This window comes from Sciurus vulgaris (genome assembly GCF_902686455.1).
Source record: "Sciurus vulgaris genome assembly, chromosome: 2".
NCBI lineage: Eukaryota > Metazoa > Chordata > Mammalia > Rodentia > Sciuridae > Sciurus > Sciurus vulgaris.
Window position 1 is genome coordinate 148,545,347 of NC_136462.1, and position 256,169 is coordinate 148,801,515.

Genomic DNA, 256,169 nt, shown 5'->3' on the forward strand with positions numbered 1-256,169 from the left:
GAAGGGGGAAGAGGAAGAAGAGATGATGGGAAGGGATGCAGGTGGTGTGTGTGTACGTGTCTAGAGCATTCTCCTAAGGACTTTGGGCTGGTCTCTGGATTAAATGGGTCACAGTAACCAGAGGTCCCAGTGAAAGAGAACAGGATTTTAGGCACTCTTACGAGCAGCTGGTGCTCACAGGATGCTGTGTGCTGGGAACTTGGAAGTTTTTGCATAGCCTTCAGAATTTGGATGACCTTAGGCAAGACCCCTAATTTAGCTGTGTTCCCACTATCCTCTGCATGCTCCGCCCCCCACATTGTTTGGAAGGCAGAGCTAATTAAAAGAATGGGAGGACTTTTAAAGCCGTTTGCCCAGGTATTCTACCTTAGCTGTAAAGGCAGTAGGATGAACTGGATGACTGTGAGGAGGAAGGAAGAATAAAAGGAACAAAAGAAAAAAATCCAGGATGTGACGATTGACAAAGTTGCTCATCTCAGTATTATTATTATTATTATTATTATTATTATTATTATTATTATTTGGGGTACCAGGGATTGAACTGAAGGACATTTAACCGCAAAGCCACATCCCCAGGCCTTTTTTATTATTATTTTTTAAAATTTTGAGACAGGGTCTTGCTAAGTTGATTAGGGCCTCACTAAGTTTCTGAGATTGGCTTTGAACTTGCAATCCTCTTGCCTCAGTGTGTGTGCGCTACTGTGTCCAGCATCATCTCAATATTATTTAAGATAATGAGTGATGCTGGGCACAGTGGGGCACACCTGTATTCCCAGCTTCTTGGGAGGCTGCTGCAAAAGAATCGAAAGTTCAAGGCCAGCCTGGGCTGTTTAGACCTGTCTCAAAATAAAATAAAAGGGCTGCGAATGTAGCTCAAGGGAGTACTACCTCTGGGTTCAATCCCTAGTACAGGAAATTTTAAAAAAGCTTAGAAAAAAGTTAATGAATGTTCAATAGTAGTGTCTTGGTTAAATGTATGTTGTATTTGTATAGGTCCATCAACATCTAAAAAAATATTTTTTAAAAAAGCTGAAATCGGGGCTGGGGTTGTGACTCAGTGGTGGAGTGCTTGCCTAGCATGTGTGAGGCACTGGGTTTGATTCTCAGAACCATGTATAAATAAATGAATGAAAATAAAGGTCCAACAACAACTAAAAAGGAAAAATCAACAATTTTTTAAAAGGCTGAAATCCTTTTTTAAAAAATGAAGGTATGAAAGGTTTCCTTTTTAAATTTTAATTGTAGATGAACCCAGTACCTCATGCGTGCTAGGCAAGCGCTCTACCACTGAGCTACCACCCCAACTCAAGAAATTTTAATGACATAGGAAAACATGATATATCACTGTTGTAGGGAAAAGTTTCAAAAGATGTACATGTATAACTATGCAACAGAAAAGAGGACAATATAAACTAAAATAGTAATGCCAGTGGACTTGAGATTTGTAAACTTTGCCAAATATATAAATTAGGTTTAAATTTTTAAAAAGTGTTTTCTTTTTCTTTGGTGCTAGGGATTAAAACCCAGGGCCTCAAGCATGCTAAGCATGTGCTCTATCACTGAGTTATACTCCCAACCAAAAAGTTTTTTAAAATATCTCTCTGGTAAGATGAAATTATGGGAAATAGTATTTTTCATTGTTTTTCAATTTTCCTGTAGTAAATATGTGCTAACTTTTGTAGGCAGATAATAAAATAACCACTTTGTTCCTTAGAAAATGGAGTCTAGCAGCTCTGCCTGAAAAGATGGCAGAGGGACAGTGTGCACTTAGGCCTACTTTGGCCCAGGAAGAGGCTGGCACTTGGCCTCTTGTTTTCTCCAGCCCCTTGACCAGCCAGCTCTGGCCAACTCAGCCATTTACACGCCCAGAACTGGTTGTTTCAGGAACCGCCCAGAAATCAGCTGTTGCTTTCCTGGAAGATAGGAGAACCAGAACATGAAGGTCTAGAGAGGGACTGGCAAGGTCACTTGATAAATGTGCGATATTTATAACCATATCTCTTTCCTCCTACAGATCTCTTCCTTTCGTTTTTTACTCTCCCAGGGTGGCCTCCCATTGGAGGCTAAGGAACGCAGCAAGCAGCATTTACCATGGGTGGAGATGTGGGTGGTTTCACAGAGGGTGGCTTGCTCCTCGTTCTCTCACATTGCCTCCTACTATAAACAAAACTACCATTATAGAGAATTGACCACGTGCCAGGTGTGTTTCCCTACCACTGCATTTCACACTACAACCCTGTGACGTTCCTCCTGGTCTGACGACCACTTTACAGGTGAAGAACTCAAGGCTCAGAGAGGTTAAGGAACTCGCCTTAGCTAACAAAGCTAGTTAGATAATAGTGGGTTCCAACCCGGGCTAAGTCAGGGCTCCAGCTTGTGAGGCCGCCCCCCTTAGGGCAAGGAACCGCGAGCCTCCCAAGGTCAAGAAGGACGCAGCCCCGCAGCCCCGTGGACCCCTTGGCCTACTTGGGCCACGCAGCCATCGTTGGGGACAAGACCCGACGCGGGGCGGGAAACTGCCTGGAGTCCTGTGTTGCTGTAAACGCCGGGGGTCGGCCGGCCTAGTGCCGGGGGACCGCGGAGCGGAGGAGCCCAGAAGTGCTCTCGGGACCATTCTCATTCTCGTAAACGCGGGCGGGGCGGGGCGGGGCGGGGCGGGGCTTGGCCTCGGCCCAGCATTTCCGGGGACACCGTGCCGGACAGAGGACGTTCGCTGGACACTCCGGGCCCCCAGGGACTGCGTCGGGCCGTCCTGGCAGCGGGAACGAGTCTGCAGAACCTCGGGCCGTGCCGTAGCTCAGAGGTGGCTGCGCTGGGGGTAGTGACTCACTCCAGGTAGGCGCGAGGGGCCGGGCGGCGAGGGAGCCGCAGCCCCGGGGTGACAAACGAGGCCCCGGCAGCCTGGTAGCCTCCGTCCCCCACACCCCGAACTCCCACCTCCCGCCCAGCCCCTTTCCCAAGAGGGCGCCACCTGCACGCTCTAATGGGCACCGGCGACCGCCTCTGGGGGAGCCTGTTGCCATGGCAGCGCAGGAGGCTGGCCCAGGTTCCCATGGCCACCGGGGGCCTCTGCTCCGAATCCTTTAACTGCGTCTTACAACACCCTCCTTACGCCACCCCCTACTCCCGAACCGGGAATTCTGACCCGGGAGGGAAGAATAGTCACTTGGAATTTGAAAAAGTGCTTGGAGCACTCCTCATGGTGGTCCGTGTTTGCCCTCTGAGTTAGGCCCTTTGTTTTGACTTTTTTCTTCTCTACAACAACAAGGTGTGTTTAGGGAATAGGAGAGTAAGGAAGTGAGAACCTTGGAAAAGAGGAATCTGTTGTGGCCTCTCCAGAGTCATTCTGATCTAGCACAAAGGTGCCGAAACCCTGGGTCATCAGGGGAAGGTTATTAAACCTCTGCTTACATTTCCTCACCTGTAATGTATGTTATTTAAGAATCACAGGGTTCTTTTGAGGGTTGAATGCCATAAGAGCTGGGAAGCATACAATTAAAATAAAATTTCCCCCATAGGTGCTTTACACGCCCCCTGCTCCCTCATTTTCATAGGGGAAACTGGACCCAGACAGATTAAATTACTTCTCAGATGATACAGTGAGTTGGTGGGAAGGTCAGATTTTAACTCAATCTCCTGACTGGCTGTGGCTGTTTCCTTTGTGAGTGTTCTTTCAGAAGCTCAGAGAAATAAGGTATATCTCCTGCTCTTGGCTGAGGGTGATTTAGAGATGGGGATGGGGTTCATGCCTGTAATCCCAGTGACAGGGGGCACTGAGGCAGGAGCAGCTCAAGTCTGAGGCCAGCTTCAGCCATTTAGTGAGGCCTTAAGCACCTTAGGGAGACCCTATCTCAAAAATCTTTTAAAAAGTGCTGAGGTGGGGGAAAGGTTTGGGAATCATGTAGCTCCAGAGTAAAGAACCCCTGGATTCAATCCCCAGTACCAAGAAAAAAATAGATGGGAATGGGACTGGCAGTGTGGCTTAGTGGTGGTAGAACACATGTTTAGCATGTTTGAGGACCTAGGCTCAATCCCCAGTATCAGATAAATAAAATTAAAGTTGGAGACATTGGCAATAGGTGAAGAAAAGATGGGAAATGGAGGCTTTTTCTTAGGGGAGAGCTGAAAGAGTCTCTCTCCCTGGCACACAGGTCTTGTGTCCTGGACTTTCACTTTAATGTTGTTATCTAATAGGAACTAGAGCATTCAGCCACTCCCCCAAATACTATCCCTTCTGAAGCCAACAAAGCTGAGACTAGAGACATATGAGTAAGAAAACCCTTTGCCCTAAAGCAAGGAAATGGGGTTCTGGTGTGATACCTTTCCTTTGAAAAAGAGGAAGGTGGGAAAGAAGATCCAGGAAGGAGCACTTGAATGAATCATTTGGAAATGATTTGAGACAGGCAGCTAGAGCAGAAAACTCATTTATTCATTTAGTAAACATTTACTGGGTGCCTGCTATTTCCAAGTTCTGCCCTGGGGCTGGAGATTTAAAAACCTGAGTTAGGCAGGTCTGGTTCTTGCACCCAAGCAGCTTATAGAAGAGATGGACAGAGAGGGATGGAATGTGTAAATGAGTGTTTTACTACAGCATAATGAGTGCCTTAATGAAAACCTGAACTGAGTGCAGAGGGAACCTAGAGCAGCAACTCCGGAAATCATCAAAAACAGCAGGATTCTAGCCTGTACAGCCTAGGAGCACTTCTGGAGCTCTGCCAGGTTGGCCCTGGCCACTACCTTAGTTGGAGACAAAGGAATGAGTAATGGAAGTGTCTAAAGAAATGTGGGTGAGGATGGGTTCTCTGGAAAGAAGAGTTTAAGGGATCCAGATGAACTGTAACTGTGAGGCAGCAACCATTTCCTTCACATTATCAATGATGCTTAAGCGGCAGCAAGTGCCCCAGAAACATTGGTTGAAAGAAAGAATGAAGAAAGGAAAGATGAAGAAGGAAGGAAAAGAGGAAGGAGGGAGGGAGAGAGGAATTGGAAGGAAGGACAACAGCCCATATTATCTGAAGAGGAGATGGCTTTAACTTGAGAGAAAATCTGGTTGAGATTCTGACTCCATGTGGGCCCTGGAGTAGAAGATTTGGGTTCTGGTCCTAGTCTTGACTTAGCACTTGTGTGACTTGAGCAAGTTTGAGCCACTCTCTGCTCAAGTTTCTTGTCTGTATAGTGGGAATAAACTGTAACTTGTATCTCCCTCTGTTGTGAGGATTAAATAAATGACTAAATGTAAAAAGTTCAGCAGTGTTAAATGTCAGCTTTGATTTAGGTCGAAAGAGTTTGCTATATATTTCACATCACAGTTATATGACTGTTCCAAAGTAAGGTACGATTTCTTTTTACCTGGTAAAGGCTAATTTGTTTGTTTGTTTGTTTTTGTACTGGGGATTGAACCCAAGGGTGCTCTGCCACTGAGCTACATCCCTAGACTTTTTATTTTTTAGTTTTTACTTTTAGACAGGGTCTCACTAAATTGGTCAGAGCCTGCTGAGTTTCTGAGGCTGGCCTCCAATTTGTGATCCTCCTGCCTCACCCTCCAGAGTTACTGCGATTATAGGCATGTGTCACTGCGCCTGGCTTGATAAAGGCTTCTATAGATCTTCCCTGTATCTATAGAAGAACATAAAGAAATGGTTCTTCATCTTTTTGGGAGGGCAGTTTTTTGTTTTGTTTTGTTTTGTTTTGTTAGTTACTGGGAATTGAACCTAGGGACACACTACCACTGAGTTACATTCTTAGTCCTTGCTATTTTTTATTTTGAGACAGGGTGTTAAAATAAATTGCCCAGGCTGGCCTCAAACTTGCAGTCCTCCTACTTCAGCCTCCTAAATCATTGGGATTACAGGCATGCACCACCATGCCCTACTGACAAAGATCTTTTTGAAATCACATGAAAGCTCTTATTCCCTTTCTTCAGAAATGCCATGTCATTCTTGGGGTTCACAGTATCCTGAAGCCTACCCTGGGGTTAAAGGGCTCCCTGCTTTGCTCCACATCTCACAGGCTGCAGTGAAGAGGTCTAAGGCAGCATTCATTGAAGAGGCTCTAGGAGGAGCAAGCTGAGTCTGCTCTTTCAAGGGGATATGGAAACCACAAGATGGGAGACTTGGAGTTAATCCCATAAGGCTGGGTAGGTCTGGCCCCTTAGAGCTCCCTCCCCTTCTGGGGCCAGGCTGGGGCCACTAAGAACCTCATGGGCTGTGGAGTTCCTGGTGTGGTGACCTCCAGCCTGATGCTCACTTTACACTTATAAATGGTGCTGCTAGCAAGTCCCAGGGAGTCATGGGCCTGGGTAGCTGGTGTGTGAGGTCCCTCAGAAAAGTCTTTGATGCCCTTTCTGTGAATGTTATCTCCTGATGCCATTGCTTTAGGGTGGCAAGTGGGGACATCACTATGGGTGGGGCATTTCTTCATCCTGGCAAAGCAGGGTGGTAGTACCATCCTTGTAGCCACAGAAAATAAGTGGCAACCCATCTGTCCATTCCTACTACTCTTGTGGGCACACCCAACCTGCCCACCCTCTGGGTTCAGCATCACAGTCAAGAAAGGCTTTATCTGGGAGCAAGAGTGGCAGCCACCTAAAGTGATTGAGAAGCTTTGGGATCAGAAAGCCCATCCTCTGTGGGACAAAAGAGGCTGAGGGAAGAACATTGGGCCTCTGGGAAGGGAGGTTTGTTCCCTGGGGTGAAGGCAGGGTTCCGGCCTTCACAGGGCAATGCCTAGGGGTGTGGTGCTCAAAGTGGATTTCAGGGGGAAAGAGTTCAGTGGCAACTGGGGAGATAAATTTCTTATTTCTTAGGATCTTGAGAACTGGGTCTCATAAGCTGAACTGGAAGCTGAGCCTCTGTCCCAGGCCATTAGCCTTCTTGCCCCATTCTTAGCTGGTGGAACACTGTGAGTGGCTACAGTGGTTTGAGTACAAGACAGAGTTGCTGAGCAGTCATTGTGCCCCTTCAGGGTGATGGGTGCCAAGCACCTGTGATTGGTGCCAATTACCCCATGTTCTCTATTCCCCCAAGGTGAGCAGACCTGAAGGCACAGACAGACAGTATCTCCTGAACTTGTGTTGGGGGTGCAGGGGAGTGACAGTGGCAACTTCATGTTCTACCCTGCCTGGGCAGGACAGGTTGAGCCCTGCAGGTTGCACCATATCCCTGTAGGGCGGGGGATCCCCTCCCAGGGAGTGGCCAAATCAGGCCCCAACAGGCCCAGTGGGGGCGGTACCGGGTGGCAGGCTGCTCACCACAGTGGGCACACCCGGGTTTGGGCTGGGCAGGCTGGTTTTTTCTCCCTGTGAGAGTTGCAGCCTCAGCACTGGATTTGCAGGAGGCAGCTGAACCAAGGGAAGAGCCTAAAAGGGGGTCCTTGGCATGGGCATCTAAGATGGTTAAATGTCATTGAGGCTTTAGACAACTTTTAGATGGAGGTTGAACTGATGGAACATGGAGCATTCACTACATTCCAGTGTTACCAATTGCTTTACAGATGTTGTCTCATTTCTTATAACCATTCTGAAGTACTGGTAGCATCCCCCTTGCAGATGAGGAAACTGAGGTTCAGAGGAATGCATGGCTTTCTTTCCCATTTTTTTTTTCACATGAGTATTTTACCACTGAGCTATACCCCCCAATCTAAAACAGCTTTCTTAAAGTCCACAAAATAACAGGTAGTGTTGATTTCTTCTGACAGAAGAACCTGTGTGCTCAGTCACTGAATTCTACCACTTACAGGAGAAAGAAGAAAACAAAGGAGCAGTGGACAGGAACCTGGTTTGGGGAACAGAGATGAGGCCATTTCTTTACATTCATTGCCAGACCCTGGTTGAAAGCTGCCTGAGAAATTTGAAGGCAGTATTAGTACTAACCCTGCGTGGATGCCCTCTACTGCAGAGGGCACTGCCCCAAGGAAGCACCCAGCCCCCAGGACCTGGCAGCTATTGGCTTATTTAAAAGCACACACAGGGTGTGCCAGCTGGTGTCACTTGCTCATCAAAATGTATTGATGCTGCAGCTGAGCTGCTTACCCAGCCCTTGGGAGGAGACAGCAGCAGCGTGCCCAGCCAGGGCAGGGTGGGGAGCTGCAGCTGCAGATTGGTATAAGAGGACTTGGGGCTATGAGGGGATAGTGGCAGGGGGCCAGGGCCTGGGGAGCTGGGCCGCAGCCAGTTCGTGTCTGCAAGGCCTTGCTTGGGCAGGCTGCCAGTCAGCACCAAGAGCAGGGAGGAGTCTGAGGACTACCCCAGGAGGGGCAGCAGGACCTTTGGGTTCAAGCTCCACTGGGCTTGGCAGGAGGCTCCTCCCCCAAGGGCAGCAAACAAAGCAATGTCTTCCAGAGTAGAACTGTGGGAGCCAGAGAACCAGGCTCCCTGGGTGGGAATCAGAGCTGGCAGGCTTGGCTAGGGGCCACCCAGCAGGGGTCATTCATGCGCAAGGATGCCCTGCTTGCACCTGGGCAGAGGTGGTACCAGGGGTGATGAATCATTATTGATGGCTTGAGAGACTGAAGGTGGCCTCCTTTGAAGGTTCTATGGCTAGCACTTGCCCTGTGCCTATTCCCAGTCTTCCCTTTGTACTGAGCAGGAGAGACAGGCAGCAAGCAGATTACATTTGCTTTACATTTGATTTACATTTTCATTCTTTTTTATTTGGTACCAGGGATTGAACCTAGCTTAACCACTGAGCCACATCCTCAGCCCTTTTCTGTATTTTATTTAGAGACAGGGTCTTGCTGAATTGCTCAGGGCCTTGCTAAGTTGCTGAGGCTGGCTTAGAACTCGAGATCCTCCTGCCTCAGCCTCCCGAAACTGCTGGGATTACAGGCATGCCTTACATTTTTATCTTGTTTTCTTTATTTTCTCTTTCTCTAGTAGACTTTATTTCTCATCATTCTCTTCCCTTCTTCTGTAGTTTCTCTCATTTTTTTCTTCTACCACCTGATCCTACATGTGTACCCTCTTCCCCTTTTTGGTCTCTTTCTCTCTCTCTCTTTTCTCGCTCTTTCTCTTTTTTTTTTTTTTTTTTTTTTTTTTTGGTACTAGGGATTGAATTTAGAGGTACTCTACCACTAAGCTACAGCCCTAGCCCCTACCCCACTTATTTTTTTTTATTATTTTTTTTATTTTGAGATGAGGTCTCACTAAGTTGCTGAGACCGCCCTCAAAGTTTTCATGTTCCTGCTCCAGCCTCCCAAGTAGCTGGGATTATAAGTGCACCATGCCCATCCAGTCTCTCTTTTTTCCCCCCATGATAACAAATATAAAGCATAAGTTTACATACAGTAAAAGGCACAGATCTTAAGTGTACAGCTTGACATTTTAACATTTGTACACACTTGGAAAATCAATACCAGATCTAGATAGAGAATGTCTCCCATCATCCCCCAAGTTTCCTCCTCTGCCTGCAAGTCTTGTGCCCACATCTCTCACCACAGAGTTTTGTCCTTTTTTTATAATGTCTTCCAATGCACATTTTACCCCTCATTCTTTTTTTTGTGTGTGTGTGTGTCTACTGGGATTTGAACCCAGGGGCACTTAACCACTAAACCACATCCCTAGCCTTTTTTATGTTTTATCTAGAGACAGGGTCTTGCTGCTTTGCTTAGGGCATTGCTAAGTTGCTGAGGCGGGCTTTGAATTTGCAATCCTCGTGCCTCAACCTCCCAAGCCTCCTTAGTCTCCTGAGGGATTACAGGCATGCATGCTCCATTTTACTTCTCATTCTTGTGACTTTGTCCTTATATGTGTGCATGAGAGAGAACCTCAGGTAGAAAACGGAAAACGCAGGAGAGTCAGAATGGGAGGAAGAGCAAGGTCCTGTGAATGGAGGTGGAGATGGAGATGGAGGGGCAGATTTGATGATGACTTCATCTTGCTGGCTGGGGGCACAGAGGAAGTGTTGCTTTTCTGCCCTCCACCCCACCCCCCGCTCTGTACTCCCTTTCCAAGCTGCCCCCTGAGCTCTTTATAAACACTGACAGTTCTGGCAAGAAAGACTTGCCTACATCCAAGAGTGCAGAGGGAAAGAAGAGACATGTCATTGGCTTGGGAACCACTCTTCAGCCCACAGGAAGTCCGTTCAAAGGAGATTTTTCTCTGTCAGTTGCCCTTCTGTTTCTTCTAGTCTGGGGAGAACACATTAGCACACTCACAGAAGATGGTGGAGCCCACAAGGACTAAGGCTGCCATGCTGGGGACATGGATTGGAGGGCTGTTCCGCAGGCCAGCAGTTGGGACCCTCATGTTGTCAGACCTTTGGAGCTTGTACTAGAGTGCCATGATAGGCAGTGGGGGTTTGGAAGACAGAAGACCTGTCACTGCCCTTGAGGGCTTGCTGCCCAGTTGGCACAAGACATACTTTTGAAGCATTTGAGCAGCCATGAGCAGGATATAATTAACCACCAAGTGAGGCTGCAGCAGCCCCTGCCTCCTCTCCCTAAGGATGAGTATAGCCGTCAGACAAGCCCTGTGTTGCCAAGACACGAGGCAGACCAATCTCGCTGCCACTTTAGGAACTATCTGATGTGAAGATTCTAATTGAGCAGATGGCCACAGATCAAGTGCTGCTCTAGGTAAGGGCAGTAAGCAGAAAACAAAAGGAAATACTGTAACCAGTACTTTCGTTTTGACAAGATTTCTTGTAGGGTTTTCCCATAACATTCTTGAGGGTAATATGGAAAAATGTGGGCTGAACAGTGGAGTTTGGAGGGTACATAGATAACTGCTCAACCTACAAGGGCTGTTGGTCTATTTTAACCCTAATGGGGATCTCATGACATTGCCACTGGGCTCTGTTTTCAGTTGTCTTACTTATTTTTCCCAAATGAAGAACTAAAGGATCAGCACAAAAATACCCATAACTCTACCTTTATTGACAAACTGTTAAAGTTTTACCACAGTCATGTTCTTGTTCTTCCTTCCTAACACACACGCGCGCACACACACACAATTTGTTTTTGCTGAATCATTTGAAAGTAAGTTGTAGATATCATGATACTTCACCTCCAAAAACTTTGATAGACATTTCCAAAAAATGAGGACTTCATCATACATAAGAAATATCATTATCATACCTAAGAAAATGAAATATATTGAGCATGCCTGTAATCACAGTTACTTGGGAAGCTGAGGCAGAAGTATTGCAAGTTCAGGGCAACTTAGTAAGACCCTATCTCAAAACATTTTTTTAAGAAAAGAACTGGGACTGGGGGCTGGGGAGATAGCTCAGTTGGTAGAGTGTTCGCCTCGCAAGCACAAGGCCCTGGGTTCAATCCCTGGCACCGCAAAAAAAAAAAAGAAAAAAGAACTGGGGATGTAGCTCAGTGCTACAGAACCCCTAATTTCAGTCCCCATACAAAAAAAAAAAAAAAAAAGAAAAAAGAGGAAAGGAACAAAGTCAATAAATATCAACTGGGCATGGTAGCACACATCCCAGTGATTTGTGAGGCTAAGGCACAAGTTTGAGGTCAACCTCAGCAACTTTGTGAAATCTTGTCTCAAAATAAAAAATAAAAAGGGCTGGGATGTAGCTCAGTGGTAAAGCATTCCTGGGTTCAATGCCCAATACCAAAAAAGAAAAAATAATCCAATAAATATCATCTTACATCATCAATATTAAAAATTTTCCCAATTGCTCCATGGTACCACCGCCATACCAAGATCCAATCAAGTTCATTTATTACATTTGATCATTATGCCTTTTTAGTCTCTGAACCTTAAACAGTCCCTTTTTTTGGCTTTTACTAGATTGATCTTTTGGAAGAGTTTAGGCTAGTTGTTTTGTAGAATGTTCCATATGCTGGATGTGTTTGGTAATGTCCTTGTTATTAGATCTGTGTTAAACTCTTTTGGCAAGAATGCCACAAGATTAATGTTGAATACTTCTGATTGCATCAAATCAGGAGGTAAATTGTGTCACATACTCCTATAACTGATGATGCTACTGTTGGTGATTTGGTTAAGATGGTGGCCACCAGAGGGTCTGGGGATAAAGCTCAGTTGGTAGAGAGCTTGCCTTGTGAGCACAAGGCCCTGGGTTCAATCCCCAATACTGCAAAAAAAAAAAAAAAAAAAAAAAAAGATGGTGACCACTAACTAGGCCACCAGATCTCTCTCTTAGAAACACTTCTTAGAGACATTTGTGGGACAGACTTTGACACCTTGCTACTACATACTTTCCTAATAATCTGCCACTAATTTTTTCACGTCCATTGATAATTCTTGTTTGAATCTACATTTTTCAATTCCATCATTTCTTCTACATTTATTAGTCAGCATTTTTCTGTAAATAAAATCTTCCTTTCCACCCCTTCTCCTTCTCTATCTCTGAGTTTCATTGTGAACTAATGGATTATATTTTAATTTGATGCATTAGAAGCCATTATGCTATTCAATGCAACAAGTGGTCATCAAGCTGACTCCTAAGACCCTTCCCTGCAAAAAAAAAAGAAAAAAAAATTTGCTTAGAAAAAGGAAAAGGCACCTCCTAGTTTCTTTTGACATGAACCCATAAGTCTTCGATAACTCTTTGCTTTCTGGCCCAACAGACTATCCTGTGTTTACCTCATACTTTTTCTTTCATTCTCCAAGGAGTCCTTATTCCTTTTATTGGAAAGTGGTATATAGAAGCCAAGACCTGGGCACTAGATCTGCTCATCCATTATTTTTATCAATGACTTGTATAAAAGCATAAGGAATGCTTAACTAAATTTACAGATCACTCAAAGTGGGAGGGGAAACCAAATGTATAATGGAAGAATAAGTATTCAAAATGACTTCAGGAGGATGAAACCTGGGCCAGAATCAATACATTTAAGAGAGATAATAAGTCCTACGTTGAATTGAAAAAGCTAATTGCCTAATTTCAGATTTGAGGAAAGTCTTTATTGGATCTGAGTGGTATAAAAACTAGTTCTATAGGTGGGCGTGGTGGCGCATGCCTGCAATCCCAGCAACTCAGGAGGCTGAGGCAGGAGGATCATGATTCAAAGCCAGTCTCAGCAACTTGGCGAAACCCTGTCTCAAAAAGTAAAAAAAAGGGGGGGGGGGGGGCTGGGAGGATGTGGCTCAGTGGGTAAGGACCCTCTCGATTCAATCCCTAGTACCAAAAAAACAAAAAAAAAAAGAGAGAGAAAGAAAAGAAATGCTCTGGTTGTAAGTTAAAATGAGCCAGCAGTATTTTGTGACTCTTAGATTACACTCATTCATTCATTCAAACAATATTTATTCAGGTTGCCACCATATGTCAGCACTGTTCTAAATGCTTAGGATAAGTTAACAAACCAACCAAACAAAATTCCTGCCCTTTGATATTTATTCTGAGATGGGGACCACTGACCATTGAGCAGAGAAGAGGAGTGACCTGATTTTCTTGGATAATGGGTATCAAACCCAGGGGCACTTTACCATTGAGCTCTATCCCCAGACCTTTTAATTTTTATTTTGAGACAGGGTCTTACTCAATTGCTGAGACCTTGAATTTGCGATCCTCCTGCTTCAGGATCCAGGGATTATATAGTTATGAGTCTGTGCCTGGCTCTTTTCTTTCTTTTTCTGACCAGTCTTTTTTTTTTTTTTTTTTTTTCCTAGAGACAGGGTCTTGCTGAGTTGTTTAGGGCCTTGATAAGTTGCTGAAGCTGGCTTTGAACTCAGGACCCTCCTGCCTCAGCCTCCTAAGTTGCTGCTTTTTTTTTTTTTTTTTAATTGAATGCAGGACCCTAAACCACATCCCCAGACCTTTTAATTTTTATTTTGCACCAGCATCTCACTAAAGTGTTTAGGGCCTTTATAAGTTGCTGAAGCTGGCTTTGAACTTTCGATCCTCCTGTCTTAGACTCCCCAGTCACTAGGACTACAGGCAAATGCCACAGGGCCAGCACCTGTGGAATTCTGTAGCCAGTGCTGGGAGCCCCTAGTCTGCCTCATGTGCACCATGTGCACACAAGGATGTCAGAATGGTGGATGTGCAGAAATCATGTAACATGAATAAATTTGGCTTCAAGAAAGGAGACTTTGGACCATTTGGAGTGCTGTGCTCACTCTTTACCTGCTGTGGGAGAGGATATGGCAGCAGGGAGGCAGGGCAAAAGGATGTAGCTCAGAGGATATTGTTTTGACTAGGGGTGAAAAAGAGTTGTCCTCTAATTGCAGCAAATTCCAGGAGACATGGTTTCCAGGGCCATGGAACTGAATAGCAGAGGTTTTCAAACTCCTTTTAATTGTAGTTAAAGAAGGAATTACATTTTACTGTAATCCTGTGCACTTAGGAAAACCTGAAACAGGTTTCCCAAAACTTATCTTCTGTGATCAATGAACTCTTGAGATTTCTAAGTTGGTTTTTCACTAAATTGATTTCAGAATTCAGTAAGGGATTCAGTCGACTACTGAAAACCCCTGGTCTCAACATTGCTGAACTCCACCCATGGGGATATTGGGAGTGAGGAGGATTGTGGGTGGCTACCTCTGGGATTCCATTTCAGCCTTAGTGGGTCTTTTCCTCTGCCAGTGCACGAGCATTTGTGGAGAAGATCTCATTTCCTTGGCAGTGCAGTGCATTAAATTCTCTTATCCCACTTAAGCTAATTTTGCCGCGCGCGCGCCCTCCCCCCCCCACCCCCCGCCCCCCGCCCCACGCTGGGCTTCGCGCGCACAGAATTTTAAGCATGGGCAAACCCCTGCAGGGTACCTAGACTTAAGTGCTGAGCCTGTAGCGAACGCCCAGCCAAGACCTGCAGTGGATTGACCCGTGCGGAAATTACATTCGCAAGCAACCATCCCCGGTGTCAGCACGAGCTCGGCCGAGTTCATTTGCTCACAGACCAGAGGATGCCAGGAACCAGGGTTAGGAGGAGCCGCACATAAAGAAAAGAGACCAAGGTCTGACCTTCCCGAGGCACACAATTCTCAACAAAGGATCGCAGAGGAGCCATAAGGGGGCCTGGCCCCGCGGCGGTGGGAAGGTCTGAGAGGGCGGGGACCTAGGGGTCAGTTCTTGTCCGCGTTCCAGCGCTCCGACTCGAGGCTTGGCCCCTCCAAGTGCACCAAGCCTACGTCCCTAGTGCTTCCAGCGCCCAGGAAGAAGGAAGAGGGAAAGGGAGGGTTGGGCAAGGAGCGGAGCCCAGAGAGGCAGGACTAACCGCCCGACTTCCTCCTTGCCCTACTCTCCCTCCCTCTCCCTCCGAGCGGGGCTTGCTGGGGAGCGCCAGTGGCGGGACGTGCGATCGGCTGGAGGATCGCTGGGTCAGGGTCTGCCAGCGTCGCCGCTAACCACGTGACTCGTTCCCCCATCGCCGTCCCCCACAGGTTTGCGAGGGGAGGTCGGAGGAGTGACTCGGGGGCTGGACTGCGGGGCGGGGCTGCAGCCTGCGACTCCAGTTAGCAACCTGAGCCTGAGCTCCAGGACGCAGTCTCTCGCCTTGGTCTGAGGTCGACGCGCCGCGATGGGCCGGGCGAGCCGGCCAGCCACCCTGCTGTCGCTACTGCTTCTCTTGCTGCTCCTGTTGCCACCGCCTCCGACGCGGGCTCTCAGCCCCCGGATCAGCCTGCCACTAGGTGAGTGCCGCTACAACCCGCGGGGTGCACGGAGGGGAGGGCTACTGGAGTGGTGCCTCCTGCGGAGGTGACCGTGACAAAGGAGGGAGGAGGGGACCTGTCGAGGGCTTGGGGTCTGTTACGATAGCTCTTTTAAAAGTGCTGAGGGAAGGGAGAGAGAGGAGAGGGGAGCTATGAGGCCGAGGGCCTCTTTTTTCCGTTTTCTTTCTGGGCTTGGAGGGGGGGTTTACTCTCTCCGTCGCTGTTCATCCCCTAGCGTGATGCAGTCTCGGCTGGGGCTGCTCCCCCCCCCCCCCCACCCCTGTGCTTGCCACTCGGCGGCCAGCCTGCCTATCTACTTGTCTTTGATGCTGGCCAGAACTGGTCGCGGTGCCGCCCCCTGAGCGTGGCTCTGGGTGGCGAGTGTCTGGTGCTTGCTGTGCTGTAATCACTGGGGTTCTGGTATTCCCAGCAAGTCACAGCAGGGTCAGAAACGATGGCTGGCGGGCTTCCGATCTTTCCTCCCCACCCCTCCATCCCTGACTAACCGCCAAGGAGGGAACCCCTGGCCCACCATCGCCCCAGACCCTGGGAGCGAACCCTGCTTAGAGTGTGACCTGGAATGCCATCCTTTTGGGCCACATTCCTCTCCTGGTGCTTACATCTGCCTCTGGCCGCCTCCCTTCCCAGTCTTCTGCTCTTGCCTGTTTTTACTCTCAGCTCTTCTTGGGCCCTCAGGCTGTGGAATCAGAGGGACCTGAGTCCTCAGCCCAGTAAGTACCTTCTGCTCCCCTGTTTCTTTATTTGCAAAGAGGACTCAGGCATGGGTACTTTGCAAAGCTATTTTATGAATTTGATAAAACTAGGTACAGTATGTGGGCACAAGGCTTATAGGTGCCCAACAGATGTTTCTCCAAGCCCTTTAACTTGCTGGTTGTCACGTTGTACAAATTAGAATAAAGCAAATTAGAGGTTACAGACTGAAACAATTCCAGGTTCCTTCTCACAGCATCCCCACCCCTAAAAACATCCTATTTACAAAAGGAAAGAGTAGAATCAGCGCTTAAATTAAGGCAGGGCTCCAATGACTTGAGTAGCCCTATGTTAACCTCTGTCTGAAGCAGACATCCTGGGTTCAGATCCTGCCTCAGCCACCTAGCACCCATGTGACCTGGAGTGAGTTCCTTCTGTGGACGTATTTTCCTCATCTGTAAAATGGGGATAATAATAGCACCTAGCTCAAGGTTGTGAGTATGAAATCATTACATGTTTGAAAAGTCCTTAGGACAGGACTTGGTACAAAAACTGCTCAGTAGGTGTTAGCATCATTCATGCTATGCAGTGACCTCAGACCATTCCTGCGCATCCTGCACAGAGCTCGGGTGGTTTTACCTAAGGAGGGGATAGTGCTGGGGTGACTGTAGCCCCGTGGGTGCTCCAGCTTGTGAAGTGAGGATAAACAGGTGTGTTCATCCCCAGGATGACTGCCTTGCTACTTCTGCTGTGACCAGGACTCTTTTGACCTTCAGACCCTCTCAGCTTTGGGAGAAGGTGAGGTGAATGGGGATCAATGCTCTGATGGACTCACCTTGGGGAAACTGGACTGGCTCACAGGGTCATGACAGACACAGTAGGTGTTGTGTCCAACTCAGGAATTGGATGGGACCACTCCCAGGGTGACTTGAAGGCAGGATTGGGGAACCGTGAGGGGGAAATAGGAGGACCTGCTTCCTGAAAACATCTAGAACTCTTAGTTATTAACTGCACAGCTCTAGCACCTGGCTCATTTCTGCAATTTCGTGACTAATTCTTAGGCTGTAGTAGGGACTTCTGTCACACACCATCACCCACCCCTGTACAGGTCACATCAGTTTATCCAGCAGGACTATCACAGATTTTACAAGAGTGTCTAACTGAGGGGTTCCCAGGGCCTGAAATGCAGTCCGTAGTATTTATCAGACTGGAAGTCCTAAAGAAAAAGACCCCTTCTACTGTGCTCTTGGGGCCAGGTCTTCACAGATGGGATCCCTTTTCTGGTTCTACCAAAGCCCTGGAATAGTTCAGCAATATTCCTGCCACCTGAACTATGGAGCACATTTTCACACCTGCCTGAACTACCACATCTGGGATACCTCCCCTCCCTGACCTTCTGCCCAGCCCTTGATATGCGCCTTTACCTCCTATCTACACACAGATCCTTTGACTGTCTGGGAGTCCCAAAGGGGAATGCTCTAGTGACTGAACAGGCTCACCCTCTGAGTGTGGCTTGAGGCAGTTTCCTGCCTCATCCCTGGGGGCTCATTAGATGTTCCTGGCAGCCTGCCCATCTTGGGCAGGCCTATGGTGACCAAGGGATGCTTGGCCCAGGGCCTGTGGGTCCTTCCTTCACATGCCTCTCAGAACGAGAAGCGTGGAACTGAAGACCACACCCCCGCTTCATGCCACCTACCTTCCCCTACTGAATTCCCACCCAAACCTCTCAAGGATCAGGATAGCAAGGACAGTGGGCTATGTCCACAGCTTAAAACAAATCCATTGAAGTGGAGCATCTAGTTGCTCTGCATCTAGGGTCATTCCTGGAAAACCCCCACCATTAGTGTTGATGAACAGCACATTCTTGGGGCCTTTAGGTGGTGAGGGCATTTATGACCTTACCCAGTGTCCAGTAGGAGGAAGAAGACTGGGAACAGGCAGTGGGGAACAGGGTCAGCTGGAAGTCTCTGTGAAAGAAATATTTGAGTGAAGAGTGTGGAATTTGAGTTCTTTTGCACTGAAAAATTGCCTTGTAAAGTTCTAGGACCAGAGCATTGTCAGGGGCAGGAGTGATGTTGACTACAGGGTCCAGTGCCTCCCAGCCTGACCAAGTGAGAAGAAACAAAACAGACCTGCTTCCTGTTTCACCAGAGTCCTATGGAGTCCCCTTATTTGGGTAATTTAAGGGAGTTGTTTATGTCCCCCTGCCCAAGAAGTATATCACTGGAAAGTTCTGGGCACAGCATGTCTGAACCAGATTGAAAATAAGTCTATCGGCCTGCAAACCACAGTCAAGAAAACCCCTGTGAGCAGAAAGAGCCAGAGACCTTTGCACGAATTAGCTGCTTGTCCTCTGATCCTGGAGCAGACACCCAAAGTGAGGGGTGCCTTGAGGGGCTCATGATGCTCATTGCTTATTTAGTCTTCTCCCACCTTCCTTGATGTGGCCTCAGCTTGGAATGAGTCTTTGTCTTAAGCTCTGTCCCATCTGCTGGCCTTTTCGTGGTTCTCCAGGGCCAAATGGAAGGGTTGTAACTGAATGCTAAGAACCTGGTTGGGGGCTGGGAAGATAGTTCAGTTGGTAGCGTGCTTGCCTTACAAGCACAAGGCCCTGGGTTCAATCCCCAGCACCGCAAAACAAACAAACAAACAAAAAAACCAAAACCTGGTTGGGAAAATTAACTCAAACCACCCTCACTAACTACACATCCCAGGGCAAACTCTCAGCCTTTTCCAAGCCTGTTCTCATGTTGGTAAGATAGGAAATAATAGCTGGACCCATCACCCAGGCTTCTGAGAGGATTACATGAAATAATGCATGTAAAGTGTCTGGCATGATGCCTGGCACGTGCTGCGTGTGTCCCCAGTAAAAGACAGCAGCTTCTGCTCTGCTGTGCTAGAAAGTCCCTCCAACCTCGCTATGTGAGTCTTTTTGCACCAACTTGGTGGACACTGTGTGAGTGCTGGCTCTATACAGCCCTCTGCTAGGTGCCAAGGCTGCCAGTACTGCTCCTGCACAGTAGAGTCACATAGCTTAATTAGCCCCTTTTTCAAGTGCTCCAGGTTTGGCCTTTTCAAAGTCCTCCTTTGAGTGAGTGTGCAAGCTTAGAGTTTTCCTGGGCTGGTACACAGGCCTTTCTACAGCAGTTGAATGTGAGTTATGCAGGGGATAGGGAAGATCAGAACAGGAGAGGGACAGGGAGGGAGAGAATATCCAACCCCAAGCAGATGAGACTCTTGGGGCAAAGGGGAACTTTGATTTCTTTTTGAGGGGGCAGTACTGGGAATTAAACCCAGGGGCACTTTATCACTGAGCAACATCTCCAGTCCTTTTTATTTTTTATTATGAGACACTAAGTTACTTTGGGCTTCACCAAGTTGCTGAGGTTGGCTTTGAACTTGCAATCCTTTGGGAGGCCTGAGCCTCCCAAACTGCTGAGATTACAGGTGTACACCACTACCCCAGTGCCTGCTGCCATTCTTAAGGCCAAAAGCCTTTCTTCCACTTCTAGCCCTATCAGGGTCTCCCTGGTCACTCTTTAGCCACCACTCTTTCGTAACCACTTGTGCTCCAACCCCAACTTGGCGGGAGCCCATCCTTTGGCCTTTAGGTGGTACAGCTGGTATTCTCGCATTTGGAGCTTGGACGAATGTAAAAGGCGAGGTGACAGGGATAGAGCTACTGTGGGTACTGGCTTTCATGGTCTTTTCTTATAGGTAAGATAGCGGAGAATCACAGAGGGAAGGATTTTGTCCAGGACATAGTTCTACCTCCCAAGCCTGTGATCTGACCTATCTCCATGGGACCTCTGTGCTTTGCTTTTGAGGGTTTGTCTGGAAACCCATCTTCTAGTGTAGCAGGCTCCAGAGAGGTGGGGCCTGCAGTGAGGGGCTTTCAGTGGGGATGTAAGTGGGAGACAGAAGCTCTCGTTCTACCATACTCTTTAAGAGGATCTAAGTCAACCAACATCCCTCCCCATTTTTGGTCTCTTGTTGCCCATCCTTCAGGAGAGGCACTTCCTCCAGAAGAGGAAGGAAAACTGCCATTGTGGAGCACCCACTGTGCCAGGTGCACTTGTAGGTGTGGAGATGTGTTGTTTTATCTTGTGCAAAAGAGGAACACAAGCTTAGAGACACCCAACTTATATTGTCAGTGTTGTGCAGCTAGAAATACAAGGGACCAAGCGTGGACCACAGTCCTCTAACTCAGGAACCTCCTTTAGAACAACTGCTTCTTGCTTCACCTGTGAGTTGGACAAAAGCAGCAAAATGACCCAGCTCAACTCTTGGGTAATCAATGAATTATGAGATTCCATCTTGTAAAGAAACCTATTGAGACCATTCCTGGACAGGACAAGGGAGCCAGCTGAGGCCCCCAAGGGCATGGCCACATTTGGAAATGTGGCAGAGCCCAGCAGGCTTCGCCAGGAATGCAGTGCATAGGAGACAGGGAGCAGATGTCTCAGAGGTTTGCAAATTAGGGGGTGGTGAGCCAGAGTCAACCTGGAGATGTATTTTCTTTGGCCTCCAGGTAACAGAAAATTTTTAATACTGGCTGATATTCAGAACTAAGGAAATTTTATTCAAATTTCCAACTTTTCAGAAGACCTGGCAAGTCTGTACCCCCTTTCCATATAGCAGTAAGCATCCAGGGCTATGGAGGAGGCACTGCTTCAGAGGGCACTCCTGCCTCCAGGTGACTGCACCTCTCTTCCTTCTCTGCTGGAGAGAGCAAGCATCAGAGGTGGAGGTGGCCAGGATGCTGGATATTTGCCCAGGGAAAGCATGTTACCCATATCACCTGTGAAAAAGGTATAGAGCAAGGGCTAGAGGAAGGGAGGAAGTCGGAGGAGCAGCAGATGTCCTGATTGCTGGTGCCCCTGATCTTTGCAGAGAGCCTGGTGTGCCACGTGTGCCAGGTTGTTACCTTTCATTGCAATCCCATAATCTCTCAACAGGCAGGTGGTTTGTACAGCGTTGCACAACTGGTCAGAGATGAAGTCAGGCTTCACATGTGGTTCTTGTGACTTCCTACTTAGTGCCCTTTCTGGTCCTTGTGGCTTGTGTCCTGTCTCCCTGCAGTTCTTTCAGCTGTTTGGCTTCTATCCATGGACCCTGGGATTGGAGAGCTGAACATGCAGTGCTCCAAGGAGGGGACAGGGTGGAGATAATTGTTTCTCAGACACACTCTTGTGAGCCTTGTGAAGTTCAGGACCTCCATGCTGCTCCTTTGAATCTGGGGACCCTCCCTGGGCCAAATCTCCCCAAATTAGAGGATGCTGTCACTCATTATTCAATCAACAAACATTTATGGTAAAACTCCTTGGAACTCACAGAACCACATACAAATATGGAATAAAAACATGACCAAGATGTGGTCTTGATCCTCAAGGTACTGACTGTTAGCTTGGTGGAAGAGACAGGTACAGAAAACTTGTCATAATCATCAAACAAAGCCACCAGTACACTGTGAGTAGTGTGGACAGAAAATGATGGGCACACAAAGAAGGGCCTCAGCCCAGCTAGAGGCTCAAGAGCGTCTCCTGGAGGAGGTGAAATCAAGCTGGGCCTCAAAGATGAATGTAAGTTAGTCCAAGGGAATGGAGGACCTTTTGGACAGAGGGAACTGCCTGAGCGGAGACTAGAGATGAGAAATGGGTCCTTGAGTTGCAGCTCTGTGTCGCTCAATTGAAACAGGAGGGAGGTGGTGGGTTAGGAGCTTGGATGATGGGGCACCATTGGAGTTTTTTTGTTTTTTTCTTTTTTCTTTTCCTTTGGCAGGGGAGGGGGGACCCAGGATTGAACTTAGGGGCACTCCCTCCACAGAGCCACATTCCCAGCTCTATTTTGTATTTTATTTAGAGACAGGGTCTCACTAAGTTGCTTGGCACCTTGCTTTTTGCTGAGACTGGCTTTGCACTTGAGATCCTCCCATCTCAGCTCCCAAGCTGCTGGGATTATAGGCATGTACCACCACACGTGTCTACCATTAGAGGTTTTAATCAGGACAGTGACAGTTCCCAGAGAGCCCTTCTGTTGCAGCATAGGGGGGCCCTTGCTGCAGTGGCCTATGTGAGAGCAGATGGTGACTGGTCCTGGGCTGGGTAGTGGAGAAGTGAGGGAAGTGGATCTGGAAAATAGAGAATAAATTAGCAGGACCTAATTTATTGATTTAATTTAATTTAATGATTGATTGAATGTGTGTAAGTAAGGGAGAAGGAGGAGGAACATGTGATGCCCAGGGCAGTGGGGCCACACAGAGCCAGCTAGCATCCAAATTATTGAAGTGATGGGTATGCTTGTTGACTCAGGGACTTTCCCAGAGTGAGAAGAGCAGGGCCAAGAGCAGACCCCAGAGAACAAGAACATCTGAGATTAGAGCCTTGAGAAGCTGCAGGGTAGATTAGTAACACATACTCCAGAGCCATGCAGCCCAGGTTCAAATCCAAGCTCCACCACTTTTCCACTCGGTGACTCTCACCTGAAGAATGGAAAAACAAATCCTACCCAAGAACCACCTTGGGAGGATTATGGCACCTTACATAAGGTGCTAGAATACAATAGTGCTCTGATCATGGCCCAGAAGGAGTGGAAGGAGACAGGAAATGGTCCTTGAGACTGTTGGAGCTTGCACATCTGGCAAACCTGAAGGACAGGGGGTGTAGTAGTCCACAGGCAATTCCTGGGCCCTTGGAGTGCTGACCCACTGAGTGTGGGGCTGCTTGAGGCCTAATTCTCTGGTGGAGTGAGCAGGAGGTGAAGAATGGAGACAGCATGGGCTGCTGTTTTCTTTGGAGTTTGCCTAAGGGGTGGGGAGAGTTACAAACATCGCTAGAATGGACATTGAAGGAAAAAACGACTTTCTGAGAGTTCAAGTCTCTAAGGAGAGTGGGGCGGGAATTGATGTTGATTGTGCATGAGGGCCCCAGTTTCCTCAGAAAAAATAGAAGCATTTGAGGAGGAAGGTGAACCTAGGACAGAGGCCTCAGAAGACTCGGTATTGGAATGGCCTTCCCCTGAGCAGAGGACTGGAGGAGCTGACCATTGTCCCAGGTGGGCCCTGGAGCTGGCAGGTGGAGGTCAGGGCCCTAAGGTGGTGGCAGCAGCCTGAGCAATTGTGCACAGGCTCCACAGCCTGGGGATTCATGGCAGTGGGAAGCAGGCTGTCCAGAGTGTGCCCACTCTGAAACACAAATCTTTTGACTATTTCAGCCCATGGGGGGACTTCTGGTACAGTACACCTGTAACAACCACCCTGCCACACACACACACTTGGAGTGACCCTCTGATCATGGACTGTTCCCTGGCCTGGTAACAACAGAGGTTGACCTGCCACTGTACACTCAGTGCAGCCTGGGGAAGAGGTGGCTGCCCACTGCTTCCTGCCCCACACTGGGTGGTGTGCAGGGAGGAAGTGTGGCCAGGTCAACCTGCCATACCCTAGTTTGCACTGACTGTAGTCCAGTCAGCATGGATGTCTCAGGGGTGGTGCCCCTGCTGTTACAAGTGGGCTCAAGGTTCTGGTGACTTGGCATGATGCCCCTGGGACACATCCTCTCAGGACTCTCAAGAGACTTGTCCTGGCTCATTCCCCTCTCTCTGGGGCCAGAGGAGCCTCTGGTTGCCTCCCCCACTGGAGGCCCCTTTCTTGCTCTGACTCCATAGGGAAGCTGGTGTTTTCTGGCCTCATCCTGCTGGATCCTGTGGAGGACAGAATATTAGGGCCAGGTCAGCGTCTTGCTGTGATGCCAGGAGCCATGGAGGAGAGAAAGGTGGGGTGGGGCTCTGAGTCATGGCACTGCTACAGCTCACTGGCAGGCTGGGGTGGGAACAGCCCAGGGTGGGGATGGTATTGAGCCCTTTTCCCGTCTTAACCCAGAGAACTCCAAGCTTCCGGCTGAGTCACAGGGAAGGGGAGAGATTCTAGAAAGGGGGTCTGAGTTGTTCCCACATCATTTCCTGCTGAGAGCTCCATGCCCCTGGGGTAGGGAGTGGGGCCCACAGGTGACCCTGATGTGCCTAACCCAGCCTTCCCTCTTGAGGAAGGTTGGTGCTGGGGCAATCCCAGGCCAGTCCCCATCCTGCCTTCTTAGAGGGTGTTCTGCCCAGCCAGGAGCACTAGTCTTGGAGAAGCCATGGTTTGGGCTTGCCCAGGGCAGAAGATGGGGTTTCATCTGACTGGGAAAACCAGCCACAGCCTCAGGCAGGCCCAGCTTTCTTTATAGTGGACAGCCTGCTGGTAGATGGATTTGGAGGGTGTCTGAGCAGCACACGCAGCCCAGGAGACAAGGTGAAACGTGTTCTTGAGCACTTGAGCCATAACAGAGCACAAAATAAAAGTAAGACTGACCCAAGATTTGCTAACCCTTGCAGGGAGCAGGTTAGAGAAACACCCGCCCAGTCACCTCTACACAAAGAGCACCCAGGAGTGAGCACACAAGCATGGGCAGGCCCTGCGGTTCAGTGCACATAGACGCACACAGACAGAGCTTCACACAGGCATCTACAATCACATGTACACTGGAAGTGACCCCGTGCACCTGGGAGCTTAGACAGTAACACCACTCACACCAGTCAGGCACAGACTGGCTCACATGCGCAGCACATACCTGCAACACACATCCCCGTTTCTGAGCGATTTGGGCCATGAGACCCTCGTGTAACCAAGTTAAGGCCTGGTTAGAATTGTCCATACATGTATGGCTGCACAAATGGTGTGACTCTATGTCCTGTACAACCAGGGAAATGAAAAGCTGTACTCCATTTGTGTACAGTGAATCAAAATGCATTCTACTGTCATGTATAACTAAAAAGAACAAATAAAAAAAAAAAAAAAAAAGAATAACTTACAGTGGTAATGATAGCATCTTACCCAGATTTTCCTGTTTATTCAGAAATTAAATAAGAAAATGGGTATTCATTCAAATGTGTTAAAAGGGGAAACTGTTTTCTCACTCCAGAATAGTTTTTTAATATCCTGATTGTTTATTTGAATGCAGTGTACCTTTTGTATAAAAAGAATATAAACTTGACTTTCAGCTTTTATGTGTTGAAAACAAACCCAAACACAGGTCAATAAAGGGTTGGTGAGAGAACAACAACAAAAAAGAATTTCCAGACTGAGTGCTTTAACCACACAGGTGAGGGAGGCCCCACTCTCCCAGTGGCCCTGCCCCACTCTGGTCACTCTCGCCTGGCTGGATTTTCCTGCAGGGCTTTGGATTTTGTTTTTGAGCCACCTGAGAGTTGATCGTGTGCCAGACACCATGCCAGCACAGGGTAACGTGTGCAAAGTTGTTTTGAGTAAAGCTCTCAGTAAATGTGGGTTATTATGTATATTATTATTTACATACATAATCTCATTTCTTCTCATAACAGCCCTATGAGGCAGAGTGCTATGATTGTCCCCATTTTACAGATAAGGAAAGTGAGGCTGTAAGAAGTTAAGTGGCTTGTCCTGGTGGCACACAGCTAGTAAGTGCTAGAGGCTGGGTGTGAGTCCAGGTCTCTGACTCTAGCCTGTACTCTCAACCTCTATCTTGTTGAGATGCCCAGTGGGGAAGCCAGACCCACCAACCAGCCCTGGCCAAGTCTGTGGTCTCAGGAGCCAAGGTCATCAATACATTATGACTTCAAGTCTGAGGCTCAGGCAGAGGAATGTGGGCAAGCTTGGAAAGCAAAGCCAGTAGGAATGTTTGGAGCCAAGGGACCCTTACCTACTTCAAGGCACATTTCACTTTCTGTCCCTCTTCCATTTTGTACAGCGTACTCCCAAGATGGCTGGGGAGATGAGGGGGTTCTAGAGCAGCGGGATTGTTTGGAGGACAAGGCTGACCCAGGTACCCACTGATGGCCAAGCTTCACGTCCAGCCTGGCTGTGCTCTATCTGCAAGACCCTGGGCAGCTTGCCACCCTCCTCCCAGGCCTGAAAGGGGTTGAGCTGCCACCTGGGACTTCAGCTTATCTCTGGCTCTTGGCATTTCTATATTTGGACAAGTTCCAGGGTGGCCTCCTGCTCAGAATTACAGGATCCGCCCAGGTGGAAATGCCCCTCCAGTGCAGGCAGATAAGCATTGGCAGATTGGAGGCCGTCCTTGCTTTCAGAAAATGTTGTGAGGGATGTGAAAGATAAGACAGCACTGTAGCTCTTTGCCTTGATCTCACTGATACTTCATGAGAATCTTGTGAGTTTCACTTTTCATTATCCCTAAAGTTTGTATGAAGAAACTATGACTCAGTGAGTTGATGTGTACCCTGCCATACAGAAGGGCCCACTTGATGCTTCTCAGAATCACTTATGGGCTGGTAAAATAGTCCATTCTCAGGCCCTGTCCTAGACCAGAAGCATAAGAATTTCTAAGGATAGGCCTGGAATTTTGTTGCTCCCAAATTTTGTGGACCATGGATTCCTGCTGTGGATTCCTTTGGCTTAAGGTCTTTGATGTTTGATTACTTCCTTTGTAAACTAGTGATGACAATTATACCTGCCCCATACAGTTGTGGGGATGCAGAGTTAGCATCTGTAATGTGTCTCCTAGGGTGATGGTTCTTCCCAGGGCAGAGCACAGGATGAGACTGCACGTTTGTTCTAACATGCTCATTTGTGGCATAAAATACAAGCAATGTGATTGGATCCCAGTATGTTGGGGAAATTTCTGGTCTAGGAGAAGTTGGGTAGTGCTGGGGACTTCCCAGTGTGTAGAAATGGGGAGGGACTGAGACTCAAAGGCAGAAGTCCTAAAGTCTGATGTGATTCTGAACTTTGTGGTTGAAATATAGGTTCTTACTGGTTAAAAGAAAGGTCCTCTTTAAGCTGAGCATGGTGGCACATATCCGTAATCCCAGCAATTTGGGAAGCTGAGGCAGGCAAATTTGAAGCCAGCCTCAGTAACTTAATGAGACCCTGTCTCAAAACATAAAAAGACTGGGAATGTAGCTTAGTGGTAGAGTACCCCTGGGTTCAATCCCTGTACAAAAAGAGTGAGAGAGAATCCTCTTCAGACCACAACTGCCCTCTGTGGTTTCAGTAGCGAAGTTTGGGCCCTGGACTCCAGGCAGGACTTTTCCCCATAAACTCACCCTCTGGTTCCAGAGTGTGACAAGACTTCCAGCTGCAGAGCCCACACATGTTCCCTGTAAACTCCTACACTAGTCTCCTTGTGTCACCACCTCCTCTCACCAGAAGTGCACTTGGACCTGCTGTCATCCTGTCAAGATAGCATCCTGTCAAGATGCTGTCCATGCCATGTCTCAGCATGTGTACTGGATGCCCCACCTGAGCGCTCCCTTGAGCATTAGCTTCCAAGGGACAAAAAACTGAATTTTCTAGAAGAGGCTCATGTGCACTCTTCCTCTTGAACAGTAAAACAAAGTAACTTCATTTCCCTTTTCTCTTTGGCCACCAGGAGAAGGCTCTATGTTAAATGTGCAGCCCATCTCTAGTAGTTATGTGGAGACCCCATGACCTGTTTATGTGACTCTTTCTTTCCTTTCTGGTTTAAGTCTTCAGATATTTTCCCCCTCTGCCCTTAATTTTAATGGTTATATTTCACTACTTTCTTTTCTTTGTGTTTCTTGCCCATTATGGAACCAGTCTGAGGGTATGTAAAAGAAACTCACATACAAACTCACACATGCAGTCATTTTCATAACTGCTCTGTTGGCATGGCCTTTTTGCTTCCTCAGCTTCATGAGACTGTGTGTGTTTGCGTGGTCATAATCCACTGGTCAGTTAGTTCTTGCTTGAGGTTGGAGGGGGCAGGAGGCTGCATTTTACTTGTTTTTCTGTTCTTATCAGCTGCTTAGAATTTTTCAAATAATTACTCTCCAAACTTATTAGGTACTCATAGCATAAACAATACCCTGGTGAATCAGTGGGTGCATTTACTTCTTTTTTCTTCTTTCTTTCTAACTCCTATCTTTTCACATTATACAAGTATAACCTGCTTGTTGTAGAATCAAAGTGATAAGTGAAAAGGAAGAAAGAAAATGACCTGCAATCCCTACCAGGAATCCTGCTTTTCAGCATTTTGTTACATCCTTCCAGAAATTTTTTTTTCTGTTTGTATTTTTCCCATAAAATAAAAGAATCTGACTATATGTACTACTCTACAACCTTCATTTTCACTTAGTGGTAGATAATTAGTATTATTACTTCATATTTTGCAATAATGAATGATACTTAAAATTTATATCAAGGGTACCAGAACTTTCCTATTTTTTATTTTTTGGTACAAGGGAATGGAAACCAGGGGCATTGTACACTGAGCTACATTCCCAGTTTTTTGTTTGTTTGTTTGTTTTTATTTTGTTTTGTTTTTGAGACAAGGTCTTGGTGCTGAGGCTGACCTCAAATTTGCAATCCTCCTGCCTTAGCCTCCCAAGTCCCTGGGATTATAGGCATGCACCACTGCATCCAGCCTGTTTCTTATATAATTATTATTTTTTTGTTTGTTTCTTACATAATTTTTTAAACCTGTTCCTCCTGCTCCCAACCCCTTGCCACCCAGCACCTTGCTAACCTGCCTTCAATTAAACTGGCCCATTCAGGAGGTTGGTGTAAGAGGTTTCTCATGGAAAAGGTAGTCCCCATGTAATGTCCATCTTATCCCTAGGCTCTGAAGAGCGGCCGATCCTCAAATTCGAAGGTGAAAACATCTCCAACTACACAGCTCTTCTTCTGAGCAAGGATGGCAGGACTCTGTACGTTGGTGCCCGGGAGGCCCTCTTTGCACTCAACAGCAGCCTCAGTTTCCAGCCAGGCGGGAAGTATCAGGAGGTGAGAGAAGTTGCCCAGGGCTTGCTAGGCCAGGCAGAGGGAGGTTGAACAGGAAGCTTGACCTTCTGGGTCTGAGGACGATGCTGATGGGAAAGGAGATTGGCTCAGTGAATCCTCCGTATCTCTTGCATGCTTACCTTGCCCTCTTATTCCCCAGCTGCTGTGGAGTGCAGATGCAGAGAGGAAGCAACAGTGCAGCTTCAAGGGCAAGGACCCAAAGGTGAGCCAGGATCTGGAGAGGACCTGGGCTGAAGGAGGTTTGGAGGGTAATGGATCTGGGTCCAGGGCAGAGGCCAGAGTTGGGAGCAAACATATCCAGGTATGTCAGAAAGTGTATAGGCTTCTGAGATGGCTGCACCTGGGTCTGAATCTCAGCCCTGTACTTATTATCTCTACAACCTTAGACAAGTAGATTCACCTGGCCAAGCTTTAGTGCACTCACCTGTAAAATGGTGGTAATGATACCTGTCTCCCTGGGCTTACTGTGAGGATTTAATGAGCTAGTAGGTATAAACCACCTGGCACATAATAAATGCCAAACAAACAAACATCAGCATCCAGCATAGGTGGGGTGGGAGTTGTGTCCTTCTACACTTGGCCCCTGATGACAGCTAGTCAGACAAAATCTGGTTTGGTTTTGGTCAAACCATTAGTAGGGTCTGATCCAACCCAGGGTTTTCCTGGAGGACTCCCCACTGTTTCCAGAACTGCCTCATCCTGAACGCAGCAGGTGGCAGTCAAGGCAAAGGCAAAAGAGCACCAGACTTGGGGTTAAGATAAAGGTTCAAGCCTCGTGCAGTGGCGAAAGGTTATCCCAGTGTCTCAGGAGGTTGAGACAGGAAGATCATGAGTTCGAGTCCAGCCTCAGCAATTTAGCAAGGCCTTGTCTCAAAAAATAAAAAACCTGGGGATGTAGCTCAGTTGTAAAGCACTCCTAGATTCAATCCCAATTACCCCCACCCCAGAGAAAGAAAGAATGAAAAGAGTTGACAAGGTGATCAGGAGAAATTTTTAAATGTGGTCAGGCTATGCTTAATTTAAAAAGTGACATCTGAACAAAGATTCAGAAGGTGATAAGGCAATGATCATGAGACATGTGGAAAAGAAACGATTTTGGATTTCAGTCTGAGAGAAATATTTGGAGAACAACTGGAGGACTGAGCAGAGAAGTGACATGGTCTCCCCTGATGTCTGGGGAACCACTCTGAGCTTCAGAGTAAACTAGCCTCCATGCAACAGGGCAGAGCTGTTAGGCCACAGTGAGGCGCAAGAGATGTTGGTGGCTCTTTCCAGGGTGGTGTCGATAAAGGGAGTGAGAAATGGCAGATTCCAGAGGTATTTCAAAGATGGAGCTACCAGGACTTCCTGATGGAAAATTGTGGGGTTTGAGAGTCCATGGCTAGACCCTCAGCCACTGAAAAGATTGCATTGCAGTTAATAAGGGTGGAGCAAGTTTTGGGAATGATGAACTGGGTTGGAGATGCCTAGTAGACACCTTGTGGAGTGACATGCACCTGGTTTCAGGACTGAGCATGTCATGCTCTGGGCTGTGTCTTGCCCACAGAGTTGGTTGGGAGAGCTTTTGGTTTTCACTGAGCTTCTGGAGGGGCAGACAGCCCAAAAGTGTGAGATTCCCCCTCTTCAGGGTGCCTTTTACCCACCAGACAGAAAGAGCCTTTGCCAGACAAAACTAGCTAAATCCCAGTGCCCCTGTGGTGCACATACTGTGGTCTTCTGTCTGTTTTACTGATGGAAGCTTCTGGATTCTCATTTGTACCAAGACTTGAATGCCCACCTCCATATCCCCTGAGCAGAGACCCTGCCCCCAGGCCTGGTCTTGGATCTGTGGAGGAGGGCTCGTTGGTGCCCCCTGGTGGCTGGGCTGGACCTGACATCCTCCTCCTCCTCTCTAGCGTGACTGTCAAAACTACATCAAGATCCTCCTGCCACTCAACAGCAGCCACCTGTTCACCTGTGGTACAGCAGCCTTCAGCCCTCTATGCACCTACATTGTGAGTGACCCTCCTCAGCCCTAGGGTATCCTGTGCCAGCCCAACAGGAGAAGCTGCCTCTCCTCTGGCTCCAGGAAACCTTTTCTTAACACCCACCCCTGGTAAAGAATAGGGCCGAGGGGGAGGCTTCTAAGTAGCAGTGGACTCTGAGAGCCTTGAGCCCCACCACCCTGGCACCTAGCCCAGCCCCAATAGCTAGAATCTCCTGCAGGGGAAAGGAGGGTACATGCCGTCACCCTTGGACAAAGATCCTGTTCAGCCCTGACTGGCTGCCCTGTCGTTTTCTCCAGTTTCTCTCCCTTGATTTTGTTTGATCCTCTTGTGCATCACTTTGTTACTCAATGCCCCCAAACCACACACACACTTCAGCACACACATACCATTGCATTCCTGTCCTCCACACTAGCCGAGGCCGGCATTTGAGATTATGGATTGTAGCCCCAGCTTTGGAATAAAAAATACGGGGTTTGCATCATGTCACTATCTCTTTCCAACTTAAATCATTTTCTAAGCCTCATCTCTCTGCTAAATGGGGCTGATAGTGCCTCACTGCATGATTTCACACACAGGGCAGGTGCCAGAGTGAGAAGGATGGCCTCCTTGACACCTGAACCCTTCTTTCCCACCCACCTCACCTGCCTGCAGTTGCCTTCTCTGTCTGCCCTTTCTCCTTTTCCACTTGAGCATATTCCTTATTCCTGGGCATGCTCCAGAACCCACCTGTCTGCCCCCCTACAGAATGTGGAAAACTTCACTCTGGCACAGGATGAGGCGGGGAATGTCCTCCAGGAAGATGGCAAGGGCCGTTGCCCCTTTGACCCCAATTTCAAGTCCACTGCCCTGGTGGTTGGTGAGTATTGGGGTCAGGATGGGCTCATGAAGGCTTCATGTGGAGGCAGGCACGTACACAGGGCTGGAGGGCCAGCTCTGAGCAAGGTGGGTCCCAGGCCTGAGCTGTAGGTTTGTGCCATGCTGATTTCCAGGGGCACAGAGTGACCATGGACTGCCCTTGGATTTAACTTTTCCAAGTTCCTGCTTCCGTCTCTGCCCACTGCAGGCAGATGGATGGTGCTAGGGTCACTCAGGGCCCTGAGCCGGGAGGGAGCTGTGCTGAGGGAGCCATTCCCATGGGAATGTTTTTTTGGCAGATGGCGAGCTCTACACTGGAACAGTCAGCAGCTTCCAGGGTAATGACCCGGCCATTTCCCGGAGCCAAAGCCTCCGCCCCACCAAGACAGAGAGCTCCCTCAACTGGCTACAAGGTGAAGTTATCCTGCCTCCCCTCCAGTGGGCAGTCATTGGGTCTGAGGGGGCATTCCCCCAGCAGGGCCTGTCTCCAGGGTTCCTGGACTGACTCTGTGTTTCCCACTGGTCCCCACAGACCCTGCATTTGTGGCCTCAGCCTACATTCCCGAGAGCCTGGGCAGCTTGCAAGGCGATGATGATAAGATCTACTTCTTCTTCAGTGAGACAGGGCAGGAGTTTGAGTTCTTTGAGAATACCATCGTGTCCCGCATTGCCCGCATTTGCAAGGTGAGTGAGCTGGGCTGGCTCCTTGGCTGCAGGATGACCCACATCTGTGATCTTCCATGTCTTCGAGGGAGCAGCAGCTTGGCCAATGGCCTATCTTTCTGTTTTTTGGTTTTGTTTTTGTTTTTTTTGTGGAACTCATGGGAACCCCATGCCTCATGAATGCTAGACTGGTATGTACCATTGAGCTACATCCCCAACCCATTTCTCCTTTAAATTAAAAGATTTCTTACTGGTTTTGCTTACTTGAAAAATGTGAAAATGTAGAAAAAAATACACAGAAAACTCACAAGATAAAGATTAAGGTCTTGGGCTGGGGTTGTAGCTCAGTGATAGAGTGCTTGCCTAGCATGTCTGAGCACTGGGTTCGATTCTCAGCACCACACATAAATAAGTGAATAAAATAAAGGTCTATCAATATCTAAAAAAATATTTAAAGATTAAGGTCTTTAATCTTGCAAGGTGCAGTGGCATAGGCCTATAATGTAATTCTAGTGATTTGGGAGGCTGAGGCAGGAGGATTGCAAGTTTGAGGCCAGCTTCGGTGACTTAGTAAGACCCTGTGTGAAAGTAAAAAAAAAAAGGTTGGGGGGCATGTAGCTCAGTGGTAAAGAGACCCTGGTTTCAATTCCTAGTACCAAAAAGAAAAAAATATATCGATTTTAATTTAATCTTAATTTAAAGATTAAAAGCATAACTGGGCACAGTGTCACACATTAATAATCCCAGCAACTTGGGAGGTGGAGACAGGAGGATTTCAAGTTCAAGGCCAGCCTCAGCAACTTAGCAAGACCCTTTCTCAAAATAAAACATTAAGAAGGCTGGGAATATAGCAGAGTGGTAGAGTACCCCTGGGTTTAATCCCTAGTGTCAAAAAAAAAAGAGTAAGAGCACAGATTCTGGAGTCAGACTGGTGGGTTCAAATCCTGCTATTCAGGATCCTGGACAAATCCTTAACTCTCTGGGTTTAACAGATTCCTCCTCTGTTGAATGGAAATAATAACAACACTGACCTCAGAGTATGGATTAAATTCATTCATGGGAAGCTCTTAGGAGTGTGGAAGCCACTGACTAAACAGAAGCTGTTAGTGTTATAACCTCCATTCCCCACAAGAAGGGACCACTGTTAACACTTTAGAATGTTCACCTGCTGATCTTTTCAAATTATATGTGAATTTACATTAGTAACTTTTTTATAAACTTAAATTATGCTGCATCAGGGTGTTTTGTTTTCCCTGTTTGCCTGAAAATCCATATAGACACCTTTCCCTATTTGATTGATTGTTTGATTGGAGATGGGGTATCACTGTGTTTCCCAGGTTGGCGGAGAATTCCTGGGCTTAAGTGATCCTCCTGCCTCAACCTCTTGCTCAAGCTGCATGCATATAACCAAATAGCTGGTGATGCTCGTATGCTGGGCAAGCACTCTACCATCGAGCTGCATCCTCAGCCCTTTCCCTGTTTCAACGGGCTCCTATGGTCTTTGTTTTTTATAACCCCCAGTAAGGAATGCACTCTCACTATGGGACATGCACACTGCCTCCATGGTGGAGTCATGGTGCCTCCATGTTTTTCGATGTAGATGGAACTTTGTTTCAGCACTCATTTGTTCTTCATTCCACTAGGAAGGGGCAGTGAGGAGGCACCATGCCTCCTGACCATGGTCCCTGCTCCTGCCTAAGCTGGCCTGTGCCTCCCTCTCTTCCAGGGTGATGAGGGTGGTGAGCGAGTGCTGCAGCAGCGCTGGACATCCTTTCTCAAGGCACAGCTGCTGTGCTCTCGGCCTGATGATGGCTTCCCATTCAATGTGCTGCAGGACGTCTTCACGCTGAGCCCCAGCCCCCAGGACTGGCGTGACACCCTTTTCTATGGGGTCTTTACTTCCCAGTGGTAGGGTTCCCAGGAGTTAGTTGGGGATGGGAAGGTGAAGGGTGACTGGGACTGGGACCCAGGAGCCAGCTTTTGGGCCCTGTGGGCCTCGTCCTGAGCCCCTGGAGCTCTTGGGTTAATCTGGCTGTTTGCTTTGTAGGAACAGGGGCACTACGGAAGGCTCTGCCATCTGTGTCTTCACCATGGATGATGTGCAAAAGGCCTTCAATGGCCTCTACAAGGAGGTGAACCGAGAAACCCAGCAGTGGTACACTGTGACCCACCCAGTGCCCACACCCCGGCCTGGAGCGGTGGGTACTGGCCTTGCACTCAGGGCGGGTATTGGGAAGATGTGGATCACCATGTCATGCTGGAACCAAGGCTGTCCAGCCTCAAACAAATCATACAGTTTCTTGGAATCTGTTGTCTCATCTTTAAAATTGGGGATACAAGCCAGGCCTGCTTGGCTTACTAAGTTAGATATAGCTAACTTAGTAATGTTAGTTATATGAATGTTGACATGCCTTAGGTCCTGTCCTATCTCAGGCTGAGCAAGTTGTTCCCATTACTGCTTACTGTTGTAATTGTCCCTTCATTTGGTCCTCTCCCCTACTCAACTGCAAGCTTCTTATTTAACAAGTGACCAGATGACCAACTTTAAGGCAACAGGCCTTGCTTTTTTTCATTCTAGCTTAATGGGCTCCCCCAAAGGCAGACATTGAAACAAGGATGTGAGCTTGTTTGGGAGGTGACCCCAGGATATGGCATGAGGGAATAGGCGGGTGAAGTGGGGGAAGAAAGCCATAATGGTGTATCAGTAAGCCATTACTGCTCTGGGTGACTACAGCTTAGACTCATTTGAGCTTGCAAGATGGTATGGAGCCCATCTCAGAACAGTCCAGTTGGAGTTGTTTTCAATAACTGCTGCCTCACTGGTTCACAGTGACTCTGGTGTGTTAGTTTTTGCATAGAGAAACTCCCAGGCAGAGATAATCGGGCAGCCCTGGGAGGTACAGGAACTGACTGCAGCCATCACACCAGGACACTGCCCAGCTAGGGTTTCCTGAGGATTCTAGTGGGAAGAATGATGGAAGTGCAGGAAGAGTTGGCATAGTTCTTGAGGCCAGTGTGTGAACAGGGTAAGGAGGCCCAGCAAGGAAACTCACTCAGCCCTTGGTGTCTCCACACCTTGGGCTTTCCCTCTGGTCTTCTGACTGGCACACTGGCACCCTACAGAAGGTCAGCCATGTGCCATGTGCCATGGCTTCTGGGACAGGGGCAGACGCCACTCCTGTCCGCTGGGTCCCCATCTTGCCTGCTGCCCTACAGTGTTGCTGGCTCATGCTGCCACCTTCTGCTTTAGTGCATCACCAACAGTGCCCGGGAACGGAGGATCAGCTCATCCTTGCAGCTTCCCGACCGTGTGCTCAACTTCCTCAAAGACCACTTCCTGATGGATGGGCAGGTCCGCAGTCGCCTATTGCTACTGCAGCCACAAGCCCGCTACCAGCGTGTGGCTGTGCACCGGGTCCCTGCCCTGCACCGCAACTACGATGTCCTCTTCTTAGGCACTGGTGAGTGCTACAACCCACAGGCTCAGGGCAAGGGGTGTGGCTGGTGGTGGGTGTGGTGGGTCATGGAAGATGGACTATACCCGGGACCTGAGTTCTGCCCACTTTCCAGGTGATGGCCGGCTGCACAAGGCAGTGGACATCGGCCCCAGGGTGCACATCATCGAGGAGCTCCAGATCTTCTCATCAGGACAGCCTGTGCAGAACCTGCTCCTAGATAGCCACAGAGTGAGTGGGGGAGGGAGGAGCGGCCTTCATCATCACCAGCTAGTCCCCACTAGCTTTTCCTCCCCTGTACCAGCAAATGAAAAATTATGAAATCCAGGCTCATGGCACAGGTGATCAGAAAGTGGAGGGTGCCACTTTCTGACAGGCCTCTTGGGTGGTGTGCTAGTGGGCATGTGAATCATCTACAGTCATGGGTGGTGGCCCTGGCTGTACATGTCCACCTCTCATCCCGTGTCTGGCTATGCAGGGGCTTCTGTATGCTGCTTCCCACTCGGGTGTAGTCCAGGTGCCTGTGGCTAACTGCAGCCTGTACCAGACCTGTGGGGACTGCCTCCTTGCCCGGGACCCCTACTGTGCTTGGAGTGGCTCCAGCTGCAGACATATCAGCCTCTACAGGCCTGAGCTGGCCTCCAGGTGAGAGCTCCCCAGGGCCTCTCACCTATACACCCATTCTAGTGTACCTTGCCTCAGAGCTCTTCCTTGGGTCTCTCTAGGATCATCATACGGTCTCATTTGCACCCACGGTCTCAGCATAATCATTCATGAGCTCCCCTGCTTCCTCTCAACTATATTGTAGTTCAGATAGTGTGTTTATCTTACCTGCCTGGAAAGGAGTGACACAATTTGATAGAGTATGAAATGTCATAGCTATGAAAAATCTTGCAGGAGAATGTGGTTGGCATGTGAACATATTTTAGGAACAGTAAGAGCTACAGAATAGTCTATTTAACCATAAAAGAGTGATTTAGAATAATATTTGGATTATAAAATGTTCCTGTAGAAAATAGGGGTAAGGGGCTGGGGAGATAGCTCAGTTGGTAAAGTGCTTGCCTTGCAAGCACAGGGCCCTGGGTTCAATCCCCAGCACCACCGCACCCCCCCCCGCCCCCGCAAAAAAAAAAAAAAAAAGAAAGAAAATAGGGGTAAACACAAACAAAATAAAAACTGCCCCTAATCCTACCACCTAAACAGAACCAGAGTTAAGATTTTGATATACTACTATTCTTCCAAATGTTTTTACATATGTAATAAATAAACAATCTAAATGTTTTAAATAATCATTGAATCTGTCCTGTTTGTAGGGTTCTTTTTGTTTTGTTTTACAGGAAAAGGAACACACAAATTTATTACATACTTAAGGCATGGCAGGATCAGGTTCCCCATTTATAGCATTCTTTCTTCTCATGTGTATATCTGGTGTCAGTTTTGTCAGGAGGATCACAAGTTCAACTTTAGCCTCAGCAACTTAGCTAGACTATGTCTCAAAATAAAAAAGAGGGCTGGGGATATGGCTCTGTGATTAAGTGCACCTGGGTTCAGTCCCTAGTACCAAAAAAAACCAAAAAACAAAAAACCAGGAGTTTACAAACATACACCTAGAAGGATATACTGTCATGATCACTGGATGGCAGATTGCATGAGATTTTTGTTTTATTTTTATCCTTTGTGCTTTCTGAGTGCATACAGAATTATTTTTCTTTTTTATTATTCTTTCTAAAGTAAATCAACGCATGTGGATTAGTCAGAGAGACAGATATTTACATGTAGGTCCAGCTGTCCTTCCAGACTGGTTTTTTTTTTTGTTTTGTTTTGTTTTTTTTTGGGGGGGGGGGTGCTGGAGATCGAACCCAGGGCCTTGTGCTTGCAAGACAAGCACTCTACCGACTGAGCTATATCCCCAGCCCCCAGACTGTTTTCGAGGGCACATTTTGCTTTTGTAACTAAGGGAAACAGCATGTTACTTTTATTTGCAGTAATGTGTAAACAGGAGATGCTTACTCAAGCCCTGTGGGGTTGGGGAATGAGCTCAGGGAAGTCTCCTACCCTCTGCTTTGGGCTTGGTGTTCCCTGAGCACCAGGTCCCTTAGCCAGGCTTAAGTATGCATTGAGGGGTGAGGGAACACAGGCTCATAGGGCTTCCTGGCCTAACCCAGACTTTTTCTGGTTCTCAGGCCATGGATCCAGGACATCGAGGGGGCCAATGCAAAGGAACACTGCAACACTTCCACAGCCAGGCCCCGGTCTTTTGTACCAGAAGGTAAGGTGCCTCCTTGGAGGCTGAAGAAGGGTGGGGACCAAGTCTGCTTAGTAGACTCGTCTGAACTTTGATGGGTGTAAATGCCTTCCTCACATCCTCGTCTTTTAAACTGGCAAATGGGACCCTAAAAAATGAGACACAGTCTCAGGAGTTCCCAGAGTGGCCCATCCTGGCACCAGGATATAGCTGAGAAGGAGGGGTGAACCTGGAGCTCCTGTGGGCACCAGCTCCCCACTACCACATGCTTTTTCTGTCCACAGCCAAGAAGCCCTGTGAACAAGTTCAGTTCCAGCCCAACATAGTGAATACTTTGGCTTGCCCACTCCTCTCCAACCTGGCCACCCGGCTCTGGCTGCACAATGGAGCCACTGTCAATGCCTCTGCCTCCTGCCGTGTGTTGCCCACTGGGGACTTGCTCTTGGTGGGCAGCCAACAGGGGCTGGGGGTGTTCCAGTGCTGGTCACTGGAAGAGGGCTTCCAGCAGCTAGTGGCCAGCTATTGCCCAGAGGTGGTGGGGAACGGGGTGGTGGAACGAACAGACCGGGGCGGCAATGTGCCTATCGTTATCAACACGTCGCGAGTAAGCGCACCAGCTGGTGGCAAGTCCAGCTGGGGTGCAGACAAGTCCTACTGGAATGAGTTCCTGGTGATGTGCACGCTGTTTGGGCTTGCTGTGGTACTTCTAGTTTTATTCTTCCTCTACCGGCACCGGGATGGCATGAAAGTTTTCCTGAAGCAGGGGGAGCGTGCCAGTGTGCACCCCAAGACCCGCCCTGTGGTGCTGCCACCTGAGAACCGACCACTCAATGGTGTAGGTCCTCCTAGCACTCCACTGGACCACCGAGGCTACCAGACCCTGTCAGATAGCTCCCCAGGGCCTCGGGTCTTCACTGAGTCAGAGAAGAGACCGCTCAGCATCCAGGACAGCTTCGTGGAGGTGTCCCCTGTGTGCCCTCGGCCTCGGGTTCGCCTGGGCTCTGAGATCCGGGACTCTGTGGTGTGACAGCTGAACTTCTAGAAGAGGCTACCCTGGCTTCAGAGGCTGTGAATGCTCAGAGAGGGTCACTGGTCCTCCATTTTTCATGGAACCCAACCATGATGCCCTGCCCTTGGGAACCTTGGAGCCAGCTGGCCTGCTGCTCTTCACCCAAGTCTTACAGCCCTGCAAGCTGTAGGAGGGCTGCCCTCCAGGGCCCAGAAGGGCCTGCCCAGGTGGGCAGAGCAGTGCTCCTAAGTAAACTGAGCCTTTTGTTTAAAAAAACAACTGAAAATGTGAAACCAGATGGGAAAGAGAACACGGACATCCCATGCACATAGCCATTTGGTTCATACCCTCCCAGCTGCACGGCCTCCAAGGACTCTTGAGATTTATTCAAAGTGGTTATGTGAGACAGAGTTGGAAATCCCTGCCCAGCTGGCATCCTCTACCTTCTGCCTTATCCTACTGCCACAGGCTGCCCTTGTCCCTGCAGAGCTAGGGGCCAGCTTGGGTTCTGAGGGTCCTGCATTGCCAGCTGGTTGAGGATATAGCTGTGCCATCACCCCACCACTCAGGGACCAGAGGGCCAGGCTGGCTCTGCAGCCCTCCCTAGGCCCTTGGCTCAGATCCAGCTCCTGGACCTTCCTGCCCATGTAGGCTGTGGCCACATGAGAGAGGGAGCATGAGCCTGGGAGAGGTTGTGACAATGTGCACATTTCTCTTGGAATTCAAGGAAGAGACTGCTGCCTGCCTTCCTCCATCCCAGTCTGAGAGACAACCTTTGTGTTCCTTTCTATCACCTCAGCCCCATCTTTGAACTTAAGCACAGGGAACTGACTGTACCCTGACTTCTCCCCCATCCCAGTTGGCTCTCACACCTTTCTTGACTCCACACTAAGGGATACCATACTGACACTGCCCAGCACAGGGGCCCTGAATTTACATGGGTTTTATATATTTTTTTTTAATAAGATGCACTTTACTTTTCTTTTTTTTGTTTTTTTTTTTTTTTTTAATAAAATCTGAAGAATTATTGTTTAAACATGGCCCTCTTAAAGGACTTTTGCTTTCTGAGGTTGGTCTGTTTCTGGGGGTTCTAAGCTTCTTTCCAAGGGTTAATGAACCACAGCCAGCCTGGCTTAGCCAACATCACCCCATGGAGTGTGGTACTTACAAGGGGGTTTCAGCCCACAGGGAGGTCACTCAGTCCACCTCAATCTCTTTATTCTGTATTCCTAGTTCAGTGCAGCAAGGGGTAGGGGCACAGGGGATGGGGCCTTTTTTCCTTAAATTCCTTATAATTCTTAATTTCACAAATTATCATATGGTAAAACTGACTTTTCTTTTGGTATCCAGTTCTTTACATTTTAACTCATTCCAAAATTTATGAAACTATCATCACAGTCAAGATTCTGGAGAGTTCCACCCCTCACAGCTATCTCCTTGTACTCATTCCCTCATTCAAGGGTGGGAGGGATTTGTTTTCTCACTGGTCCGATCTTTCTTTCTTTCTTATGGTACTAGAGATTAAACCCAGGGGTGCTTTACCACTCCCAGCCCTTTTAATTTTTTATTTTGAGACAGGATCTCACTCAGTTGCTCAGAGCCTTGCTAAATTGCTGAGGCTGTGATCCTCCTGCTTCAGCCTCCCAAGACTGAGATTACAGGCATGTGCCACCATGCCCTGCTGGCCCTGCTTTTAGATGTGACTTATTACTAGTATGATCAAAAGTTCCTAGAAGTCCAGTCCTTCCTCATACCAGTGTTTCTGGTGCCACACACAGGGTCAAAACTTCTAAACCTATTTATTATTGATTAGTAGAAACAGAGCGATGACAATGGCAGGGAAAAGCAGGTCCTTTCCTGCCCGGGGCCAGACTGCACAGTGCCAGCTCCAGGCTGGGCCAGCTTGGCCGGCCCTGACAACGCAGGCGTAACCTTGGCCACAGCTCAGCAGTGGAAAGGTCTTGAACAAGGTGCTGGGACACGTGCTGGGGCTGCAGTCACAGGACAATCTTAAAGGAACTGCACAGAGAAGAGTGAGTTGGGTTTTCTTTTCTTTTTCTTTTTTTTTTTTTAAACTTTCCTAGTGCTGAGGTTGGAACCCAGAGCCTCATGCATGCTAAGAATATGCTCTGCCACTGAGCTATACCCCTAGCCCAAGTGGGGTTTTCTGATGGAAGAGGAGGGTAAGGACTAAACCCAAAATTACCTACCCCACCCCGAAGACACTTCTTTGTAATGGGTTATGTCCCATGTGAATCTATCCCCTCTCCTTTATAAGAAAAATGACCTGAGACCTGTTTCCCAGAATGTAAGGCAACCACTGCCAAATACCTGGCAAAGTCAGGCGAACGGGAGATGACATGCTGGAACTCGGAGAGATTGATGGTTCCATCCCTATCAATGTCTGATTCTTCCAGGATCTGGAAAAGGAAAGGTCTTTAGGCCAGAGCCCCAACCCTTGCCTCCTGTTCCCAGGCCCAACTAGACCAGGCCTGGCCTGGCCACCCACATTATCAATGAGCTGCTTCATCTCTGAAGCACTGAGTCGAGTATCCTCGCCTTCTCCCGTAAGACAGTTCACAAGCCGACTCAGGTCTTCTCTGTCCAGAGTTCCATCATCATCAAAGTCTAGAGAGCAGACACAAGAGGGCATAGTCAGGAGGAGCTCCACAAATGCACAAATGCCACCTATTTCCCAAGCAGCACCACCATGAAGCCCATGTTAGAAGGCATGGTGTTCTACCAGTTCCTTCTGGTCCTTACCAAAAATGCGGAAGGCATAGTGGGACTTGATGTCTGGGGTTGCTGTGTCACTAAATACACTCAGGAGGTCCAGGAAGTCCTCAAAGCTCAGGCTATCCCTGGTGGGGGATGTGGAGAAGACTCTGCAGATTCGCTCCTTGAAGGGGTTGGCCTAGGTAACAGAACTGTCTATGAATGCTTTGCAATGTGGCCCCAGGTCACATGCTCATCAAATCCTATCAGAAACTTGATGGAGTAGGTCACAATACAAGCACCATGGAGCTTAGACTCATGGAGAAGAAGCTCTGGGGCCAGGATAGAAGGCCATGGTGGAGGAGGGGCAGGGAACACCAACTGAGCCAGTTGGGGAAGGGGCAGGGATGGCTTCCTGGCAGTCTGTTTAACTTAAAGTGAAGATAGAGTGTGAAAAGGAAGGTATTCTAAACAAAGAGAAAAAGATGAACTGGTTATTTTAGAATAAGAATATTTAACTGAACAACTAATATTACAGGCATTGGATCAGTTCCTTTGCATAGAAATTTTCACAGCAGCCCTACTGAGTTACAATCAACCTGTGCAATAGGGTTTCTCAAACTTTAATAAGAATTCAACTCTTCTTAAAGGACAAAACTTGTCTGAACTACCAAGAATATGTCCTAGAATCCAAGTTTAAAAAGCACCATTCTAATCCAGGTGCAGTGGCTCATGCCTATAATCCCAGCGATTTGGGAGGCTGAGGCAGGAGAGCCAGTCTTGGCAACTTTGTGAGACGCTTTATAAAAAACTTAAGAAAGACTTAAGCTATAGCTCAGTGGTAAAGTTCCTCTGGATTTAATTCCCAGTACCAATAAACAAATAAATAGCACCATTCTAGATAATATTACTGGGTGATTTTTAGAAAGCCTTGCCCCTAGAAAGTTAGAGCTAAGCAGGCAAAAAGACCAGAATACAGACCAGTAACCCCATGATCTCCATTTGAGTGGCAGGAGGAATTAGGGAGTCTTAACAGAGCAAGGGTGGGTAAAGGGGTGGGGAGGCTGTACCTTGAGCTCTGGAATGCTGAGAATCAGCTCAAAGGATACTCTTGCCTGCAGTGATTCCTCCACACTCCGATGCTCCTGAGGAAGCAGCTCACAAAACCGCCTGTGGGCTCTAACAAAAAAGAGGGGATTTGGTCTCTCTCAAGCCATCAGTCACCCTGTATGTACTTACATTCCCATTCCTTGCCTTGCCACTTCACCAGATGAGGAGCTAAGCCACAAACATGTGACTTCTGAGTCACTGGGCAATGGTCAGTCAAAGAGAGATAAATTACAAGATAGTACATGATAGTCTCTTGCAATAGATATTTACTGAGGGCCTACTATGTGTTCTGGGCACTGATTCTAGATCACTGAGGGATGGAGAGGCCAGGGAAGGAGCCAAAAGGCCCTTAAGAACAGAAAGAAAAGAGCAAAAACACAATCTCCTTCTCTTTCACTCCAGGGATGACTCCATACCTCCCTGAACTATCTTCCTTCTCAGCCCCACCTCCTTCCCAGTGGAATGATCTTTGCCAAGGGAAGCCCAGGAATCTCCTCATTCAAGGGCTCTGGCCCACATCAAATCCACTTACTCTCAGTGTAGTCTTAAGTAGGTTACCAAACCTCTCTGAACCTGTTTCCTTGCCTTATACCTCCCTAAGTTAGATGATGTAGGCGACCACTTAGCACAGTTCCTGGCCTAAGGTAAATGCTCAAGAAGTGTTAACGGTTACTATATCATCCAGGTAAAGTTGGAAGAAAACGCCAGGCTCTCCAAGGCTTCTCTAGTTTTGCTAGTGGGCAAAGTCAGCCAAGAGCTACAGCAATCCTTGCCGGACAGGGGCAAGATATTCGCTAGTGCAGAGGCCAGTGCAGCGCAGGGTCAAACAGCTCCCAACTTTTCCCGGATCCTGAGAGGCGGTTCCGCGGGGCAACGCTGGGGCCCCAAGCGTGACACGGGAGGGTGTGCTGGGAAGAAGGCGCAGCCTGGGGCTTGGACTCCTGGGTTTCCAGTAACAGCTCCGCTGCTGAAGTCCGGAAAGCCCTGCCCCACCCTCCATCTATGACAGTGACTCCCAAAGCCACCTCTAGAAGATCCCAAGTCGGAAGTGGGGTTCGGGGCAGCACTCACAGGAGAATCTCCTGCTTAGTCAGGAACGTCAAGTCCTGGAAGGCAAACCAGAAGGGGGGTCAGCCGACCGTCCAGAGGCCGCGACTGCTGGGCCGCCTGCTCCGGGACACCGCTTCCGGGCGCAGGCCGGCACGCGAGCTCCCCGAGAACCCGCGCACCTGGTACTCGGCCAGCAGCTCCTTGGACAGGCGACTGCCCGAACCCCCCATTGCCGCGCCGCGCGCACAGCTTCGCCAACTCTCCTTGGGACGCCGGCAACTTTCTCACTTCCGCCCGCCGGCTGCGTCACCGCCCAGTCCCCGCGGCAACCGCTGCTGAAGCCACCAACCCCGACCCCCTCTCCTCGTCACGCCCAGGCCTCCTAGAGCTGCTCCGCCCGCTAGCTGCCGGCTCCCGCGGTAGGAGGCGAGCCGGAGGCGGGGCCCGGGCGGGGCCGGAAACTCCGGGGCAGGGCCCAGGCCCCGCGGCCCCGCCCTCTAGTGGGCGGGGCGGCCGCGCGTAGCGCAGACTGCGCCTGCGTTAAAAGCGTCTTGACGCGCTATGTCCCTGGTAGCGGCTGCTGGGCAAGTCGCGCGGTGTTGCACCCTAACTTGATGTAGGTGCTGGCGGCAACAGCCCTGGGCGGGGACCGGTAAGGAGCATCTAAGAAGTTCCTGCAGCTACAGTATCCGGGCAACCTCGGGACTCACCGAGTGACTGGAGACGGTCGGCTATCCATCTGCCCAGAAAGCACTTTTCCAGTCTGTCAACCGGCGCCTGTTTAAACAGCCAGTACATCGAGCTCCTTCTTCCGGAAGTAACCACGCAATCTTGCTCTGTTAAGCCTGTTTACTGAGAACCCACTGAATGTCCAGCACTGTGCATAGTTATCTTCCATTCTTGGAACAGCCGTACCAGGTAGGCTCCCATTTTACAAACGTGGAAATACACGTCCAGAGGGTTTCAGTGACTTATTCTGGCTCAGACATTTAGACATTTAGAACATTTGGGTTTAGATATTTAGGACATTTAGGTTGGTCCACTCCAAAGCTCCCACCCTAGTCTATTATCATTACAGCTGACGTGCTTTCTTCGACTCCATCCTACCACCGGATTACGAGTTCCCAGCTGTAAAAAAAAAAAAAAAAACCCCGACCCTTTACTCTCCCAGTTCATTCTTCCCCCTGATCTTTGTAGAGTCTAGACCTGAGTATGTCGTTCTCAGTTTAAAACCGTTAAATGGAGCAGGCACGGTGGCACACGCCTGTGATCCCAGAGACTGGGGAGGCTGAGGCAGGAGGATCACAAGTTGGAGACCAGCCTCAGCAATTTAGAAAGATCCTTAGCAACTTAGTGAGATCCTATCTCCAAATAAAAAAGGACTGGGAGTGTAGCCCAGTGGTAAAGAGCCCCTGGGTTCAATCCCCAGCAAACCCTACCCCAGGGGGAAAAAAAAGTTAAATGTTCAAAAATCCAAAGCCTGATCCTCTGGAACCCAGACTTCCTCTTTTTGCTTGGCCCTTTCTCCCTGTATTTCAGCCAATGTGAGCTTGTGTTCCTTTTTTTTTTTTTTTTTTTTTTTTTTTTGTACTGGGGACTGAACCCAAGGGTGCTTTACCACTGAGCCCTTTTTTATATTTTATTTAGAGACAGGGTCTTGCTGAATTGCTTAGGGCCTCTCCAAGTTGCTAAATTTGACTTTGAACTCCCATCCTTGTGCTTCAGCCTCCCAAGCTGTGATTACAGGTGAGTGCGCAATCCTGGTTTTTCTTCTTATCCTCAGTGAAATCTTTCTTGACTCCCTACATTAGATTAGGAATCTCCTTTACACTTCAAGAGTGTAATGCTCCTTCCATGACAGCACATATGTATCATGCTTGCAATTTAGGTTTACTCGAGTGATGATTGCATAAGTGTCTGTTTCCCCCTGTAAAATGCAAGCCCCATAAGGAGTTGTGAGAACCAGGACCTGATGTGAGACAGTTATTTGGTGTTTACTCTAGTTTTCCCAGCACTTCATATAATAATGTGATCATTTGAGAGTGACTGTTCAGACACTATATCAATGCATGAGTCCCACATTTGTGAAAATGTTACACTCCATACAGTGGAAACTACAGAGTTATAGAAACACCAAAACCAGTCAGAGTGATTGGGGTGCAGCGCCATCCCAACCTGTTTATTTTTCTCTTGAGAGTAGGCCCTTTCTATCCAATAAAGGGTTGATCTTCTGTTATTAAAACAATAGACAAGGGTTGGGGTTGTATCTCAGTGGTGGAGCGCTTGCCTAGCATGTGTGAGGCATTGGATTCAATTCTCAGCACCACAAATAAATAAATAAAGGTCAATTGTTTTAGTCAGCTTTTTCACTGCTGTAACTAAATGACCTGACCATCACAACTGTAGAGGAGGAAGAGTTTATTTGAGGGTTATCAGTTTCAGAGGTCTTAGTCCATAGAAAGCTGGCTCCATTCCTCAGGGTTTGAAGTGAGACCAAACATCACGGAGGAAGAATGTGGCAGAGGGAAGCAGCTCACTTTGTGATCAGGAAGCAGAGAGAGAACTCCACTCTCCAGTTACAAAATATGTACCCCATAGCCACGTCCCAATTCCCACCTCTTCCAGCCACACCATACCACTTCAATTACTCCCATCAGGGATTAATTCACTGATTGGGTTAAGACTCTTACAACCTAATCCTCTGAACCTTCCTGCATTGTCTCACATGTGAGCTTTTGGGGGACATCTCACATCCAAACCGTGACATCCATTAACAACTAAAAAAATAATTAAAAACAAGCAAAAAAATAGACAAGTGAGAATCTGTCACTCTGGCTCCTGTGTAAGACTGAGACCAGGAAAGGCTGACCAGCCAGGGGTACCTGACTGCATAGTGATCAGAGATTCACAGGAAGATGTGGAAATTTACCTTGTGACATGATGACCAGCTGTCATCTAGATCTCCCATTCACCTTACTTGGTTCTGAATCTTCCTTTACTGAATAAGCTTCTGATGTTCACTTTGATTCCTCGTAGATTTTGTGCCACTTGGCACATTTCTCATTGTACATTATTAAATAGGTATTCTGAATCACGTGGTAGTCCTTAGTGAATCTGGTTAGCAAATTTTCCTTTTTCTTGCCTAATCATTGATAAAATTGAGTTCCTAACATACATTGTGTGTGGGTGTGGGTGTGTGTGTATGTATGTGTGCGTGTGTTTTTTATTGGGGATGAAACCCAAGGGCACTCAACCACTAAGCTTTATCCCCAGCCTGTTTTATTTTTTATTTTGAGACAGGGTCTCACTAAGTTGCCAAGAATGACTTTGAACTCATGATCCTTCTTCCTCAGCCTCCCAAGTCATGGAGATTACAGGCATGTGCCATGTTCTGATATACATTAAAAGTAGTTTAAGGGGTTGTGGCTCAGTGGTGGAGTGCTTACCTAACATGTGTGAGGCCCTGGGTTTGATTCTCAGCACTGCATGTAAATAAGTGAAATAAAGGTTCATTGATAACAAAAAACTACTTTTTAAAAAAGTAGTTTATCAAAAGCTGGAGGTTTAGCTCAGTTGTAAAGCATTTGCCTAGCATTCATGAGGCCCTGGGGTTGATCCTTAGCACCACCATTAAAACAAAACAAAATCTTCTCATTCTGATTGTAGTTTTATTTCTTGGTTTGATTCTCAAAGGTTTGTTTATTGGTTACATTTTTGTGCCTGTGAGCCTTGCACATGATGCCAGGCAAGTTGTCTTCCAGTGAACTACATTCTTAGCCCTTTTCAATTTTATTTTGAGACATTGTTTTGCCAAGTTGCCCAGACTTGCCATCCTCTGGCCTCTTCCTCAAGTAACTGGGATAACAGGTATATTGGTTACAATTTTGTCAGAGTATCAACTCTTGGATTTACAGTTCATTTTACTTTTTTCATGTTTTTTTTTTTTTTTTTGAGTTTATTATCTAGTTTCAAATCTAGTTTTATTATCTTCTGTGGCCTTCATTCATTAGGTTTTCCCCAACATCTTTTCTGTGTAAACACTTTGAAGCTACAATAGTCATGTCCATACACACCACCTTCATTCTGACAACAAAAGAAAATCACAAATCCTACAAATTACCTACACTTGGTTATTTTAAAAAACAAAAAATAAAAACCCTACACTGGATGCCTTTAAAGATGAGATTAAAGTTCATAAAAGAAAAAGTTCTATACTCCAGATAATTTTTCCTTGAGGAGAGAAAAGAGGAGGAAGCAAGATAGGAGGGATGTGGCTGCCATAATTTGTTTCACAGTCTCCTGTAATAAAATGAATGTGTCAACAGCCACTCAAGTTCAGCAAGAAGGGTATGTTTAATAGAATTTTCAGGCAGATTTCCCACCTGCCTGCCCTTCCCTTCCCTCCACCTTCGGGCTTGTCTGAGGTTCATTCCACAAATAAGCAGCTGATGAAAATGCTTCAGAAGGTACAGCATAGTTGATATGGAAGAATAAGGACCCTGCTCTTACTCTAAGAGTATAGGCCTTGGACTTCCCCTACCCCCTGCAATAAAGCAAGTTTTATATGCACTCCCCATCTTTTTCTAACATTTTCTTATATAAATTTAAATATTTTCCAAAAATGTTTTTTTCCTCCAAACATACAAATTTGAGTGAAACATATTGATTCCCCACACATGAACTTGTTTCTTCACTAAAATATAAACACTATCTCATATGATGGGTAAATGTCTTTTGACCATGGGAGATCACTGAAGTCTGAATTGCTCTGTGGAGAAGGCTCTTGTGTTTTCTGAGGTCTTCAGCAAGTATCTCAGCACATTAGAACTGCTGTCCTCCAGACCCCAAGACAAGGCCTCCAAGTGCCCAGACACTGAGGCAGCTGGGGGAAAATATTGAGTAAACTTGATTCTAAAATTATAAAACAAAAAACAAAAAATAAGAACAGCACAGACCAGTTCTTAGTCTAGAATCAAACTACACACAAAATCCGAAGTGTTCATTCATGAAGATTCAAACCTGCTTCATTCTCATAAATTATAAAATACAAAGGTGGATGTTTAAATGACAAAACTCAAAACAGTACTGAAAGGGGTTTCTGTCAATGTACAAAGAGAGTCAGTCCCTCTGGGCAGGGCCCCACAGAGCAGCACCCACGTTAAAGGGCAGCTGCCCTATTGCTGGGCCAGAAGTGCTGTCCTGTTGGCTTTCATCTTCTCTAGCCACTTGGCTAGGTGGCTGTTGGTCATCTCCATCTCTTCAATCTTATCCAGTGCTGTTCATAACTCTCGTTGTAGCTTCCTCTTTTCTGCCTTCAGTTCATCTTCAACTTTCTCAGCATTCTCAGAAGCAGTTTTGTATCTCAGCACCTGACCTTCAAGCCGGTTAATACTTTGCTCCAACGTGGTTATATCCTGCTCTGCTTTTGAAAGCTTAAATTTGTATTCACTAATTTGTCTATTGGCATCTCTCTGCATTTCGATGAACTGCAAGTCTGAGCCGTTCTGCAGTCCTGCCAGGTCACCCGCTGTGCCATTATTCCTGGAGCACTTCTGCCGTTCTTCTTCTAACTGCAGCTTCAGTTTTCTAATCTGTGATCGTAGCTCTTCCTTTTCTCCAGCAAGTTTCTGTAGCCTTACATCTAGTGGCCCTTCTCCTGCCGACTCCAGGACCTGAGCAGCTTTCTGAGACACAACAGTAATGGCACCAACCACTGGTTCATGATTGACATCACCATTGGGAGTGCCATCAGGGATTATAACTAAACCATGTTTCTCAATAAGCTCATCTCTTTGCCGAAGGCCTTCTTTAAGTTCATCCACCTTATGCTCCAGTACGCTATACTTATGCTTCTGCCTTTCTAATTCCTTTGATTTTTCTTCATTTTCTCTATAAAATTCTGCCATCTGTTCCTCCTGTTCTTCAATAACATCCTTGAGGGTGTCCACTTGGTAGATTAAATTATTCTTCTCATTGTCTAATTGTGCATTGGAAACCATGGCTTTTTTGTATTTCTCTTCCACTTCAGACAAAGACTCCAGCAATTCACTTAAAGAGGTGTCTGGATCTATCAAGCTGCTGGTATCCCCACTTCCTCGTCTGGATGAGTTTCCACTTAGAGGGGTTGTTGCTGAGGCAGAATTTCGAGATGAAGGCCTTGTGTAATTTTCAGCATACTGTTTGTTAGATTTTTCACCCAACTCTTTTTGTTGTCCTTCCAGTTCTCTCATGCATATATCTCTTGCTTCTGCCCGGGCAGCACGTTTTGCTGCCAGCCTTGCCTCTGCCTCTCTGGCAATGTTACTCAAAGCTTCATCTTCTGCAGAAAATCGATCTTTTACAGGTGTTCGTTTCCTTCCAGAACCAGGAGTCCCCATCTTGTGTTCTTAATAGCTTTCCAACTCTGTAAATGATTTCACTGTGGTCAGCCCTTAGTGATGGCAGTTCTCCTTGCCAGGGACATTTATTTTGCTTCTACACCCCTTCATTTATCTTGCCTCTGGAGCGGGCTGTGACTGCGGCGCCACCTGGAAAGGGCCGGCGAGCGGCTGGCCGGCCAGGCACCTGCCCTGCAGAGACGAAGGGTGAGGTGCGCTGCGGCCAGACTCGGTCCCGGGTCCCCAGCCAACGGGCCAAACTGAACGCGGAGGTCCCCAGCACCGGTGGCCGTCAGTCAAGCTGGTGTACCCTCAGCGAGGCGGAGGAGACAGCGGGAACCGGCCCGGGGATGAGCCGCAGCCCCGGCGGCAGGCGGAGGCGGCCTACTTTTTTCATGTTTAACAAGACTTTTTTTCCTGCTTGTAATATTCTTTCTTTCTTCCTGTTTCTTTGGGACCTTCAATAGGATGGCAGTATAGATTTCACCAAGGCAATGATTTATAATCTGAGACCCGAAGGAGCCAGCCATGTGAAGAAAATCTGGGGAAAGGATTTGTGTGTGTGTGTGTGTGTGTGTGGTGCTGGGGTGTGCATGCAAGGCAAGCACTGTACCAACTGAGCTATATCCTTGACTTCAGGGATATTTTATTTTGAGTTAAAGGAACAGAAAGTACTGAAGCCCTGAACAGGGACAAACTTAGGAAGAGTGGGAAGTGGGGAGAGTGGTTTGAGATGAATTGAGCAAGCATACAGAACAGGTGCCCCCAGTAGTGGACATTAGGTAGGTGTTTATCCTGAATGAATGAATGAATAAGTGAATACTTAGATATAGCTCAGGTAAATAGCAAATAATTGAATTTCTTTTCTTTTTTTTTTTTTTTTTTTGTGGTGCTGGGGATTGAACCGAGGGCCTTGTGCTTGCAAAGCAAGTACTCTTGAATTTCTTAAATCCATTTTGAGACACGCTTTTTTTAAAAATGTTTTTAAATTGTGCAAACATATGCATAATATAAAATTTGCCATCTTAATTTATTTACAAAGACTTTTTTTGGGGGGTTACTGGGGACTGAACTTAGGAGTCCCTACCACTGAGGTACATCCCCAGCTTTTTTTTTTTTTTTTTTTTTAAACAGGGTCTCACTAAGTTGCTGATTTTCTTGTCTCGGTCTCCCAACTTACTAGGATTATGGACATGCATCACTATGCCCTGCTAAAATTTTTTTAATTGCTGGGGATGTAGTTTAATGGTAGAGCACTTGGCTCACACATGCCAGGCCCTGGGTTCAATCTGCAGCACCATACACACAAATAATATTTATAAAACAAATACGATTTATTATATTGCCAGGCTTGGTGACACACGCCTACAACCCCAATGATTTCAGAGGCTGACAGGCAAGATCAAAAGTTTGAGGCCAGCCTTAGCAACTTGGCAAGACCCAGACTCAAAATAAAATTTGAAAAGGGCTGTGGATATAACTCAGTGGTAAAGTGCCCCTACAATTCCCAGTATCAAACTAAATAAATAAAATAAAAAGAATTGTCTGGGGAACTGCCATAATTTTTCCTCCAGTGGCTGTACCACTTCACTCTCCAGTGTGCAAGGGTTCCAGTTTCTCCACATCTTTGCCAACATTGTGAAATAAGGGTTGTCTTTTATCTTTTTTTTTCTATTCTCCCCCTCTATAATACACATACATAGAACACGTGTGTGTATGTGTATATATGTGTGTGTGAATATATATGAATGTATATAAAACTGTTTTAAAAAAGTCTCTCCCTATCTATCTATCTATCTATCTATCTATCTATCTATCTATTTGTGTGTGTGCGTGTGTGTGTGTGTCAGAGGGAGGATATTGGGGATTGAACTAAGGGGCACTCAACCACTGAGCCACATCCTCAGCCCTATTTTGTATTTTATTTAGAGACAGGGTCTCACTGAGTTGCTTAGCACCTCAATTTTGCTGAGGTTGGCTTTGTACTCTCCATCCTCCTGTCTCAGTCTCCCCAGCCACAGGGATTACAGGCATGCACCTCGGCTCGCAGCTGTATTTTTAATTTAGTAAAGACATACGCTCATCTGCAAATAATGGAATTATGAGCAATTTTTGTGTTTTCTAAGTATTTTACCAAAGGCAAATATTATATATTGCTTTTGTAACCCAAACAAAAAGTCAAGATTATTTGAAAATAAAAATTCTGAAAATGGACTACTCTCATGTATTTTTCATCTCTTAGGATTGTTTCAGGTCAGTTCCATGACTCTTCTGCATGATTCAAACAAAACGTCATATTTGCTACCTCCAAACAATGCGGACTGGGAGGAGAAAGGCATCCCTGACTTTGTCTATGAACAGAAGGAATTTATAGTGGAAGGCATTCAGTGGCCAAGGAATGCACCCAGCACCCTGGACACACTGTCACTGTCACGCTTTGACTCTGCCCTCTGTTCTGCCTGGAGGCAGCGGATGGAGCTAGGACTCTTTCGCTATCGCCTAGGGGAGTTGCAAACTCAAACCCTTCCTGGTGCTGTGGGTTTTGTGGCTCAGCTAAATGTGGAGCGAGGTGTACAGAGAAGGCGTCCCCAGAACATCAAGAGTGTGAGGCAGGCATTTGACCCTGAACAGTTTAACTTCAATAAGATCCAGCCAGGAGAAGTTCTCTTCCGTCTGCATCGGAAGCCCAGTGACTGTAGTGCTGCCCAGCAAGAGGACATCCTGGTGATGATCAATGTCAGTCCCCTGGAGTGGGGCCATGTGCTGCTGGTTCCTGAGCCTACCCAGGGACTACCCCAGCGCCTGCTACCTGGTGTGCTACGGGCAGGGCTTGAGACTGTGTTGCTGAGCTCTCACCCAGGCTTCCGGGTGGGCTTCAACAGCCTGGGGGGGTTGGCCTCAGTGAACCATCTCCACCTTCATGGCTATTACCTGGCCCACAGATTGCCTGTGGAGGGGGCACCAAGTGAGCCTCTGGACCCAGGTGGCCATTTGTATCTGCTTCAGGCCCTACCAGCTCCTGGTTTCCTCTTTTATGCTAGTAGGCCAGGGCCTGACTTAGAAACCTTGATTAGCAGGGTATGTCGGGCCACTGACTATCTCACTGACCATGAAATAGCACATAATTTGTTTGTGACCCGGGGAGCTCCACCTGGAAAGGCATCACCATCCTCAACCCTCACAGGGGTCCGAGTAATTCTGTGGGCCCGAAAGTCCTGCTTTGGAATAAAGGAAGGTGAGGCTTTCAATGTTGCCCTCTGTGAACTGGCTGGCCACCTCCCTGTCAAAACATCCCAGGACTTCAGTAGCCTGACGGAGGAGGCTGCCTTGGCCCTCATTCAGGACTGTCTGCTGCCCCCAGCCCAGGCAGATGAGGTGCAGGAAGCACTGGTAGCCCTGATGGCCCAGGAAGAAGTGTAATCCTTCTGGAGGTATTTATTTGCTAACTGACTGAATCCATTTCCAGAGGGCCATTCATCATTGTTATTTGAACATTTATTTTCATGATTGCTTTCCTACCTCTCTCAGGTGAAGGGGAAGAACAAAGAAAGAACTCATAACTGGTCTCTGAAGGGGAGAAATCTTGGAATAAATTGAATCAGTGTTCTCTCCTGGATGTATTCACTGCTTCTCACTTTCCTGTTCTCACCTTCTCTGTTTGTTTTCCCTTTGCTCACTGTTTTGTTGTTTGTTTATTTTGTTTTGAAACTGGGTCTGCCTATGTTGCCCAGGCTGTCCTCAAAACCCTGGACCACTGGACTCAAGTGATTCTTCTGCCTCAGCCTCCCAAGTAACTGGGATTACAGGTGCATGCCACCACACCAGGCATCTAACATTTTCTCTTCCCTTCCTCCCTTCCTTCCTTCCTTCCTTCCTTCCTTCCTTCCTTCCTTCTTTCCTTCTTTTTTATATTCCACCATTGATTTTTATTTCTTCATTCTTCTCTTTTCATTTGTCCCTGCTGCTCCACCCAAGTACCCTACTTCGTCATCTCCCTAAAAATTCACCTTGAATTTTCCTCCAGCCCCCAACATAAGAGTTGAGTGATCTTTCACATTATCTCTTGTGAAACACAGGGTGTCCTCATAACTTTAAAGGTGCATTTCCATTTAACAGGGTGTCCTCATAACTTTAAAGGCACGTTTCCATTTAACAAATGGAAGAGAGGGAAGCTGACAGATTATCACTTGCCCAAGGTCAGCCAGATAAGACATGATTCGAACTGCAGCACAGGCAGTTAGATGCCAGAATCTAAGTTGGGACAATGTGCATTTGTGACTGTCTCTCCAGTCAGCAATGCCCATAAAACCATAAAGTGTAATGCTGCTCTTAAAAGTTTATAGCCTTTACTAATTAGAACAATTTTTTTAATGTTAAAAAGAAATTGGAGTCTTTCTCTGTCACTTCACAAGTTCTGCATGACGTAGGCTTCTTGAAAAATCCAGAGCTAAGTCTTTATTCCTCTATCTGCATCTGAGTCAATGTGGAATTTTTTTTCTTTTTCTTTCTTTTTTTTTTTTTGGGTGATTCTGGGGATTGAGCCCAGGGCCTTGTACATGCTAGGCAAGTATTCCATCATTAAGCTAAGCTATATCCCCAACCCTGTTTAAATTTTATTTTATTTCATTTTGAGACAGCATCTCAGTCAGTATACTGCCCAGGCTGACCTCAAACTTGCTATCCTCCTGCCTAAGCCTCCAAGGTAGCTGGGATTATAGGCAAGTACCATTGTGCCTGGCTGTGGAAATTTTTGAGAAATGTTTGCTTTGTCCTGCTCTGTCAAAAAGTACTATTGTAAGAGTTGTGTGTAAAAATCCCATTTTTCACCAGGCATGGTAATCCTAGTGGCTCAGGAGGCTGAGACACGAGGATTGAGAGTTCAAAACCAGCCTCAGTAACAGTGAGGCACTAAGCAAAATCAGTGAGACTCTGTCTCTAAATAAAATACAAAATAGGGCTGGGGACGTGGCTCAGTGGTTGAGTGCCCCTGAGTTCAATCCCCGGTACCAAAAATAATAATAATAATAATCCCATTTTTCCTTGTGCTTCCTTGATTCTTGTACAGCAAAAGTAAAAAAGAAAAAAAAATTCCTGAGTTTAGTTTTCAATAGGGATGATCACTGCCACTGCTCTCTTTTATATTTATTTTATTTGGGGGGATTGAATCCAGAGGTGCTTTACCATTGAGCTCCATCCCCAACCCTTTTTATTATTTGAGTGAGGGTCTAGCTGAATTGCTGAGGCTGGCCTTGAACTTGAGATTCTCCTGCCTCAGCTTCAGTCACTGTGCACCAGTCCATTGCCACTACTCTTGTTCCAAACCTCCTAAAAGAATGGGAGTTCCTGCTCACAGGGTAGGAGTCAAAGGGGGCTTACTGAGTAGGGTGCCACTGGCTAGCTGGGAGAGCTCTCTCAGTAGAGGTTTTGGTTCCTCTGTCTTCTAGTGTGGGGGCACAGCTTTGGCTGTGGCTTAGGCCCATAGGTATTTGGCTTCCTATGCCCAGGCCTATGCAAAACTTTATTGTAGAATTTTAGTTGGAAATTTTATATCACAAAAGAAGTTACAGTCTTATTAAAGTTAAAGCAGATTAAAGCAGATTATGCACCCATAACCTATGTTATAAGAAGAAAATTGAGGGCTGGGGATATCGCTCAGTTGGTAGAGTGCTTGCCTTGCAAGCACAAGGCCCTGGGTTCAATTCCCTGTGCTGAAAAAAAAAAAAAAAGAACGATTGATCATTTTAACATTCTCTCAAATTTTTGACTACCCTCATGTTTTTGGCAAGTGGCAGAAATGTTAACCTTTTTCTGAGAGCTTTTTTGCATATACAAGCTCAATATGCTTACTTTTCCTTGCTTGCTCACTGAAGCAAGTGCATGTAACCCTATTACAGCTAAGTAGATTTTGTGTCCAAGGTGATGAGCCAATTACCTGGATTTTCCCAGTTTCTCCCTGGGACTTCCCTGAGCCAAATGAATTTTTCCATAAAGTGGGTAGGGGTAAAGTCAAATAGGTTTTCTTTATGGTGGTGTTTCTCAGCTGATTATTAGCTTTAGAAATTTTTCAAAGTTTTGTTGTTGTTGCTTTAGAAATCTTTAAGAAGGGGATTTGATCTGAAGCTTTTTCTCAGCCAGAATATGGAATATGTAGTCACTTGGTACTCAGAACCATGATAGGAAGTGTTGAGCCAAACAAGGCCTCTCCAACTCTTTGCCTCTTGACATAGGACCACAAATGCTAAGGGGGTTTGGACTTGATCTTATGGGAAACCTTGAAGAGAACTAATGGTGTAGTAACAGATTTGCAGTTTAGGAAAAATGCTCAAGCTGCAGTGGGGAGTGATAGATAACAAACAGGTGTAAGTAGAGGGAACAAGAGGTTAGGGGGCTACTTCTATAAACTGGGTCCACTGTGCTGACCCCCACATTTTCTTTTTTCTTTTAATTTTTTTAGTTGTAGATGGACACAATACTTATTTATTTATTTCTATGTGGTGCTGGAAATTGAACCCAGTGCCTCACACGTGCTAAGCAAGTACTCTACCACTGAGCTGCAACCCCAGCCCATATGCTTTCTTTAAAAAAGTAATTTACCTGTAGCCGTGCCTGGCTTAAGTCAATAGGATATGTGTTACACCTCAACAAATAATCTGTTATCTGAAGAAATGCAGGGTAACAAAAGTTATCCTGAAGAGAGAGACTTCTGTGAATTACACAGACCAGATCCCAGAACTCAGGGAGACAAGAATAATTTCCCCTAACCATAAAAACCTATAAGACAAGTTCCAATTAGAACCAGTCATCATGGGCCAAAGTGACCTAGAGTTGTCCTGGACCTTTACTATACACAGTTGGGACTTGGAAGTTTGATGTGATTGTGCTGTCCATCAAAATTCAAGAGGTCCTGGTGGAACTCTGGAAAATTCCCTGGGATGCCCCCCCCCCCCAGGAGGGCAGGAGTGGGGGTACCATCCTTCTCCTCTTTGAGGGCACCCTCTCTCCCCCTTGAGAGTGTTCCCTTTTCCTGTAAACTCACATCTACTACATTGGGTAACATGTCTGAGATCTTTCTGGTCTGATCACAAAAACTAAGAGAGGACCGTTGTAGCTGCCTCAGCTCTGCCATAGGCCTGTAACAGGAGGAAAAATGAAGAATAGTCAAAGAATCCAATGAAGAGTTTGCTGAATGATGGTGATTTAGGCAAGATACGAGGATGAGCCAGATCCTAGAACAGTGCCTGGAACACTGAATATTTGTTTACACAAGAGGAAAAACTAGTGTTCTGGAAACAAGGGACTCCCGAGCATTTCAAGGAGCTAAAAAATAAATAAATAAATAAATAATATATGTGTGTGTGTGTGTGTATGCGCGTGCGCACACACACACACACACACACACATAGTTATATATGCTGTGTCATGTTGAAGAAAGAGCAAGAAGTCTGAATTTAAAAAATGCTTACATCAGGCTGGAGTTGTGGCTCAGTGGTAGAAGGCTTGCCTACCATGTGTGAGGCACTGGGTTCGATTCTCAGCACCACATAGAAATAAATGAATAAAATAAAGGTCTATCAACATCTAAAAAGAATGCCTATATAACAGAGAAACAACATGTATCCCATTTGTTTACAATAAAAAATAAAAAATAAATACAATAATCCGGAAAAAAAAAAAAAAAAAAAAAAAAAAGAATGCCTATATAGAGTTGGGGATATAGCTCAGTGGTAGAGCACTTGCCTAGCATAGGCAAGGTCAGGGGTTCTATTCACAACACAAAAAAAAAAAAAAAAAAAAAAAAACCCACAAACAAAAAACCATAAGTTCTATCCTCCTAAAGGATGGAAAATTTTAAAGTGTTTTCTGGATTTAGCCCACAGGATAATCTCAGATAATCTGAGTGACAAGTTGGGCTGAGTTCGGTGGAGATGGCTAGCAGAAGTCAAAGTGGGAGGGTGTTAGGAAAAGGGGATCACAGTGACAGAACAATGTCATGAAGTGGTCCCTTTATTCCTTAGTTAATGGAGCTGTCTTAGCCCATCAGGCTGAAAGCCTTGGAAGATGTGTGTCCTAATCACAGCTGTCCTAGAGGGCAAAGACTGTTCACTGCACGGTTTCTGAAAAACTAAAGAAAAGAGAGCAACTGTTCATCCCCGACACATGCTTGGTTTGTGGGTTCCAAGAACAATGGGATTGGAGAGATGCGAAGTGGCGCCAAATCAGGAGGACTACAACTCCCATGACGCATCGGAGGAACAGGTCCTCCTGGGAACTCTGGAGGCGCTTCCGCTTCCAGCTGCCAGCAAACGGGTCTCAGCGGGAACCTGGGTGGGTGTGGCCAGCGGAAGGACCCGCCCCCAGAACGCTAGTCCAATGGGAGCCGCCCTCAGGTCCATGGCAACGGCGGCGGCGGCGGCTGTCGGCTAGCTAAGGAAGGCGCCGCCGCCGCCGGGATCTCTGAGCCAGGAGTTAACCCCCACAGGGAGCGGGCTCCCTTTCGCGACAGCCGGGACAGACGATCCTGTGGAACGAATAGGCGGTCCCTGAAACCCAGCAACGCCCAGAAAGAGCCGAAGCGGGCGAAGGGCGGCCATGAGCGAGCAGCTGGGTTCAACCCCAGGCCGCTAGGGGCAGCCCCAGCAGCCCCTCGGCTCTTCTCCGAACCTCGGGTGGGCAGTGTCCGCCGTGGACTCCCCTTCCGTGGTCAGAGTCCAAGGGGTGCCTGTCTCCAGTGTGTTTACGTGGATAAACTGAATTCTGAGGCAGGGAAAGGGCCGGCCTAGAGTACATTTGATCTCAGTTGTATTACAAAGCAAATTTTCTCCCCAGTTCACCCAGCTATTCCCCATTCCATTGAGGAACAAGAGCCATGGTTATGGTTCCTGCCATCTCTGCTAAACTCCTACACGCACCAAAGTGTGATCTTGAATGGTAGTCAGAGAATCCACATCTCACTGGCATCCAACACACCCTCTCCCTTAACTTGGAAACATCTGGTGTTCAGTGGGATTGTTCTGTTCTGAAGGGGCTGTAACATTCCCTTACAACACCATGAAGGGCCTTTGGGTGGATTCCTGCAAGCCATCCTGTGCCTGAAAACAGATCTTATATATATTTAATTCCTACCCTCCTCCCCTTAGAATCTAAGAGAATGGAGCCGAGTAAGACCAGTGAATCCGAGGACGACTCTGTTGAGGAAGAGGAATCTGAGGAGGAGTGTGCTAAAGAGGAAGATACCACTCCTAACTCTTCACAACAGGCATTCTCAAAGGCAGACTATAAGGCATTTGAGAATGGGGGTCCCTTAACCATTGTAGCCAAGAAAATTCCAAAGAAACTGATAGCCCCAACTGACACAGATGACTTAGAAGTTGGGAGGAGAAAGAGAAGGCGGAAACGCAGGTAACCTTCCCTGGACCCCCTCACCTGCCTGGCTCCAGAGAGTCACCCCCTGACCTCCCTTCAGCATTTGGAAGACTGGGACCTAAGCTTTTCCCTTCACTTTTGGGAAAAGGAGAGGAAAGGCTGGAGCATCATTAACCTTTTGGTACAACAGAAACAAAATTCAGAAACATTCAGGCTGGTTCATTTTTGGAATTTCAGCTTTGTGTGTATGTGTGTGTGTGTGTCAGGGGCACCTTACCACTGAGCTACATCCCCAGTCCTTCTTATTTTGAGACGGGGTCTTGCCAAGTTGCTTAGGGACTCAGTAAATTGCTGAGGCTAGCCTCAAACTGTGATCCTCTGCCTCAACCTCCAGAATCCCTGGGATTACAGGCATATGCCACTATGCCTGGCAGAATTTCATCATGTTTATATCACCCTTGTCTTTTCTTTAAATGGCTTCTGGAAAAAAATGAATTGTGTTTGTTGGATATCTCTTCATCTGAGAGCCTGGCAGCCCAGGGTTTGTCCTTCCCTTCTACTCTGCCTGATTTCTGCTATTCCTCCATTCCAGACCCTTGGCCATCAACCTGACCAACTGCAAGTATGAAAGTGGTAAGCACCCAACTCATCACTCACACCATTTTACACAAGAGGGCTGTCATTCTTACTATGGAGAAGGAGCTCCAATCAAGCTCCCAGCTCCTGGATCTTGCCAGGCTGGCCTAGAATCCATGTTGAGGTTCCTGGATGTCCCCTGGCTCAGTTACTGGCAGCTGAGATATTACTATTCCAATTAGTCTTGATGGTAGAGACAATATCTTCAGTTAACTAACAACAACAAAAGGTCTGGGCATGGTAGCTCATGCCTGTAATTCTAGAGAGTTGGGAGGCTGAGGCAGGGAAATCATAAGTTTGAATCCAACCTCAGCAAATTGGCAAGACCCTGTCTCAAAATTTTAAGATTTTTAAAAGGTTGGTGGTATAGCTCAGTGATACAGCACTCCTGTGTTCAGTCCCCAGTACTGCCAAAAACAAAATGAGTGAGAGTCACCATTGCCCTACCCTTCCCAGATTTGAGCAGAGATGAGACAAGATTAAAACAGGCTTTTTGCGGGGGGGGTTGGAGGCAGGGAGTTGGGGTGTAGCTCAGCACTTGCCTAGTGTGTATGAGGCCCTGGGTTTGATCCCCAGCACTTAAAAAAACAAAAACAAAAACAAAAAAAAAACCCTAAACCATAGTACTTCAAGAAAACTTTGGAGGAACTTCACCTATTTAAAAAAAAAAAAAAAATCCTCCCCTCTTGTTCCCACTGCCATCTGTGCAAGGGGCACAGTGTGTTAGGGACCAGTGTGGTACCCACCTAGGGTCAGCTTTGCAGAAACAATCCTGACTGAGAGATAGGACTGGCAGAATCATAAGGCCAGGCTCTCGTTTTCTCTGCTGCATATTTTGGAAGGGCCCGACAGCCTCATGAACTTGGAATTGCCACCTGATAACTAAGATGCAGAACTGAAGTAAGAGTCACCTCCCTCTTCAACCTTCCCTCTGGTCAGGTCTGTTCCTTTCCTGACCCATTTAGAGTTCCAGGGCATGTTGCTGGTGCCCCAGGCTGGCAACACTGATCCCCCTGTTTCTGCAGTGCGGCGGGCAGCCCAAATATGTGGCCTGAAGGAAGTGGGGGAGGAAGAAGAATGGACTGTGTATTGGACAGATTGCTCCGTCTCACTGGAACGAGTCATGGACATGAAGAGGTTTCAGGTACCAACATCCTGCCCTAAGATTCAGAATGACTACTCCTATCCCCCTGTCCAGGCATGAAGCTGCCATTGTTTTTGGTTGTACCCTGTGTAGACAGGAAAGACTACACTAAAGGTCTTCTGTTCCAATGGAAATATTCTTCTCTTGGCTCCCTGGAGCTTCTGTTATCTGAAGGAAGTTCCTGGTGGGCATATCATTGCCCATTATTTGCTCTGCCTAGTGACATTTGTGTCTAGCCTGCCTGCTCCAAGGCGGGTGAGCCGATCTGAGGGAGAAGACTGAGAGGCAGCTTCAGAGCTAACAACAGGGCCAGCTGAATGCTTAGATCCAACCATTTAAGCAGTTTAGAATCCATGTGTGTGGGGGAGCATGCCTATAATCCCAGCCACTCCAGAGGCTGAGGCAGGAATATTCCAAGTCCAAAGCCAGCCTCAGCAACTTAGCAATGACCTAAGCAACTTACTGAGACCCTCTCTCAAAATAAAAACAAAAAGGGCTATTCTCTTTTCTATATTCTAGGAAATGGTTTCTTTGTACTGCCATGCATCCTTACTTTTATAAGACAAGTACTGGTGGTCTGAGGAATGGTAGAAGTTGGTTAGAAGGCCCAGAGGTCTGGCTAGTACACATTCTTCTCTCTGTCCATTTTTAAATGCATGTTGGGTGTAGAAGCCTAGGGAAGGTTTCTCACTTGCCTGAGGGAATCTTCTTGTTTCTACCCTTGGGGTAGTAGGGACAGTGCTCACCTCCACTGTGATTTCTCCCTTCTTCCCCATCCTTTTCCACTGTTTCTTGCAATGCCCAGACCCCAGGAACTGTCATTTACTCTAGGGGGACAGTATAACCAACTGGCTCTGTTTCAGAAAATCAACCACTTCCCTGGCATGACAGAAATCTGCCGCAAAGATCTACTGGCTCGGAACCTCAACCGCATGCAGAAACTCTATCCTACAGAGTACAACATCTTCCCCCGCACCTGGTGCCTCCCGGCAGAGTGAGTGTATCTGGTTTCCCAGGCTGAGGTCCTCAAGGCAGGAATGAGTCACCCTCCAAAGTCCCCTCCAGACTGGTCTTGTGACCGTGGTATGTCTCAGAGGGATGAAAGTGGACCAAGAAAGTTTCAAATGATCAAAGAAAAGTGGGTCTGAGGACAGTGCTTCAGGAAGACCATAGATAGGATTAGATAGCCTAGATAGCAGGAAGATAGCCACAACCCCTGGGACTGCCAGGATTTGCAGAAACCTTTTGACCTGCTCCTCTTCACATGTAGCTATGGGGACTTCCAATCTTATGGTCGGCAGCGAAAAACCCGCACTTATATCTGCAAGCCAGACAGTGGCTGTCAGGGACGTGGCATCTTCATCACCCGGAACCCCCGGGAGATCAAGCCAGGAGAGCATATGATCTGCCAGCAGTACATTTCTAAGGTGAAAGATACCTTGATACCACCAGACCCCTACCTGATTCCAGGGTTCCTTGTCTCTCCCAAAGCCAGGGAGGAACCAGTTTTAGGCTCCTGTTCTTTCTGCTGTCCCCATTATCTTGGAGGCAGTATGGAGCCATGGTTCAATTAGCCTGCCTAGGTTTGAATTTCAACTTTTCTACTTCTTAGATATGTGACCTCAGGCAGGTTAATGACCCTTTTCTTGCCTCCATTTCCTTATTGTTTCATGGGAATAGTAACAGTAACCACTTTATATGATTGTTGTGAGAATTAATTGAGTTATTGTATATTTGAAGCACTTATAATAGTGTGTGGCACATACTAAGCACTTCAAAAGTTAATTACGTTCCTTTTGGGTTTGCATACTCTTAGCCTTTCCTTATCGATGGCTTCAAGTTTGACATGCGAATCTACGTCCTTATCACATCTTGTGACCCTCTTCGGATCTTCATGTATGAGGAGGGCCTGGCCCGCTTTGCCACCATGCCATATGTGGAGCCCAGCCACAACAACCTGGTGAGGGGGCAAAGTGGCACCCTATTCTCTTCCATTGCCATGAGTGCTGATGTTCTAGGGAGAAACAAGGTAGAGGTTTGTCATTGTCACACAAGAACAAGGAAGTAAGTCAGTGAGAGCCATGGCACCAAGTTGTAAGGAAAGCATTTGGTGGGTGGTGACTGAGAAAAGGTGCCCAGCACACCCCACCCTCTTCCCCAGGATCTTACAGAAGGACAGTCCCCTGGTGCAAAGGGCCAGGAGACCAGCAATCCTGGGGAGGGGTAGAGAAGGCCACAAAGCGCTGGAGAGGAGGGCCACATGGAAGCAGTCTGAGCCCATGGGGCCACTTGCTTCACAGGAAGATGTCTGCATGCACCTGACCAATTATGCTATCAACAAACACAATGAGAATTTTGTCCGGGATGATGCTGTAGGCAGTAAGAGGTACTCGCTACACTGTTTTATTCCTCCTTCTTCTGTCCCTTAGCCCCACAGTTTCAGGAGCCCATGAAATCCAACAGACTCTTGGGAGGCTGATTGCTTAGGAAAACTGCCTTTATAGACCCTGGTCCTATGCCTAAGCTCTAGCAGCCCAAGCCTCATCCTAATAACTAATTCCTGCTCCCAGCTGCAGCCCTTTAATGCACAGGGGCCCAGGCCTGGAATTAGGGTTAGCATCAGGGAACCACCTACCTGCTGGCATAGAAATTGGTATTCTTCTGAGCACTGGGCCCCACAGGAAGCTGTCAACACTCAATGCCTGGCTGCGAGAACACAGCTACAACCCCCGAGAGCTGTGGGGTGACATCGAGGACATCATTATCAAAACTGTCATCTCAGCCCACTCTATTCTTCGCCACAACTATCGAACCTGTTTCCCTCAATATCTGAGTGGTGGTACGTGTGCCTGTTTTGAGATCCTTGGTTTTGATGTTTTGCTGGACCACAAGCTGAAGCCCTGGCTGCTGGAGGTAAGGTTTTTCTCCTCATCTTTACAAGAGCAAGATTCAGAGGCTTCCCTGAACAGTACACCTGGGATAGGAGGCACTCAGGTGGCTGAACAGAGAAGCAGGAATGGGGAAACTTCAGGGTGGGTGGCAACCAGTAGAAGGCAAGAGACATCTACTCTACTCTTTTGACTAACTTGAGTCAAACTTTGGTGATCTCTGGCTACTACTACAGCAATCCAGGTTTGGGATCCCCAGCATTTCTGGTGTAAACCTTGACTTTCAGGATACTTTATCTGTAGACTTAGGCTGTCTGATTTGCTCTCCTCCTAATGCCTGTGAATTGGAGGGATCGCTGTGCAAAGTCCTGTGGCCTTGAAAGCAAGAGCTTCCAGCACCTTGGATGTGGTCATAGAAAGGGATGTTTCTCCTAGACCTTCAGGTCTTCAAGAGGCCACCATCTGTTCAGGTGGTAGATATAGGAACAGGGCAATAACTACTTCTCCTGGCAGGTAAATCACTCTCCAAGCTTCACCACGGATTCACGCCTTGATCGAGAGGTGAAGGATGCACTTCTTTGTGATGCCATGACCCTTGTTAACCTCCGGGGCTGTGATAAAAGAAAAGTGTTAGAGGAGGACAAGCGGAGAGTCAAGGAAAGGCTTTTGCAGTGCCACCAACAGCCACGAGAAGTCAGGTGAGTCAGGTATCTAATGTGTATTTATTTGTGTAACTGGTCTTGCTTTTACTTTCCTGAGAATGAAAGTCCACTAGAAGAAGGTCACTGAGGACGAATTAGCTATTAAAAAACATTTTGGGGGGCTAGGGATGTAGCTCCAAGGTAAAGCACTTGCCTAGCATGCATGAGACCCTGGGGTTTGATCCACAGTCCTGTGAAAAAAAATTTTTTTTGCATATATAGTATATCACATCTGTATAGATAATATATCACATAACATAGGCCATATGTTCAAAATTCAAATGATATAGTGCACAGTTTTTCCCCTGCCCTTCTCATCCAGCTACGAGTTTTCCTCCCTGGAGTCGATCAACATTCCTAGTGTAGTGTTACACTTTCACAAGCACTTAAAGCACAAATATATATGTATTATACAAAATATTTTCTCCCTTGTTTACCCAGTTGCATAACTTACACACTCTCTGAACCCTGCTTGGTGACATATTTTAGAGCTATTTTCATATTAACATATAAGGTGCTTTAGGTGGTTTGATTAGCTTTTTTTCCTCCTCATTTTCCATTGGTGTATTATAATTATATATAGATGGAATTTATTGTTACATATTCATACATACACACAATATAACAATATAATTTGGCCAAAATCACTTCCCATCTTCCCCCCTTCTCCTCACCTTACACCTCTTGATCTCTTTCCTCTATAAGTCTCCCTTTGATTTTTAGGACATCCACCCCCACCTTTGTTTTCCTTTTTCCTCTCTCGCTTATGCATATTAGATAAAACATAGGACCCTTAACCTTCTGAATTCGATTTATTTCACTTAACACGATGGTCTCTGGTTCCATCCATTTTCCTGCAAATGCCATAATTTCATTTTTCTTTATGACTGAATGAAACTCTATTGTGTGTATATATTATATTTTCTTTATCTATTCATCCATGTATGAACACCTAATCTTGTTCCATAGTCTGGCTATTCTGAATCGTGCTGCTATAAACATGGGTATGCATTTATCACTGTAGTAAGGGTAAATATCAAGAAGTGGTATGGTGGGGTCTTAGGGTGGTTCCATGCCTAGTCTTTTAAGGAGCCTCCACATTGATTTCCATAGCAGTTGTACTAATTTACAGTCCCATCAACAGTATAAAAATGTTCCTTTTTCTCCACAGTCTCTCCAGAATCTATTATTATTTGTATCTTTTTTTTTGGTACTGGGAATTGAACCCAGGGGCACTTAACACTGAACCACATCCCTAGCCCTATTTTGTATTTTATTTAGAGACAGGGTCTCACCGTTACTTGAGGCTGGCTTTGAACTCAAAATCATCCTGCCTCAGCCTCCCGAGCTGCTGGGATGACAGGTGTGCACCACCATGCCCAGCTCTATTATTTGTATTCTTGATGACTGTCATTCTGATTGGTGTGAGATGAAATCTCAGTGTAGTTTTGATTTGCATTTTCCTAATTGCTAATGATGTTCAGTTTTTCATATATTTGTTGGCTATTTTTTAGGAAGTGTCTGTTTAGTTCATTTTCCCATTAACTGGGTTACTTGATTTTTTGGTGTAAAGATAGATATTTGAGCTCTTTATATGTTCTAGATAGTAATCATCTGTCTGAGTAGCTAGCAAAGATTTTCTCCCATTCTGTGGGTTTGCTTTTCCTATTCCTAATTGTTTCCTTTGCTGTGCTTTCTTCTTTTCTTTTCTTCTTCAATACTGGAGATTGAACCCAGGGGAGTTCTACCACTGAGCTACATCCCCAGCTCTTTTTATTTTTTTATTTTAAGACAAGGTCTCATTAAGTTCTGGAGGTTGGCCTTAAACTTATTCTCCTGCTACAACTTCCCAAGTACCTGGGATTATAGGTGTGCACCACCATGCCCAACTGCTGATTTGTTATTTTAATACAGTTCCTCTAGAAACCAGTATCTGAGAAACTTTGTAATAATGAAACATAGAAAACAGTTTAGTTGTTAATAGGGAACTATTTAAATCAGTGTTGATCACCCATTTTTGTTTTCCTTGTAAAATGGGTTACCAACATGGTAATTGGTTACTGATACTAAAATTATAATTTGTTAATGATACATAAAATTAAATTTGGGTTATTCCTATAATAACATTGCTTTTCTCTAGCTGTATTCCAATATTCAGGGGTAGTTTGCATTTTATTCCTCATGATAGCTTTAGGGACTGATGAACAGCCGTACTCAAATGTTTGTGTGATGAATAGGAGTGGAGGATAAATTAACCACCCTGAGTGTTCCTATGAGGATCAACAGGGACCTGAGTGAATCATGTCTTTCAATGGGGAAAAATGGTTGAAAACTACTCTACCACTGAGCTACATCCCAGACCCTTTTTTTATTTTGAGACAGGGTCTCATTAAGTTGCCCAGCCTGCCCTTGAACTTATGATCCTCCAGCCTCAGTCTCTCAAGTAGCTGGGATTATAGGCATGTGCTACCATGTTTGGCTAGGCACTCATTTTAAAACCCTGGTATATGATCCCAATTTGGAAGGAAGGAAGAAAAAAAGGAAGTGAGGGAGGAAAGGCAAACTAGTGAATTGCAAAGCTCAGGAGGTCCTGCTCTGGAGTCCTTGCTCTGTACTGATTACTAATATGCTAATTTCATAGTAAGATCATGGGAAGTTCTAATCTTTTTGCTCTTCTAAGTTTTCTGTAGTGAACATGTATTGGTCTCATAATTAGAAACCTGAAAGATTGTAATTACTTGGAGTGCCAGTTTACAAGCAAACCCCTGTGCACTTAGAACAAGAATCAAGTTTCTGGAAACCAAGTCTATTCTTATGCCTACACACATGGTAAGGCTGACCAGAGATGCGCTTGACAGCTTTCCCCATACAGACAGGGCCTTGGAAGGCCAAGCAAACAGTAGAAGTTTCTCAAAGCCTTACGCAGCCTTCCTTTCTTCACTGAACATTCTCAAAGCCCTCCTCTGACTCTGTGGAGCTTGGTTTCCACAGGCGAGAACAGATTGAGTTGTCCCATGCAGCCATGCAGGACCAGGAACGATATGAGGATTCCCACCTGGGAGGTTATCGGCGGATCTATCCTGGGCCTGACACGGGGAAGTATGAACCCTTCTTCAAGCACAATGGCTCCCTCTTCCAGGAGACTGCTGCCTCCAAAGCCAGAGAAGAATGTGCCAGGTACTTTGCCACTTTGTCCTGCATCTCCTCTATGCACGTGGGTGAGAGCAAATCCTGAAGCTGAATTGTTTCCCAGCAGGGGGAGAGGAAGCCAGGCACTTGAGGAAAGAGAAATGGAGTTATATATTCTATCAGCCTCTTAGTGACTCTTTTCATTCAGCAGGTTTCTCATCTTCCTCCCTAATTCCTAAGATAATGATTCCTGCTTATTCCTATTTTCCCTCCATTTCCTTTACCCCAACACGATCCCTCCACTATCTGAAGCTTTTATGTTTTGTCAGGCAGCAACTAGAAGAGATCCGCTTGAAGCAGGAACAGCAGGAGAATTCAGGCACTAAGAGGCGAAAGGAAAACAAGGACCAGAACCAGGGTGAATCAGCTGGGGAGAAGAGCCGATCCAGGGCAGGGCCCCGGGGCCTTTTCACCTACTTGGCTTACAGGAACCGGAAGCGGGAGAAAGAGGTGTCAGGGGTTTTGTGACTCTTACCATTCTGCAGGAAAATGGGTTGGGACTACTAGAGAAGGGAATTTCTGCTGTCCTCTCCCCTTGCCCAAGAGAGATGAGTTCCTAATCAGTAAATTGAAACTGACTTATTGGAACAGAAGGTGAGAGAATGGAGATCAAAGGGAACTCTACAAGAGAGTCAGGGCAGGGATGGAAGTAGAGTGGGCGTGAGTTCTGCAGCCATCCTTGCTGATGGCTTGGGAATTGAATTGTCCTCGGAAATCCTTCATTTATCTCTCATGTACTTTGTAGCCGAAATCAGTACACCTGGACACCATGCAGCCTCAAGATATTGTGGAAGAGGAGGAGCTAGAGCGGATGAAGGCCCTGATACAAAGGGAGAATCTCATCCGAAGCCTGGGTATTGTAGAGCAGCTGACCCGCATGCTACACCCCAGTCACCGGGGCCAGAAAAAACTTCATGAGTATCAGGTGAGGGTCCTTATGAAGCCTTTGGCAAAAGAAGGGATACCAGCAGATGGTGGTGTCACACCAAAGGATGTTTATGTGATGGTATCTGTCAATGGAGCTTGGGAAAGATGAATATCTTGGGCCTTGGGAGAGGGTCTGGTCTGTTGGTTCTTTTTGCATCTGTTCCCAAGCTCCCTTGTTTTCAGTATTGATATCCAGCAAAGTGCAGGTCCCAACTTTTTCAATTACAAGGGACTTGCCCTCTATATTCTTATGTCACAGTAGTCCAAAACTCATGACTGACAAATACCAAGGTTGCTACCATGCTCAGTGGCTTGTGTAATCTCTCTAGAACTGACTGTGTCCTCTAACAGGGAGTAGTAAATAGTCTCAGGCTAGCAAAACAGTTGCTGAATTCACTATTTCCTAGGTTAGTAACAAATCTATTAGTAACAAATCTACTGGGCCCTCTGTTTTTGTCGAACCCTAAAGAAGTAACTGGTTAACTAGTGGCTATGACCTAGAAGAGATTCTTGTTACCTATTTCTTCCAACATTCCATCCAGCCTCACAAGAAATGTGGTAAGGAGCTGCTCTTCTCCTCTAGCCTAGATTTCACCAGGACGGGCTGGGCAGTCAAGAAGCACAATCTGTGAGTCTGGTCCCATTGGTGCTCCTGAGAGGGGCCACCTCAGAGCAGGGCCAGCCTCATTTCCTGCAACCACTTCGGCCCCATGAATTGATCCCCAGGATCTTAGGGCCACTGCCAAACACGAATGCTGCAATTCCACAACATTCCCGGTGCCATCTGCAGCCCAAGAACTTCAACTGGATAGGAGATCCAGCAGCAATTGGTCCCTGTTCATTGTCAATGAGGAAATCTGGGAGGCACTATTTTTCCAGCGCTAGAGTCAGGGTCACTAGCCGTAAGTATACAAAACTAGCTTTGGTCACTTTGACTTGTGTAAATTTCTAATAGCATGTTACAGCTGAGACGCTCTTAAAATAAAATGTAGCATTGTTAGTGGTGTAGGAATGGGGGAGGTGGTGGACCTATTTATGTACCTCCTCCTATGTATTAGACCCTGGTGATGGCAGAAATACAGCCCTAGCCCTCAAACAAAGGTAACCAGGAAGTGGGCAAGTAAACACACCAATTATAATTGTGTGGTAAAGATGCTGGAGGGAAGCATGGGATACCATTCCTCTGTGGTGGTAACTGGATCATAGCTGAGAAAGAGGTGAGCAAATCTCTTCTGTGAGTAAAAACTCATGTTTTTAATGCAGAAGGCCAAGCCAGCAGGAGGCTAGAAGCCATAAACCAAGCCCTGGCAGTATCCATGCCATCCACTTTAACCCCAAAGCATGGCTATCTTCTGCAGACAGAACACACCTTGCCTTCCATGGTAAAGTCTGAACACAGAGCAGCCAAGGCCGGGGATCTCACCCTCTGCCCTGCCTCTGCACCTGTTCTGCATAATTCCAGTACACTTCTTAACGTCAGCCAGCACAGGTAAACGCAAGAGGGAAGTCAGCACTCAACCTCTCCTGGAGAACCTCCAGAGGTTCCAAAAGGAGCATAGGGCCTTCAATCTTTGCTAAATGAAAGACTGCCACCAAGTTCCAGTTTGAAAACCCCGTCAGGAACCCTGTTTGCAAAAGGCAAAACAAAGACACCAAGAATTCCTCAACACCCTAAGATTCTTTTGGGTTTGGTAATGACTAAAAGATGAAGAGCCAAGGCTGGCCGAATACTCATCTCCACTTGTCAGGCCTGAAGCTGGGCTTAATTGATAAGGGATGTCTGAACCTTGGGACTGGAGGTCACCACAGCGACGTGTCCCTTTTACCATTGGAGTCAAGTGCCCAAGGCACGGGTCTGTCGCCGTCAGTCGACTGCCAAGGGTGGACGCCCTTCCTGCCATGGTGGCGGAGACAGGCAGGCCTGGGCAGCCTGAGACAGAGGGGCGGCTCTTGGTAATTGAATCCGTCTTTTTATTAAAGTTTATCTCGTTTTCCAGGAGTGTTCTGAACCTCATTTAGGCCCTCGCGTTTCAAGGTAGTCAAACAGTTTCAGCTGGGAAGACTGGGCAACTAAGCATTTCAGTCCTAGACCGACCACCTAGCCTGTAAAGGGCAAAGCCTCGCAACTGCCCTATTTTTCCGTCCCTCCCCTTCCGCTTCCGGGCCTTCCCCTACTTCCGGTGCTGTAGTGTTGCGGGCTGCTGAAGGCTGGATTGCTTCACTATGGCGGTTACCCTCAGCCTGTTGCTGGGCTGCCGAGTCCGTACTGCTGTCGCTCGCTATAGGTTCGCGACCCGGGGACTGGCGGGATCAGGCCCTACCGACCGTGAGCCGGACCCGGATTCCGACTGGGAGCCGGAGGAGCGGGAGCTGCAGGAGGTCCGGAGGTACCGCCTCTTTTCCCGGCCCTCAGCCTGAAGCTGGCCTTCCAGCCTCGGCTCTTCAGTCCGCGGCCCCTTGGCGCGGGGCATCCTTCAGCCGCCTCCATTGTGGCTCGAACTCCTTCCGTGTTGTCAGCTGCGTAGGGGCCGGTGTTCAGCTCCTTTGGAACCACAGGTCCCTTCGCTAGTGACGTAGGTTTCATTACCCTTTAAGATAGTTCGGCATGCTTACGGGCAACTATTGTTCTAGATGTTAGATTTTGGGGGCGGTGTACAGAGTAGCGCTAAGGTGGCCCACACGGCCTGGTGGCCTTTACCGACCAAAGAGGGCTGGGCTCTTGGTGAGTTAGCCCTAGACTTTTCAGACACCCACCTTGCTTCCACGCATGGCTTCTGCCATTGGTTCTTTCCCCCAGCACCCTGATACGACAGAAAAAAGCAATTCGATTCCAGAAAATTCGGAGGCAAATGGAGGCGCCTGGTGCCCAGCCCAGAACCCTGACATGGGAAGCTATGGAGCAGATACGGTAAGACTCAGGGTACTTTGTTAGCATCCACTGTGATGAGAGGTGACGGATCCTGGGGCCACAACACGGGTTTGGCCTTTTGAGTATTGTTTTTGTATTCTGTCTTTTGTTATAGAAAAATTTATGCAGAAAATATAGTAATATAACTAATTTCGTTAATTTATCATGTAGATTTGATTTTTTTTTTTTTTTTTTTGTACCAGGGATTGAACCCAGGGGCGCTTAACCTCTGAGCCACCTCCCCAACCCTTTTCTGTATTGTATTGTATTTATTTATTTATTTGTTTGCGGTGCTGGGGATTTGAACCCAGGGCCTTTTGCGTGCGAGGCAAGCACACTACCAACTGAGCTTTATCCCCAATCCAAAGAGTCGTCCGTCCTCTCCCCCTCCGCTAGAGACAGGGTCTTGCTGAGTTGCTGATGTTGGCTTTGAACTCGAGTTGCTCCTGCCTCAGCTTCCCAAGCTGCAAGCTGCTCGTATTACAGGACTGCCACACCAGCCTGGCTCTCATCTCTTTAATATTTATTAGCATTTTAACAGATGACAGTTGCTGAACATTTTATATAATTTTGAGGTTACTAATATTCTTTTTTCATATTTCAATTGGTGCATTATAATTGTATGTAATAGTGGAATTACATACTCATACATACATGATATAAAAATATAATTGGTCAATTTTACAGAAAATTTAAAAAAACACGTTGCAACCCTAGGTTCAGAAGTGGGACTTACATGGTTATGTGAATTTTCTTTCCTGGTTTTTTTTTTTTTTTTTTTTTTTTTGGTCCCTGTGCTGGGGAGGGAACCCAAGACCTTGCATGTGCGAGTGCTCTACCATTGAGCTACATCCCCAGCCTGGTTATATGCATTTCCTGAAAAAAGAGGATCCATACCTTTAAAAACCATAAAAAGTGCCTTCTCAAAAAATTTTGTTTTACAGTTGCTTTTCTTTTTAAATTTCTCTCTCTCTTTTTTTTTTTTTTTTGTCTTGAATAGGTAATGTGTTATATATGTTTCAAAATTATAACTATAACCTAGTGTACATGTTGAGAATTGTCTAGTTGCCTATAGGTACTATTTTTATTGGTTTTTAAGTCTTTTTTCAGATTTCCTTATGCAAATACAGCAAGTACAAGTTTTTATTTTCACCACCTGAATCACAAAATGTAGCATACTATAAATTCTGTTCTACACTTTATTTTTTGATGAATTTGACCTTTAATTTATTTATTTATTTATTTGGTGCTGAGGATCAAACCCAGTGCCTCACCCATGCTAGGCAAGTATTCTACCACTGAGCTACAACTCTAGCCCCTACACTTTCTTTTTTAACTTGATGTGACCTATCGGATCTTTCCATTTCAGAAGAGAGGGCTACTCAATTCTTTTTTATAGATGCATGGTAAACCATAATTTTACCTATTATTTATGATGGGCACTTGGGTTATTTTCATTCTTTTGCTTACAAATGAATGGACTTTGTATGCACAACATTCAGCATATCTGCTAGGCATATTTGTTGTATACATTCCTAGAAGTAGAACTACTGGATCAAAAGTATTTGTATTTTGTTAATATAATATAAGTAGACCTACATTGGTTATGTATGAAGAATGATTCCAATTAAAACTTAAAGATTTTATAGAAACTGGTTAAGATTTCGTGAGTCCAGCTGAATATGGTGGCACATGTAATACTGGAACCTGAGGCAGGGGGATTGTCTCAGCAACTCAGTGAGGCCCTAAGCAACTTTTCAAGACCCTGTCTCAAAAAAATAAAAAGGGCTGTGGCTGTGACTCAGTGGTTAAGTGCCTCTGGATTTAATCCCTAAAAAGTTTTGTGAGCCTGTACTATCTCCCTTCTGGGTCCCCAGTCATTACTGGGAATTTAAACCAGGAGTGCTCTACCACTGAACTGCATCTTCAGCCCTTTTTATTTTAATTCTGAGATTTTTGAGACAGTTTTGCTAAGTCGTCTAGCCTGGTCCTGGAACTTGAGATGCTTCTGCCTCAGCCTCCTGAGTAATGCCCAGCTCCCCCCACTTTTTTTCCCCCTCCCTCCTGGTGCTGGAAATCGAATTCAGGGACTTACACATGCTAGGCAATAAGTTCTCTACTGTACTGTCTTGAACAACAACTTTTCAAACCTTCCAGCTTCCTACTTATCAAATCCCCTTTTGTAGTCAATAGATGTCCTAACAATTTCAAATAGTCCATTAAATAAAAACCCCGTCAGCTTCCTGGTCTTGCTCTTTATCTTTTATTTTCATATTTTGAGAGAAGTGATAGCCCATAAATTGTTTAGGACAGTTCTCTGTGTGCTTTAGGTCATCCCCATCTATTTACTCAGGAACCTCTATTTTTTGGTACTGGGGATTGAACCTAGAGGTGCTTTACCACTGACAAGACAGAGTCTTGCTAAGTTGCTGAGACTGGCCTTGAACTTGGAATTCTCCTGTGTCCACTTCTGAGTCTGGCATGCACTACCTCACCCAGTGGAACTTGTTATCTTAAAACCCTCCCTTCTTGGGCGTGGTGACACACCTGGAGGCTGAGGCAGGAGTATTGCAAGCTCAAAGCCAACCTCAGCAACTTAGTGAGACCCTGTTTTAAAATAAAAAGGGCTGGGGATATGGTTCAGTGGTTAGTGCTCCTGGGTTCAATACCCCAGCACCCTCCCCCCCAAAAATAAAACTAAAAATCCTACCTCATCTTTTTTCCCCAACTTGCTCCTACCCATGTTAGTTTTTTGTTTTTTGTGTGTAAAAAAAAAATTTGTAGTTGTGTATGGACAGAATGCTTTTGTTTATTTTTATGTGATCAAACCCAGTGCCTCATACATGCTAGGTAAGCACTCTGCTACTGAACTACAGATCCCGCCTGGGTGTGTGATTTCGCTAACCATTACAGTAATACTGTTCTCTTTAAATCTATCAGTGACTTCCTTATTGTTATTGTTAGATTCAACTGACACTGTGTGGTCTTTAGCTTCCTTAAAATTCCTGTAGCATTTGATCTCGTAAACTGAACCTGAATCACATAGGTTCCTCCCACTGAACATATACAAAATAGAATTAATCACTGTTACCTGACAACTTAATTCTGCTGCTTTTTTCTAACTCCTCAACCATTGTACCTTTTTTTTTTTTTTTTGGTACTAGGGATGGAACTCAGGGGAACTTGACAACTGAGCCACAACCCCAGCCCTATTTTGTATTTTATTTAGAGACAGGGTCTCACTGAGTTGCTTAGCACCTCACTTTTTACTGAGGCTGGCTTTGAACTCCCAATCCTCCTGCCTTAGCCTCTCGAGCTGCTAGGATTACAGGCATGCACCACCACACCAGGCCCAACTAATACCTTGAATCTTGGCTTTGATACTACCATTCCCAATATTTTGTTCTTTACCAAATTCTATCAGTTGACCTTCCTAAATATTCTTTAGCTCTCTTCTGTCCTATGCACTTGTTGGCATTGTTTCTTGCCTAGTCTTTCCATTTACACTTTTTTTTTTTTTTTTTCATATGGTGCTGGAGATTGAACCCAAGCCCTGGTGTGTGCTGAGCAAGTGCTCTCTGCCTATCCATCCACCTACACTTTTGTACTCAAAAACAGTCACTGAGTTAAGCTTCAGAATGAATATTTACCCATGGCATTCCACTGCTTAAAGTCCTTTCTTGGCTTCCTGTTGCCTTGGGATAAATTTCAGGCTCCTTGAGGTGAATGTGATCTTACTTCTGCCCTGTCTGTTGACCTATCCCAGTGAAGGGGATGTGCCTCTTAGTATTTCACATGTTGCTCACTCTGCTATCAGTGTCTTTGATCTCCTGCCCTCTTCTCTACTAGCTTATTACTTCTTTTCATCTTTTCTGATCAGCTCTAGCTTGAATATCCTGAACACTTCCAGGGCCAGGCCTTTTGGATGTTTTTACTACATCCCCTGCTGTAACTTAGCATAGTGCCATTGTATGATACATTTATCCACCATTAAACTTTATGCTTTTGGGAGTGAAGTTCAGTTCTCCTTCATCCCAGGATGTAACTTGGGTATTAGACTCCAGTGGGAAGTGTTCAGTTGACATGAAATGAAGTGGCCTGACTGAAAGTGATCAGGGGTTGCTGTGGGTATGCAAGAATGGAACATATTTACTTAACTGGCACAGTAAAAGGCCTGCATTTACAATTTTTCCAAAGCCCTTTTCTTTTTACTTAATTTATGACTGTTATTGTCAAATTAACTGTTCTAGTAGGAGACTTCTTCACAACTGGAAAACCTGCTCCTTTTTCCCATAGGTATTTACATAAAGAATTTGCAGATTCTTGGTCAGTTCCCAGGTTGGCCGAAGGTTTTAATGTCAGCACCGATGTTATTCGAAGGGTCTTAAAAAGTAAATTTGTACCCACTTTGGAACAAAAAGTGAAGCAGGATCAAAAAGTCCTTAAGAAAGCGGAGTTTGCCCACTCACTCCAGCAGCTCCAGGGCTCTGGAAATACCTTGAAGCCACTTGCCGCAGACCACTCTGTATCAAGCTCTTTGCTGATGCCAGGGGATGAAGCTTCATATGAAGATCAGCATCACAGTACAGCTTTGACAGTGATAGAGTCAAAAACTCACAGTACTAATGCAGTGAGCCAAAAGGGAAGGAATAAAGGAATCCAGGGCTTGAAGAAGGAGAGCTTTATGCCTGTCACTGAAGCTTTGGGTCATCAGAGAGAGCTGCAAAAGTACTCCAGTGATTGCGCAGACACCGGAAGAACTGACAGTAGTAGATTGCCAAGCGACGAGAAACTGGAACTATTGAAGACAGGGGAGCTAGGAAACCAGAACTTCAGCAGCAGAGTAGTGCAGAGGGGACGGGAGTTCTTTGACAGCAATGGGAACTTCCTGTACAGAATTTGAGTTGGAGTTGAACTTGTGGAGATGCCAAGATTTCTGTATGTGGATAATAACCACTTTGGAATAAGAAGAATTGATGAGCCTGGAATATGGACAGAAAGAGCTGCTTGGTTATTTAAGTTTCTTGGATCACTGCTCCCAGTCTTTGTATCTTCAGTATTCCCCCTTATTGCTTAACTTTTGTATACTGAAAATCAGTATTGTTTCTGTGATACTTGCCAATAATATGTTTGGGAGGAAGTTAAAAGTTTGCCTTCTGACCTCATTTTTTTTTCCTGATCATTGAACACTTAACAGTTTTTGAGCTCTTAGTAAATTGGTTGTTTTGTTTTCCTTAGGTGCAAAAATAAAATGTAGGAGTTTGTGTTGCTTTGTGTCTCTGGAGTGACCCTTGGATAGTGCTAGAATGAGAAAGGCAGAAGGGGAGTGATCCCTTACTAAACATTGGAAGAGATAAGAGGAATCCCTATCAAAGAGCTCTGTGCAAAGCACCCTGCTCATTGATATAATTTGGGTATGGGGGTGCCCAGGGGAAATTTACCACTGAGCTATATCCCCAGCCTTTATTTTGAGACAGGGCCTCACTAAGTTATTGAGGCTGGCCTTGAACTTGTGCTCCTTCTGTCTCAGCCTCCTGAGTCCCTGGGATTACAGGCATGGGCCACCATGCCCAGTTAGCCTTTTTTATTTTTTATTTGAGACAGGGTCTTATACACACAAGGCTTACAGTTTGCATGTCTTGCAAATTGTCTCACCATTCACTTTCCTCAGTGGTCTGTGGAAAGCTGCAAGTTCAAACTTGGATGGATGTGTTTTTCATATACTTTATCCCCTGCACTCCTTTGCTCACTAATCTGAAACATTTTTTCCCATTTTTGGAGCATGCCGATTTAGGCTTTTGCTTTTACTCATTCTTTACCCCCAGATTCATGTGATTGACTTTTTGTCATTTAGGTCTCGAATCACTTATCACTTTCTTAGAGGGGCCTCCCCTGATCATCCAATCTAAAGCATCTTTTATTACTACCCCATTTAATTTTCTTCAGTGTCTTAAATTCTGTTATTACTATGTTGTTACCACTTATCTTCCACTCCCCCCATTTTAATGTAGACTTCATGAAGCTAAGAGACTTGTGTGTTCTTTGATATAGTCCCAGCCCCTAACATCTCAATATTGGTTGAGTTGAATGAAGAAATGACTGGGGGACTTCCAACAGTCAGTATATGATGGTGAAAACCTTGCCTTTTACCTTTGCCAGTTTACCCAATTGGAGCTCAGCCATGGCAGGTCTCGTGCTCTAGCCTGTCAGTGTGTCTCAGATACTAACTCGTTGGTTTTAGGAAATTCCAGTTTCTTTGGGGGGGGGGGCAGGGGAGGATACCAGGAATTTAATGTGGGGGCACTTAACCTTTGACTCATATCCCCAGCCATTTTTTAAACAGATTTTTAGACAGGGTCTCACTAAGTTACTTAGGGCCTCAGCCTCTCAAGTCACTGGGATTTCAGGTGTGTGCCACCATACCTGATTTAGGAAATGCCAGATTCAGTGTTGCAGGAAAGTCTGTGAGCCCAGGCTGGGATGTGGGATGGGGTATAATTCCAGTTCTGTGTTCATTGGGCTGGGGTCATGGGATGCCACAGACTCCTGTTCTCAGTCCTGTTACATGGCAATAAAGAACATTAAGGCAACACTGGATGAGGTGGAATTGCATTGTGAAGCACAGGTACAACATGTCTGGTGGAGGAAGGAACAGGTAACAAGATTCTGCCTGAGCTAGAGAGAAAGCAGCTCCAGGTGGGTTTTTTTGCTATTCCCACTGTGACTTAAAAGACCCGACCAGCACAGCTGTAGAGAAGGAAGAGTTTATTTGGGGGCTCATGGTTTCAGAGGTCTCAATCCACAGACAGCAGTCTTCATTCCTCCGGACTCAAGGTAAGGCAGAACATCAGCAGAAGAGTGTGGCTGGCAGAGGGCAGTGGCTCATGAGAATCAAAAAGTGGTAAGAGACTCTCCACTTGTCAGATACAAAATATATACCCCAAAACCATGCTCCCAATGCCTACCTCCTCCAGCCACACTCTACCAGCCTTCAGTTACCACTCAGTTAAACCCTAAGAGGGGAGTAATTCACTAAGACTCAACCCAATCATTTCTCTGAACATTCTTGTATTATCTCACATGTAAACTTTTGGGGAATACCTCACATCCAAACCATAACAGTAGGGTAGTTACCTCACAGCAGCCTTTGGTCCAAGCACAAGAGGATGGCAAACTGCAACAAAAGAACTTGTGGCTCAGTGGTAGAGTGCTTACCTGGTGTGTGCAAGATCGTGAGTTCGATTCCCAGCACCACACACACACACAATAACTTGTGCCTTCACTGTAGAGAATATACACTTACCTGCTTTAAGGGACAATAGAAAAGTTCACCATCTTAGGGCAACCTCCAGTTTGGTGCAGCTGAGATTCAAGCTAATGGGAATGTGGTGGGGGGGTGGGGAGGGGAAGCTCAGCATAAAATATTAGATGAGCTCCTGAAGTTCAGTATGAGCATAGCCCTTTTCTAACGTAGAAAAGTAGAAAGTTAAAATGCCATGAACACACTTGTGTGTGATGTGTGTGAGATATGAGATTGAATCCAGTATTTCTGCTAACGTACTACATCACCAGCTCTTGATAAATCAGCTAATATTCTGATAGTGGTGTCTCAAGGCTGTCCTACAACTAAACTCAGGACCACTTTACCACTGGTTATGTCCAATTATTTTTTATTTTTTACTTTTGAGATTGGGTCATTCTAAATTGCCAGGGCCTTGAATTTGTGTTCCTCCAACCTCGGCCTGAGTAGCTGGAATTATTGGCATGGTCCATCTTGCCCAGCTGATTGTGGCCTCTTGATTTTTCCTAAATGACTTAGTTGGTTTATTTGAATTAGCATCCAAACAAGGTTCACACATTGTAACCTTATAGTTTGTTGATGAGTCTCTTAAGTCCTGTATTGTAAATATGGTTGCTTTGATCTCTATAGCTTACATGTTCCCACAAATCTCTATGTGTTTTACAAACAGGTAGATATTGAAGTTTGATCAGGTTCAGTTTTTGGCAGGATGTGATTTTCTGCCCTTCGTATGTATCTCACCAGGGAATGATATGATGGAATGATTATTCAGAGAGTTTCAGCTGGCTGTGGTGACAGAGGGCAGAGACTCCCTACTTGGGAGGCGAGGCAGGAGGATCTCTAGCTAGGCAATTTACCAAGACCTGTCAAAAAGAAAAAATAACCTCAAAAAATAACAAAATACAAAAACTAGGGATGTAGCTCAATGGTAGAGGGTCCTGGATTCAATATCTGGTACTCCCCTACCCAATTTTTTTCAGAGTTTCAGTTATTGTCACCCTGATCCATCCCTCATGTCCCTCTTTGTCACATGATTATTCCACATATGTCATATGTATGTGTATGTATAATTTACTTCCTGAGATGCCTGGGATGGAACCAGAGCCTTGTGCATGCTAGACAAGTGGCCCTACCAATGTGCTACTTCTCCAGCCCCTATGTCTCTCATAAACCTTTTTTTAATAAACAAAATAGATACAGATCATTACCATCATCACCTTTCACAGTTTCCTCCTATCTTCCCAGTCAATTCCTATCCTCAAAGGGAATCACTTTCCTGAAAACAGTTTTCACTGTAGATTAGTTTCTCCCGACTTAGAACCCCATGAAAATGGCACCATAGAGTTGTATTCTTGTCTTTATCTTCTTTAACTTATTCGGTTGTTTTTAACATATGAATATATTCATTTATGCATCCATTTTCCCACTAGGTCATTAACAAGTCAAAACTTCAATATCTGAATGCCACAGCCGGCAGGGTTTGGCTTCCGCTGGACCGGAACACGGATAGGCATTTCCACGCATTTCGCCTCCTGCAGCCCCCAGCCACAGTTGCCTATCTGACCGATAAATATGTAAAGTAGATTTGATTGACATCTGAGACTCCAGTGATCCGTGCTCTGCAGACCTAGTTGGTTTAACTGCACAACAGAAATCCCTGTGACTTGGAAGTCTGCGACAGATGGATCACAAATTCGAGGCCAGCCAGGGCAACTTAGCGAGAACCTATCTCAAAGTGAAATTAAAAAGCTGGGGATGCAGCTTTGGGTAAATTTAACACCTTTGAGTTCAATCTTCTTTACCAAAATGAAAAGGAAATTGAGAATGTGCCCAACTCGGGTGAGCCAGAATAATTGGTTGTATCCTTAAAAATCAGTTATACCATCTTTTTCTCTTGCTTTTCTCTCCTACTCACTTGCTCTCTTTCTCCTCCTCACTTTTCCACTCTCTCTGGCACAGGCCCTTTCTCTTTTTCTCTCTTACCCTACTGGGAGACACTCTATTTGCTTAATAAACTCCCTTATGTGAAAAAAAAAAAAAAAAGTTATACCATCACTTTATCCTAGCAACAATTCCTCCAGTCAGGAAATGAAACTAGAAAGTTAACCCGTCCTATGGCGTTCACTTGTCCCTTCCCGGACGCCGTTCTCTAAACTCTAGGCTAGTGAACGGAACTTCCGGGAGGTCTAGGAAGTCGGTTCTCTCTGGGCCGAGGTGGGTTTCTCCGGCATCCGCGGAGATTGTGCTGATGTAGACCGGAATCCTGCTGACAAACGGAGTAGATTAGGAAGGGACGGTCGCCACACAGTGACTGCAGGTCTGAGACGAGGCGCCCCCCAAGTCCGCGGCCGTCTGGCTGGGAGGCGGCCATTCATTTTTTGAGTGCGGCTGAGGGGCAAAGGCCCCTCCGGGGGCTCTGCTCAGGGACTCTGTTCCCAGGCGAGCAGGATAGACATCCTGTGCTCACCCTGGGTTACTACCGGCCTTCTCAGAGCGGAAGGCGTCTGCCTCCTTCTACACCGGGGCACTGGTGTCCCCTGCCATGGCTTTTCCACATCGTCCGGACGCCCCTGAGCTGCCTGACTTTTCCATGCTCAAGAGGCTGGCTCGAGACCAGCTCATCTATCTGCTGGAGCAGGTCAGTACCCGTCACGCCCGCCACTTCTACTGTTTAAACAGTTTAGCACTCACAGGACGCGTACTTCTTTCTTGCTGGGCCCTTCGATCTTGTTCTTGGCCGTTGGTGTTGTCCTTGAAGCTTCTGCGGCAGGTCCAAAATGGAGCAGACAGCAGAGAAAACCCTAGGGTAGTATGAGCTGCTTGAGACCTGGCCAGAGAATTAATTGAACTTAAAAAAAAAAAAAAAAAAAAAAAAAAAATCAAGGAAGATAACGCTTGTGCCCAGGCATCACTGAGGATGGAAAGACACTAGAGATCTTAGACTGCAGCAGGAGACGGATGAAACACAAATTACTACATGCAGTGTATCAGGTGGTAAACGAGTGATAGACTGCCTGAAGTTCAGAATAAGCGATCATATGTAGGTGGGATGATCTAGGAGTTTTGGGGACCTGGGGTGTAAAGAATAAACATATTTTCTTTAGAGAGTGGAGATTATTCTCCAGGTGGATGGACTGGTAGGAGCAAAACTGAGGAACCAGGGAAGGGCAAGGCATGTCCAGAAAAGGGATATATCAGAAGTTACATGATAGACATTAGGCAGCTACTGAATCCCCTGCCTCCTATTTGTGGCATGAATAATACTTGATGAGGATTCTAATAGCAATGTGTGGGGTGGGGTAAATGGGCAACAGAATGCCAGTTAAGTGACCATAGATCAGACTGAAGTAATAAAGGCCCACACAAAATTGGTGGCAGTAGGTATGAAGGGGAAATGATGAATTTGTAAGTCATGGTAAAAGAAGACTCAAAGAGTTTACTGAGACTTTTAACCTGGGTTATTAGGAAAATAATGCTGCTACTATAATTGTAATGGGTTCCATGTTTAATTATTTAGTTATTTGCTTAATATCTGTGTTTGCCGTTAGATTGGAAGGTCCTCAAGGACCTAGCTTAGATTCAAGCTTATAGTATGTACTTAATGAATTTTGGTGTTATGAACAGGTGGAAATAAAAAAAAAATAGGAGAATGAGTTTGGTGAATAAAGCTAATTCTTTTAGGTTTGGATGGGGTGAAGTTATAAAGTGCAGTTTGTAACATTTGGCACATAGAAATGTAGAGCTATGTTTCCTTCATGAGGACTGGGAGACAGGAGAAAACCTCAGGACATCTGGGACTGAGTTTTATTTTGTTTTTGTATGCCCCATAGTGCTAGCACAGTGATTTGCCCTCACTCACTGGTTAGTAAAAGACCAAACAAATGTCTGAGAAATTGAAAAGAGGTTCTAGTTAAAGCCATTAGTTCAGGTGAGATCAACATGAAAGAACAGAGACCAAGAATAGAAACTTGTAATTGGGGAGTAGGTGAGGAAAAGGAACCCACAGGGCGACTCAACATGACCAGAGTGGATCTCCATGCGCTAATGTCCTCCTCAAACTAACTTTGCATTCACTTGTTCGGCTGGATTCATCATAATCATCTTTGACTATCCTTTTCTCTCATGTTTAACTGAACTGATTGCTGTATCCTATGGCTATTTCCTCGCACATAACTCTTTTTGCATTACAGGGTTTTTCACCTGCTAGGCAAGTATTCTTTTTTTTTTTTTTTTAAGTTGTAGATGGACACAATGTCTTTGTTTATTCATTTATTTTCATGTGGTGCTGAGGATTGACCCAGTGCCTCACACATGTGAGGCAATTGCTCTACCACTGAACCACAGCTCCAGCCCCAGGCAAATATTCTTACCACTGAGCTATATCCCCAGTGCTTCTTATTTTATTTTGAGACAGGATCTTGCCAAGTTGTCCAGCTAACCTCAATCTTGAAATCCTTCTGCCTAATCCTTCCAAGTGGCTGGGATTATAGGCATGTGCCACCACATCCAGCTATACATTTTTAAAAATAATGATCATAAAGTAACTTGCATATTATATAAAATTGGAAGATAAAGAAAAGTATTAAAAAACCACTTATAATCCCAATATCAGAAATAAATAGTGTTAATAATGCTGATTTCTTTCAGGTATTATAAAAACCTATATTACAAATTCCATGTAGCTTTTAACCTATTTTTGTTCACGCCTCTACCAGCTTAAAGCAGGTCTTCATTCATTGCCACATGCTTGACTACTTAGTCTGTGGCATTCACTTCTTAAAAAGACTTCCCTGCATTTCTCACATCTTCAATCCATTTTATCCATAGTTGCTAGATTATTAGGACTAAAAATTCTAGCTGATTGGGATGCTTCAGTGGAAAAAAGTTTTGTTTTCCTTGATCCATAAAGGATCACATCCTAACTTGTCATTAGAAGCCCTTTATGCTCAAATCTAGGCAACCCTTGCAGTGTTATTCCTCATCATTATCCTATATCAGGATTTCTGAAGCTTGGTTCTATTGACATTTTTAGGCTGGATAATTTTGTGTTATAGGACTTGTCCCATTCATTGTAGAATGCTTAGCAGCAACTTTGTCCTTACCTGTAAGATGCCAGTAATACCCTCACTCTGAGGCAGGCAAACAAAAATGTGTCTGGACATTGTCAAATATCCATTTGGGGGGCAGAATTGTCCCTGATTGAGAACTTATGCTTTCCATACCTTATCAGCCCAACCGAATTGATTGTTTTGCCCTTAACATTCAGTTTATTCATTCCTGGCCTTTGCTGAATTACCTTTTTGTTTTGTTTTGTTTTTTTTGCTACTGGGGATTGAGCCCAGGGGTATTTTACTACTGAGCCATATTCCCAGCCCTTTTTAATTTTTTTATTTTGAGACAGAGTTTCACTAAGTTGGTTAGGGCTTCACTAAGTTGCTGAGGCAGGCCTTGAACTTGCAGTTCTTCTGTCTTGGCCTTTCAGTTGCTGGGATTACAGGTGTGTGCCTGACTGGATTGCCCTCTTAAGACAACTTCCTAATCATTTGTCAAGACCTAGTTGAGAGGAAACTTCCAGTGACTTTCTCCTCCCTGTCATTGACTGAGACTTGTCTTCCTCTAAACAGATGAGAGTCTCATCATCAGGAGTAATGGTACAGGAATCAGATAACAGAAATTGTGGGTGAGTGAGTGAGAAGATGACAAGGCAAACATTGTCCTGATTTTCTAAGTTCTGTGTTGAACATATGTTTTTTTTTTGTAATTAGAAGAGAAATTCTGCTTGAAAAGGTATTTAGCAGTTAGTTGAGGGGATTTCAGGAAGCAAGCTGGGGTTTTGTTGTATTTGACTTTGTTCAGCAGGAGACCAGGAATTGTTAGGAGACAGAGTGGACAAGGTGATGATGCAGACCAAGACCAACTGACAGCAGGAAGGTTTAGAGATAAGGAGTGGACCTGAGAAAGAAGGTGGAATATCTTTTCAGAATAGTTGACTATACAGAAAAATATTACCTGAATACAGATAACAAATGAGATGCTGAGCTAAATAATGCCCTTCCAACTCAGCGACCATCTGTGTTTCTATTAAATGGGTAACTGGATGAATTTCCAACTGAGGGGGCTTGTGTGACCTATGAGTGACCTGACATACTGTGTTTCCTTCAGCTTCCTGGAAAAAAGGACTTGTTCATTGAGGCAGATCTTATGAGCCCTTTGGATCGAATTGCCAATGTGTCCATCCTGAAGGTACTGTCCCTTTCCCAGGGAGGCTCTTTCCCCTGTTTCCTCTTTAAGTAGTTTTTCTTTTGATGAACAATACAAATTCCTGAAGAGTGACTACCTTTACAGGGTGAAGACAGGGTAGCTGAATTGGGCTGACACAGGAATTGATGATGTTGGTTGTGTTGTTTCTGTATGTTCTGTTTTGTTTTTTCCATTGACAGTTTGAGGAAGGTTCAGGGGAACAGTTGTCAGGGGAGTGGTTTAATTCTGAGAATTAACATAAATAGGAAGCCCTTAAGAAGTCCCCTGTCTTTGTATCATGTTTTGTGCTTTTCAAGCACTCTTACATTCCTTGTCTTGTTGGATTCTTCCTGTAGCAACATGAAGTAGACAAACTGTACAAGGTGGAGAACAAACCAGCCCTCAGCTCCAATGAACAGTGAGTATATGCAAGTGTGTCTCACCTCCAAATTAGGAGGTCCCACCATACACAGTGGCGCATGCGTGCAATCCCAGTGACTCTGGAGGCTGAGGTAGGAGAATCATAAGCTAGAGACCAGTCTTCAGCAACTTAATGAGACCCTGCTTAAAATAAAAAAGGACTGAGGATATTGCCTTTGACCTGTACTTGGCCTAGTTCTGGTACCATGGTGTCTATGATGTGGTTCACATCCTTGTACTTTTATAATTTCATGCTTAGTTTATTGTTTAGCCTCTTAACAAGTCTTCCTTTCCTTAGCTTCTTCGAGCCTTTTCCTTTTCTCTCTCTAATCCATATTGCTATTTTTTCAATATATTTTTTAGTTGTCAATGGACTTTTATTTTATTTATTTATATGTGGTGCTGAGAATTGAACCCAGTGCCTCATTCATGCCAGGCAAGCGCTGTATCACTGAGCTACAACCCCAGCCCATACTATTTATAACTAGATTGATTCTGCTCCCAAAAATAATTTTTACTGTATTCTAAGAACCTTCAAAGCTTCCCATTATTTACCTTATAGTCCAGATTGTACATCACTGACTCCAAGGCTGTCATTAGTATGGACTCACATGCTGTCTATCCAGCCTTTTTTTCTCATGTGTCCCTTTCAAGCCTCTGTCGACACATGCTTCCACACATACCCCAGTTCTCTGCTTTTGCCTTCACCTTTTTTTTTTTTTTGGTCTTACCTTTTTGACCACTCCATTTGTTTTGCCTGATTTTTTTTTCTTTTCTTTTTTTTTTTGCAGTTCTGGGAATCAAACCCAGGGCACTCAGCCACTGAGCCACTTCCCAAGCTCTTTTTAAAAATCTTGTATTTTGAGACATCCTGGTAAATTGACCAGGTTGGCCTGAAACTTGCGATTCTCCTGCCTCAGCTTCCCAAGTGGCTGGGGTTATTGGTGTGTACCTCTGTGCCTGGTTTATTCAGATTCTTCTAAGCTGCTGTCACCAGCAGATTTTTCTTCATTTTTTTCTTCTTCTTTTTCTCTTGTAGATTGTGCTTCTTGGTCAGACCTCGTATCAAGAACATGCGCTATATTGCCAGTGAGTGTGCCATGGTACTGTGTGTAACTAAGACCTAGGAAGGGTGGGCAAGATGGAATGGCCTTGGCAGTAAGGACCTTTAATAGGAAGAGACGCGTGTGATGAGTTGACCATGGCACTTGTAGAGGATACCTCCTTCCTTGTTTTTGGTCTAACGTATGGCCCCTGGCTTTCTGGGCTGCATTCCTTTTCTTTGTAGATCTTGTCAATGCGGATAAATTGGCTGGCCGAACTCGAAAATACAAAGTAATCTTCAGCCCTCAAAAGGTGAGTGTGGATCCTGGTAGGAGTGGGATATTATATCAAGTAAGGTGACGACTAGGTGAGTAAGGGGCCAGTGCTGCTGTCTTCCTCAAATCAAATTATGTATGATCCAACCTTTTTATTAATGTATCCATGATTCTTAAGCAGACTCCCCCAAATAGAATATCGTGGAGTTGTGAGAAGTGGCCTATACATAGATTTCTTTAAATGAAAAGCTTTACACTTTTGAAATAGAACCTGCTATGTATCTCTGCTAACACAGAGTCCTGTATAGTAATGGTTCATAATGTTATGGCTTCTCTCTGTTATGGTCCATATGCTGTGACCTTCTCCCTGTGTCCCAGTCCCCCCATGCCCATATGTTCATCCAATGTATGTGACTGGGCTGCCGTGGTTTCTAGAACCACACCACCATACCTTGGGAAAGTCTTTTCTTTTACTTTCGCTTTTTTTTTTTTTTTTTTTTAAAGCAGTGCTAGGGATTGAACCCAGGGCCTTACTTGCTAGGCAGGCACTGAGCTACATCCATCCCTTTATATTTTTATTTTGAGACAGGACCTTGCCCAGTTTCCCAAGCTGGCCTTAAACTGGTGATCATCCTGCCTTGGCCTTCGGAGCAGATGATATTACAGATGTACATCACCATGCTCAGCTTACCTTTTTCCTTTTTGAAACTAGGGACTGAATGCAGGGGCACTTGGCCACTGACCTATGTCCCTAGCCCTTTTTTAATTTTTATTTTGAGACATGGTCTTGTTAAGTTGCTGAGACTGACCATGAACTTGCTATCCTTCTGTCTCAATCTCCTAAGTTGCTGGTATTACAGGCATGTACCACTGCACTCAGCTTACCTTTTCTTTCTTAAAAAAATTTTTATAATGTACATATTAACCAGGTACAGTGATACATGCTGGTAGTCCCAGCTATTTGGGAAGCTGTGGCAAGAGGATCAGTTGAGCCAAGTAATGTGAAGTCAGTCTGAGCAATGTATTGAGACTCTGTCTCAAAATAAAATGACAACAGCAACAATGACAAGAAAGAAACACTTGTACAGCTAGGTACCTTGTAGGTGCATCTTCAACCTCAGTGTTTGGCAGGAATGAAGTTCCAGGCCTTTACAATGTCAACTGTAGGCCTAAAAAGCTCTTCCAAGTAGTGTATGCCACACTTAGAGCAGGTAGGAACTCAAATTGAAAGGACAGGGATTTATTTCTTCTCAGTTTTTCTACGAGAGTTCTAGAGAAAATTGAAGCAGTAGCAGTAGCAGTAGACTGAAGACTGTGAAGCCAGGCTGTCTGGGTGTGAATCTTTATTTTAGCGTTTGTTATCTGCATGAGCTTGGTTAAGGTACTTAACTCCTTTTTGTTTCAGTTTCTTCATCTGTCAAATGGAATTGATAATGGTACTTCCCCCCACCCCCATACTGGGGATTTCACTCAATGGCACTTTAACACTGAGCCACATCCCCAGTCCTTTTTATTTTTTATTTTGAGACAGGATCTTGCTAAGTTGCTTAGGGCCTAGCTAAATTGCTGATACTGTCCTTAAACTTGCAATCTTCCTGCCTCAGCCTTTTGAGTTGCTGGAATTACAAGTGTGTACTATCATACTTGGCTAGTACTTCTTTTAATTTAAGTGAGATGACTTACAGAAAATAAATTAAAAACCCTGTGGAATCATACTTCTGTATGATTTTCTCATCACATGAGAGGAATAAGAAGAAAGGGCCAGTGATGTTCCTTGAAGTTTCTTTGAAAATTGATAGAGCAGTCTTACAGATACTTATCCTGCCTATGAATACAAGTATATATAATGTAACACTATTATCAGGACAAGAATTTTTTTTTTTTTTTTTTTTTTTTTTGGCAGTGCTGGGGATCGAACCCAGGGCTTTATGCTTGCGAGGCAAGCACTCTACCAACTGAGCTATCTCCCCAGCCCAGGGCAAGAAATTATTGAATAAGACAATCTGTAAGAATCATAGGTTAATTTTGAATGTTATTAAAGGAATTTTGGGGTCTAACAAAACTCCCTCTAATTTTATTTCTTCTCCAAATTATACTTCTATTTGTATTTGTATTAACAGGGAATAGAGCAAGTTGGTAATAGTTTTGAATAAGTCTCCAAGCAGGCATGGTAGCAGATACCTGTAATCTCAGCAGCTCAAGAGACTGAGGTAGAAGGATTGCAAGTTTGAGGCTAGCTTTGGCACTTATTGAAATCCTGTCTCAAAAATAAAATAAAAAGAACTGGGTGTATAACTCAGTGATAGAGCATCCCTGGGTTTAATTCCCAGTATCATCACCAATTTAAAAAAAAATCTCCAAATTATACAGAAAACCAAAATTGATATTTTTATGAATATTATCCGTTTAAAACCCTATCAAAACTTAGGCCAGGTGTGGTGGCACATGTAATCCCACTGGCTTGGGAGGCTGAGGCAGGAGGATGGCAAGTTCAAAACCAGCCTCAACTACTTAGAGAGACCTTAAGCAATTTAGGGAGACCCTGTCTCTGAATAAAATACAAAAAAAGGGCTGGGGATTGACTCAGTGGTCAAGTGCCCCTGAGTTCAATCCCTGGTACCAAAAAAAAACAAAAAAAAACCAAAAAAAACCCAACTTTTCAATTAGTTTTATATTTCTTCCTCAATAGCTGTTGGAAAATGAGGCATCTCTGTCTCTTTCTGAGTCTGCTTTATTAATGCCTAGAATTGGCAGATTTCAGACTGGGCTCTGGAGTTCAATAGTGGAGTTCAATAGCAAGTCTGTAGATTTGAGCTTACTGGCAGAAATAAGTGAGAGATGAATATGGTTCTTTTGTGTAACTGAAACAAGGAGCACATATCATGAATCTTTACCTCATGGAGCAATTATGAGATTGAAAAAAGAAGATCCTCGTAAAACACTAAGAACAACACCTAGTACACATTAGGTGCTTAATCTCAATTAACTATTATTAGCATCATCATCATAGTCAGATGTGAATGCCCTCTGTTTTCTTCCTGATTATCTCCAAATTTTTATCCTTACCCGATTGTCTCAAAGGAGAAAGAGATGCTGGCTCTTTCTGAGATCAGCTGAGCTATTTCAGCTAAGTGCTGGCCACATCCATACCTGCCTTTTCTATTATCTTGCTTCATCAGCTTGATTCTTTTCTGTCTTCCCTGTAATGCTTTCTGAACAGCTGCCCCCCTCTCCCTCTTCTCCCAAGCCAACATGGCTAGACTTCTGTACAGAATGTTCTGCTGTCATAGCTTCTGCTTCCTCACCTCCGTCTTCATCTTTCCTTCTAGGTTAAGATCTCAGTGGTCAAATACAGTCGTGTCTCTTCTCTCTCCGTCTCTTTTTGGTACTGGGGAGCTTTACCACTGAGCTACACCCCCAATCCCTTTCATTATTTTTATTTTGAGACAGGATTTTGCTAAGTTGTGATCCTCCTGTCTCAGCCTTCCAAGTTGCTGGGATTACAGGTGTGTGCCACTGTACCCAGCAGTGGTGTCTCTTTGATGATCACCCTACTTAAATTCTCTGACATTTGACACTATTGCCCATTCTTCCTTGAAGTGCTAACTGTCCTGCTATTAATGATGCTGTTTCTCCTGCCTAAGCTTTTTTTTGGTGGTATTGGGGATTGATCCAAGACCTTGTGCACTAGAGGTAAGTGCTCTATCAATGAGCTACACTCCTGGCCCTTTTTAAATTTTTATTTTGAGACAGGTTCTCACTAAGTTGGCAAGGCTGACCTGGAATTTGTGATCCTCCTGAGAAAGCCAGACTCCTGAGCCGGAATTATAGATGTGCACCAGTGTGCCCAGCACCAGCACCTCCATGATTTTTAGAGCAATTTTATGCCATTATTCCCAGCTCGCTCTGTACAGCTCACCCTTCAAATACAACTGAAATTCCTCTCCTTTGTAAAGCTTTACCAGTCTCTCAGGGAGGTAGAACAGCAAAAAAAAAAAAAAACAAAAAAACAACAAAAAAAAAACAACAATTGGCTTAATACATAAATAAAGTGGATGAAAAAGAAGGAAATGAAGCGTTGACTAGATGATTCCAATAGCCATTCTAGCAAAGTGTCTGAATTCTTTTGTCTTTTCCACTGGGTTTAGTAATTCTTACCTTATCAGTGACTGTCTTAGTCTATTTTCTGTTACTGTAATGAAATACCTGAGACTGCATAACGTATAAGGCAAAGATGTATTTGAGCTTAGGGTTCTTAAGATCTGAGACTGATAGGCTTCATCTGATGGCCTTCTTCCTGACAGAGTCCTGAGACAATATAGGACATCACATGGCAAGAGACAGGAGGCCAACCATTGAGCTACATCCTAGCCTTTTTTTTTATTTTGAGACTTAGTCTTGCCAAATTGCTTATGGTCTCGCTAAGTTGCTGAGGCTGACTTTGAACTTGTAATCTTCCTGCCGCCTCAGCTTCCAGAGTCACTGGGATTATGCGTGTCTCTCTCTGTTATAAAGCCACCAGAAATCAATCATGGGAGCTCCATTCTGATGATTTTATCTAATCCTCACTGCCTCCCAAAGATCCAATTCTAAACACCATAGTTGGATTGTTTCCACACCCTTAATACCTTACAGTGGGGATTAAATATCAATCCAGAGGACTGGGAGTATAGTTCAGCAGTAGAGTGCTTGCCTAGCATACACAAGGCTCAGGGTTCAATCCCCAGTATCACTCACACACACACACACACACACACACACACACAAATACACACAAATAAATCTACCTACCTACCCACGTACAAACTCTTGGGGACATAATCAGTCCCTCCCAAAACTATAGCAGCAATTATAGAGGAACTTCAGAGAAATGGAAAGAACAGAAGAAAATGGTTACTAATTAATGTCCTTTTTTTTTTTTTTCAGTTTTATGCATGTGAGATGGTGCTTGAGGAAGAAGGAATCTATGGAGGTGAGAGGATATGAATGTGAGTGGAAAGGGAGAGAGAACATATAGAGAAGAAATCAGATTGTCATTCCCCCTCCCAGCTCCTTCTTCTACTGGTCTTATTCCTGTTGGTTTAGTGGGAGGAGAGGCTCCTGAGGATGGGAGTGGGAATAGGACCCCAAACAAGAGCACTAGAACACTAGCCAGTGCTTAGAGTTGGAAATGACCCATTGCCCTATTCTCATCTTTCAAGACTCCCACCTCTGTGTAGTTTATTTCATTCTTTATGCAGTCTAGACCTGACCACATTTCTTCCTGGTGAAAATGCTGTTCATTAGAAAGCAAGAGTCCTTAACATAGTCTCCTCTTTCTGCTCCTTGAGCTGTATTGTGTGCTGCTCCTTTTTCCTGTCTTCTCTCCAGCCATGGAGACTGCCTAGAATCAATCTTCTCCACCCTTCAAGTTTTTACCTATACAAATCATCTTTTTTTTTTTTTTTCCGAGGCAAGGTCTCACTGAGTTGCCTAGTCTGGCCTTGAACTTGCAATCTTCCTGCCTTAACCTTCTGAGTAGTGTGTACACAAATCTTACTCAAATTTTAAGCTTGAATATTGCAGGTCTGAGGTCAGCCTGATCAATTTAGCGAGACCCTGCCTCAAAAAACAAAAAGGCCTGGGTTGTGGGCTCAGTTGGTTAAGCACCACTGGGTTCAATCCCCAGTAAAAAAAAAAAAAAAAAAATTTTAAATTCTAAGTTTGATTGTCACTTTTTTTTTTTTTTTTTTTTTTGTACTCAGGATTGAGCCCAGGGCACTCTACCACTGAGCTACATTCCTAGCTCTTTTAATTTTGAAATAGGATCTTGCTGAGTTGCTTAGGACCTCACTAAGTTGCTGAGGCTGGCCTTGAACTTGAAATCCTCCTGCCTCCGCCTCTCCAATCACTGGCATGCACCTCCATGCCTGGGTCTGATTGTCACTTTTGTTTTGTAGGAAAGTCTTTTCTTTACCCTTAGTTGTATTTAGAACCCTGTAATATTTGTGGCCAAGGCTTGCTGTTTTGTGCTGGAAATTAAACCCAGGGCTTCATGCATGCTAACATGTGCACTGTACCACTGAGGTCCCTGTAACCCAAGGCTTGCTGTTTTATTTCTTTGGAGCACAAGTGTGTAATTAAGTAGCTTCTGTCATAATTTGTTTGTTGCATTTCTCCTCAACTATATTGTAAGCTCTAGAAGACTGGGAGTGTGTCCATTTTGCTCACTGCTCTCTGTTCAGTGCTTAGCATTGTCCTACATATATGTGGATTTTAGTAAATACTTGCTGAGTAGTAAATAAGTGAATCAGTGTTTTCTCAGCACTTGTGATCAGCCCTCTAATAAAAGTCCATCACTTATAATACCATATTATACTGCAGTGTACATGTCTCCTCTCATTACCAAACTGTGGGCTCTTCAAGGGCAGGAACTGTTTCTTATTTTGTGATTCTCTAGTGCTACATGCAGTACCTGGTATGTGGCAGGCACTCAAATATTTGTTGCATGACTGTGACAATCACCATTTTAATGTGGAGCTGAGTACCTTCTGCAGGAAGGCTGATGTCCTCTGTCCTCATAGATGTAAGCTGCGATGAATGGGCCTTCTCTTTGCTGCCTCTCGATGTGGATCTGCTGAGCATGGAACTGCCAGAATTTTTCAGGGACTATTTCCTGGTAAATGCCAGGCCCTTAATTCTTGGCATCAAGGAATTGGGACAAACATGGGGTCCAATGGGTTAGAAATGCTGATTTAACCTTTGTCCAACTCATTATTTATCATAAGTGATAGTGATTTAGTGATTGATGACTGTTTATAGGTTGATCTGGATGGGACTTCCTTTGGGGTCAACAAAATGAACTCTTCCAAACATTCCCCAGACCTTGCCATCCTGTTCCAGGGCTTCTAGGGCTATAGGTGGGCCTGTTAGGTTGATTTGTGGCCCGTGTGAACCCTGCAGGAAGGAGATCAGCGTTGGACCAACACCGTGGCTCAGGCATTGCATCTTCTCAGCACTCTCTATGGATCTTTTCTAAACTGCTATGGAGTTGGCAGATGTGCTAGGGTAAGAGCCCTAATAGTACTGTTTTCCCTATAGTCCCTATTTCCCCTGTTCTCTGTTCTGTATCCAAAAAGTATACAGATATGAGGTATATTCTTACCTTGTTTTTATGTTCCAGTATAGTTTCCCAGAGAGGAGAATTTATGTGGCTAACACAAAGGCAAGAGTCAGGGCCTGAGTGTTGTATTCCTAAATCTTTTTTTTTTTAAATACCTTTATTCTGTTTGTTTATTTTTATGTGGTGCTGAGGATCGAACCCAGTACCTTACATGTGCCAGGCAAGTGCTCTACCACTGAGCCACAACCCCAGCCCCCTGAATCTTGTTTTTAATCTCAGGGGCAGGTTAACATTTGTTCTTCATTGGTATGGGGTCGGGCAGGGAGGGATAGGAACAACTGGGAATAGAATAGGTTCATATTGTTCATTATTAGTTCCCTTCTTGGGGGCAAGATGAAGAACCACATAGAAGAGGTTGACTTTTTTAGATTTGGGGCTATAGTAGGGATTTAAACACAAAATTGAGAATGTCTTGGTTCCTGACAGATGTCATATGAACTATGGAGGAAACTGGAGGAGGAGGAGGATAGTGAAACCAAAGGCCGAAAACCAGAGATTGGTCATATCTTTCTCCTGGACAGAGGTAAATTATGCTCAGCACTCCTTTCATCTTTGGCCCCTAGAAGACACAGTAATATACGAAACTCTGGTGACAAAGTTAGGATCCTAAAGTTAGAACTGTGAATTCCCGTGTTGAATTCCACTTGGACCTTATGGTACTTGAGGTAATATTAAGCTGGGTCAGAGGGCCTACATGGTCAGGATCTTGGTTTCAGACATGGACTTTGTGACGGCACTTTGCTCCCAGGTGGTTTACGAGGGCCTGGTAGACGACACCTTCCGCATCAAATGTGGTAAGTGCCATCTATAGTCACAGTGGAAGTGGTTATCAGCCTGTGGTGCCTCCCATAGTAGGGCAGGGCTTGTGGGAGAGACCTTGATTCTGTGTGCTGGGGCACCTTTACCTGCCTTTCAGGAAAGGGTAGGAGAAGGCCTCAGTGGGGATCCTAATAACCCTTCATTCTGTTTTCAAAGGAAGTGTAGACTTTGGCCCAGAAGTTACGTCGTCTGACAAAAGCCTGAAGGTGCTACTCAATACTGAGGACAAGGTAAGGGTGTGGGCACTAGCAGTGGATTACTTAGGGCCACTGCTTACACAAGGCTCAGGGCCCAGTTCTGGGTTGGGTGGCCAAGGTCATAGGAGAGAGGGTTTCCTCACTAGCTAAGAGTATACTCAGAACATAGAGTAGGTACCTGATGTCCACTTATTGATACCAGCTCAGTACTTCTGAGCACTCTTCCTGAACTGTCATTCTTTTGATAAAGTAGGAAAAGACAAGTTACAGTTCTGACATAGTAAATTGTTCATTTTGTTCCTCTCACAGGTATTTAATGAGATTCGTAATGAGCACTTCTCCAATGTCTTTGGCTTCTTGAGCCAAAAAGCCCGGAACTTACAGGCCCAGTATGATGTAAGACTCTAAGCCCTGCTTCTCTGTTTTGTTTCCTCAGTGTCTCCCAAGGCTCCTACCATCTTGGCTCTCCTTTTTCTGACAAGCTCCCATTTCTTCTCCTGGGTAGCAACTGAGGGAGGGTGGTGATTTCTCCTGTTTGAAATCAGGGGTATTGACCTTAAGGAGATGTTTCCACAGCGCCGGAGAGGCATGGACATCAAGCAGATGAAGAACTTTGTGTCCCAGGAACTCAAGGGACTAAAACAAGAGCACCGCCTGCTGAGCCTCCGTAAGTACCAGCTTGGAGGCGCTAGGGGAAGTGACCTTCCCCATGGGAATGCTGCAGAGGGTCCTTTGCTTCCCAGGAGGAGATCCCTGTTTGTCTGGCAAATAGTGGTCTCATTGGTCTACGAAGGGAAGAAGTAATTTCAATTTTGCCTTCAGAGGTTTTTTTTGTTTTGGACAATAAAGGGACATCCATCTAGAACCAGGAATATGTCAGCTCCCTTTTTGTCCTCTGCAGATATTGGGGCCTGTGAATCCATCATGAAGAAGAAAACCAAGCAGGATTTCCAGGAGCTAATCAAGACTGAGCATGGTATAACTGCAACAGCCTGTTTATGCCATGTCTTGTGCCTTACTCCCTGTAAAAGATGCTTTCTGGTTCTTTCCAGCTGATGCTGTGTGGAATGCTGATTCCTGCTAGAAGTCCTGGGGGGTCCCTTAACCCACCTCAAGGATGGAGAAAGACATGAGGAGACAGATGCCTGTTAACACTGATGGCAACAGCTGAGCTGACCCCCAGTAATGGGCTTTCCTCTTATTACTTATAGCACTGCTAGAGGGGTTCAACATTCGGGAGAGCACCAACTACATTGAAGAACACATAGACCGGCAGGTGGGTAGCAAAGGGCTGGGGAGGCTGGGAATGGTGTTTAGAGATGGTGTTGCTTAAGCCAAAGGAATCTTATTATGCATTAAGAAACTTTAGTTCTCACCAACTCTTTTCTTTGTAGGTGTCACCTATAGAAAGCCTTCGCCTCATGTGCCTTTTGTCCATCACTGAGAATGGTGAGCCCAAAAGACCAAAGATAAGAAGGCAAAGTTGAGAAACATACTTGTGAAAGAGAAGAAATATTTTTGAAAGACAAAGACAAGCTAGGCTAGGTGGTGCACACCTATAATCCCAGTTACTTGGAAGGTTTGAGGTGGAAGGATTGCCAGTTCAAGGCCAGCCTGGGCAACTTAGGAAGAACCTGTCTCAAAATTAAAGATAAATAAGGGCTGGGGATGTAGCCCAAGTGCCCCTGGGTTCAATCTCCAGTGCCAAAAAAAAAAAGAAAGAAAAGGAAACACAGTTTTTGTTTGGTTGAATTATCACCAGGTTATAGGGCAATTTGTTGTCCCAGCCCTAACCAGGACCTTCTCTAGCACCACAGAACAATGCCCATCAGATCTTAGGATGGCAGAGGTGCAGAGCCAAATGGCCTTTCTCATCATTCTGTCTGACCTTCTGTCTTCAACAAGGGTTTCTATGATAAAAATACATTCTAGGAAAAAGTGACAGCCAACTAATTTCATGAACATTTCCAGAAACCCAGATTCTGCAACTTTTCATGGCAACTTGTTTTTACTATTGAAGTGCTCCAGTTGGTCAATATTCCTAAGGTTGCCTTGTACCCAGAAAGGTATTTGCTTGTTCCCAGTCTCCATTATTGTAGTTGGAAGTCCATTTCTTCTTATCTCTATGGAGAAAAGCATTTGAGACCATATTTTTGGAACCCATTTTTATGCTTTGTTTCTCAGTAGCTATAAAGCAGTTCAAGGAGAACTGCCCCTTAGCTGCAAAGAAATGCATGAAAAAGTCCCATCTCCTTTCTCTCACTATATCCTCTTACCCACAGCTACCATTAACATTAGTCCCAGTGTTCTCTCAGCATCCTTGTGGTTTAGAGCTCTTCCTTAGAATGCTTAGAACCAAGCTTTTGTTTCAATAAGCAAGTTTAAGTTTAGCAATAATTTTACAGTTGTCTCCTATGCAAGATAACCATCATTTACTGAATCTTCCTGATTATGGTGTTGGTTTGTGGGTGTGGCTGCACATCTTAGGGTACCTCAGCTGACTTCTTTCTTATTTTCCTCTTTCTTAGGTTTGATCCCCAAGGATTACCGATCTCTGAAAACACAGTATCTGCAGGTAAGGCCTGAGGAATGTATTCTTAAGGGAACCTGGTATAGGGCAGTTGTGTATTTTTGAAGGAGACACAAGAAAAAATGGCCCCTGTCCTGTTCCCATCCCACTTACATTCTAGCCTCCCTCTTAGAGGTACTAGGGAGAGTTCCTTTTCAGCATACCCACACCCCTCTCATGGTAGGCAGCCAGTGCAAAGAGAATTTATAAACAATTCAGCATTTGGACCCAGTGGGGAATTCTTTCTACTGGAAATGTCCCTCACTTTAGCACCTTGTGAAGCATTGATTCACCTTGCTTTTCTGGTCTTTCTCATGCCTTCATTTGTGAAGCCTTTCCCACCATCTTTACTCATTACTTTTTTCTTTAATAGTTTTATGCTACTTCCTATTCCTCTTCTTTTGGTGTTGGGCTATTTCTGGTATGAAAATGCTATACACAACAAAGTGAGAGCTCCTTCAGGACAGACTGCAGGGTGTGGCTGTGGAGTCCTCCCCTCATCTCTGTATCACCAGCAAGGCCAGACTCTTGGTAGATGCCCAGTAAATAACTGACTTGCATTTTCTTAAGAGCTATGGCCCTGAGCATCTGCTAACCTTCTCCAATCTGCGGCGAGCTGGGCTCCTAACAGAGCAGGCCCCGGGGGACACTCTCACAGCAGTGGAGAGTAAAGTAAGCAAGCTGGTGACTGACAAGGCTGCAGGTGAGTAGGAAGCACAGGTGATCCACACCCCCATCCCATCCCTGCTGATGTTCCCTCTTCTCTCAACAGGCAGAGCTTCCTGGAAGGGAGCAAGGAGGGGGGAAGGAGGATGTGATTCCTTATTGCTATTGTCATTACTACTGCTACTTCTGCTAGTAAGAGCAGTTTCCATACATTGAACACTTAGCATGTGTTAACATCCTACATATAATTTTTTATTTAATCCTAACAAAAATTGTGAGGTAAGTTTTCTTTCCCCCATTTTATAGATGAGGCTTAAAAACTGAGGCTTAAAGAGATTTAATTGACTTGTTCATGGTCACTCAGTCAGGTTGGTTTGACTCCGAAGCCCAGACAACCCATTAAACTAGGGTCACTCTGTAGTCTACACTTATAGACGGCTGGTACCCTGTAGGAGGAGGAAATCAGTGGGTGGGGAGAGGTGTGCCGAGTATCTTGATCAGTTCACGGCTGGTACCCTGTAGGAAATCAGTGGGTGGGGAGAGGTGTGCCGAGTATCTTGATCAGTTCTAGGGAACTGTAGGTGAACAACTTCAAGGGAGGTCTTCAGATGACAGGACCTGTTGTGTCCTGAATGGTGCCACCTACAGCAATGTCATGAATCTGTAGACTTTATATGGACCCTAGCACAGATTTCTTTCCCAGGAAAGATTACTGATGCCTTCAGTTCTCTGGCCAAGAGGAGCAATTTTCGGGCCATCAGCAAAAAGCTGAATTTGGTATGTGGAACAGGACTGGATGGCTGGATATGGGGTGGGGTGGTTTCATTCCTTGTGGAGTATAATCCATAAAAACCTTTTTGATGTTTCATTTTTATGAAGATCCTTTGGTAGTCTTATACCATGAGCTTAATTTAATGAGACACGACACAAAGATTCACTTACTTAATAAACATTTAACAAGCATTTGTCAATGCTATAGGATAGTGGAAAGTATGGGTTCCCGTGTTTCTATGAAGGGGCTGAAGAGAATGGTTGGGAGAGGGAAACCCTTCCCTTCAGAGGAAGTGTGGAAAATCATTGCAGGGAATTAGTGTGTACTGAACACAAGGATCATCTTGGTTACAGATTCCTTTTTTTTGGGCCTGCTGCTGGTTCTTCCTTTAGTTGAAACAGGAATTATTGTTTAGGATATGTTACTTTTATTTAACCCTTTAAAGGACCAGGGAGCTAGGCTGCCACTTGCCTAATTAATATCTTTGCCTTCTAGATCCCACGCGTAGATGGCGAGTATGATCTGAAAGTGCCCCGAGACATGGCTTATGTCTTCAGTGGTGCTTATGTGCCCCTGAGCTGCCGAATCATTGAGCAGGTGGGAATAAGCCACTCTTGCTCCCATTCATATTTCACTCTCTGCTTTCTCTTGGTCCCTAGCCCATCCCAACTTTTATTACTCAAGTAACTAGCAAGACACCTGACAGTATAGCTGCTGTGCCTGCCTTTCCAAAGCCTAGTACTGTCTGTGGACTTGAGACCAGTGATTAAACCTTCCTAGGTGCTGGAGCGGCGAAGCTGGCAGGGTCTTGATGAGGTGGTACGGCTACTCAATTGCAGTGAGTTTGCATTCACAGGTGTGTGGCATTGCCAGGTGGGACAGGGTGTCAATAAGAGGTGGGCTCACACATCATCCAGTACTAGCATGTCAGTGAGGAGCTAAATTTGGTCTGATCCTCACAGACATGACCAAGGAAGACAAGACTTCCAGTGAATCCCTGCGCCTCATCTTGGTGGTGTTCTTGGGTGGATGCACATTCTCTGAGATCTCAGCCCTGCGGTTCTTGGGCAAAGAGAAAGGTAAGAGAACAGAAGTTGAGAACAGGCTTACGTGGGTCTTGGGGGAAAAAAAGCACCCTGCACGGGAGACTTTTCTCCTGGCCATGGTACCACTTGTCATAGCCCCATAGCCTTGCTACAGGCTGCTATAACCATGATCCCAGTCCCAACAGACTTGTAGGTTGTGGTATCTAAGAGCCTGGTACTGATGTCTTTGTATTTATAAACTGGTGCTCTGATCCATTGGGGATTATGGAACTGAAGGGGCTCAGTATGGTTCCTGTTGGGGACCTGAGATCTTCTCTTGTCACTTCTGCTGCTCTTGATTCCTTAGGGTACAGGTTCATTTTTCTGACAACAGCCATCACAAACAGTGCTCGCCTTATGGAGGCCATGAGTGAGGTGAAAGTCTGAAGCTTTCCAGGCCAGCATCTTCCTTGGATGAAGGTGTTTGATACCCACCTGCTAACAAAGTGACCCATTTACCCTGCTGAGAGCTGGGGAGCATGAATTTATTTGGGACTTACAGAACATATCTGAGAAAAAAGTTCACATCCTGCCCCTGGGATATTCCTCTTTTCTGCTTATGAAGTAGAGTTCATGATGCTAAGATACAAGGGGGAAAAGGTAACCTTTCCTGTTTGAATATCATTATAAATAAAGCCTCTGCTCTCATATGTAACATTCTTGTAGTTCTGTACATTCACTCCCATCTGTATTAGTGAAAGCACAAGGTGGGCTGTCCTTGGGGCTTCATATGCTTCATGGACAGGACTTTGTGATGGCTCTAGTCTGTTGCATTCTTCTTGAAAAAAATTTCTCACCTGCTCTGTACCAGAGTTTCCTCAACTGTAAAATACAGACGATGGATTAAGTGGTCAGCAAAAATAGTAAAATCTAATTCTAAAATGTGATTCATTACATTTTCAACAAAACAAATTTAATGCTTTAACTTAAAAAGGCACTTTAAGTTTTGTTTCTTATTGCAGAGTGAAAGATTGTGTCCCTTATTAAAACCATTTTAGGCAAGAGCAAATGGTGCTCCTGTAAAGAGCTCTTTCTCTCTTTACCTTTTGAATATTATGAAATATAACAATATACATTAGTGGTCTCTTTCAGGCCTTTTCTAACTTGATCTCACTGGTGACCCCCCCCACACTTGAAATTCTCTTATTCAGCTCCCATGACACTCATTTGTTTTTTGTAATCTATACTGTCCATCCGTCTCATTTGATTACTCCTCTCTGCCTGTCCCATTTGTTGACATCTCCCTCTCTCCTTTATTGTGGTGGTCTATTTCCAGATCTCAAGCTTTCACTGAGCTTCACTCATACTAGTATTTCTTATTGGTCATTTCACAAACTCAAAATGTCTAAAACTCATAAATGCAACCTCTTGTCCACTCTTTGAATCCCTAATCAGTTAATTGATTAATCCCTAATCTGCTATTCTTCTTCTTTTTTTCTTCTTCCCATTTTCAATGGACATTATCATCCACCAAAATTTTGTTAATGTAAGAAACTGTATATTACAGATTTTTTCCTTCTATCCCACACATTTAGCCCATCCCCCTGTCCCATTTGTTCTCATTTCTAAATGTCTCTAGTTTGTCCTCTCCTTACCATCCCCACAACAGAGGTCTTTATTGTCTCTTGCTTGGGTTTTTGCAAGACTGTCTCTCCCAATCGCTCTGCTTCCCATCTTTTCCCCATCCACAATGCTGCCATTTATCAAAAGAAGAGAAAGTCAAAATGTAAGTTATTGCGTTCTTTCCATAGAATAATAATAATGCTTATCAGAGCATATTCTAAGAAGAAGGCATGCATCAAATACCTAGCTAGCATTTTTGATACTGGCAGGCATGGTGGTACAGGCCTATAATCCCAGTGACATGGGAGACTGAGCAGGGAGATCACAAGTTCAAGACCAGTCTGGACAATTTAGCAAGACTTTGTCTTGAAATCAAAAATAAAAAGGGTTGGGATGTAGCTCAGTGGTAGAATAACCCTGGGTGTAATCTCAGTACCAGGAAAAAAAAAAAATCTTGATAGTGTTATGTCAGGCTAGCATGTAAGATCAAAGACACTGTTGACATGGCTGTTAGTTCACAGAAGGAATATATGGTTTCAGAAGGATTCTGCAGCCAAGTAAATAAACAGTGACAGTGCATTGTACCTGTGCTATAGAATAGTACTGTTCAGTAGAAATACAATATGACCCTGTAGTAGGGTCAGACAATACACACACATTACACAGCAATTTACATGCTGAGTGTATTCTGTGAATGGATTTCTTTGCAATGACTGCTAAGACTTGTCAAGCTTCAGAACTGGTATTAAGGACATCAGAGCAAAATGGCCTTAACCCTGGATTTTTACAATGCTGATCCTTGGAATTCATCTGAAAATACAAATTTTGAAGTTTTTTAAAAAACTTCCAAGTTAATCAATCAAGAGTGCCAGTAAATTTAAAAAATGTTCTCTACTATTAGTGCTGTGAATTTTGGCATACTGCCAACAGGTCAAAGAATGTTGTAAGCAACAATGAGATTTTTCTGAAAAGAAAGCAAAGAAAGAAACATGGTTCTGGAGGTGAAGCAAAGCATGTGTTAGGGAAAAGGCAAAGGATGAGAATTATGGAAGTGGTGATGCATTAAAATGTGTAATTTCAGTTATCAAATAAGTGCAAATCAAGCAGGAAATGCCTTTTTTTTTTTTTTTTTGCCTATGAAATGAGCATTAAAAGTGTAGTAGTGTTCAGTGCTGTTGAGGGTTAACAGGAGGTGGGTACTGGGGTGAGCCTTGTTGGGGAGGACAAATTAATAAATACAACCTCTTTGAAAAGAAGGCATTACGTTTCTCTGAATCAGTAATAATAATGCAAGATGCAAAGATTTATGTATGAGGATATTTATCCCAATGTTATTTTAAAAATTATGATCTCTAAATATCAATATCAAAATAGTTGAATTATTGAGATATGCACATGCCAGGATATATTGGGAGTCAGGAAAAAAACCTGATGTGTGCATTTAGGGATATAGCTAATGTTCAGTGAGAAAAGGATGATACAAAAATACTTTGATGTCAATTTCAAGCCTTAAAATTTTCATGTAACAGTTAAATAAACATAATTTGAAAGAAAACCAGGCCCGGGTGATCTCCATTTATTCACCAATTGTGTGCCTTGGACAAGTCACTCAGACCTTTTGGGGAGTCTTCTCTCATCTTTTTTGAGTCTCATCCTCTGTACAATGGTGACAGTACTTCCTAAAGGATTTGTCAATGGGATAACTTGTCTAGAAAGATACCAGGCCCTTGAGCAGGGTTCGGTGTTCCCTTCCCTTCCCCTTCAGTGGGCTTTGCAACGCCCGCTGCCTGTGGAGGCACCACAAACTTGGAATCAAAAATGCGCGGGTCGGGTGGGGCTCGGATGACTTCATTGGCTCTGTAGGGACGCACTTCGGCTTGTGACTGAGCAAGATCAGCCACACCGGGCCGAGCGCATGCGCGGACGATGAAGTCCGCCCAACTGGCTCTCCCAGCGAGTTTCCCACGTCCAGGGCGCAGCTCAGGCTTGGGCAGAGAAGGCTCCGCGCGGTAGTCGCTCTCGGCGGAGGGGCGGGAATAAGGCGGGGTTTCGTGAGGAATGATGGGAAGTCGCACCAATCGCACGGGCGGCCCCGCCTCAGAGCGCGGTTTGAAATTCTGCGCGGCCCAACGGCTCGCGGAGCGGCTACTCCGAGCGAGATCTCCCGTGTGTGCGGCTGGTTGCTGCGCTCGGCCCCGCGTGGAGGAGGTCGGGTGTCTGGATTCCCTGGGGCTGCTTGGAGTGTCCGCCATGAGAAGAAGGTGAGAGTCGAGGGGTGGTGGGAGGGAGCGACGCCTGTCCCCAGTACGGGGCCGGTGCAGTGTCCGAGAGGCCCCTCATCCGGGACTAGGGTGGCCGGTCAGCCCGCGGCTAGCAGGTGCATGTTCGAGCCTGACGCGCTGGTCCGAGGTCCCGCAGCCTCACGCCCGTGTCGGGAGCGAGCGGCTTCCAGGGCGCGCTGGGCTGGGGCTGAGGCTGGCGGCGGGAAGCCTTCCCCGCGGCGCCTCAGGTGCCGCTCCTTGGCACTGAGGGTCCCCTCAAAGTCCTAGGTTTCTTGGATCGTGGCTTTGCATTTCTTGAAGCCGTGAAGTTTTAAAAAATCATCTTTGCTTTCCTTTGTATCCGCCCTGCGGTGTTAACGCTTACTTGACGGCTTAGTTTCCTTGCAAATTAAAAAAACTGATGATGGATTTTTTTTCCGGTCGTTTTAACAGCGTCCCCGGCGCTACTGGGGAGGGAGTGTCCAGTTTGAAATTCGACCAGACGTGTGACTTTGGGCAAGAGGTCGAATGCATTTTCTAGCTTCCAAAACAAGAACAATATCAGTGCGAAGGAGTTGTGTTAAAGCTATACAAATGTTACATTCTAAAAGTAGTGAGTGAAATATTGTGCCGATTCCGTATTAAAAGATTTGTAGTTATTGGTTAAACTGATTCCCCCAAGGCTTTGTAAGACTCTTGGTTCCATGATTATTAATTCTGATCAGGCTTTTCCAAATGCTTGTCCTCAGGAAAATGGGTGTTGGGTATAAATTATTAGTACTCTTGCCAAAACAAACAGTATTATACGGTTGTGGATGACAAATAACTTTTTACCCACCCTATTTGGTGCTGGGAATATCAAACCCAGGGTTTACAGCATGCTAAGCAAGCACCTACCATTGAGCTACATCCCAGTTCCACAAATAATCTTATTATCTAAAGGACGTTATCTTTAAACTGCTGTGCGTTTAAGCTAATGGTGCTTCTGAGGACTAGTAAAATCTTAAATAGCATTTGAAGGAAAATGTTATTCACAGTTCATTATGGATGATTCGGGCAGCTTCTATATTCAAGTGAGTGAATGAAAGCAGAAGAAAGTTACACTTGAATGGTTATAATTAGATTTTAAAACAGCAACTGGGATTACTGTAACCCAAAACGAGGTTTTTGGGTACCTGTGAATTTCAGGTATTCATTTTTGGAAAAGAATATGAGAAATAGGCCTCAGAAACAATGGTTGTCAGATTGGTCACTGAATTAACTATGGTTATGGATCCTGAAACAGTTTGGACAGAGCTTTTCCAGAGATGTGTCCAGGGCAAAAACCAGGGCTGGGGCTCAGTGAAGGTTGACTGAAAGTAGGCAATCATTTAGAGGGGAACATTTGAAATCTTTTCCAGTCTGGTGACAAGAGACTGGGAAAAAAATGGTTCTTTTTACAACTTTTGTATCCTTGGGTATTTTTGTATGCACTCTCAGTAACTCAGTATTCTGAGAAAGAACAAAACAAAAAACAAAACAAACAAAAAAAAAGAGATTTGCTCCTTTTAGGGAATTAACTGTTTAATAAGGACCACAACAAGAGCTCTGAAGCATCGTCAAGTCATACAACATTTTTAAAAAACTACAGGTTATTATTTTTTTTCAAAATACTTCTTGAACGTTTGTTATGTACAAAGTACAATTCTAAGTATTGGGGATAGAGTGGCAAACAAAACTGACATCCTTGCCCTCATAGAGTTTACAATCTGAAAAGAAAGGTAATAAATAGGTGTGGTAGCACATGCCTGTAATTCCAGCAACTGGAAGGCTGAAGCAGGAGCAGGAGGCTGGCAAGGTTGAAGCCAGCCACAGCCATTTAGGGGAGATCCTAACTCAAAAAAAAAAAAAAAAAAAAAAAAAACTACAAAAAAAAAGTTGGATGTAGCCCAGTGGTAAAGCAACCCTGGGTTCAATCCCTGGTACATACTTGCTGTCTCAAAAAGGGTTGGGGATGTTGCTCAGGGGTTGAGTGTCCCTGGGTTCAATCCTTGGTATGAAAAAAGAAACCATAGGAAAAAAAGTTGCAGCTTGGTCTAGGAAAGGCTTTCCTAAGAAGGTGACCTTTGAGCAAAGACCTAAAGTGAAGAACCAAGCTGTGCAGCATCTGAGGGAGGAGGGGTCTAAGTAGAGGGAACACAGATGCCCTTAGACAGTATAGCCTAGGGTGTTCCAAAGAGCTAGAAAGCTGCTGTGACCAGAGCAGAGTGGGTGCTGGTGTCAGAAGGTAAATGAGTATCAGATGGAATTGGGCTCTTTGGGCTTCTGGAAAGGCAAAGGTTTTAACTGGAGTGAGATTGGAAGTCATTGGAGGGTTTTAAATAGAAAATAGGACTTGGAGCCCTGTGGCTCCTCCTGTGCTGACTGGAAACTTAAGGAGGCCATGGTTGAAGCAGGGAGCCCAGTTAAGAGGCCATTGCCATATAGGTAAGAGATGATAGTGGTGACCTGGATCCATGTGATAGCAGGAGAGGAGAGCTGAGGAGGGGTGAGATTTGGCTCTTTTGGAGGCAGTGTTAATGACAGAAATATAAGGTGTCAAGTGTCAAACCCAGAGCTTGGCATGTTATTTTTTAATTCTTGCAGCCTATTTGCCATATAGATCTTTTTTTTTTTTTTTTTTAACTGGGAACAGAACCAATGGCATCAAGCATGCTAGGCAAGTGCTCTACCACTGAGCTATAACCCAGCCCTTTAGATTTTATTTTGAAGCTGGGTGTGATGGCACCTGCCTGTAATCCCAGCAGTTTGGGAGGCTGAGGCAGGAAGTTCATAAATTCAAAGCCACCCTAAGCAACTCAGTGAGACTGTCTTTAATTAAAATATAAGAAAAGGACTGGGGATGTGGCTTAATGGTTAAATGTCCCTGGGTTCAATCCCTAGTACCAAGTAATAAAAAAAATAATTTTTTTTTTTTTTTAATTTTGAGATGATCTCATTAAGTGGCAGAGGCTAGCCTTAAACTTTCAATCCTCCTGCCTCAGCCTCCCAAGTAGCTAGAACTACAGCATGCACCACCAAGGTGGCTTATCTTGGTTGTAAATGGAATTGAGATCCACACATTAATGTCCCAATCTCCTATTATTTTACTTTATAAAAGTAATTTGACTAAATTAATTAGTAAAGATTAAGTTTTTCAATGAAGTCATTAATCAAAAATTTCAGATTGTGTCAGTTGTCTTGATACCATATGATTCACTTTCATGGAGTGTATAGTGATTTCTTAGAATATTCAGAATTGAGTAATCATCACTGCAATCAGTTTTAGAACATTTTCATTATCCTTCCAAAACCCCATTAGCAGTCAATCATCTTTTCAGCTTATGGTCCACATACCCACAACTATTTTGTCTGTTCTGGATAATTCATACAAATGAATCATAGCTTTGTGGTCCTTTGTGACTTGCTTCTTTTAGGATAATGTTTTCAAGGCTTATTGCCTGATAATTTTCCATTGTATTGATATACTGCATTTAATTTATCCATTTGTGGTGTTTTCACTTTTTATTATAAATGATGCTGCTGTAAATATTTCTGAACGTTTTTGTATGGTCATCTTTTTAATTCTCTTGGGTAAATATCTAGTAATGGGATTGTTGGGTTGCATGATAACTATGTTTAAATGTTTAAGAAATTGCCAGACCAGTTTCCAAAGAGGCTGTATTATCTTGCATTCCCACAAGCAATGTATGAGGTTCCAGTTTCTCACCAATTCTTATCATTTGTCTTGAATATAGCCATCCTGGTGGCTATGCCATGGTACTTTATTGTGGTTTTGATTTGCATTTCCCTGATGACTAATGTTGTTGAGCATCTTTTAATGTGTTTATTGGCCATTGTATATCTTCTTTGGAGAAATGTCTTCTCAAATTATTTGCCCATTGTACTGGATTTCCTATTGTTCAAGGGAAAAAATGATCACTTTACTTTCATTATGTGATCTTGCCTATAAACCTGTTGTCAGGATCTGAAAGTGCATAAATTCTGATGGATTCAGGAATCTTTGATAGGAATTCAAAGCCATTTATTTTACATTTATTGAACAACTTCTATGTATTAGGGTATGGTAAAATGAAGATGGTAGAGACATAGTAGTCCCCACCCTTGTTTATGACAAGTCCACAGCTTTCCATTGTGGCCTATAAAAGGACCAAGTGTGCAAACCATGAGGGTTACATTCAGACTGAATATTGACCACAGATTAGATCTTAAAAGTTACTTTTAGTAGAATCTTGACTTGCTTCTCCTTTCTAGTTATCAAAGTAATGTGTGAAGAGAGTGCCTGGGAAGGCTCTTTAGTTGCACTTTAGTTCACTGAGATCATATTAAATAAATGCCTTATTACCTGCTAACATTTCTAAAATAAAAGCACAGTAAATTCTTTGAAGCACTAGATTATATCAGGGTATTAATACTGGCTGTCTGGCATAGGCAACTGATATTTGTGTAGAAAATTTTCACCAGGGACAGGTGACTTTAAAATGGAATTTTGTGGCTAGAGAAATGTCTGAAGGTTTTTGTGAATGTTCTCAGGTTCTAGATCTAGGCTGGTGACTGAATCACTGAATCTTCTAGAATAGAAGGGGGCCAGTGAGAGCCTCTACCCATCATTTTTGGACTGCATTCTAAAAGCATAAGTGACTTTTTCAGGCCTGCACCACTGTGCCCAACTCACAACTTTACCCAGGGACACTTAACCACCGAGTCACATCCCTAGCCCTTTTTATGTTTTAAGATAGGGTCTTGCTAAGTTGCCTAGTAAGTTGCTGAGGCTGGGTTTGAACTCACAATCTTCCTGTCTCAGCCTCCCAAATTGCTGGGATTACAAGTGTGTGCAACCACATCCGGCACCCTAAGTTTTTCTTATGGTTTATCTATTTTCTAAAGATTATTGGCATAATTTACACATAATAAACCTAATTCATTTGACATGTTCAGGTTTAATTGTATACTGTTATATATTTGCCATCAAGTTCTAAAACTATTCCATCATCCCAAAAAGTTTCCATGGGCACTTGGATTTTACAGCTGATCTTCCCTGATCTCAAGCAACTAATTTGCTCCTTTTTTTTTTTCAGTAAAATTGTTTGTTTGTATTAGTGATTGAACCCAGGGGACACTTAACCACTGAGATACACCTACACCCCAGCCCTTTTCTTTATTTTTTATTTTGAGACAATCTGGCTGAGTTGCTGAAACTGGCCTCAGAACTTGGTATCCTCTAGCATCAGCCTTCTGAATCACTAGAATTTTAAGCGTGTGCCACCATGCCTGGCTCTTTCACTAAATTTTTGTTTCTCCTAGAATGTTATAAAATGGAATCATTATAATATTTTGTGTGGCTGTTTTTCACTTAGCATAAACATAATGTTTTAGCTGTATCAATGTTGTGAGTAACTTGCTCCTTTTCCTTTTCAGTACTGGGGATTGAACCCCGGGATGCTCTACTACTAAGCTATGTCCTAAGCCCTTTTTATTTTTTGTTTTGAAACTGTCTTGCTAAGTTCCCAGGCTGACCTTGAACTTGTGATCCTCTTGCCTCAGCCTTCTGAGTCTCTGGGATTATGTGTGCTAGCATGCCTGGCTTGTGTTCAGTTTTATTTTGTTGTTTATTATTGGTACTGGGGATTTAATCCAAGGGTACTTTACCAAGGAGCTACATCCCCAGTCCTTTTTATTTTTTCTTTTGAGACAGGGTCTAACTTAATTGCCTAGGGCCTTGCTAAATTGCTGAGGCCGGCCTTGAACTTGTGATCTTTCTGCCTCAGCCTCCTGTTTCTGGGATTATAGGCATATGCCACCACACTGAATTCAATTTTAATAGATACTGCCAATATATATTAACATGGTTGTACTGATTTGTACACTTTACCAGCACTGTATGAAAGTTTAGCTTTTCTATATCTTTACCAACACTGATGTTTTTCTTTGTAATTTTAGCCATTCTTTGCGTTACTAGTTGTAATTTAAGAATAAGATCAGGCTGGGCACGGTGACACAACCCTGTAATCCCAACTACTCAGGAGGCTGAGGCAGGAGGATCACAAGTTTGAGGCCAGCCTCAGCAACTTAGTCAGACCCTGTCTAAAAATAAAGGGCTAGGGATGTAGCTCAGTTAGAGAGTATTTGCCTATCATATGCAAGGCCCTGGGTTTAATGTCTTGTACCTCAAAAAAAAAAAAAAAAAAAAGAAAAAAGGAAGAGAGAACAGAAAAATAATAATAAATCACTTGCTTCTTAACAGCAAGCTCATGTTTTGTTGATGTTTCATCTGATTTTTCTCTAACAAAAGCATTATAATTCTGTATTATACTGTCATAGATAGAATCATCAATGAAAGCCCAGATTCTAAGTATTATTCAGAAGAGTGAATCTCCATGATGGACTGTGATACTGAATTTTGTTTAGCTTGTGTGGAGGGAGAAGGGAAAGCAATAGGTTAGAAGTGAAATTAAGCTGAATGCTTGTTTTCAATTTGTTTGAACCTTAAGGCTGTTGAGAAGCTAGTTTAGTTAGCTCCTGAAAACACTACTTTTAGTCTCTAGGCAAAGATTGACTTAACAGGTAATTTGTTTGTTTTGTTTTTTAGTGAGGTACTGGCAGAGGAGTCCATAGTATGTCTCCAGAAAGCCCTAAATCACCTTCGGGAAATATGGGAATTGATTGGGATTCCAGAGGACCAGCGGTTACAAAGAACTGAGGTTGTGAAGAAACATATCAAGGTGAGCTGGGTAACACAAGTCTCAGGCATAAGGATGCTGGTGTTGCATCTGAGAAATGTGAACACCTACCCTAGGACATTATAGGCTTTTCCTGTTTTTGTTTGTTTTTAAGTCTTTTCTTATAATTTTGAAATTATGATCATTTTGGTGTTGGGGGGGTCTTCTTCTGTGTCTCCAAACTTAACATGAATTATTTTCTTTCTTACAGGATCTCCTGGATATGATGATTGCTGAAGAAGAGAGCCTAAAGGAAAGGCTTATCAAAAGCATATCAATCTGCCAAAAAGAGCTGAACACCCTGTGCAGTGAGTTACATGTAGAACCATTTCAGGTACGTGGCAGTCTGGTGGTTCCAGGTTGGGTCTGAGATTTGGGAAGAAACAATGACTTTGGACTGTAGACAGAGGCTTTCTTGTAGGGTTTATGCTGGAGAAGTGATTTTTCACTTATGTAGAGAGTTGCTTTGCTGAGAAATGAAACAACTAATAGGTGATCAGAAACAAGCTTCTTTTTTTTTTTTTTTAATATCTTTTTTTAGTTGTAGATGGATGTAATACCTTTATTTTATTTTATTTACTCGTTTTTATGTGGTGCTGAGGATCAAACCCAGTGCCTTGCACGTGCTAGGCAAGTGCTCTACCACTTAGTCACAACCCCAGCCCCTAGACACAAGCTTCTTATGCATGGGTTTGGATTTATGGCAGGCCTGTCCTCCTGGGCCTCTCATAGTGTCCCATGCCACAGCAAACCGTGGCCCTGAACCATTGCCTGGCCTCTGCCTGTAGGCTGTTGGCACTGAAGCGGGTTGCACAGTGGAGAAAAAAAAGAAAAGAAACAAGCTTCTTGCTGTAGTTCTGCTTTGTAGAGCATATTAATTGTGTGTGTGTGTGTGTGTGTGTGTGTGTGTGTGTGTGTGTGGTGCTGGGGATTGAACCCAGGGCCTTGTGCTTGTGAGGCAAGCACTCTACCAACTGAGCCATATCCCCAGCACCAGCATATTTTTTAAAAATAAACTTGGAGAAAAAGGTAGGCACAGATGGTACTATGCTATTCTTTGAGAGAAAATGAAAAGGGGTACCTCGGAAGTAAAAGTAGTGATAAAAGGAACAGTTACCCCAAAACCCAACCTTTGTAGTTCTTTTCATACTCAAAGGTTGTATACCACTGAATCAGCCAGAATGGCTATCTCAGAAGAAATGTCTCAAAAGCCAGAGTATCAGGAGCACATATCTAGCTCAGCAAACCGTGATTATCAGTGTAGGTAGCTCAGAGGTAGTGGTATCGGGTCCAACATAAGTTAGGAGTTTGAGGGAAGGATATGAGGGGACAGGGTACTGAAACAACTCTGCTTAGAGCTAGTGAAAACAGTGTTAGAATGTAAAAGGACAGATATGGAGCTTGGAAAAGTAACGATGTACTAATAAGGTTCTCTGATCCCTCTTGCTGTTACAGAAAGAACTGCCTATGTATTTAGATAGAATCAGACTACAAGAGAGACTGCCTTTTAAAGGGTAGGGACAATTCACACCTGGTAGCAGAGAGTAATCAGGCAGACCATGACATCTGCGGGGTTTCCCAGAATCAACATAAACAACACAAAAATAATTGATTTTTGAAACATCAATTTCTCTTTCTTTAATATGTTTTTGGTTGTTTTTTTTTTTTTAAGTTGCTGTAACTGGCCTCAAATGTGGCTCCTGCCACAGCCTCCTGAGTTATTGGGATTAAAGGTGTGAGCCACCATGTTGGCTTTAGTCTGTTTTTTTGAACTTTCAATGTGAAATTGGGTTAGGTATATAGTGATAGATCTCCCTGAATTTATGACAGTTCCTATTTTACTAATGTTAAATGAAGTTGAAGTTGTGTAAGTTTATAGAACATATAACTCCCCCTCTCCTTTTGTCAGTTAAGAGTAATGCAGGGACTACTGAGTTTATTTTTATTGGTAAGGTGATGTTCATGGAATTATTAAGATGAGTATTTCTTTTCTTTCTTTTTTTTTGGTGGTGGGGGGGTGGGTACCAGAGATTGAATCTGGGGATGCTTTACCGCTGAGCTACATCCCCAGTACTTTGTATTTTGAGATATGGTCTCACTAAGTTGCTAAGACTGGCCTTGTACTTATGATCCTCATGTCTTAGCCTCCTGAGAAGCTGTGATTATAGGCATGTGCCACCATGCTCAGTGTAGGTTGAATATTTCAATATAAGCTAGATATAGATACCTTCTTGCTAACCCAAAGCAAGCTTTCCAACCAATTTATGCCTCTTGCAAAAGTGCTGTGGTACCTAAAGATGTCAAATTCATAGAGACAGAAAGTAGAATGGTGGTTGTGATGAGCTGGGGGTGAAGGCAGGGAATGAAGAATTTTTATTAAATACAGAGTTTCAGTTTTACAAGATTAAATGACTTCTGGAAGTGGATAACAGTGATGATTACACAATATAACTGTACAGATGCTCCTCAACTTTAAATGGGGTTACATGCAATAAATTAATTATAAGTAAAAAATGCATGCTGTCACACCAAACCTGCTGAACAAAGTTTATCCTAATTTACCTTACATGTGCTCAGAACATTTACATAGCCTGGAGTTGGGCAAAATAATCTAACATAGCCAGACATGATGGTGCATGCCTATAATCCTAGCTACTCAGAAGACAGAGGTTGGAGGATCCAAACTGAGGGTCAACCTCAGCAATTTAGTGAGACCCTATCTCAAAATTAAAAGGGCTAGGGATGTAGTTCAGTAGTAAAGTAGCATAGTACCAAGAGCAAAAATGCTAAGCCTGGTGTGGTGGCACATACCTGTAATCCCAGCCACTCAGCAGGTTGAGGCAGGAGAATCTCGAGTTCAAAGCCAGCCTCAGCAACTTAGTGAGACCCTGTCTCAACATAAAAAAGGGTAGGGGATGATTTAGTGTCCTTGGGTTCAATCCCTGGTACCCATGTCCTGCTGTCCCCCAACACCCCCCCCCCACAACCACAAGAAAGAAAGAAAAACTGTTAAATTGGTGACTATCTGTACTTAATCCACAATTTTTTAAAATTGGAAAAAACAAAAAATCCTGGTATCTACTAACCTTTCCTCATTTGGGACCTTCATTAGGAGTTCCTCTTTGTGCCATATTCTGTTGGTTATGAGTTGATTTATTTGTAAATTTAACTAAAAGCCTGTCAGCTCTCTTCTACTATCCTTCTCAAGTGATTCTTCTGAAGGAATTATTTGAAACCTTGTAACATTGGTACACTTATACAGGAAGAAGGAGAAACGACTATCTTGCAACTAGAAAAAGATTTGCGCACTCAGGTAGAATTGATGCGAAAACAGAAAAAGGAGAGAAAACAGGAACTGAAGCTACTTCAAGAACAAGATCAAGAATTGTGTGAAATTCTTTGCATGCCCCACTATGACATTGACAGCACCTCTGTTCCCAGCTTAGAAGAGCTGAACCAGTTCAGACAACATGTGGCAACACTGAGGGAAACAAAGGTTACTACCTGCATTTATATTTTTCAAAAGCCCTTTTGGCCTTCCTCTAGATATCTTTTAATTATTTTGTTTAATAGGCATCTAGGCATGAGGAGTTTGTCAACATAAAGAGACAGATCATACTGTGCATGGAAGAATTAGATCACACACCAGACACAAGCTTTGAAAAAGATGTGGTGTGTGAAGATGAAGATGCCTTTTGTTTGTCTTTGGAGAATATTGCAACACTACAAAAGTTGCTGCGGCAGGTAATGTCTTCTCAAATTTAGACCTTGGATCTCAATAGTGTGTGTAACACTTTGAAAAAACTGGCAGCTTTTTCTTCAGTCTTAAATAAGTTCTAATGTATGTTAAGAGAATGAGGGAGGATAAAGATAGTAATTTATGATATTTGACCTTGATTTTATTTTTTGGTACTGAGGTTTGAACCTTGAGGGTCTCAAAAATGCTAGGGAAGTACTCTGCCACTGGTCTACACCCCAAGCCCTGATTTTTTTTTTTTTTTTCTTTTTCTTTTTTAATGTAAACCTTAATTTACAAGTAGATAAGACACATGAAATTTAATATTATAAGAATATGAAATTAAATAATGAAATGACAGCCATTTGAAATAGCCTAGTTTTTTAAAATAAATCTTTATTTTTTATATTTATTTACTCATTCATTTATTTTGGTGGTATGGGAGATTGAACCCAGGACTTCAAGCATGCTAGGTGAGTGCTCTCCTACTGAGCTATAAACCCAGCCCCAAGAACAGTGGTTTTTGTTGTTGTTGTTTTATTTAAAAAAAATTTTTTTTAGATGTTGATAAACCTTTATTCATTTATTTATATGTGGTGCTGAGAATTGAACCCAGTGCCTCTCACATGCTAGGCAAATGCTCTACCACTGAGCCACAACCCCAGCCCCAAGCACAGTGTTTAATTGAAAAATATTTCAATTCAAAACTGGAATCCTGTGGTTTTTTTTTTTTTTGCGGTACTGGGGATCGAACTCAGGGCCTTGTGCTTGCAAGGTAAGCACTCTACCAGCTGAGCTATCTCCCCAGCCCTGGAATCCTGTTATTGATGTCTGAGATCCTTCCACAGTGACACCCTTACAGCTTGTGTTTAGAATGCATCAAAAAATTTCTCTTGGGAATCACAATATAAATACTGCTTCTTCATTTGGGTCCAGACATTCCTTGCTGCAGAGGGCCAGCCTTTTGTGTTAGTTTTGCTTTAATCACAGCCTTTCCTTGCTACAGCTGGAAATGCGAAAATCACAAAATGAAGCAGTGTGTGAGGGGCTGCGTGCTCAAATCCGGGAACTCTGGGACAGGTTGCAGATACCTGAAGAAGAGAGAGAAGCTGTGGCAATGGTTATGACTGGGTCAAAAGCCAAGGTCAGGAAAGCGGTAAGAAACCAAATGGGTGCTGGATAAGCAGTCGTCTGTGAGCATTTCTGGATCCAGTCCAACATCCTTACCAACTTCTCCCTTGGGCTTGCCTACTCTTACTGCTTATCTTCTATCTTCTGTATACATTCCTTAGATTTCTAGCTCCTATAATATGATTGTTATAGAGTGTTGATTTACTTTTGGCTTATTATTTTATTTAAAAAGGGAAACTGCCAGGCATTGAGGTGTATATCTATAATCCCAGTGACTTAGGAGGCTGAGGCAGGAGAATCACAAGTTTAAGGCCTCTGCAACTTGAGATCTTATCAAAAATAAAAAATAAAAATGGAAGGGGAGCTTTTAATCTAAGTGAATATAAAAGTGTGACAAATACCTTTAATATGTCTTGTTCTTTCAGCTGCAGTTAGAAGTGGATCGGCTGGAAGACCTGAAAATGCAAAACATGAAGAAAGTGATTGAGGCAATTCGAGTGGAGCTGGCTCGGTATTGGGACCAGTGTTTTTATAGCCAGGAGCAGAGACAAGCTTTTGCCCCTTACTATGCTGGTTAGTACAGATGCATTCCATGTGGCCTACTCACTGCTCTTTTACAAGCCCAGACACTCACCAGGAAGTCTCTTATTTCCTTATCTGAACAGATGCAGCTAATTCGTAACAATATTATCTCAATCTTCATGTTCAGGAGATAAGACACTAAGGGACGTAAGTGTTGAGCAGCTTAACCCAGGGGTATATAGCAGGTAAATACATTAGCCTATTTGAGCCTAGAGGAGTCTGATTCCTAGAACCAGTGGAATTCTAGGCTGACCTGAATGAAATTATTCTAATTAAATTCAACAAATGTTTTTAGACAGGTTTCGTGACCTGACCTTCTATTGTCTGGGTAAAGCAGAAAGGAAGAATGTAAAAGAAACTAAGATGAAGCAAAACACAGATTTTGGAGAATACTAATGATCTTTGTCCATACCCTAGTCACTTAGTCCCCTTAGGCTAATTATGACAAACATATTCTTTTATTGATGGTTTATTTTTTTCAGTGCTGTGGATTTAATCCAGGGATGTTTTAACACTGAGCTACATCCCAACCCTTTTTAAACTTTTTGTTTTTGAGACAAGGTCTAAGTTAGTTGCCTAGGCTGACCTCAAACTTAAGATCCTTCTGCCTCAGCCTCCTGGGTTGTGGGGATTCTAGGTACACACCACCATGCCCAGCTCCCCCGCCCACCCGCCGACCGCCCAGTGCTGGGAATGAAACCCAGGGCCTCATGTATGCTAGGTAAATGCCTACCACTGAACCACACCCCCAGCCCTGGCTTTTTTATTAGACACGACATATATACTTACTCTTATATTATAAAGAAATTATCTATTTCCATTTTAGGGAAGTGGGGAATAGTAAGTTGGGATACTACACACTTATTTATTTATTTTTTTTAGTTGTAGATGGACACAGTACCTTTATTTTATTTATTTTTATTTATTTTTATTGGTGCTGAGGATCGAACCCAGTGCCTCAAACGTCCTAGGCAGGTGCTCCACCACTAAGCCTACAACCCCAGTCCTGAGTAACTTTTTTAACTACTGGGTCTGTTACAGAGGACTACACAGAAAACCTGCTCCAACTACATGATGCTGAGATTGTGCAGTTAAGAAACTACTATGAAGTGCATAAAGAACTCTTTGAAGGTGTCCAGAAGTGGGAAGAGAGCTGGAGGCTTTTCTTAGAGTTTGAGGTATGCCCTACTTTGTCTGCTTTCTTAAGAATGAAATGAAGTGTTAAGAAAAAATGCTCTGTGCTGGAGATAGACTCAATGACAGAATGCTTGCCTAGCATATGTGAGAGCATGGGTTCAATCCCCAGCTCTGGGGGTGGGGGAAGCAAGAAAGCCCTTGTAGAGAAATCAGAGTCCAGTTTCCTTTGTTCTTTAGCAGGCTTCTAATATCCTATAAATTAATGGCTTAAGGAACCTAGGAGTTTCTTGCTCGAAGGAAGCCCAAATGTGGACAGGGCAGGCTTCTCCAGCTCCAGTCTTCCCACCACTAAATATGGACCTCATCCTCAGGGCAGAGCTGGTTGCTAGAGCTCCCACCTGAAGGGCAGCATGGTAGAGAAAGAACAAAGGCAGCATTGCCCTCTGCCCCTTAATTAAGGGCTCTTCCCAGCCTCTTTTCATAGCACTTGTGTTTATGTGCCACATCAGTTGATGGTAAGCCTGAGAATTGCTATCCCAGGCAAATTCTGGCTCTATTACTAAGGAAGGAGGGAAGAGTGGATGGATGTTGTTGGGCTAGGCAATATTTCCTAGAAAACTAGATGTTGGGATGAATTTGTGTTCTCTGAATTCCTCCTCTTCTATTGGATAGCATAAACAGAGCATTTTGGAACTCAGGGTTGGAACTGGAGTGAGACAAATGAGGTACCAAGGACACAAAATTTAAGGAGAAGATTGTTATAAGGTTTACGGTAACTCTCTTGGCATTCAAAGGGATCTATAGACTTTTTTTTTTTTTTTCTTTAATTAAAAATCATTAATTTACATAGGGCAATGTTGTTTGATTCATTCTGTTATTTTTTCCCCTTCCCCCCCACCCCTCTTTTCCCTCTATACAGTCCTTCCTTCTTCCATTCTTACCACCCTCCTTATCCCTAACCCTAAACCTAACCCTAACGCTAACCTCTCCTACCCCCCGTTATATGTCCTCATCCGCTTATCAGCGAGATCATTCGTCCTTTAGTTTTTTGAGATTTGCTTATCTCACTTAGCATGATATTCTCCAATTTCATCCATTTGCCTGCAAATGCCATAATTTTATCATTCTTCATGGCAGAGTAATATTCCATTGTATATATATGCCACAGTTTCTTTATCCATTCATCAACTGAAGGGCATCTAGGTTGGTTCCACAATCTGGCTATGGTGAATTGAGCAGCTGTGAACATTGATGTGGCTGTATCTCTGTAGTATGCTGATTTTAAGTCCTTTGGGTATAGGCCAAGGAGTGGGATAGCTGGGTCAAATGGTGGTTGATCTATAGACTTTTAAGCTGGACTCCTTCAAGTTTATAGGCAGGAAACTAGGACTCAGATGGAAAGAACCTGACAAGACTTTATAGCTATTTATGATCAACTAATCCTTGAATGTTCCTTAATTCTGGGTAAAAATGAAGAAGAGGAGGGAATATAGACACAGCTAAAGCAGCAGCCCTTGTAACTCGTTGCACACTAGAAAAATAAACGAGTTACCTACTGCTCTGCCACTATTGTTGATAGGCTATGACCTGTCAAGCAGTCTGGAAAGGAAAGTTTGGTCTACTTATCATCAAGAATGCTTCTGGGGTTGGGGTTGTGGCTCAGTGGTAGAAGCACTTGCCTGGCATGTGTGAGGCACTGGGTTTGATCCTCAGCACCACATAAAAAAATGAATAAATAAAATAAAGGTATCCTGTCCCATCTACAACTAAAAAATATACATATATGTATTTTTTAAAAAAAGAATGCTTCTGGTTACCTGCCCCATTTCTTCAAGTAATTCCCCTGATTTACAATAGCTAGTTTTATACTCAAATTACTGTATGTATATTATAAAATAACAAAAAAGCAAGAAAAATAAAAAAAATGAAAAACAACACTTTTGGGGAGTGTGGGGCAGTGTTGGGGTGTGAACCCAGAGCTTTTCATTTCACATTTATTTATTTCAGGGCCAAGGATTGAACCCAGGCCTCACAAATGCCAGGCAATCACTCTGCCATTGACCTACACCCCAGTCCTCTACATTTTTGTTTATCTTGTGAGGGTCAATTTAGTGGAACCCAGATTATCTACAAATTTCCTGGCCATGTGCATTTAAACTGCATTCTGTGTCAGTGTGCCAGAAATACAAGGGCAAGCAGAGACATCACAATAAGCCCTGAGTACAGGCCTGCCCGTCCCTCCTCACCTTGTATATTATAATGACATCATCTGACATCCAAACCCAGGAAGGGAACCAATGTCATTGTTACATTTAACTGTTATTTTTTAGATTAAAGGAAGCTCATAGTTTTCCTGCACCCCAGTGGATGATCTTGACTATGTCTAGGAGTGTCTATGGCTTAAAATGCTACCATTTCTAATTGCTAAATGTGGACCAGAATGTAAAACCTTTGAAGTCAATGTAATAATATACATCATGTTATGAGAGCAAGGAATCTTAGAAGTAATTGGTCAGACTATTCTAGGTTTTACTCTCATTAAATAAAATGAATATTTCAGAGAAAAGCTTCAGATCCAAGTCGATTTACAAACCGGGGAGGAAATCTTCTAAAAGAAGAAAAGCAGCGAGCTAAGCTTCAGAAAATGCTCCCTAAGGTAATATTGTTGCTAAGAGTTTTTGGCACTTGGTCTTAATTTTTTTTTTTTTTTTCTGTCCTTTGCTTTGTATTAATTTGCCCCAGAAATATTTTCAAAGTTTAGGCAGGGATTAATAAGTATGCATTGGACCTTCAGTGTAAGCAAAGGCCCAGAGAACACCAAGTAAGTGTAGGCTGCTGGAGCTGCCAAATTAAAGACTACAGAATAAGTGGCTTATACTACAGAAATTAATTTTCTTACAATTCTGGAAGCCAGTAGTCTGAGATTCAAGATGTCATTGGCAGGGCTGAGTTTCTTCTGAGGACTCTGCTGGACTTGTAGATGGCAGATTCTCATCCTTGGATCTTCACATAATCTTACCTGTGTGTGTCTTTGTGTCCTAATTACCATCAGTGATTGAATTAGGGCCCACCCTAGTGACCTTATTTTAACTCATCTACTTTCTTAAAGACCATCCATCCAGATACCCTTACATTCTGAGTTGTTGGGAGTTAAGACTTCAGCAAGAATTTTGGGCAACATTTTGGCCCATAATAGAGGCAAGCTTTTGAGAAAGTGCTGTGGGCTTTATTGCTATTTTCTATTTTAATAATAGTAATGCTTCCCATTTTCTGAGTTGTCACTATTTCAAAATGTTTTCATTTATTCATATATGTCACAATATCCCTTTAGGTTAATACTGTTTTTATAGACCAGGAAACAGATACTGAGGAGTAACTCGCCCATCTTTTCACAGCTAGTAAGAGTATCCCAGATTGAAACCCAGATAGTCTGGTTCCATAGTCCTGCTTATAGTACACTGTCTGGTTAATGTTACTGATATTGTTACCAGCTCCAGGCACCAAAACCTCATTATTTAGACTCTGGGTTCTTGCCTTCCTCTACCTTTCTATGTGCTGTGAATGAACCATCTCTGGTTACTCTGACCTGTATGACCTGTACCACCATGGGTCCAGCTCCATGAAGTTAGAATGATGATGCTCTGGGAAGGGAAGAATCATTGTTTTTTCTTTTTCTTTTTTTTTTACCCAGTGGTGGTAGCCCTGAGGATGGAACTCAGGACCTGGCATATGCTAGGCAAGTGCTCTGCCTCTGAGCTACACCCCAACCTTTTTTCATTTTATTTTGAGACAGGGTTCCCCTAAGTTGCCCAGGCTGACCTTGAACTTGAAATCCTCCTGTGTCAGTCTTCCAAGTAGCTGGGATTACAGGCATGTGCTACTGCACCATGCTTAAGTAGTTATTCTTTAGGATAATTGTTTCATTTGGGCTTTAACCCCAAAGATTAAAAGTAACTAACATGTTCTTGTTTCTGGTCTCAGCTGGAAGAAGAGTTGAAGGCACGGATTGAAATGTGGGAACAAGAGCAATCAAAAACATTTGTGGTGAATGGACAGAATTTCATGGAGTATGTGACAGAACAATGGGAGATGCATCGACTGGAGAAAGAGAGAGCCAAGCAGGAAAGAGTAAGTGCACACCAACTGGGAGAAGAGGAAGATAGTTTATGTATCCTAGCATGTCTGCCAGGGCTAGTTGAAGAATTTGGTAGCCTTCTGACAGCTCCTTTAACTCGGGCTGCAGACTTGGCTCTAGATTTGAGGCCCTGCTTCTGTTCCCATTCTAGAACCACTCTCTTACTGGGACTCATCACTGTTGCTTCTCACTTTCACACAGCAACTAAAGAACAAGAAGCAAACAGAGACAGAGATGCTCTATGGCAGTGCTCCCCGAACTCCAAGCAAGAGGCGAGTACTGGCTCCCAACACGCCAGGCAAAGTGCGGAAGGTAAATGCAACCTTTTTGGGCTCTCTTTCACCCTCTGTACTGTGGAAATGGAAGAGCAGTTTTCTTCCCTTCCAGGTTCAATGAATTTGAGAGTAAATCGGAGACTGTAGTTTAATCTTGAGTAGTGGCTTATTCCAATAGTCAAGGAGTGACCAGCTTTGATGTGTGCCATTTGTTGATTTCTGGCATTTAAACTCCTGGGGACCAATAATTGCTAACATTGTGTAATGATGAAACTTTCAGAGGTTCATCATCCTGTAATTCTACCAGATCACCATAGTAACTTTCATGCTTAATGAATGGAATGTTTAATATCCCTTTATCTCTAGAACAGGAAGTCAGGGAGTAATTTTTTACTTTCTTTTTAATAAGAGGTGCATTATTTTAAAAATCACCTATAACTACAATAGAGCCACTGTGAATATTTGGTATTCTTTCTGCTCCCACCCCCCAGTGCTGGAGACCAAATCCAGGGTAGGCAAGTGCTCTACCACTGTGCTACATCCCCAGCCTTGTTTTATATTGAGACAGGGTCTTGCTAAGTTGCCTAGGCTAGCCTCAGACTGAAATCTTACTACCTGAGCCTCCTAAGTAGCTGGTATTACAGGCTTGTGCTACTTTCTACCTTTTAAATTTTAAGATTTTAACTACCTCAAACTTGAGATCCTCCTGCCTCCTGCCACTTTGGGGCTTCAGGTCTTTACTGGCACCATGTCCAGCCTAGTCTTAAAATAGTGTATTTTTACATAATAGAGGTCATATTATATAATTTTGATTTTTTTTTTTTTTTTTTTTTAACCTTTCCCCCTATTTCATACACATTATGATTTTTCCCCCCTTGGGTACTGGGAATAGAATCCAAGAGCATTCAACCACTGAGCTACATCCCCAGTCCCCCCATCACCACCTCTTTTTGAGACAGGATCTCACTGGGTTAACCAAGACTGGCTTCAAACTTGCTATCTTTTTGCCTCAACCTCCCAAGTCACTGGGATTTCCTCTGTGCCCAGCTGGGTTATGATTTTTTTTTTAATAGCACCAAATCGTCTTCAAACATATTCTTTATTAGTTGTATATTCTATCCTTTTAGAAAATATTGTCATTTATTAAATTAGTTCCCTCTTTGTGTGACACTAGGTATTTTTTAATTATGGACATGTGATGAACTTTTAAAAACATAGTACTTGAATTCTAGGATTTGTTTTGGATCAGTGATGCTAGGACTATAAAAATAAGTGAAGAGAGCTCTTGCTGCCAAGAGTGCTGTAAAATATTTCAAGTCTGGTTGTATTAATCACTCAATCTAATCCCAATGTGGCTATGGCAGTTCTTTAGTACCTAAGTGTTATCATGTGTCCACTTCCTGTCAACACATGAAATTTTCAGACTTTCAGGTTTTTTTCTTGCTTCTTATTCAACTTATTTTTTTTTTTTTTTTAAACTGGTGCAATACAATTGTACATAGTGATGGGATTTGATGTTACATATTCATGTAGACTCTGTAAGTTCTGTCTTCCCTTTCTCCTCCCTTATCCCCTGGCAACTAGGGATTTAATTGTCACAGGAGAGTAGTTTTGCATTTTCTAACATTTTACATAAACAGAATCACAAGTACATATTTTTGTGTATGGCTTCTTTCATGTAGCCTGATTTCTTTGAGGTTCATCCATGTTGTTGCATTAATTAATAGGCCACTCACTCCTTTTTATTATTGAGTAGTATTTTATTCTATAAATGTATCATAATCTGCTTGTCCATTTCCCCTGCTGAGTATTGTTTCTAGCTTTTGACTAATACAGATAAAACTCCTGTAAACATTTTCTTATAAGCATTTGTATAGATACATGTTTTCACTTCTGTTGGGTAGAATTTGGGTCATATAATAAATGTCTCCTGCCATAAGTGATTATACTATTTTATAGTTCCATCTACTGAATATAAACATGCTTTGAAACTTCACATTTCCTCAAGTCTATATAATACAGATGCAGCAGGCTCTTTACTGTGTAGACTCATCTTTTCTGGACTATTTCCCCTAATCTTTTCCCTGTTGGGGAGAAATGGGTTGCTGGAAAGGCTGAAGATGTTTGATCAGTAATATATCTGTTTTTCTCTAGCTGAACACTACTACCATGTCCAATGCTACAGCCAATAGTAGCATTAGACCTGTCTTTGGGGGGACAATCTACCGCTCCCCTGTGTCTCGACTTCCTCCTTCTGGCAGCAAGGTAAGTAAGTTCTTGGGAATGTACATCCCCACATGCTGCCTAGTTGAGCCCTCAACTAAATGAAGCCTCTGGGTCCTAATTTCTAATCTCCCTGAATTTGGTTATCAGTGAGATGCTCAGAGTTGACAGATATAAGTCAGATTATCATTAGATAATAATCAAAAGACTAATGAAGAGAAAAAACAGCCACTGAGCCTCCCTGGTGCTATGGGAAGCACTGGGCTGTATTGAGGAGACTGAAGATTAGGTAATGGTCTTGTGGTCTCTGTGAGCTCAGGTCTAGTCAGGTTCCCTACACATGGGTCCAGCCCATCGACACTGGGTCACTAGATACTTGAAGAGAGGTGCGGATTCTGCTAAAACATGTTTAGTCATTCAGATATCCTTAAAGGCTATTCTCAAGGTATGTGCTCTATGAATCATTAAGAATTCAAGGGTCTGAGAGTGTATAGCTTAGTGGTGAAATCTGGTGGTAGAGCTCTTGACTATCACCAAGGAAGCAAATAAAAAAATAGCTTTTTATCACAAGTATAAATTATAGACATAAATAATGTGATATTAGCTCTTGAGCATTGGGGTTTTTTGTGTGTGTATGCATTCATCATAATGAATGGATCTCTTTCCTTACTCTAGCCAGTGGTCAGTTCCACTTGTTCTGGAAAGAAAACACCCCGTGCTGGTAGGCATGGAGCCAACAAAGAGAACCTGGAGCTGAATGGCAGCATCCTGAGTGGTGGGTACCCTGACTCGGCCCCCCTCCAGCGCAACTTCAGCATTAATTCTGTTGCCAGCACCTATTCTGAGTTTGCGGTAATTCACCTTTTCTAATATCTACCAGTCTCTGGGGAGCACACAGTTGGGGCAGTCATTGTCTTCCCAAGGGCACCCAGGCTACCTAGTCAGGCTATCCAAGGTACCTTGGAGGCTGAGAATCCCTTTCCTGCCTTGACATGGTGAGGGTGGGGGTGGTTGAAGGCAGTGTATAGGAAGTTGGCAGTAGCAACTAGTCATTTAACTTGGATCCTTCTGCTTAAGATAATACCACTCCCTGGCTGCAGGAGGTGACCCTCTAATCATTGCCCTGGTGCTCTCTTGGTGGAGTTCTTGGTAATTGTCTTCTTTGTTCTTAGAAGGATCCATCCCTCTCTGACAGCTCCACTTTTGGGCTTCAGGTCTGTATGGCAACCCCTGCATGTCCAGTGTCCCTTTTCCAAACTCATCTGTCATCTTGCTTCATTCCCATCTGGGCAAAGGGCAGCACTAACCTATAATCTCAGCTGTATTATTACAGAACTATTTTAACAAAGGAATTCTATTACAGACTTCAAAAATAAGTATATGGCTTATGTTTCCAATGGGCTGACTAGCCTGCTGACCAGTAAGAAAACTTGTTCAGACTTGAATTGGATTCTCAGCCCCACCTAAAGTCAGGTGAAGAATTTTAAAAACATATTTCACAAAAGAAAACCTTCACTCTCCCCAACTGTGATATCAGAGGCCTACAATATGCTAGAAAGACTAGAGGCCCCATCATGTGGGGAGGGGAGCCCCAGCTGTGTGCTGCTTATAATGAGGTTCTTGACCTGTGTGCTGATTATTTCCTGGAGTATATGTCTTACTAACTCAGGGCTGAATCTAAACTTTGTCTACTAGTCTTTTCCCCACATTTGCCTGTTTCTACCACACTGAGCGGCTAAAGCATATATGAAGCACTGGATTAAAATAATTTTTCCAGAATGATCATCTCCTAGTATCCTGCTCTGTATTTCCTAACACTTTACTGCAATGCCTTTTCTTAACAAGCTCTTTTCTCTTCCCCCTCCATGTCTTGCCTTGAGACTGAGGTGAGGGCTGCCCCCTTCCCTCAGGGAGATACAGAGTTAAAACCTAGGCTGCCTTCTCTCTAAAAATGATGGAAAATGGGACAGTTGCCCAAGGCTGTAGCTAGTGTGGAGCATTTAAACCAGCTTCATATTCTGGCACTTTATTCCAATTTATATTCCTGGTAGTAGTTGTGCCTGTAGAAATGGATTTGTGCTACTCTGGCTAGCTGCGTGCTGGACAGAGGGTCCTATTTGTCTCTTTTGCTTACTTAGCCAAGGCTCATTTTATCCACTTGGGGCTTAAATGTTCCTGCCTATCTCTATGGCCGATAGTGGGGCTTCATTTGCTTTTGGTTAAAGCTAATAACACTCCACCAACCAGCACCAAAGCCACCAACTAAGCTAACATCTACTAATATCTGTCTTTCTCAGTGGTCATTCAGGCTTTCCCTTCTGCTTTTATGCCATGTGCTCCAGCATGAGATCAAATCACCAGCAGGTTATAAGGCCCTCAGCCCCAGGGATTGGTAGATATATGGTCTGGCCCATTGTTTTATAAAGGGCTCATGAAAACAAAGCTTTTTGCTTATTTAGCTTGGCAACTCCAAGAGTAATTCTGTAAAGTATAAGGGATTTCTTAGGTGACGTTTTAAAAGAATGGACTGGCTGAGGAAAGGGGCATGTGTGCGCATGCGCTCAGTATATGACTAACCCAGTGGAACTCAGTTCCTCGCCTATTCCTAACAGCCTGAATTAGGGATCTCTTGTCTCAGAAACTCCTCAGGGGACTTTCTGTTGACACTTAACCAGGCTTAGAAGGGAAAGGCATGCATGATAGGGGTAGTACCGCCACTGATGTTATTTATTTTTCAACAGCGAGAACTTTCAAAGGCTTCCAAATCTGAAGCTACTTCTCGAATCCTCAATTCAACCAACATCCACGCCTAAGGAGTCCTGACCAGCCAACCACTGTGGCTTCCTGTGCATAGACTGGAATTAATTAAACAGGGGTGGCACTAGTTTTTCTTCAGTTTAGATGCACTTAAATCCTGGACAGGTTCAGTTACCATGGGCCTAACTTAAAAGACACGAACAAATGACAGATCAAAGTCTGTCATGGATTTAGTGGGTCCACAGAGTTGCTTTTATTTTTGACTCAAGAAATACCTTAAAACCTAGTTTATAGCAGTAGGTATATATATTAGCATCTAGGACCTAATTTCTTTCTCTACCCCATGATTCTACTTGTTGAAGCATGATTACCATTGTATAAAAAAATGATTGTTTAGGCCCAGCCTTGGGGGATGGGAAATGAAGGAATTTGGGCTTGTATACCTATAATTACCAATTAACATCGTTTTTTTTGTCTAGGGGTGTTCAGTTTATGATGTAGCTCTGATAGCTTTGCCCTCACCAAAAGGCCTGTCCCCACTACTCAGGACAGCCTTCCTCCCAACGAGGATGTCTGTGTCAGCATTTGAGGTGGCCTGATGTAGTGCCAAAGAGTGACAGGCTGGGAGCTCCTTTTCTTAATTGTACAGTGTGTTATACAGTGCAATCCCTTTGAGGGTGTGTATGAGTGACTGTTTCTTCAGAGTTCTCTGGGTCCACTGTGCCTGAACTCTGAACTCTGTTTGAACTGAACTCTGTTTCTTCAGAGTTTACTCTGGGTCCACTGTGCCCAAGTTCTACCCTTGCAGCTGCCAGCCCAGTTGGGAGGCCATCTGGGTAGGTTGGGCCATTTCTGTTGCAGAGATGAGCAGCTTTGCACATGTCACTGCTGGGGACTTTTTCCTGCTTTAGCTTCCACAGATAAGGCTCCTTCTTTACCTACCCTAAACATCACTACTGCACTTCCCAAAGCACTATTATTTATTCTTACTATCTGCATGCGCCAGTACTACTACTGTCAATACATTAAATGGTTCTCGAAAGCTTACAGTGTGGACTTGGTCTGTAGGTGTAAGCCATGCTGTTAGTTATACTTGTCCTGTTTTTAAAATATAAATATATTCTTAAAAATAAATTAAAATGTGTATAGTTACCTTTCAAAAAGATACTGTGGTGTTTTTCTTGATTTATTTTCCCCCAAGCCCATTTGATTGATTTGGCCTATGGAAAACAAAAGATCAAAGAGATGTACAGAAATTTTTTTTACTTAGGACTTTTGTTGTTTTGTGTCCTTTTTTGGGGGGGTTGGGGGTGGAGGGGGATACTAGGGATTGAACCCAGGGGTGCTCTTCCACTCAACTATGTCCTCAGACCTTTCCATTTTTTTGTTTTGATAGGACCTTGTTAAGCTGCCCAAGCTAGCCTGGAACTTGAGATCCTCCTGCCTCAGCCTCATAAGCCATTGTACCTGGCTTTTGTGCATTTCTAAATTATGAATCTCTTACACTTTCTCAAAGACCTTTTTTCCTAGCTCCAACAACAGGTATTAGGAAACTTCCTGATTCATTGTCACTTGTTTATTAACGGGAATAGCTTTTATAAAAGTGAGCTTTATGAGCTGGGGAGGGTGGTGCACACACCTGTAATCCTAGCTATTTGGGAGACTGAGGTTAAGACTGCAAAGTTTGAGGCCAGCCTCAGCAATTTGGCAAGAGCCTGTCTCAAGAAGGGCTGGGGATATAGTTTGGTGACAAACACCCGAGTTCAGTCCCCAGTACAAAAAAAAAAGCTTTGGGGTATGACTGACATAACTGCATGGAGTGAAAGTGCACACTTTGATATATTTTGATAGAGTGCACATCTTGAAATCATCACCCTAAAGTTTCTTCCTTAGAATTCTTCCCTTCTATCTTAACCCAATACCAACTGCTAATTTGCTTTCTGATGCTATAAAATATGTTCCTGTTTGATCTAGTTCTTTCAGTATTTGTTATTTTGAGATTCATTCATGTTTCTTGTATCCACAGTTCATTCCCTTCTGCTGCTGAGCAATATTCCTGATATGTGGTATATACAAGTTTGTTCACATTTGTTTTATGTGTATATATTTTCATTCACCTTTGGGGTTTGCTCCAGTTTTGGACTGTTAAAATGAAACACTTCTTCAACACTTAGTTATTTACAACTCTGCCTTAACCTTCAATTCTTGCTTGCATGGAACTTGAAGGCTATCCAGAGAGCTTAGTATTTCCACAGGCTTTTCTGAGCATGTATCTAGCCGTGGCCTGTGTTCTAGCCTTCTCAATGTGAGAGCTTTTAAAAACCTTTCCTCAGTGTATCTCCTTTGCTGACCTCTTCATCTCCAGGTGTTATAGTATGTTTATTGCTTGTGCCAACTATTTGTCCCTTGTCCCAGACTGCTGCAGCCAATACTTGTGCTTTAAAGAGTTTCAAAATGAGATCATGATTGTTATACTCCATGTATGTATGATTTGTCAAAATACACTCTACTGTCATATATCCAAAAAAGAACAAATTTTAAAAAATAGAAAAAAATTAAAAATATATAAATAAAGACTTTAAGATAAAACCACCCAGCTCTGGGAACAGAGTCTGATAAAACAAAAGCAAGCCCCATTCCAATTCTTCAGATAAGTTAGAACCCACAACCACAATTCTTTGAAAAAAGACAATAAAACTTACTAGTTGGTTTTGTGAGGGATGAACCCAGAGTTTCCTACTTTACCACTTTCAGTGATGTTCCACTTCTAAATGTTTCTGTACTTTAAAAGCAGCTTCAAGACATACAAAGCTAAAACTGATGGAACTGAAAAGAAATGGACAAATCCACACAACACCCCTCTACCAAAAATATAGAATAGGCAAAAATTAGCAAAGCTAGAAGAACTGAACACTACCCTTCCACCAATCAGCCAGACCTACCTGCAGAGAACACCAACCAAAAACTATAAGGAACATTCATCAAAAGAGTCAAACAAATCATAACAAATTTGTCTTGAAAACTGAAATGAATGAAATAAAATGTTCCTGACCATAATGGAATTACACTATAATAAAATTTCTTAGGAAATATCCACATACTTAGAAATTAAAGCAAAATCTCAAGGGAAATCAGATCATTTTGAATTGAACAAAAATGAAAATACAACATTGATGGGGAAGTGAGTGGCAAAAATGACCTCTAGTCGTTTCCGGTCTTGGCTGTACATCAGAATCACCTGGGCGAGAGTGGTGGTGCACATCTACAATCCCTGTGACTCAGGAGGCTGAGACAGGAGGATCACAAGTTTGAGGCCAGCAAAGGCAACTTAGCAAGACCCTGTCTCAAAGGGGTGGTAGTGTAGCTCAGTGGTAGAGTACTTGCCTAGAGTGTATAAGATCCTGAGTTCAGTCCCCAGGGCTACCCAAAAAAAAAACCCAAAAACACCTGGGATGGAGTGGGAGAACTTCAAAATCCATGTGTGTCTATGTCCCACATCCAGAGGTTCTGATTTCATCATCTGCGACATTGGTTTGGGTATCAAAGTTTATAATGTTCTCTCTCCAAGTGTTTCTGTAGTGCAACAAAATTGAGGCCCCTGCTCTAAGGTGAAGGCTCAGTGCTGTGATGGGACAGGGCAAATGCAGGGACATTAGGTGCTGGTGATGGTTTTCCCTGACCTGAAAGGAAGTTTGTTCTTTTTTTCTCCTCACTTCCCAAAAGGGAGTTTCACAAATGTTAGCTTTATAATTTTCTAACATATACATGCTTTTTGTCCCCTTTTCTATATTTTATAATTTAAGAAATATATACACACACATACATACATACACACGTCAGCTCTTTTCTTTTTCCACAGCATACACATATGTGTTCCAGGGCCCACAGGTGACAGTCTTTACTTGGAGTTGTTTCTCTACAAAGTATTCCACACGGCAGGGCTGATCCACGCTGGTGCCATCCTTGTGGCCAAGCTGTCCATATTTACCTGAAGTGAGATGAGCCTCTTTGCCATCCTCTCCAATAGGCCTTGCTTCTTTTCCATCCAGCCCATGGATGGCAGCCAGGAGGGGGTGGGGTTTACACCCACCCCCGGCTGGTGCCTGCTCTGTGAATCCAGGAGACTTGGAACCAGAAAGCCTCCAGGGTCCCAAAAGACCAGGGGGAACCAGCCACTCCAGGCAAGAGGTTCCTCCAAGGTTCCTTGCTACCTACACCAAAATGTTCAGCACAGATTTCCATCCTATCAATTTTCTACCCAGTGCCAGAACAACACAAACGTGTTTTATAAATGCTGGTTAAACACTCCCTTGCATGTATGCTTAAAATTGCAGCTACTAGGGAAGCTGATGCAGTAGGATTTCAAGTTCAAGGCTAGCCTTGGCAACATAGCAGAAAGGAAGATGGGTAGTCCTGATGTCATCTCCTATTTCTCTTCTGGTTGTGGACATTATCTGGAGTGTGCCTAGATCTGTTTGGACCCCAGGAAGGGAGCACACAGCTTTTTAGTTCTGCACCTCCAGTGATCAGGTGGAGACCCCTGCTTCTAGTCTGTGTGGTTTTGGCACCCATTCTGTATTCCCAGGCCTTTCCCATGCTCGGTTTAAGGGTCACAAAAACAATCCTTGTACTTACCCCAGCCCCAGGTGTACAGCTCTCCTGTTCCTGAAACCAGAAGACAACATTCTTCTATTCTCTGGCAAGACATTTGTCTAGCCTGGCCTGGCACAGCCCATAACCAGCATGTCACAATCCTCACCGTATGTGTGGTGTGGAACAGCATATTCTCTATTTACAACTGTCTAATCAAATTTAGTTTCATAAAGGATCTAGTGGAAAAGTTTATCTTCCTATATGTGAACTGAGTGGTTTGCTTCTTGCAGCTACTGAGATCAGGACGCTGGATGGGGCAGTACATATGTGGAGGATGAAGAACATCAGCCTTGTCCAGAAAGAATCTTCTGGGCCTGACAGGCTGGGATGCTACCCTTAAAGCTATTCGGGGGTGGAAGCTCAATTAAATAAGTAACCATGTCAAAGATGCCTTAAGATAATACTCTTTATTGAGCATGCAACTCAGTGGTAGAGTGCTCTTACCATGTGCAAGGGCCTAAGTTCCAGCCCCAGCCCCGTCCCCCCAATAGTTTTTAAGTTGACCATTCCCTTTTCTGCAGCTCTAGCTAGAACAGGTGGAGTGCCTTTTCACTCCATTCTGGAAAAGCCCGCCCAGCCGCACTCACGTGTCACTACAGCAGTGTGCCGGGATCCACAGCTGGCTTTGATTACATCTGAGCCCAGGGGAAGATCCAACAGAGCTGGGAAGGGCTGTATAGCTACGAAGGGAGCGGAGGCTCCATCCTCAGCCCTAGCTGTTCTATTCACTTCAGAACCATCTCCATTCAGTCCTGTGGTTTTGGAATGTTTATACTGATAATTATTAATACTACTGAATATTAAGCTCAACCTATTCACGCATTATCTCATTACTACAACAATCTACAAAGCACATTATTCTCTGGCTTTAAAGCTGATGTTCCCACCCTTACACTCACAGGAAGTGTTGGAGTTGACAGGCTTGTGGGTGTGCAGTGCCAAGACTGGCATCAGCCTTGCTAATGCTCCCTAGTAAGGGACTCGAAATCCTGTGGTATATTCTTGGGTGACAAGGATGTCAGGTTTTTGACCACTGTAGCTCTTCAGCCAGCATACAGCCAGGAGTAAGAAATGATAGCAATATTCTGGGGAATACGGAAAGTCATGTTGATCCTCACCTTCCTCTGTAAAAGTCTTCTTGTCCTCTGCCAGGCTCCTCGCAGGCAAGGCCAGTTGCCCTGATTCATTCCAGCCCCAGATATAAATATCCCCTATTTCTGAAAGAGATCAAAGGGACCCATTAAATAGACCATGAACCCCTGTTCATCAATCCAAACTTCCCTAACCCTCCTGTCAACTTCTGAGGACAACTAAAGCCTGTTCTGCCCAAGTGGCAAACCAGGCAAAGGTGACCTCAGGCTCTGGTAGGTTCTCTGCTCCTTAATGCATTCTGGTTACCCTTCCCTTAAATTAAAACCCTTGCTGGATTTTCTCTATTTTCATTTTTTCCTTATGTTGTTAAGTCAATCCCCCCACACACCCAAACACACCATGGTAACCCTGGAATTTCCCCAGCATCTCCCTTTCAAACCCAATGAGGCAGCCTGTACCCCTTTTCAACCCCACCTGCCACTGGTCCTGTTGCTTCTTGCCGCTCCCACCTTCCTTGCCTCCTCCACCACTGCTGCTCTAACACCACCATGTTGAAGCAATGGCCCTAATGCTAAAAGTTCACTAACAATGGTAGCTTTTATAAGGTACTTAATCTGTGCTGGTGTTTTATGTACTTTTCAAATATAATCTTTTAATTCTCACAGTAACCTATAAGGATTATATGACAATATCCCCATTTTAAACAATATCACCACTTTTCTTCAGGAAACAGAGGTTAAGTACTAGGACCAAGATCATAGGGGCAGAGTGATGATTTGCAGGCCTAGTTTGATGCCTCCATGCTTCAACCTGTTCTCCAAACTTAAGCACTCCAATTCCTTCTGGGCCTTAAGTGTGAGGCCTACCAACTGGCTGTTTCCAGCCCTCTATTCTATGCCCTCCAGCCCAGAGGTTCTTCTGCCTGACGGCCAAACCAGGTCCATTACGTCAGAACAGGGGGAGAACAAAGGCACTCGTAATTGAAAAAGCTCCAGTGGTGTAAGTAGCAGCCAGACTGAGAGCCTTAGATACAGAGATCACCTGCTGCCAGCCACACCCTCTGTGTGCCCTCCAAGAGCCTAGGAAGTAGCTGCCTCTGGATCACCCATCATGGTTTTGGACTCAACATATCCAAAGTGAACCTCCTTATCTGGCTGTAGGTCACCATCACAGAGTCACACCCACCAACCTTATCCTCCCTGTGGGCATCTCAGTGTCCACCATGCCAAACATCATAGCCACCTAGGCAACTTCAGTCTTTTCTCTGTTCTCCTTGGCTGAGCCCTCATCCCTTCATGTTCTCTTGTGTAGAAAGGTATTTCAGAAAGTTGACCCCTGGCCCCTTGGAGGTGGATGGGAGGGATAGTGAGAACAGTAACAGAACCAGGAAATAACTGAATTGGTCCAGGTGAGAGGGCAGTGGTAGAGGCAGACTGACACGGGTCAGTCACCAATGAGTGGGTTAACTGAAGTGGGATGAGTTTGAAAGGAGGCCTGGAGAGTCTACCCCCCAAAACTGGAAGAGGAGAAGGAAGGTGTAAAAAGATCAAGAGCTAGTCCAGAGAAGTACTCGGTCACTCCCTTACCGCTCACACAGAGAGAATGCCAGCCACCAGCAGCCACCTCGGCCATGGGTAGGCCCTGCAACGCCTCCAAAAGTCTTGGCTCCAGCTCTGCCTCCAGTGTCCCGTGGCCCAGCTGTCCGTGCCTGAGGAAGGGAAACCCTAGTCAGGGCAGATTTAGGGGCCCCTCCTCTGGCTTGTCCTAATCGCATTCAGCTGGTCCTCACCTGCCTCCGCCCCAAGAGAACACCTGGCCGGCAGCGCACAGCAACAACACGTGCTCCGCGCCCAGCTCTAGCCGGCGTGCCCGCAGCTCTGGGGCCAAGGGCCGGCAGAAGGGTGGCTGCGGACTCACGTAGGCGCAGGCGCAAGGCAGCAGGGGCAGCGATCCAGTGCCAGGCTCATCTCGCGCTTTGTCTTCCACCTCAGACTCCAACGCCAGCTTCTGGGTCCAAAGGGGCTCCCTGCGCAGCGCCGAATCAGGCGCCCAGGCCTGCAGCTCAGTCCCAGAATCCGTCCGGGAGCGAATCAGCATGAGGAGTCCCTCCGAAGCCCAAGCATCCCTGCAGTCGTCCGCCACGCCACTAGTGGAGCCAGACAGCTCCACTCGACCTGCACCTGTGCGGGCAGAGTGGGATGGGGCATATATCAAGGACCCCAACCTAGAGTGTGGGGAAGCGGGGTCTAGACAGGGGTAGGGTGTCAGAATGGATGGCGAGGGATGTTCCCGGGAGGGAACGGGGCGAGAATGGGAGCTCTACCCTGGGGTGGCCTGAACGGTGGGGCATAGTTTGCCTGGGGCGGGGCTGGAATCAGGGTTGAGAGTCTCACGGGTCACGAAGGCGGTGTAGCTCCAGCTTGCGCTCACGCGACATATGTCGATACCCGCCTGCAGGGGCTCAGGGCTGCGCACCTGGCGCCCTCGCCCGGAGCCCGGCGCCTGTCCGAAGCCACAGAAACCGAAGCCGAACCAAGCCCCGGGTCGCTCTCCGGCCATGCCCGGCAGCGCCCTCTGCTGGCTGCCACCCGGCTGGGGTCGCAGGGACCCAGGGATAGAGCTGGAACCTAAGGAGCTTCTTGCAGATAAGCCACTGGTGCGACACCGCGAGTCTCTGGCCTCCCAGGAGCTGGAGTCGCCTTATCTATAAAAAGGGATGGGAAAAATACTATCCTGGCTACAGGGGAAGAGGGCTGAGCACAAGTCCCACCAACTGCAGTACTGCAGTGTCCTCAACAGAACGAGGGAGTACAGCGTTTGAGGCAAGTTACCCACAGATTCCGGCTCACCCACATGTGCCTCCGCAGCCAACCGATGTTCTTAACTTGAATTCCAAATCCATTTCTTCAGTTGTACAAAAGTGGGTGAGACGGGAGATGTCTGTATCTACCCCTCAGAATTATAATGAATGCAATTAAAGGCTTCGGTGCTGGCAGTGTTGGCTTATTAAGTTCAGTTCTTAGAGTTAACAAAAATGACCAATGGGATGTCTTATTGTTTTTCAGAAACCTGTCTAGACACAATTTCCACTGGACCACATCTACTCATTTATTCGATCAACCGGCCTCTACTGCGCCGGCGAAGTTAGACTGCCCGCAAAGAGCTCACGCTGAAGTGGGGAGACAGTCTGGTGGTTCCAACAGCAATGCCTTTTTCTCCACACGGGAAGGTGGGCTTGATCGAAATTTTGGAAGTATTTTCAATGCGCCCGATCTCGTCTGAAATCAGCTCCCGGGTTCCTGCCCACAGCTGTCCACTCCCAACCCGAGGGACCTCTGACCTTGATCCCGGCCCTGTGCCCTTCACCCCTCAGGCAAGTCCTTTCCCGAGGTAGTTCCACTGGGGAGAGGAACTTTGAAGACGAGCGTGCCTGGCGGGCCATTGGCTGCAGCAGCCTTCCTGGGGCCAATCGCCGGCGAGCGCGGTGACGTCACTGCTTGGGAAGCGGAGGCCCCGGGTACGTGCTCACCTCCCAGGGGTCGCTTCCGTTCGGCTGTAGACCTGTGCTGAACTAATTCAAGCCGGCTTGGAAGTGGGCCTGAAACCTCCGGTAGGCACGGACACCCGAGGGGCTGCGGGGCTCGGATTAGAACCACCGAGGGAAGGCTCATTAAGAGTCTAGAGAAAGAGCGAAGAGCTGTTTTCTTCCGGCTGGGACTGCAATAGCTCGCTACTGGACATGCGTAGGACTCACGAACAAAAAGGAAGCGGACGTAACAGGCGGCTCTGCTTTTACTTTCCACTGATTGGCCTGGGCCCTGTCATTCACGCCTCCGAGCTTTACGAGCCGGAAGTCTGGTTTAGGCTCTGAGAGAAGGTCGGGCCCTGGAAGTTGAAAAGCCCCAGACCCGCACCTTTCTTCCAACCAGGCTCAACTACAGAAGAGACTGGTTTTTTGCAGGAGTGAACACACACACCAACCCCAAATCCCAAGAGCTGTTTGACTGGAGGTCACTGAGAATTTTGACAGAAATATTAAGGGCAAACATATGGGAGTCTGTATCCTAAAACCATTTATTTCCAGGAAACTGGATCGTTTCTATTGACTGGCGACCTGGTCTTACCCCTTCTCTCTCTCCAGCAGGATTAAAAGGGAACTCAGTGGACCCTGGAGTGGTAAATCTATCAGATTCCTTCTATAAAGGTGGTTCTCTTGCTGCTACAGAACTCTGCTGTACACGCCATGCCCAGCTCCCGCCCACAACAATCCTCCCTTCCCAGAAATAGGGCACACATTTGAGTACAATACACTTTATTAGAGGGGCAGGCCTGCTAACAGACTTAGATGATGCTCACAGCTGAAGAGGCTGCTGATGTGCCCTTCCTGATGACCAGAATCCACAGGCAGAGCTGTAATGCACCTTCCCCATACCCAGCTCTCTACAGTAGTAAAGAAGTAGAGCCCCTGTAAGGCTGGAGTCAGTGCCGGCAAAGCAGGGCTGTGTGACTGGTTGTGATCCATAACTCAAGAGAGGAGGTCAAAGGGCAGCTGTGGAGGAGAGGCAAGAGTGTTCAGTGTTCCAGTGCCCATCAGCCAAAGCAGCTTCTGTCCTCACTCTCAGTGCAACAGGTAGTGTGTGCATGAGCCGTGGGTCAAGGGCAGCCCCTCACTTTTTATCCTGGTTGGGTTGGATAAGCCCATATTCCACTGATTTCCCTAGGCAGGCTGCAGCAGCCCGAGTAATAGGGTCTTCCTCGCCCTTAGCCAGGACTGACAGGATCTCTAGCACCTCACTTTCCATCAGGGTGCTGGCAATCTCCCTAGAGGCCTCCACCATATTCAACACCACCACAACACCCCGGTGCTGCAGTTCCTGGTTGGGACTCAGAAGCAGGGCCTGTAGGATCTCCAGCCAATGTGTGGTCTGCAAGAAATAGGGCAGGTTTGACCATACAGCAACAGGCCCAATCCTAGTGAACACACCTACACTCTAGAACATCCCCCACCATCATGAGGGTCCACCCATCCTCCCCCGCTGAGAACAGCACTGACCACTTGGGGGATGCGGCTGCAGAGCGAAGGTCGCATTGAGGTGAGCATGGCCAGGCCTCCAGCAGCTGCCCGCCGTAACAATTCATCATCTTCTCCACTGTATAGCACCAGCAGCTTGAGCCGGTCATTGCCCTGGGCTTCAAAGAGGTCCTGCACCTGTGGCCAGATGGGGGAAGAGGAGCATGTCATCTAGGTGCAAAGCCCATCCAGGGTACAGGGCCAACTGCATCTCTGCATGACATGACAACTTGGACCAACCCTCACCTCCTTGCTCATGGCCAAGTTACATATGCACTCTGTGGCTGCCCGGCGGATCATCTCATGCTCCTCAAACATGTAACCCTCGATCATGGGCACAGCTTTCTCCTTTAGGATCTTCTGTCTGAACACAGAGGTGGAACAGTCAGCATCAACAGGGCTTCTACAACCACCTCCCAGCCAACAGACACATCCCTTGAGCCAGGGATTTCCCTTCAGGATATCTATTGACCCTGCTGTACCAGATGTGAACTGCAGTTGTTTTTACCCTTCTGACTAGGCCTACGAAATAGCATAAGACTGTGGAAAATGCTCAAAAGTAGGAGGTAGGAGACCAGAATGGTGGTAATACCAGTGCTAACCCCTGACATGTAAGCACTTAACCTGTTCAGCTGTTTGGATTATTTTACTTACTCCTCACTACAACCCCACTGTGCAAGCAGGTATGATTATCTTTATGTTTTATAGAAGAGGAAACTGGGACTGGGAAACTGGTGAGTAATGTGCTGAAGGTCACAATTAGTATTAATGGCAAATACATACTGGGCACGCTGCTGGGGGCCAAGACGCCTATGTACTAATTACTTTTACATGTATTTTCTCATTTAATTCTTCTCACCATTACTTCATGAGCCAGATACTATAATCATCCCACTCACAAAAAGGGAACCTGAGATACAGCAGTTAAGTAACTTGCTTGAAGTTACACACTGGCAATTAATGAAGTCAGGATTTGAACCCAGGCAGTCTCCAGAGCCTGCAATGTTCTCACCCAATGCCTTGTTGCCTCTCTCGGCCTGTCTCCTTATCTGCATGATACAGAGGAGTCACTATGAGGCTCCAATAAGCCAATGATTGACTGTAATCTACTAGGGATAATCCAAATCCTGATGACCCACACAGTCTCTTACCGGAGCCTCTCACTGATCCCCGCCAGGTTTGTTAGGGCCATGAGTGCCTCGAAGTTCTGCAGTCCTGAGCAGTTGAGGTGCAACAGGGAGACAAGGGGCCGGACCACTTCGTAGATCTGTGATATGCACCCTACTGGTCAGGGCTACTTGCTGCAGCCCCTGCTAATCCCACCAACCCCATAGCAAGGAGGAGTCTACCCTCCAAGAGATTGCTGCTAAGGTTTCCCCCCACCTTAGGACTTAGCAAAGCTACTACCATCTGTTGGTCCCAAGGAGTAGCCCTGGTCAGAGGTCATCAGGGCCCAGTGAGGGGTGGAGGAGAAGTCAGGATGGTGGCAAGAAGACACTCACCCGCTCACCAGGAAAGGTCATCTCTGGGTTGGAGGTGATGGTGAGCTTGGCGAGAGCCTGGGCTGCCTTTGTCTGCCCTGTGTCAGTGCCCTCCAGGGCCAGCGGGAGCAGAGCCTATAGGAACAAGCCCATCAGTGGCCCAGGACATGCCTGGGAATGCAAATCAAACCATCAGGCCCCAAAGCCCTGACTGTGCCCCCCACCCTACTCCTTTTCTCCCCAGGCTTGACAACACTCCCTGCTCAGATGCTATTCACCTGAGGTCTCTCATTGAGTTACCCAAACTCTTGCTGAAGCACCTGTTAAGAGTTAGACATTGTGCTGGGCCCTGGGGCCATGGAAGTAAGTGAGAAAAGGGAAAGGGAAAGGGAGGTGAACTCAGGACCTTAATGGACACAAAATGCTGAGGGACTCTGAGGAACCCACCCACATCAGTATCATTCACTCTGTAGGAAGCCATTCCTGCTGGTCACTAATAATGTCCTTCCATGCCATATCCAACTCTGATATCTGGCATGACAACTAATGAGTCATGTTTTATAAAGCAAAAGGCTCAGCATCAGGAAGAAATATGTAAACCAGCTTACCTTGCCTCCCCCCTGAGCAACCACGGTGCCTCGGTCCTCCACCTCTTCCACCAAAGCCAGAAAGACCCTGTGGGGAGAAGGCAGTAGTGGGTGGAGAGGTCTGGGGTTCTGACAGGCAGATACTCTATTCTTGGGCTCAACAAAGAAAGGCAGGCAAGTGGTGGCCCTTGCTCCAAGAGGCCCACAGTCCCAGGACCTCTTCCACCTGTGGTCACACTAGCAGCCCAATGAGGTCTAAGAGTTGGGAGAGGTCTCACCCCAACCCAAGGCATCTCACCTGGAGAGCAGCTCTCTGCAGGAATTAGTCAGCACCGGGCTCTCGGTCTTCACCATACATGTCATGGCTGACACCACACCTGCTGCCAGCAGCTTCTTCACCCGAGCCCTCACAAAGCTTGGTTTGTCCTGGAGAAGGATATAGCTTAGGAGGGGCCTTGGCTGACCAGACAGGGAAAGGGAGCCCTTCTCACAGCAGAAATTGATGAACATGGAAACAGCCAGCTGGTCTCAACAACAAAGAAACCCCAAGCCTCTTCTAGTGTACTCCTTACCTTAGGGTGCTGCTCAGGCACGTGTTGCTTAGCATATTTGGCTAGCTCCACCATCTTGGGGTCAGGCTCCTCATAGTCATAGCTGTTGGTGCAGTTCACCAGTGCTGAAGCCACTGCAAAGAGCACCGACCTCTCCTCGGACTGCCAGGAACAGAGGAAGGTTCAGCTGGCCAGTCCAGGACAGAGTGGTGAATGCTGCAGTTCCAGGGCCCAATTCCACCCTCAGCTGTTCCACCTGGACATCAGGGTGAATCTGGGAACCTCCCAAGACCCCAGACTTAGGGAGCTTACAAACTTGACCTCCCCAACTCCTCCAAAAAGCTCATCTTTCCTGACACTGCTGTGTGCCCAGGCCACATAGGTACTCAGGCTGCCAGCTCTTGCTCCCTGGAGTTACAATATCACTTCTAAGACCTGCCGAGAAAGCCTGACAAACTGTATACTAAGTGGTGTCCCCAGGGTGACAGCAGGAACCCACAGAGCTACCTTGCTGAGCTGGAACAGAGCCTTCAGAGCAGCCTCATCCTCCACAAACTCTTCTTTTACATCAGCATCAAAGGTAAGGTAAGCCAGGCCCTCCACCGCCCAGCGCCGAGTGCCTGCATCAATCTGGTCATTGCATAGCCACCTGGGGACATGCAGGGGAGTGAATGACCATCTGAATTGGGGAGTTGGAAAGACTATATTAGGATAAAGAAAAGTCAGGGGCTTAGGCTTCCTGTCAACATGCAGAAACAGTTAATGTGCCATAATCCAGAAGAGTCTGCCTAGGGGAGAGAAGTCCCTTCCTGGGACAAGGAGCCCTCCACCCAGATTCCCCCTGACCCCCCAAGCTCTGACAGGTGTGGAGCCACAGAACACCACACAACTCACTTTCGACACTGCTTGGCCAGCTTCAGAGTGGAGCCTTCAGCAAATTGCTTCATGCTAAAGTCAGTCCCTCCAGCTGAGCCAAGCTTGCAGAGTCCCTGGAAAAAGAAGATGCGACACATTACCTGGACCCTGGGATGGAGACAGGAGCTGACCTCCTTCATGCCTGGTTTGTGTTTCCTACCAAATCCTCTGCTGCGGCTCTCGAAGTCAGATACACAAATCAGTGCCCTCCCCACCAGGCTACCACCTCAGCATGAGGCAATATGATCACCTGTTGAGGTGGCCACATGACATAGTCTGGTAAAGACTGGCTTCCTGGGCCCCACACCTTCCCAATCTACACTGAGAATTGTTCTGTTCCATTCCAAGTCATACAATAAACCTCTTTTTAAGTGGAGCTAAGATGTATGTGGGGAAAAGATAGGTGCTTTAGCATAGCCTTATGGGACGCAGAAATCCAAGAGTAAGTGACCCAAGGAGAAAGGACAGTTTCCACAAGTCCATAGACACAGTAGGTTCATGGAAGGCTATCCAATGCCCAAACCACCAGCTCCTGAGGATACTGCCTGATTTCGGCAAACCCAGCCTTTCCACACAGCCTTTCTCACTAGCAAGGGGGACAGTATGTGACACCGTACATCCCCAACTCTCCTTTTTGTATCTGATTTGACAGTGATGGGAGGAACCAGGCCCAGGCCCTACACATAATTTCACCTAGAGGGTGCTAAGACTGCAAATGAGACCCCAGCCAGGTCAGCACCCCTGCTCAGCTGCCTCCATGCCCAACCTCAGTTTGCCCATCTTTTTTTTTTTTTTTTCCTTTTAGTTGTCAATGAATATTTTATTTTTTATTTTATTTTATTTATTTATATGTGGTGCTGAGTATTGAACCCAGGGCTTCACACATGCCAGGCAAGCGCTCTACCACTGAGCCACAACTCCAGCTAGCTTGCCCATCTTACCACCAGTGCCCGGATGCGGATGCTATCCTTCTCACTACGCTTATACAGGTCCTTTAGCAGTGAGACACCATTGGCAGTGATGAATGAGGCCCGCTTGGCCTTGCCGGCTGCATGGATCAGAGCCTCCACAGCCACCAGCTGCTCTTCTTCCTGCTCAGAGGCACACAGAGCAATCACACTCTCCATGACACCACTCAGCTCCAAAGCCCGGTTGCCAGCATCACATGGGCCCTGCAGGAGGCAGGACACTGTCTGGATGGCCCGCAGCTTCCCGGCCAGCCCTTGGCCCTCAAACCAGCTCCTGAGGGGAACAGAGTTGACACCTGTCACACCAAGGCACGCATAAAGGTACTCTCCTTCCCTCACTTCCCTTCCACTGGCCAGGCACCTGAACTACTTGGACAAAAAGCAAGAAAAACTGCCAAGGGGAAGACGAGGGCACTTTTACTAGGATTATGTTAGTCACCAATGATCTTTACCTACTTTCATTCAAGTCTTCCCTGACAATATACTACCTAACAAAAGTTACTGTCACTCACACCACCCTGCTTACTTCCTTTTTGTACTGAGATCATTCTGTTTATTTCATCATTTATCATCCATCATTTCCCCCCCAAACTGTAAGCTCTTTAAAGGGTAAGGACTGTCATGTTTCCCCTCTGTGTTGGAATGGATACACAGAAAGTGCCCAGGAAAGGCATGCACTCGATACATTTGTTGCATTATTGGAAAACAGTTGAGAAAGAAACTCCCAGATTAGGCCACTTTGGAACCAGAAGAAGGCCTGCACAGGGCACAGTGGCATGCACCTGTAGTCCCAGCTACTTGGGAGACTGAGGCAGGAAGTTCATTTGAGCCTAGAAGCTCAAGGTCAGCCTTCCCAAGGAAGTCAAAACTTTTGTGTTGGAACCCCTTGGAATGAGAAAGAGGGAAGACTCCCTTACTTGATGTAGTTTTCACAGAGTCGGTGGAAATTCTCCCTCTCAGCATCACACTTCAGGTCATCGAAGAGCTTGCTAAGGAGAATGGAAGCGCTCATGCGGCTGTTTGCTGTCACCGCAAGCTCCCCAGGAGGATCCTGCAAGGAGCCCCCCACCTCCAAGATCTTTTTCAGACCTGAAAAGACACCCCATTTAGAAAGTAGAACACTAGTTCCAACCCCTATGTAGGTACGTGGCTTTCCAGGAGACACACAGAAAAGCTGGACTACCTCCCTCTCATCTAAGAAGGTCACAGAGTTCAGACAGCCACATCAAGGCAGCCCACAGAACTTGGCTGGTGGTTACACAACCTCTAGGAGGCTGCTGTGGGTCAGAGAAGGACCTCAGAAGTGAGGTCTGCATGCCCGTCCTGCCATGGAACCAAATGCTCTGGGGTTTTGAAGTTCCTGCTCTATAAAACTAAGGGGGGAAAATAACACCCAGGCCTCAGAGGATCATTGTGATAACAAAAGAAGTGGAGTTGTGCAAAGGGACCTGGCAGAAGTGCTCAGCCAAGGCCTTTTCAAATCTTTTCTTATTTATCTTTTTTGAAAAAGAGAGGAGTAAACTGACATTAAAATTTGTGTTTTTTTTTTTTTTTTTTTCTCAGCCAGGTACAGTGGCATACAACTCAGTAATCTCAGTGACTCAGGAGGCTAAGACAGAAGGATCAAGGATTGAGGCCAGCCTCAGCAATATAGCAAGACTCTGTCTCAAAATAAAACATTTTTAAAAAGGGCTGGGGATGTGCTCAGTGGTAGAGTGCCCCTGAGTTCAGTCCCTAATACAAAACAAACAAAACCTTCAGGTAAAGAAAGAAAGAATCTAATCCTTCTGTTAACCTGCTCTTTCAGGCTGGGCGTTCATACGTTTGCACACATACAATCAAAGGGACTAACTTTGAGTTCCTAAGGGTACTACGCAGGCCAAGGATGTACTTTGATGTAGACACATGGCTGGATGTTTGCTACTTTTCTGATCACTCCTATGGATAAGCAGGCTTCAGCTACCCAAGCAAGTTTTTGTATCACCTACCTTGGTCAATGACCCAGAGAGTCAGGCTATTGTTGGGATCCTTAGGTGATTTCCGGGGCACCATTTTAATCAAGAGGGTCAGAGCATTGTCTCGGCCTTGGCCAGAGACCCCAATCTCAGTCAGTAGCTCTAAGAGGTTACTAATGAGGACCTTCAGTTCCCGGGCAGGATCTGGCAACAAGGACACATCAGTGATTAGCATGCACAAGGCCCTACGTTCCAATTGCAGCACAAAAAAAGAGGACATTAGTGGGATCCACAATGGCCCAGACTGGTCTTACATCTGAATTCCCCCAACAAGCCAAGGAGACACAGGGAAGGGGAACCTGCATGTAGGCTCAGGCCTGAACTCTAGCATTACGCTCAAGCACTTTGGCTACTTAGAATCTAGAGTAAAATACTGTCGCCAAGTCATATTCCTAAGCAACTTGCAGCTGCAAGTCTGGTCCCAAAAGAACTGGCCTCATTGGTTCAGCCCCATCCCTTCCACAATAACAACATCCAAAAGACTGCAGATCTCCTTACCCACAATGATGGCACCTTCTTTACCTCGGAAACCTTTTTTGATACCTTCTTTGAGGGCATCAAATATAACCTGCAGTAGGTGGCAGGCAGCCAGGGACACAGCCTGGTTTTCCACACCCAAGATGGAGACTACTCGCCGAGTTCCCAGCACACTCAGGGTTGCTACTGTCTGGAGTGGGAGAGAGGCAGATAGAAGCATCTGGTCATGAAGGGTAGCCACAGAGTTTCCTAATTCTCTGAGTTGGAAAGTGTGGTCAGAGGTGAGAAAACATTTAGGAGGAAGAACCAGCTCCAACAGAACACAAAGCAGGCCTGTCAGATGGTGTGACCTGGGATCATGCCAAGAAAATTGCATTTGAAAGGCTTCCTAAAGAAAACATTCCAGGGACTGGGGTTATGGCTCAGTGGTAGAGCACTTGCCTAGCATGTGTGAGGCACTGGGTTCAATTCTCAGTGCTGCATATATAAGTAAATAAAATAAAGGTCCATCAAAAACAAATAAAAATATTAAAAAAAAAAAAAAAAAGAAAGAAAGAAAACATTCCAGCCAGGCATGGTGGTGCAGGACTGTAATCCCAGCGGCTGGGGAGGCTGTGACAGGAGGATCGAGAGTTCAAAGCCAGCCTCAGCAACTTAGTGAGGCCCTAAGAACTCAGTGAGACCCTGTCTTTATACAAAGACAGCTGGGGATGTGGCTCAGTGGTTGAGTGCCCCTGAGTTCAATCCCCAGTACCAAAAAAAAAAAAAAAATCATTCCAGGAGTCCCCTACCTCTGCTCTCCTTGGTCCAATCAGAAGACAAGAAACACTCTGGCCCTGGAGCAACTACTTTATCTCATGTTTCCCCAAGAAGGAGAAACATAAACTGGACAAAGCTACCTAAACCTCAGGCCCATAGCCACCTTATTCCTCCCCACCCCAGCCCTGAGGTCTGTCTATAGCAGGGGAATGTGAATATGTGTAAAATGAACCTGAAAGGCCTTTCTACCCTAATCCTCATCTGGAGAACCCCATGTGAGCCCATCCAGTTCATTGGCTCCTTCCAAAAACTGAGAGAAGAGAATTTACATGGTTTGACCATTCTTGGCCTTAGGAGGCCCAGAAAGAGAGCCCATATTTGGCCCAAAAAGACTTCATGGAGGGGCTGGGGATGTAGCTCAGTAGCAGAATGCTTGCCTAGCATGCACAAGGCCCTTTGAGTATTTCATAGTTCCACACCTGATTTAGGAGTTATAGTTTCCTCTAAAAATCAACCAAGGGTCAGGTCCCTGTCTCCTGGATCAAGCCAGCTCAAGAAAGAGCTGGGGGCTGGGGAGATAGCTCAGTTGGTAGAGTGCTTGCCTTGCAAGCACAAGGCCCTAAGTTCGATCCCCAGTACTGAAAAAAAAAAAAAAAAAAAAAAAAAGAAAGAAAGAAAGAGCTGGGAGTATGGACTTAGTCCAAGAGCAGGACTATTCCTGCTACACTGTCTGTGCAGTAACACCACAGTCCATGCTGAGAATCAGGTCAGGGTCAGGCAGTTTCTACATATTAAGTCACTGTCTCCATGATAAAAATGCTATGGGTGACATACCTGATCACATAACTCTTATGTGAGGACCCTTCTCCAGAAGAAAAGTCAATTTGATCTTTTTTTCTTTTTTTTTTTTTTTTAGGAGGGTAGGGGGTGGTTACTGGGGCTTGAACTCAGAGGCGTGCAATCACTGAGTTACATTCTCAGTCCTTTCTATTTTTTTACTGGCCTTGAACCTTCAATCCTTCTGCCTCAGCCTCCTGAACTGCTGGGATTAGAGACCTGTGCCACCATGCCTGGCTGCCAGTTTGATCTCTAAGGCACTTTTCTGGGCAACAAGCTTGCCTTTACAATATAGACACTAAATGAATCAGTGACCAGGTACCTCTGTGTGAGCTGGCTGCAAGAAAGCAATGCTTCATACTAATTAGTGAATTAGTATACTTCCTACTAATTCACATTGGTCTTTTAGGTACTATTTTTATTTTTCCCCTTAGTTATGTATCTCCTATCTCCTATACTCTGCCTCAAGTTCTTTTTGGAATAAGGTGAAGGGTGGAAGAATGGATGGAAGGGAGATAAATAGATAAGACTGTTGGATTGAGTGAGAGATAGACAGACAAACAGACTGAAGCAATAACTATAAACACTCTGCCCTACCTACCCGTGATTGATGCTCAGAGCAAATGCCAACCAGTGTACGCAGAGCTGCCAGCATGAGGTCAGTCTCTCCAGTGTCCAGCAGGCGCTGCAAAAGCTGAACCCCATTGCTCCGGAAAATCTTCTCAGCTCCAGCATCCTCTCGGGCCAGCACCACCAAGTTCTGAGAAGCCTGGGTCCAAGGAAGCACATTATAGGAGCTGGGGATGTAGCTCGGTGATAGAGGACTTGCCTAACATGCATAAGGCCCTAGGTTCATTTCTAGCACCACACACACACATGCACATGCAGACAAAAGAAACACATTATAACACTGACACTGTGTGTAGCATGGGACAGGCCAAGCAAAGGCCCTGAGCTCTGGACCTCACTACCTACACTTAGTAGCTGAGTGACACTGGCCATAAAATTAACCTCTCTAAGCTTCAGCTTCCTTCTAGGTAGAGGGAAAACCCTGCTTTATTGTTAGAGCAAATGGGATTCTTAGTCTTCAGCAGAGTCTGAAGGGCAGGGACATGCCTCAGTTATGTCCTAAGCTCCTGGAAGAAGACTGGCCAACGAGGCACTCTTGAACACTGGTTCCCTTTTCTTGATTCATACTATGATCCCAAGTCCTCAAAGCTACCATCTAGGACCCATAACATGAAAAGCAACATGCATCAGAACAGGCCAGCACAGGGGTTTCTGAGGCCAACCCCAGTGAAGAGGTAGGGGACTATAGATGGGCAACTCTAGGAGGAGTTCAGTCCCCATGGGCTCACTCAAGGCCCTATACCTTTTGCTTCTTCTCAGTGCCTTTTTCTTCTGGGTCCAACAGTATCCGAAACATCTGTTCCACTTTGGCATCTGTTGAGGACATGTATCGTACCTATGACAAACCAGTAAAGCACAGAAGAAATCACCTCTCTTGGCCAGAGACAGCACATTCCCTGCTAGTTCTCTCCAGCTCCTCCAAGGTCTGGCTCCTGTCTCTGGGGGGTACAGTGAGACTGTCTGGGCTCAGGACTAGCACCATGCTACCATGGGCAGGAAGAGACTTGCTGGGAAACTCTAAATTTCCTGAAGCCATTTTCCTCCCTGAACTAATTCCTGTTTGGGCAACAGCAGTAGCACCAATGCTAAAGGCAGTGATCTTTGGAAGGGGAGGTATCCTATGAGCCACAAGGAAACCCACTGACAGTGGTGCCATCTACGTTGAGAACTCATGGCACACTCAGCAAGGGAGCTGGAAGGTTGTAAGGCAGTTACTGACACATCTTTTGGCTCCAGAATTCTTTTTGATAGTTTTTTTTTTTTTTTAATCTGAATGAGCAAGACAATCCAAAGCCTATTTACCTACCTATTCCCTGGGGACTGGGCATAGATAGTGGCACAAACCCTACTTCTCCCCTTGCATCTATGGCAGACACAACTAATCGATCCTAGCACATTCCCTTGCTAGGCCCAGGAATCTGCTTCCTAATCCTTCCCTATATAGGACACTTATGGTCCTATATAGAGCAGTTGCCATCAAATAGACCCAGCAATGAAAGGAAAACTATTTATTTTCCCAGGTCTCAGAAATGTGTTTTCCATTGTATTATTTGCTTCTACTGTGTATTTTAACAACAAATTATCTGGTTTATTCAAACTTTGCTTACAGTTCATGATGGTCTTTGAATTCTTTTCCCTCAATTAGTTTAAAAATATGTGTACTAGGGGCTAGGGTCGTGGCTCAGTGGAAGAATGCTTGCCTACCATGTGTGAAGTACTGGGTTCGATCCTCAGCACCACATAAAAATAAATAAATAAAATAAAGGTACTGTGTCCATCTATTAAAAAAATTTTTTTTTAAATATATGTACTAGGATTGGGGTTGTGGCTCAGTGGTACAGCACTTGCCTAGCATGTGTGAGGCACTGGGTTTGATTCTCAGCACCGCATATAAATAAATGAATAAAATAAAGGTCTATTAACATCTAAAAGATACTTTAAATAATAAAAAAATAAATGAATAAAATAAAGATCCATGGACAACTAAAATATATCTTATAAAATTTTAAAAATTAAAAAAAAATATGTACTACAAAACAATGTCTTTATTAAAAGAATATTGACAGGCCAGGCACGGTGGCATACATCTGTAAACCCAGCAACTCAGGATGCTGAGGTAGGAGGATTGCAAGTTCAAGGGCCAGCCTTGGCAAGTTTGAGGCCAACCTCGGCAACTTAGCAAGACCCTGTCTCAAAATATAAAAGTCTAGAGATGTAGCTCAGTGGTAAAAGCACCCCTGAGTTCAATCCCTAGTACCACAATTAAAAAAAGAAAAAAAAAATACACACACACACACACACACACACACACACACGCTCACATACATATAGATACAGATGCATCAAAGTCTCCTTTGGAAAGCTCTCTCAATACCATTCCTTTCCTCAAAAGGTCACAATGTTATTATTCTGATGTGTATCTTTTAAAATATTATTAATTGTATTTGCATTGCATTTACTCAGGTGTACCCACAGGAAAAATAGTATTGTTTTGGGTGTGTATATGGGCGATCATTTTAACATAAACGATTTACTGTATATGTTATTAGACTGGGAATGTAACTCAGTGGCATAGCATTGCTTATTGTATATTTTGCCTTTTTCATTTGACAAGTATCAGATTTTCCCGTGTTTATATGTAGATTCGTCTATTCTGAGTAAGTACAATTTAAGAGTTTATAGTAATGACATGACCCAGTTTATTCAGTCATTCCCCTATTGCTGGGCACTTAAGTGAGCTCCAAGTTTTCCTTACTATCAACAAGGCTGAAATAAACATTTGCAAGCTTAACGTACACGTGAACGAGGTTTCTCTAGAGGAAACAGCAAGAAGTAAACATATTAGATCATAGGACATGTTCATTTAAAATTTTAATAGATATGCTACCATACTCTCCAAAGAAGTTGCACTAATTTATACCCCCTCCAACAGTCATGAAAGAGTCCATGACCCACAATCTGACCAGTGAAGTGTCTGCCTGGGTTTCCTTGAAAAGTATACAAAGTTTTATGTTTGCCAAACAGACCACAAACAAAAAAGTATCATGCCATTATTTTTGTGTGTGTGTTGTTCATTTTAAATTTTTTAAATCTTTTTTTTTTATTGTAAACAAATGGGATACATGTTGTTTCTCTGTTTGTACATGGCATAAAGGCATACCATTTGTGTAATCATTCATGCCATTATTTTAATTTGCTTTTCCCTAAACACTGGCATGGCTGAGCATCATTCTGTGCTCATTTGCCATCAGCAGCTCCTGTCCAGAGACCTGTGTCTACACCCTTGATCCAGACCACTTTATCATGGGGTCAATGCCCCAATCGCTCAGTCTTTCACATACCTTCTCCTGAATCTGCCCCCCAATGTTCCGCAGGGCTTCCTGGAAGACTTTGTTCTTGGGCTCTAGGCTCACACATCTCTGCAGGTCAAGGACAGCCTGGTCCAGGCGGCCCAGTTTCTCTAAGGCTTGGCTCCTCCGGTAAAGTGCTTTGACATCCCCACCGTCCTTTTCAATGGCTGAGCACAAACAGGAGCTCTGTCAGCACCCATGAGGCCACCGTCTCCAGGCAAGAGCAGGAGGGAAATATCTCCAGGGCCAGAGGAAGGTGGGGGGATGCGTGTGGGGCTTGGTACTTCAGCCTCAGAAAAGGTGAGGGTAGCTGCAGAAAAGGAAATGCCCAAGGGAGTGGGAAAGAAAGAAGGCAGATGTGTTTCAGGGTCCAAAGGAGAAGAAGGTAGATAGTGCAGTGCTCCCAGAGTCCTTGCCCACCAAAGAAGCCCCACAACTCCACATAAGGGCCCACATTCCCCTACCTTTAGATGCCTCCGTTTCTGCTTTATCATAATCTTCCTGTAAGAGAAAGATCAGGAGCCTGAGAGGGTGATCATCTCTCTTTCCAGGCACTAACCAGACAAAAAAGATACACTTGTTCTCCAGAGTCACCCGATCCCCCACCGCCCTGAGGCCCAAAGACATCTGGCAATCATGTGATGGCTGGGGAAATCGAATGCTCATCGAATGCTCAGTTCAAGTCCAAGCAGCAGTAAAGCTCGGCAAACAGGGCCCAGGTAGGCCAGGGAAAGAGCGGCAGGCTTCCCTCACCAGCTTGAGGTGGCAAGCAGCCAGATTCCGGTGCAGAATGGCCTGGTCCAGGGGCGTCGCGCCCAAATCTAAGGCTTGGGTATAGGCCGATAAGGCGCCCTCATAGTCTCCGCATTTGAACAGGTCGTTGCCCTCTTTGCGTAGCTGCTCCACTGAGCTGGCCTGTGGGGAATAGGGGTGGAAACGTCGGGGAGGGAGCTCAGAGCAGAACAAGCAAGCTGGGAGAGGAGAGCGGGTTCGGGGGCGAGTCCCATGAAGGAATAAGAATGGAAAAGAAGGCCAGGGCGTGGCCAGGGTACCTGCGAAGGGGAAATGACACGGGAGGATTACTACGCACCCCGGGGACGACGGGTCGGGGCTCAGGGGTCCCTAGGCCACTCACAGTCATCACGGAGCCGAAGTCCCAGGCCCGCGCAGGCGCAGTCTCTGGGGCGGAGGTGGCCCCGGGCTCTGGAAGCTGCCATGGGCTGACGCACACCAGCTCTGAGTCAGAGGTGGTGTCAGAGGGGGGCGGGGCCAAGGAGAGCACGCCTGGGCAGGGGCAGGGGCGGGGCGCTGGGGTGGGAGGTTCGGCCCCGCCAGCCCGCGCACCTACTTTTTTAACTCCGGGACCTGCAGGGGGCGCGCAGCGGAGGAGCTCGGGGAGACCCGAGGCGGCTACGGCTCCGGCCAGCGCCCCGGCCCCGACTGCTGCAAAAGTGCACGAGGTCTGCGGTCATCAGGGCCACGAGCAGCAGGCTGTAGAGACCCAGGGCTAGGAGGGCACCCGGGCCCCTGTGGGAGAGGGGAGAGTATCAGGATAGCGGCTCTCGCTGCAGCCGTGCGTTACAGACTCCTGAGTTTGGAGAAAGCGCGGGCCCCACTCCCTGAACAAATACAGATATACACACACGTATTTGGCAGAGGTACATTTTGGAGTGCAGAGATAGCCTGAAGCCATCCATGGGCAGATTCAGAATTAAAACCTTCTACTACATTGCGTGTAACACATGAATTACAGAGATCCTTTCCGCTTTGGCCTTGCCCCCACCCACTCCGCCCCACAACGCAAGCAATGGCTCCCGGTTGCCCGCTTTCACCGCCCCCTAAACGTTTCCTTCACAGAGTTACTTGTAATCATGATTTACGTGATTTTCGGTTTGCTGTCTGGCCCTCTACTGGTCTGAAACTCACAAGCCTCCCACCCCAGAATTTAGGAACAAACTTGCAGACATCGAAACACCCGGTTCCAAAGGTTCTGGGACTGCAGTTCTCACCTAAGGATGGGTGGCGGAGGAAGAGCCGACAGGTTGACTTGGTATAGGGCCTCAAATTCTTCCCGGGTGCAGCAGTAGCCCCCTGCAGCCTGCAGGTGGCAGCAGTAGGCTTCCTCGGGAGTATCAGAGAGTCGAGGACAGAAGAAACCAGGGTAGCGGCGGCCATCAGCCTCCTGGGTGGTCTGGCACAAGTTGGGATAGTGGGCCAGTGCTGAAGAGAGAGGCAAGGGGTCTGGAAACAGGCAAGAGGGATCTGTCGAAACCCCGTTCCACAATTTCCAGAAAGTAAAAGGGATCATCCCCTACCAGAACAGAAGGTTTCTTCTTCCCCTCCTCCCCAACTCAGCAAATAGCCCACACCACCTGCAGGGGATGGGAGAGTGTTGTACCTGAGAGAGAGGTCGACTTGGCAAAGGTCATCCAACTGAAGAGCAGCAGCAGCCCCACCAACAGGCCTGTCATCAAGGGGCCTGGCCTCCTTTTCTGGAAGCCCATGAGAAGTCACCTCCACCTCAGGCTTAATCCTAGGAACCCTATCATCTTTCTCTCTAAGCCATGGCTGCAAAAAGTAAAGAATTAAAAATCAAAGAGATGGGGATGTAGCTCGGAGGTAGAATGCTTACCTAGTATGAGCAAGGCCCTGGGTTCAATACCCAGTACTTAAAAAAAAAAAAAAAATTGGTTTTTGGAAGATGAGTGGCCACATGCCTATAATCCCAGTTACTTGGGAGACTGAGGCAAGGAGGATAGAAAGTTCAAGGTCAACTTGGGCAACTAGCAAGACCCTGTCTCAATATTTAAAACCAACAGAAAGAAAGGCCTGGGATTTAGCTCAGTGATAGAGCACTTGCCTAACATGAGCGAAACCCTGGGTTCAATCCCTAGTACTGCAAAAATAAATAAATATAAAAGCACCAAGACCCTTAGGCATCATTAACACAAACCTAAAGCTCCTCTACTGCAGACTTCTAGAGAGATGAAAGCCACTCAGTTTTTATCTTCCGCTGGAAAAAGTCATGCCTGTGCTTCCAAACTGCCTAAGATTTTCTGGGAAAAAGGGGGAAAGGCTCAGAGGAATAGAGGAGGGAATGAAGGATGAGACAGAAGATAAGCCATTGGCCTGAAAAATAGACAAGTATTTAGAGTCAAATAGATTGCTACCTACCCACTCTTCAACTTCTAGGTTGCTGTGGAAGCCGTGGGAATTCTGGCAGCTCCATTTCAGGACCTAGATACCTCCATTTCAGCTTGTGGAGCTTCCCTCCCTAACCGCTGCACCATGGCAACCACCAGATCTAGCTGTAAACCAAGGGTGAGTCTGTTCATTAACTTTCCTTCTGAGCCTCATCTCCCCCAGCTACCAGCCAAAACATAAAAACTACCTGGCTGATTGGAGTATACTTAGCAACAAGCCAACTTTATCCCTCAGGTCTGGTCTGACCCCTCATACCTCATAGCTGCCATCTCCTAACACAGGGAATTTCTCTAGAAGACCCAAGCCACCAGCCAGCAGAGTTAAGTGTTATCACAGTACCTGCCTAGGCTAGATAACATCATGCTCCCAAAACAACAGGGACAAGAGTCAACACCCCAGGGGCCCACAGCAGGTACCTGGAGAGCAAAGCAGGGACCCCTATGGAACAAGAAAGCAACTCAAATTTCACCTAAGCACTGAGGACAAAGACAGTCCTGTGGAAACACCACTGCTCATTGGCGGTCTAAATTTGAAGCAGTTAGGCAGGGCTTCCAGTTTAGGATCCAATTTTCCAGGTCAGGCCCTAGGATCTCCTGGGCCCAAAGGTGGGACTGGGTGCCCATAGTAACAGGACACACACCCTCAGAGGAAACTATATTTGGAGCTGTTTGAAAATGTTTCGGTGCACTGATAGGTTAAAGATTACCTTTAACTCTCCAGAGAAGCTGACATTAGGTGAATTGTGGACCCTGGAGTCTCCTCTGCCTTAGAGCACTGGACTCAGCACACTGGGAGGCCACTTCCATATTCCTAGTTTGTCCTCCTACCTCTCTACACAGATTATGGGCTCCCAGAGAGCCAGACTATGGCCTTCTTGGTTTTATTTATTTTTATGTGGTGCTGAGGATTCAACCCAGTGCCTCACACGTGCTAGGCAAGCGTTCTACCACTGAGTTACAACCCTGACCCCTAGACTGTTCTTCTTGAACCCCAGCAGAGCACACTGAACTAGGGGCTGTGATGCTGAATGCAGCTCTCCATAGCAGTTGTTCTCTGTGCCAGGATCTCGACCCCAAGAGGAACCTGTATTGTTGCAGCTTGTTAGAATCAGAGACTCCCCAATCCCTGGGCCTCCGAGGCGCCAGGAGGCGCTGTAAACGCTCCAATCGGACTCTCCCGTTCCACAATTCCCAGCACCTTCTGTACGATGGGCTCGGAGGTAGCGCAGCTGCTGGAGGCTGCAGACTTTGCGGCTCGGAAGCATAGACAGCAGCGTCGGAAGGATCCGGAAGGGACCCCTTACATCAACCACCCCATCGGTGGGCGCGCCGGCTGGGGAACACCCCTAACGGCGCCAGGCGGGAGGGTGGGGACTGGGAAGGGAATGTGAAGGGCGTGCACCTCATTGAGCACATACTTTGTCCCTAGCTTTGTGTCAGGTACGTTTAAGCCTCACAACAACCTGGGGCGGCAGGCATGATTATTCCCTTGGTACGGTGAACACCCCAAGAGAATAAGAGACTCGCTCAAGGTCACTCAGCTAATGAAGGGCTACATCTGCCACTTCAAAATCCAAAACAATGAGGCTCTCTCCGATCTTACTTCCTTCTTTGCCCCGCCAGGTGTGGCTCGTATCCTGACCCATGAGGCAGGAATCACTGACATTGTGGTCTTACAGGTAACCCCCCACCCTTGGCCAGGAGGTTAGGGTGGGGATCAGAGGTCCCCTTCAGCAGTGGGTACCCCTTGGTTGGCATCACAGAGCTGAAAGGGAGCCTGTCCCCAGGCGGCCCTGCTTCATGACACAGTGGAAGACACAGACACCACCCTGGATGAGGTGGAGCTGCACTTTGGGGCACAGGTGCGGCGCTTGGTGGAGGAGGTAACAGACGACAAGACTCTGCCAAAGCTGGAGAGAAAGCGGCAACAGGTGGAGCAGGCGCCTCACAGCAGCCCAGGGGCCAAACTGGTGAAACTGGCAGACAAGCTGCACAATCTGAGGGACCTGAATCGCTGCATCCCTGAGGGTATGTTTCCCCACTGATTCTGAGGGAAAGTGAAGAGATGTCCCCCTTTTAAAATCACAGGTTGGTCAGTCCAGTGGGGGTGGGGGAGGTCTAGGCATTCTCAATTCCCCAAACTAATCTTATTAGAATGATCTTCTTTCATAAGGTGAAAATACAATAGCTGGGCTAAGAGGAAGTTTTCAAGTCAGATCATTCCATTAGGAATTCATTTCATGGCCCTTCAAGAAGAAGATAAAAGGCAGTGCTGTCCTTGACACATGAGCAGGTTTCTGTCCGCTCTTATGCAGGATGGTCAGAACATCGAGTCCAGGAATACTTTGAGTGGGCAGCACAGGTGGTGAAGGGGCTTCAGGGAACAAACCAACAACTGGAAGAAGCTCTAAAGCAGCTGTTCAAGGAGCGCGGGCTGACACTCTAAGCAGTGCTAGGAGCCATCAGTTCTCAGACTCCACCCTTCCCAGGCCAGATGGGATTCATATTTAAGCTTTTCAGTGCCTCCTGATCTCCCTCACTACTTTGCTCAGCCCAGATATTGAAGGTTAAAAATACTTAAGTTTTCTCACTTTGAAGGTCTCCCCACCAAGTAAACTGAGCCTGGAATGTGGGAATCAGATGTACCCCACCCATTTCTAATGCAGTCACTGCCTTCCCCTAAGTCCTGGGTCTGTTTACTATTTTGCATGGTGAGCTCTCTGGTCCCTTAGGGATTTGTGCTTGTGTAAACACTGTTTTAGATGTCATTGTGGAAAATAAAGCAAGTGGGGTAAAGTTTAAGTTGCTCTCCTCCTTCTCCAGCCTCCTCAGAGGACAATGTTGTATGCTTGCCCTACACAAGGCAGGGTTCCCAAAGTGTGTCACCAGTGTCAGCTCCCTCAGGTTGAGGGTTCAACCCCTGGAGCCTGGCTTCCTTATCAGTCAGTTGGGTTGTGTCATTATCGAGGTCAGATTACGAGACAGAAAGGGTCTCCATTAACATAAATGGAAAGTAGTGCCACCGCTTACTGGCAACCCTGTCTGGGCACTGAGAGGCTGCAGCACCAACAGGAGCCGGCCAGTGGGGAATCTCTATTCTCTACCCTAGCCCGCCAGAACTCGGTGATTGGCAGGCCACCTTCGCCCTATGGGACTGCATGTTCCCGCGGTTGCTAAGCAACAGGAACTTCCGGACGACCCGGAAATGGCTCTGGTTAGGCGGTTCCGGTGAGGGAGGGAATCTTATTGGTTTGCTGGTCAACGCATAGCTGCTGAGGCCTTTTTAGCTGTCTTTAGGAGCAAGCAAACTTGGGACGAAGAGGTTGTTACATCAAAGTCCGTTTTATGTAGGACCACGGTGGTTATTTAACCCAAGTGTAGGGTTCCTGGAAAAAAGTAGGTGAAGGGCAACAAAAACTGACCTTGAAATCAAACTGTTTCAAGATGGTCCCAGGTAAACAGATGAACTACGTTCAGCGTGATTCTCGTAAGGCAGACCAGGGTATGGTACATTTTGGTATTAATTTTTTTAAAATCAGTTTTGCGTCGGGCGCGGTGGTCCCCGCCTGTAATCCCAGCGACTCGCGAGGCTGTACAGGAGGATCTCAAGTTCAAGGCCAGTCTGGGCAATTTAGCGATACCTGGTCTCAAAATAAGGGCTGGGGGTGTAGTTTAGTGTTTCAGTCCTCAGTACAAGGAGAAAAAAAAAAAAATCAGTTTTGCGGAAGCGCGATTACAGGATTTTTTTTTTTTTTACTTCCTTACACTTAAAATATTAATATCTTAAAATGAGTCTGCACGCAGTTCACAATAACCAAATTATGAAACCAGGGCAACGAAAATGTGGTATACATACACAATGGCAATTTATACTCAGCTATAAAGAATGAAATTATGGCATTTGCTGATAAATGAATGGAACTAGAGAAAATGCTAAGTGGAATAAATCACTCAGATAAGGTGGAATGTTTTCTCATATGCAGAAGCTAGAGCATAATAAAGGGGGAAATGGGGAGGGGAGAACACCATGAAAATGGGAGATCAGTGGGATGGAGAAGGGGGCGTTAAGGGAGAGACAGGAAAGGGGAGGAACAGTGGAATAAAGTTAACCAGATTATGCTGCATGCATGTATGAATATACCACAGTGAATTCCACCCTTATGTATAAAGTACTCATTTATAAAAACAATAAATAGATGGGGGGAAGTGGATTAAAGGGGAGGAGGAGAGGAAGGAGGGAAAAGGTACTGGGAACTGAAATGGGTCAATTTATATTCCACACGTGTGATTATGTGATAATGCACCTATTATGTATACACTAATAAAAACAAATAAGCCTGCGGTTTAAATGATTTGAAGTTAAGAATTTTAAAGTTTTAAGATATTAAATAAATTCAGATCCCCTCTGTGCCTTTAGAATGCAATGATGAAGATTGTCACAAGGTAACTGTTTCAAGTTACTTCATCTGAGATAGACGTCAGGGAAAAAAAAAAGGTGTGTGTGTTACCCAGGCTGGTCTTGAACTCCTGGGCTCAAGATCCTCCCATCTCAATCTCCAGAGTAGCTGGGATTATAGGCATTCACCACTGCACCAGGCAAAGTTTTTTTTGTTATTGTTTGGGGATTTTGTTTTGGTACTGCAAATCAAACCCAGGATTCCTTCATGCTAAGCACACACTGTACTACTGAGCTACACCCCCAGCTCTTAAAGAATTTTAAGTTGTGGTAAAAAAAAAGATAAGAAAATCTATCGTCTTAATCAATTTTAAGTGCACAGTAAATGGCGATAAGTACATTCACATTGTGCCATGATGGTTGTGCACACCTGTAATCCAGTGACTTGGAGGCCAAGGCAGGATGATCTCAAGTTTGAGGCCAGGCACAAAAAGAAAAAAATATATATGTATATTCACATTGTTGTATAACCATCACCACCATCCAGTTTCAGAATTTTTTCATCTTTGTGTGTTTATGTGTGTGTGTGAAAGAGAGACAGACTGACAGACCAGGGACTGGAAGCTCTACCACTGAACCACATCTACACACCAGTTTTGTTGTTTTGTTTTTTTGGTATGGAAAGAGCATGAGACCTTTAAAAGGGCCTTAATCTCATTCACCAGGGAGAAGCCCTTAAGACCTAATCATCCCCCAAAGGCCCCACCTCTTCATACTGTTGCATTAGATTATTTCATTATACTGTTGCTTTAGAATTTTGGAGGAACACATATTCAAAACCATAGCACTGCATTCTTACAAGGAAATCCTTCCTGTAAGGGACCTTCTCAAGGTCTCTACCCGGTGTCAAATCTTCAACCCTATCACATTTTAGATACCTAGGAATCCTCACTCTAAGCTCTACTTAGGTGTCCTGTGCCTAGCCTACCCTAATTATATGGAGTTCACTTTCACTTCAGGTTTATTCTCTACTAAAGAGGTCTGAAGCCAGTAGCTAAATTAGATGAAGACTTTGCATACCCTATTGGTCCTGGCAATTATGATCTGGGATTTTTTGCCATTGACCCTAATTTGAGATATGTTGTGAAGGATCTAATTTATCTATCATCTCTTCTTACTGAAAGTTGCCCCTTGAAGTTTGTCCTCAGGGAAGTTTTTTTGGGGCGGGGGGTACTGGGATTGAACCCAGGGGTGCTTAACCACTGAGCCACACCCTCAGCCCTTTGCTTCAAGACAGTCTCCCTAAGTTGCTGAGACTGGGGCTGGCTTCGAACCCGTGATTCTCCTGCCTCAGCCTCCTGAGTGGCTGGGATCACAGGTGCGGACCACCAGGCATAACAAGAACAAAAATTGTTCAGAGATCTCTATCTTGGATGATCTCATTCCTACCACCCTAGAGTGATCACCCCACACAAATACTGTGAGTGCTTATTACTTTTTGCTGACCACAATCACATCAAGCAGGTCAAGTTCAGGATAAAGATGTTACCTGCACAAGTGTTCGAGGTTATAATCATGCCCTAGGCAAGCCATATCTGAGCATTGGGCCTGGTTCATTCTAATGAAAGGACCCAGGTCTTTGTTTGCCCGCCTCTGTGTTTCTTTCCATGTTTCCAACTAGCCATACAACTCTCTTTCCTCTTCAAAGGAAACTGCATGGTTCTAAGTAGATGGAAGGTTGCGTGGAGCAATCAAATCTTGTTTTTGGTTGGTGAAGTCTCTTTTCTTGTGTCCTGGTTCCAAGTTTGATTATAACCCTCAAAACTGTAAGGCCTCAGTGCTGGAGCTCCATGATTAAAAGTTGCTGCTTGCTTTAAAACAGTAGGCCCATTTCCAAATCATGTGCTCACAAGAATCAACTGGATGCTTATTTAAAATGCAAATTCTAGCCTGGTGCAGCCGTGCACATCTATAATCCCAGTAGCTCAGGAGGCTGAGGCCAGGCTGGGCAATTTCATGAGACCCTGACTTAAAAAGGTTTGGGATGTAGCTCAGTGGCTTACCACCCCTGGGTTTAATCCCAGTACCCCCCTACCCACAACAACAATGAAAAACATTCTTTGGCTTGGCCTCTTGCTCCCAGAGAGGTTCAAAAGGTTGTACCTATGCACTAAAGCAGGCTTTTGTTTCTTGCTTCTGTTATGGCATCACTCAGGACAGCTGTGGCTCTGCCCCAGACATCATTGCAGCACCCAAGCTAACGGAGCCCTATCTAGGACAAGACAGAAACCTATACTTCAAACAAGAAACTCAGGTGATCCTGAACCACTTTTTTTCTTTTTTTTTTTTTGTCCTGGACATTGAACCAAGGAGGGCTAGATCCCCAGCCCTTTTTGTTTTGAGACAGAGTCTTACTAAATTGCTTAAGTTGGCCTTTAACTTGGTATCCTCCTGCCTGAGACTCCCAGACTGCTGGGTTTACAGGCCTGTCACCATGCCAGGCTCTGGATCATATCTTGAACAATGCTGCTTTATCATTTCAAAAGGTTAGTGTATAGGATTAAACATAATTCCTGTCAAGACAAATAATTTCATTGCACGTCTAAGACCTCCAAAGATAATATCCTTTATTCTGCTAATTTCCTAGGGGTTCACAGATTCTCCCCTATCATTTGATTACAAATCATATACTAGCAAATAACACGTGCTATAAATTGCTTAGCAACCTTTACCAATATGATTATAACTCCTATTTGTGGAGCTCTTCTGTGTACCAGGCACTATGCTAAGCACTTCTCATTCATTATCTTAGTTCTTCCATCATGTTATGGACAGGATTCCATAAGCTGTGGCCTGATGTTGGCGCAGAGACCCTGGCAAACCCACAAGAACTTGGCCTTGTCACTCTCAAGATTTCAGGTAGCTCCTGGCAGGCCCCCAGTGACTTTGGGGACCCTAAAACAAACTTTTCTCCTAATCATACTGATTTTTAATACACTGCAAATATTTTCTCCTGTATCTGACATTTTTTCAACCTTGATGTTTCTCATAGCACATAAACTCAATTGTCTGGTAAAATGTTTTCTTTTTGGTTTCATGTTTTCAAAAGACCTCCCACATCAGTTACAAAAATATATTTTCTTGAGTAATTTTTTTCCCCTTTCAAACTGATTTTTGTGGAAACTGAGGTAGAGATCTTAACTCTAATAAGTCATCTCAAAGTATTATTTATTAAATAATCCATCTTTTCCCCCATTTAAAATACTCCATTTAAAAAAAAATTATCATATACTAAATCCCTATGTACCTGGGCCTGTTTCTGGACTCTGTATATTGTCCCATGTCTGATCCAGTCTGTCATACCAATTAAATTCTTGCTAGCAAGAGCATCCTCTGGGAAATCTGGTAGGACAAGTGCCTTTTACCCACGTCAGCACCACCACAACTCATCACCATTCAGAGAACAAGGTGTGATATTGTCACACCTTTCTTTACTCTTCCAAATGAACTTGAGAACCTACTGAATTTTAAAAAGTATCTAATCTCATTGGAATTATGTTGAATTTGAGCTGATTTAGGGAGAACCAAAGTTTTTATAGGAACATGTGTAGCACTGGTTCAATTTACAGAATGCTCTTCCTAGGTCTTCAGCCAATTCTGCTGGATTTCACAAGTAGGCTGCTTTAGTGTCTACAGATGATGGCAAGTATAATCCTTCCTTCTTCATTTTCTTGTTGCACATGTGTGCTCCTGGCTAGTTTTTTTGTTTTGTTTTTTGTTTTGGTAGTGCTGGGGATTGAACCCAGGGCCTTGGACTTGCAAGCCAAGCACTCTACCAAACGCGCTGTATTCCCAGCCCCTCCTTGCTAGTTTCTGACCCTCATGGAAATGCTTGTGGTGTTTGACTCTTCAGAATGTCATTAACTCTCAGTTTCTGATATAGACATTTATCTAAATTAGGAAGTTTCTTTCTAGTCTTAATTTTAATAAGGGGTAATTTTATTTTTATGGTGCTGAGGATCAAACCCAGAGCCTCATGCTTGCTAAGGCAAACATTCTACCCACTGAGCCACATCCCCAGCCTTAAGGGTGGATTTTAAATTTTATCAAATCTTTTCAGCATCTATAGAGACTATTATAAATTTTTCTCTTATTATTTGAAGCTGAAATGAAGATTCATGAGCAGTCCTATTGCTTCCTAATTTAGTCTACATATCCTTCATCCCCATGCCAAGAACTGAATACTGTAAAAGGATGGGCCAAAGGTAAGGCTTCAAGGCCTGCTAGGCATGGCACTAAAAGTCTTCTCAAATTGCCCAAGCATGGGAGGTCTTGGAGGTTTCACTTTCTTTTCAGGTAAATGGAAGTTTGCCAGGCCTCGTGAGGGAAGTCTGCCCCCATGATAGGAAGTTCTCGGGGGCAGTGGTGCAGGGAGTAACGGGAACAAAGAGTAGTCAGGTAGGGTGGAAGACCACCCCCAAGTCCCAGCCACCAATCCCATAAATCAACACACAGACGACCTGCCCAGTTTGAGATGGGGGTTTTGGTATCTGAAATGTTCTGTGCCCTCTGGCCATAAGTCTCTAGTGAATCCTTCCTGCCATCCTGCAGCCCCCAGCCAGGATGTGCAGACCCAGTGGCATTTAGGGTAGAGCCATCACAGGAAAGCAGTGAAGCCTTCAGGCTCTTAGGAGAAACAGGGGTTCCTTCTACTCCTCCATCCCACTGCTAACTGTGGGTCCTCATCCCTCTCTTCCCACTGATGTAGCTCCTCATACCAAGATACATAGTTTCTGCACCACCACAGGATTCCCATGGAGTAAGCCCTCCTCTGCAGTCATCTGGCACTGGGCCTTACCCACTTAGCTTCCCTGACCTGTCTGCCCCTGTTCCTCCCACATCCCACCTTGGGAAAAGGATGAGTGCCTGAGCTTGTGCCCAGGCACATGGCCACTCACAACCCAGAGTAGAGTCTGGCACTGCCACCCTGAACAATGGCCTCCTCTCCCTCATCTCACCAGCATCTGCCCTACCTGCCCACCACTGGGCATTGCCCCAAATACAGAAGCAACAATAAACAAGATGAGGGTATAGCTCAGTCTGTCAAGTTCTGGAGGCTTGTCCAACCCATTCTCAGTGTTAAGAGGCAGTCTCTGTGGATGAACTTTGTCTTCAGGCCACAAGAAACCCTAACCCAAACGGAGGCGAAAGGTGGCTATCTCCATGGGTTCCAGGTAGATGTCAGTGCTGTTGGAGGGTGAGGCTAGAGGGTACAATAGTGTCAAGGAGGTTGGCTGTAGGAAACCCACATCCAGGCCACGGAAAAGGCTACCCAGAGCTACCTGTGGAGAGAGAAGATACAGGGCTATGCTGGGTATTTAGAGGAACACTTTTCATCTATGTCACTAGTGATACCTCTTTAGTAATCTGACAGAGCCGGGGGTGTAGCTCAGTGTTAGAGCACTTGCCCACCATGTGCAAAACCCTAGGCTCCAGCACCTCGCAGGGGTGAGGGGAAGTCTTCAAACATATATCACATTGGTGTCCAACCTCCAGCGCTGAGAGATGCTCAACCCCAAAGCCTGTCTGCGGATCTTAGGGTGGAAACCATTTCACTGAGCTGCGACCACTTTGAGGACAGTGATCACGTCTTGGTTCACTTCTAAATCACCAGTGCCCTGCTAAGGGTCTGGCCTATGAGGGCATTTAATGTCACATATATAGCTCACAAAGGACTAGCATCATGGTTTTGGTTCCATGTGTCTAGTGTTTTCCACTCCATACAGGTCCCTCTTCAGGGAATAGAAGTTCTCCAGCTCCATGCCATATCTGGAGCTGCCCCTACCAGGCCTTGGTTACTGAAAACATGTATCAATGGCTTCCCCCTTTCTCTGTGGAAAGCCTTGGAATGGTGACACTTTCTTCTCCCTTCCAGCTGTCCAACCTCAGTCGTGTCTCCCCAAGCTCTTGCTCCTGCCGTTCCCAGAGTCTGTTTCCCTGCCCTCCTCTCATCAGGAGTTTCACTTTCCACACATGGGGCCCACTCACCTTGCCCTGGCTTGTGGTACAGTTGAAACCCAAGTTCTTTGCCTCAAGGCTGCAGTCGAAACCCTTGCGGTGCAAGATGAATGCAGTGTTTGCCGAGGGCAAGTTATCCTCCTAGGTGACAGGAGGAAAGACAATGAGTGGCAGGGTTCTGCGGAGTTCAGAGAGGCAGCAGAACCTCTGCCCAAAGGGAAGTGCTGGGAACAGGGGATGATGGGGACCAGAATTTGGCCCTGGAGGTTCCGAGCTCAGTGGGACACTCACCTCGCCTGGTAGTGTACGCAGGTTGAGCAAGTGGAAGTCACAGGGCAGTGCGGAAGCCAGAGGATGAAATGAGTGCAGACCAGAGCCTGGGAGCTGCCTCTTGGCTACGGGCAGGGCAAGCACAGGGGTGTTCAGGTACGCCGAGGTCAGGTGGCTGAGGAGGGATGGGTAGCTGGTAGAGCGGCCTTCTTGGACCTGCAAGGTGGACCCAGGATGTGGATGAGGGAGCGAAGCCAGGCTAATGGGTAAAGGTGAGGCAGGGTAACAGTACACCAGGCCAGTTCCTTTGGCAAGAGCTTTCCTGATGTATCTAGATGCAGGCACTGTCCTGCACCTTTTATCCTTCATTATGACTATTTCCCATGACACCCAACTCAGAGGGCTATTTCACAAAGCCATTACTTCTTCACATTATTATTATTATTTTCGTGGTACTGGGACTTGAACTCGGGGCCTTGTGCACGTGAGGCAAGCACTCTACTAACAGCTACATCCCCAGCCCTGTTATTACTATTACATTATTATTATTATTATTCCATCACATATCACAAGCAATACTCATTAGCGATATCTCCCTTCAGAGATCCTCAGTGCAGGTGGAGAATGAAGACAGATGCACACTGCACCATGGAGGATGGGCCTCAGATGGAGAAAGTGCTCTGAGTCATCCTGTGGTCTCCAACAACACACCATGTCCACAGTGCCAGCCTGACGCTCAGGACCATGGTCCCCATGCCTCTGTCAACTGAAGACTACTCAAGACAGCTCCCTCACATGTCACACTCATGGCTCTATGTGGAACTTTCCTTCAAAGCTACTACTTTTCTGTGTTCTGATTTCTGTCCCTCGTACCACTCTCTCTGGTAGCCCAGAATCTCACTTCTCTCTACTTTGATCTCCAGGAACAGGTGGTCACCAAACCCTCTTCCATTCCACATCTGCAGTATCCTGAAAGCAACCTCAATTCCTTTCTCCTACCCATGACCTGGTTCAAGTTCAAGCCATGAACACTTCCTATTTGAACAACCTTTAAATCCTCACTCCTGCCTGTCTTCCTTCGGACAAAGCCACCTGCTCCCTGCTGTTGGGAGTGACACGATAAGGGCAGAATCCCTTCCATATCCCTCCCTGCTCAGGTCTTTCCTGGCATCCAGACTCTTTGGCTAGGCATTCATGGCCTCTGCAGTCTGCCCCTACTATTCCCACAATGCTCTATCCCAGCACTGGCCCATAGAGCTTTCTGCAGTAATGGAAATACACTGTAACTGCACTAGCTACTTGGGACCACTGAAGATTTGAAATGTGGCCAGTATGAATGAATTTATTTCCTTAGCCACATATGGCTGGGAGCTACCTCTAGGCTAACTGAATGAACTGCTATTGCCCATTCACATTCTTTCCTGCCTTCCACCCATGCCTTGGGGGTGTGTGTGTGTGTGTGTGTGTGTGTGTGTGTGTGTGTGTGTGTGTGTGTGTGTGTGTGTGTTGGTACTGGGAATGGAACGCAGGGGTACTTTATCACTGAGTTACATCCCTAGTCCTTTTTTATTTTGAAGCAGGGTCTTGCTAAGTTGCTTAGGGCCTCATTAAATTGCTGTGGCTGGCTTTGAATTTGTAGTCCTCCAGCCTCAGCCTCCCAAGCTGCCAGGATTACAGGCATGTGCCACCACACCTGGCCCTGAGTCCACTTTGAAACAGTCTAAGTTCCTGAGGCTGGCCTCAAACTTTGGATTCTCCTGCCTCAGCCTCCTGAGTCACTAGGATTACAGTTGTGAGCTACAGTGCCCAGCTCATGTGTTTAAATCATACCCCCACTTATCAAAGCCAAGCTTAGAAGACACATCCTCCAAGAAAATTGTCCTTGATTGCCTCAGGACCAGTGGGACACATCCATTTCTACCCTGTACTTTTAGAGCTGATCCTACCCCTACTCATGGGGAAACTGCTAGAAGTGAGCAGCATCATAGGCACTGATGGCCCTCTCAGTTCCTATAGCACAGCAGGGGCTCAGTATCTGTGATGAAGGAGTGATTGAACCACAGACACGTGACACTGGACAGCAGGCTCCAGCTACAGTGACAGCTTGCTCATACTAGTCTACATTCCCATCGCTGGCCCTTACCTCTTGGTCATTGCTTCTGCTGCTGTGAAAGATCAAGTCCCTAAACATGGCTGCCAGTTTGGAGAAATAGCCTGGCTGGTGGGGGCAAAGAAAGCCATGATTATGAGCAGGGTTGGAGCAGAAGGTTAGAAAATGTTGGGGCCAGGGGAGGGAAGACAAGGATAGCACAGAGGAAGGTGGCAAATGAACACGAAGGGAACACAAGCAACAGGGTGTGGCCAGAAGAGGGAATGCCAGGTTGCATGAGATGGGTCACAAATGCCAGAGAGCCTCCCGCCACAACCCAGGAATTAGGCCCTTCTCTGTCTATCTCTTGCCCTCCACCTATGCTCCTCAAATCCTTGGCTAGAACCCCTGGGGCCACCCATAGAACAGGCTTGCTTCGGCTCCCTGGGCACTGGGATCAGATTTTACCTCACTGCCCACAGTTCGTCGTTCTAACAGGAGGCGGAAACAGTTGCGGGTTCTCTTGTTGTCTTTGAGTCCTTGGCCTAGTCCCCGGTTGTCATCCTGCATTAGTCGACGGTCCAAGATCACCTCCAGCTGGCCTGGGGAAGTTAACAGTGAGTCTATAGCCTAACATCCCCATCCCTAAGCAGACACTGGCTGAGAGAAGAATCCCAGTCACAGGCCCTAAGCCCAGTGAGGCAGACAAGAAGCTGAGTCCTTCACAAACCGGGAAGGAGCTGAATGTGGGGCTGGTCCTGGGCCCTTGTTTTACAGATGAGGAAATAAGCGGCCCAAAAAGGGACCAGCTGACCCTGGCAGCACACTGTGACTCAGGAGTGGGAGTCATCCCAGGGGACCCAAGCAGGAAACCTTATTAAGACTGGCCACATTAAAAAAAAAAAAAAAAATTGAGAAAACCATCTGTAGTGTTGCTGCAGATTCCCTCATCTGGGGCAGGTTTTCTCAGACTGGACAGATTTGGTTGTGACTAAAACATGTTCTCCTGCCCTTGCTCTACATGGGACAGCCAGAAGGTCTAGCAGGCCAGACTTGGGTCTGACAGCCTTGTCTGTCAAAAGCTGGGTTGTACAGAGGCTGTGTAGGACCAGTGCTCCTCATGCAAAAGGTGGATTAGGCTGAGGCTCAATGGGGCCTCTGGGCTGTCTTGGGGAAAAGAGATGGCAGATGACCACCTCAGCTTTCTTTTTTTGGAATATGCTTGGGGAAGAGGCTTGCTGCAAAGTTGGCAGATGCTGGGTAAGTTTCCCCCAGCATTTTTTTTTTTTTTTTGGTAGTCTTGGGGACTGAAACAAAGGGTACTCTATCACTGAGCTACATGCCCAGCCCATTTCTTACTTTAAGTCTTGTTAAGTTGCCCAGGCTGGTCTTGACCTGCCATCCTCCTGCCTCAGACTCCTAAGACACTGGGATTATAGATGTGCACCTTGGAGCAGCTTCCCCCTGCTCTCTTGAGGGGAGCCCACACCAGCTTCTCACAAACAGATGGCCCAGCACTCCTTCCCTCCACAGCCCTGACCCTGACTTTTGTCTTTTTACTCTAAGCAATCACAGAAAGCCATCTCCACACCCTAAAAGGAATTCTTTGTACAGAAAACAATCATTTCTTAACATACCATATCCCAGCAGGGCGGAGGGAGACAATCAAGCAGGAACACTGAACTAGTCAGGAATCATGAGGTGGAACAGCTGGGGCAGAGGACAGTGGAGCCACACTCCTCCCATAGGGGAAGCATGCCCCACCCTCCACCACTCCACACAGCCTTGAACCCACAATCAATTCAGCCTTCAAAAAGGCTGTCCCATAGACAGAAGGACTTTAAGGGCCTCAGAGGTCACTATATCCAACCTCCATTTTTCCCTGAGGCTATGGGAGCTACCTGGAGTTCACCCAGCATGACCAGCTGGCCAGCTCTGATTCTAGACCAGTGCTCTTCATGCTCTTGTTTTTTGTTGTTGTTGTTTTCTTTTTTTTCAATGCTGGGGATGGAAAACAGGATCTGTGCATGCTACCACTGAACTATACCTGCAGTCCAGCTCATGTGATTGTTAAAAAACGTCATCCTTTCTTCTTCTGACCTTTAGAAGGTCATTAGAACAAGACAAAATTTTCTCCTTCCTCAAATATTTCACTACAATATTGAGTATGCTTTTTAACTGTCCATAATCTCATTTCTGGCCAGGAGAAGGGTCACACACTTCAGCTGAGAGTCACCATTTAATAACCTGATGCTTCTTGAGCAGATCTAACAAGACACCTGCCACCCAGTGGCCACCCCGCTGCCTCCTCCAAAGGAGGAGACAGTGGTGCCTGCTTTCCTCCTATGCCCGGGTCTTCTGACTGACAGGAGCTGAGGATGGTGCACCCTTCCTGCAAGTGCAGAAGTGATGCAGACTGGAAAGACATTGAGAGAAGCCACAGAGTGGAGAGCCCTCAAGCATCTGATGAGCTGCTCCTCCTGCCTCACACCCTTTGCAGAGCTCCTGTTCCCCACTCACCATCCCTGAGGCTGGAGACACCCAAGGCCTGGGCAGTGTGTAGTGTGAGGCGCTTCTGTGCATCCTGGATGTAGGCCATAACTGGCATGGGGTAGAAGTTAGCCTGTAGGGGCAGCTTCTTTAGATACCGCCGGGGCTGCACCTGTGGGGCCAAGGCCAGCAGGTCAAGGGCATCTAGGGACTCTTTGGGTCTCAAGGCATCCCCAGTCTGAATGGGTCCTTGATCACTCTCACTTCCAGTTTTGTCTTCTCTATCAGGGCAGACCACCCCCCACCATCCTGTGATGGAGGCCAAAAACACTATCCAGTTCTGCTCTGTGGGGTCCAGGACTCCAGCCCAGCAATCACCTGAAAGCCATTGAGATCTGTGAAGAAGGTTCCCTGGCTGTCAATATCTGTGTGGATGCGCAGGGCAAGCTCCTTGTTGACGTAGTCCCGGATGTCCACCAGGGACGACACATCCAGAGACAGCCCCTCCACCCCTGGGCACAGGGAAAAAGGGGAGGGCATGGCCATGGCTGAGACACTAGGCCAGGAAATCAAAGCTGAGCTGAGGAGAGGCTCTGCCCAACCCCCACCAAGCAATTCCCAGGCCATTTTTGAATGACCTTTACTCTAAGAGAATTAAACATACCCGTCTCATAGGGTACACCTGTTGGGAGCAGATGTGTAAACAAAGAAGGGGCAAGAGAAGGAGCACATGCCAGCCCAGGGAGCCCACACTTCTTTTCTCACCCTACCTCATCTGCAGGACTCACCAGGCAGGTTATAAAGTCGAACCACCTGGTGAACGTGTTCATAATACGCAACCACCTCTGAGAAGAAAGGGCCTTCAGTGACACGCAGCACAGGGGAGTCCTTGGGGACATAGGGCTGGAGAAAGAGCAGGTGGCCACTGAGCCAACAGTGTGGAGAGGAAAGTAGGAGGTGGCAGCCCAGGGTTGGGCAAGATGTTCTTGTCCTGGCAGGCTCTGGCCTGACACCTGGGGCTGAGTTGCCCAGGACACTGACCTCCTGAAGGCAGCAAAGACAAGTTCTCCTGCAGGAAGTGATCACCCTGAGGGACACCTGCACCCTCTTCTTGCCCTCCCTGATAGTGAAGCCCACTGGGGCCTGCTGGGTTTTGTGAGACAACTCTCAAGTACCTTGGCCTCGCCATCAGGCAGGAAGAGGTAGGCTCCACTCTTGTCTTTGGATGTACGGGTGCCATAGATGAGGAATTCCATGTTCATCAGCTGGTCCTGCTCCTCATCCACCCTTCGGATGCTCTGCCAAAAAACACAGCCCTGACCCCTGGCCCCACACCAGCATGTCAGGCCTGCCCCCTGGGAGGGCATGGACTAACTTCCCCAAGGAGCCAAGCCCAGTGCTACAGTTTGGATCTTAAGTGTCTCCCAAAGGTCCACGTGTTACAGGCTTGCTTCCTGTTGTGGGACCTATCCATCTGCCAGCCCTGGGGGAAAGCAAAAACTTTAAGAGATAGGGTCTAATGGGAGATTGTAGGTCACTGGAGGCCCTTGAAGGGTAGAGTGGGGCATCCTAGCTGTGAGTGAATGACTCTGCTCTAAGCTCCCCACCTGATGTGCTGCCTCACCAAAGGTCGAAAAGCAGTGGTTCTACTCCTCTGAAACTTCTAGAACCACAAGCTATAGTAAACCTTTTTGCTTTGTAAGTTGGTTATATAAGATACTTGTGATATTTTTTTCCTGTTTTGTTTTTCTGTTTGTAGTGCTGGGGATCAAACCCGAGATCCCCAGCATGCTAGGTAGGTACTCTACCACTGAGTTATGTCCTCAGCTACCTCATGTATTTGTTACAGTAACAGAAGTCTAACATACCTAGCATCCTCATGTTGTCAGCTTGGAGCACAGATGGCCTATGCCCAAGTCACTGTCAGGTGGCAGCAGACACTTGGGTGTCAGAAAGCAGCTCTGCATAACCACACTGACATGCACACCCTTCCCCACCACCCCTGGCCCTTTACCTTGGGGAGCCCGGTAAGGCCTGAGAACCAGACCTGCATGTAGCGGTTGCTGAGAGCAAAGTCACTGGTGCCCGAGTCAATGACATGGAGAGGAAATGCTTCATGCCTGCTCACAGGCAGCTGCCGGCCATGCAGGTAGATCCGCACAGAGGAGGGCAGTGTGCGATGCCCATCCAGGCCCAGTTGCAGCTGCAGCACACCTAGACCCAGGGCTGGCAGACGGACAGGCACAGATACCTGTAAGCACAGGAAGGGTGAGGAGGCACAGAGGCCATGGCCAAGGATCAGCTCCAGATCCAGGCAGGGGAATTCTGGGGTACTGGGACATTTGCTTCCTAATAGTCTTGAGCAAGCACCTGCACCTGTGGGGGTTCCATCCCCTTCTCTGAAAGTACTCCTTGCTTGTCAGACTTAAACAGTCTCAAATGATACTTAAAAACTATGAAGTGTGGGCTGGGAATATCGCTCAGTTGGTAGAGTGCCTCGCAAGCACAAGGCCCTGGGTTCAAATTCCCAGCACCACAAAAAAACAAAAACAAAAACAAAAAAAACTATGACGTGATAACCACACATTAAGCTTTCAACAAATATTTGTTGTGCTATGGCACGTGCCTGTAGTCCCAACACTTGGGAGACAGAGACAGGCAGATCACCTGAGCCCAGAAATTCAAGACCAGCCTGGGTGACATAGCAAACTCACAAATAAATAGATACATAGATAAATTTTTATTGAATGAATGGGTGACTGAAAGGGCCATTTTTACTGTCACCATATCAACCTTCACCTTCCTTTCAAAGACAGACTCAAATCCCAAGAGTGACTGTCCTCTGGGCAACCCCTCTCCCCAAGACACCCATCCTCAGCCTGAGAAGTGAGCAGGGCAGAGCAGAGAGGCAGGAAGCAGGTGTCCATGGGCAGGTTGAGGCCCTGGGGAGAGGACACTGATTAACAGAGGGGGCCAAAGCAAGAGCCCACCTGCCAAGCCCCCACCTTACCTGGTAGACATTGGGGACCATGTCAGTGGCAGAGCTCCAGTGCACACTGATCTGCACAGCCAGGGGCTGACCTTCCTCTGAAAGGACACGCACCCGGGGTGAGTTGACCAACAGGGATACCACACTGAGCCGCTCCTGTTCCAGTGGGTTGAATAGCACCACAAACCTGTGGGTACAGGGCAGAGTCAGGAGGCTGCTGCCACCAGCAGCACAGCAGGAACAGCAGCCAGGACAGAGTCCTACAGTGGGTCAGCAAGTACAGGGATGAAAGGGCACTGGGAGCCAGGGAGTGGCTTTGCCTCTCGGCTCCTGGCCTGATCTGACTCACCTGGGTGAGGAATCTAGCTGGATCACTGTGCGCTCTGGCAGGGCATCATGATTTAAGCGGGTGTCATCCTAGAATTAAGTGGGTAGAGACGAAAATTCCACCATAGGGCTTGGCCTCCTCTCCACCCCAGCCTGTCCTGGACACGGACCACCAGCTATCCAGGACACACAAATTTCACCCCCAGACAGGGAAGGAAGAAAAAGAGTAACACCCTGAGGTGACAGTTGTTGGGATGGCACCCCCATACACTGGAGGGTCCCCATGCAGATCCAGGAGGGGGCTCACCATTTGGAGGAAGGGAGCCTCAGGGTCAAAGTGGTAGGTTTCCTTGTCTCCCAGCACCAGATAGTGAGCTCCGTTGATGATGACCTGCTTCAGGCTGACTAGGGAGCGCAGGAGCCTGTGGCAGGGCAGGAGAGGGAGCAGGGAGATGACCAGAGGGAGGCAGCCCACCTGCTGACCACCCCGCACATCCTCTCCTTGGGATGGTGGGTGGTTGGGCAAGGTGCCAGGAAGCTACCGGGAGAGAGGAGACAGCACCTACCTGACACCATAGTCTACCACCACTGCCTCCTTGGCAGTTCCAGTGATGGCGTCATGATGCTGAAAGAGCCCCAGTGTGCGCCGAGCTTCCGTCAGCAGGGTGAAGTCAGACAGTGGGTACTGGCTGGCCAGTCCAGAGCGGCGGGCGTGGGCCACAGCCAGGCTATACAGAATCTCTGCCCCCCTGGCCCAAAGAAGAGTCAGCTGCCTGCCCACTCTACTCCCAGGCACCACCCACACTTGTCCCCTTTCCTTTACCACTTCTCTTCAGCCTTGGCCTCTTGCCAGGCCAGTTCCTCCTTAAACCCCAAAACCTGACTCTACTACCCCAGCTTGGGAGGGGCTGGGGTCTCACCGCAGGTGGGCCTCCAGGACTCGGTCCAAACTCTTGTAGAAAGGTCTGGAAGTATAATAGCCTGTCCAGTAGTGGTCCTCACGGTCCGCGTAGGAGAAGAAATCTCCGCTCAGCACAGGAAACCCTGGGGGCCGGACCCCTGGTTCCACACCTGTCCTCTTGTACAGAGCATCAAAATAGTCAGAAAGGGTGCCGAACTGGGCCTGTGGGAATCCCAAAAATGAGATCTCATCAGTTCCAGAGCCTCCTGGAACTCTGGTCACCAGTAGTGCAGCTGTGGAGGGTCCACCTCAGCAGGAGACAGTATCTTCTGGGCCTAAAATAAAAGCTGGGAGCCAGAAGTGAATTCTGACATAAAAGGGGTACCTTGCTTTGGAGCTGCTAACAGGGATGGTCACAGGAAGGCCCCCCTCTCCCAACGATGCACCCCTCCCACCTGCACGTGGAGTTCAGGTTTGCTGTTGAGGAAGTCAAAGAGCCGCTGGTAGTTGAAGAACTGGGCATCCCATTCCTGGGGCTTGTCATACCGGAAGTCATCACCCAGTGGCACCAAGAGGACGTTGCTTCGGAAGAGCCGGGACTTCTTCCTGTACTGGTCCAGGAGCAGGGCCGCCCTGGAGCAGGAAAGGACACAAGGTCCAACAAGAAGTCCCAGGGCTAAGAGATCACCAAGCAGAGCCACCTCAAGAGTCAGCCCGCTCTGAAACACCCCTATGGAGTTGTTCAGCCTGCAGGTAGACACTTTCTGGAAAAGAAAACCCAATCCCAGCATTCTCTGGACATTTCCGACAACAGAAGAGTTCTTCCTTATTCTAGGGCTGCAACTGATGGCTTCAATTCCCTGATTCCACTTCTGCCCTGTGACACCACACAGGACAAATCAGTCTTTCCCAGTGATTATCCTTCAGCTACATAAAGATGTGCGCACGGCCCTGTGAGCTTTCTACTTGGTTCCTGGAGAACAATTTAGAATCCGCTCACTGGCAGTTCTCTGGCCAGTGACCTGAGTCAGGGGCCCAGTACTGCATACAGAGGTCCATAGTGGGCAGACCCACCAGGAGAAGGCAGAACCACCCTCCTCAGCCAGGTCAGCACCCCAGGGAGCAGTGTGCAACAGGCCTCACTGTCACCATGCTGGTGGTCAGCTTCCATATTTCCATGTACGTCTTTTACCTGAACTCAACACATGTTCTGTCTTCTGAAATCAAGCATGGAACCTTACATTTCTGCCTGCAAAATCCTATCTGTCTCTTGGAAATCCCAGTTCTAAAACTCCAGTGAGCAGTGCAGCACAGTACTATGGTGAAGAACCCAGACTCTGGAACCAGATTATGCCAATACCAGTCACATGTAGTAGCTGAGTGACCCTGGACAAGTAACTTAACCTCTCGGGGCTTCAGTTTCTGGAAAAATGAGGATAACATCAGTATCATTACTGACACTAATGTCTTTAACCCCCATGATGTTATGAGAATTAAAACAAATTAAATGAATTAATATTTAAGCATTTCAAACAGTGCCTGGCACCTGGGAGGAACCATATAACAAACATCTGTTTGTTTTTTTATCCATATCATGGATAAAATCAATAGAAAAATAGAGCTTCCTGTGTTTAGACCAACCTGTTAAATGACATTACAAATATCACAGTTCTAGCAGTCACTAATCTACTTAACAGGACAAGTCCAGCTTGTCTTTTTATATTTTGTTCTTAAGAAAGGACTCTTCAAAGACTACCTGCACCTGATTTATCAGCTTAGTAAGCTCTTCAAAGAAGGAAATGTGGATCGGTTTCTTGGCCTGTTCTCTGTGAATTGAGGTCAAAATCACAGATTGCCACTGCTGCTTTAGGAAAATCCACCCTACTTAATAGCCTTAAGTTCCTGCCTGCAATCAGCATTTAGATTCCTGGAAACAAAAGGCCATTTTCTTTCTCCTTTGGTCACATGCTTCATCTTTTGGACATCACAGAAATCACAGCATTACAACATGAAAACCAGTTCAACTTGTTATATTCTTGTTTTTTCTGTGGTGCTGGGGCTCAAACTCAAGGCCTCACAAATGTTACCATCGAGCTACACCCACAACCTTCAATTTGTTATATTCTTTTTTTTTTTTTTTTGGTAGTGGAATCCAGGGGCACTTTACCACTGAGCTATATCCCCAACCCTTTTTATTTTCTTGAGATAAGGGTCTTGCTCAGTTGGCCAGATTGGCTTTGAATTTCAGACCTTCTGCCTCAGCTTCCTGAGTCACCGGGATTACAGGCATGTACCACCGTGCTCAGCTATGGTTTGTTATTTTCTCAAGGTTCTCATTGAATTGTTGTTTAGATCATGTTTAGTCAGCACTTTCCTAATGGATTTCCTGGTGCTGATTTCAGCCACAGTGACATCTTTGAGGGTCCTCAACTGTTTCCTCACAGGGACAAATCTGTTTTCTCAGTGGCTGGAGGCTCTCTGGGGGACTGAATGCAGATCTGAATGGAATTCAGGTCCATTGAACACAGGATCCTGGCTGACTTTGAGCCAAGTTAGAATATCTGAGCCAAATGAAGGCACATTTGCCTCAACTTTGTAAGAAACTGTACCAATTTAAGAATCATTCATCTGAGGCAGTCAACTGGCTCTGACAGCTTGCTGGGACACCAGAAAACACACTCTCTGGGGAAAACAAAAGCGTTCTACAAAAGGTGGGTCCTTATCATATTCTAGTTTTCTAGGAAGACTTTGCAGCCACCACTGTAACTGCTGTGGCCTGAACCCCCTCTGAGCCCACTTTCCATTGTCCAGATACCACCTGCACCATGTAGTTCCCCGCACCCAGCAGAGCATAGACCAGAGGCCAGGTCTCCTGACTCCTCTGTGGAGCAAAAATGCCAACCCATGCCTCGGCCAGAGCTAGAAACAGATACCTCTCTGCCACATTGGCCTCTGTGATGGCCCGGGGCGGCACTTTCCAAGGGCAGTTGATGCGTCCACCAGGCAGGCGTTTGAAATCAAACTGGCAGCAGATCTTGGGATCTGGGCCACAGGTATGGGGAACATCATAGCTGTAGAAGGGCATCATGTGGCAAAAGATGTCTGTGCTGGCATCCGAGTCTGCAGAAGACACATCATGTGGTCAACCAGTGACAAGCAGCCTCAGGAATTGGGCACAGGGACTCCAGGATAGCATGGATCCGCATAAGCTAAAGGTAGCCCTGATATGAGGGTCCAGATGGATTTGGGCTGTACAGGTCATACAGGCCAAGGGACAGGACACGAGGGGCTTCAGGGTCCACAGGTCCTTCAAGGGAAGTCCTTGCACAGACAGCAGCCCCTTTAGAGACCACAGGTCAATGAGACCTTCCCCTATCCTGAAGGAGAGACAGCTTCTATCTGTCTGCCCTAAAAGACAGTGGGGTCTTCTTTCTGACATCCCTGAACTTCCCCAGGGTAGTCTATGATTCTTGGACCCCGCTCTACCCTACCTGGCCTTACCCCAAGTCTGTCTCCACATGAACTCCAAGCTGTGGGTGGCAGCAAAGTGCTTCTTAATAGCATAATGCACCCTTTGGATCAGCATACTGGTCAGGTTGGCACGGCGCAGCAGGTAAGGCATGGTGGAGCTGTGTCCAAATGGGTCTACTGCCCAGCCAGAGCGTGGGGTTGCACCTGGGCGGGGCATATAATCAGAGGCCCTGAACATCTCAAGGCCTGGCCTCTGGTCTCCCAGGTCCTAAGATCCCAGCTCTTGCCTTGGCAGGGAGTGGACAGATGCCACATGGACAGGCCCACATTAACCTTGAGAAGAACCACCCACTGCCAGTCCCTGTGCCTCACAGCATCTTGTCACAGCACTCTGGGCCAAGCTACCGGGCCAGAACCCCACCTTTGGGCCTAGACTTACCAAGGTTTCTCTCCAGCCACTGGTGTCCCTCAATAAGCTGGTCAATCAATGCAAAGTAATGGGAGTTGGCCTCGTCTGGCATCACCCAGCCTCCTGTTGCAATCTCTAGCTGCCCATTTCCCACCAGCCTGAAGGTAAAGATGCACACTTAGGATGGAGTGGGAACGCTTGCCCAGTCCTGCCAACCAGAAGATGATGCCAAGGCTGCATGTTCTGGCCTCACTGGGCTGGTTCACTCAAATCCAGAACCAAGAACACACTTGAATCCAGAACACACTTGCCCTCCTTTCTCTCCAGCTCAAACCCATGTTGTCTTGGCCCTGCTTATCTTGGGCCTTATCTCTGTTCCCAGAGGAACATGCTTTTTCTTCACTTATATCCAGACAACTCTGATGTCTTCAACACTAAACTTCAAACTGTTGTTCCTCATCTCTGCCCCAGTTCCCTCTAACTCTCCAGTGCCCACAGTGTGAGGCGAGACCTATCCATCCAGCTCAGGCCCTCAAACACCTCCCTAAACAGCCACTGGCCTTCGGACTGCTGCTCTCTTTTGGGCATTGATGTTGTCCCACCACTTGGCGAAGAAGGAGACTTCTGCCCAGAGGAAGCGCCGCCGGGGGTCCTCCTGTAGCTTGGATACCATGCTGTTGAGGATGTGTTGGGTCTGCTCTGTGTAGTACTTGTCAAAGGTCTTGATCCAGCCTGGGGAGCCAACACAGGGTCTCCTGAGGATGCCATCTTCTTCAATTGCCCCTCCCTTATATCTCCCATCAGAAAGCCCACTCCACACCCCCTCTTCTATGCCTGCCGGGCCCTCACCTGGGTCATTGTGTGAGTGGGGCACCACAAACACCTGCAGGTCTTCAGTATCCCAGTCATGTGGGCTGTAGGAGATGTCAAAGCCTTGTCTCCACACGCCACCCTCCACATTGTCAAATGGCAACTCTTCTGACACAGTTAGCATCTGCCAGGCAGGAAGGTAGTTCAGTGCCCCATCCGTGGCCATTGCAAGTCCCTGCCAGCTCTGATTCTTACCTGTAGCTCTGGCTTCTGGCCCCGGTCCTCCAAAGCAAACTGGCAATCCTGGGGGGAGATGGAGAAGAAGCTGGGCCGGGGCTCCGGGGGCACCACCCAGGATCCATTGGCTGTGTGGTAGGGTAGTAGGACAGGTGGGCCTTCTGCATTGGCTGTCAGCTCCAGCACAGAGTCCTTGATGTGGCTGATAATTTCGTGATTCTCTTCCAACAGCTGTTCCAGCTGCTCAATGCGATTCTGCAGCACAGAAATTTGGCTCTGCCAAAAAAACCAGAAAGCAATCACTCACAGTTCTTTATGCCACGGGGAGGGTCTCTACTTAGGGTCTACCACCTGAGGCCTCACTATGGGCCCACTCTCCTCAATCAAAGCTAGACCACAGCCTACAGGGATGGAAAACACCAAAGACTGTGATCCACTTGGGTTAGAAGTTCCATTACTTTCTAGCTCACAGATGGCAAAGGTTTCCTCTCACAAGCCTACACTCAATGATCAGTATTACCTTCTGGAGAATGGTGCTGAGGATTGCACTGGGACTTAATGGGAAAAAATGCTGCAATCAATTAGCAATGTCTGCCAAGTATTCAGGAGGACAAAGTGGCAATACGCATTTTTTTCTTCTTTCTTTTTATCATCACTATTTTTGCTTCCTGTTGGGGCTGAGGGGGGGTAGCTAAGCATGTGTAGTACGCACAAGGTCTTAGATCCAATCCCCAGCATCAAAGAAACAAAAACAAAACTTGATATTGAAAAGGAATGTTCCTGTCATGGGCTGACATAACTCTCTAGTCGGGATGACAACCTGACTTGTATATAAAGAGATTAGCAATCAGGCCTTACTCACCCGGGGGAAGTTCCCACCATTCTGGTGTCGGGTGGGATCATGCTGCACTCGGTCCAGCATGAGGTAGAGCGAAAAGACTGCCACACAGAAGATAGCAGCCCCACACACTGTCACCTGCTTTTTCAGCTTCATACTGGCCTCCACACACCCCTGGCAGGAGAGATACTATCTGTAGCTCTGGCATGCAAAATCCCTTTGGTATCTTTCCACCAAATACCCCAGTGAGTACCCAAGGGCTATTCCTAAGGAATACCTATTTGCCCAACGTCAGTAAAAAGCAAGTTTCTAAGCACCAAATCCCAACATTAGCTAAGGATCCTGACCCAACCCTGATTTTATTCTCTTCCTTTAGACTCCAAAAGCAGGAGCAGCACATCTAGAGAGGGTCCTGTCTGGTGCTGGAAACAGCTCTGCCTCTAAGGTGAAGATGATGCCCTCTCTCAGCTGATGATGTAGAACAGGTTCAAGAAAACAAGAGTCCTGGGCTGGGGAGATAGCTCAGTCAGTAGAGTGCTTGCCTTGCATGCACAAGGCCCTGGGTTTGATCCCCAGCACCGCAAAAAAAAAAAAAAAAAAAAAAAAAAAAAAAAAAAAAAAAAAAAAAAAAAAACACAAGAGTCCCAGCTCTGGGGCCCCACAGTTCACTACACAAACTCCTAACTGCAATCAGCTTTCCCTTAGGGCCTGACCACAGGTGGTGTCTGTAGAGGATGCTTGGCCATATGCCTTTCTAATGAATAAACTGGTCTCTGATTTAAAGGTATATCCAGAGGTGGAAAAGTCTTTTCCCCAATCCTCTTGGATCAGACTGCCACTTAACAGAAACAGTCTTTAGCACAGATCCTCAGTAAGAACACTGAATGAATTTCTTTTTTAAAAAGAAGATGCTTCTGTTTCCAACATAAAGCTAGTCCTACCTGTTCTCCTTTCCGATTGTACTAATTCCTGCAGTGCAAAACTTTCAGCCCTGTCTTATAGAAGATTTAGGGACTTCCTGGGAAGCCAGCAAGATGCTGAAAGTTCCCTGGGTAGGGAGAGGCCGGGCACAGCAGCTCGGTTGTAGGACAACTTCTGAGGACCGGACCTGCCACCGCCACAGGCCCCCACTTGCCTGGCAGGGAGAGGGAGGGCGCTAGCTGCCGAGTAGAGCGTGGGCGGGACCACGCTCGGGAGCCTGCTCTGGGCTCCCTGGGGCCGAGGAGCTCTGTCGCCTCTGCGTTGTGCCCTACTTAGCGTGATCTGATTCCTCTCTGGAGCCTCTGGGCAATTATTTTTAGCCCCAGGAGTCTGGGTCCAGGCCAAAGTGGGAGGAGCTGGGGGGAGAGAGTCTGATCACAAGAAGGCTAGCACCTGCCGCCGGGTCTTCTGTCGCGCGCCCAGCCCCCTCCCGGTCCTCCCGGACTCTGTCCGCGCAGGGGACCGCAACGTCAGCTGCCTGGGCTGGGCCTTCTGCCCCGCCGACCTCGCCGCGCAGCGCGGCGCAGGTCGCGCTCCTGTGGCCCAAGCCTGGCTGCGGCCGGGACAGTTAGAGCCCTCCCCCGCATCCGCTCGGCCTGTTACCGTCTGCAGTCGGCCTCCGCGACGCTCCGGGCCCCGCCGGCCGAGCCGCGGCCCCTCACATCCCTGGGGAAGGCGATCCCGCTCAGGCAGCGACGCAGGCGAAGGCGGTCTCCCAACCACCAGTCGCCCCCGATTTCGAGCGCCGCAGCCGCGCTTCCGCGGGGGCCAAGGCCGCCCGCGCGCTCCGCTGCGCCCGCGCGGGTCCGCCCGCCTCTAGCGGCCACCCAGCCGAGCAGCGTGCAGGGCGGGGACACACGCGCCGCGCGCCCCGCCCCGCCTGGCCCGACGGCCTCCTTAGTGAGCCCCGCAGACCCCGCCCTGCTCCCGCGGCGGGCTCGCCGGGCTTGAGCCCGGCTGCCAAAGCTGTCCGCGCCAAGGATCCAGGTGCCGGCGCCGGGGCCGCACTGCGCAGCCGCAGCCCGAGACCGGGTTTGGCGCGCTGCGGAACCTGAGCAGGGGCGCGCAACTTTTTTTTTTTTTTTTTTCCTTTCTGAATCTTCCTAGAGTAAGCACATTTCATCAAACAGTTGCAGAAACATTCCAGTTCCCTTTCACCAGCCGAATAGTGGAGTGCGCTTTCCGCAGTCCGCCTTATTCAGCTCCTGGTAGCCTGTTTTCTGTTGTTACCTTCGCAGGCAAAGGGATGCTGCCTCTTGTTGGTATAAATTAATGAAAATTCCTTTTAGTGCCTGCCACCCATTAAGACATCCCCGCCCTTTTTCCTCTTGCCCCCCCGACTTTTGTACTGGCGATTGAACCCAGGGGTACTTTACTACTGATCTACATTCCTAGCCTTTTTACACATTTTTAAAATTTTGAGACGGTTTAAGTTGCCCTAACTGACCTCGAACTTGGAATTCTCCCCACTCAGCTTCCCCAGTAGCTGGGATCACAGTCATATGCCATCACGCCTTTCTCAAATCCTTTCTATTTATCTGAAGCAACATCAGATAAGAATGATCACCACTCTGATTCAGCGGGATCATCAGGCCCACTTGGAAGACATACCATAGTCAGGCTCCCCACTCTTGAGTCATTCCAGATGCCACTGGGTATCGACCTTAGCACCACCTGGCTTTCTCTCCAAGTTCAGAAGCTGCTCCACCTTTTCTAGTTCATTAAATCAAGTGCAGCAAGAGATGTTGGCAACCACATAGATGCCACCCTGAATGACCAGCACGAAGCCCAGAGCAAGATGACTGTCTACTACCTTTCAGGTGTATTGTATACTTTTATTCTAGTTTGTGTTTGGCAGGGCAGTAAGAGGAGCACCAGGTTAGAATCTCCAACCCCTCAACTCTCCTTTGCATCCACAGGTTCCAGTAGCCTAATTTTCTGAAGGCAGGCATGAGAGGGGAAAAAGGGAAAGTGAGAATTAAATATGTGATTTGGGTCTCTTACAACTAGTTGGGGTCTCCTCTCCCTATCCCAAACTTTGAGTTAAACATTTTATTCAATAAGAACTACCCATCCTGGAAATCGCCACAGTGAGAATAGACACTGCCTGGCCAGGTGTGGTGGCACACACCTGTAATCCTAGGGACTGTGGGGGCTGAGGCAGGAAGATTGCAAGTTCTGGGCAATTTAGGGAGACCTTGTCTTCAAATTTAATTTTTTCATTTGTACCAGGGATTGAACCCAGGGGTGCTTAAGCACTGAGTACATCCCTAACCCTTTTTAATTTTTATTCTAAGACAGGGTCTCACTAAGTCACTTAAGGTCTCTCTTAGTTGCTGAAACTGGCCTCGAACTTGTGATCCTTCTATCTCAGCCTCTGGCCCCCAACCCTACCCAGTGCTGCTGGAGATTATACGCATGTGCCTGCATGCCTGGCTCAAATTTTTCATAAAAGGGCTGGGGATATAGCTCAGTGGTAGAGCACCCTGGTTTCAATCCCCAGCACGGGTTGGGAAGGAGTGTTAAAAAAAAAGAATACACACTGCCTGCCTTATGTGTGTGCTCCCTTGGGAGCTTGGCTTTGGGTGTCCTTTTACCTTTTATTAGTTGATCCTTTAAAAATCCATTCTTTGTTTCATCTGGATGCAGTGGTGCACACATGTAATCACAGTGACTTAGGAGGCTGAGGTAGGAGGAACACAAGTTGAAGATCAGCCTAAGCAATTTCATGAGACCTCCATCTTAAAACAGAAAGTAAAAAGGGCTGGGGATTTAGCTCAGGAGTAGAATGCTGGTAGGATTGATGCCCAATGCTACACATATACCCACACACAATCCATTCTGTTTTGTTGACAATGTCACCTTTCAGTGACACAGGGCATAAAATGTCCAGTCAATGTCCCAAGTGGTCCCCCACTGCTGGATACTCTTGGTTATAAAGACAGGCGGCTCCCTTGCCTGACTGGATGTGTCCGAAGAATACAAATATGTGACATTGTCCACTTAGGACTCTGAACGGCATGGCCTACATCCACTATGCATAATGGGAACTGCTGTGCCATACCTGGAAAACCCTGTATATTGCAGTCAACATCCAGTGGTACCCTTAAGGTGAAAGTAGGTGACCCATCTAGTCTATTTGTCAGGGTCAGGCAGGTCTAGTAACCAGACTATGTGCCCCGGAGTTCTTGCTCAACTGTGTAGAGTATCTAGGCACATTAGTGGGGCTTCTTTGGCCTCACATTCTGGAATCACAAGTCCTTACTTTGACCCTAGCCCTAGACAAACTGTCATATCCTATGTGATAGTGGCTGTGACTTTCACCTGAGAGGTATAGTTCTGACCAGGTGGTTGCTTCCACTGATATTCAAGGTCAAAGTGTCCTTTTCCATGGGCATCTCTCTTGGACATGTGTCCCACTCAATCTATTGCCATAGTGTCCCCAACTTCTACAGGAATTGGGACTTAATTATCTAGATGTCTTGCTGCTAAGCACGAGACCATCAGCCCATTGGCTATTGCTCACAGGTCAGTGAAAATGTAGTGAGGTTCACCATAAGAGGTGTTTTCCAGGCCAAGCACCATAGCCCAAATCTCTGCTTATTGGGTTATTATTATTTTTCCATGCAAAAAATTTAAACTGTTATCTCTGTGGCTGCACAGTGGCAGCTGTTCTGTATACTCTATTGGCCATTAACTGGGCTGTCAGTCCTTGAGCCATATCCAGGTTCTCAGGAGACTCAGTGTACTTCACACCCAACAAACCCAAGATGCTGGCAGTTTTTGGTCTTTGTCTTGGGGTTAGCCACACCTGTGCTTGGCCTCTCTTTATGGAAGAAAGAGATTCCACAGAATGCCTGGTTCACTCATTTCTTGGAGTACTTCCTCCTTAATGAAATAATGCTTGGTTAGCGACTAGGCATTGTGGCACACCCTCATAATCACAGCTGCTTGGGAGGCTGAGACAGGATGATCCAAGGTTGAGGCCAGTCTGGGCAACTTAGCAAGACCCTGTTGCAAAATAAGTAAATTAATTAAAAGGGCTTGGGGTGTAGCTCCATCCCAGGTACTGAAAAAAAAAAAATTTGGTGGGCAACATACACTTCACCAATGTTTTCATCCCAGATTGAAGATGTTGGAGTATAAAAATAGTCTCTCAGTGATCACCAGCACCCAATAACAAGGCCACTGAAAAGGGTTCTATGGCTTAGAGTTGTCAGGCAAGTGCCATGTGTCCTAAAATACAGAAGCCTTTGTCTCTGGAAGATGTCCTTCCTCCACAGGCTCTAGTCTGTGCAGCTGACTGATGAAAAGCTGACACTTTTCATCCAAAGCCTGGAATTCAGGGCCCCACTCAGGGGTGGTACTTTTTGGGTAAACTTGTGTAGTAGGATGAGTAGATTCTGTTGAGTAAAACTGATTCCAATGCTCAGGCATGCCCCTCGGATGTTTTGCCTCCTTTCAGTTTGCTGGAAGTTTTTGTTTTGTTTTGTGTTTTTTGGATACAGGGGATTGAACTCAGGGGCCCTCAACCACTGAGCCACATCCCCAGTCCTATTTTGTATTATGTTTAGAGACAGGATCTCAGTGAGTTGCTTAGCGCCTCGCCTTTGCTGAAGTTGGCTTCGAACTCACGATCCTCCTGCATCAGCCTCCCAAGTGCTGGGACTATAGGCATGCACCACCATGCCCAGCCCCACTTGGCTGGAAGTTTTAAGGTCAGTTGTTTTGTTGTTCTTTTTCTTTTTCCTTTGATAGACTTGGACATTGTCATCTGGGCATGGGTCCACATGGTGCATAAGAATTTTGCATGTCTGGCCTCTGTATCAGGTTAATTTTTCAGCTTTGGTCCAGCCATCCCATCTACAGAAGTTTGTACTGGTTATTCTCTAACTGGATGATGTTATCAACATAGTCATACCAAGACACTTCTGATGGAACCCCAGGCTTCTCTGTCTTGGCTTATGCATCAGTGGCAAACCACAGGGAGATGCAGGTAGCTCTTTGTCAGTACCGTAAAGATGCATTGTCACTCAAGTCAATGAGGATAAACTATTTTTCATCTTTCACACGTAGTGGAATGATCAAAAAGACATTAGTAGCCTGTAATCCCAGTGACTCAGGTGTCTGAGGCAAGAGGATTGCAAGTTCAAGGTCAGTTTCAACAACTTAGTGAGATTGTCTCAATATTAAAAAAAAAAAAAAAAAAAAAGTTGTGGTAAAGCAACCCTGTTTTCAATCCCCAGTATCACAAAAACAAAACAAAAATTGACATGAGCAAAGTCTACCTCTATATACTAGGTGACGTCGGTTTATGCAATGAATTCTGTGATGTGAAATAATCCGTAAGATACCAAGGTCAGGGGCCTTTTGGACTGGCCACTCAGGCCCCCACCTACCCTTCTATTCTATATTGCTTTGTAGTAGTCAGGTCTAGAGAGGTGACCACTTGTCCCTATCCTAATTCCCACTCCAAGGATCTAGTCCTCCAACCTAGCCTGTTTGTGCAGTGGGGAAGGGATAGTGCTGAAAGTGGTGGGTCAAACAGTTGTCCCAACAGAACAAACCTCAGCTGAGAGGCAGAGGCTGCTGGTGTCCCTCTTGTCTGCCCACAGTAAATGTTAAAGCTGGTCTAGTAAATAGCCCAAATCTTTAAGTCCCATGACTCTCGAGAGCCCTCCAAGAGAATTTTTCTTCATGGACAGAATCATCACTTGCCTCTTCAGGGATGACCTGGTATAAAGCCAGGTCTACGTAGCCTTTTAGATGGTTTCTCCCCTACCTTGGTCTATAGCTCATTATCTTGGACTTTCCCAAGGCTTCTGTCATGGGAAATGTGCTACCTGATAGCTGAATAGTTTTCTTTTGAAAAATATCCCTAGGGTTTAAGAGAAGAATCACTTCCCTTCATGGCCTGGTGTCAACTAAATGTGGAGTCTGATGGGGGTGACTATTTCATCATCATGATCTCCATTGTGAATCCAGGCACAGTGGCCTAATACTGGCAGCCTCCCCCAGGACTGTCCAAGAGATCCATGGTTCCTATATTGTCCATATGGCAGGAACCCATCTCAGATAGGTCACTGGTCATGATAGCTGTAAAGACCAGTGCAACAAGCCCTGATTGTCTTTATTTTTTGCTCCTTTGTATCCATGTCATTGGTTGTAGTCAAAAGTGGCCTGGAGTATGGGGTCAGTCCTAAAGCAATCAAGCAACTTCTCTTCCTTCCCATCAAGCAGATCTTGCACAGAACTCTCACCTGGCAGTCATATGAGTCATATTTCTGTAGTTTCACTAAACTTTTGGCCAAATCTCTTATCGCTCCTTGTAAAGTGAATCTCAGTACATTTCTGAGTGACTAGTTAACATTGATCACCCTTGAGGGTAGCCCTCTTAGATTTCAATGAAAAGTCTGACTTGTCTCTGTTTCTCTCAGCTCTTTCAAGTTCTGCTCTTCAGAGATTTTCAAAATAGCTTTATAGACTCCCAACCTATACAGGTTCAAACTCTGGCAAATACAAGGAAAGGAGACCAAGATGGATTCTCACTGATGACCCAAATCAATAAACACCTTAGGGAAGAAAATGGCTACCTATCACTAGCTTAAGTTGTAAGGGTTCTTTTTCTTGAAATTATGGGTCATCTGATCTTCATTTCTTCCATCACTCTCCATTCTCTTTAAAAATAAGATCATCTCAAGAGAGGTGGGAGGGGTGGGGGTGGGAGGAAAAAATAACAGAATGACTCAAACATCATTACCCTATGTAAATATATGATTACACAAATGGTATGCTGTTACTCCATGTACAAACAGAAACAACATGTATCCCATTTGTTTACAATAAAAATAAATTAAAATAAAAAAAAAATAAGATCATCTTCATCTTATCTGCTTTTTCCCAGTCTTTGCAATGGAGGGAGGGGCATGGTCCACTGAGACCTACCATAGCCTACCCAGAAGCAATTCTTTAGTTCTTTTTTTAACCACTTCCATTGGAGAAATTATTTCACTTACTATTTTCATTTAATCACACTCCAACTTAATTTCCTGTATTTATTTATTTTTGGTGCTGGGGATTGAACCCAGGCCTCAGACATGTTGGAAAAGTGATGAACTACACCCTCCAGCCCTCAATTTCCTCTTTTTAAACGAGTTATAGGGTTCTCTTTTATCTCTTTGAAAACTGATATCAACCATTTTCTGATTTTCTTGAGGGATGGTTATTTTACTTCATGGTTCGTATTACTTGTTTCTTGTATTGTAAATCTTTCCCATTTTTTTTTTAGTTCAGTCCTATGCTAACTTCATTTATTTATTATTTATAGCACAGACGATTGAACCCAAGGGTGCTCTACCACTGAACTACATTCCCAGCCCTTTTTATTTTTTATTTTGAGACAGAATTCACAAAGTTGCTGAAGCTGGCTTGGAACTTGGTCTCCCGAGTTATTGGGATTATAAGCATGTGCCCCAACACCTGGTCTACCTTGTCTCAATCTTCAGTTTCTTCTGGGAATATGTGTGTGTGTGTGTGTGTGTGTGTGTTTTAAAATTGTCAACAGACCTTTATTTTATTTGTTTATTTGTGGTGCTGAGAATTGAACCCAGTGCCTCAGATGCACTAGGCAAGTGCTGTACCACTGCACTAGGACCCCAGACCCAGGAAACTCTTGAAAGATGAACTCCTTAGAAAAAGCATTTCTTTCCTCTTCAGCCACATCGGTCTCTGAGTGGAACCCTAACCCTCCCTCTCTTCTCAGCTCCTCTTGAATTGTATGTAACATCTACAGTGTCCGTTACTCTCTAACATTTATAAGCTGATGACTTTCACATCTCTGTCACCAGCCTTAACCTTCATCGGGGCTTCAAGGCTGATCTGCACACTTGTTATCTTCATAGCCCCTTAAGCAAAACATCTCTGAACTCATCATCCTCCCCACAGTGCTGCTCCTCTTTTTGAGGTCCTATTCCAGGGAACATCGCCACCATCTGGCCAAAACTTGTATAACACCCTTAGCTCTTACCCTCAGCCAAGTCCCACATCCAGCTACTACCAAATTACATCAGCTCTGCTCCAGGTCTGCTTGTCCTCTGCAAGGCCACTAGAGAGGCCTTGCAGGCCTTCTAAGATCTGCCCTTCAGAGGAGGATACATGCCAAGAGTACTGGATGAACAAAAGTAGTTTTATTATTTCTTCCTGGGAGAGGAAGCCCTGGTACAGCAGGGACTAGAGCCAACATGGGGCTGCATTCTGCTGGCAGCAGAGCTGCTGCTGGTGATTGGAGCCCAAGAATGTGGACAGCTGTCCAAAGTGTGAGTGGGAGCTGCCAAGGAGGTACACTCTTGCCTGAAGAAGCCACTGGCTTGAGAAGGAGGTCCCAGCCTCACCGATGCCGCTTTCGGATGCTCTGCAGCTCCTGGTAGATGGTGCTGAAGCTGGGCCGCAGCCCAGGCTCATAGGCCCAGCACTGCTCCATCAGCCTGAACACAGCATCAGGGCACAGCTCTGGGCAGGGCAGGCGGCCCCCTGTGAGGACAGGCATAGCACACCAGGCATGAGGAAGGGTTCCTGGGGCAGCATGGAGCAACAGGAGCTACTGAAGATGTACTATCCCTAAAGTCATTCTTATTCAACAAAGACCCCAAGAAACAGAGGCCTGGATATGGCCTTTTTTTTTTTTAAGGTATTAGGGATTGAACCCACAGCCTCATGCATGTTAAGCAAGCACTCGTCACTGAGCTACATTCTCAGTCATTTTAATATTATTTTGAAATAGGGTCTCACTAAGTTGATGAGTGTTTTTAAGTTGCTAAGGCTGGTCTCAAACTTGCTGTCCTTCTGCCTCAGACTCCCAGGCCGCTGGGATTACAGGTGTGCACCACCATGCCCAGCTGAGGCCTGTGTTCCCACCATGGGCTACTTGTGTGACCTCCACAAGCCTGTTTTTCTATCTGCAAAAGGAACATATTAATCTCCACCTTACATTTGGCAAGGAGTAAATGAAATAACATATGGCCTAGCACTAACAGGTGCTCTGCTCAGTGGCAGTTTCAGGAATACTCTTATTCTGCCCCAGTGAGAAGGCTGGGAGGTTAAGGGAGGAAGAGGTGTCCAGATGGAGCATGGGAAAGAGGGTGTGGCCCTGAGGATGCCATCATACATGGCTCAACCTTACCCTTTTCCACAAACTCCCGTGTTTGCTGATTGCTGAGGTTGGGATAGGGCGAGGCTCCCAGGCTGAAGGTCTCCCAGAGCAAGATGCCAAAGCTCCACACATCACTCTCAGAGGAGTAGCGGCCTGCAGGGGAGGTAAGGCAGCATGAAAGAGCCGTCCATGTCCATGGAGTCAGATACTACCCATGCCCAGTCTCCAGTGTTGCAAAGCAGGCTTGGCAAGGACCAGGTACCATAGTTAAGGGCCTCAGGTGCGGTCCACTTCACCGGGACTTGTCTGAGACCCCCTGAGGCTGCATAGATTCCATCAGCTTCCTCTCGGGACATCCCAAAGTCACTGATCTTCAGAACGTTCTTCTCTGTCACCAGGCAGTTCCGAGCAGCCAAGTCCCTGGGTGAATCAGGGCCAGGGTCTCCTTTAGTTAATGTTTCCTGCCCTGCCTGGGCTGAGCCCACCAAACAAAGCCATTGATAGAAGCTGCTGCTTGTTCCAGGCACTCATGGTCTATCAGGAGAGGCTAACTCCACCTCTGGAGCTGATGCCTGATAGCCAAGGAATGCAGGGGTGATAGCCCCTCCTCACTGGGGGATGTCAGGGCTGTAGCCCACTCACCGATGGATGCAGCACTTGCTTTCCAAGTACTCCATGCCTGCAGCCGCGTCCCCCACCATTTGCAACAGAGTCTTCACCCTCAAACGGGCTCCCTCTGTCCGCAGGAAGGTCAGAAAGTCTCCTCCTGGAGGTGGGGGCAGGCTTGAGCCTCCTGCGGGGGGCAGTCACCTGGCCAGGCTAAGATCCCCCACCCTGGAGATCAGCACCCCTGCTCACCCTGCACAAGCTCCATGACAATGTAGATGGGCTGTTTCTGGGTACAGACACCAATGAGACGCACGATGTTGGGGTGGCTGTACTGCTTCAGGATCCTGCAGGGCACTGCAACTTAGGCACATGCAGATGGGGTCTACCTCCCACCTCCCTCCAGAAACCCCAGGGAGGATGGGAGAAGGACTGGAGAGAAGAAAAACTTGACTTCTGGAGGCTAGCAGCCCTAGATATGTGGCCCTAGGTGGGGCCTCAGCAGCTTTTATCCCTTGGCACTATGGGAGGGTGCTACCCAGTTGCAGGGGGTGGCAAGAGGATTAAATGACACCATAGAAATCAAGCATTTTATGCCTGGACATGTACAGGGGACACTTTCATATGGAACCTCTGGTTGTTACCTACCTTGCTTCCTGCAGAAACTTGGCTTTGAGGTCAGGGGGGAGTGTCTCTCGACAGGACTTCACTGCCACCAGAGTGTTGTCAGCTCTCAGGCGTCCACTGAATACTTCACCGAAGTTCCCCTGAAATGGTCTCAGGCTCCTACCAAAGCTTCCCTATGTCACTTTCCTTTCTCCACTCAGGGGGACACCCACCTTGTCCCCACGCCCTCTACATTCATTCCCCACATTCAAAATTACTCACCCTAGCTCTCTAGGAGTTCACCTCCTAGTTAGGGAACTGAGATGGGCCAGAAAAGTCACCTGTGACATGCCACATTCTCCAAGAGAAGTGACATGAAAAATCCCAGAAACACTTTCCTTTGGGTTTGAAAAGCATTCTTTTTTAGAAAAGTGACTTCCTTCCTAGGTAGGTATTTTACAGTTCACATTAATGAGTGTTTCTTCACATATGCAAGAGGCCTCTGAGGGGACAGGAGTTAGGGTGGGGTACCAGTGACAGAGCTGTCTTCCAGGGAGTTTGAGGGTGGGTACTCTGCTTCCTGCAGGATAGGGAGGCTGAATAGATCTCAGCTGTGGGCTGGAGGAAGAGGCAAGCCAGAAGGAGGCTAGCAGAGCACCCGCATGGTGGAAGCCCAACTCACCCGCCCAATCTGCTCGCCCAACACCAGGTCCTCATGGTTTAGCACCCACTTGTCCTGGGGAAAAGCAATTAGGAAGTCAGAAATCAGTGATGAGAGGGGATGCTGGGCCCTGGGAAGGACTGAACAGCTCTCCCACTGACACTGTCTTTCATTTCTTGGAGTCTTAGTGTGTTGGTCTGTCTAGTGGAGTTGGGTATCAGATTCATACTCAGATGACTCCGGGGAGCAGCCAGGTGCCCTTACCAAGTGAGCACCAGTCAGTTCTGCACAGCCCATGGAGTGGGAGTAGCCTTGACATTCCAAACTTAGAAGTCTGGCCACCTTGTGGAGTGATGGCTCCCTTCACATTCTGCATGTAGACCACAGACATAGCAAGTCCTTACTGCTCCCACTCTGGAGGGTCCTGACCCATGATCAAGCCTTACCACAAGTGGCACAGGCCGGGTTTGGGCACAGGCTCACCTTGGGCACAGGCCTGTACAGGACAACACCACTCTTCTTGGTGAGAGGCTGCCGGGAGGACAGCAGGTGGTCAATGAGCAACGGGATGCTGGGAAAGCCGTCCCCTTCCAGCCGGTACAGGTTCTGTGGGGCAAGGGGACTGGGGTCAACAGCCTCCTGGCAGAGGGCAGGAAGAACAGCAGGGGATAAAGGACCTGCTTCGGATAAGAGGCAGAGAGGCCTACAGAAAAGACAGCACATGGGGTGCAACTCTGCTGCCCTCTTGGTGGAGGATGCGTGCTTAAGCCTCTATTGCATTGCAGGGACTTGGGTGCTCTCCATAGCTCCTTCCACCCCAGCTAGGGAGGCATCTAAGATGTAGCAGCTACTCTCTAGAGGCCATCAGTCTCAAAGTCATTCCACTGGGGGAGGAAAAGTTCCCAGCCCCACTCACATCCAAGGACTGGATGATGAAGTGCCGGGGCTGGCCATCCCACAGCACCGAGAGCACATATTCCTGCTTGCCCTGGCTCTCCCGCACCAAGAAGTCCCCGGAGTGTGTCAGCAGCTCAGCCACCTCAGCCCGCGGGATGGCCCCATGGTACCACAGCTGTTCATGCAGGGGCTTCTGTACCTCTGGAACGAGCTGCAGTGGTGGGGGAAGCTGGGCAGGGGAGAAGAAAGTGGGGTCACTCAGTCAGCTTAGGGAAGGCCACTGGGTCAGTGGCCACCAATAAGCCCCCACCCAAGAAGCCCTCAGTCCTTACAACCACCAGAGTGGCACAGAGCCATCTGTGGGCCCCTGTATCACTCTGGGAAGAACTGGGATGGGAAGTCCAGACTGGCACTCCCCAACCAAGCTGGTGCCTTCTTCTCCAGGCTACAGAGGCCCCTGACCATTCCTGGAGCAAGTAGAGCCCTGAGTTAGCCAAAGCTGCTGGTCCCTGTAGCACACTGGGGTAGTGGGTGGAAGGGGGACAGGGATTGCAGGATTTGGAGGCATCTTCAGCCAGAAATCCTAGGGGGGAGAGGGACACCCCAAAACCCAAAACCTGGGAGGCTGAGGCAGAAAGATCACAAATTCAAAGCCAGCTTCAGCAACCTAGCCAGGCCCTGAGCAACATACAACCCTGTCTCAAAATAAAAAATAAAGACAGCTGGTGATATGGCTCAGCGGTTAAGCATCCCTGGGTTCAATCCCCAGTACCAAAACAAAAAGCAACTCAAAACACCAAGGAGGGAGCCTAGAGGTGTATGTCTGAGACTCCTGGCCTGGCCTACCTCTTAGGCACATGCAGAGGTATGAACCCAGGCTAACTGGCACTCACCGAGAACTTGGGGCGGAAGATTCCTGAGAAGTGGCTCTTAAGGATCTCCAGCGTGGGTGTCCTTCCCCCCTCTCGCTCCTGCTCCTGAGGCCAGGGACAGACGTCAGCAGGTGGCCAGGCTTGGGGAGGGGGAGGGCAAAAATGAGGAGCACAGCCCCTGCGGGCAGGCATGGCTAGCAGGCAAGGGCAGTAGCAGGTGGCTCACCGAGGACGAGGTGGAGTGGCGGTCATCCTGCAGGAGCAGCACTGCCGGGGGCTCGCCAGGGCCCAGCTGCTCCAGCTTGGTCTGCAGCAGTTCCTGCTGGGCCTGCAGCTTGGCTTGGCCACACAGTGCTACCTGCAGCCCCTGCAGCGCCTCCTGCAGTGCCTGCTTCTTGCCTAGCAGCTGCACCCTGCAGGCCAAGGGCGGTAGGAGGGTAGGACAGAGACATGGACTCAGTCCGCAGCTGGAAGCAGCAGTAGGTAGGACAGGCAGGACAGAGCAGGGCCAGGAAGCTGCTGCAGGTGAGCCCACTCACCGCTCCCGGGGGTGGGTGTTCTGCTCCTCACTCTGGAGTTCACGCTGCAGCTGACTGACCACCTCCTGTCGGTTCAGCACAGTCTCAGTGGCCACAGCCAGGTCATCTGTCACAGACGTCAGTCTGTACCCACAAGAAGAGCAGGGTTAGAGCCACACTGCCCACCAGCATCCCTGCAAAACCAAGCAAGCCTGGTTGCTTAGCCACAGCTCGATATGGGCAGAGTTCCCTCCCCACCCTGCCCACATGGACACCCATGGTCTGTCAGGAGCCTTCCCTGGCCTGGGTGCCAAGCCACCACGCACGTGTGCTGCACGCTCTCCACAGTTAGCTCGTTCAACTGTAGCTCTCCAGGCTCCAGCTGTTCACCCTCCTCAAGCAGCGACTCATCAAAGGTGACACAGGGTGGGATGTCAGGGGCGGACCTGTGGGTGACATGGCCCCATCAGTGAACAGGCCAGTAGCCCTGGTGTCCAGCAGGTGTGAGGATGGGCTTACCCATACTGTCGCAGGAAGCCTTGGTATTCAGCCTCTGGCTGGATGCGGGCAACAGCTGCAGCCATCTCCCGGTGAATGGCAACCACCTCATCCTGCACCAGACTGCTAATCTCCAGGTATTCCTGCAGGATCTCCTTCCTGTCCCCCAGATGCAACCTCCAGTTAGAGAGACTTCAGGCTGGGAGAGGCAGGCAGTTTAGTCTAGGGCATTGGGTTTGGGGCTGTGCTGGGATTGACCCCACCTTAGCTCATGTGACCTCAGGCAAATTATTTAAAAACCTCTCCCTGATCTTCTATTTCCTGATGTGTGTGATGGACACACTGACAGTTGTAATAAGGATCCCATGAGATCCTGAGTACAGGGTGTCTGGTACTCAGGAAGTACTCTGGCAGCCAGCTTAAAAGCTGGGGCTCTGGGCCCCCAATAAATGTATAAGCCACCCATGTGCTACTGATAGGCCTGAGAGCACCCTTCAGTTCCAGCCTCATGTCTTCATCCTCCTACCCAAAAAGTCCCACTGAACATTGATCGCTCAGACACCCCAATTATACTAGCTGAAAAAATGAACTCCTAGTCCCCAAAACCTCTTCCTTCCATATCCTTCTCTAAACAAGATAATGGTAACTTTATCTTCCAGGTGCTGTAAGCACAGACTTGACAGGTTTGATTCCTCTATTTCACACTCCACTTCTAATCATAAGAAAATCCTACTGCTGTACCTTCAAAATCTACCTAGGACCTGACCACTTTCTCACCTCCATCACTACCACCCTGGTCCAGTGGCCAAGATCCGCAGTCAGGATCCATGCAGGACACTCCCGTCTGACCTCTCTCCTCTGTCTTCACCCCTTAAAAGTCTATTCTTAACCCAGTAGCCACAGCAACCATATTAAAATAGAGGTCAGATCATGTCACTATGGTTCACTCAGAGCCAGTCCCCACACTAACCTGTTCAACCCTCCCGTGAGCCCCCAACCTCTGGCTCCTCTAGCCCATGTCTGATTCTCCCTTCCCCTTGTTCTGCAGAAGATCCACTGACTCTTTGTTGCCCCCTAAAGCTCTCTTGCTACAGCACCTGTATACTCACTGTCCCTCTTTCTGGAATAGTCTTTCTCCAGAGAGCCCCATGGTTCACTCCCATACCTTTCCTAGATCTGTCTTGGAATGTCACTCTCTCATGTTCTTTGTGTTTTCTGTGGTACTGGGGATTGAACCCAGGAGTGCTCTACCACTGGGCTATATCCCCAGCCCTTTTAATTTTTTATTTTTAAACAGGGTCTAGCTAAGTTGCCCAGACTGGCCTTAAATTTGTGATGCTTCTGCCTCGGTCTCCAGAGTTGCTGGGATTACAGAACATCACCATCTCGAAGAGGCCTTCTCAGAGCACTCTAAAATTGCAGCTCCTCCCCTGCCTCAGCACTCCTAACCCCCTTTCCTAATTTTTCTTCAGAGCACTTCTCACTTCTCACATGCTTCCTATTTCACGTCTTCCCTCCCTCCCTCCACTAACCTGAAAGATTCCAAGGACAGGTGTTTGTCTACATTCAGCTCTGCTACATTCCAGAGCCTAGAATGGTGCTCAATGAATTTACTAAACCCTAGGACTCTTCCCTCCCCTTGCCTCTGACCCTTTGCAACCCCCAAGCTCTCCTGCTGCAGCACCTGTACACTTGCTCTAAGGGCCTCTGGAATAGTGTAATTTGGATATAAGTTGATTTGCTGAGGACCCATCCTCACTCAATTATATGGTCCACACTTTTATAGGAGTGAGTTTTCTGGGCCCTGCCTCTGGACCCAGTAGTGGATTTAGGACTGTTAATGGATGGGTGGGACTGCAGGCTTACAGGATGTGCACCATCTCCTCATGCAGGTCCTGCAGCGACTGCAGCAGGCTAGGCAGCATGAGCTGGTGGTGGTGCTGGTGATGCAGCTGTGCAGCCCGCACACCAAGCACGTATCGGTTGTGATGGGCAAAGAGTTTCCAAAGGCTGCGAACGTATTTGTCTTTGGCCTTGTCACGGTCCTTGTCTGCAGGTGAAAGGTGAGGGAGGTGTGGAGAAGAGTGTCAGCACAGGGGCCTGGCTACTCCCCACTTTCGGGACACCCATGGGCAGGTGAGCACTGGTTTGGGATTCCCTCCCTGCCAGCAAGGGACTCCACAAACCTTTGCTGGCCTCCTGGTATTTGCGCCTGGCCTGGGCACTGTCCCGTGCCAGGGCTCGGTATTGGCTTTTCAGTTTCTCAATGTCCTGGTTGTGGGTCTGAAGAGAGAGGGATGGCCAGAATAAGAAGGAAGGTCCCTAAGCATGGGAGATTCCTTCTTGAGGTAAAGCCCTGGCAAGGTCCTGCCATTGAGTCAGGCCGCATATCCAAGCCCATCTTCCTGGATTGTTCTGGAGATATGTGGGGGAAGTTGGCTGCAAAAGTTAGGGTCAGAGAAACTGTTACAGACAGCCCACTATAGGAGGCAGACAGGTAGCCTGGGCAGTGCTTGAGAGTGCTATCCTGGAGCTATATAGGGCCAGCTTCAGGATTGTGCAGCCTGTATTGTCACACAGGGCTCCATATGCAAAAGGGTCTTAAGCATGGTTTGCATGCTCTCTTGTTACTATATTGAAGAAAAAAATTTTTTTTTGGTACTAGGGATTGAACCCAGGGCATTACACATGCTAGACAAGCACTCTACTACTGAACTACATCCCCAGCCCTTTTTTGTTTTGAGAAGGGACTAAGTTGCCCAGGTTGACCCTGAACTTGCAATCCTCCTGTCTCAGCCTCCTAAGTAGCTAGGGTTACAGCACTACCACATCATGCAGTGTCGTATTGAAATTCCTAATAATTTCTTAAAAGGGGCCCACATTGTCATTTTGTACTGGGCTTGGCAAATTATGTTCCTGGCCAATAGGAACATTAGATGGCAGCTTGACAGCAGAGTTCTCATACCAGTTCTCCTGTTTAGGTCCTGGGACACCTTGGGCAAGCTCCATCCCTCTTTTCTGAATCTCAGTTTCCCCATCTATAACTGAGCGAAATGCATAAACTAGAGTGGCTTTTCTTTTAAAGAGCCAGAAAATAAGTATTTCAGGCCTGTAAGTCATAAGGTCTCTGTTGCAATTATTTGATTCTGCCATTATAGCTCTATAGCAGCCATAGATGATATGAAAACAAACAGACATGGTTGTGTTCCAGTAAAACTTCATAAAAATGGGCAGACCCTAATGTTCGATCACAATAAGCCTGGGAGGCAGAAGCAGGAGGATCCCAAGTTTTGAGGCCAGCTTGGGAAACTTAGTGAGATCCTGTTTCAAAATTTAAAAACGGCTGGGGATGTAGCTCAGTGATAGAGTGCCCCTGAGTTTAGCCCCTCGTAGTTCCAAAAAAAAAAAAAAAGCAGACCCTTGAATGAGATCATTTTCCTGAGAAAGCGTGTGAGACCAGGCTGGCCACCAGGGGCTGCTGTGGGTCCGTGGCAAACTGGGCTCTGTGCTGGTGCAAGAGGTGTGGTTCCCTCGGCACAGTGAATGCCGCTGGACTGAAGCACCCAGAGAAAGTGCAGCTCCAAATCATACAGCCTACAGCTAAGGAGCTGGTGGAATTCAGATCTAGGCAGGCCAATTTCACCTGTGAGGGGGCCACTCCACTGCCCTGTCACTGGGGCCCTGGGAAGGAGCCCTAAACAAAAGGCAAACAGACAGACCTTCATTCCTCTCACTGTTTCTGGGATCCATGCAGAAGGTAGAGCACAGACCCTGGGCTCCACCTAGGTAATGAGAGGCCTCACCCATCCTTGCATACCCAGCACTCTGGCCAGAAACAGACAATATACGGACAGGCCAGCTGTGCTGCAGGCCAAGTGGGGGTAGGGCAGAAGCTGCAGCAGGGCTGGAGCATGCCATCCTGAGGCCCGGCCTGCGGTCAGGGACTTCCACTTCCCCAGTTAATCTAGGGGTCTTGTGCAAAACCATTCTTTGTAGGCTCCACATTGTGACAGAAATGACCAGAGTCTGTGTGCCATGCACCCACCTTGGTGAGTTCCTGCTGCAGCTGCTGCCACTGCTCACTGTAGGTCTTGCGCAGCTGCTGCCGTTCCCGTATCAGCAGGCTCAGCTTGCTCAGGGGCCCTGAGTTCAGATCTTCTGCATGCTGCCGCAGCACCCGGCTCAGACCCTCTGTCTGGCTGGTGATCTCTGCCCATGACTATGGCACAGGATCGAGGAGGCAGGGAAGAATAGACAATGGCTCCCAAGCCTGGACCTGCCAAATCTCCAACTCCATCCCAGAGAATTTTAGGAGAGGAGGGGAGTGGACAGGCATAGCTAGCACCTTCAGGGAATCCAGAAGCCCACCTGGCTGACAGGACTGTCAGGGCCACTACTCCGGCTCTGGCCTCCACTATCCTGCAGGGACATGTGGTGAAGAAGTCCTGCATATTCCCGGTCACTCTTGACCCGCTGAGCCATCCACTTCCTCATGCCCTCCAACAGGCGAAGCTCTGCGTCCTGCATCTGCTGCACTGCCCCATGGCCCTGGGGGCTGCACAGCTCTGAGGAGAAGCCCATAGTGGTGTCCTAGGGACAGAGAAGAGGCCATCATTGGGGGCAAAGCAGCAGCTGGAGATGAAAGGAGGGGACAAAGAGGCTGGGGGCTACAGGGTCAAGAGGACTGCAGGGCCAGGAGGAGCTGCAGACAGGTAGGTGGGTGGGGTCTTGCCTTGCTGAAACAGCAACAGGTACAGAACAGTAGCCTGGCCTAGGGCTGGCCTTCATTGCTTCCTATTCCCGCAGTCAAGCCCTAGTGCCAGAGTTCCCCTTTCCAATCCTGGAGCAGGAACCAGTCTGGCGTCAGCCCCATTCCTAGGTCCTTCCATCCAAAATCCCCTTACAGAGGCCTAGGTCAGGCCCTCCACAGGGCCAAGCAGAGGCTTGGCCTCAGGCGTCCACTGCCGGAGCCCTGCCACTGTGGCCGCCCTGTCCTTCCGCGTCCCCTACCCCCACCCGGATGGGTGTCAGACTCTCAGGATGCCTGTCTGGCCCCTGCCCACTGCCACCCTATTTCCAGCCCCAAGCCCACGCGCGTCGTCGCCTGCTGGGCCGCGAGGCTGCTGTTACCGGCGCCGCGGGTAGCTGCTCCTGGGCCGGCCGTGGACCAACTCAGGCCCGGCGCAGACCCCCAGCCAGTTCCTGATTCCGCGCTTCCTCCTCCCGCGGTTTCAGTTGGCCCAGTCCCCGGGGCGGGCCTGCAGAGGGGAAGGGGCGGGCGGGAGCGGCCTGCGGCCCGATGCCCGCCCGCCCGCCCCCCTGCTCTGTGCTGGGCCGCAGCAGCCTCGCCGCCGCTCGACCACGGAAACGGAAGGGAGGGGGAGGCCGGGAAAGAATGGCCTTGTGGAGAGGACCCAGCACCGTCCCAGGAATGAGAAAGGGCCTGCGGTGGAAGTGGGGAAGGTCACAGGGTGAAGTTCTAGACAGGTATTGGGCTGGGGGAATCCACAGAGGTGGGTCCTAGCCGGCCTCCCAGGTGACCCAGAAAAAGAAGGGGGAAAACTAGTCCAGGCCCTCCCCACCCCACTGAATTCCCTAAGGAGAACTCAGGCCAGCCTCCATTTGAATAAAATTTCCTAAGGAGAGGCCTGTCAGGCACAGGTCCTGGTAGCATCATCTCCAACCTCTACCCCTGGGCAAGGATTTCTATTCTAAGGGAACTCCAGGACTGGCAAACCTAGCCATTCCCCAGCTGGGGAATAGCTAGTTATGCAGTTTTCCATCTGGGACTCAGAACCCCCCGCCACACACCAATGTCATCTTTGTGTTCACTCTGGCCCCACTTCAGGCCTCAACTTGTAGCCAAGTCACATTGAGGGGTGGGTAACACTGAATAATTGGACACAGGTCCACCTATTCTCTACCCTGCTCAGCCCCTATCAGGCACTTGCCCCACACCCTGGGGCTTGTCTCCAGCTTCCATCCTCTTGCATCTGTTCCCTACATGAGGCCCTAGAGTTCCTGGCCTTCTGACACAAGCCTACCTGTAGGCAGGCAGGCAGGACATCACTAGGCCTAACTGGGCTCCAGTTCCTATCCCATTCCCCAGTCAGGACACAGCCAGTGGTCTTGGGAAGAACGATATCACCACACTGGAGGACAGACCTGGTTTGCATAGTCTGCACGTTTAATCACTTTAAAACTTCTAACATTATCTCGTGTCCATTAAATAGAACCAACAATGCTGGGCCTGTTTAAATTACAAGGAAAAAAAAAAATCACTGTGCACCAACCCAGTATCTTACAAAACCAGCCGGGCTGGCCACTAGGGTAGAGGGATGGGAGAGGAGGGGGCACCCCTGGGCAGGTGACTGGGTACCTGGAAGGGCTAGGGGAAAGAAAATGGGGCTCCCAGTTGGGAGGGGACTGATTGTCCTAATGGGAGGGGTGCAAAAGGCACGTCAGAAGAGGAGGTTTTGGGGGGACATAACAGGTCAGTGCTTTCTCCACTAGGGCACAGTGTTGGAGGGGACTTAGGTGCTACCACATGCCCGCCCCTGGCACTTGGAGAGCCAATGACCCATAAGCCCTTGGCACAAGCCCCATTTGAAACACAGATATCAGCCTGCCCCTCCCACCCTGACCCCCTTTCCTAGAGCCCGCCTGGCTGGCCTGCCTCTTCAAGACTTGGGGCTCAGCTACTTCTCACTCCTCAGCAACATGCTGCAGCCCCTTATACCTCAGGGGCTGGGCAGCCAGGGGAAGAGTAGGGTGGACATGGGCGTGAGAACGTGGGTGTGGTCCAGCTGCTACCCCCATTAAAAATACAAAAAAAAAAAAAAAAAAAAAAATATCAGCATCTAAAGTGAAATAATCACAAAGTGAAAATATATCCTCAAACAGCTCCTGAGATCCCCACAGGGGAAAGCAGCATTGGGTGGGAAGCGGGAGAGGCCGGCTGGGCCACCGTCCCTCCCCACCACCCACCCAGGGGCTCCGGGACTGTGAGTGCCAACAGCCCAGGCAGCTCCGGGCTCAGAAAACAGGGACTTGGGCCCTGGCGGGAGAGGAGGGTTCTAGAGATCAGAGGGTGGTCAGGATACCAGCATGGGCTCCCCCCAAGCTGCAGCCATGGCCCATACCAGCCTAGCTCAGCCTGCCTGACAGCTGTCATGGAGGCCTGTAGCACAGAGGCAGGGGACACACACACATGTGCACACCTGGAAGCACCTGCCTTGCCTTGGTCCCTTCCTATGATCGCCACTTCTGCCGAGGCTCACCAGAGGAGTGGGACAGGATTGGGGATGCAAAAGCCCTTGGTGAGGTGACCTTTCCTTCAAATACCTCCGAGGCCAGCCTCCCTGCTGCCTGGATGGGGACCATTATTGCTTTAGAGGGACAGGGAAGGGGCAAGAGCTGCAGCCTGGTTTGGGAATCCCGAGAAGGACTGCCCCTCTTCACTCCGCAGGAACTCCGGCTGGGGCCTAGGACTTGGAAAGCTGCCCTAAAGGTTTCACTCCTTTCTCCACATGGAGGGGTAGTGGGGGTGAGGCAAGGCCTTCCCCTTCCCCCAGCTGGTACTGGGGCCCTACCTTGGGCAGCCAAGTGGGCCCAAGGATGGGGTAGGAAGCAGTTTCTGCCCCTCTTGCCTCCCAGCTGGGGTCCAAACCCAGTCCCAAGATAAAAAAATACTTTGGTGAATTAAAAAGTGCCCAAGGAAGGGATTGGCTTGAGGGGGCGGGCAGTGGGCTCATCAAAGGGCACTCTGGTCTTTGATAAAGGCGGTCCTCTCGCCCCGGCCCTCATCCTCTTCTGAGTCTGACGGGCACTCCTCCTGCCAGGCTTCAGGGGGCAGACCCTTGTAGGAGATGAGGCCACGGTCCATGGTGTACACCTTCACCCCCCGAAAGCTGAAGCCTGAACGTAGTTGCAGGACCAGGAAGACAGTGACGAAGACCAGCACAATGAAGGCGCAGCTGAGGCCGGCCACCACCTCAGGCAGGTGAGAGGGCAGCAGCCCGGCCTGCAGCCGTGGCTCCGCCTCCACCTCTGGGGGCAGCCCTGGTGGTTGCTGCTGTGCGGGAGACTCGCGGCTGCTCTGGCTTTGCCTGGAGCACGTCTGCTCCACAGGGTCCAGGGAGGCGTGGCTGGGGCAGCTGAGGCAGTCTGTGGGAGCTGGACCCTGGCATGTGGCACAGGAGGCATGGCAGGGGGCACAAACACTGGCCCGGATGATTTCCATGTCGTTCTCAGTGCTATAGTGTGTATCAAGGATTTGGGGCGTGAAGCCTGGTGGGCAGTGCTGGACACAGCTTTTCTGGTGCAGGGAAAAGCCTTCCTCACACACTGCCAGCATAGAGAGAGAAGAGTGGTGTCAGTCAAGCAGACCACAGCTACGAGCCATGTAAACCCTCAGCCCCACGCCCATGGCAACCTGGTGAACCTATATCTGCAGCCCCAAGCACAGTCACCACAGTCCCCAGGACACCCCAGTTCTCTTAAGACCCCTTTACAGAGCTTCAGGACTGGCACCCACTGCCTCTCGCCCAGCTCAGGCCCCCTGCTGACCCCAACAGCTCCCACTACTGACCAACACAGGCTTGGCTGGATGTGAGGGTCTTGCAGCCGCTGCTCTCAGGAGGTGTGGGGAGCCCCTCAGGGGCTGTGCCATATAGTACAAGAGTGAACTTAGTCAGCGTCCCTATTCCAGAGGGGAGAGAAGCAAGGGTTAGAGAGCACCGGCATCACGCCCAGCATACCAGATCCCACCAGCTCCTTTCCTCGTTCCCCACCACTCAAGTGCCCCCAATACCATAGTTGTTGGCTTCGCTGGTGTTTTCAATCTCCAGAACCCACTCGCCAGAAGGGTCCTCATCCCAAGAATGGGTTGTCATGAAGGCCCAGTCATTAAACCCATCTGCAGAATAGTCATGTGGCCTGGAGGAGGGAGTTGCATATAGCCATCTGAGGCCTTGGGGATACCAGGCCAGGTGACACCTATCACAAAGCCAGGGGCCAAACACCCTTCACCCCATGCAGCACCAACACCCACTGGACTGAAAATGCCTACTGGCTTGGCTGTTTCTCAGGGGTCCAAATGTTCTCAACAAGCGGACTCTAGAGGTACAAGGGCATTTCATAAGGGAACACAACACTGGTGTTAAATAGGGAGAAGCCAGGGAGTCCTATGATACAAAGTGATCCCACAGGATAAAGCTGTCCCTCCCCAAATGCCAACAATGCCCCCACTAAGTAATATTTGATGGTGATTTTTAGGGGTGTGGGTGAATGATTGAATGTGGGTTGTGAGGAAGAAGAGAGCTGGGCAGGGTGGGCAGGGGACAGGGCAAGAACCTGGCAGCCAGTAGGGTGGAGCGGGTGCCCATGGGGCTGACCAGGTGGATGGCCAGGTCGCCACGGCGATTGTAGGACAGGGTGAGCCGCGCCTGAGCATGCTCTAGCCGGGTGATATGGTTGGGCTCGCCTAGACACGCAGTCACCGTCTTGCGCACCTCTAGCCGTTTGCCAATGTCCCTGTGTAGAAAGTATCATGGTGATGTGTCAACTTTGCCCAAAGTGACCAGTGGGCACCTCCTATAGCTTTTAGGCCCCACTCGCCTCCTCCTGGCCCAGATCCAGTTCTCACTTGGGCTCAGTTAGGATGTCCATGATACATTTCCGCTGGGGGGCCACCGTTGTCCAGTTCTGGGCTAGGGCCACCATGGCACCTGCATCCAATAATCCATAGCCATATGAGTGACTCACTGTGGGGACAAGGAAGGCAAGGTCAGCAGGAAGGCAGAGAATGCCCCTACCACCTACCTTGAAGTCCAGTCCACTGGGCTACCTTGCCCTTACCTTTCCGGCCCACACCATTGGTAGCCCAGTCATTAGCATTAAGATGGGCTGGCTTTGAGGTCTGAACCACCAGATGTTGCATGTCCCGCCAGGTGAGGTTCTTACTGCAAAGGAGGAAGAGGAAGGCCAGGGCTTAATCTTTTTGGAGAGAAGCTGGATACTAAAGTGTACTACATAGTACACTGAGACAGGGGTGTCCCTCATTCACTTACTTGGCCTCCAGGGTGAGAGCAATGATGCCAGCTGCCAAGGGGGCAGAGGCTGAGGTACCCGTGTGAGACTCTGTGCACTTCTGCCGCAAGTCAGTGGTCACCTGCCAGGAGACAAAAGTGCTCTGGTTTGTGATGGGTAGAGGGGGCTAGAAGGGCAACCTGCTTGTCTTCCATATGTCCACAGGCCCTGGATACCACCAATGGCATGGTGAGCAGAGTCAAGACACTTCCATTCCAACTGCATCTTGCTAACGTGCTGTGGCTGGACCAATGCATGGCCCCTTCTGGACCTTAGTTTCCAAAGGAATAAGGGAGTTCACCTAGAGCTTGGAGAGTAACACCTATTCTTATGGAGACTATACTTCTAAAGGGCTTCACAGCCCTAAAGAGTCTTAGAGATCTTCCAGTTTACATTCCATGATACCTAAATGGCTATAACCTAGCCACATGGGGATGAGGCAGATGGGGTCTGAAAGGGGACCTTGAGCAGAGCCAGCAACAGCCTCACTTCCCCCAGCTCCCTGCCCCAGGCAAGACTCACAATCTGCTTCTCATTCTGATTGCCACTGCTGTAAGTGGTAGCCAGTGTGGACGAGCAGGCCTCACTGTACCAGGGCACGTTGCCGAACTGTGTGGCACTACTGATGGACAGCGTGTAGATACTGTTGGTGTAGCCATCGCAGTTGCAGCTGTCATGCTCCCGGCCCCCATTCCCTGAGGCCCAGACAAAGATGGAGCCCAGCCCTCCGCGGCCCTGTGAACAAAGTGGGCTGGAGTCACTCAGGATAGGTACTTGGGGGAATAAAGACACTGCTATAGACTAGGAAGGCTAGAGTCTCATTCTCTGGGGACTTTGGGTCCACCTCTCACATCCCTTGTGAGATCCCTGATGGATTAGTATGTATGCAAAATTTATCTCTGTATACAAAATAAAAATAGACCAGGATTACCACCAAAATGCTCTAAGTAGTGATTTCTGGGGAGTAGGGTTATGGGTGATTTTTATTTAACTTACTCTTTTCTTGTCTTTTTAACAGGGCTGGGATCAAACCCAGGGCCTTGACCATGCAAAACATGTGCTCTACCACTGTGTTATACCTCTAGTCCTTAAGGTTTTAATAAACATGCTTTGTATATAATTAAAAATAAACGCAATAAGTAAAACAAAACAGAAAGAAGACAGCTATGGAGAGGACAGTGCCCAGTTAGCCCCAGGAGGCCAGGCCTGGTTTCCAGGACTGGGCCAGAACCCCCACCTCACCTGACTAACCCCCCGGAAAAAGGCCTCCTCGGCAAGGCGGGCTGGCCCATCCACTGTCTTGCCATCATCCTCAGGGCCCCAGCTGGCACTGTAGATGTGGATGTGGTTGGGGTTCAGGCCCAGTGAGCGCGCCTCCACCGCATCTGTCACCTCGCCATCCAGCATGCGCACCCCTAGCCACAGAAGGGACCAGAAGGATGCTGTGTGGGCCCAGCTGCTAAGGGCTCCTCTGGGGACCTACCCAATCCCACACTCCAGGGGAGGGACAGGAGAGGAGCAGGGGAGGGGGAAGGGTAGAGGTCAGTACTGGGAAATCCTGAGCCCCTAACTACTGCCTTTCCAGTACAAGATCCAAGGAGAGTAAGAGGACAGTGCCTTCTGCCCCTGGCCTCACATTCTGGGTTAGAAAGATTCTCAGTTCTCCGAAGAATGAGATAATCAAGGACTGCCATGTAAGGACTCAAGAGTGGGTTGTAAGGATTTAGAGTCCTGCTAAGAGACAACCACCCCACCTTACAGTACCATCAGCACTGGGAGTCCAGCTTTTTGAGTCACTAACAACCCCTATGGTCAAAAGGAACCCAGTGAGAATGTGGCAGGTGTGGCCAAAAGGAAAACGGGCAGAGTACACCCCAACCAGAAGGGCCCTCCCACTTCCAATATGGGATAGAGGGGCCAAGGCACACACCCACCTCCAATACGGGCATTGTAGGCCACGCCCACACCACAGACACCATTGTTGGCCACTGCGGCCACTTCTCCCGCGCACCGTGTGCCATGCCTACCAGGACCAAAAGCATAGCATTAGCAAAATGGACAAAGGACAGCAGATACAGAGAGGACAGTGCAGCCTGTGGAGTAGGAAGGATCAGCATACCCGTCTACCCACGACCACCATCCATGTGTGTGCACAGACCTCTGCCACACACACTCCACTAGGCCTGTGTCCATCTCCACTCTGATCAAACCCTCCCACACAATCCCAGCTGGACCAGGACTGTGGCACTCAGGTTTATGTGGTACCACATGTCTTGGGTAGGACATGTGGCACCCAGGCTCAGCCCTGTGTCCTTGGTGAAAGAAAGGAGAAGGGAGGCAGAGACCAGGGGTCTGCTATTTCTTACCTGTTGTCATTCATCTGTGTGTACCGAGGCTGGGGGTCAGGGTCCTGGTCATTGACATCAAAACTGGCCCCAGGATCCTGGAAAGGATGTGGCCATCGTCAGGCAGGAGCAGTCTAATCACATGGCAGAGTAGGAGGGCCCCTTGACACTCCTCAGCAGGAGCTACTGCCTCCCTCCCCCACCTCCTCACATAATTGCCTGCCAAGTCTGGATGGTTCTTCTCGATGCCGTCATCCAGGATGGAGACCACGATGCCATGCCCTGTGTAGCCCTGGGCCCAGGCCTCCTTCACATTCAGGTCCCGCTGAGTGACACCAGACTGTGAAGACACCCAATCTTATTACTTACAAGATGTGGTTGATTGTGTAAGGTTAGGACTAATTTGAAGAATCCTCTCACTCCTCTAAAAACTCATTCTCCACCCATCCCAGGTCTAGATAAGCCACCATTGCTCATCTGGCCTCTGTGGAAACATTAAGGGCTCAGGGAGGGCAACTTCCAGGCTTGGCAGGATGCACTGGGGAAAGATCACCCAGCTAAGGAAAGAAAAAGAATTAGAGAAAGTCTCAAAGTCAGTCTTATCCAACCATAGGACCTCAGAGTGGATGGATGAGTGTGTGGGGAGGGGACAAGTCCCCCAGATGCCACATACCAGGTACCACTGCTGGGGAAACTTGGGATCTGTGGGCTCCTGGTACACATCCCGCTTGGTCCTTCGCTTTACCACTTGCTGTTCCAGCCACAGCACCTGTGAGGGAGCAAGGGAGGGATGGTATAGCTTGAGTAGGGGGAGGAAGCAAGAGGGGCTCCTGAGAGTGCGAAGGGGAGGGTGACAACAAGAGGGGCTATGGTCACACTCACTTGAGGCTCCCTCTGTAGTCGGCTGTGCCGTGGGCGGTGAGGTGACAGGGATCGCTTTGTTACTGCTCGATGCCAGAAGTGGTAATAGTCTCCGAAGATCTGCAATAGAACAGGGAAACTGAGATGGGCTTTCCATCTGTCAGTCCCCAGGGAGGTGGTGGTGGGGGTTGGGGTGGACAACGGCATTTTCTCCCTGCCCACTGCCCAGGACCCTGTAAGAATAAGCAGGGGACTTCGCCCTCACTGGATATGCTGATTGTCTGAGCAACCTATGCTAAAAGCTCACAGGCAGGACAAGCCTCTGCTTCCATCCCAATGGCTACCCAGAACTTGCCTACTACCCAGGTGCCCTGAAAAGACAAGCCCAACTTTTTCCACCCTCTGGTGCCAGAATCACTGTCCTCACTGGCTCCATCCCCAGGTAATGTCCTGCGCCTAGGCCAGCAGGCCAGGACACACCTACCTGGCCCAGGTTGTGGAACCCATGTTTTCGTGCCACCCTGTCAGCCACGGCCAGGCCTCCAGGGATGTGCACAGCCCACGTGTTGGTGAAGACCTTCTGGCCGCAGGCATCAGTTGTCAGCAGGACCAAGGCTCCTGCTGCTGCTACCACCCATAGCAACCAGGGCCTCAGCTCCATGGGGGGGCAGGAGGCCGGAACCCTGGAGCTCCGTCTCCTTGGCCTGGTCACAGGGCTTCGGCTCCCACGTGCTTGCTCACTGCCTGTGGCCCGGGGCTGACTGGTGGGGGCATGGAGCCAAGATGGGCAGGGCTTTCGGGGAGAATGAGGGCTTCTGGCTCTAGAAGGAACGGGAAGAAGGGGGAAAGAGTCAGTCCCTCCCCAGCCACATGCTAAGGATGCCCTTCCTGCCCCATGACTCAATCAGGGTCCAACAGAGGCTCTGAGGAATCAGGTATAAAGATGCACACCTATAATTAAAGCTACTTGAGAGGCTGAGGCAGGAGGATTCCAAGTTTGAGGCAAGACTCAGCAACTTAGGAAGCCCCTGTCTCTCAAAATAAAAAATAAAAAGGGCTGGAGTTATAGTTCAATGGTAAAGCACCCCTGGGTTCAGTCCCCAGTATAAGAAAGAGGGTGTGTGTGCTAGTGGAAGAGAAAGGAGTTTAAAAAAACAACCAAAAAACCTGCGAAGAAATCCACCCTTCCAAGATCAGTGTGATAGACTGACACATGGACCACCCTATACACAAACATCTCCTTCCTAAGCCTTTCTCAAACAGGGAACAAGTACAACACAGAAGTGAGATGAAGAAAGAGTATCAAGTCTGAGTCCCTTTGCTTCCTCAAAATCAGAAACAACAAATAAAAACCATAATCAGAGCAAAAAGATATATTATAAAGCAGTATGTACATACAATCTTACTTTGTTTTTAAAAAACTATTTAAACACGCATATTTATACATAACCCAAAACAAAATCTGGAAGGACACACGCTGAAATGTTAACAATGGTTCTCTCAAGATGATGACAATTTTCAAGTAATTGTTATTTCCTTCTCTGTATCATTGTATATTATCCACAATAGCTAGGTGTATTTTATAAAGGAATAAAAGTGTTGGCTTTTTAAAGGTTTTTAAATGAACAGGGTCTACCCAACTCACTATAGAGTTTTCTGGTTCAGCAAAACAGGTTCAGCCAGAGGGAGTTATTCACAAAGCCCACAGTTCCTGGGAGGAAAAAAATGGTCAGCCCAAATTGGGATGAAGCCTGGGAGCACATGCTTGGAGCACAGGGGATCCCCAAGGCTTCACCTCCCTCTAGGACTGAGATGCCAGCCATCTGAAAAGTCAGGGGGCCAGGTCCTTTCTACTGTTCTCTGGGGAATGCTGGGGCTGCCCAGCCCTGCCTTACCTGGGGGCCACCCCCTTGCTTGCTCTAGGCCCACCACCTTGTGTAATCAGAGCTGGGCAGCCAGGGCAAACAGTAGCTGCTAAGCCAGGAGCGCCAAGGTGAGGCTGAATCAATAGTCAGTGTGTTGTTTTTCCTTCTTCAGCAAACAGAGAGCTGGACCTCTCTGCCTGGGGCCACATAACTATCCCCACATAGGGACCCTGACTAGCCAGAAGCCAAGCTCCTGGGGTAGGCAGCAGTTGGGGTAGTCCCAGTTGGGTTGCTGGGGGTACCCTGTCTCAGTGGAAAGCTCCTTGAGTTACTTAGGTGCCTGCCCACAGGGCCCCATGCCCCTACCACGCCCTTGGCCCAGCCCCAAAGGAGGCCCATACTGCCAGATGGCAAATGAAGGTACCCCAGCTCACACAGGCCCTGGGGAGCTGGGCAGGCAGGCTGGACACTGGCAACCCCTTGCTTCTCCAGGGGCTGTCCTCAGCCACAACCACCCTCTCTGGCTGCCGTAGTCCCACCCAGCAGGCTGGGGGTGGGGGATTCCACATAATTCCTGGGGTATTTTCAGTTTACACCAAAATAACCTGACAGCTGATGGCAGGAGACATTTATGATGCAGCTCCTCCACACCCCTGATGGGCAGAGCCCACAGGGCTCCATGACAGGCCTAGGAGCCGAAGTTCTGTGAAGCTTTGGGCAGCTAAAGCCAGCCTAAGCAATGGCTGGGCATCTGCATACCCCAATCCTAGGGAGTGAAGGGACCCTGAGCCCACATTTAAAAGAATATGGGGCCAGGCACTGTGGCACATGCCTATAATCCCAGCAACTCAGGAGGCTGAGACAAGAGGATTACAAATTTGACTCGAGACTCAACAATTGAGCGAGACCCTGTCTTAAATTTAAAAAATAAAAAAAGAACTGGGGATGTGGTTCGGTGGTAAAGAGCCTGTGGGCTCAATACCAAAAATAAAATAAAAATAAAAATAAAAGGATATGGGGCCCAGGGGGCAGAGCAATATGGAAAGAGGGTCTCTGTTTTTTCCCCCAGGGTGTGGGGGGGTGCATTAGGAATTGAACCTAGAGGTACTCTACCACTGAGCTATATCCCTAGCCCATTTTATTTTTGATACAGGATCTTGCTTCATACTTGTGATCCTCATGCCTCAGTCGTCTGAGTAGCTGAGATCTTCCCCGGTTCTTGCTACATAGCTGCCTTGTGGATCCAGATGTCACGTAAAACGCCACTGACCACGGTGCTATGAGCCTTCAAATCTAATGCTGGATTCATTTGGGTCTAGCCCAGGTTTCAGCACACTGTAGATGGAGCTGCAGATGCTTGGCATTAAAGGTGATTAACCAACTATCTAATTACCTTGCAGCACCCAGAAAGAAAGCAGGCTTCAGGCACAATTGAATAGCCCCCAAGAAAGAGGGCCTGCCATCCTATACCTAGTGTCCCTAGCCATAGTAAGGTGTCCTTATGGCTTCCAGAGCCCCAAAACCCTCAGACAGCTTTGTCTCAGCATCCAGGACAGAGGAAGAATCCTGGCCACACACACACATAGAGCAGGAGCTGAGAACAATGAATGAATGGGCTTCTCCCCACCCCCATCTCAGACTCTGACTCACCCTCTGAGTCCCAGTTGTCTTAAACCCTGAGACTTGCTGTATTTCTAGTTCCTTGCGATGGAAGGGACCTGAGCTCCAGGATTGACCAGAGAGAGCTGTGGGTACTCTTCCTGACTGTTGTTCTTTGGGCAAAGCCCATTTCTCCAGTCTCAAACCTTCCCAACACAGATGGCTACCTCACCGCACCTGCACTGCACCTACCTCAGGTCAGGTTGCTGTTTTCCAGGCACTGGAGGTTCCCACACAACCACAGAACAAGCCACTGAGGGTCACTGGAAAATCCAATCAGATCTCTCTTTCCATCAAAGACCCCAAGACAGGTCCTGTTACAGGCACTGGGAGGCTCCCAAGAAATTCTGACTCCTAGTTCCTGTTCAGCTACTATTTGCTGTGTGACTTTAAACAAGTCACTTCCTCTGTCTGGGCCTCAGTTTCCTTGATGGTAAAAACTGTTAGACCAGCGGTTTTCAAACTTTTTTTGTAAAGCCACAGAATCCTTAAAAAAAAAAAAAAATCAAATCTTATGTGGAAGCTCTGTAGAGAATAGTAAAACTAGGACTGCTCTGGTTAAGTTGGGGCAAGCTTAGCTACTCTCCTACACTGTTGTTCACACCTGGCCAACAGCTGCCCAGCCAGCATTAAGGGCACATCACCTGGATTTCCTTCCCTCACACCCCAGCACTCTCGGGTAGATGAGGGTCTGCCCCTGCCGGGGAAAGAGATGAGGGTGATGGGAAAGCAGGTACTGACCAGACAAGTGATTGCCATCAGACCTGTCTGGCAATTGGGCCGCCCCTCGGTCCAGCCACCCCACGGGGACAGCAGGGGCCTCCACCAGGCCTCGGCAGGAGGCAGTCCTGGAACCTACCTGAGTCAGTCGGCCTGCCAGCATCCCCGAAACCCGCACCCGAGCGCGCCCGCCACACAGGTGTGCGGACTGAGGCGAGGACCCAGCGTGAATAATCCCCTCTGCCTCACGAATTGCCGCTCCGCTCCTCCCCTCTCCCGGCGGGACGCAGGCCCTCCCCGGCCCCGGAGTGGGCGAGCCGGCGGCGGCCCCGGAGGACAGCGGGGAGGCGGGAGCACCCAGCGCCTCCGGAATTCTCTCCCCATCCCGCCCCCAGCAGGGGCCCCGCAGGCGCTTCCTGGGGTCAGAGGGCTCGCCCCGGCCCCAAGCGGAAAAGTACCGGCACCGGTAGGGGCCGGGGCCGGGGCCCGGGCGCTCAGGTGGGCTACCGAGCGCCCTTCCCGGTCCCCGCGGCTCCACCCTCGGGACCGGCCCCGGAGCCAGTTCCAGAAGCCGGGCGGGCAGCGAGGGCCCGGGTCAGGGCTGCCCCGACACCAGCGCCCCCGATTCTTCCCCGCCGGGGCACCCGGGCCGCGGAGCTGGCTCTCCTGGGGCACGGCGGCCCGGCCCGCACGGCTCTCCGCGGGCCCGGCTCCCCGGCGCGCTGCCTCCCTGGGCCCCGGGCCCCGCGCCGTCGCTGCTTACCCTGGGGAGCCCGGGCGGGGAAACTTTTCCAGGCGAGCGCCGCGGCGGCTCGGGCGCCCCTCGGCCGAGCGGAGAGCCCGGCGGCGGGGGCCTGGGCTCGGCGCGGTCCCCGCGCCAGCAGCAGCGTCACGGTGCGGAGGCGGGGAGGCGCGGCGGCGCGGCCTCGGCCCGGCCGGCGACCAGGGCAGGGCTCGGCCTCGCTCCGGCTCGGGCGGGGGCAGCGGCCGGGCCGCGGCGGCGCGGCTTGTTTACTCGGGCCGCTGTCACGGCGGCGGCGGCCCGGGCTCCTCCTCCTCCGCCGCCGCGCCCCTCCCCCTCGCGGCGCCACCTCCGCGCTCCCCCGGCCGCCGCCGCCGCCGCCGGCCCCGGCCCGCCGCGCAGCCCAGCCCATGCCGCACAGCCCCGGCCCGCGTTCGGAGCGCGAGCGCCGCACGCCCCTGCAAGCCCGGCCCTGCGGCCTTCTGGGGCGCCCGCTGCCTTGACTCCCGGTAGGCGCAGGTAGGACGTGGGGCCGGTGATCCCAAAGCCCTCACGGCCGCCAGCGCGCCCCCCAGACCCCAGAGTCCGCGTCTCTGTCCCCGGGTTCGGCTCTTCGTACCGCGAGCTCCCTGGGCAGCTGCTTGCGGAAACCCGAACTCGGAACCATCCTGAGAGGATGGAAAGGGAAGGGCCTGGAGAGTCATTCTGAGCCCAGCCTCGGCAGGACTCTGGGAAGCTGGCACTCTCCCCACCTCCGCCACCCGCCCCCAGCGCTTCCCCGCTCTCCCAGCTCTTCCTGAGTCCTGAGTTGAGTGCCCTGGGATGGCAGACCTGGGGCATGCCACTTGGAGGTCCTACCTCCCAGCGGTAAGACAAACCTCGCGGCCTGCTGTTAGAGGAGTCACGATTTTATTTGCTTCTGTTTAGATAGGTGGATATATAAGCAGAAGTAACCCACCTCCTTTTAATCTCCCCCCCCACCAACGACATGCCAGGCACCCAACCAGTCACTTCAGATTATCTCCTCCTTAGGTACATTATTTAATCCACATAATCCTTTCAGACTGACATTATTAATCCCATTTTACAGATAAGGAAACTGAGGTGCACAAAGTTTAAATAATTTTCCCTAAACTAGCAGGCTTCGGAGCCTGGAAGAGACCTGGGGTTTTGGCAGAGTCTGAATCCAACTACTTGCAATATATCAGCCGAAGCCTCTCCCTCCCTGGGTTCCTGCCCTAGAAAACGTCTGTGCTACTTGGCTGAGATGGACACTGCTTGAGCTGAGAAAGAAAAGAGGGAAAATGTGGCCAAAAGCTCTGCAGACTGGGTTATTCCAAGGTCGTGGAGTAGCCTCTGCCCATCCCTTCCCACTCCCTGTGAGATAACCTGGCCAGCAGAGTGCTATCCTGTCACCTCCTTCACAAAGGTTCCGGGATAATGATAAAAACAAATGCCACTGAGTGCTCACTGGAGCCAGGCACCATTCTAAGCCAGTTCCATGTATTAACTCTTTTTATTCTCACCACAAACCCCATGAGATAGGTACAGTACTGTTTTCCTTTAGGAGCTTGTATTTAATTTTATTTTGAGACAGGGTCTTGCTAAGTTGCCCAGGCTAGCTGGAACTTGTGATTCTCCTTCCTCATCTTCCCCAGTTAGCTGCCCAGGTAGCTGGGATCACATGCATATACTGTCTTCGAAGTGGGGTTTTTTTGTTTGTTTGTTTTTGCAGTACTGGAGATTGAACTGAGGGCCAAGCAAATGCTCTACCACTGAGCTACATTCCAGCCTTTTTTCTTATTTTGAGACAAGGTCTTGTGCAACTGCCCAGGCTGGCCTTGATCTTGTAATCCTCCTGCCTTCCCCTCTCAAGCAGCTGAGATTATAGGCATGCACCGCCATGTCCTGTTTCCATTAGGTGCCTTTTATGCATCACCAACTACATTTGATAGAGGAGGAAACAGTCCCAGAGAGGTTAAATAATATTCCTAAGGTTACTCATGTGAAAGGTCAACCAGCAAACTTGGGTTCAAGTCCCTGTGGCAATGTTTTGTATTGTACCACCTTAACTTCTCAGAGTCTCTGTTTTCCCCTCTTTAAAATAGAGATAATATTCAATTAATGGGTTTAGGTACTTTTGGGACACCCTTACAAACCCTGCAGAAAATCGAAGAATGTGGGGGTCCTCAAAGCTGGGAAATAAGTCTGTAAATCCATAAATCTGTTTGACTCCCTCCCAGTTTAGGGACTTCCCCCCAAAAGGAGCCAAAACTTCTAGGGGCCACCCTGGGGTAGCCCCTACCATCACCAACCATAGTTGGGAGAACAATGCTCCTGTAGTGAGACTGAGGCAGGAAGTGAGTCACATTTCTTCCTCAGGCTATGAGCAAAAGAACCCCATTGAGGGGAAATAGGGACAGGGCTGGCCCCACCTCACATGGGAGTCCCCCAGTGCCCCTCCTTTGTGTCCTCTGGCCTAGAAGAAAGGTCAGCTCAGAAAGAAGGCACTACAGGCTACCTTGGGTACCCTGCCCCTCCTGGGGGCTGGTCTGAGGCAAGCCACTATGGGTCTTTGGAGAAGGAAGGGCCAGCTGGGGCTCAGAAGAATGCCACCCTGGCAGGGACTGTGCAACTTCCCCATTTCTTCTGCCAGCTTGTTCTTCCTTGGCATAAAGGCAGAATTCATTAAACTGTGTTGCTCAAAGGTACATCACCAAGGGGGTGGGAAGAGGAGGCACTGAGCAGGTAAGCACCTGCCCTGCTTCACCCAGAACCTCTCCACTTTGGTCCTTCTCACATTCTGGGGTTTCCCAGAAGATTGTATTTTGCACAGTTCTGCCTAGAAAGAATTTGGAAGCCACTCTTTTGAGATACCTCTGGAAAGAATCCAGCTGCCCCAGCTGAGGACTTCAGCCTTTATCTCTTTGAAACAAGTCCTGGGCGGCAGGTATTGTTCTCTTTATCTGTCCCACCTGATTGATCTGAGGCCTCAGGGCCTAAGAAACTAAGCTGTCTCTAAAGCTCAGGACTTGTGACTTGGGGCTTTAGGAGCCCAAGGTCCTCTTTGGTGAGGGATTATACTGCAGTTAGTAGTTAGTAGGATGATAGGAGCATGGAGATGGGAGAAGTAGGGCCTGCTTGATAGGTAAGTGCTGGGGACAGGAGGGGCTAGAAAGGGGTTCCCACTTTCCCTGCAGGGATCTGGGAGAAAGGGTCCAACAGCCAGACCTCTCTTTATCCTTGGATTTGGAGCTAATCCATGAGGCTCCTTAGTAACTATAGAGTAATCACAGTCCTAAACTCCCCAGTTCCATCATCCCCTTGGGGTGCTCTAGGAGTCCCTATCTCTCAAACCACTTCCCTGCCTCATACACTTCAAATAAAGCCTTCAGCAGCAGCACCCATGCCTGATTTTAATCAAACTGTACACAATATCCATGCATGTATAGAAGGGTGTACAACAAAATTTAACTGGTGCTTCTTCTGAAAGGAACTTGAGAGCTTTTCATTTTCTTTTTTACTTACCTTCATTTTCAGGAGTGTCTACGATAACTTTTCTAATGTTATATTAAAGGTTCAAGTCATGCAGAATTGAAGAAAGTATGCCCATACTTCACCATCGAGCTCCAGATCACCTGGGATCCATCCTATCACTGTTGCTTCCCCTGCTGGCTGCTGGTGCCACAGTCAGCTCCTCTTCTGTCACAAGGCACAGCCCTTCCAGTTCTTGCTAAACCACTTTGGGAAAACCTCCTTTATATGACAGGCAAACAGGGTGTCTGTGGGTGAGGGGGAGGAGCTGGAGGTTAGAAGTGAGTTGGTGGTGAAATATCTGGTCATGCTGGGACTGGATCCCAACATGGCCAGCCCTTCTCATTTTCCCATTTGTTGGGGTGGGTCTGCACTTACCTTTTACCATCTTGCTCTATCATATCCCAGACACTTGTTGGTTTAATGGCTTCCTTTGGCCAGCTCCATGTCTTCTCCCTTGTTTTCAATACCCAGCCAGTGCTACAGTCAGGCATCTAGTAAATGCTTTGGGCACAATCTCTTCTGTCAGAGAGATGTTCATTGAGCACCAGCTGAATGTCAGACCTTGGTGCTTCAGAGCTGGATCCCTTAGGGCTTGTCCTCAGGAATCCAGAGGCTGCCTCTGGGAGAGTTGAAAGGAGGTATGAGACTCACCTGAATCTTCCTGAATTTGGGACCTCCATGATCTTGAGTTTCAACAAACCTGCTGCCCTTCCTTAGCCCTCTTGATCCAGAACAGTAAGACACCAATCGTCTTATCTTCTTGTTGAGTTCTCCAATTGGTTTGTCATCTGAAACAGGGTCTCTCAACCTCAACTATTGATGTCTTGGGTTGTGGGGAATGTCCTACACATTGTAGGATGTTCAGCCACCTCCCTGGTCTCCAAACACTAGATGCCAGTAGCACCCCCATTCCTATAACCACCAAAAAGTTTCCCAGACATTACCAAATCACTTCCAGTGGCAAAATCACTCTTAGTTAAGAACTGCTCATTCACATTAGGGAATGGAAATGTTATAGGTTGGAGGCAACAGGAGTTGTGGCCTGGAAACTGTGCACCAAGAGAGCTCCCAGGTCCCAAACTGCCTAGTATAGCAACATGACAACAGGATTACTTAGTGGTCAGGGCAAATAATCAGATGGATCTTCCTGACATCTGAGGACATCACTTTCAGAATGTTAATGATAATGCTGAATCAATGATGTGTGCATTTGTAGTCCCAGCACTTGGGAAGCTGAAGCAGGAGGGTCTCATGAGTTCAAGACCTGCCGGTACAACAGGCAGAGACCCTATCTCAAGGAAAACAAAAATAAAAAGCAGAATGCAAAGCACAGTGCTGGTACCTGTAATCCCAGCTACTTGGGAGGCTGAGGGAGGAGGATCGCAAGTTCCAGGCCGTCTGGGCAACTTAGTGAGACCCTGTCTGAAAATAAAAATAAAAAGGACTAGGGACATAACTCAGTGGCAGAGCTTAGCACGCGAGAGACCATGGGTTCAATCCCCAATACTACAGATAAATAAATAAAAGAACAAAATAAAAAAGGGCCATACTCTTGTTTGCTAAGGTAGAAAAGTGGATGAGACATCTTAGCATTAACTATATGCAGAGAGCATATCAGTGGATGGTTGGGAAAGGAGGCAGGGAGGAGCAAGAGGACACCTGGGATGATAGATATGATTATTATCTTGACTGTGGTAATGGTTTCATGGGTATGTACATATTTTAAAAAGTATCAAGTTGTATCCTTTAAATACATGCAGTTTACAGTGTATCAATTTAACCTCAATAAAACTTTTTAAAATATGTTTAATTGTTTGAAGTTTTAATGCTTGAAGGGCATTATTTTGAAAATTCAATCATGTGATTGGCCCACTTTCTTTCTTTCTTTTCTTTCATTCTTTCTTGTCCTGGGGATTGAACCCAGGGCACTTTGTCAGTGAGCTACATCCCCAGCCCTTTTTCTTTTTCAAATTGTTTTTAGTTGTATATGAACACAATGCATTTATTTAATTAATTTATTTTTATGTGGTGCTGAGGATTGAACCCAGTGCCTCACACAAGGCAAATGCTCTGCCACTGAGCCACAACCATATCCCCCCACCAGCCCTTTTTCTTTTTAGAGACAGGGTCTTGCTAGGGTGCTTAGGAAGGTGCTAAGGTGCTAAGGTACTTCCTAAATTGCTGAGACTAGCCTCAAACCTGTAATCTTCCTGTCATAGCCTCTGAAGTCACTGGGATTACAGGCATATGCCACTGTGTCCAACTGTGAGTAGCCCATTTCTTGACTGCATGCTATAAATGAGGGGTCACCGGGGTACTTAAAAAGAAATAACAGCAAAAAGAAAATGATCATGGATACAGGCTTGATCTAAGAAAGGAAGCAAAGGAATGGCAACAACAATTGGCTCCATGGTCCCTCTGTAAAGCCAGCCTGTCCTCGGCTTAGGAAAGCATAGGAGAGTCTTTCAGTTGGATGATGCTATCAAACCAACATGTCTCGAATGGTATTATCAGGGGTTTGGGAAAATAAAATAACAAATGTAGTGCTGGCTGCCAGGGAAGAAACAGATGATTGTGGAAATTACAGGCTCCTCCACTGACTTTAATCCCTAAAACAAACATTGCTGGGGGAAAAGTCAGTTAATACCCCAAGGAGGGAGGGCACTCTCTCTCAATGGGGCATGGTGCACCTGGGGAGCAGCACACACCTATGGGAGCCCAGTGCCATGTGCCAACCTGCTCATAGGTTACAGGCTCATGCCTGAGGGGCTGCACTTGGCAGGAGGGAATGCCTGAGATGCCCAAAAGGGAGGGTCATGAGTAGCAAGAAAGAGGGGCCCTCACTAGGGATCCAGATGCTTCTGAGTTGATGAAGAACTCCTTAGAGGTTCTTGGGAGCCCCCAGGCAAGGCAGGGGAGCAAGGAGAAAGGTTGTAATAGGGATAAATTATATGTGGAAACACAAACTTCTGTTGTGAAAGGTTGAGTGTGCACCAGGTGTTCATTCATTTCTCCAGTATTGATTGAGCACCTACTGAATACAGGACCTCTTTCAGTGCCCCAGTTTCCAAGGAAGTTCAGATTGCCCAAGTACTTTGGAAAACAATAATAAAGAAGGTAATATGGCTAGGCACAGTGATGCCTGCCTGTAATCCCAGTGACTCAGGAGACTGAGGAAGGAGAATTTAAAGTTCAAGGCCAACCTGGACAACTTAGACCCTGTCTCAAATAAAAATATAAAAAGGGCTGGAAGTTTAGCTCAGTGGTGAAGCACTTGCCCAGTATGCAAAAGGCCCTGGGTTCAATACCCAGCACTGCAAATAATAATAACAATAATAAAGGCAGCAATTGATAATTGGGTTCTGGGGGATGGGGAGGGGAGGGGAGAGGAGTGAGGGAAAGGGGAAGGGCTACTGACCCTGGGGCATCAGGGAAGGCTTTTGGGAGGAAGTGATCTTGGAGTCAAGGTTCAAGAAAGAGGCATGGGGTATGGATATGGAGGAAGGGCCTCCTAGGTGAAGGGAAAACAAGAACATGACCCAGGGGTTGAACTCATGCATCTGAAGAACAGACACTTCTTGGAGCACTATGTGGGGGCAAGAGTGGAAAGAGAGGAGATGAGAGGTAGACAAGATCTAGATCATGGAGCACATGACAGGCTGGGTCTTGATGTCAAATTAATTCCCAGAGTAATGGGCAGTTTTGGAGAATTCTACTAATTAAACTTTTTGTGTGTGTGGTGCTGGGGACTAAATCCATAGCCTCACACTGGCTAGGCAAATGCTCTACCACTGAGCTACATCCCTAGTCTTTTTTTAATCTTTCATTTTGAGAGAATGTCTTACTAACTTGCCTAGGCTGGTCTTGGACCTCCTCTGCAGCTGAGATTACAGGCATGGACCACCTTAGCCAGCTAATTTACCCTTTTAAAGGCCCTTCTGTCTATAGTGGAAAGAAAAGGTATACAGGGAAGAGTGGGAGTCCACAGCAGCCCTACACAGGAAGCACCACAGGTAACCCTCCTGATATGTTACTCATGGTGGGGAGTGGGAGGACTGACTTGGGAAAGCTGGGTGACTTTCACAAACCAGTGCCCCATGGGCACTGAGCAGCCTGAGAAAGGATGGTCAGAGAGGATCTGTACATCCAGCCTGGGAAGAGGGGATTTCAGCAGGACAAGAGCTGGCAGTGGGGCAGCCAGGCCTCAAATCCCACAACCCAACCACTTCACTGGGTTCAGTTGCTTCTCCCTAAACCACAACTCTTGGGCATCTTTAGCAGGAGACTTGGCAACCAACACTTTCAGTTAGCAGCAAAAACTCACAAATCACTCATTGGCTCATCTGTGTTGGGCACCATGCTTAGTGCTTTACGATGATTGCCTAATTTACAGCTCACAACAAACCCTCGAGGCAGGCACCCAAGTGTTATTATTCCCATTTCACAGATTCAGAAAGTGAGGCCTAGAGAACTTGCTAAGAGTCAGTTAGGAAGAGAAAGCCTCAAGATTTGAGCAGAGGAGTATGAATGGAAGCACACACACTTAAACCACTCTGCTTTCTGCCTCTACAAAAGGGTTGAGCTGTGACTGAATCAGATACAGATTCACTCAGGCATCTCGTTGTGGGAGGCTCAGTTATGATTCACACTTGACTTTTTCTTGGAAAAGTCTTGTTCACCTGCATTCTCATAGTAGTACATGTTGGTTTTTTGATACCATTGGTGCCAATTAATCACTGAACTGTCCTCCTCTGTACCCCACCCCCCTAAACCTGGCAGGAGAAGTACAGTGTGCTGATCACTAGCCCAGCTCTGAATTCAAATTCAGCTCCAAAACGCCCTTGAATACCACCAGGAAAATGACATAACTTCCCAGGGCCTCAATTTCCTCATCTGCGAAATGGGGTACAAAAGCACCTAATTCATGAGGTAATACCTATAAAGTGCTCAGCCCAGAGCCAGGCCAACAACAATGGCTGCTGTGAGGGTGCTCCATCCTCCTTCCTTCTGAGACAGGAGAGCTCTTTTGGTTGGCCGCCGGAGGAGACTTCTCTGACCTTGCTACCTTGGCCCACACCCAGGCTTTCGTGGGCGGATCTCTGCCCGCACTGCAGTTCTTCTTAGAGAGCTCTTCTTTTCCTCGCAAGAGAGCAGCCAGTCTTCTTGCCTGGCTGCCTATGCTTGGTGTAGCCTTTCAGTGTAGCCTGGTTCCTGGATGGCCCATGGGGTGCCTGTGCCCTCGTGTCCATTTTGCAGGACACTTGCTCCTTTGACCCTTTACCCCTGAGGTCAGAGGTCAACAAACAGTTCTCCCAGGCAGTACTTTTCAACTTGTTCACATCATGACACTTGGAACATGTGGGCAGGTTGCTGGGGCCAGTGGATAAGGCTGATTGAGGCTGGTGAGGACTTGTTGACAGCTGCTACGCAGACCCTGGTGCCTGCTTGGGGTGGAATGAAAGGAAACCAGAATCCATTTCAGGGTTTGGGGATGTAGCTCAGTGGTATAGCAAAGCCTGGGGTTCAGTCCCCAACACCATATACACACGCACACACACACACACAAGTGGGAATAGAATTCATTTCAGGTATACTAGAGGGCAGGGCTCTCGAAGGGGTCCCTGGTGGTCTAGCCACATGGGGGATGGTGGCTATTGCTGAGTTCTCTTCTCACGGGGTCCTGGCAGGAATGATCTTCCCAACCTTCTGGTTTTTAGAGAGGAGGGGTAATTTCCAGATAGGATTCTAGAGATTGTTCCCCTGAGAAGCACCAGGGATGATTCTCATCATGGAGTAGTTCTCTAATTTGAGCTCTGAACATTATCTTTACAGAAAAAAAAAAAAAGTCTCTTAGATCCTCTTAATGGCAAAGTTAAAAAATTATGTTATATATACATTACCTTCGTTTTTTTTAGTACTAGAGATTGAACTCAGGAACAGTTTACCAATTTACCACTGAGCTACATCCTCAGTCCTTTCCATTTTATTTTTAATTTTGATACAGGGTCTCACTGATTTGTCCAGGTTGGCCTTGAACTGTGATCCTTCTTCCTCAGTCTTCTGAGTTGCTTGGAGTACAGCATACACCACCACACCTGGCTTACATTCCTTCTTCTTTTTTTAAAAATTTTTTGGTACCAGGGATTGAACCCAGGGGCGCTTAACCCCTGAACCACACATTCCCAGCATTTAAAAAAATTTTTTTTGTTCTTTTTAGTTATATATGACAGTAGAATGTATTTTGACATACATACATACATGGAGTATAACTTCCCATTTTTGTTGGTTGTACCTGATGTGGAGCTACACTGGTCGCATATTCATAAATGAACATAGGAAAGTTATGTCCAATTCATTCTACTGCCTCCTATTCCATCTTCCCTCCCTTCCCTTCATTCCCCTTTGTCTAATCCAGTGAGCTTCTATTCTTTCTCCCTGCCCCACAGCCCTGCTTATTGTGAGTTAACATCCACGCATCAGAGAGAATATTCCCCAGTCTTAATATATATATATAGACAGGGTCTCACTGAGTTGCTTAATGCCTCACTAAGTTGCTGAGGCTGGCTTTGAACTCTCAATCCTCCTGCCTCAGCCTCCTGAGCCTCTTGGATTATAGGCATGTGCCACCATGCCTGGTTTACCTTCCTTCTTATAGCTCTTATGCAACCATCAATGCAAAATGAATAGATAACACATGATTCAAAGGTCAAAACTACAGAAAAATACTCTTAAAGTAATCTCGCTGCTACCTTTGCCCTTCTATGGAGTACTGATTTTTATTGGATCTAATTTATCCCTCCAGTGTTTCTTTTTGAAACACACACACATACACATGCACACACATACAAACTAATCTTTTTTTTTTTTTCTTTTGCAGAGGACAGGTACTGGGGATGGAATCCAGGGGCACTTTACCACTGAGTTATATGCCCAACCCTCTACTTTTTACTTTGAGACAGGGTCTTGCTAAATTGCTTAGGGCCTTGCTAAATTGCTGAGACTGGCCTTAATCTTGCAATCCTCCTGTCTCAGCCTCTAGCCTGGCTCACATTTATTCTTATACATCCCCTTTTTAACAATGGGTAACAAAATAGTTTGTTTTTTTCACTTAGCAATACATCTACATCAGAGAAAAGTACACAATGCTAAGCAATTACTTTGCTACTGAGTCACACTCCCAGCCCTTTTTATTTTTATAAAAAGTTGTCCAGGCTGGACTTGAACTTCAAATCCTCCTGCCTCAGCTTCCCAAGTTGCTGGAATTACAGGTATGCACCCCTGTACCCTGTTAGAGTAAGTGTTCAAATGCAAACAGGGCTTGTGGTATGGCTCAGTGGCGGAGTGCTTGCCCAGTATGTGTGAGGTCCCAGGTTCTGCCCCTCCAAACTCAGAAAAATGCAATATCAGTTTGTGTGTGTGTGTGTGTGTGTGTGTGTGTTTGGTACTAGGAATTGAACCCAGAAGTGCTCTACCACTGAGCTATATCCCAAGTCCTTTCTTTAATATTTTATTCTGAGACAGGGTCACACTAAGTTGCCCAGGCTGACCTCCAACTTGTGATCCTCCTTCCTCAGCCTCCTGAGCTGCTGGGATTACAGGCGTGTGCCATTGCACCCAGCAATAATATCATTTTAATGGGAAGATGATGTTGTTTGGCTAAAGTCAAATTGCTGCTTGCGGCGAGATGGAACCGACCATATAAGAGCAGATATCTCCTGAGTTTGTCATGCCTATGGATGCTGCCATGTGCTGGGAATGACTCAGTTCTCCCCCACTTTTTTTCTCTATTTGAATTACTGCAATACTTCTGTTTGCACAGTGGGCTGTTACATCATTTGGCCTTCAGTTGGCTTCAACGCATCATTTGCGCATTAAATCCGCCTCTGTTCTTTTCTTGTTAGCCAGCAGCAATTAAAAAGGACTGCTTGATGCCAACATAATCATAAACACAAACGCAAACTTGGGCAGTGAAATCCTGTGTCAACAGTAAATTGTAAGGTGGTCATGCTGACAGGAATGATAATAGAAATAATCGTAGTGGCTAACTTGCCAAGTGCTGGCAGTAGGCTTAGTGCTTTACATACAGGATTTTCTTCAGTCCTTCCCATATCCCTACAAAGTAAATTCTACCCATTTTACAGATTAGAACACTTAGTCTAACAGGGTACAGTGGTGCATACCTGTAATTCCAGCAACTTGGGAAGCTGAGGCAGGAGGATTTAAAGTTCAAGTCCAGCCTGGACAACTTTTTATAAAAATAAAAAGGGCTGGGAGTGTGACTCAGTAGCAAAGTAATTGCCTAGCATGCACCAAGTCGTGTATTCAATCCCTAGTACCACAAAACAAAACAAAATAAATAAATAAATAAAATAAACAAAGGTACATTTAGTCTGGGGAGGATTAAGTAACCTACTCAAGGTCTGTTGGATAGAAAGTGGTAAAATCGAAATTTGAATCTGTGGCTGCCTGTCTCCAGGGACTACTAGGGACTGGTGACAGTGACAGGGACCTGGCTATGCTGTTTGTCATCAGTTCCTGGCCATAAGTGGTCACCTGGGCCAGGCCCTGCTGGGCTGGGCCAGACAGGATATACAAAGCCTAGGGCAGAGAGTAGAAGGGGGGTGGGGTGATCATAGTCCTGTTGGGTCCTAGACTCCAGGGGAACCTTCTTGGAGAGTCCCGGAAGAAAGTGTGCCAAGCCTGGCCATGTGACCGCAATTCCTCTCGCCCAATATAAAGGTGAATAAACACTCACACGCCAAAACATCATTTAGAAGATAATCGTCTATGTCCGTGACTGCAACAATGACACTCTGTCAGGTCCTGGCAAACAACTAAGGGTTCTGTGTGTTCCTGGCACCTGGGGTTGGGCGTGTGGCTTAGTGGTAGAAGGCTTGCCTAGCATGTGCAAGGGCAAGGTCCTTGGTTCAACCCCAGCACTGAAGAAAAAAGAAAAGAAAAGAAAGCATAGACCTATGGTCATTCTCTCAGCTCCAATCCCAGAAGGGAGGCAAAGCAGTGAGGCAGTCCTAGAGCCCCCTAATCTATCATCCCATCCCAGCATCCCTGCAAATCAATCAAGCCTCTTGCCCCACAGAGTAATTTGTCTTCAATTTTCCTAGATCAATAAAATTGATTGTAAGAACTAAGCTCTCAGCACAGTGGCCCATGCCTGTAATCCCAGTGACTCGGGAGACTGAGGCAAGAGGATTACAAATTCAAGACCAGCATGGGCAACTTAGTCAGAACCTGTCTCAAAATAAAAAAAATAAAAATAAAAAGGCTCAGGATGTCACTCTGTGGTAGAGCTGCTCTGGGTTCAATCCTCAGGACTGGACAACAAATAAATGAACAACCATCACCCCAAAATAAATAAATAAATAAATAAAACAAAATAAGCTCCCATCTTTGGCTGCAGAAGATATGCAGGAACTATTAGAGCTCCAGATAAGGGGTCCATCCTGCAGTTCCTAGTGCGGTTGTCACTTGGCCCCACCCCTGTGACTTACTTCATTTCCCATACCTACCACCTGGATCCATCTGCTGTTTCTCTATCCTGCAAACATACTCCTGCATCAGGGTCTTTGCCTAGACCTCTCTTTACCATACCCAGGTGCCTTATCCCCCCTTGTGTCTTTCAGGGACTCTTCTAGAATGCCACCTTTGCTGACTACTCTACGTTAAAGCACACACACACTGCACCCACTACTTCACTTGCTTTGTTTTCCTCCAGAGCATTTTTCACCATTGGACATGCTCTATTCTTATATGTTTATTTATTGTCTTTCTTTCCCCACTAGAAGGTCATGTCTTCTCGGGCAGCAGGGATTTCTGTCTGTTTTGCCTGCTGCTATATCTTTAACGGCTAGAAAAGTGCCTGGCACCAGTAGTTGCTCCGTCAATATTTGTCAAATAAAAAGAAAAGGAAGAAATAAAAGATGTCTAGAACCTCCTTCCCTTCCAAATGAGCTTCCTGTCTCTCTAGGCATTCACGTAGAAGCCCAATAGCCTTTTGGGAAGGGGTTATGGAACGATGTATTCAGAGATGGGATTATGTGGCCTCTGATTTTCCTGCTTTTAAGAAAATTCTGAAGGGCTGGGGAGATAGCTCAGTTGGTAAGGTGCTTGCCTTACAAGCACAGGGCCCTGGGTTCGATCCCCAGCACCGAAAAAAAAAAAAAAAAAAAAAATTCTGGGAGCTTGCAAAACACTTTTCCTCTGTCCCCCAATTCATTCACTGGGAATTTTGGAAACACTGACCAATTCTTCCAGCTCAGGGCTTCTCCCTTGGCACTCTGTACTCAGTGGGGAACCTTACAAGGCAGAAGGCTTGGGAAACAGGGTGGAGTAGAATCACCTATCAGAACCAAACAAGACTATCTCAGAAGGAAATACAGCAGAAGCCTGTTCAGGACTCAGCAAACAGTGACATAGATGGGGTGAAGCCAGCCTGCACGCTCACTGGCATGATCTGAGGAATGTCAGGCGGTCCCCTTATCCTCCAGTGGGTCCCCCTCCACCTGCCACAATGTCTGGAATTCCATCATTAGAGGCAGTTAGGTTTCCACTTTTAAAATGCACTCTAGGAGCTGGGAATGTAGTTTGGTGGCAGAATGCTTGCTTAGCCTGTGAGGCCCTGGGTTCCATCCCCAGCACCCCAAAACAAACAATAAATAAAAATAAAATGCACGCCTGGGAAGGTCAGGTGTTCTGCTATTGCAGTCATATAAACCAGGTTTGAATTTGCATGTCATCTCTGACTGGGTCAGGAGTGGGTGTGGGTTTTGGTAATGGGGGCATTTAGAAGCAGGGGCACTGCCAGGAAAGGAAGCAGCCTGAGATTTCTTCATGACAGGAGTCCACTGAATCAAAAGGCCTCAAGACAACAGTTGTGACCTCATGGATAAACCCCAGTGCAGGCTCTGGAGCCGCTATTTGGGACAGGAAGTGGCTAGGAAAAGCACAAACCATGCAAAATCCCCTTCCCACAGTGGCATTAGTTTTCTTAGGGTTCATTTTCACCAAAATGGGTTACCGGGACACTTCACCCAAAGGGTGCATTGGGGAACTCCTCAAGGGTCCACTTGTGACAGGCCGCTTGGTGATCATGATTAAGGCAAATGCACAGAATATGTACCACCCCTTTTCGGTCCTAGCCCACGGCAAACATTGCTAATCCATCTCCACACAGCTGTGGAGCCCTTTTCCCCAAAGCGTCCCTCAGAGTCACTACTAATCTACTGGCATTCACCCATGAGGTGAAACATAATGGCTGATAATGATTGAAGAGCTGGCCCCGAGTGTGGCGCTATGGTGGGTCTTCACTATTCCTGTCCTTCAGGAATCACGGGCTTAAGATTTCACAGAAAAGACCACCTGGGACTCAGGGAGGGCATGAGACCTGGTCAAGGTCACATAGGGCATCATGAGGGCCCACTCACTATCACCTGTGAATGGTTGATCCAAGAGAAAGAGCACATGTGTGTGGCCTCATGTAACTTGCCCAGGAGAAGACACCATTCTAGTCCCACATGTCAACAAGTACAGAATGTGAAGTCCCAGGGTGCTTGGATGACCTTATAAAATCTGGGTTTTCTGGGCTCCATGAGTCAGTTGGACAGCAGGAGACAGATGTCAGGAAGCCTGGATTTGGGATGTGACATCTGACTCTTCATTTGAACCTTTGCCCTGGGGCCTGTGTCCAGGACAGACTCTCCAGTGCCAGGAATAGTGTCTTCCTCCACTGGACATGTGGGCTTGGAGACACGTGTGTCTGTCTCTAAGATCAACCACACAGACACAAACCTCCAAAGCTGGGCTGGAGGTGGGAAGACCAGTGCCTCAGAGAGAGGCAGCCAGGACTGGACCAAGCAGGACAAGATTTCCTTCGGATGGTTCTCTCTCTGGACAGGTCATCTCCATGGTCTCCACCTTCCTTAGTGATCCATCACTAAGGAAGTTGGCCCATGACTTAATTTTGCCGAGCCTTGGTTTCTTCATCCATTAAATGGGGATAATGATACCTCCCCTGTTAAGGTGTCACAAGAATGTGATGAACTAATTCTATAGAACACCTGACACAGTGCCCTCCACACCACTGGTGTTCATAGAGGGCAGAGGGTGTGACGACCTAGGCTGGGGACTTTTCCAGCTATAAGAGCCCAGCCTGAACCCCAAGCCTTGCTGTGGGAACCAGGTATCTCCTGCTGCCTCTGTAGTCACCAGAACTGAAATCTGTGGGCTGAACTTGGAGAGTGAGAGAATCAGTTTTTATTGAATATGGAGAAGAGAGAGGGTACTGCGAGGGCTATCTTGCTCTGAGGAGCAGCCTAGAAATTTCCAAATAGTCGCCAGCTGGTGCCTACATTCTCTGTGGCCTCCCTTTGTGCGGATGTTAGTGTGGGGGTGATAGGCTGAGGGTCCTCCCATCCATTAAGAGGATTCCCAGTGTTGTCTGGGACCAGGGTGGGTAGATGAGTGATGGTCTTTCTTGGAAACCGGGAGAGAGGTGTAATTGTGCCCACTCTGGCTTCCCCAGGGCCATTCCCTAGTCCTCCACCCCAGTGTGCCCATCTACATCACAGTGGGGAGGTGACAGGAGAGGGTGGGTTGGATTTACTTGGTTTATATTGTTTTAAATCAAAGAAGTGGCCCATAATGTGTAAATAAAAGAAGCAACTGGTGATAAAATATATAAATGAAGTTTATATACACACAAAGAAAAAGACCAGAAAGAAACAGACCAAGAAACAGACTAACAGTAGTTGTTACTTTGTGAAAGGTTTATGGCTGGATTTTTATTTTCTTCTTTGTGCCTTTCAAACTTTTGATTAGGACCACAATTTGCATTTTAAAATATCAGAATAACACAATGAAAATGATGGGAGTGTAGCTGGGGATTGAACTCAGTGCCTTGCTTATTCTAGGCAAGCACTCTACCATGAGCTACAACCCCAGCCCCAGTAAGCACAACCTTGAAACAAAAGTGAATGAAGCATCAGGTTTGGGCTCTGGCCGTGAACAGGGGTAGACTTCCTTCTCCTGCCCCCATGGGTGGTAACTCTCCAGTTTGGGTGAGGTCAAGTTCACTTCTCAGAATGGGGAGATCTAATTCTCTGCTCCTCAGGCCTGGAACACCTCTCTCTTTCCTGGGTGTCAGATTCAGATCTCCTCTGTACCCGAGTCCTAGAGGTGACAGGGTCCTGTGGGCTGTCTTGCTGGCCCACTGGAAGGAGCTGTGGTTTAGGCCCACACCCTCAGCAGGGAGGGAGGGGCTGACTCCCTGCCGGGAACTGGGCCAGGAGGAAGTGGTGACAAGCAACAGTGACGTTTCCCCCACATCCTTTCACCTGCCTTACTATGTCTGCTGCTGAGTCAGGGGGACTGACAGTGGGATGTCAGGATGTGACATGACTTGCTGGGCCATCCCCAAGAGCTTGACGGGCTTGAGAGAAGATCAAGAAGGTCAGAGAAATGTCACCACAAGCAGAGATATTCTGTCCCCACGAGCAGCCTCCCCTTGGTCCCTGGATCAGTTCTTTGCATGGTCTCTTAGACCTTGGACACAGTGCTCTGCTCGCCAATGCCTCTTAGGACACCCCAGGAACTAGCCTGAGCGCTTCCTCTCACTGTTCCAGAGCAGCCCTGAGAGGTGGACTTGGCAGAGGCTGAGGGTGGTGCCCTAACTAACTTCAGCCCAGCCTTTTCCTATCATTGCCTCATGGTCTTCTCTTACAGAGGCTTAGAGAGCTTTGTAGTTTTTCTTTTCTTCTCTCTCTCTCTCTCTCTCTCTCTCTCTCTCTCTCTCTCTCTCTCTCTCTCTTTTTAAATATATATTTGTTTTTAGTTGTGGATGAACCTTTATTTTACTTATTTATTTGTGTGCTGAGGATCAAACCCAGTGCCTCATACATGCTAGACAAGCACTCTACCACTGAGCCACACACTGGCACTGCAGGTTTTCAATGGAAGACACTTTTGGCATTTGGATGGGGGACAGTTCTTCATGTGAGACTGAAACTGTTTCCTAGAGTATCTTATTTGACAGATAAAGACAAACTGAGTCTTTTTCATATACAAGTTGCCCAGACTGCCCTCAAACCTGGGATCCTCCTGCCTCAGCCTACTGAGTGGCTGGGATCACAGGCATGTGCCACCATGCCTGACTGAATCATAAATTTAAAAGACTTGGCTGGGGGCCCAGCTTAGTACTAGAGCATATGCTTAGCATACATAAGGTCCTAAGTTCAATTCTTAGCACAAAAAAAAAAAAAATTAAAATGCTGTTTCAAGGTTCCTCAGTAAGGCTGGAGCTAAAACTTGGATATAAGTCTCCTAGCAGGATGTAGTGATACATGCCTGTAATCCCAGCTCCCTGAGAGGCTGAGACAGGAGGATAGCAAGTTCAAGGTCAGTCTGGGCAAGTTAGGGAAACCTTATCTCAAAATAAAAAAATATCAAGGGCTGGGGATGGAACTCAGTGGTACAGCAGCTCTGAGTTCAATACCCAGTATCTGAACCCCAAAAAAGACTGAATAAACTTCCTTTTCTAATAAGATAGGAAATATATCAATATTTACATGTGGGATAAATTGCAGAAGTAGTGTTAAAATACCCTGCACAGAATATGTAGGAATATTAGATTGAAACAAGAAATATAAATTCAATAAGTAACATTTAATAAACAGAACTTTATTTTATTTAAGGTTTTGGAGATTGAACCCAGGGGCACTTAACAACTGAGCCACGTCCCCAGCCCTTTAAAAAAAAAAAAAAAAAAAATTTTTTTTAAAATGTTGCTAGACCTTTATTTTATTCATTTATTTATATGTGGTGCTGAGAATTGAACCCAGTGCCTCACACATGGTAGGCAAGCACTCTACCACTGAGCCACAATCCCAGCCCCCAGTCCTTTTTATTTTTTATTTTGAGATAGGGTTTCAATGAGTTGCTTAGGGCCTTACTAAGTGTCTGAGGCTGGTTTTGAACTCACCATCCTCCTGCCTTAGCCTCTCAAGCCACTAGGATTACAGATATGTGCCACTGTACCCAGCTAAATAGGAACTTCATAAACAAAACTTTCTTTGATTCTAAAACTAGAACTCCTGAACTCAAGCAATCTCACACTGCAGCTTCCTGAGTAGTTGGAGCTCCATCACTGTGCCTCCCTTGAAGATGGAACATTTTCTCAACATGGGAACTTAAAAAAAAATCTGTGTATATATTTCAACATATAAATTCATTTAAAATATAAGATTCATTTAAAATGTAAATATTTCTGCTCCCTCCACACATGTATGTATAATTGGTCTAGAAAACATTAATTCAAACCAAAAGTAAGAATACAAAATAAAAATAAAAACATGAATGCACATTTTAATTAGATGAGCCTTAACTGATTGAGGGAGGAAAGGGAGAGTGTGTTCTACGTGTTGTTGCAGCCTGCTCCCACTGGTTGCCCAGTTATTGCCACAACAGCAAAAAAGACCCCACACATTTCCAAACATGCCCTCTAGGTATGAGTCTGCACCACTGAGCTCATGCTCAGTTTTCAGCATTGTTCACAGCACCCTGGTTTCAGGACTCCACTCTAGACAGTGGTTATTTCTCTCTTCTTGGCCTCACACGTGTTAGGAAAGTGCTCTACCACTAAGCCACATCCCCAGCCCCTAGGGTGCTCTCTCTGAGCTCCCAAACCAACACCAGCAACTGCACACACCTGAGGTTTTTAAGAGGGGATTAAGAGGGTCACCATTTGCAGATAGCTGGGTTCCACAGGGTAGTCAGATGTATTCCTTAGTGCTACCAGTGGGGAAACAGGCCAAGAGTGGGCGAGGTCCCTACCCTGGTAAGGAGTGAAGCCAGGATTCCCATCTAGACATTCTATGATTCTGTCCCAACCCACTCACGCTTTAAATACTGACTTTTAATAAGCCTACAGAATAAAAAAAAGGGCACGAAAATGTTTCTGGTCCCAGGTGTTCTTCGAGAACCTTGCTGCTCATATGCACAAGGTGGAATCTATTCCTCCCCCCACCACCACTTGTAGCTGCCTTGTTGAATAAAAAGTGGCAGAAATGTTGTTTGGTCTCCAGGTCTAAGTCATAAAAGTCAAGGAGGCAGAAGCATCTCTCTCTTTTTCTTCCTCTCTCTCTTTCAGGATGACCTCTGAACTCATCTGCCCTGTTGCGAAGGAGCCCAGGCCACACAGCAGGGTCATGTGTATAAGTTCCATTTGATGCTGGACTGAGACCTCTACTGATCACTGCCAGCATCACTAGCCAGCCATGTGCATAACATGGCCTTCAGGACTCCAGCCAATCAGCTGAGGTTCCACAGAGCTTGTCTCCAAAGCATTGACATACAGAATCTGTAAGCCGAGTAAACAGTTGCTTTACTTTCCTGAATAGGAAGCCATTGCAAATCAGAGGTTGTGTGTGTATGGAACTTGACCAGGGAACCTTGTGATTACAGTGATGGCCTCTACGTAGGCCACATGTAGAGTGGAGAAATTTAGAGGCAGGGAGGCCAATGAGGAGGCTAGTGCACCTGTCTAGGCCTTTATGAGAAGGAGACTAGGGTAAGGAGAAGGGGATAACTTAGGTCTCTCAAATTGAGGCCCTATCTCAAATTAAAAAATAAAAAGGGCTGGAGATGTAGCTCGGTGGTAAGGCACCCTTGTGTTCAATCCCCAGTACCAAGAAAGAAAGAAAAAGATGAAAAGAAAAAAAATTTTTTTTGCTTTCTGCGTAAGTTCTCATCAGTGCTCCAGGCCCAACCTACACCTCACTTCCACAGGGTGGTCCCCTTGCAGAAGGAGAACTCTCCTCTCCGAAGCCCTGATCTTACTCCCACTTCTTTCATAGAGCCACTCATGTCCACTTACATACAGCCCTGCTTGGCATATCTTCCTGATAATTCACATTATTTATTTTTTGTTTGTTTTGGTGCTGAGGATTGAACCCAGGCCTTGAGCATGATAGGCACACGCTCTGCCACTCAGCTAACCCCTCTCATTCTTCCTTTTTTTTTTTTTCCTTAGGGGTAGGATTGAACCCAGGGGTGCTCTGCCACTGAGCTACATCCCCAGCCCTTTTTGTCTTTTATTTTGAGACAGGGTCTCACTAAGTTGCTCGGGTTGGCCTAGAACTTGGACTCCTATATCCTCAGCCTCCCAAGTAGCTAGGTTTACAGATTAATCTTTTCTTTAAGACTGATGCTTTTTGCACTGAAGTTTTTATTTATTTATTTACTTACTTATGGTGCTAAGGATTGAACCCAGGGCCTCACACATGCTAGGCAAGCACTCCACTACTGAGCTACGCTCCTGCCCTTGTGCCTGAGATATTTTTCCCTATCAAGGGGCACAAAGAGGCTCTGGGAGGTACTAGTCATGTCCTGTCTGCTAATCTGGACATTGAGTACACAGCTGAATTAGCTTTGCAGAATTTTGTGTTGTAAATTTGAAGTTCACTTAAAAAAGAAGTTATTACCTACCCTGAGGTCATAAAAATATTCTCTTGTATTTTCTTCTCAATGTGTTAAGATTTTGCTATTCACATGTAAGCCCTGAATCCACCTGGAGTTGTGTGTACGGTGTTGGTGAGGATCTAATTTTACTTTTCCCATATGGATTACCACTTGTCCCAACACATTTATAAAAGAGTCTGTCTTCCCCCCACCCTCCTCCCCCCGGTTGGTGATGTTTCTCTGTCATGTGGCAAATTCTCCTATAGGCACAGTTCCATCTCTGGGTTCCTCTTTTGTCCATTTCTTCTCTTTATAGCTTGATGTCAAAACTTTTCTATCTTAATTTCTGCAAAAAGGTTCCCCCCCGCTTGGTGGAACTGGATGTGGGACCCAGAGCTTCATGAATACTAAGAAAGGGCTCTACCAGTGAGCTACATTCCCAGCCCTGTAAAAAGTTTTAATATTTAATAGGACCTGTAGACTTTAAGGTGAAAATGATGTTGTATTTGGTAACTCTGATGTGAGGAGACTGGGCTTCAGAGGATGAGACCAGGAGTCCAGTTAGTGACTGCTACAGTGTCCAAGTGGGGTGAGCATCCTGGTCTTAGGTGGTGGCTGAAGAGAGGGCTGGTGTTGGATGTGACTGAAGGTAAAGTAGACAGGACTTGCTGGAGAACTGGACAGTAGGGATAAAGCAAAACTTGGGATCAAAGATGTCTCCTTGGTTTTGGCCTAAGTGGGAGGATGGTAGTGCCGTTTACTGAGGTGGGAAAGCCTGGGCAAAGCTGACTGGTGGGCACTTTCTAAGTACACGAGTGGGTGAATGAATGAATGGGTGGGGGCGTGAGCAGGCTGCTGCCCCACCCTTTTCCTGTGGCCCTTAGGTCTGGTGCTCAGGGAGGATCACACCCAGCTCCTGGCTTGTTTCACAGGGTTAGTTGTCTCAGTGGGTCTGTGTTATGTCCCCTCAGCACTCAGCAGGACTGTCTGCTGGTGTGGAGGGGGCCTTCTCTGCCTGTGTCGCAATTAATTGCCTCCCCACCAGTATGGCACAGTCCTGCACTGAACCCCCAGGTTCTTTGTGTGTGTGTGTGTGTGTGTGTGTGTGTGTGTGTGTGTGTGTGGTGGTGGAGATTTAACCCAGGGCCTTAAGCATGCTGGCAAGTGCTCTACCACTGAATTACACCCCTGCCCCTGGTCTTTTTTTAAAGAGGCAGTCTTGCTATATTGCTTAAGTTGGCCCCAAATCTCTGGGCTAAGGTGATCCTCCCGTCTCAGCCTCCTGAGTAGCTGGGACTACAAGTGCATGCCACCATGCTCCCCCAGATTCTTGTCCCAGGCCATGGGCTCATGGAAGGCTTCTAGTACCTCAGCAGGCCCCAGGCCTGCTGCTACCTGCCTCCCCTCCTCAGTTAGGGAGGTGGCCTGAGTGAGCCTCCATGTTATTTGGGGGCTGTGCTATTTGCCAGCACGAAGCAAGGAACCTTTGGGTTTACCTAGACATGAAGGACGTGCCACTGTGGAGTTGCTCACAGCTTTGGAGGGCCGATGGGGGTTCAGGCTGGGGCGCTTTTTTACCAGAGCTGTTTATAGCCTGCCTCTGGCTCATCCTCCACAGCTGTTTTGAAAACACCTTTAGTCTATAAAATGTGGAAATTGCATCTGAGCCTCAAGCTGAGTCATTTCTCTGAACCAGTTCTCAGCTGGGTGGCGGGTTTTTTTAGCCTGTCCTGGGGTGGGGCCGGCTCTGTGTGGGTCTGTGTTTACCCTGTGGGCAGCCCCAGGTGACCTGCAGATCCACTCAAGCCCCTGGCACAGGCTTTATTCAGACTCTTGATGAGTCAAGAAGCATTTTTAAGCTGGGCACAGTGGCACATGGCTAGTCCTGGCTCCTGGGGAGGCTGAGGCAGGAAGCTTGCAAGTTTGAGGTCAAACTGGGCAACTTATCAAGGCCCTCAGCAACTTAACGAGAACTTGGCTCAAAATAAAATTTAAAAAGTCTAAAGAAACTTGTTTAAGCCTCCTCTCTTCGAGAAGGGAGGACTTCTGGGTTCTCATATGCCTAGGTAACCCAGGGGAGATGCAGATGTGGGAAGCAAAGGAGATAGGGAAGTAAGGAGCTGAGTAGGGAATGGGGTGGCCCAGGTCAGCTGGAACCCACCGGTACCTCCCTCTGGGTGCCCCGATTTACCTGCCATTACCTTAGCCAGATGTGACCAACAGGACCCAGCACAACTCCTGGCTGGATGGGAAGGAGGGAAGGGTAAGAACAGAAGAAACCCATCTTTACTGAGCACCTACTGTTTAAGGCCTAATAGAAGGTTCAAGAATCCTGGCCACTTGTCTGCATAAGGCCTTAGGTTCGTACTTTCACTTCCTAAGTATTACACCCTCATCTACCTTAACTTCCTCATTCGGCCTCCTGAAGTTGTGAGGGTCGAGGGAGATTATGTGAGCAAAGGACAAAATAATTGGCAGCATGTTTTTTTATAAATCATAATGACAGTTCACATTTATCATGTTCTGCAGCAGGTGCTTTACTAAGAGTCTTCCCTCCAGTAAACACATTTAATTCTGTCGGCAACTTTAAAGTGAGTTCTCTTTTTAGTCCCATTTTCAGACCAAGAAACTGAGGTATGGAGACATGAAGTAACTTGCCTGAGGAACAGTGACAGTGGAACAGAATTCTGACCCAGGCCATTATGAAATAATTTGGATTAAATTGGTTTTTCTCAATATGAATTCTCCAAAACTTCATCTTTGCTTCTTTTTTCTTTCTTTTTTTTCCTTTTCTTTTCTTTTTTCTTTTTTGAAACTGGGGAATGTTACCCAGGCTAACTTCAAACTCCTGGGCACAATGATCTTGCTTCCTGAGTAGCTGGTACTATAGGCACACATCATCTTACCCAGCTTCTTTGGTCCATTTAACAAAAATTGATCCCAGAGCCAGTCACCGTGGTACATGCCTATGATCCCAGCGGCTCAGCAGGCTGAGGCAGGAGGATCGAAAATTCAAAGCCGGCTCAGCAATTTAGTGAGGCGCTAACTCAGAATAAAAGATAAAAAAGGCTGGGGATGTGGTTCAGTGGTTAAGTACCCCTGGGTTCAATCCCCAGTACAAAAAGAAAAAAAAAATTGAGTCCTGCATGCTGCACACACCTATAATCCCAGCTTTCTGGAGGGAGTATGAGGCAGGAGATCGCAAGTTCAAGGATAACCTGTTCCACTTAGTGAGCCCCCCCACCCCCCCACCACCCTGTCTCAAACAATAAAAAGAACTGGGGATGTAGTTCAGTGGTAGAGCACTTGCCTAGCATATGGGGTCTCCTGGAATCAATCCCCAGAACTGTTTAAAAAAAAATTTTTTTTAAAATAAGGTTAAAATTTTAAAAAAAAAAATTGTTTCCCAGTCAGATAAGCATGGAAAGACCTGGAACATTGCCTATCACTTGTGGTAGATTCATAGGGCACTTCAGTACTGCAAAGGCTCTCAGAGGTTCTATGGTTAAAAGGGAAAAAAAAGCAAAACCAACCTGATTGTGTTTAACCCAGCATTTCCCAAACTTGTTTGCTCTTTGAGCCTTATTTCTAAGGAGTCCTTTCTAAGATGGAGCGAAGCCTACAAAATCTCATGAGTTACCTTCTCTGGGTCAAGGGATTTTTGTCTTTTTTTGGGGAGTGGAGTACTGGGGATTCAACCCAGAGGTGCTCTACCACTGAGCTACATCTCCAGACCTTTTTATTTTGAGACAGCGCTCGCCAAGTTGCCCAGGCTGGCCTTGAATTGGCAATCCTCCTGCCTCAAGCTTCCAAGTCACTGGGATCCAAGGTGTGCACCACCACCTGAAGCTGATTTTTAGTCTTCTGGGGCGCCCCGTGGACCATCTTGGTTTTAGGGCCCTGTTTTCTTCCTTTATTCATTCGTTCAAACAACTGTCCCTTGGGCTCTCTCTCAAAGGCACAATGAAAGGTGAATGAGACTTGCTATTTTAAGAGCTTCAGGAGCTTGAAGAGGGGTGGAACAGTGTGAGCTTCAGAAGTTGAAGGACCTAGGAGCCCCCTGGGTGACTCCTGGCATAGTCTGGGAGCCAGGGAAGGCTTTATGGGTAAAGTGAGAGTGACATTGACCAGGTGAGGGTCTTGAGGTGGTCAGAGTTGTAGGTAAATATCTGTACGTTTGTGCAAAACTACGCTTTATACTAGCGTCTACAAGAAACCCCTTGAATGATCTGATCGTATCCTATGATACAATTCTGTATGTTGCAAGTAACTGAGAGCAAAATGCAGAATCTTTTTTTTCAGTACTGGGAATTGAAACTAGGGGAACTCTACCACTGAGTCACATCCTTAGACTATTATTTAAAATTTATTCTAAGACAGGGTCTCACTAAGTTGCCCAGACTTTGCCTCAAACTTGCGATCCTCCTGCCTCAGTCTCCTGAATTGCTGGGTTTACAGATGTGAGCCACTGTGCTCACCAGAGTTCTTGTTTGCAGACCTGCAGATTCCAAACTGTCCATGGACCAGTCACCACCCCCCCACCAGCTCTGTTCCATACACACATTGATTTCCGTATTCCTAATCAATAAGTGTGTCACTCAGATTTTACTTGAACTGTTTATAACATCTGCCTGCTTGCCTTAAATTGACTTAGGAGTAGAAAAAAATTTTTAACATATGTCATCTTTTAAAAAAATGTATGTGTGACAGTCATGATGTTGTCTGTTTCTCTCTTTTCTTTTATACATATGTATATGTGTGTGTGTATATATACATATTTTAATTTTAGTTGTAGGTGAACACAGTGCCTTTATTTTATTTATTTATTTTTATGTGGTTCTGGGGATCGAACCCAGTACCTCATGTGCTCTCGGCAAGAGCTCTACCACTGAGCCACAACCCCAGCACCTCCTTTTCTTTGTTTTGAACCAGGAATTTAACCCAGGGACTCTCAACCACTGAGCTGAATCCCCAGCCCTTTTTATTTTTTATTTTGAGACAGGGTTTCAGTGAGGTCCTTAGGCCAGCTTTGAACTTGCAATCCTCCAGCCTCAGTCTTCTGAGCTGCTGGCTGGGATTACAGGTGTGCACCACCACCTGGGGATGTTGTCTCTTTTTGGAAAAAAAAGGAAAGAAAAAAAGACAGTGAGAGACACCCCCCCCCCCCCCCCCCGTCCCCGCCCCAGGTAGAGGGCATATGTACTAAGGCATGTAGACTTTCTCCTAGTACAGACATTGAGCAGCAGGTAGCCCAACCTGACCCTTACCTAAGTGAGCCACTGGGTGATACTGAAATAGGCTGATTTTTCAGCACTCACTCATGAAGGGCAGAGGGAGCTGAAGGAAAATTAAAAAATGCTAATAATCAACTGCCAGGCATCGTATGCACATACAACTTGCTATCACCTCTATTTGTATGTTTGAAGTGGCACTAAATGCACCTCTGCAGTGGAATCCATTGAATCTTTTGAAGGTGTAATTGAAGTGGTCCTTCCTGGCCAGTCATGGAGCCAGCAGTGGGCACAGGCCATTTTGTTTAATGAGTTCACCTTGGCTGCAAATGCAGACAAAACCCACCAAGAGCAGAGGTGAATGGAACCTTTGTAGCCTTGTGTATGAAAACATTGTCAAAAGGCAAAATTACAACAAATTTAGGTATAGATCTAATCAGGGCAGCCTCCCTTCTACAAGACAGAACAGTGGGTTTAATAGGGTGTGGACAAGGAAACAGAACAATAGAAAAATAATTGATTGGGTAATACCAGTTATCAGATTACTTTATGTACTTTATGTCTGTGTGTTTTGTGTGTGTGTATATGTGTGTGTGTGTGAGAGAGAGAGATATGGGGTTTGAACCTAAGTCCTCAGACAGGCTAAACAAGCTCTGTACCACTGAACTGTATCCCCAGTCCTTTTTATTTTATTTTGAGACAGGTCTTGCTAAATTGCCCAGGCTGGTCTTAATATTGCAATCCTCCTGCCTCAGACTTCAGAGTAGCTGGGACTATAAGTGTGCACCACTGTGGCCAGCTCAGTTTACTTTTTTTGGATGGGGGGAGGTACTGGGGATTGAACTCAGGGGCACTCGACCACTGAGGCACATCCCCAGCCCTATTTTGTATTTTATTTAGAGACAGGGTCTCACTGAGTTGCTCAGCCCCTCCCCGTTGCTGAGGCTGGCTTTGACCTTGCAATCTTCCTGCCTCAGCCTCCAGAGCGGCTGGAATTACAGGCATATGCCAACATGCCTTGCCTTTGGGTTGCAAAGGGGAATTTCTTATTACACTGACTCAGGCAGACTGGAATCTAATTTTTAGGAAAAACAGATCTGTTTGGGGATCTGTCTGCATTCTTAGAAGTTCAGTCTGATTATATTGCATGTAGCATGAATGACTTCATTTTGGTTTGTTCTGGTCTGTTGGGACCTAGGGCAGGAGCTCAGTCCAAAACAAAGACCACCTATAATTTTGTTTCACACCAGAGAGAATCCATAAGTGTTTATTAGAATGGCTATTCCTAGAGTCAGGTACAGTAGCACAAGCCTGAAATCCCAGCAATTTGGGAAGCTGAGGCAGGAAGATCACAAGTTCAAGGCCAGCCTCAGTAACTTAGTGAGGCCCTAAATAACTTAGTAAGACCCTGTCTCAAAACAAAAAATAAAAAGAGCTGGGGATGTGGCTCAGTGGTTAAGCCTCAGTGGTCCCTGGGTTCAATCTCTGGTACAAAAAAAGAAGAAGAAGAAAAAAAAAAAATCCTGAAAAGCACACATGCACAAAAGCAAAAGGAACTGGACTCTCCAAGAATGCTGTTTAATATATGCAGCATTTACAGGAAACTGGACTGGGGTTCCTCCAGCTTGGCCTGGAGCAGGTGGCCTGCAGCCCATGTGGCCTGGGTGAGCCTTGGGCTCTTTTGGGAGGCTTCCCATTTCTCTTCTTCCTCCTTCTTGTCCACTTGGCCTGGGTGATAGGAGACCAGAGTGACCCAGACATTGCTCTCATGAAAGTCATGTTTAAGGAGATGATACAATAGGGAGGGGTCAGGGCTGGGAGGAAATGCCCCAGGAGCTGTGGGCATAGAGGAATCCCCAGGGGATGTCCCTGTAACCAGAACTTGTGAAGGGGAAAAAATAGCCATCCCTGCAGAGTACCAGTTGGGACTGGGTTCAGATGAGCTGGTGGACTCACAAGAATGCAGGGGGTGGAGCTGAGGGGTGGCAGCAAGAGCTGGGCCCACTCCCCTGGGATTGGATAGTCAGGGGACCCGCCCCTGCACCCTAGGCCTTCTGTAGGACATGGGTGCGGCCATCTTCCCTAGCAGACAGTCCAGCAGGAACCCCTCAGCTCTGTTTCCTTGTTAGATTTACATAACAATCTACTCAGGTAGCTGTGTGCACAGGGCTGGAGCCCAGTACTGGCCAGTCAAAGGGGTAAGAAAAGGAGTTCTCACAAGAAGAAATGCCACTGGTGCCTTCTGGACAGTCTTAGGAAATCAGTTCCTGGGGACCTGCTGATTATGGGGTAAGCTTGGTTCAGTCCCAGATGAGGGACCCTCTTTGAAACTGCCTCTTCCTGGCATAAGACCCATAGGGACTTGCTAGAGCCTAGTTGCCAAAGAATTCATACTACACACAACCACGTAGAAAGGGATATGGGGCAGGATAAGTCATCACAGCATTGCTTATCTTAACAAAGGACTAGAAGTAACCTGTGTGTCCAACAGGGACGGATTCTGGGCTGTGAATCCTTAAGAATGAGGTTCTTCAGAGCATGCTCATATGACAGCAGGCAGCTCTTATACCTGCATAGGCACTTTGCCTATTCCATGCCTCTTGGTGCTGCCACAAATGCCTCAGCTGGGCTGTCCCACATGCCTCAAAGACAAAGCCCCCCTGCTTTGCATGCCTCCATTCCTTGCCTGACACAGGGGCTGAAGCAAAGGAGTGAGATGGAAGATGGTGAATTTGAGAGACATTCCCAGCAGTTTGGCCATTGAGAAGTGACCCATTTTCCTCTATTTGCCTCCGGTTTCCCATCTGTATAATGGGACAATTTACATATCTCTTAGGTGAGATGAGAACAGAGTGAGCATTCAACACAAGTGAATGTAACTTGAGTTTTACCCAGTGGGATCAGCTAGGTGGGGTGGGGGTGCAGACCGGAGCAGGGCCAGGGTCAGTGGAAATGCCCTTGTCAATCTGTGGGGAGGCACACCGGCTCCAGTTCTCCAGGTCCTGCCCATACCTCTATGTGTGTGTGGAGGGCACCAAGCTGCCCTCACAGTAGACAGTGTGCCCAGAGGAGAAGAGTTCAGGACACTGTTTCCTGAAACAGAGAGGAGGGGCTGAAGAGAGGGCCTCCGGGACGCGGTGGTGATAGCCCCCGCTCTTCCCGGCTTGCCCGGAGATTCTCCCTGTCTTGCTGGGGGTTACCTCAGTTCACCCTCTGGTCCCTCTGGAAGGGGTGGGGTTGTGCTGGGGGCTTCCCATGGGCTGCAGGTCCTCGGGGAGCTTGCCATGGTGCTAGAGGGTGTGATTTGGGGGGACCCGGGAGGAGCTGGTGGAGATTATGCAGGGTGACGCTTCCCATCTGGGCATGAGGGACTGAGTCAGAAGAGATGGGGCTGAGAAGGAGGGAGGCCCATGGAACCTCGAGGTGTGGGTCCAGCCCTGTCTAAAACCCTCCGTGGGGTCAGATGGTGCCCCATGATCAACTGCAGACCCTCAGCCAGCTCCCCAGGAAGCCCCACTCTCCCAGGAAAGCTAGTGTGCATCTTCATTTAAAGTTTGTGTCACTTTCTTCCCTTACTGACTCGATGACTCCCCCTTTCCTTCTTTAAGCTCATATCTCATTATCATTCTTTCAACAAATCTTAAACTAAAAATAGCTAACATTTCACACATTATCTTCTTTATTCCTGTCAAGGAGCTTATTGTGTTCCTGTTTTCCTGATGAGGAGACAGAGTCCTCGAAGGCCAGGAACTTGGCAGAGGTCGCTCAGCTGATAAGAGGCCCACGTGCTTTCCTGCCTCCTGAGCAGGAGTCCCATGGGCTCTGAGCTACCAGGGTGAGGCAGAGCTGGGGCAGGGCCACTGGGTTCAACCAGAGGGGTTCTGTGGGCACCAATGGCGGGGGGGTCTGGCCTGTGGGTGGGAGATGCCAGGGAATGCTTCCAGAGGAGGGGGACTTAGAATCCAGCCAGGGTCATAGGAAGAGAACTGTGGTAGAGAAAAACCATGTGCATCCCCAGCCCTTTTTATTTTTTATTTTGAGATAAGATCTCACTAAGTTGCTGAGGCTGGCCTCAAACTTATAATCCTCCTGCCCCAGCCTCCTATAGGCATATATCACAGTACCTAGCTGACCACTGTTTTAATAAAAATGACAGAAAACAAACAAACAAAACAAAACAAAACAAAAAAACCAGGTGATCTGGGGAAGGGGAGCTCAGGCCAGAGTGGATGGAGTGAGAGTGCAGATGGAGAGAATGTGGGTCAGGGCTGTATGGGTCAGGTGGAGGCTGATAAAGGTGACAGAGGCCAATGGAGCTCAGGATGCTCACCAGGGATGCAGGGAGGACAGCCTTGGCCAGGCATGTCCCACATAGTTCTCAAGGCAGCCCAAGTGGCACCTGTCTCAGGGGCTTAGCATTCCAGGACTAGGAAAAGCACTTCTGGCAAGAGGTGCTCCTTGTTCTTCCTTCCTAGAGGGGTTAAATACCCAGGGAACCCACATACGTTTTTTTTAGCAATTTCCCAGGATTCAGTTGCCCAAGCAAGGAATTTGTATTTTTATTTATTTACTTATTTAATTAATTAATTTATGTTTTAAGATAGGGTCTTGCTATGTTGCCTATGCTAGCCCCACACTCCTGGTCCTGCCTGCCTTAGCTCCTGAGTCGTTGGGCAGGAAATCTTACCTTTAGCTGGGATCTTCAAAGACTCTGGGTCCTCACACTGTCTTCCTGAAAACCTTATTTACACTAAAGTGTCAATGACTCATATAGCTTAATGTGTAATGGATCTTGACTCTGGCTATTCAGAAGAATCATCTGAGGGGTGTGCATGTGAAGAAGATGACCATTGGGTGTCCCCCCACCCCACTTTGGGGTCTAAATCACGAGCTACATCCCCACCCCTTCTTATTTTCTATTTTGAGAAGGTCTTACTATGTGGCCTGGGCTGGCCTCAATCTTGTACTCCTTCTACCTCAGCCTTCTGAGTAGTTGGGCTTACAGGCGTGCACCACCACGCCCAGCTAACCATTGTTTTTATAAAAATAATATATGCTCATTCTCAAACAAAACACAACAAGCAATGCAGAAAAGTACAAAGAAGGAAGTGACAAATTTCCCCCAGTAGAATGCCAGCTTCACGAGGGCAGGGTTTTTCTGTTCTGTTCTCTGCTATATTCCCAACACCTAGAACTTCCAGAACTACTTTCTATAGTGCATTCTCCTGTGTTAGCATTTGACAAATGGCATATATACACAGAGAAGTCTGGGGGGTGGAGAGAGAGAGAGCGAGAGAAAAGGAGAGAGAGAGAGAGAGAGAGAGAGAGAGAGAGAGAGAGAGAGAGAGAGAGAGAGAGAGAGAGAAGTAAATAAGGTAGAGAATAAGGTCAAATAATCTCGAAAGAAGGAATCGGGGTGGAGGGCCCAGCTTGGTGGTAGAGTGCATGCCTAGCATTTGTGAAGCCCTGGGCTCCGTTCCTAGTACTGCTGGGGAGTGGGATTGAGAGGGGGGATTCTACCATACCTGCTCTATTTCAATCAATCAATCAATCAATCAGCCAACCAATCAATCAATTATACATGGTACTGGGCTGGGAATTGAACCCAGGGGTTTGCTATCACTGAGCTACTTCCCCAGCCCTTTTTATTTTTATTTTGACACAGGGTCTTGCTAAATTGCTCAAGTTGGCCTTGACCTGGTGATTCTCCTGCCTCTGCCTCCCTAGTAACTGGGATTACAGGTATGTGCCACCACATCTGGCCCTGTTCCTGATTTTGATGCTAATATTTTCTCTTTGTCAAGATTGATAACACACTCTGCTGCACCCCTAATACTTCCAGTATTTAGTCTTAGTCCTGTATTTAAATAAATCCCTTTCTATTTTTCAACCACATTTTGTCCCTGAGTTTCGCATTTGAATAATCTTTTGGTTGTGTAAGAAAATTGTAAAAGACTTTGAAATGAACCCCATCCCCCTGCAAAATGATGTCCTGCGGCATATCTTTCTGGGTCACCTCTTTTTTTTTTTTTGGTAGCACTGGGAATGCAACTCAGGGCTTCACACATGCTAAACATGCACTGAGTTACATCCTCAATCCCTGATTTCCCCAAAATGTTTTTTCTGTCTTCCTATGGTGCTGGTGTCAAACGCAGGTCCCCATATACGCTAGGCAAGCACCATATCCCTGGTTACCTAATTCTTTAGAATACGGGTGTCCTTCAGCCAATCTAAATTGAGGAAAACAGCAATGCAAATGATTCTTGTCATAACAATGCAAAATCATGGGGTGGTGCACCCCTGTATCCCAGCTACTCAGGAGTCTGAGGCAGGAGAATCAAAAGCTTGAGGCCAACCTGGGCAATTTAGGGAGACCCTATCTCCCTAAAAGTATAAAATAAAGTATATTTTATTTTAAAGTATAAAATAAAAAGGGCTGGGGATGTGGCTCAGTGATAGAACACCCCTGGGTTCAATCCCCAGTATGGCAAGGAAAAAAGAAAAGAAGTGCAAATGGACTGTGTCCGGTGGATTGCACTTGTACTTGGCTGAGGCCTGGTGAGTATCCATTAACTTTGCATCTATGCGTAAATCCCAGCACCCTTTCTTTGCTTATCTATGTCTGTGTCCCAGTTTTCCCTGGAGTCAGTTGTCGCATATCATTTATTCTCTAATAACTTAATGAGTTAAATAAAAATTTTGACGTGTTCATTTTATATTTTGCACGAGAGTCATGATTTTACCTCTAAAAAATGAACCCTTTTAAATGGTTAGTTCGACTTCATTACTGAGAAGTTTTGGTCTCACTTCCCCAAAGGCTTCATGGGTGCTATTTTTTCTGACCTTTTCCATGTTCTCTATAAATCTGAACAACTTCACTGGGTGTAGTATTCTTGGCTTTCTCTTTTCCACACAACTTTGAAAACTCAGTTTCCTTGTCTTCTGGCATTCAGTGTTGCTGTGGAAAAATTTGAGACTAGATTGATTTTTTTTTTTCCTCCTGGGTGCCTGAAAGATTTTCTCCTTTGTCCTTAAAAAGTTCAGTAACTCAGCCAGAAGGGCCCAATGCTGATCATTCTAAACCTGTCCCCCTAGTTTTCTTGTGTCCTCTCAATTCCTACAGCAGGTCCTTCCTTAGTCTCAGAAGTTTCTTGAAAAAAATTTGTTTCTCTCCCATGCTATTATTTGCTTTTCTTTTCAGTACTGGGGATTGAATTCCTAGGCGCTCTAAGCCTGAGCTGCACCTCTGACTCTTTACATTTTGAGACAAATTTTTGTTAAATTGCTGAGGCTGGCCTGGAGCTTGTGATCCTCCTACCTCAGCCTCTTGAGTTACAGGCAAGTGTCCCCAGCACCCAGCTTCCTGAGCCCTCTCTTCTTTGCTCTTTTCCTATCCAGTTCATATGCTCATTAAGTTTTCTCAAGCATGAAGCCACTAGTGTCCAGGACACTGCCTTCGCCCCTGGACTGGTTTCAGTTCGTGCCCTCATGTATCTCCTTCCCAGTCCTGGCAGTTGAATGTCGGGTCGCTCCCTCCTGGCTCACTCCTCCAGGCATTGAGCTTGTTCTGACACCAGAACCTTAGAAAGACAGTTTGGTGGACGGTGAGGTTTTCTGCTTTTCAGTAGTAGAGGTGAGCTGGGGAGTCCTCTGACTGAGGCCACCCTCACTGGGGTTCCAGGTCCCCTTCCTGCTATTCCTTAACTGCCCTGTACTCCAGTCTCCATCTAAGTATGTGTGTCCCATTTCCAGACCAGTGCCACCTGGTGTCCACGAAGATGGAGGAGACTGGAGGCCATTTCTCTTGAGGCTGTCTGTCTGTTTTGGTTAGTGGGTTCTTTTTGAACTGAGGGGGGTACTCTACCCCTGAGCTGCATCCCAGCTCTTCTTAATTTTGAGAAAGGGTCTTGCTAAGCGTTGAGGCTGGCCTTGAACTTGTGATCCTCCTATCTCAGCCTCCCCAGTAGCTGGGATTACAGGAAGATACCATGTAGTTCCTCCTCCTCCTCCCTCTCCTTCTCCTCTTTCTTCTTTTATTATTATTATTTTTTTATGTTATTACCCAGATTTTGTTAGGCACGGGATAGGAGAGTCTGTACTGTCCCCTTGGTTTACCTTCTACAGTCTGGACTTCCCTCCTCAGCAACCTCTTCCAGAAGTAAATTCCCAGGACTGTGCCCCAAAGACCTGCTGTGCGTCTGGGTAGAACCTTGCCCGCCCCACCCAGGTGACTCGGATGTGCTGACCTGGGCTGAGAACTGCTGACTCACTGACCAGGGGCATTTGTCTTTTAGTCAAATTAAAGGAATGCAGCTCTGCTTATGTAAATCCTCATGGTGTTGAACACTGAACAGTCTTGGAATGTCCCAGTGGGTGGGCAGATCTGATTATTAGCCTCCATTCTATTGGTGAGGACTCTGAGGCCCAGAGAGGGGAAGTGACTTGCCCAAGGTCATACAGGAAGTCAGCAACAGGCAGGGCTGAAGAATTGGAAAGGCTGACTCCATCTCTGGGGCCCACCTCTTAGAGCAGGAGGGTCTTTTTGTCCAAGGCATGGGGATCCCCATTCCCATTTCTGGGTCTTAACAGAGGAAATGTTTGTGGCCTTACTCTGGGGTCACTGGGGGAAGGTAGTCAGACTGGAAGTTCCACTTCCAATCCCAGTCCTCCCAGGGTGAATGACCCCTGTGTCCCCTCCCACAGCAGTATTCTAAGCTGGGGACCCACAAATGACCTTGGACCAGGCATCTGGCTGAATGACCCAGGTGAGCGAGCAGCATCAGAAAGGTTGGGGAATTTGGAACTGGGATTGGAGAAGGGGTCGGGTCAGGTCTTTCTGGGAGGGCCTACAAGCTGCCCAGAGAGGGAGCTGCCAGAGAAGTCTGGGCCAAGACCAGGCAGCAGAGCCTGACTGGGCAGTCGGGCCGAGGCATCCTGCATATGGTCAGCCCCCAGCTGGCTGCCTTCTCCACTGGAGGCGACGGAGCCGGCCAGCCTGGTGATGTCGGGCAGCCCAGTGGAATCCTGGCCCACCTGTGGCTTCTTCGTGGCCCTGGTGGTTCAGTGGTCTCTGTTGTGAAACGGGGAAGAACAGTCCAAGAACAGTCCTCTGGGCAGGACTGGCGAGGATGGGTGCATGTGAAAGGCTGAGGTCAGAGCCCTGCACAGTTAGCACAGGAACTCGATGACAAATGCTGATCTCCAAACAGACCCATTCCATCAGGTGACAGACATTTGATTGGAGTTTTTGTGTGTGTGTGTGAGCTGATGGAGAAAAGCACCTCAGTGTTCACCACAAAGCCGCGATTTCATTCTCTTGGGGTCATTTCCGATCTTCATTCGCCTGCTAAGTTCGCGCCCCACACCTATCCCCCAGGGTCATCATTTTCTTTTTCTTTTTTGGAGCCGGTACTGGGAATTGAACCCAGTGTTGCTCTATCACTGAACCACATCCCCAGCCCTTTTTATTTTTTAATTTGAGACAAAATCATGCTAAGTTGCTGAGGGTTTCACTAAATTGCTGAGGCTGGCCTTGAACTTGCAATCCTCCTGTCTTGTCTCCCAAGTTACTGGGATTACAGGTGTGGTGACCCCCAGGTTCACCTCTGTTGCTCTGTCTCAGCCTTCTGTTTGGATAGCATGTGCCAAAAGTGGGAGGTGATAGTGCCCCCCATGTGTGCCCCGGGGTGTATGTGAGTCATGACCAGGGCCCCAGCTTGCACAGCACTGACCCTGCTCAGGGAGGTTCGAGAAGCATGCTTGGACTTTTTAGACTCCCAGCAGTCCCACGGCGGTGACTGCAATGACCTGGTTTGACACAGGAGCACTGCGCTGGATGTGCACATAGGCCACGGGGCCCTGATGCCTCTAAGTGGACCTTGAGGACATCACTCACGTGCACCAGATTCTCAGCTTTTCACAGCAACCACGGCAGACGACAGGACAGGCTGCCACTGCTGTCCCTTGGGATTCCATTTTGCAGGCAAAGAAGCCAAGCTTAGAGGGGTTGAGGGCTCAGGGAGTTGATAAGCCACAGAGCCTGACAGCCCCACACACACTGCCTGTTCTCTGGGTGAGCCACACCGGCCCGAACATGGCTCCACCTCACTTGCACTGTGGGGCCAGCAGCCTGCTGAAGGCCTCGCTGCTCCGTCTGTGGTCCAGGTGTGTCTCCTGGAAAATCCAACAATTCACAGGCACCTTGCTGTTACCCTCGTTGTGGAAATACGTTTGCTCCCCCTGCCCCGGGGTTTCCCTAATTTGCTCTGACCACCTTATTTTGTTGAATTGTCCCCTCACTTTGGAGAAGGCCTAGCTCTCAGGGAAGGAGCTGCCCCTATCTTTGTCCCTGGGTCCTGGCTTCAGACAGTGCTATTGTGCTCCTGGGAGTGACTGTGCTGGTCAGTGCCAATTAGCAGATGCATAAAAATTGTCACACAACCGAGGAGTTTAGATGTCCTCTAATGTCTCTTCCCTGGGTCTTCCAAGGATTCCTAGAGTTTGGATTGAGAACCCCTGGGTTATGGGGGTACTGCCTACCTGTTCTGCCCATCTCCAGAACTCCAGAATCTGGATGATTGTTATGGCTGGGTAGATGGATATGGCCATGCCTGAAGGAGGTTTTATTTATTTACTTACTTTCTGTGCTGGGGTTGAACCCAGGGCCTCTCACATGCTAATCACACACTCTACTACTGAGTTACACTCCTAGCCTGACGCAGTGGCGGCGGCTTTCTCCTCCTCCTCCTCTTTTTCTTCTTTTTGACTGCAATTTCATAAAAGGCTAAGTTGAGAATGACTGAGTCCACTGAGAACTATGTCCAGTTCACTTGCCAATCAACTTCTATACAAATCTATACAACAGACAACTCTATAGAGAGCATACGTCCATATGTCTTCTATACTAACAATAACTCATGTTCAGGGAGTGCCAAGGTGCCACACTACTCGATGCTGAGTTCACATTTTCTTGTTAGTCTTCCTAATAATCAGTACCATAGAGTTTTGCAGTTATGATTCCTCTGAGGCCCAAATAAGTTAAGTAACTTACTCAAGGTCACACAGTAAGTGGTAAAATTGACTTTTGATGCCAAACAATCTGACTCCACAGCCATTTGATAAGTCTTCCTTCCCAAGAACGTGGCTGGGGAGCCTGGGCCTCCTCCTGTCAGACTTGAGTTTGTTCCTTACTCAGCCCATTGGATCCTGATGAGGCCTAGGCAAAGGGAGCAAGCTCTAAGCAAACACTGAAATTGAGTTTTTCTGGAAAGTATAGGTCACACATTGGTGCCTTAGGCCACTGTCTAGGAGTCCTCAACAGGCTGTATCATGAGGTGACTTTTGCCTGGCCCAGCAGAGAGAGAACACTGCTCTCAGGCAGATTTAGGCTGTAAGATGACCTCATTTGACCCCAGAGTCTGGCAAATCCTGGGAAATGTCTGCTCGCACTTGTTTCCACAGTCTTTTTAAGTTTCCTTTGCCTCTAACACACTCTGCAAAGTGCTTGCTGGGAATGGCGTTGCTGTGCCTTTTTCTTGCCAAGTCTCTTGAAGATGCATTTTGGAGCTGGAAGGGGCTTGTAGCCCTGTCCTTCTCAGGAGACGAGTCTCCTGAAAATCATCTCCTCTGTGCAAGGTGGTTCCCCTGTTTTACTTCCACATTGCTCCTCCTCTTTCCTGGCCTCCCTTGACAGGCAAGTCTAACACTGAGGATGGAAATAACAGCCATCCTGGGACCACATACACCTCTCCTTCCCCCTCTCCTTTTTCTTTTTCTTTTTTTTTTTTTTTTTTAACTGGGAGTTGAATCCAAGGTACTGTACCACTGAGCCACATCTCTGGCCCCTTTTATTTTTATTTTGAGGTATTGCCCAGGCCGACCTCTAACTCTTGAGTCAGCTGCTTCAGCCTCCTGAGTAGCTGGAATTAGAGGTGTGCACTACCATGCTCTACATACCTTGATTATTATAGTTTAGAAACCAAGGATGAAAGAGAGGTAAGAGCTGGGCATGGTGATGCAGGTCTGTAACTTCTAGGGAAGCTGGGGCAGGATTGCTTGAGTCAGGAGGTGTAGGCCAGCCTACACCTATGGAGTCCCCATCTAGAAAGGAAGGAAGAAAGGAAGGAAAGAATGAAGGAAGGAAGGAAGGGAGGGAGGGAAGAAGGAAGGAAAGAAGGCAGGCAGGCTTTGCCCAAGTTCAAGAAGATAAAACTTCCAGCAGCTGTGTTCCGTGTTCACCCTGAGGGCTGCCCCCTGGTGCCCTTTGCTGTGCAGGAGGTCAAGAGTTCTCCAAACGTGGGCTTAGGACCCACAGCCTCACAGCACCACTCGTTAGAAATGCAGACCCCTCGGCTGGGATGTTGGTCAGGGGTGGTGTGCTTGCCTAGCACAGGCAAGGCCCTGGTTCAATCCCAGGTACCACAAAAGGCAAATGAATAAGATAAAAAAGAAAGAAAATAAATTGAAAAACAGCAGACCACTAGGCTTCTCCCAGAGTCGCTGAATCAGAGACTATTTCCACCATCACCCCAGGTGTGATGCTAAAGTAAGTGTGAGAACCACTGGTCTAGGTTCCTGTCTTTCTCAGCTGGTATCTGAAGCTCTGCACAGGAAGGAGCCAATGGCAAAGTTTAAACTCCTCACTCCTCCATGCCTTTCGGTTCTCACAAAAGCCTTCCCACATACAGATAAACTGCAGGTGCATAGGAGAGAAAAGGGACTGGAAGCAGATGCTGGGGAAGCTTAGCTGTGATAAAAATCTTAGCACGTGATAAAGGATACGTTCTAAATCAATAAAGGGGGAAACTGGCTGGCTATCAACGAACAAATAAGACACTAACTAATCCAAAACATCAATACATACCAAAAAAAAAAAAAAAAAAAAGAAAGAAAGAAATTCCAGGTGAATGCTGAGGTCAACCAGAAGGCAACTGTCACCTGTGTTGATGAAGGCAGTGAGGCAGAGGGAGGATGATAGATAGTATTCTATGCCATCACCCCAGACTGCAGGACCCTAAGGTCCAGCAGACCCATAATCCCTGTCCCAGTCTTCTGTCTAATCTTCCCCGGGAGGGCAGTCTAGGAAGAGGCCCTCATAAGTGTCCCTTCACCCAACCACCACCCATCTACCCACTCATACCACTCACCCACACATCGACCACCCATCTACTCTGCCAATCACCCACCCATCTACCCATCCATCCATCCATCTGTCAATCAACTGGTTACCAGACATCTGCTGGGCATTGGTCCCCTGGGACAGGACGTAGATCTGGGAACAAAGATGCCTAAGCTTTGGAAAGTGGAGGGTGTGGCAGGACCTGTTGATGGGGGTCCCATTCAGTCTGTTTTCTGTTGCTGTAACAGGATATGGAGACTGGGAAACTTATAAAGGTAAAGAGTTTAGCTCACAGTTCTTGGGTCTAGGGATTGAACCCTGGACAACATCCCCAGCCATTTTTTTATTCTTTTTTTAATTTTGAGACAGGGTCTCACTAAGTTACTGTGCTGGCCTTGAACTTGTAATCCTCCTGCCTCAGCCTCCCAAGTTGCTGGGATTACAGGTCTGTGTCACTGCACCTAGCACAACCCATGCTTGAGGTAACCAGTGCAGTCCTGAAAGAATAAATCTAGTCCCACAGTAACTCTTAAGGACCTAATCACCTCTTGAAGGCTCCACCTTCCAACACCACCACAATGGTAGTGACATTTCAATGTGAATTTCTCAGGGACAAATCATATTCAGACCACAGAAGGGTCCTTGTAGATGAGCTGGGATGCCCTCCACCTTAGGGTCTTCTCCATGAACCAGAGCTCTTGCTGTGCTCCTATCATGTCATGTGGCTTCTCAGGCAGGTGACCTGGCCCAGGTGTTCATCACCTTAAAGTGAAGGGTGGGTCAGGTGGGAAGGGTAACTTTCTGCTCAGGAAGGGGGTGCCTTGGTGGGTTTCATGTTCCTTCTGCTCTTTCTAGGAAGTGAAGAGAGGAGGCCAGGATGGGCACAGGGTGGCCCTTGTGGGGACGACCAGACACAGGAATCCCTGGAGACCCCATGGCTGCTCCTGTGTACCCTTTCCCACATCATCTGACTTGGGCTGGCCCTGCACTCTGTCCCCTAGACTCCAATACTACTTTGGTTCTCATCCTTTTCCTGGGGTGTTTCCCTCACAGCCTGTGACCTTACCGAAGGGCAGGGCTGTGCCCAGAGCTGTGTATTCTGGCCTGAAAACATTTGTGGAAAGCTGGACATGGTGGAGCATGCCTATAATCCCAGCTACTCAGGAGACTGAGGCAGGAAGATCACAAATTGGAGGACAGCCCAGGCAACTTGGTGAGACGGTATCTCAAAATAAAATACAAAAAGGGCTGGAATATAGCTCAGTGGTATAGTGTCCCCGGATTCAATCCCTAGAACTAGGCAGGGCAGCAGGGGAGAAAGGAAAAATGTTTGTGGAATAGGTGACCAAAAGGATGTCCACAACAGCCTTGGAAGACTAGAATTAGGCATTATGTTTATTGTGCATGCATGAGAAATTGAGGCCATAGAGCTTGCGGAGGTCACTGGGCTGCTGAAGAAGGGACAGGTTCTGTCAACTCTGGACGAGTGCCCATCTTGTGTCATGCATATGCAGTTGTGCAGGGTGTGTGCCTGGGCTCCATGTGGGCATGTCTGGTGTTATTACCCCCAGCTGCTCAGCAGGACCACCACAGACACTGGTGTTCCTCTGTGATGTTAGTGGGGTTACTGCCTCTTCTGTCACAGGAGAGTTTAGGGCCTTCCTTGGGGTGTTCTTTTGTCTGAGTAGGACTCTGCCCTCAAGTCTTAGAGCCTAATGTCCTTCCTGCCAGGCTAGGAGGTCAGAGTCTGCTAATGAAGGCTCTGTAGGGCCTTCCCGAAGATGGTGAAGAGCTTCCCATCAGGAGTTCCCAGCAACTTGAGATCACTTCCCCAACCGGAGGTCATTGCCCCATGTCTTCCCTGACAGGAGTCTTCCATTTGTATTCTATTCCAACCTAGGTCTGGGCAAAGAGTCAGGGCCTTTCATGGGGTGACATGGCTATTGACAGGGACCGAAGAGATGGGCAGGCTGACACCAGCAGACTGCACATGGCAGGCCCCAAGTGGGGGACTCATGGGGACAAACAGAGGTTCTCTGGAGTGAACTCCCACATCCTGAATAGATCCCAGCCTAGGGGCCATCAGAGTAGTGGCCTGGCTTGGTTGCCAAACCCTTAGGATCATGGAAACATGCTGTGGAGCAGTGAAGTCACCACACCTAGCTGGCTAGAGACCCAAGCTCAGGCCCTGCTCTGGGGATGACTAACCCCCACAGAATCAAGGTCTACTTTCTTGTCCTGTCCTCTGTCTTCCCAGTGGTCAACAGAACAGGCTGGAAGGCCCCTTCAACCACTGCAGGGTCTTGCTCCTGCCCTCCCTCCTCTCCTCCCAACAGTGAACATGGTCTGGCTGACAGCCTTTGTCAGGGGAAGAGCAGGAGGCCATGCACCTTGGAAAGTCCTCACTTAAGAGGCCAGGGGAGTGTGTGTCCTTGCAGCTAAGTGCTGCAGCTATGAAACCCTTGCCTCAGAGAACCCAGGAGTTGGGCCCAGAACAGCAGCACCTTGTAGGTTTAGGTAGAGCTTGGGGCCCAGCCTGCTTCTCTGAACTCTGGTTACAAGGCCATGCAGGGGTGGACAGCTGCACTGAAAAGCCTGCTGGAACCTGAAGGGGACTCCACCACAGAGCACCTGCAGGCCAGTGTCCCTCTGCCCAGAGACCTCTGCCAGGGCGGAGGCTCGGGACTGTGTGGAGCAGGGCCTCTGGGAGCACCAAGGATACAGCAGGCCTCAGGGGCTCGGAGCAGCTCCAGGCTGTTGTGGGAGGTGGGAGGAAGAGAAGCAGTTTCTCAAGAAAAGGGGGCCTGGACCACAGCCTCCGCTTCCTCTTCTGGATTAGAGCTGCAGCTCAGCTGTGCTGGGGGCCGATTCTGCAGCCTCTGTCCCTGGAGCCTGCAGTACTGAGCAGAGCAGGTCAGAGCAGGTGGCTCCCGAGACTTTGGAAAAATAGGGTTGGGAGAGGAGGTTGGATTATCCAGGGAAAGAAAACAGATTCTTGAGAGCACAGACCTGGATTCCATCTAATTTACTATCCTAAGTGGAACACTTTTGAGAATGAAAGGGAGCTGTGTTAATTATTACACCAGGACAACAGATGCAAACTGGGACTCAGGGCAAACTGAGATGTGTTACCCTACTTATTACCACTTCCTAGCTGTGTGGGTTTGGGCAAGTTATATAACCTCTCTGAATTCTGCTTTCTGTATAAAAAAGGATACTATGATGTGCCTGCCTCCTAGGGCTGCTGGGGGATGAAAGGAGTGGACTACATTATATAGGAGTTCCCAGAACAGTCTTTGGCACAGATCAGGTTCTCCAAGTTTGTTTTCTTCCTCTGAGGTCGTGGGTTACCTGTCTCTGGAGGTAAGCAAGCACCCGTCTGTACTGAAGTATGTGGGTCTCAGGAGGGTGTGTACACAGCTGTAGAGACAGATTCCAATTCTTCCTGTGCCCGCCAGAGGGGTGAAGGTTAAGGTGGCAATCAGGTGTACCTTACGGCCTTCCTGTGCCTGGGGTAAGGTGGGCCAGTGATGGTCCTGGGCTGGAAATTCCTGATAGACTTGTTCTCTGCCTGCCCCTAGGTAGTGATTTGTGCCCACAGAGACCCCATTAAGGCCCAACCTGTAGAAGCTCTGCTGTTACCACTTGGCTTGCCTGCTTCTGCCCTCCTGGGGGTGTCTGGGAAGGCTAGAGGCCAAGTTAGAGTTAGGCAGCTTGCATTTTCTGTGCCCTGTCCTGGGCCAGATGAACTGAAGGGAGCCTGTCCAACCTGCCTTTTTTCCAGAGCTGGATGTGGGGCCAGGCTCAGATATGTGGTTGTTAGACCTTTTAAGTCACAGGTCTGCAGGCCTCAGGCTCCTGCTGGGAGGTGGGGTGAGCCACCTTATTCTTGAAGCTGCAGCGGAAGGGTATGGCCTGGACTCTCCACCCTTTGGGGCCCAGGCCCCATGCGATGTTGCCTGTGTCTGTTCCCTCATGGCCCTGGGTACCCCTGAAGGCAAAGCATGCACTCATGAGAGGCTGAGCTGCATTTCCAGGGCCTGGTCCAGAGGTGCTCAGGAAACTAAAGAATGTGGCTTCACTTCTGCTCAGAGTTGTGCTCCCCCAAGGCCCAGAATGCTGCAGCAGGTGGAAAGTGACACTGGTGGTTCAGGTGACTGTGCTGGGACATTATTCTAGGGCTTCAACGATTGGTTTCTTGGTCCTCCATTCCCTCTCTTTACCTCTAGAGAAAGTTCTGCCCACCATTTAAGTCAGGGTTTGCCAGAAAAGTGGTTTCTCTGAAATAGTCAATTACGAAAGACATCTTGGGGTATGGAGCTCAGCCCTCAGCAAACACATTTGGCCATCAAATGCAGAGCCAAAATCCTCAGGTGGCAGTTGAGGAGGCAGAAATAGGGAGCTCCTCACAGTGGGTGCAGGGTCCACCTCAGTCCTGAGGCCACAGGCAGTGGCCCAGAAGGCTTCCAGCCAACTCTTTCAACACCTTCAGCCCTCTCCTGAAT

General features: G+C 46.9%; 13 protein-coding genes and 1 long non-coding RNA gene across 68 annotated transcripts; 7 read left to right on the forward strand and 7 right to left on the reverse strand.

Annotated features, from left to right (window-relative positions):
* The first annotated feature begins 2,696 nt into the window (after positions 1 to 2,696).
* SEMA4B (semaphorin 4B) lies at positions 2,697 to 40,261 on the forward strand. Its single transcript, XM_079125406.1, has 15 exons — positions 2,697 to 2,835; positions 15,302 to 15,550; positions 28,897 to 29,060; positions 29,218 to 29,280; positions 30,974 to 31,072; positions 31,811 to 31,922; positions 32,221 to 32,334; positions 32,454 to 32,605; positions 34,311 to 34,492; positions 34,632 to 34,782; positions 35,835 to 36,045; positions 36,155 to 36,270; positions 36,518 to 36,684; positions 38,223 to 38,308; positions 38,569 to 40,261. Exons 2-15 carry the CDS (start codon positions 15,439 to 15,441, stop codon positions 39,309 to 39,311), a joined length of 2,472 nt encoding a protein of 823 aa, XP_078981532.1. The 5' UTR covers positions 2,697 to 2,835; positions 15,302 to 15,438; the 3' UTR covers positions 39,312 to 40,261.
* Positions 40,262 to 41,073: 812 nt separating this feature from the next.
* Positions 41,074 to 44,545, reverse strand: CIB1 (calcium and integrin binding 1). The gene is made up of 7 exons (XM_079125545.1): positions 44,348 to 44,545; positions 44,190 to 44,224; positions 43,079 to 43,187; positions 42,057 to 42,207; positions 41,803 to 41,921; positions 41,625 to 41,713; positions 41,074 to 41,312 (listed from the first exon to the last, which is right to left on the reverse strand). The coding sequence occupies exons 1-7, from the start codon at positions 44,396 to 44,398 to the stop codon at positions 41,291 to 41,293; spliced, it is 576 nt and encodes a 191-aa protein (XP_078981671.1). The 5' UTR covers positions 44,399 to 44,545; the 3' UTR covers positions 41,074 to 41,290.
* A 157-nt stretch (positions 44,546 to 44,702) lies between these two features.
* Positions 44,703 to 61,588, forward strand: GDPGP1 (GDP-D-glucose phosphorylase 1). 4 transcript variants are annotated; one of them, XM_079125531.1, is made up of 3 exons: positions 44,703 to 45,086; positions 52,788 to 53,976; positions 61,570 to 61,588. In XM_079125531.1, the coding sequence occupies exon 2, from the start codon at positions 52,808 to 52,810 to the stop codon at positions 53,963 to 53,965; it is 1,158 nt and encodes a 385-aa protein (XP_078981657.1). In that variant the 5' UTR covers positions 44,703 to 45,086; positions 52,788 to 52,807; the 3' UTR covers positions 53,966 to 53,976; positions 61,570 to 61,588. The 4 variants fall into 4 exon arrangements, with proteins under 4 accessions (XP_078981657.1, XP_078981656.1, XP_078981658.1 ...); XM_079125530.1 differs by lacking the exon at positions 61,570 to 61,588 and adding an exon at positions 60,501 to 60,519; XM_079125532.1 differs by lacking the exon at positions 61,570 to 61,588 and adding an exon at positions 59,683 to 59,700.
* On the reverse strand, positions 49,175 to 50,683 carry LOC306655120 (leucine-rich repeat flightless-interacting protein 2-like). Its single transcript, XM_079129396.1, has one exon. The coding sequence runs from the start codon at positions 50,543 to 50,545 to the stop codon at positions 49,448 to 49,450; it is 1,098 nt and encodes a 365-aa protein (XP_078985522.1). The 5' UTR covers positions 50,546 to 50,683; the 3' UTR covers positions 49,175 to 49,447.
* TTLL13 (tubulin tyrosine ligase like 13) lies at positions 58,996 to 70,887 on the forward strand. The gene is made up of 15 exons (XM_079125413.1): positions 58,996 to 59,211; positions 59,683 to 59,944; positions 60,501 to 60,541; positions 61,570 to 61,688; positions 62,552 to 62,682; positions 62,959 to 63,115; positions 63,505 to 63,648; positions 63,989 to 64,074; positions 64,370 to 64,601; positions 65,090 to 65,274; positions 68,269 to 68,454; positions 68,736 to 68,916; positions 69,212 to 69,391; positions 69,977 to 70,295; positions 70,657 to 70,887. Exons 2-15 carry the CDS (start codon positions 59,694 to 59,696, stop codon positions 70,884 to 70,886), a joined length of 2,442 nt encoding a protein of 813 aa, XP_078981539.1. The 5' UTR covers positions 58,996 to 59,211; positions 59,683 to 59,693; the 3' UTR covers position 70,887.
* Positions 70,888 to 71,545: 658 nt separating this feature from the next.
* Positions 71,546 to 101,507, forward strand: LOC306652708 (vacuolar protein sorting-associated protein 33B). 8 transcript variants are annotated; one of them, XM_079125453.1, is made up of 24 exons: positions 71,552 to 71,772; positions 72,191 to 72,301; positions 85,764 to 85,844; positions 86,198 to 86,259; positions 87,301 to 87,350; positions 87,550 to 87,617; positions 92,507 to 92,552; positions 94,144 to 94,238; positions 94,523 to 94,627; positions 95,169 to 95,265; positions 95,459 to 95,536; positions 95,718 to 95,791; positions 96,068 to 96,154; positions 96,335 to 96,425; positions 96,660 to 96,734; positions 96,970 to 97,034; positions 97,153 to 97,207; positions 98,287 to 98,333; positions 98,898 to 99,030; positions 99,697 to 99,770; positions 100,261 to 100,362; positions 100,546 to 100,621; positions 100,728 to 100,844; positions 101,158 to 101,507. In XM_079125453.1, the coding sequence occupies exons 1-24, from the start codon at positions 71,617 to 71,619 to the stop codon at positions 101,235 to 101,237; spliced, it is 2,025 nt and encodes a 674-aa protein (XP_078981579.1). In that variant the 5' UTR covers positions 71,552 to 71,616; the 3' UTR covers positions 101,238 to 101,507. The 8 variants fall into 8 exon arrangements, with proteins under 8 accessions (XP_078981580.1, XP_078981579.1, XP_078981586.1 ...); XM_079125456.1 differs by having other exon boundaries at positions 71,642 to 71,780; XM_079125457.1 differs by lacking the exon at positions 71,552 to 71,772 and adding an exon at positions 85,226 to 85,285 and having other exon boundaries at positions 72,196 to 72,301.
* RCCD1 (RCC1 domain containing 1) lies at positions 101,356 to 136,825 on the reverse strand. 20 transcript variants are annotated; one of them, XR_013761550.1, is made up of 12 exons: positions 136,003 to 136,670; positions 135,629 to 135,857; positions 134,943 to 135,333; positions 134,740 to 134,861; positions 133,180 to 133,278; positions 132,649 to 132,813; positions 132,044 to 132,073; positions 131,240 to 131,516; positions 121,838 to 121,999; positions 120,918 to 121,056; positions 116,701 to 116,754; positions 116,201 to 116,259 (listed from the first exon to the last, which is right to left on the reverse strand). XR_013761550.1 is itself a non-coding variant. In XM_079125499.1 (10 exons), exons 1-10 carry the CDS (start codon positions 136,006 to 136,008, stop codon positions 114,310 to 114,312), a joined length of 1,227 nt encoding a protein of 408 aa, XP_078981625.1. In that variant the 5' UTR covers positions 136,009 to 136,670; the 3' UTR covers positions 113,111 to 114,309. The 20 variants fall into 20 exon arrangements, 9 of the variants coding, with proteins under 9 accessions (XP_078981625.1, XP_078981622.1, XP_078981621.1 ...); XR_013761542.1 differs by lacking the exons at positions 116,201 to 116,259; positions 120,918 to 121,056; positions 121,838 to 121,999 and adding exons at positions 101,356 to 101,672; positions 114,244 to 114,320 and having other exon boundaries at positions 131,397 to 131,516; XR_013761543.1 differs by lacking the exons at positions 116,201 to 116,259; positions 120,918 to 121,056; positions 121,838 to 121,999 and adding exons at positions 101,356 to 101,672; positions 114,244 to 114,320.
* On the forward strand, positions 104,096 to 127,723 carry PRC1 (protein regulator of cytokinesis 1). Of its 4 annotated transcripts, none has more exons than XM_079125435.1 (15): positions 104,096 to 104,674; positions 111,303 to 111,435; positions 111,644 to 111,766; positions 114,695 to 114,928; positions 115,006 to 115,176; positions 116,175 to 116,324; positions 116,725 to 116,872; positions 117,923 to 118,059; positions 120,579 to 120,674; positions 122,000 to 122,146; positions 122,355 to 122,465; positions 124,583 to 124,693; positions 125,327 to 125,503; positions 125,824 to 125,865; positions 127,393 to 127,723. In XM_079125435.1, exons 1-15 carry the CDS (start codon positions 104,472 to 104,474, stop codon positions 127,462 to 127,464), a joined length of 2,055 nt encoding a protein of 684 aa, XP_078981561.1. In that variant the 5' UTR covers positions 104,096 to 104,471; the 3' UTR covers positions 127,465 to 127,723. The 4 variants fall into 4 exon arrangements, with proteins under 4 accessions (XP_078981561.1, XP_078981562.1, XP_078981563.1 ...); XM_079125436.1 differs by having other exon boundaries at positions 125,827 to 125,865; XM_079125437.1 differs by lacking the exon at positions 125,824 to 125,865 and having other exon boundaries at positions 104,097 to 104,674.
* A 623-nt stretch (positions 136,826 to 137,448) lies between the features above and the next one.
* UNC45A (unc-45 myosin chaperone A) lies at positions 137,449 to 152,076 on the reverse strand. Of its 2 annotated transcripts, none has more exons than XM_079125399.1 (20): positions 151,930 to 152,076; positions 151,548 to 151,709; positions 151,259 to 151,295; positions 150,786 to 150,961; positions 148,187 to 148,279; positions 147,416 to 147,583; positions 145,240 to 145,408; positions 144,715 to 144,885; positions 143,644 to 143,815; positions 142,700 to 143,000; positions 141,738 to 141,832; positions 141,351 to 141,492; positions 140,865 to 141,005; positions 140,591 to 140,718; positions 140,314 to 140,380; positions 139,727 to 139,840; positions 139,376 to 139,491; positions 138,471 to 138,588; positions 138,207 to 138,362; positions 137,449 to 138,078 (listed from the first exon to the last, which is right to left on the reverse strand). In XM_079125399.1, the coding sequence occupies exons 1-20, from the start codon at positions 151,933 to 151,935 to the stop codon at positions 137,821 to 137,823; spliced, it is 2,790 nt and encodes a 929-aa protein (XP_078981525.1). In that variant the 5' UTR covers positions 151,936 to 152,076; the 3' UTR covers positions 137,449 to 137,820. The 2 variants fall into 2 exon arrangements, with proteins under 2 accessions (XP_078981525.1, XP_078981524.1); XM_079125398.1 differs by having other exon boundaries at positions 151,885 to 152,035.
* LOC306652907 lies at positions 138,595 to 144,706 on the forward strand. 3 transcript variants are annotated; one of them, XR_013761572.1, is made up of 3 exons: positions 138,595 to 138,907; positions 139,950 to 140,068; positions 144,290 to 144,706. It is a non-coding gene; the product is annotated as an uncharacterized lncRNA (long non-coding RNA). The 3 variants fall into 3 exon arrangements; XR_013761573.1 differs by lacking the exon at positions 144,290 to 144,706 and adding an exon at positions 141,324 to 141,425; XR_013761574.1 differs by lacking the exon at positions 144,290 to 144,706 and adding an exon at positions 141,217 to 141,343.
* Positions 152,077 to 155,047: 2,971 nt separating the features above from the next.
* On the forward strand, positions 155,048 to 165,519 carry HDDC3 (HD domain containing 3). 12 transcript variants are annotated; one of them, XM_079125554.1, is made up of 6 exons: positions 155,159 to 155,317; positions 155,621 to 155,676; positions 155,785 to 156,025; positions 156,313 to 157,504; positions 160,609 to 160,707; positions 162,557 to 162,645. In XM_079125554.1, exons 1-4 carry the CDS (start codon positions 155,206 to 155,208, stop codon positions 156,441 to 156,443), a joined length of 540 nt encoding a protein of 179 aa, XP_078981680.1. In that variant the 5' UTR covers positions 155,159 to 155,205; the 3' UTR covers positions 156,444 to 157,504; positions 160,609 to 160,707; positions 162,557 to 162,645. The 12 variants fall into 12 exon arrangements, with proteins under 12 accessions (XP_078981682.1, XP_078981673.1, XP_078981683.1 ...); XM_079125555.1 differs by having other exon boundaries at positions 156,313 to 157,499; XM_079125556.1 differs by lacking the exon at positions 156,313 to 157,504 and having other exon boundaries at positions 155,048 to 155,317; positions 155,860 to 156,025.
* On the reverse strand, positions 161,004 to 181,083 carry MAN2A2 (mannosidase alpha class 2A member 2). Of its 2 annotated transcripts, XM_079125389.1 has the most exons (26): positions 180,827 to 181,083; positions 180,378 to 180,579; positions 179,595 to 179,751; positions 179,267 to 179,416; positions 178,423 to 178,680; positions 178,207 to 178,351; positions 177,918 to 178,089; positions 177,388 to 177,515; positions 176,979 to 177,152; positions 176,411 to 176,597; positions 173,933 to 174,110; positions 173,497 to 173,699; positions 173,143 to 173,325; positions 172,884 to 172,998; positions 172,599 to 172,666; positions 172,271 to 172,436; positions 171,275 to 171,511; positions 170,436 to 170,558; positions 170,049 to 170,163; positions 169,639 to 169,772; positions 169,291 to 169,432; positions 167,239 to 167,372; positions 166,825 to 166,899; positions 164,703 to 164,897; positions 164,442 to 164,552; positions 161,004 to 163,735 (listed from the first exon to the last, which is right to left on the reverse strand). In XM_079125389.1, exons 3-26 carry the CDS (start codon positions 179,640 to 179,642, stop codon positions 163,583 to 163,585), a joined length of 3,594 nt encoding a protein of 1,197 aa, XP_078981515.1. In that variant the 5' UTR covers positions 179,643 to 179,751; positions 180,378 to 180,579; positions 180,827 to 181,083; the 3' UTR covers positions 161,004 to 163,582. The 2 variants fall into 2 exon arrangements, with proteins under 2 accessions (XP_078981515.1, XP_078981516.1); XM_079125390.1 differs by lacking the exon at positions 166,825 to 166,899 and having other exon boundaries at positions 180,827 to 181,074.
* Positions 181,084 to 187,820: 6,737 nt separating this feature from the next.
* FES (FES proto-oncogene, tyrosine kinase) lies at positions 187,821 to 200,052 on the reverse strand. 3 transcript variants are annotated; one of them, XM_079126812.1, is made up of 19 exons: positions 198,762 to 199,068; positions 198,398 to 198,619; positions 198,075 to 198,248; positions 196,216 to 196,312; positions 195,896 to 196,079; positions 194,051 to 194,188; positions 193,858 to 193,977; positions 193,553 to 193,675; positions 193,240 to 193,426; positions 193,035 to 193,118; positions 192,161 to 192,370; positions 191,728 to 191,850; positions 191,266 to 191,319; positions 190,626 to 190,744; positions 190,230 to 190,324; positions 190,014 to 190,137; positions 189,634 to 189,791; positions 189,402 to 189,524; positions 187,823 to 188,752 (listed from the first exon to the last, which is right to left on the reverse strand). In XM_079126812.1, the coding sequence occupies exons 2-19, from the start codon at positions 198,608 to 198,610 to the stop codon at positions 188,610 to 188,612; spliced, it is 2,469 nt and encodes an 822-aa protein (XP_078982938.1). In that variant the 5' UTR covers positions 198,611 to 198,619; positions 198,762 to 199,068; the 3' UTR covers positions 187,823 to 188,609. The 3 variants fall into 3 exon arrangements, with proteins under 3 accessions (XP_078982939.1, XP_078982938.1, XP_078982937.1); XM_079126811.1 differs by lacking the exon at positions 198,762 to 199,068 and adding an exon at positions 199,160 to 200,052 and having other exon boundaries at positions 187,825 to 188,752; XM_079126813.1 differs by lacking the exons at positions 191,728 to 191,850; positions 198,762 to 199,068 and adding an exon at positions 199,160 to 200,052 and having other exon boundaries at positions 187,821 to 188,752.
* A 143-nt stretch (positions 200,053 to 200,195) lies between these two features.
* Positions 200,196 to 215,950, reverse strand: FURIN (furin, paired basic amino acid cleaving enzyme). 6 transcript variants are annotated; one of them, XM_079126804.1, is made up of 17 exons: positions 212,332 to 212,509; positions 211,041 to 211,335; positions 207,809 to 208,145; positions 207,346 to 207,444; positions 207,137 to 207,232; positions 206,675 to 206,803; positions 206,485 to 206,561; positions 206,053 to 206,141; positions 205,361 to 205,533; positions 204,641 to 204,853; positions 204,100 to 204,200; positions 203,888 to 203,991; positions 203,676 to 203,793; positions 203,384 to 203,563; positions 202,842 to 202,966; positions 202,620 to 202,730; positions 200,196 to 202,375 (listed from the first exon to the last, which is right to left on the reverse strand). In XM_079126804.1, the coding sequence occupies exons 3-17, from the start codon at positions 207,983 to 207,985 to the stop codon at positions 201,783 to 201,785; spliced, it is 2,385 nt and encodes a 794-aa protein (XP_078982930.1). In that variant the 5' UTR covers positions 207,986 to 208,145; positions 211,041 to 211,335; positions 212,332 to 212,509; the 3' UTR covers positions 200,196 to 201,782. The 6 variants fall into 6 exon arrangements, with proteins under 6 accessions (XP_078982930.1, XP_078982931.1, XP_078982933.1 ...); XM_079126805.1 differs by lacking the exons at positions 211,041 to 211,335; positions 212,332 to 212,509 and adding an exon at positions 215,839 to 215,950; XM_079126807.1 differs by lacking the exons at positions 211,041 to 211,335; positions 212,332 to 212,509 and adding an exon at positions 212,930 to 213,058 and having other exon boundaries at positions 202,624 to 202,730.
* Positions 215,951 to 256,169: the final 40,219 nt, after the last annotated feature.

Bases quoted from the DNA above. Each gene is read 5' to 3' on its own strand.
- SEMA4B (XM_079125406.1), top strand. From the start codon at position 15,439: ATGGGCCGGGCGAGCCGGCCAGCCACCCTGCTGTCGCTACTGCTTCTC. The intron at 34,493-34,631 runs GTAGGGTTCCCA...TTTGCTTTGTAG, and splicing joins GGGGTCTTTACTTCCCAGTG to GAACAGGGGCACTACGGAAG. The intron at 36,046-36,154 runs GTGAGTGCTACA...CCCACTTTCCAG, and splicing joins TGTCCTCTTCTTAGGCACTG to GTGATGGCCGGCTGCACAAG.
- CIB1 (XM_079125545.1), bottom strand. From the start codon at position 44,398: ATGGGGGGTTCGGGCAGTCGCCTGTCCAAGGAGCTGCTGGCCGAGTAC. The intron at 41,922-42,056 runs GTAAGGACCAGA...TCTGCTCTCTAG, and splicing joins CTATGCCTTCCGCATTTTTG to ACTTTGATGATGATGGAACT. The intron at 41,714-41,802 runs GTGGGTGGCCAG...TTCCTTTTCCAG, and splicing joins TGAAGCAGCTCATTGATAAT to ATCCTGGAAGAATCAGACAT.
- LOC306655120 (XM_079129396.1), bottom strand. From the start codon at position 50,545: ATGGGGACTCCTGGTTCTGGAAGGAAACGAACACCTGTAAAAGATCGA.
- GDPGP1 (XM_079125531.1), top strand. From the start codon at position 52,808: ATGACTCTTCTGCATGATTCAAACAAAACGTCATATTTGCTACCTCCA.
- TTLL13 (XM_079125413.1), top strand. From the start codon at position 59,694: ATGGAGCCGAGTAAGACCAGTGAATCCGAGGACGACTCTGTTGAGGAA. The intron at 62,683-62,958 runs GTGAGTGTATCT...CTTCACATGTAG, and splicing joins ACCTGGTGCCTCCCGGCAGA to CTATGGGGACTTCCAATCTT. The intron at 64,602-65,089 runs GTAAGGTTTTTC...TTCTCCTGGCAG, and splicing joins TGAAGCCCTGGCTGCTGGAG to GTAAATCACTCTCCAAGCTT.
- LOC306652708 (XM_079125453.1), top strand. From the start codon at position 71,617: ATGGCGGTTACCCTCAGCCTGTTGCTGGGCTGCCGAGTCCGTACTGCT. The intron at 71,773-72,190 runs GTCCGGAGGTAC...TCTTTCCCCCAG, and splicing joins AGGAGCGGGAGCTGCAGGAG to CACCCTGATACGACAGAAAA. The intron at 100,845-101,157 runs GTAAGAGAACAG...TTGATTCCTTAG, and splicing joins GTTCTTGGGCAAAGAGAAAG to GGTACAGGTTCATTTTTCTG.
- PRC1 (XM_079125435.1), top strand. From the start codon at position 104,472: ATGATGGGAAGTCGCACCAATCGCACGGGCGGCCCCGCCTCAGAGCGC. The intron at 111,436-111,643 runs GTGAGCTGGGTA...TCTTTCTTACAG, and splicing joins TTGTGAAGAAACATATCAAG to GATCTCCTGGATATGATGAT. The intron at 116,873-117,922 runs GTTAGTACAGAT...GGTCTGTTACAG, and splicing joins TTTTGCCCCTTACTATGCTG to AGGACTACACAGAAAACCTG.
- RCCD1 (XM_079125496.1), bottom strand. The intron at 132,074-132,648 runs GTGAGTGCGGCT...TTCTGGTTTCAG, and splicing joins GCACACTGCTGTAGTGACAC to GAACAGGAGAGCTGTACACC. The intron at 131,517-132,043 runs GTAAGTACAAGG...CTGGATTCACAG, and splicing joins GCTGTACACCTGGGGCTGGG to AGCAGGCACCAGCCGGGGGT.
- UNC45A (XM_079125398.1), bottom strand. From the start codon at position 151,935: ATGACTGTGAGTGGCCTAGGGACCCCTGAGCCCCGACCCGTCGTCCCC. The intron at 150,962-151,258 runs GTAGGGGAATGT...GTTTGTGCTCAG, and splicing joins AGAAACGGAGGCATCTAAAG to CCATTGAAAAGGACGGTGGG. The intron at 141,493-141,737 runs GTGAGTTGTGTG...GCATGTCCCCAG, and splicing joins CTGGCCAAGCAGTGTCGAAA to GTGGCTATGCAATGACCAGA.
- HDDC3 (XM_079125546.1), top strand. From the start codon at position 155,206: ATGGGCTCGGAGGTAGCGCAGCTGCTGGAGGCTGCAGACTTTGCGGCT. The intron at 155,318-155,620 runs GTGGGCGCGCCG...TTGCCCCGCCAG, and splicing joins TTACATCAACCACCCCATCG to GTGTGGCTCGTATCCTGACC. The intron at 155,677-155,784 runs GTAACCCCCCAC...GCCTGTCCCCAG, and splicing joins CTGACATTGTGGTCTTACAG to GCGGCCCTGCTTCATGACAC.
- MAN2A2 (XM_079125389.1), bottom strand. From the start codon at position 179,642: ATGTGCTGCTCCTGCTTTTGGAGTCTAAAGGAAGAGAATAAAATCAGG. The intron at 177,153-177,387 runs GTAAGTCTAGGC...TGCCCCGCCCAG, and splicing joins GTGGCTGGAGAGAAACCTTG to GTGCAACCCCACGCTCTGGC. The intron at 169,433-169,638 runs GTGATTGCTGGG...TTGGCCCCACAG, and splicing joins CAGATCTCAATGGCTTTCAG to GTGCAGCCCCGGCGGTATCT.
- FES (XM_079126812.1), bottom strand. From the start codon at position 198,610: ATGGGCTTCTCCTCAGAGCTGTGCAGCCCCCAGGGCCATGGGGCAGTG. The intron at 192,371-193,034 runs GTGAGTGCCAGT...TCCCCTGCCCAG, and splicing joins TCTTCCGCCCCAAGTTCTCG to CTTCCCCCACCACTGCAGCT. The intron at 189,525-189,633 runs GTACCTGGTCCT...CCTCCCCTGCAG, and splicing joins ACCTGAGGCCCTTAACTATG to GCCGCTACTCCTCTGAGAGT.
- FURIN (XM_079126805.1), bottom strand. From the start codon at position 207,985: ATGGAGCTGAGGCCCTGGTTGCTATGGGTGGTAGCAGCAGCAGGAGCC. The intron at 204,854-205,360 runs GTGAGGTGGGGG...CTTTGTTCACAG, and splicing joins TTTTCCGGGGGGTTAGTCAG to GGCCGCGGAGGGCTGGGCTC. The intron at 203,794-203,887 runs GTAAGGGCAAGG...TTGTCCCCACAG, and splicing joins CAATGGTGTGGGCCGGAAAG to TGAGTCACTCATATGGCTAT.